Genomic DNA, 266,080 nt, shown 5'->3' with positions numbered 1-266,080 from the left:
CACGTACAGATCAAGCAATTATGTTTTATATGTATATATATATACATAAATAAATATAAATACATATAGAATTTTCCAAAATATAATTAGCTGATTGATCTAGCTAATACACATATTTATATATATTTCTTTTATATATATACATATTTTTATTATTCGGGAAAACAAAAAAAAAATTTTTTTACACGTGTTTATTTCGTTGGATTTTTTTTTGATCAACAGAAATGTGTTTTTTATTTTATAAATAAAATCGAGATTTACAGAAAAATGTATAGTTTTTCCCATTTGAGGTTGTTTATTTTTTTTAGTAAATAGCTATCGTTAATTAAGCTGGCTACCTGAACAGGTAGCACTTCAATAGATCTACTCACACGTGTCACCATGATTGAGCAAGCATAAGTAAACACTATTGAGACCTCAAGTAACTGACTAAGCATATTTAATTATATGTACTTGTGCATAACGAAGTAGTATTTGTTTATTTTTTTTACACTAGTGCCGTTGCTAAGGCAACAGCTGGTTTGTCTATATACAGATATATCATTAAATAGCTGAAGTTGACTCCTTTAATAATTCAAAAAACCGTTACATTACGTTTGTGATCAGTCTGTCAGTTTTGGTATTTTTGCACCATGCATATCAGTAGATTTATCCATACGCGAAGTCTGGTCACTTTAATTGGTAATGGAGTTGCCACATCATTGCAAACAGCTGGCGCTCAATTTTGTGGCGGCGTCGCTCTTTATCGAATTAGTCAGCAAGATAAAAAATGTGCGGCACTCCAGCATTTAGCGCTCTCTTAGAGCAAATAAGCAGAAAATTGTGACGTCATTGCTAGACGTGTGCAATGTGACGCGCTGTTTTAAATATAGCAAAAAACTAAAGTTTATTTAATTACCACATATTTTATGCTTTTGGGCGTAATTTCCTTAAATATAATAATTGTTGAATAAAAAGCTAAGAGGTAATTCTGAACCATACGGAGATAACTTTTGCGATACCTTGTCAATTTTTTGACATCATGTATTCTCTTGGGTTTTGTAATTTTTCTTTTGGGCTTATTGTTTTTGTTGTGCGCTTAGTTTGATTTTAGACTTCCTTGTGCATGGTTGTTGCCGTTGTTGCTACGTTTGCCATTCGGATATAATTTTTTGTTTAAATTCCGATTCCTGTGCGGGTACGCGTGTATTAAATAGTAGTTAAAAGATAATAGTATCACACAGCAGCCAGATAAACGTACTTAAGTTAAATATACGCGAAAAGTGTTCTAAATTATTTAAACTCACGACGATCGCTTTGATATTGTGTGTGTGTGAATGTCAATGTGTGTTTGTGTGTGTTTGAAATTCTAAAAATTTAAGCAAAATTCCAACGGTGCACGTTCGCTGAGTTCGCCGGCCTGAAATCATTGGCGGTAAGTTCGCATCGATTTTCTGTTAGCAACTTGTTGTGCACTCACAGAATATGTGTACAGTGGTGAAAATTAGTCATCAGAGTAGTTGCTGCGTGGTTTTAATTAAAAAAAAAGAAAAAAATAAAGAAAAAAAAAACGGTCTCCTGTTTCCCGCCGCGCCCAGCAACGCACCGCAAGAGTGACAGACAGGGAAGCAACAGCCAAAGTAAGAGAGGAAGAGAGTGCACGTGTATGGGGCGCGTAATTCGCTCTTTCCGTGTATCGTGTGCGTTTATAAGGTTGTGTGAGTGTGTCTGTTTGTGTGCGAGAATGAGAGTGAGAGCACGCTAGCACGTACGTGTGCGGCCTGCCCTTTTAAGAGGGGGAGGTCGAGGTGCATTAATAACTGTTAATTACTGTTCAGGCCCGAATGAAAAAATATATATATTCAGTGCCCGCAGTTAAAAAGAAACCCTTGCGAATTCCAATGTAAATTTCCTTAGTTAAGTTACAGAAAAAAACCACAATATGCAAATGCGGTCTCCGCTGTCAATTGCTTGGCACACATTCAGTTATGTCAATTCATATTTGTTGCATCATTGGTTGCCTCTCCCCCAGTCAACGTCCAACTGTCAAGTACGGTTGCGAGCGCGAACGCGAACGCGAACGCCTGCGCCTGCGCAGCCCTGCATTGCATTTTTCTTTTTGTCGATCACAACAAAAAAGTTTCACCTGTCAGCAATGCGGAAATCGTTGGCAATCGACAGTCGGCAGTCTACAGTCGACAGTCGCCAGTCGCCAGTCGATTATCGAAATCACAGTCGAGTTCATGCAATGCAGAAGGTCAGCCAGTTAATGCGCCCATTAAGTAAAGCGAATGAAAGCTTGGATTTGTAGTTTTCGACTGAGCTTTCGCAAATCAGATTTCAACATTTATTTGTATTGTCTGAAAGCCATAGTTCATTAGCAAACATTAGGCAATAGTAAATATAATATATTCCTATAGAGTGGTGCATTGCGCTAATTGCATTCTTAACTTAGCCTAACACTTGTAAATTGTAAAATCAATAAATAAAAACAAATTAACGCTAACAACGTTTGTCTTCAGTCAACAAATGAGAAATCAAAAGTCCTAAGGTTCAAGTTCGCGTTCACACTCGCTCTCTCTCTTTCTCTTTCTCACTCTCTCTCTCTCTCTCTCTCTCTCTGTTGCCACTCGAAAAGATGTGACGCTACTTGTTCAAGAGAGCTGATGCCGCTAACGCGCTGCACTCGCGGCCAGCCAATTGGGAGAGCGTTCAAAATATCGTATCATATAGAAATTTCATTTTAGCACCGCGTCCAAAGTCCAAGCCAACTGGCTGCCGAATCGGCTATACAGATACACATGCATACATCCATACATGCGACTCTATGTTGTGTGTGTGTGAGTCTCTTGCGTGGTCTGATGATGTCCGATGCCAACGTATGAGTATTTATATATATATGTGTTTATATGTATGTGTAGTAGCATCTTATGCTTGATAAGCACTCTGTGGCAGTGCTATTAGCTTGAAGTTCTTTCAACCGGTTTACCTACAAGAAATTAAATCTACAAGAACTCTGATTGCAAAAAAACAATAAGCCGGAATATGAAATACCCTGTAAGGCGCCTGATTTCATATAAGCAATGATGTAATTCATGCAAATTTACTTGAAAATGCGATTAGCTTGAAGATGGAATGCGCTTTAAGGGGCACTTTCTTTTTGACTAAAGCGATGTATAAGCTAAGATATAGTTTGATAATATCGCTTCAAAAAATAGATAGATAGATTATATGATGTGTTGCATATATATGGCATAACTGGTCATCTGCTTATTCCACATATTCTAGGGTAGTCAGAAGTGATATTTTATTGAAATCAATCCGAATTTATGCTGTTGGTTGCGGCAAGTCTTTACAGTTATTGTGTTTGACCACAAACACTTGAATATTACCACAACAACAATACGAGCTATAACAGAACCGCCTTCTCGACCACCTGTTGCTCGACTATGAATACAAAAGATGCCGTTATATGGCAACGGGTACAACACTTGACGGTTTTCTGTGATAATATTGACCTAATAAGGCGTTGACTTTGCTTATAACAAATTTGCATATTATTTAAGGGAAAAAATACTAAAAATTGTTTCTTTTACATAGGTATGTAAAATTTGAGCTTTTGAAGAAATGTCGATGTCTTAAAAGGCTTCGTTAGGGCAATCTGAACTGATCTTTGATCGTAGTGGAGTGGCTTAAGCATTTTGGATTTACACAATGAGAAGAAAACTGGTTTACATAGCGAACCATCTGGAAGCTGTTGCATCTATATCTCTTGGGATTTCATTTTGCAGTTTTTGATTTAAGTTAATAGCGTTGACTCAATTCCAAATATTTCGCACATTAATTTGTCGGCCTTGGCGCGGGGCTGTCATTAATTATGTATTCACATGTAGTTTTGTTTTTTTTTCTTTAGTTTTTTTTGGGTATTTCACTATGTCTGCAGCCAGGTGGGTTTCAAATTACGTTTGACACACTTGTCTTGTTTGGTTTTAGGCTATTATGTAAGTCTTTGGCTGACAAAAGGGCTTGACCTTATCCTAGAATTCATTTTGTTATTAATCGGCGGAGAGTGTAAACGGTTTGACCTTATCACAAAATTTCAACTAATACTAATCTCAATCTCTGGGTCTATAGTCTATATAGAAGAGGTGTATGTTTTATATAATATCAACTGAATCTTGTATGTACAGTTGAACCTTCTGACCATTTGTTTTTACTAATCGTAACTCTTAAAAAATTGAAGAAGTGTTAGCCGATTGGAATATTTTTATGAATATTGGATATATTTTACAGTAAAGCCTGCCCCGTCTAGAAACCATTAGTTTTTATCGATAATTATAATATTATCAGAACTATTTCAATTGTATATAGTTCCAATAATAATAAAAATAAATTCATAATAAAATTTTCGAATACAATTTTTTTGAATTAAAAACTAATTAAATTAACTGATATTTATATATTTTATATTTAATATTTTTAACTAAAAACTTTTTACATTAAATACATTTTGAAGAAATAATTTTATTGTTTTTATCAAAAATATATTAAACTCAAAAAAATTACATAAAATAAATGTTTTTAACTTAATGAAATAATTAATTAAATTAAATAAACTTTAAAAATATTTATTGTTTCTATTTAAAAATGAAGCTCATTAATTTTTTTAACTTTAAAAAATCAAACATTTTTAGATTTGATTTAATTAAATTCTTTTCTAACTAATAACTTATTAAAATATATTAAATTTGAAAAGAACATAATTATTTTCTACTCTAAAAATTTTTAGAATTAAAAATTTTAAACTATAAACGTTTACTTAACATTCGGATAAACGAATATTTTCCTTAGCCTGTCTTCACTATAATATTTACATTTATATTTAATTTTTGTATTTAAATATATATTTACATACATACACATATTTAATATATATTTAGCCAGCTTTCACTGCACTATGCGTTTAATTCATAATTTTTGATATGATAAGCAAGTGAAACTCTTCGCCTAAATTGCATTTTGAGGCGTTTATATCAAAGGACTGCTCGAACTCCAACTTGGGCAGTGAGTTTTGGTTACTTGCGCTTTCGTTACAACATTGGCAAACCCAAAAAAAAAACCAAGCACAAGCACGAGAAGGAGAAGAAGAAGACAACAAATAAAGCTCGCTGCTGACTGGCTGGTTGGCGAATCGAACGATCGGCCTTTATTTAACTTTTGTAACGCTGGAATGCCAAGTATTTCAGTACATTTTTTGACTGCTGTTGGCTAGCTGGGTTTTTCTTTCTTTTATTTCTGCTGTTGCTTTTTGGCTGTAACGTCTTTCGTGGCCAAAAGCCGCCCAAGCGTCACGCACTTGAGCTTGTTTTTTTGTTTTGGGCGTTGAGCTACTTTTGGCCCGTTTAGCTGTGTCTGCTGTGCTTTTATTTTTTTTTGCGCGCTTACTTTGCGGCCTCTTTCGTTCCGAGAGAAAGAGATGAGCAAAATATTGGTCGAATTGGTGCAATTTATTAAATTGTAAAAATATAAAAATAACAATATGAAATTAGAGAATTCTCAGTCTTTAGTTTTACTCAATTCCAAAACTCAATTGATAACATAAAATCTGAACTTTGTTTATAGTATTAACTAGTTCAACTAATTTCTTTTTTATTATATTTGATTGCTCATCTCTAGAGAAATCGTTCTTGAACTCATTTCATGCGCTAATTTCGAGCGCATCAAAAATTAATTGACTGCCATTACAAACAAATAAACGCGTGTGTGTATGTGCGTATGTATGTGTGTGCGTATGTATGTGTGTATGCGTTGTGTGCAGGTGGTTTTTCATCGGCCTCCATATGTGTGCCCAACTCATTCATAAATAAAACAACATCCACACATAGCATCCACATGTGGCCTGCGAGTACGCCATTTTGTTTGCATTTGAAATCAGCGCCATCTAGCGCTAATAAGACCTGCACACGCATGATTCGAAAAAAAACCAACAAAATTTTACCATCAACAGCAGCAGCAGCAACAAAATTTCAAAGTCAAATGCGTTGAGGGTCAACATATTACATCTATTGCTCATCCTCGCAATTGAGCGAGAGAGAGAGAGAGTGCACGAGAGAGAGAGAGAGAGAGAAAAACAAGATATATATTTCGATTTGCCGTAATCCACATCTGACCCTGAAATTCATTTGCTACGTGTTGTAGTTTCCGTTTTGTAAGAAAGCCAATTTGATGTCTCTTCAGTGTGTTGTTGTCTGTGCAATTAATTTTGCACTTGCCCCGCCCACCTAAAAAGTACAAAACAAAAAAAGGAACACTAAGTTCAACACACACAAATTATTTATTTATTTTTGACTTTGACCCGCTTCGCGTGCCATATTTAATTTCGTGCTATAATACAAGTAGGCGTAAATCCGATAAAAGATACACATATAACAAGTGCCCAAGTCGAGAGTGACTGACTAGCAGATGCCTACACTCGCTCTGATATTTCAAATTTTGGTGGGAAAGGACGGATGATCCGAAATGTTCAAAAGGTAGTATTGTAGTATTCAACAAAGGCTCTAAGAGCAACATAAAATGATCGATTATTATCGATAATAATGGTATGAGTTATCGAAAACGTAATGATAATCTGGTACTGTGTTTGGTATACATAAAAATACATATCAAATTTGAAGTTTTGATAAAAGACGGCCGAAACGGAGAGACGAACATGACTATATCGACTCAGTTTATCTGATCTGATCAGTCTTATATATATATATATATATATATATATACTTTATGAACTGTGCCACTCCTCGTTCTGCCTGTCCCAGCCATGTTCACAAAACCATTATACCCTAACTTTCCATTTTCAATGGGTCCAAGGTACAAAATGATATTTTTACCTATTTAATTGGATGTTTGAGTTGTTGCAAAGTATTTCCATATATAAACATAAATAAATATAGGGCAACTTAATTTGAATAGATAACTTAATCTGCAGGTGTGTGATTGTCCTGAAACACGCATAACTAAATTATCTATTTATTTGCATTACTAAGTGCACTTAAAGTTAATAAACATATTTATTCAGTCAGCTGAATAGTTAATTTGTCATTAAAAACTGCTTAAGTAATTTGTTTTCTTTAAACTTGTTTTTTATGCACTTGAACTTGGTTAAGGGCAAAACACGGTTTTAATTCTTATCGCAGCGTTGCCAGATGAAGAGGTCATTAACGAACAACTAAGTGGCAACGCCAATTAGACATTTGCATATGGATTCTATAAAAGAACTATCAATAGAAAGCAATGCGGCATAATTTTTTAAAGTTGGATAAGGCCTAGAAAGGGGCGACCGACCAGATGCCGATTAACAGCGTAACGGTTTCTGGTTGTGTTTCTGTTTCTTGCATTCAAACGAGTTCAGTCTGCATGCGGCTCTCTCACCAACACACAGACACACACGCACACACATACATAAATGAAAACTCAGCTTTCTGTGCATTCATTCTGCTGCTCTTAGCTTTTCGCTGTGCTGCTGCTGTAATATTTATTGCCTTTTTTTGCACACCTGTTGAGATGCATGTGGCACACTTAACTGTCATTCAAAGCGTTTATGATCAAATATATATATTTTATGTACTTTTGTGGACAATCATAAGCCGGAAAGCGAAAGTGATTTTGTTAGCAGTTGGCTCTAATAGCCTGGCCAAAACGAACGCCTAGACAAATGGCCAGCAGCAAACGCCAGTTACATCAACAGCCAACATTGCCGCAGAAGATGGCGACTTGCCACAAAATGCCTTAATTCACATATAAACGCAGACATAGACAGGCATGTATTGCTGTCTCTGTCTCTGACTGCGTGTGTGTGTGTGTGTCTGTCTGCGTGTGCGTGTATTTTCTTCTCTTTTGAGCTGCTGTCGCTTTTGCAATGCAAGCACAACTCAGCATAAACAGCGACTGACCACCACCGGCAACAACAGCAACCGCAACGGCAACGGCAACGGCAACGGCAACGGCAACTTTTGCAGCATTGGCCACTGTGGCAATCGCTCGCTCAGTTGTATTTTTGGCACGCTGGCCAACGGTTCAACAAGCGGTTGATCTGCGCCGTCGACTTTAGTCCGGTTTAGTGACTGCGGCTGTTAAAGCTCTAAACAAACATAAAAAAGTATATTTGAAATCTGCGATAAACGTTTCGTTTTACACTTTGCGTTTAACATTTTTTCACTTTTTTTTTAATAAAGGGCAAGATTCTATCGTTCTCTCTCTCTCTTAAGTTTACGCTCTTGATTTGCTCGTTAGGGCATGATTCACCGTTAAGCTGTGTAATCGGTCTGCTCGTGCGCGCACTCGTTGATCGATTCGGCACGTCAGTCGTCGTCGTCGTCATTGTCGCTGCCATCGAGGTTGTTGTTGTTGTCGCCGCTGCCGTCGTCTGATAAGGTTCACAGGCGCATCCAGCGAGCCGTCAGTTGGCTTAAAAGCGTGCAAGGCAAAGCATCGCGTAAACGAAACGGTAAACGTTACCAAAACCGTTAAGTGTTTGTTGTCACGGTGTGTGTATGCGCGTGCTTAAGTGTGTGTGTATGTGTGTGCGGCCAATGTTGCTGTGATTATCTAATCGTCATAAACACAGCAAAATACTTACAAACATATATAAACCCAACGTAAATACATAATTAAAAAAAGCCGAGCCAAGCCAACGCCAAAAATAATAATAGCAAAGAAAAGCGAACAACTTTCCAAAAAAGAAATATATATGTATATATAACAAAACATATATAAATTAATATGTTGCTGGTCCAGCGATGAACTAGGCGTCGGTGGCAGGTCCAGCGTTGATCGGGTATTTATAGTCTTAATCAATAAGTTGCTGGTCCAGCGATGAGCTAGGCGTCGGTGGCAGGTCCAGCGTTGGTCGGGTAATTATAATCTTCTTATGATGATTATGTTGGAGGGTTTGACTTCACCCCCTTTTCTATTAACTGGCCTTGTGGCTCAGCAATGATCAGAAATATAACAATTTGATTACGGCGGTGTGCCGGAGTAGTGCGGGTTTATTCTTCAAACTTCAATGCAAAACTGATTTTTAGCTACATAGAATATTTCACTTAAGCTAAGCCAAAACTCGCATCACACCACAATGTCATGGTCGGCAAGCCGACTCAGCAATCTTAGGCAATAACGGAAACTCTTGCAGTAAACAAAAGTATCTGGTTACCGCCGCTGACCATTGCAGTTATAGCGCGCTGATACAAAGTATGCAGTGTCGCAATTGCGAGGGCTGTTTCTTAACTTACGAAACACGCGATAGCGAGGGTTGGTTATAAACTTATGAAATACCCTATATTAAATGTTATGTGTTAACTACTCCCCCTTCAAGTGTAAGGCCGCCCTCGGCCGACCCAATTCCGGCGACGACTTCTCGTAATTGCTTCGCAGACTTCCTTGCGTCGATGAACCGCCAAAGGGTGAGGCCAATGCAGATTAAAGCACAGCATATACCTCCAATGATGAATGCCACACGATAAGCTTGATCAGTTCCGGCGTCTTTCTTGAATTGCTGTATCTCCTCCAAATTACGTTCATTTAAACGATGAAGATAAGGGAGGCTGAGGACATCTTGGCTGGCAGTGATGTTCAGCAAGGGAGAGTTGGCAATGCCCGGGACTCTATTGCGTACGTTGTTGTGGTTGTAAAACAGAGTCCCGTTGATCGCGACTCGGTCCCCGAACGTAATGAGATGCGTGCCGTGTACTTGGATTTCAGTGCCGTTATCCACCTGGATCCTTGCGGACCCGTCGTTAAGAATGATGATTCCATCATCTACGTGGGTGATTATTTCCAGGTTGCTCGGCTGGATTTCACAGTGTGCCGTGCCACCTGCATGGAGCTCTTTGGCACATGAACTCTCTAATGCCAGACGACAAAAGGTGGCTCCAGGTGAAGCGGTGCAACTCTGCAGTGTGTGGGTTTTTCCATCGCATTCGGCTATGACGTTGTCAGGCAATCGCAATATGAAATTCTGATTTAAATTCCAAAAAAAAAAAATTTTTTTTTTTTTTTTTTTTTTTTTTTTTTTTTTTTTTTTTTTTTTTTTTTTTTTACGTTGGGCGCCAATTAATATGTTGCTGGTCCAGCGATGAACTAGGCGTCGGTGGCAGGTCCAGCGTTGATCGGGTATTTATAGTCTTAATCAATAAGTTGCTGGTCCAGCGATGAGCTAGGCGTCGGTGGCAGGTCCAGCGTTGGTCGGGTAATTATAATCTTCTTATGATGATTATGTTGGAGGGTTTGACTTCACCCCCTTTTCTATTAACTGGCCTTGTGGCTCAGCAATGATCAGAAATATAACAATTTGATTACGGCGGTGTGCCGGAGTAGTGCGGGTTTATTCTTCAAACTTCAATGCAAAACTGATTTTTAGCTACATAGAATATTTCACTTAAGCTAAGCCAAAACTCGCATCACACCACAATGTCATGGTCGGCAAGCCGACTCAGCAATCTTAGGCAATAACGGAAACTCTTGCAGTAAACAAAAGTATCTGGTTACCGCCGCTGACCATTGCAGTTATAGCGCGCTGATACAAAGTATGCAGTGTCGCAATTGCGAGGGCTGTTTCTTAACTTACGAAACACGCGATAGCGAGGGTTGGTTATAAACTTATGAAATACCCTATATTAAATGTTATGTGTTAACTTATACATTTATATTAAGAAATAAAAAACTATAACGAAAATCACAAAAGTCAGGTGCGTGGTTAAACTAACGAACTTTGTGAGCAGTTTGTAACTGTAACTGCATCTGTGTGTGTGTATGAAATTCGCATTGTATAATCACAGCAAATACTCAAAACGTGCTTTGCCTGTAAAACCTAACTCTGTTTTAGGGCACCTTGCAAAACCAAAATATATAGATATATATCTGTGTATTTTGATCAAATGTTAACCGGCTTTCCCCGGTCAACAGGCAGTTCGAGCAAATTTTACGCTTAGTTTTACAAATTTTAAAGGTCACAAAGCCTTTTCTTTCAAAAATAATCTCTAGTTTACTGTTCTGTTACATATATTACTTTAAAAAAATCGAATTTATATAGTAAACATTTCTTTTTCATAATTGAAGAAAATCTATTACATTTATAAAAAAAAGGTTTTGAAAGAAATATCACAATTCATAGCTCTTAGCGCTTAGACTTTCAACAATCTATCTATGAGGGGCAACCTCTTTATTTAGACACATATTACGCACTCGTCTCTATTATCGCTACTAACTGGTCGTTGAGACAGTTTGTTGTTGCTTCCAATAACGGCTTATTAGTCAGAATTTTGACTTTATTATCAGTTCTCATTTCTGTTTTGTTATCTTTTATTTTTTCCTCCAATCATATGTGGATTCCAATTGAACGACCAAAAAAAACCCCAAAAATGATAGCATAAAAATATCATAAGCTCGCGCGGCCCAATTGGCATTGATAACTGTTTGATTATGGGCAATTAGTGCACGGCGCTTGCCTAGCTTGCCAAGGCTGTAGTGCTATGGGCCTGATTCCAATTGGCCAACGATAAGATTGCCGATCTCATTACCGATTATCGATTAACGTAGCAATCGGTCTATCTTTATGGCTCGCCTTGGGTCTGGTGACTCAGCTGATTACGATTAACGGTATTTTTATAGCTATTTCGCTCTTTCTGGCATGCGTCATAAGTCTATCGGGTATTCCACTTTGACACTTGAACACGCCGGCAAAATATCTCTCAGCGGCTGCGTTGCATGTGCTCGACGAGATTTCACGCTCAATTAAGTTTTCTGAACGAGCGATTATGCCAGATAAGGCACATCGCTAAATAACAATAGCTCGCATAACCTAGTAGATAGATAGATATATTTATATATGTGTGTATGCTTGCATGCATATAGAACACGCCCACTTCACTAGCTAATGCAACGCCCTGCGCGATTTGATCAACAAACTTGAAACTATTTGTGTTTCGCGTTTTAAGCGCTAAGTTAATGTTTATATTAACATACCCTGTACAATTTTAAAATGTGTGCCGAGGGTATGTGGCTTGTGTCGTACAGTTAAAATATAGATCGATATATATATATATATATATAAATTATTGATTGAGTAACAGAGCTTATAATGTGTGTGCAGAGGAATTGGAGTCAGTTTTATGTCTGAGTTTAACTCTGGTTTTAAGGCTTCCATATAGCATAGAAGAGCTCATTATGTAGCTCTTTTTAGAAGTTCAAGCTGATTTTAATATCTTATTCAAGCTATAAACATCAGTCGTAAGTCAAATTATTTCAAATGCAAATGAATGAATAATTTGAGTATGCAAATTTGACTATAAATTGCCAATTCCCAATTCTTTACTCAATGTAAAGTTTTTATTGCTTACAGAATAGCTAGATTAGGAAAATAGATAAACTGTCGGGAATTTCGAAGCTTAAGCAGGATATATGCTAGTCTGATATACTCGTTTCGCTAGCTTCCACTTGTTATTTTCGCGCTCTAATTAATATGGGAAATATAACAACACAACAGCAACAGCAACAGCAACAACAACAGCAACAGCAATGACATCCATAAACACAACAACAATATGTGTGTTGCATGTTAACATTTGCGTGCTGCCCCACATCCTATTGCAACACCCAGTTCTCTTTGACTAAATTGCCCAGCAGCGAAGCCTGATGATGCACACAGCCGGAAGCAACAGGCGTCTGCCGTGTGTGGGGCATGCGTCGTGCAGCACTGGCAGTTGACCAAAGCGGGTGGGCGAGGGGGTAGCTCTCTTTATGGCTGTGTTTGCCAGTTGCATGGCTCATTGATTGTTTGCTTGGGCGCCGACAATGACGATGACGTCGTTCGCGGTGACACAGCAAATGTGCAAAAGCAAAAAAAAATAAAAACAAATAACAGAGAAAAAAACAGCTAAAGGAAAAATAAAAGAAAAAATTAACAAACAGGAAAGAACAGTTATCAGCCAAGTGTCGAAGATAAAATACACTTGCAAATTCGAAATAAATAAATACTGATTAGTCATACTTATTTTTTCATATGATAAAAAAGAGTTTTATTTTAATGGACTTCAACTGCTTATTGGGCTTTTTTCGCCTTAAATCATATAAATAAATTGCAAAATGTAATTGGAACGCGCAGCGAAATAGTTTTGATAAGGTTATAATTGAAAAGCAAAGGGGAAAAAATGAAAATGATAATCGCGTACAGTAGAGCTTCGGAAGTGTGCGCTGCACGTCGCACATATAGACTTTAAGAATTCTCTAGTTTAATATTGTTTATCAAAAAATGTTGTTGTTAAACATTTAGTGCTCAGTCACACTACTATTTTTATGAACACTACTATTCTTGTGAACACTACTATTCTTATGAACACTACTATTATTATGAACACTACTATTTTTATGCACATTGCTGTATTTTCTAGGTATTTTTCTTAGTATTCAGTATTTATTCAAGTTATGGTATGCAGCTGCTGCTGATAAAACACATATATAATCTGTAGATGAGTTTTTAGAGTGAACGACAAAGTGGGGTCGACCCTATCGGTGTAGTGTATGTTAAAATAACATTGTCGCCCGCCACTCGCCGTCGCTTTCGCATGCTCCACGCCCCAGCGTTCGGTGCCGCCCGTTTGTTTGCCAATTTTTATTTGCTCCACTTTGAGTTGTAATTCTTCTTGGCTTATTATGTAAGTCAAGATGAGCAGTTGTTGTTGTACATGTGTTACCTACTGCGATTTACGATGCCACAGCCCATAAATGTTTACCTTGACAATTTGAACTGTCAACTGGGTGCGAGGCAAAACGAACTGTGACGAATCTACAGTCAGTCAGTCAGTCAATCTCTACATCAGTGAGCCAGTCAACCAACTGTGGTGCTGGCCGTGCCCATCAATTGCGCCTCTCTTGTCAATATTTCATAATTCGCAGCAACAAATTTATTGAGCTGCTCATTTTGGAGGCTGTTGCACGCACGCCTTAAAACTTGCCACTGACCCACACAACAGACAACAAAAGCAACAATAAATTGCGACAACTGTTGAGACTGCGTTTGAAGACTGTGGCAAGGGTGATCATAAAAAAGAGAGAAAAAAACGGCTACAGCCCACTGACTAGCGGCAAATTTTTCTTTTTTTTTTTTTTGTCAACGATTGAGCCGATTGAGCAAGCGGCGCTTACGTCGACATCTGCTCCGCCATCTCCAACGGCAGCAACAGTGCCCATTGCCAGTCATTGCTCATGACATTCAAAACAAACTTCGAGTGGCCACGGCTCACGAGTACATTGCCTTTGAATTGGCATTAGACAACGGCGCCGACGACGACATCGGCCACGGTCATGGGGCTCTGTGGGGCAGCTGATGTGGAAGGCCGTTGGAGCATGTGCAAAAAAAAGTTGTCCGGTTTAGAAGTCAATGAATTCTTTTAAATTCAAGTCAATTGCTGAGAATTGTTTTGGCACTAAAGCGAGTCAGGCATGTGCGAACTGGGGTATGCTAGACTTGCGGATGCTTGGGAGCTTTTGTTAAAATAACGTTTGATTTGTTGTTTTGTTTAAGATCTCTTATGTATGCGATACGCATAATACATGCATAAATCTGTCATATTATTTTCAAAATGATTTTTATCTAACTTTTATAGACACAATTACTAAAGCTTATTTATATAGTACATTTATAGAACATCTGTATACACAACTGCTCATATTTGAATTATAATTTTCGTTATCTTTTCATATTAATTCAAATCGGACTTTAATCGAGCTAAAACCAAACCATTAAATGGCTAAATCTACGTTTATACAAACCATTAGCGCAGTCGACTGTAAAAAACGATATTGTTTAAATTCAACAATAAATTGACATATTGAAAGTGAGATAAATTGATATGAATCGATGTATAATTGTTACTTCAGTGGAGCATTTGGTTTGGCTCCAAATTCAATGTTGAATTTTCACAAAATTTATTTGAATTTATAAAATTCAAATGTTTTTCACAAATAAATAATTTAATATTAATATAATTCATAAATATAGTATAATTTAACATGACAATGGCTTCAATATATTTTCTGTTCATAGATTAAATAAAGCTCAATTCGATTGCATTCTTAACCCACAGACAAGCAACAGCTCACATCAAGTTCACAGATTACATTGACTTCTTTGTTTCAAGACCTCCAAATTGACCTATATATATACATATATATCGTTCGCATACCGTATTCACATTCATTACAAATCTGGGCAGTCAAAGTGAGCTTGAAGCAAGGGCGATTAATGAACGCAATTCCAAATGCCACCCACAAATTGGCTGAGGTCGCAGCTTCCGCTGCGGCGCTCACAACGTGCAGTCTTTGTCTATTCATTGGCATTTTAATGGCAGGCAAATTATACAAATTATAGATAATGTTAAATTATGCAATTCCTTCATGTAAATTCCGCATCGATCGATTCGTACTTTGAGCCCACAACAGCAAAGCAGGCAGCAACTTGGTCCACGTTCACCTTTCACACCTTTCAGTGTTGATCGCTCAATTGAATAAATTAACGTTAGTTAATTTTTGTTCCTTGTTGCAATTAACATGGGGATTTACATAGACACAGACATAGCAACAACAACAAAATTTATTGTGATTTGTCATGGCAATTTGACTTCCTTAAACATTTCATGCCATTTATTAATTGTCTCCGTCTTTTTTTACCAACTTAATTCGTTTATTTATGGCGTTGTAAATTTTCCGGTTTTTTTTATGTTTTCGAAAACTTTTGGCAATAGAATTTTTAGAATATCTGTATATGGAAGAAGTTAAGATTGTGAAATTGGAATTCGAAACCAAATATTTTAAATTGGGAATACCGGATATAATGTAAAAGTGGGCAGAGGGACGCTTGGAGGCTATGGAGTAGTTATCTATGTCTTTCTGTCCAGCTACAAAGCTAGAGAATTGAAATTCCTTCTATATTCATGTTTACCATATGCAGCATGTTGTATTTTCAATATTTTATCTCATAGCCTTATTATCGATATTTGCCTAAGCAAGTTTATCTAGAACAGAACTTGTTCAATATTTAATTAACTATATTTAAGCCCATGCAGACCAAACTCATTAGCTGCGTAGGCATGTTTGTGTGTGTTTGTGTATGTATGTATCTATCTATATAATATAATAACAGCTCTGGCCAAGATTCAGGGTATTTCCTAGTCGGGCACTCCCGACAATAGCACGCACTTTCACTTGTTTGCTTTTTGAGCTGGACTCAGTCTCAGGCAATGAAGTGAATATGTGTTTGTTGCTGAATGGAAAATGAATTTAGTAAGCTTAGAATTAGTATTAGGCTTAGCTACATGAAGCTTTATATTACATCTAAATGAAAATGAAAATTAATGAAAATATGACTTGAATATATTAATTTAAATGTATACATCTATAACTACATACAGCTTATCATTTTATTAATATACTTATGCCCACCCACAGATACTTCATCAACACCTGCAATAACAGCCACAACATGGAAGTACTCATGCATGACGCGCTACATTGGTATAGAGACCTAATGGACAATAAAAGTGGTTCGTACTTAGAATAGACCTTGTACTGTGGCCGTTTATTGATTTTGTTTTTCATCCCGCCCATGCAGATCCGCGCGTCAGTAACTTCTTTCTGCTCTCCTCGCCTCTGCCCACGCTTGGTCTGTGCCTATTCTATGCATATTTTAGTAAATCGCTGGGGCCACGGCTAATGGCAAACCGTAAGCCCATGGATCTGCGCAAGGTGCTCGTCTACTACAATGCGGTGCAAACCATATTCAGTGCGTGGATATTTTACGAGGTAGAGCGCAGCAGCAATTGCTTGAATAACAAAACTGACAGTGATTTGATATGGATTTATATTTTATTTGTCATAGTACTTAATGAGCGGCTGGTGGGGTCACTACAGCTTCAAATGTCAGCCCGTTGACTACAGCAACAGTCCCATGGCCATGCGGGTAGGTTGCGATCAGTGTTCTATGAAAATCAATTGCTATATTCCAACTTTCTCTTGCCCCTTCTCTAGATGGTCAATATCTGCTGGTGGTATTACATATCAAAGTTCACAGAATTCTTTGACACGCTCTTCTTTATACTGCGCAAGAAGAATGAGCACGTTTCAACGCTGCATGTCATACACCATGGCTGCATGCCGTTCTCGGTGTGGATGGGCCTTAAATTTGCACCGGGTACACATGAAAATTCCCTCAGATATTTGACATTATCAATCAATTGTTCTGCATTTGCTATTTACAGGTGGTCACAGTACTTTCTTTGCCCTGCTCAACTCGTTTGTACATATTGTTATGTATTTCTATTATATGATTGCTGCCATGGGTCCAAAGTACCAGAAGTTTATCTGGTGGAAGAAATATCTAACCACGTTCCAAATGGTATATTAGCTCAGCTCCGTTTGCCCAAGCTCTGTTCCACATCTTAACTGACTGTCGACACCTTCCTCTGGTTACAGGTACAATTTGTGGCCATATTTACGCATCAGTTCCAGCTTTTGTTCCGCGACTGTGATTATCCCAAGGGCTTCATGGTCTGGATTGGATTGCACGGCGTGATGTTCCTATTTCTATTCTCTGACTTCTACAAGGCTAAATACCTAAATGCGCAGCGTCGCCGCCGCGAGGCAGTCAAGGCCAACGGGCACACCAATGGCGTTTACACGAATGGCAAAGTCAAGCATTTAGGCAACGGAGATGCCCCGCTACCTGCCAATGGCACCAACAAGGGTGCCTGTATGGTAAGTTTAGCTGATATCAATTTTTGCAGTTGCAAAATAAAGAAAACAAATAACAGACAGACAAAAATGACAGATACAAAAACAAAAATACATAAATAAACGTGTGGCGTAGGTAAGCAATATTAAATCAAGTAGCCCTTGAAAGTTATTAGCCGTGGCTAAACACACAAATCGACGCCCGTTTTCAAGTGCTGGCACCCCCAGGTGTGGCGGGTGAGATGTCCAGTCAGTGTCAGTGTGTGCACACTAGAGTTGCGTGTGTATCGTGCTTACGTGCGTGACACGACACGTTCGTAGGCAAGTTTTAAAAGTTTGTTCATCAATAGGGAATTTGAGAATTTGACTAATGTCATGATTTGAAGCTATACTAAAATGTGCAAATAATAGTGGAATAAAAAAAACATTCAAATTATTTTTAAACAAAATTTAATTAACAAATTTGAAAGGAAAAAAATGTAAAAAACTTTTTGTAAATTTTGCTTAATATTTTTCGAGTTTCTCGTGTGGAACGCAGCGCATCTCTAGCATATACGTTCAAGTGCGTAGTTGTATTATCAACTTAAAATTCTAACTAGCTTAGTTAAACAAACAACACACACACACACACACACATTGAGACAGGCACTCATACACGCGCGCACAGCACTTGCAAACTCTCAACACTACGCGGGGGACGTTTCAATTAGCGCGAACATGCGAAGCCGGATGCGAAGGCCCAATCATATTGGCTGCTGGCCATTAGGAAGGCACACAGCGCTTTGAACTCTGGCTGGAGACTTTGGAGCAGGGTTGAAGGGGCCTCACGCACGTGCTCGGCCACAAAAAAAGTTAAAAAATAACAACGAGGTGTAGACTAAAATTAATCGCATCTATTTACAATTGCTCAATTGCAGCCCGTTTTGGATGACGAATATGTGAATAGCAACGGGCATGCGAATGCCTTTAAGGATGGTTATTTCAAGGAGGGCGTACTGTCTACTAATGATGCCATCTTGAATCCGGACAGCAGTAGCTCTAGTCTGCACCAGCGCAAAGTCAAATAACTACTACTAAGATCTACTACGATGATATTCATTATGTTTAGTTTAAGTGTTTAGCGTGTAACCGAACCGGATCAGATCGCAGCAGAGCAGATCGTAACAGGCTAAGGGCAGTCTAGAAATGCATCCATGCAATTGTGACCATTGGCAACACAAAATAAATAAAACATTATCTGATTTTAATAATTTATAATATAAATATATTTATGTAAAGGCAAGCCAGAAGTTAGTGTATAATGAGAAGTCACATATATTATTATATATACATACACATACATATGCATATATACATATATAAGTAGGCAGACCAAGAACCAGAACCAGAACCGGAACCAGGGAACCATCTATTCCCTCCACCAACAAGACCATCAGCACCCACTGTAGCCGAAGCCGTCAAATAGATTAAGAAGATGTAAACTGCTTAGGTAACTGAATAACAAAAACAATATAAACTGTTTAGATATCAAACGTATTTTCGATGGTATTATTCCCACTATCATTGTACTATCACCCACCACATAAATGAACACATATTTTTTATAAAAATATTTTTGTAAACTCAATTTGTATTTCCCCATTTGTGGCGTATGTTCAACTGGCAACATATATCATCTCTACCACCAACCCTATATAAATATATTTACTTACACACACTCACACACACTTATGTATACACATGCTAGGCATTAACTTTTATATGACAATTTTGGATAACCTAATGAGACGTCAACCTAACGATAAAAGATACAAGAAAATACGCTCTTAAGCCTGCTTTAAACTTAAACGTTAAACTATTTGTAGCTTGTTTTTGTATATTGAATGCGAAAGGATAGAGAAAATATTTGTTGCAATATTTTGTAAATGGTCTAATGATAAAAACCTATATATAGTGCGATGTTGTAGTTAGCTAGCCAATTGCATACAAAAAAAACATGAAGAAAAGAAAAACCAAACAAGAAACATTTAATAAGCGTAGCACAAAATGCAAATGCTGCGAAAAACAACAAACCATTATGGAAGAATAGCTTTAGACTTTAAGTGCAAAACAGCTAAAGAAAGGAGCAGACAATCGGTTCGGCGTTGAACCCCATTTAAAAATGAGTCAAGCAAACAAAATTGAATTCTAACTCTTAACAACAACAACAGCGACAGCAAACTGATTGACACATTATTGTTTAAGTTCATGGTTCGCATATTTTGTTTTTAAAAAATATTTCAATTATCGGTGTGGCTTATGTGCGTATATATTAATTTTTATGTATATTTGTTACTCTATGTATTTTGGTTTTGTAAATGTTAAAAAGATTTAAGAGTTATTTGTACTACAGTCTGTTAATCTGTGCGTTGGTTTCTTTGTTAAGTTGTGGTTTAAGCTGAAAAGTTCAAAAACTATGGAAAACATGAGTAAAAGCTTATTAATTTATATTAAAGAAATATGAACAGAAAAATGTGTTTTTATTCTGACTGGGAAAAATGTTAAAGAAAATGTGGAAATTCTTATACAATGATCTTTTAAGAATTTAGTTAGCTAAAATATTTTCCAAATTTCTGGAAATTTACTTAAGCTTTTTAGCTTGATTTCGTTTGTTAAAACTGTGCATGCAAATTGAAACGTTTTTTTCATATTCTATTTAGACAACCTTTGTGCTCTTTTGATATAGAATATATATGCCCTATAGTCTATGAAATTAATATATATTTTTGAAAATATATATACAACAATTTTTAAAGCAAAATATGCAGATTATTTCAGTGCATATTTTTAGGCGTTAAATATAATTACATAAAATCGAAAAGAAAAATAAAATTAATCGAATTTTTCATTTAGTTTGGGTATTTCGTGAGCAGAGCATACCCTAGCTACCTTTTAAATTTACTATCATTAAACAATTAGCATTATAAAAGTGATTTTCACACTGCGTTCTAGCTGAACCCGAATGACAAGCTATGAAAGTGCCAAGCTTGAAGTACAATTGTCCAAGTTTGAATAAGATTTGATCGCCTGCAACCAGACAATGCTAAGTGGGTGATATCAAGTGCACATTTGTATAACCTGTGGGGGCTGGCGACTTGCTGACTTGTTGTAAATAAACAAAAACAAACAAGTCGATTAACACGCCAATACCAAGTCAATAAAAAACGGAAATGGGCATATCTTGTTGAATTTTCACGATGCTGCCGTTTTCACAGCTCGTGTCGTACACGGAGATGGAGAGGGCGCTGCACGGGGAATTCCCCCTTCAACCATACATTGTGCGCTGCACCAAAGTGCAATCGGGATGAGCAGCTAACTAGGTAGACAGCGAAGGTTATTTAACGCGCTTGACTGGCCAAAAGTAAAGTAGCTGAAGTTAAGTAAAAGTTGACAAAAAATAAAAACTAATTTGTTGGCTTGGCATAAAATTAATGATTATTTCATATACTAATTATTGGCAAACACAAGTGTAATTGTTGGCGGCAGCTGGCAAATATTGAACTCCTCATTTGACCTTGACGAGGCACGAGTGTAAGTTGTCAGCCGTCGGCCGCAGTTTGCCCGGTCAACATTTGTGGCATGAGAGCGGCTGCTACTAATGCTAATGCTTATGCAGCATTATAATGCATCATACTCCAGTCAATTAGATAATCGCTAGCTGACCTGCTGGTTAAGTTCGCTGCAAGTTGCTTGGGCTGATTAAACACTTGACAAACGTTACGTCGTGCGCCACCTGTTGTTGTTTACTTGAACTTTAGTTCGGCCGAGAACAGGAGCGCACCCTGGGCCAAAGCAATTAGTGTGTATTTACACTGTACGAGCACTCAAGCGGGGCGCCCGGCCTGGGGGCGGGACAACTAACTTAACTGGTAGTTGCACGACGGAAAGTTTTCAGTGTTTTTGCGCTGTGCATTTTTGCATTTTGTTGTTGTTGCGTCGTACGTTTCCACATCCAGAAGCTTTTCAAAAGTTTTCGGCTTAAGTTCTGCGCCTGCTCGCCAGCTGCTCGGCTGCTGCTATGCAGCTTTGGCAGCGCTGCCAACGTTACAAATCGCAAGTTGAAACGTCGGCGTCGCAGTTGCTGCGCAGTCGTGTCGTCGCATTGCGCGTTTAACAGCCGAACCGCTCAATTTTTGCTCAGTTTCATTCAGAAGTTAAACTTAAGCACGTCTCGGACGCTCGGTCAACAGTCCCGCTTAGCAGCTCATTAGCCAATTGCGAAAGAATTTGCGATTTTTACAAAGTTCTTGTGAAATATTTACGTATGTTTGCACATTTAGCCATACATATGAGCATATAGTTATTTCTGCCTAGTCCGTGCGTTATTTGTGTTGTGGTTTTTGCGGTTTTTCAGTTCCAGTTTCAATTGATTGCAAGCAGGAGCAGCGGCCCCAAGCAGCAGCGCCCCAACACAGCGAGCGCCAGTAGCGGCAATAGCGAACACTGAAATTGTTGGTAAGTTTCCTCACATACGTTTTGTGCTATTACTTCTTTTGCAACTGTTATTGTTGATTTGTTGAACAGGCTGGCAACACTGTGCCGAATAACGCATTGCCAAATATTATAAAGCAATCGCAAATCAAATACTAATACAGGCAAAATAAGAAAAACAAAAATGATAAAGTATAAAGTGACTACATAGATTGCGTACAGTATATTATAACTACGTATATTATATTCAGGTTTTCAGTAGTTCGGAAATTCTAATTAACTGATACCTGTTTTCATTTGCCAATATTAAACTTGCAAGTTAACCCATATACAGTTAGTTATGAGTTATGTTAAAAGAATGCACCACTCAACATATTTGCAGCACAGTTTGCAGTTTTGCTTTTTCTTTTATGTTATATTTGCATTGCATTTCTCTTATGTGCCGCTAAACAGCTGACTTTTGTTTACATTGATCGAACTAATCAGGGCTGCACTGCATTTTTGGTCTTTTTTTTGCATGTCTGTGAATGTTAAGGCTCAAAATTATGTTATGTTAACCCTTACATGCAGTTTTATTTAATTAGCATGCATTGCGATGAAAATGTCTGTGTTAAACTGCAATTTATTGCAATATAAATGCAAATGTTTTGTTGTTAAATTTAGGATAATAAAGATGATTTTCGAAATCTTGATAGAGCCATTTCAAAACAGAATAACAACAACGAAGTTCAATTAAAAATCGAGATTGCATGTTGAAATTAACGCGATCATTATATTTCAAGCGATAACATCATTCACGTATAAAAAATTCAGTGAACAATTATTTATGCAGCTTGACGGCATTCTAGGGTTAAGAGATACGAGGAGCTCTTGTAATTATTAACAGGCCAACGTTAACAGATTGCTTACATTATGAACTGCAAAAACAATAAAGCAGCGGCAACAAAGCAGAAGAGAAAAAAGCCCGCAACAAATTAACCTGGGCTCCATGCACAACCTTGGACTTGACTTTTGCCACTGATGGGCAACTGATTACCTGGTGGCTTTACCTGCCTGCCAGCCTGATGTCACATTATGTCTTTTGTTGTTGTGCGGCCAGTTGCTGTTGTTATAGTTGTTATTGTTATTGCCGTGTTTTAAACAACTTTTGGAACAACTTTCAAGCATTTATTATGATGGAACTGGGAGGATCGTAGAATATTTTATGGCTGGAGCAGCCCTTTTGCCGTTCTGTCAATCTGATTCACTTTTAGTTCGATGTTCACTTCCGTATTACTAATTTAAGCACAGAATTGATTACAATCCTTAATGGCTAGTTAAGGTATGCACTGCATGTCTGTATGGCTGGATTCCTGGGATTTTTTCCACTGAAAGCACAAGGCCTAGGCGCGAGAGCTTGTATTGCGCAGATCTCTTCTGGTTAATAATTGAAAATAGCAAATTGCAAATTATAGTCTGCGGCTGGCAGTCGAATCGAGGCAAATTTTCGCTTTCAAATGGTTACAAATGCAAAATATTTACGCTATGCCGCGTGATTTTTTAGTCTTCTTCGAATGCCACGCACGTAGAACACATTTCATGCGAATTTACAGGCTTACCCTGTAGGCAACGCTGTCTGCTGACAACAGATCGTCACTGGAAGATCTAAAGCTTGCGCCACTGCCGATCGACAGAGTAACGAAAAAATAACAGATATGGCGATTCAAGGTGTCGAAAATATAATACTCTAAGAGTTAAGTGACACGCAAAGGTAGGTCGAAAAGGTGGTTGATCTTGGCTTTAATATTGAAATAGATAGAAAGTGGAAAATATAATACTGAATATTTGTTATACCAAAATTGATTTGATATTTTCTTTTGGAAGTATATGAAATACGATTCTTATTGGAATGAAAAGCTCAACATAATTAAAATTTTAAGATATTTTAAAGATAAAATTCTTATTGATATAACAAAAACCTGTATATAGTATTTCCCTCAATTTTTGATACATATGTTATCATCTATATATGATCCTGAAAAATCCATAACCATAGAGACAAACACATTTAAAGACTTGCAAGAAAATGGATGAGAATATATATGATCCTTTCCTTACCTGCTTTACATATATATTATTGAATTTCTTTACATTTAGCTTAGCTTGAAATAGATTAATGAATCTAATTTCAAGCTAAGAAACACAGATAGAAATGCTTAATATATAAAGGATTTATACATATATGTATATGAGCCTACTCTCTACCTGTTACAAATTGCATAACAAATCCAATGTATAATCCGTGCTAGTGTATTCAACGAACAATCAGCGGTCAATGTGCTGGAGGTTTGTTTAGCACACGGGAAAATTCCCCAAACATAAATATGTTTAGCACTCAGTCCATGGTCCGAGTGCCTCACTTGCACATGGCTTCGCTGCCTCGTACACTCACTCACTCGCTCAGTCACTCACTCTCTATAAATAATTCAAACGCACGTGTTGTCTAGAACAGGATCCGCACTTGCAGGGCGCGGGCGTTGCCGGGTGCCCTCTCGCCTGGCATGCTAATTTATAAACATAACAACGAACTGACATTGACAGCCAACTGTGATTTTGGGCATTCATAAGTGATCAAAAGATTGCTGCAGACACAGATCTGGCCAAAAGAGAATGTTTAAGCCAAACGTGCCAAATCGCATTATACCTATATGAGAAAACATATATCTAACAGAGATTGTCATCTGTAAAAAAGTGTAAAAATTTATATGAATTCCGCATTCAATCGTAACTGAAATCAAATCAAATCGCATGACTGTCAAACTGTAAAATGTGCGTAGTTAATAAATGAGTCATTAAACAATTCATTAGAATACAACAAATAAAATGTTGTTTAATGATCAACTCGACTGTGTCGTGTCTTGAACTGCGAAAGTACGTGAAGAACCTGGCTGTCATGCTGATATGGTAGTAAATCTTGCAATCGTTATAAGATTTGTAAATATGTGCAAATGTCATTTGCTGCTGCGTCTGTAACTGTGACAGTTCCTGCTTTTTTTCCCCTTTTCTGTTATGACTAATGAAAACAATTAACTGAGTTTTATCTGCCTCCGCCTACGTGTTACGCATATTCAAAGACCAAACAACATCGAGTCGTATCAGCTGACAGATATTACCAGAAGTTATAAAGTTAATGCAATGTTTTTAATACGTAGCAATCGACGAGCTGACTTTATATGCAGCCGTCGTGGGAGAGTTGTTTTAATAGATTAACTAGTTAGTTTTTATGCTCGCTCACGATGTGAAGAGAGTATATTGGCTTCTGTGCAATGTCGTAGCTATTTGATGCTATGTACTTGACATTTGGAACACAGACTCGTTAGGAGTCTCGTCTTATGTGGTGCTAAGACTCTACGTGTATGTTCACTAGGGGCGTGGCAAAATGGGAAATACTTTAACTGATATAAAGGAAGCTCCTATATAAGGAATTTTGAAATACATACTATTGTAGACTAAGGCCATAAATGCCTCGTATATATGTCTAAGCCTGCTTGGAGGCATGGCGAATCGGTTTAAGCACTTTCTTTCCAAGTTTTGGGACTAGAATCTAATAAGTTGAGCCATTAGTCTAAGATCCTTTATCATCGCTAAGATTCTCTATAGAACGATGAATTTGATGATCACGTCCTGTAGATGCGGTGCAAAAATATTCATGATTGATTTATTAGAAATAATATCTATATGACTCTAGGGGCGTAGCAAATTGGAAAAGCCTAAAGCTTCCAAAGTTTTGAGACTAGAGCTGCAAAATTAGGAAGCTAAGCTGATTCCTTCCTCAAATTTACTCAAGTAATTTTATTGCTTTGGATCCTTGAACAAGTATTATGCAGTCGATGCCGCCCGACAGCAAAATTCTTATTTGATTTTTAATTTTTCACTTCTTCCATTTACTAAATGAACTTTGGGAAAGTTTTGTTGGTTTAGTTTGGAGATTTGTGCATGGCTGAAAGATACAAATGGAGACATGCTCACTTATTAACTATTAATTGAGGTTATTAGCGCGCTAAATGCACATACAAACGTGCCACTCAATTACAGCAACAACAATTACAACAACAACAATTACAACAACATTGAACAATGCCAGCCACAGCCGCGCTAAAAAATGCAACAAATTGATTTCAAAATTGTTGCCATAAATTCAATATAAATTACAAATGTCTATATGTGCACCCATAAAGGTACAGTGAAAGCTCGCTTCACGAACAGGCGAAGTCTTGATGTCGCTTAAATGTTCTATACATAAATATCTTTATATATTCTATGCTCATATTATGTGCAAGGCAAACAGCGCGCTGTTGACTGTAGTTGCTGTTCACTATAGCGCTTGTGCACTGTACTTGCGCATGTTTGACTCTGCTTGACTTGCGGCAGTCGGGCGCGTTATTCATTTGGCTGTCGCTCTTGTTTTTGTTTTTTTTTTTTTGGGCCAACAAATGTTTGTTAACCTCTGACATGATTAGCGCGCTTTTTGTTGTTGTTGTTGTTTTTTTGCAACATTTTTAAATTGTAATTTCGCAGCTTAAGTTGAAATTCACAACTTAACAGTTGATTACGGCAGTGTTTAAGCATGTTTAAAGTTTTTAAAAGCTCGCAAATGACTTGCCAGTCTATATGATAATGCGTTTCAGGCTCAAACTGGTTTTTACTATTATTTCCTTTATTTAACCAAATGCATTTTCATTACACTTCCATGATTGGAATGCTTCAATGATCGTTAAAATTCTTTTGACAAGGAACTAAAGATTTATATAGTAATACAGTTTAGGATTAACTATACATATAGAGTAAGCCTATATAGTAAGGATATGCCTATATAGAGTAAGGTATATAATTATATGATATGAACTTGGACAACAATATATAAACATTTTTTATTTATTACAAATTTTTTTATTTCTAGAGACAGTTGAAATCTTTAAGCAGTTCACATTTATAACGACAATATTAAATATTTTATTTATAACAAATGAATAACAATAAAAAATTGCATAATTCAATTGAAGAACAAAATAAAAAATGAATATTGAAAGAGAATGTGCTAATCTGACTTGGCATATCTCATTAGGATTAAAGTTCAATGAATTCAATTAAATTATAAAAAAAATTTATAAAAAACGTTTAATTAAGCAATAGCATTATATGCGCTATAATAAATTGATTAATTGCAGCTTATAAAATTGTATCTGCTTAAGTTTCAATTGATTGAAAGAAACAATTCAAAAGCGAAATCCGATTTACTTAATTTAAAGAAATAAATAATGGCAATTAATAAATACAATAATTTAAATGTGTGTAGTAAAAATATCAGTATTATTGCTTGAATTTTCTAAGCATTTTACAAACATTTTACAATTTAATTTGCCTCATATTACAATAGCCTTCGCAATGTTCATTGCGAATTCTTGTTTACATGATTTGAGCAATAAATTAACTAGGTAATTGCAAGTACAAGTTCAATAAACAAATAACACAAACTGCACAATATATAGCAAAGAATCGAACTCAATTTTGAGCTTGAGCCGAACGCTATAAACTGCAGTGCATGCAGCTTAAAGAGCTAAACGAGAGCAGTTGAAGGCCAATAAATCAATAACTGGTGCATAAATATTACTGTTATGTTATATGGCTTAACAGATATCATGATATATATGATAGCAAAAATATTCTGCATAACAGCTTTAGAAAAGATATCTACAATATGTAGTTGAGGTGAATTTAGCTATCATATATAGCATATCTGTATATATAATGGCAAAAATATTCTGAGCAAAATAAGGACAGATATTTCCAATAAAGCTGAAATTCAAACAGTTGGCAGACCTCTGTACTCACAGTTTGACAGTCAAAATATTCTGAGCAAAATAATGACAGATATTTCCAATAAAGCTGAAATTCAAACAGTTGGCAGACCTCTGTACTCACAGTTTGACAGTCAACATTAGTTTACATAATACAAAAAAAAAAAACGTATTTGAAGTAAATTGCTACTACTCAAAATATTGAAATTGGGAATTCAAGGTAACAGGCAAAAGCAGGTGCGGCTGAGCCCATGAAGTACATACGTGCTGAGTTGCTCTAGCTATGCCCATTTGAAGCTAGATAAGCTTTGAAAATTCGTATAGGTTTTCGTGTTTCTTCAATAACTCAGCCCATGCACTGAATCCTTTATTGGATTTGCGTATAGCAGCTCTGCGTTAAGTTCAAGGTATTTTCTAGTCAAGCAGCCCCGACCCCGACACTTTATATAACCCAATTCTATGCACTTTTAGAGAGTTCCACAAATAAAACAATATATGACTTATAAAGCATTGAAAGGTCGAACAATTGTGCGAAAATTATTAAACATGAATTCATTTATTGCCAAGAAAATAAAACTTTGCTAAGCATCTTTGCGTTACTTGTTTTTTAATGAACACTTTGTTTATGTGCGCCTACATTGAAGATGTCTTTTTAATGTCAACTAAGAAAAAACACAAAAATACTTGAAGACAAAAGGAAACTTCTCTGTTTTTTAGAGAAGTTTGGCATTGAGAGACCGCAGCGAGACGTTGATTGAGTTGTCAAAAAACAGCAACAATTGAAAACAACATTTTCTGAGCAACACAGCCCCTACTACATCTTCTTCTTCGTCTTGTTCATTTTGACATTGTCTTTGTCTGCTGCGGCTGTTGTGGTTTATGGATACAACAAAGTATTGTACGCTTGTATTGTAATTCGATGGAACTTTTGGTCGAGGCACTGAGAGACTTTGCACACGGATTAGTAACTTATTAGCAGTTGCCTTGAGATGGAAATGGATGCTGCGCCGAGCATTAACACGGCCTTAAGCCTTCAACAGCTTAACAGGTCCAAAAACATGCAACATTAAGCCTTCACTTTACCCATTCCTTTTGTTTCGTACTTTAATTAACATGAAATGGCTTTACAGAATAGATACGCGCTCGACTTGAGAGGTAAGATTCAAGCTCTGTTAATTGAATTATTAATAAACATATTAAATGATCTCAATACATTATATAACTGTAGTTAATAACTATATATTACTTTTCAGATCCATAATTAATAACACGTTTCGAAAGTTACCCAACTACTAGTATATATGCGAGTACTAATCTATTCTTGTAAATATTTTTATTATGCAAGTCTCGAAGTGTTTTTTTCCCCTTAATTACAAAATAAATATCAGCTATGAATATATCAGAAATGTTAAATATTTACCATGTAATTTACCCAACACTTCCACCATTTAAAATTGCACACCCTTTCGACATTTGATAATTGCAAAGCTAATCATCTATAATTCGATGCCTGAAAATTTCTCTATATTGTGTCGGGACTTCCATCGCCCTCGCATATTAACAGTTTGGCCAATTAACGCTCTTGGCGTATATAATTCGATGTAATATAATTATCGAGTGGCAACGTTACAAAGATCAGGCGTTGCTGTACCTTAGGGCGTTCGGAACGACGAAAAGTCAGTCGAAAAGCAATAAGTCGGCCAATACTTAAGTCGAAGGTCCACTACATTATGCAAATATGTACATATATTCTCGGCTGATCTGTTCTATACGCCGCACACGATACTAAAGATAGATTGAAGTGTTTTTTAAAACAGAAATATGCCAAGTACGCTGTGCGCGTTTTAGATAGATTTGTGTTTATCTTGTGCTCAGGTAAATAAACTAAAAAACAAATGCTCCTTGTGTGGTCAAGACCTAAGCATTTACTTTCAATTATATTCTCACGCGAAAAAAAATAATTGAATTGAAATGATTTAATCGAGAGGGCTCGACTAGCAGATGCTATACGAAATTGTCTATAGCCAGCTATAGTTCATTATTAAATATCGATATTTATCGATTTTTATTTTACATTCATATTTTGAAAACTAAATGTGTAATGATAGCTGAGAAATCTAATAGCTATTTGTAAAGGCTATAATTTCATAACGATATATATCGATTTTCAAAGCAATCAGTATAACTTATATTGTGTATGCATTGCTCATTTTCATACTCTAAAAGACCAAACAGCTAAGATAGATGAAAAGACAAATGGTTATATGTAATATATGAAATTGCGATATTTATCGATTTTCTAGGCAATAAAATAAATTCTTTTATATTTTTCATAAACCTATTTTTAAGGTCTGTAAGTTCAATGTCTTAAGATACATGGAAAAACAGATGGCTTTGTGTACAGGCCATAATTACCTAACGATATTTATCGATTTTCAAGTCAATAAGCACATCCTAAATTCTGCTTTTTATATATCAATGGTTGAGATATAAAAAGGACAAATATCAACTCAGCTATGTTTCAAGCTAATAAATACAAAATAATATTAATCGAGCATCTATAACAACTCTCTCAAAAGAGATATCGATGCTCATTAACTTTCTTATCGATACTCTAATACATATATTTCAATAAAAGGCTGTTGACCCAAGTCCAAGATGGGTTTAGGAGCAGTTTCATTCACTCTTAAATAAGTAGACTATGAAAATGTTAAGGTTAAGTTGAGAGCCCATTGTTAGACATGAGCTCGAATCGCAAACAAAGCCGCCTTGAGTGCCGAGAATATTTATAATTTTTTTCTTTTATAGATCTATGCGATTCTGTTTGCTTGGCAATTGCGAAATCGTAACGCTTGAGCGCATTTTATATCCAATGTGTGTTCGGACGCGACTCTATCGATGTTTGCAGTCGATGTCCGCCAATTGGGCAAACAGCTGGATTAGTTTTGGGCGTGTCTGTTGAACATATACATGTACTACAGATATACATATATATACATATATATATACATAATGTAGTCGAAGGCAGCTAGTAGATGGGCTCATTGTGTTGCTTATTATCATTGAGCGATCTCAGATTTTGGGCAAATTTCACGCTCACCTCTTGACGCTAGAACCCGTTTCGGCTAGATCGCTTGACAAATATTTAATGGCTTCAACTTGGCTGGCAGCTACTTATTTTCAGTTCACTTGAAGCTGTATTATTTTTAATGAGCATTGAGAAAGCTGCGCTGCGGCCTCTCAGCACTTTCAAACCTAATATTTGGACTGTTTGCCAAGCTTAATCATTATCATTACCACACATTAGCTAACTATGCCTTCAATTTTTGTTTTTTTTCGAAAGGTGTCTTTGTCCAGTCATTGTGCAATTGCAATTGCCGCAGCACCGGACACGGCGCTAGCCACTGCCACTGCCAGCAGCGGGCCGTGCCCCAGATCAAAGCCCGAAAACCAGGCTTCGGACTTTAATTTAAATAGTTTTCGTTTGTTTTACTATTTTTTTTTTTCGTTGGCTTTTGTCTTTGGCTTTGTTTACGGCTGTGCTGCATACATAATTCAATTTATAGTCGTTTGTCATCGTGGCGCTCGCACAATCGCAATCACAATCACCAGCCAGAGAGAACTGCACCAGCCATCAGCCATCAGCCATCAGCCCTCAGCCTCTTAATGAGACGCATTTCACTTGGCTTGAATTCTCTTTTGTCATTTAAAAGATACAGTTAACTGCCAGTTTGAGATGTTGCAATGCTTGGCTTTGGCTTGAATATTTTGTAACTTGATGACTTTGCCAAAGCTTTAAGATTTTCTTATCCTACTTCAAGGCGAAACTAGGCTTAGGCCTAAGTTTCTGTACCTCTTTAAAAGGAAATAATAAAATATCTAAAATTAAAATTTGATTTACAAGCTGTTGCCGCAAATTCAATATGATATAAACTGTAGCTGTTTCAATAAGTTCTCAAATATTGCTGAGTTTTAATAAATCTATCTAATGCCTATATCATTTAGCTGCTAGACCAAGGCTTCTCTGAGGCTTGCCTTGTGCTTTTAGCTCTTTTGCTCATTTGGTTTGCAGCTTCTACATTTTAAGGGTATTCAAAAAACCCACTTTGATATATGTAATACACTGAAAACAATTTCAGCAGCATTCGAGTTAGAAAGTGCTGTTCGAAGCCCAAGTCTCACAGCGAGATTTTCAGTGACAGCGCGACCAAACAATGCTCGCATTTTCACTATTTGAGCATCGCTTGAGAATGCAGTCAAACTGAACATGAGATAACAACAATGGAGCTGGCCTATTACAACATTTCGGCAAACATTTGAATTCAATATAAAAATCGAAAATTCATTTCGTTGCGGCTTTACATAAAAGTTTTAGTTGTGCGATGTTGACATACATTTCGTTTTTTGTTTTTTTTTTTTTACATCAGTTATTGGCTTTTGCCAAAAGCAAAGTCAATTGCTGGCCTCTGCCACACTGCCACGCCCCACATGGACGGGGGCATTTTGGGTGTACAACAAACAAAGTACGTGTTGTTGGCTGTGTAATTTTTTATTGTCAACACGTTGAGTGCCGCCCGCCCTTGACTCAATTAGTTGGCCTGGCCGTGGCGCATGCGCAGAATGCAGAGCGAATTTATGGCTTAAATGGCTGGGCACATGGCCAGAGGCTGGCTCCGAAGACATTGGCCTAGGCAGAAGCGCTTCAACGTACGCCTCATTAGAGCTAACTGCCAGTTAGCTTCGACTTAACTGTAATAGCATCAACTAACTAACGCCCACGCCAAGCGGCCAGCGTAGGCGTTCAATTGTGCAATGCTCTGCTCTGTCCGTAATTAAATAATAGAGTTTTTAATAATGAAAGAGAGCAGCCCGTTTCTTGGTCATTTTTTAATTGCGGCTGGCGAAGTTGTTGCGCAGCCAGCGGCTGCCAATTCCCGTTTGCTGGTTTAGGCAACCGACGCAGCGCCGACGCTGGCAGTGCCGTCGGCGTCGCTGCCAGCGTTGATAATGGCGTTTCATTTACGAAACTTATTAATCGATTTATATGCGCCGGCACAGCAGGCCAGCCACAACAACAGCGAACACTCGGCCAATTTCTTTAACGCACACACACATGCGGCTGCATGCATGCGCGCCCAAGGTGAGATGTAAATGTTGTGTGCGTGTGTGTGTGGCTAACATAAACCGTTAGCGTTTATGCCATGTTGATGATGACACAAAATCAAACAAAAGCAGCAACATTTTGGTTACGCGCTTGGCACGTTTAGTTTTGACATTGTAAAGCCAAAGCCAAAGAATTTTGGCCACTAGCCAAAGCCAACTAGGCCCCTCCCTCTCCCCTCGCTCTCTCACTCTCTCTCTAATGACATTTTGCAATCGCAAGCAAAAAGCATTTGCGCATGCGCAAAGTATTTGAAATATAATTTTATTTATTTATGATTTTTATTATTATAGTTATGTCTTTATCTATTGGCCAGTTGTGTAATGTGGTCTTAGTTCAATTGCAGGCAGCTACTGTTGCTGTAAATATTGCTTTTGTATGCCAAGAGTTAACTAGTTGACAGGAGCCTTGCGGCTAATGAGCTAATTAGTTTTGCCAGCTAATAACAATTTTCAGTCAACTGCCGCTGTTTGCCCAGATTTATGACAGTGTTAGCTTAGCACAGTGTGTGCTGGCTATGACGAATGACAGCCCACAACACAATAACAAGCAAGTCAACATTTTATTATTGTCAGTTACAGCTCATAAAAGTCTATAAACAAACTGAACTTTGAAATATAAATCAACTTTGCTGCAAGTTTTATAAAGCCCGATTCCCATGAAATAATAATTGGGGAAAGTGAAGAAGATGAGGCAGTTAAAACTATAGAATTTATATATATATATATATTATTTTAATTTAAGATGAGGCAGTTAAAACTATAGAATTTATATATATAATTTTATTCTTTGTTAACCAGTCGATTCTATTGTTAATTAAATATTTACTTAGATCAAACTTAAATAAGAAAATGAATGGGAAATTTGTTTAACCAAGTGAATGGAACACCTATAGGAAGCATAGATATATCTCTAGGATCTTTTACACCTATAGCATCTATAGATCTATAGAATCTGTAAAAAATAAAATTGTTTTCTGAAACTTTCTAATTCAACTCGTTTTTCATGGTGTTTTTCTATGATAACTCTTAAGCCGTGTCAGAAGCGCGCAAGGCTTGTGTCTTGAGTGCCTCGCCCACTATGCCCGCAGGACAACTCATTCGCAAACCTTCTTTAAAACCTTAAGTTCCCTTTTCTTATACTCGCTTTAGTCTGCACATGCGAAAAGTTCTGATTTCTTATCTACAATCGCATCTATCCACATTTGTAACTGTTAATCCGACTGGCTTTCTGCTTTTAGCCAATTTCATGGTCTATTCGCCACATTGAACCGTTAATAACTTTGCACTTTTGTTAGTGTTGTGCTGGGCCAGCCGCCTAAGCCGTACACGTGGCACACACTAACTAAATGGGGTAAAATCATTTCCGGTTCATATCCGCACACCTTAGAGCGAGGTGCGGCCCAGTCGAACGAAAGGGCAAACACAGGACCAACAAATATCCGTGTAAATATATACATATATATATATGTGTGTGTGCACGTATGTGCATATGTATGTTTATTCATATAGTCACTGAGCCATGTCCTGTATGGCTAAAAAGGGGTGGCTTGCCAACAAATTGAGGAAAACAAAAATACAATGCCAAAAAAAAAACATCTAAAAAATAACAACAACAACTGCTGCTGCTACTACTAACAACAACTATAAGCGCCAGGCCTCTCTCAACTTGGATGACATAATGCCAAGTGGAGTATGTATCTTGCATATGTGTGTGTCTGTGTGTGTGTGTGTGTACATATGTGAGTACGTTCAAGTGTAGCTGTATGTGCAACTGTTGTTGTTGCTGCTGCTGTTGTTAAACACGCTTACTACGCTAGGCGCTGGGCTACTCGTATTTATTTTGCGGCATTTACGTTCGAGCATGGAAGACGAAAAAAAAAATATAGGCGACAACCCTTGGAAAAGCAACAAAAACGCACATATCCCATGGATACACGTTGTCACAGAGCCAAAGAGAGCTAGCGAGCGAGAGAGCGAGAGAGCGCGTCTTATCACAGGCACACGCACTAAAAAAAAAAGCCAGGGAGAGCGAGAGAGCGGCAGAGCCACGGGCAGAGCGTAAGCGAGAGTAAGCGCATATGGCCGGTTAGCAGCCGGCCTTTTTGCGCCACATCCACGTCCGAATTTGTGCCTGTCGGGCTCTGGCTGAATGTATCTGTCAGATACAGAGAGGGCGAGTGTGTGACTGTGAATGTGTGTGTGTGTTTCTGTGTTGGCGCGTGACGCAACGTGTGTAGTAAACGCGAATGTTGCCAGCGGCCATTCTGCTTCTGCTTCTGCTTCTGCTTGTGCTTCTTCTTCTTCTGCTTCGTCTGGCAGCCGCTACCGCAGCCGCTGCCACAACGGCGCGACGGCTGGTTGTCAAATGCCGTTCCGTCTGCTTCTTGCCGCTTGCCAGCCACAAGCTACAGATACACAGCACTTGGCACTCAGTGCTCAGTACTCATGCAAACACACGCTCTCCCTCTCTCTCATTCTCGCTCGCTCTCTCCCGCTCTCTGTTGAACACTCTCTCGCGCTGGCACTCAGCTTGCTTCTTTGTGGGGTTCGCGCGCTCTTCGCCCGATTCGTGGGCCTCAGTTTGCATTTCGCTTTGGGTTGTGTCTCGTCTGGTTCGCTTTTGGGTCAGGCCAGACCAAAGAAAAAGAAGAAATTAAAATAAAAATTTACCAAATTTAAATATATGAACTAATTCGCATTCGATTCACATTCGCACCCAAATGAATTCCTAAGCTAAGCCTGCCCAACTGCTGCTGCAAAATGTAATTCAAATAAGAATCAATTACAATCGTCATAATAATAATACTAATAATAATGACAATAACAGCTCTTTTCAATTACACGTGCCACAAACAAACAAAATAAATAAATGTACAGTTTGATTAATGTACGCGCTGCGTCCTCGTTCTACTCCTCGTGTCGCGACCAAGTCGCGTGTATCTCACAGATACACGTAATGCAAAAAAAAAAAACTGTTGTCTGCCCGTTAAATGTTCAAGTGCCTGTTTCCGCCTGCAAACAAAATACAAAATACAAAAAAATAAAAAAAAAATGTAAAGCGTCTAATCTGTGTGCAACGTTTTTTGCAAAAGGCCATTCGATAAATAAGTTAATGCCACAGATCTGTTGCATACTGTCTATCTATGGAATCAAATGCACATCTACGTAACCAGACCCAGCCGCCGCCGCCGCCGCCGCCTAGAAGAGGGCGGGCGGCGGCTGCACAAAGCATCATGCACTCAATTAGCTTGCCGCCGACCTCCCAAACGTCCAGAGCTTGTCCACTTGGGCCAAGTTATTTGAGTCGAAGCGCTGGCATTTCCCAATATTGGAACATTATCACCTGCCAATAATAAGTTCGGCTGGCTAATTAATCAACAACGATAACACCGCAGCCACAGCAGCAACAGCAATGACAACAACAAAAGCTGACACATCCGCAGCCAAAGTGCACGTTTTGGTGGGCAAGTGTGTGGCATTGGAAGATATGACATAATTCCAAGACATTCACTTGCCACACACAAAAATATGCCCACACTTACACACGCACACACACACACACACACATGTGTATGTACTTGTGAAGAAGGCACCCAAAAGAGCGCGCGCTCTGCCCGTTCGCTCCCATTCGCACTCGAAAGAGCGCTGCCCAACGAAAGAGCACATCAGGTGCGCGTGGCGACCAATGATCCGAATCCCACTCCGAAGCCGAATCCGAATCCGAAACCGAATCAGAATCTGAATCGGTATCCGAATCCGAATCGGCATCAGAAAAACCCAAAGCGAAGATGTCAGCAAACAGCCACCCACACACCCACAGACCCACCCACCCACACACTCATAAGCATCTTGGCATTGCGATTGCAGCGTTGAATTTAATCTGTCTAGCGGAAATGTGTGTAACACAACCCGCCTCTCCACTACCCCCCACGCCACACCCACAAAAATAGCTAGCAAAAACCCTTTCGAATGACGCCCACCCATAACTTAATTGAAATGCAAGCCAGCATCGTCCGTTTCTATATATCCATATAAAGTGATATATGTGTGTTTCGGCTCTAGCTTGAAATATATTTGAATATTCGCGGGGGCTTATACATTATTACAAAATAGCATTCTGCGATGGCGACCCAATAAATAACACACACACACGCACATTTGCATATGTGTTTGTGTGCGTGTGTGTGTAGATATGCATAATAGATAAGCAACAACAAATTAGATGATTGCGACAAAGGGCGGCGCGCGTCTTAATTTCCATTTCGACAAGTTTACCTGTTAACTGTTGTTGTTGTTTGGCGACACACATCGCCGCTTTGACCATGAATTCGATTTTAATGCAAAAGTCCCAAAAAACGTGAATTTATTTTCGGGCGAAAGGAAAACAAAAAGGCAAAAAACTATAAAAAAAACCCAAATACCTGTGCACCTGTGTGTGTGTTCGCTTTCGTGTACGTGTGAAATGCCGTAATAATTAATTGATCGACAAGTGCGCAGCTTTGGCTTTTTTCTGCTTCTTTTTTTTGTTTGGTATGCACCGCGTGCGCCACTGCTGCTGTTCGCTGCGCGTCGTGTCTCGTTGCCGAAATCGAAATCGAATTCGATCTCAGCGAGCACAGCCGCTGTCGATGCCAGCGCGCTTGCTGTTGTTGCTGTTTAGCGTTGTTGTAATTTGCTTTTGGGGGCCCTTGCAACATCGAACCAAAGCCGCCAAGTCAGGCCGAGCCAAGCCAAGCAGTGTTCGAGCTTGCGACAGCGCCGTACGCGTCGCTGCTCGCAGCATTCACCTGTTGTTATTGTTGTTGTTGCTGTTGGCTGCAGCTGTGGGGCGCGCCAATGCATTGCAATTTACATTTCTATGGAGCTCATTTTAATGATCTAAATAAATTTCAAGCATTAGCACAAAAATACCTGCATATATGTATATACATAAATATATGTATATATATATATATATATACATATATTTATATATATATATATATACACATATATCGCACCACTTTGTATTAAACAATATCAAAGTTTATAAATTCGTAATCAACGGCGAAGGCAACGATGACGGCGGCGACGACGTCGACGTCGACGTTGACAGTCACAGCGTCGCTCACTAGCTCGCTCAATTCACGACATCGAGCGCGCTTGTGACAGTGACGGTGGCGTCGACGCCGACTGCAACAGCGACGTCGACAACAGCGGCTTTAACGGCGTCTTCGGCCTTAGTTAGTCAGCCGTTGCGGCAGCCAGTTAGTCGTGCTTTGCTAGTCGCTGCCAGCGGTTTTGCCTCTCTCGGTTTCTCGGTCACCTCGTCTCGTTTCGCGTCTCGTAATTGTCCCCGTTACCGTTACCGTTACCGTCACCGTTACACATCTAGTGTCGAGTGTCGCGTCGCCTGCGCCTACGATTTAAGCTATCGAATTGCATTCGAAGTGTATACGAGAAGTGTTCGAAAGGACACGCGCATTTGGCTGCCAGTTTTGGCGAGCTTGACAACATTGAAACAAAAAAACGTATACAAACAGTAACACATATGTATGTACTTATGCGTGTATGCAAGTATATTTACATAGCGGTGCGATAAGCGAACGCAGAGAGCGAAAAGTGCGCCATCAAGTAAATGTGAATTTTATGGCATTCATCGATTGCCAGGCAAATGCCAGCTGCGGCAGCAACAATTTCAATAATTGATAACAAAACTACAAATGCAACAAACAGCGGCAGACAACAAACACGCACACATCTACCTATATCTATATCCTTAATACAAGCGATAAAGCTGATATATGATATATACGATAACGATATATAATTATAATCAATCAATAACGAATCTGAACTAAATGCAACTGGTTTTCCTCCCCAATTTCCATAGCCACTGGCAAATTAATCACGTTTCTACTCGCACACATGCTTACATAAATAAAACAGTTATTAATCAAATTTTCCAACAAAAATATCGATAAATAAACAAAACAGAAAGAAAAACAACTGCAACGAACGCACCAACTGGGAAAGCAAGGTAAAAAAGCTTAAAAATAATATCACAATTTGTTATTATTAAAGAAATGTATAAAATATATATAAAATGGGAAAACATTTAAATAGGGTTTTTAAGAAATTCAACTTTTTTATTATTAAAAAAATTAAAAATCAGAAAACAATGAAGAATTTTTTTAAGAATAGAAAATTAATTAATATAAATATTATTTAATGTTTATAAATGGGAAAACAAGTTGATAATTACTTAAAACTAAGATAAAATTTATTGTTTAAAAAAAGTTAAATTAAAGTATTAAATCTTAAAATTGCAAGTGGCGAAAGGCAAAATGTTTAGAATAACTAAAAATATAATTATTTCATGTCTTAAAAATTGTGTTTTTTTTTTAGCGATAACATAAAATTTAATTTAGGTTTTAAACTCTATTTTAATTTTTATATTCGAAAACAGGTAATATAATATATTATATTATATATATAATATTTATGCATTGTTTATCTAATAATAATAGTCACATTAAATCTCAAAAGATTTGAGTCCTACCTAATTCTATTAAATCAAACTTAACTTAATGAAAATAAACTGAAAATCTTATTCGAAAATTCTTGAAAAACTTGCTCCATAAATCTTTAGTACTCTTGACAGTTCTACCTACGCCAACTTTTCTGGAACCCTCTAGCCCAGACATATGTAAATTTTATAACTTACATTACATCATCGTCCAAGTGATAAATGATAATGAACAATTGTCCCCATTGTTCACAGTTTAGGCCCAGTCAAGCATTCACTAACAATATTTCAATTCATATTTCGTAATTTCGTTGTTTTCGTTAAAGTGAAATTAAATGTTGTCCGCTTGATGCGTGTCGGTCACTATATTTGACTGATTCGATCGTATGCAAATTAATAATTAAATTCGCATCAGATTATTTAACAATCGTCGACGCTAATTTGACACACATTTTTAATAATTTATTTGGTAGATTAACGGTTCGTATACATAATATAGTTATTGAACCGTTCAAAGCTGTCGTTGAACTTCCGTAGAAATCAATTCACAATACTTAATGCCTGCTTAATTTTTACCCTTTAAACTTTGAGTGTATCGAAACGATATATTCATAAACCTAAAGAAACTCCACATGATGTGCTTTGATCATAAATATTTTGTTTATAAAATATATAAATAAAATATCAAATATAAAATTGAGTAGTTTCGTTGCAGAACTTGGATTTTTTCTATATTCATCACAGGGTAGCTCATAGTTGTGCCTTTCGTCGTTTCGATGTCCAAAACAAATGTCGAATTTTAATCAGTTTCTAACCAGTTTTTTGTTTAGTTATCTTGCACTGATGCGAAAAGCACTCCATTGTCGTATTGTTTTTATGGTTATTGTCGGCTGTCAGCGTCTGTCTGATCTACAAATGTCGCAATAAATCGAAATTAAAGTGGCTCGAATAAATCTCGGGTTAACAGTTTGGCCTAAACACATACGTAAACAGCTTTAGCGTAAATAGCGCATAAACCTTCGCCTAATTGCCGCTAAGATGCCCTCTATGCCTTAGATAGGGCCAATATGTATCTCATGGATGCACGTGACCAGTGCTCAGGGCTAACTGCAAGAGATGGACAAATATATTTAATTACCATTCGCAGTTGCTTCTTAGCCAAACACTTCAGATAATTGCAAGTGTAGGCCAAACAACCTTTGGCTGGGCCTCCATTCATTGACCCGGCCCGTCGAGCACTGTCAACACTTGGCCAAACAGACACACACATGCACATGCACACGCACACATATATGAAAATCAATAGGAAATTGAAAACGCGAGCTGCTTAACCAACCACCAGGCAACCAACAACCACCCCCAACCAATGCCTAACTCGAAATGCACGTGACACCTTTCGCTGGGCAAGAATTGAGGCGAGGCCCAGCCCCTCAGACATAATCACAAACACATGCACACACACACAGACACTGCTTACTCACTGACATAATACGAGCAGCCGCAAAAAACAACTACAACCACAATTACGACGAGGCACGCGTCTTTTAGGCGTCATTCATGGCGTGTTGGTTGCACATTAAACGCGTTTTTCATCATGAACGTTTTGGCTTTAGCCTTTTTGTAGCGCTGGCCGCAAGTGCTGGGTTAAGTTTAGAGTAACAAAAAAAAGCTAGTTAAAGCAGGCTAGGAAAAGGCTATATTTTGAGAGATAAAACTAAATGCAGATTAGGCATATTGCAGATATTATCTACTCAATTATATTATTATTATAGTCTTATTTTTTATGGCAATTTATACATAATGTTTTTTACAACTTTATAGCAGTTTAATTTTATTTTTCAAAATTAATTTTATAAAATTTAAAGCATGAAATTTTTGTAAAAATTAATCTATAAATTTTGAATATAAAACAGTGTTCAAAAATTATGTATAAATATATAGTAAATAAAATATGCCATAAAAACTTTACTTTTATCTATTTATAATTGTTTTGCCTCTAATAACTGTTGATTAAATAGTTAATTAATTTTATTCATATTAAAACTTACACAGACATAAAAAAGCTAGTTTTAGCGAGAAATAAAGCTGAGCATGCCGCTCTGTGTGTGTGAGTCATGGCAATACGAATCCAGGCGGTTGCCCATTGCCCGATTTTCATTCAAGAAATTTGCTGAGCGACTGTGCGCAAAAGCGGCCCAGAAAGAGCGACCAAAGAGAAACCCTAGCAAGGAGGGCTAAGGTTTTTCAAAGTGGGCTCAGTGGGGGGCGTGTTGGATTGGCAAAGAGTCGTCATCACGTGATTGTGTGCGTTTCTGTGTGTGTGTGTGACAACGTGGCGCCGGTTAAGCGGCATGTTGCTGTCTGAATTCGGCGCCCTGGAAACTGAATTCATAGCGGGCTCGGTTTCAACTTCGGGCTTGGGGCTTTGGGGTTCGCTAGTGCTGGTTGTTTTTATTTCGTTGTTATTTTACTTTTCTTTTTTTTTTTTTTGGGTGTCGCTTTACAAGCTCGTGTGCATTGTTGCTTCATGGTTTGGCTTTTGTGTGGGCTTACATGGAGCACGCTGTGAAATCAGGTCAATGAAATAGCAATATTTGGCACGGCTTTAAAGCGTCGCTGGCATCGCATTTCGTTTGGCGCTTCTTCTGGCTGGGCGAAGGTGAGCCTGAGCCATAGTAGGTCGCCTCGCCTCCTCCTACTTCTCGCTGGCATGTGGTGTCAGACGTTGCGCTTGCAAATCAGGCAAAGCCATTGCCACCCACCCAAAGCTTATAGACAAAGACACAAGAAAACCAAAATCAACACTAACTGTATACAATGCTGTTGTTGTTGTTGTTCTTGTTGCTGTTGTTGCTCTGTTGACAGCATTTTCCGCTGCACGTCTTCAGCTCTATTTATACTCTGTGTATATTTCTATTATCCGCTTTTGTCCTCTGACTTTGAATTTATTTGTCTTTAGCTGGCAATGGCTTAGTTTATTGCTGGGGACGTGCAACACGTACGGCTCGATAATTGGCTACGAGGCATTAGCACGCTTTGACCAATTCATTAAAACTGAAGTCGAGGTATTTAATTTTTGAAAACGTTTGCAAGTAGCAAAATAATTATTTTTTCTTTTATCACAATCAATTTTAGTTGCTGTCAGTTGCAAAACTGAACTGTTAGAAATTTACACTAGTTTCGGCAAATACACAAAGAAAATTCCGAATTTGAAGCGAAATTCTGTTCAGCTAACTACAAATTATTAAAGTGTAATTTATTAGAGATTCCTCATAGGAATTACCCGAAGTTTGTTGTGTAGGCTCGTCATTATGCAACGATGCTAATCAATAGGATTTCTTCAATAATAAATGCCAGAAATAGATGCATGAATCAATAATATATTATGATGAAATTTTTCTGAGTGTAATTGCCTTAACAAGCTGCGACTGCTATTTTTACATCCGCCGGACCCAGACTCGGGCCCAGTGGTTCACTCACCCAGCCGCAATGAGGTAAGCAATTAGACACAAGACAGAGAGCGATTCCTTTGAGCGGAATATTATTTAATATTTACAGTGGCACGCGGCGTATGAGTAATGCTTGGACATGCGTGTGTGTAAATGACGTCAACAATTGCTATTCATTTGGGTGTAGTTAATTATTTATTTATGCAGAGGCCTGTCAATTGTACTAACTTGGCTCTTGTTTCGGGCCAGATTTGTATAAATTGCTATGCCAAGTGCGTCTGCAGGGCTCTGTGCTGAGGCTATGAAAATGCGCTGTCAGCAGCTGCGGCGGTTGCACTTTTTGTGTGCTGCCAAAATATTTGTTTGCACTGAGCCAATAGCAAAGCTCAGTATGCCTGTATGAGTGTGTGTGTGTGTGTGCATGCGTTTGCTTTTGTATTTGCTTAGTCAGTAACTTTGTCTGTCCTTGAACTTTGCTTGCACTTTAGCACAAACATCCTATATTACCGAATAACATTTATAGAGTGCAAGGTTCACTTCACTTTGCTTCATTATTTAGTCAAAGTCTTTAGACAACAATTTTGTAGCTGAGTATTTATTACTATTTCCTTCTTAAATATGTTTGCCTAGTCGGCTGAGAAAGTAATATATTTTGGGTGGCTAGTTTCAATAAAATAATACAAAAATATGTTTATCGATCTAAGCTTATCTATATTGATATGCGCTCGATTAGGGCCCATATCGTATCTTCTGTTTGAGCTCAAAGTCTACGCTTATCGTTCGATTCGCCGCAAGCCAAAAGACCAAAACGAGAACATCAAATTATAAACAACATGTAAATATGCCGCTTAAATGCTGACTGGCAGTTTTATGTATATATAAGTATGTATTATATATATATGTTTTATTCATCTTTTTTTTAAACTCTTAGTTTATTAACCTCATTTTATTGCTATTCGTTGTTGGGCTGGCTGTCAGCCGCTCTTTTATATATATATATATATATAAAAGATATATGTATATATATATATATATATATATATATATATATATACATATATATTATTTATTTAGTTTATTTATCGCAATAATTAGTGAGCTTTTTCCTCTATTAAATGGTCGCCTAGAATTATAAATATAAAGCATAATTTATATCTATATAAACTCATGTTTACTATATATATATATACATCTAGATTTTACATAATTTTAATTTTTATTTTATTTGGTTTTTTCATTGCAGCTCGACAACTTTCGCATTGCACTAGATGCATTGAACTACTCGGAACGAACCACCAATAACAACAAGAACAACACGCAGCACACAGTCACACACACTCACACACACACAATCTCACACACACAGCAACAAAATGGCCTTAATTATGAAATACATCGAGAGCATAAACAGATATATGGACTCACATAGTGGTAAGTTGTGCCAGCCACTAGACACGGCTAACACTTACATATCTCTGTATATTTATGTGATATGTATGTATATACATATATATTTATATATGTATATATATACACATGTTTAAGCACGCTAATTTGTGTAACCTTGATGTTTCGTATTTGTTGTTATTTTTGTTTTCTGTTTGTTGATGTGCTCGCTGCTCTTCTTTCTGACATTTCTCTGCAAAACGGCAAAGGTTTAGCAAATGATTGAGTAATTTTTGACACCAGCTCACTAATTGCCCCAAACAGAGAGCGGCCCAGGTCCAGGCCAAGCCACAGCGACTGATAATGAGAATTTCAATGTCAGCAAGCGTCTTGGCTAATATCAAATACAGCAGGAAGCTGCCTCTCTCTTTCTCTCTCTCGTAATCGGCATCCTTTATCAAACTAGGTATATATGTATAGACATACTCTCTCTATTTACATTATATATTATGCATGCCCGCTAAGCCTCTCGCCTTTTAGCAATTTCGACGCGCTAAAATTATGTTTCAACATGACATGGATACGTACTCACATACAGCAGATATACTTTATATACATATATATAGCTACCATAGCTGCTAGTTGTTTGACTGTGCGTGTCAGCATTTTTTGGGAGAGACAGACAGAGAGAGAGAGTTTGCTTTGGTTTGGCTTGGTTATTTTAAGGGCGAACGTATAATATGTCTTATTTGCGTTATATCGGAAGTAAAGTAGCCATCAAATGGCGCCACTCTAACAGAACACGCATACGTATATAATTATTATACCATACTCTGTTTACAGATTGTTTTTTCTTTTGCAAATATGAAATTAAAGAAGCATAAGACGTGCTATGGGTTGAGAGGCAACGATTAGTAACTGTGCAGAGCTTAGTTTTTGATCATAAAATGTTGCTGCAATTGAAATGTTGTTAACATTTTAGTTACATATAAGACAGCTTATCATGCCTAGTTTGGATGTATTGAGTAATTGAAGTGTTTGTTTAGCTCTTATGAAAACAATATATTTTCTAGTTAAATTTAGAAGGTTTAGTAAAGCAATGTTTTGAAACTGCTTAGTCTAATTGCTAAAAAGAGTTAATAAAACTATTTGCTAACAAGATTTTGAGTCAAAGGATCTGACGTAAATTTCCATAGATGTTGACAGACAGGAAGATATAGAATATGTTGAAGTAATATCAAGAGTGTGATATATACAATATATGTAGCTGAAGGTATAATAGATAGTTGGAGAGATGGATAGATAGATAAATGCATGGATAGATGGATAGATAGATAGAATGAAATATAGATCGATAAATAGAAAGATAGATAGATCGATTATATAGATATAAAGATAGATAAATAGATAGAAATATAGATAGATAGATAGATAGATAGCTAGATAGATAGATAGATACATAGATCGATAGATAGATAGATAGATAGATCGATAGATAGATAGATAGATAGATAGATAGATAGATAGATAGATAGATAGATACATAGATCGATAGATAGATAGATAGATAGATAGATAGATAGATAGATAGATAGATAGATAGATCGATAGATAGATAGATAGATAGATAGATAGATAGATAGATAGATAGATAGATAGATAGATAGATAGATAGATAGATAGATAGATAGATAGATAGATAGATAGATAGATAGATAGATAGATAGATAGATAGATAGATAGATAGATAGATAGATAGATAGATAGATAGATAGATAGATAGATAGATAGATAGATAGATAGATAGATAGATGGATATATAGATTTGATAGATAGATACATAGATCGATATATAGATAGAAAGATAGATAGATAGATAGATAGATAGATTAGATATATATATTTTACTGATATATAGATACAAAGATAGCTAGATAGAACATCTAGCTCTATCTAAGCATGTGAAATCTTGTGTGAAAATATGCAAAAACAAATAAACTTTCCTATTCCTTGTTCATTCACCTTAGAAATTTTAGTTATTTCAAGCAAATTTTCAATGATTCTGAGCTTGAAAGAAGAAATTGAAGAAAATTGACTTGGCAAATTTATTTGAACAATATATAATTGCATAAAGCCTAAATCAATGCAATTTACGATTATCAAAAATATATGATCAACTTTGAAGTATTTCTTTAATTGAAATAAAGAAAGATTACTTAAAATAATTCTAAAAATTCCATGAATCGATTGAAAAACTTGAACTTGTAGAGCATTTGCTCACGTAGACTTGAGACATTCCCACAGCCAGACAAAACTTATCTGATGTTCAGACACAGCTGAAGTTGCTTTGAGAGAGCTCGTGTTTGATGATTAGCTAATGTGATAACCACACGAGTTACTCTATCTTTTCGCAATCCATTTCGGCAACAATCTCACTTGGCACATTTGTTCAATCCAGTTCGTTTGCCTCAATTAATATTCGTTTATTAATTTTTTGGTTTTTTGTTTTTGTTTAAACTTTTTCTTTATGATTTGTTAATCTGCGTCAGGGGCCGATGTTCAATTTCTCATACATTTATCATCTATCTATTTTGCTTTGATTGTTTTTTTTCTGGTGTATATTGAAATATTTGCTTACGAATATATTTAATTATTATTATTGATTTATTTATTTTGTCTTCTCTTTGCCTCTGCTGCTTGGGTAATCGAAATTCGCGTGATTATTCGTCTGGTTGCATAAGTTATTCATGAGTTAAACAGCCAAGCTAAGTTTACGCATTTTTATGACAATTATCGCCGCTGAACTGAATGCCAAATGAAGCGAATGAAGAAATTCCTAAAGCCAAAGAAAAATATAAATATATTATTAAAAATATTAAGTAAATAGATGGTTAAACTTAAAGTGTACCTGTCATTGTCCGTCGAGCAGGATGTGCTGCATCATTATCATTATCATTATCATTATCATTAGCTTGCTTAATGATTGTCTCTGTGACATTGTCTCGCCACAAATCAGGGCCAATGCCCAATGCCCAATGCTAATGATGCTCCCATGATAACGCTTGCTTTGCTATCTAATAGAGATACTAACTAACTGGCTTTACGAACATGTAACTGCTGTTTCACACATACGTGTGACTAATACAGGTAGATATCGACAGCAGCAGCAACAGACACTACAGAAACAACATTGACATTGGCTGCTGTTCGCTTTGAAGTTAGGCAAACTCTCTCAAATTAGTTTGCTATAAAAGTTTAGGCTAATGAAATGGTATTAAAATAACTAAAAGTCTATCAAGCTTTACTTCTATCACATGATTCTCAACTGCTTATCTGCTTTCTTTTTGCCCAGATTCAAGGACAAAGGATTGGCCTATGATGTCGTCACCCTTCCCCACACTGGCCGTCTGCCTCACATACGTCTACCTGGTTAAGGTAAGTCGCCGCACCTGCCACTGGCCACAACAGGTGTTTTGTGGCTTTATGGCCGCTTGATTTGACCACTTAATAAACAGATTTGGGTCATATAGCCGAGCAGCCGCCACTCCAGCATAATCTCAAGTGTTATTACCATGCGGAAAACACACACACAGCGTGGGCGTGTACCCACTGATAGTGTCTACGCTTTTCGTTTTTTGTGTTCGTTTTTTCGGGTTGAGCAAGTGATATTTATGATTCAGTTAAATAGCAAGGCGAAAAAAATTTCTAATCATAAGGCATTTTTATATTAGTCCAACTTAATCAACAAGTTGATAAGGCAGACAGTACAGTGACTCAAGCTAGTAGTATTGGACTACGATATATAATAGAAGTTAGATTATATACAATTTTATAGAAATTCACAGAAAATGCACCTAAAAAATAGGCCCAAAGTTGATTAGATCGAATGGAATTGATACTGAGTTGAGGCTGAAGAACTCTAAATGAAATTTCTTATATTATAAATTATAAATTTTATAAATATATAAATGTTATATATCTATAATCTAGATTAGTAGTCTAGTCTAGTCTTTACGTCTTTGGGTATAGACAGTAGCTTATCGGTTCAAGTTATAGTCTATAGCTTATCGCAGTCTTTCCAAAAAGGAAACGTTTCTTAGCAATCAATCATTAAGGCATTTCAAATTTTTATTAAAAATATGGCTAGGAAAGTTCAGCTTTAAAGAGCTTTATCTATATGTGAACAAAACCTTATCAATAGCTGACCCATATATATAATATATAGCTTGAAATCATATATTTAGTTATTATATAACTCAACTCTCTGAATCGCCTTGCCTAATCAGCTTCTTCTTCCACTTCTCAGGTGCTTGGTCCACGATTAATGGAGAATCGAAAGCCGTTACATCTACAGAACATGCTGGTCATGTATAATGCGTTACAGGTTGTATTTAGTGCGTGGCTCTTCTATGAGGTAAGTGTTAGCTTACAAGCATCCACTCCCAACATATCATCATCAACAACAACAACAACAACACCACCAAACAACAATAACAACTTTATCGCTGGCGTCGTCGTCGTTTTGGCTGCTTGCTTAACTGGCCTGAAAAGCGTTTAAATGACAATCAACTTGCAACTGGCAACTGGCAACTTGCAACTGGCAACTTGCAACTGGCAACTTGCAACTGGCAACTGCTGCTGCTGCTTTTAATGTTCACTTTATTTTATGTTTTTCTTACGTTCTCTGTTTCTCATTTTTCTTTTGGCATTAATCTGATTTTGTTTTAGTGTTTAATGGGCGGCTGGTGGGGTTCGTACAGCTTCCGCTGTCAGCCAGTGGACTATAGCGATAGTGCCACATCTAGGAGAGTAAGTGTCTCGTCTATAACTATAACATACCGTGTCTGCAGTAGGAAATGCCCCTCTCAGTGTCTAGTGAAAGTGAAAAGTCTAGGGAAACTATTGCGGCCATTTCGCTGGCAGCCATCCAGAGTGCCCAGTCTAGCTCAAGAACGCATACTTAATGAAATATCTGTAGCTATATAAATGGATTTAATACTTCACATATTATTTATTTTTGGTATGCAATCGCTTCTGACTCAGTCATATATCAAATAATTTTAACCAGCATTGCTTTATATTTTCAACATATATATATATTTATTATTATTTTCTTATTATTTTTTCTTAATTTATAATCACATTTAATTAGCTTTTTAATAACTGCGCCGCGTAAAACAATACCAAGCGAGACGTGCAAAGAGCGTAGCTGGTTTCTAATTAGTGCCCTTAAATATATAAGCATACATATGCATTTCTATATACATGTTTTGTATATAAGATTATGGTAACAAAAAAAAAATCGCTTTAAATAATTTTGCTGCTTACTTTAATTAATATCATTTAAACGCTGTCTACTAACCGAATATGCAAAAATGTGCACCTATGTGTATGTGTGTGTGTGTATGTGTAAATATCAATGTGTGTTCGTGTATATGTGTGTGTGCCATGCCTAATTTTTTACAGCTCATCAATTGGAAGCCGCTAAAATGCCAAAACGCCAACGCAAACCGATGCCAGCAAAAAAAAAAAACAAAAACAAAAAACCTTCATAAATCACAAAAAAATATATGAAAAAATCAAACATAAAAACAAATTCGATATATGAAAAAAAAAACAAAACAAAACTCTACATTTGCAGATAGGAGTTTCCGGTTGGCTAACAGGACATTATAGCTTCCGATGTCAGCCAGTTGACTATAGTAATAATCCTAGAACGTTAAGGGTATGTGTTAAACTGGCAAACAGACGTTGAATAACGATATCGATTAGCCTCTAGTGATAACGATAAATTAGTCGATAAGAATTCTATTGGTGCGCTTCATAATGGTGTGCGAGCATGCGAGTGTGTGTGGGTGTGTACTTGAATATTGGTTCTGGGCTGATAATATAAACAAACCTAGATACTTACCATATATATTAGTATATATATACATATATTATATCAATTCTTTATGCTAACGGCTGTTGGTTTCACACATCCGATAATAAAACGCACCTAAGCAATAACCTAACTATATAACATATATAACAACAATAAATAGATCCTAATCTAGATCGGAGCATGTGTATGCCGAATGCATAACTCTCAGTACCCTAAAACTGTGTCACTAAACAGATCGATATCTATCGATATCGATATCGATGTCCATATATCTCTTACAGAATGTAGAAAACTCTGGACCCCATACAAAACACCCCTCCATCCAACTGGAAACTGTATACAACTCTCTCCCTCTCTTTCTCTCTCTCAACCCTATGCAACCATGAAAATATATACCTTAAAAACTCTATTATCAATGGCCAGGAAACTGATTTCTTAAAATTTTCTCAAAACCGTTAATCAATTAATTGAATGTCTATACCCCCAACTCTTTACTATATCTCTTGAACTATCTGCTGCATTTTGACAATTAATATAATTATTAAAGCGTGTGCATGAATGTTTGAATTGAATTGAATTGAATTGAATTGAATTACAAAATAATTTGATTATGATTTAAAAATAATAAATTTAAATTGAGTGTGAGTGAAGGAAGAAAAGCAACGGCAATGCCGTGCTTAATGTATACCCTAACCAACACAATCAAAGTGTTTCGTTTGTGAAACATGCTCAAGTTGGGGTATTCAAAAGGCTGTGTGAGTTGGTTAAATTAACATTTTCGCCTGCTCAAAGACTTTGCTAATGAAATCTTAAATATTTTCTCTGTGCCGCCTCACTCAGATGGTTCATGCGTGCTGGTGGTATTACTTTTCAAAGTTCACAGAGTTCATGGATACGGTAAGTGTGACCCTGTTCACCATATGGATCCCATTCACAATAGCTGATTCTCGATTGCAGATTTTCTTCGTGCTGCGCAAGAAGACGAGCCAGGTAACAACGCTGCATGTGATCCATCACGGCTGCATGCCCATGTCGGTGTGGTTTGGCGTTAAGTTCACTCCAGGTGCGTTTGCTAAATGCGATCAACTGTCCTGTTAGATACCCTATAACGTGTACGCTTGCTATATTCAGGTGGCCACAGCACATTCTTCGGCCTGCTCAACACATTCGTTCACATTGTGATGTATACGTACTACATGTTCTCGGCCATGGGTCCACAATACCAGAAGTATCTCTGGTGGAAGAAGTACCTGACAACGCTGCAAATGGCAAGTGGATTAACAACGAGATTATTCTGAAATAAAACATTTTGCTAAATCTATGATTTGTATTCGCGTGGCGCAGGTTCAGTTCATTCTTATCATGGTGCACGCCTTCCAATTGCTCTTTATTGACTGCAATTACCCGAAGGCCTTCGTCTGGTGGATAGGCATGCATGCTGTTATGTTCTTCTTCCTGTTCAACGAGTTCTACAAGGCAGCCTACAAAAACCGCCTAATGGTAAGTGCCGCAACACCCTCTCAACTGCAAACAAAAGCCATTCCCTCCCGGAAATGAGAGCATTTTGAGGTGCAACAGCTTCTCACGTCGCCCATTATGATAATTATCGGGCATCTAGGCGCACAGTTGAAAGGCCTAACTGCGGCCTAGTGGCCATGGCTTCCCACGTTGCTTGAAAGCCATTTAAAGCCACACAAAGTGACATAAACATAAAATGCGTTCGCATCGCTCGTATTCCAGATTCCGGATTTGAGAGTTCATGAAAACGAAAACCGTGCGAACGCTTATATCATACACGATTACATCCGATCTCTGCTTGTTGCAGACGCCTATTGCAAACATATCTCTCTGTGGTCTAAATTCATTAACGAAATTTCGTCAAGTAGGTCTCGGGGGAATCGGGTTTACGTTTAAGTCCGCTTTGTCCAACACAAAAGCGCCAAAAATGTTGTCGCTTAATGATCTTTCACGTTCATTGGGCCAACGTTGATGTCGACCGCGACAGCGACTGCGGCAGCGACAGCGACGTTGGCGGCGACCCACAGCATCCATTGAGCAGCGCGCAAGTGAAAGTTGAATGAAAAAAAAAAACAAGGCAAAATACGAATGAAAAAGCAAAAAAAAAATAAAAAATAAAAATATAAATAAAAATAATAAACAAACGCTGACAAAGCGTCTCAGCTGATTGCATAATATGTATTTCTGCTTTTTTTGTGGGGCACACACACACAGAGAGAGAAGCATAAACAAGAGAAAAACCAAATAATGAAATATAATAAATTAAAATATATGTGTAATCGCGCGTCGCATGCGCAATATTATATCAATCATACGCACCGTGGGCTCAGAGCTAAAATTTCCTTTTCTTTCTGTTCACACGCGTTTTTGCAGAAGAAGAACGCAGCGCTGGCCAATGGACATGCAAAGCCGAACGGCTACTGCAAGAGCATCAATGCCCACGACGATCTGTTCATGCCACAAACGACGACGACAGCAGCAGCAGCGTCGTCAACGGCCAAGGCCAATGGCAATGGCAATGCGACGCTCAGCAACGGCCATGCGAATGGCCTGAAGAACGGCTATAAGACGCTGGCCAACGGCAATGCGGCGACGTCCTTGACCAATGGCAGCGCGCACAAGTCGAACGGTCTCCTGCTCGCTAATGGCTATGGCAACGGCAATGGCTATGCCACCCAGCTGCTGGACGATGTCGCCCAGGAGCTGACACACCGGAAGACACAGAAATAATATCGGGATAATGCGGGTCGGCGCCAACATAGAGCTTAGAGATGGTTAAACAAAAAGCACAGCCAAGCGCCAGGAGCAGCAATACATGCTCCAACAGTCATAAGCACACACACACACACATCCACCCACACACACACACATACACTTGAACAGCATTCATTTACATCCACATAAGCAAATTACATACAAGTTTCGGATATTGTATTGACATTGAAAGAAGAAGAAAGTGAAACACACTAGGGGCATATTGTTATTGGTACTAATTATTATTAAACAATTAATTAATAATAATTGAAATGCATAATAATAATAATAATGTTTGTTTTTACAGCGAGCATTCGCTCTACATACTACAATCTGATGCATACATATTCTTTTTTATATGTGTGCGCGTATGTGTATATATATAGCGTATGTGCGCATGTATAATGCATCATATATATACATATATATATATATATATATAAAATACATTTTTGTTGCTTTTTTCTCTTTTTAACTACTTTAGTTGTACAAAGCTTTGTATAGAAAACAAAAAAATACAAAAAAACAAAGAAAACAATTTATAAATTGAGCCTAATGCTTTATTTAACTAAATTGTATGTGAGCATGGAATTAATCTATGTATTTAAGCATAGAATTTAATTTATATACATACTTATATATATATATAAACTATATATATATACCTAAAAAGTAAATGGCAAAAAAATTAAGTTGGTTCAAACGAGTTTTGTAAATGTATAAAGAAAAAACAAAAAGAAAAACAAAAAATATTAAATTGTAATTTAATCTTAGTCACAATATTTGTTGAGGAATTTAAGCAAAGTCAACGCAAGAAAAGCAGTCAAAAACTATTTAAGTCAAGCAACAAATACTATAAACACCAACAAATTTGTGCTGCGCTCCAGTCACAAACGATCACGAATAGAAAAAAACAAAAAGAAAATCCATAAACTACAATCACATGTTTCATTAATTTATTACAAATAAATTATGCCACTAAACTGCAAAATTTGGAGGCATGCAACATTAGCATGCGACAGCAAAATACAACAAAATCAACAAAAGATGAAAGCCCCACAAAAAAATATATATACTACGAATAAGATAAAATCAACAAAATTCCCAAAACAGCAAACCTTGTTGGCAAAGAAAAACAAAAACAAAAATAAAAAACCCAAACAAAAAACATAAACAAAAACAAAATAGACTTTAAGTCCCACACACGCTAGGTTCTATAGGTATTCAATTGCAATACATTTTGTATGCGTAGTAGCCATTTTTGTGGAGCTGGAGCAGTATGTAAACACTATGTATGTAATTGTAATTATTATTATTATTATTATACAGAGAAAAAATACAAAAAAAAAAACAAATAAGAAAAGAAAAGAAAAATAATGTGTAGAAAATTAGGCGGAAATGGAGTGGAGCATTTTTTCAATAAAACACTAAAAAAATACGCTTATGCAAAACCCAAATTTGTTTCCATATTAAACTTCAATTTTATTACAGATCATGTCAATGAAACACTCGCTGCGTTTGGCTCTCCTATATATGATTTTTATTAACATTTATAATTCGGATGTGTTAGATTTTACATATATATTTTTCAGTTTATACGCCATGGCGTGGCGTATAAGCCGTTTACGATCTATAATTTTAACTTAAAATTAGGCTTGTTTTTGCTACGAGCTAAGCGTGTTAAGCTGTTCATAAGCAGTAGGCAGAAAGTAAAATGTAGAACACAGACGTCAACTACTTAAGTGATGGGCTATCGGAATGCCCTTAGACTTATGCCAGACCATTATTAACACAAAAATTCACAAATATAATAAATCATAAACAGCAATTGGTAGTCATTGTACTTATGTCGAGTAGAGTTATTATAGAACTTAATCTGCTTCGCTTGTGGTCTATTCGTGTGTGTGTGTGTACTAAATTGGGAGATGGTTGCGCTGATGTTGGCCTATTAGATTTAGAGTTTATCTATATGAGTAAGCAGCCAACGGCGCCATGCTTATAAGAGCTGTAAATTGGAGATTTTAAAAACACTTAAGTCTACGGTTCACACACAGCGATCTTTAGTTGCGGCGTGTGCGACGGCGTGCATTACCAGCAAAGGACGTGGCATTGGGCGCACCCGGATGCTGACCGCTATACAAATTGTCCAAAAACTCGTGCAGCGTAGCCTCACTGTAAATTAAAATATAAAATATAAATATAAATTAGTTCACATATGATCAATGTGGACTTACCTAACGCCGCTGGCTGGTCCGCCAGGATGATGTGCATGAGATTGCGATTGCTGCTGGTGTGAATGTTGCTGCTGCTGCTGATGTTGTTGTTGCTGCTGCTGCTGTTGTTGTTGCTGCTGCTGTTGAGCGCCGCGCACAATGCGATACTGTACCATATGAGAATTAGGCTCTAGATGCGACAGCGCACCCTTCTGGCAGTTGGCCCATTCGGTTATGTCGTACACTTTGCCATCCATGAGCGCCAAATATTTCCAGCGCAGACCCAGCATGCTTGTCTCCGCCCAAATATCACCCTGCGATGTGGAAAATATGTTACTAATAATGCCAAACGACCTCTACTCTCTCTGCTCTACTTACATCCTTGGCCGAGTGACGTATCTTGCAGGACGCGCATTCGCGCGCTGCATAATGAGGACGTTCAGTTAGCTTACGAGGATGACGTTGCGCACAGGTGCTACATCTATTGATGCAAGAAAAGGTGAGTTTAGATTAATTAGTTTGCTAAGCTATTCGTGACGCTTACCTTATAGTATTGGCCGCCTCGGTCATTTTGGTTTGCAATTGCGATAGCAAGTCGTGTAGCTCCGTCCACGCCTTTTCCGCATGCAATGCTTCGGCAATGCTTTGGTCATAGGCAAGACGATTTTCCTGAAAGCATTAATGCTATTAAATACACTTTCTTTACTGCGAAACTGTGAGTTCAATGTACCGGTTCCCCAATCAATTCGAATGCACGCTGCAGCACCTTGAATGCCTCCTCCGCGCCCGCCTGCTTATTTTTATCCGGATGTACCAGAACGGCAATTTTCTTATAGTGTTTACGTATCTGCTCCTGTGGACTATCCGGCGGGACGCCCAGTATGCTGCAATAATATATTTCAATTATAATCAAGTGTATATAATGTTAGGTTATAGTTACCTGTAGGCATCCTTCCCCTTGCAGTTCAACAGTGAGTACATGGCCTCTTCACCCGTCTGAGGCAGGCGACCCGTTTTGAATGCTTCTGCATTAGCCTCCGGCGGCTTTCGCTTGTAGAATCGTCGCCAAAGTGCCCAGCGAGAGTTCTTTTTGAAGCGCGCATCGAATCGCCGCCAATAGTTGCGCCACCAGATGCTCGGTTTGCCGGAATTCTGCTTCAGTTCCTTGTGCAGCTGGCGCGCATAGGCGACACCAGCCAAATACGCTGTGGTCAGGCGTTCGTACGCCATGCTGCAGCCAAGCACGACAATGTCGTAGACCAAATAGAACAGCCAGGTAATCAACTTGAGCGTATATATCCACCAGGTGTGCAGAATGCGTTGGGCCAGCTCATAATTGCGATTCGAAGCGCTAGCATGTGCTGGCGAATTGGATGAACCGTATGCGCTGCTTCGATTGCGCTTCGAGGAGTACGAGTATGATCCAGAGTTGGAGCTTAAATTTGCATTCGAGGAGCCCGCATAGCGCTTCGACGACGATGAGGAATTGCCATTGTTATTGCCATTGCTGTTGCTGCTGATGTTGTGGTGACTGTTGTTGTTGCTATTGGAATTATTCGAATTGGCATTCGAGTAATTTGCATGCGAGTTACTGTTGTGAACGCTGCTGCTGCTGCTGCGATTGTTGTTGCTGCCATTGTTTGACTTTCGGCTTGAAAAATTATTATTGCTGCTGCTGCTGGGTGCGCTGCTGCTGTTGCTGGTAGCAATGCTGCTGCTGCCGCTGCTGCTATTATTGTTAACCTTACTGTCGTTGGCTTTGGCGCCGAATCCATTAAGATTATTCGGGCTATTCGTGTTGTTCACAAATTTCATTTGGGTAGAGCGCTTCTTTTCAGCATTGGCTTTAGCAGACCTGAAGGATGGTTGAAACTGTTGTTGCTGCTGCTGCTGCTGCTGCTGTGGTTGTTGCTGCGGTTGTTGTTGCTGCGACTGCTGCTGCTGCTGCAATGACTGGCCATGCCAAAAAAAAGATATGTTAGTTCAATAAAAATTATAATAATATATATATATATATATGAAGTATCTAAAGTAAATGATTGCTTTATGAACTTTGGCTATCAACGATTGCTGAAGCTTCTAGAACAACAAATGGAACTTTCTGTCTTCTTCTGTCTATCTTCTGGGATTTACCGCTTTTGCCTGTGATCCTTGATTGGACTGCTGCCGCTTCTTGTTGCGATGTCCTGTTGCATTGCCGGATTGGCCATCCTTGATTTCATGCAACGGCGAACGCTTAGCATTGTTGCGCAACTCCCGATTGCCATTGTTATCCTCCTTGCCTGCTCGTCGTTGTGTTGGATGACCATTCTCTAAATTGTTCACTGATCGCGTCTCATTGCCCGCATGGCTGCTAGCGAGCATTGTTGTCGAGGTGCCACGCAATGTGCTGCCCTTGCTCAATACATCAGAATAGGACATGGGCATAGGCTTCACCTCAGCCACAATGCGCTTCTTGCCCTCGGGCAAGCCAGACACCACAATTGGTGGCTTCTTTAGGGCAGTGGTGTTTACTGTTGTTGAAGCAGCTGTTGTTGTTGTTGTTACTGCTGCTGCTACTGTTGCTAATGTTGGATTTCGGGTAGCATCTTTGCTGCCTGGGTTAATTTTCTGTACTTCTACGCTTTTAACATGGTACTCAGCTAGAGGCGGTGGCTGCTGCAGTTTAACAGGCGATGCTGGCTGCTGTGGCGCTTTCGCTGGGATATGCTTGGCTTCCACATAGGCGTTCGTCATTTCGGGCGCCTCAGCTCCGAACTGTATATAACTGCTGCCCGTTAGATTGGGAGACCAGTTATTTACAAGGTTATTGATAAACAAATTAGCGCTACTGCTGCTGGCTACAGCAGGAGTGACGCCAGCGGGGATATCATCAACCTGATGAAACTGTGGAGGTGGCTGCTGCTGTTGTTGTTGTTGCTGTTGTTGCTGCTGCTGTTGTTGCTGTTGCTGCTGCTGCTGTTGTTGCTGCTGCTGCTGGTTTACAATGTTCATCTCTGGCTTTGGCAGCAAAGGACTGGTAGCAAACAGTTCATAAAGTGGTGTTTGCTGTACTGCTGTTGATGGCGGCTGTGCCTGGTTCTGTACGGCTGACGCAGATGCCTGATGATGCTGATGCTGATTCGATGGTGCAATATTGATATGCGAGTAGTTGGCTGCTGCTGCCGCTGCCGCATGCTGGGCGTAAACGTCGTTGACTGCATTCTCTGGACAGTGATAGACTTTAAGAAAATTGCCATGGCCTACAGGCAGCACAGAGTACGTTTCGGTTTGACCTGGTGGTCCGGAGTACGCCAGATTGTATAGATATTCATTATAGACATGCGGAGATGGAGCTGGCTGCGGTTGTGGTGGCTGATGATGATGATGTGCTGGTGGCGGTGGTGGGTGGGGATGGTGCGGTGGAAATTGGACACCCATGTGTGGTGGCCACATTAATGGCCCTTGCCCCTGCTGCTGTTGTTGCTGCTGATGCAACAAATGTTGTTGCTGCTGATGCTGTTGCTGCTGCTGATGTTGCTGCTGCTGCTGATGTTGCTGATGTGCCAAAAAATTGGCAAACTCCGGACTGTGTGGTGGCAAGTTGTGATAGGCGGCAGCAAAAGCCTCATCCTCAACCATTCCACTTGAGCAAATGCGCTCATCCTGACGTGTCCGCGTCGTCATATCCTCAAAAAAAAAAAAACTTTTGCCAGTGCCTATTGCTTGCACTGACGCTATGTCCTATTAGAATTTCATGCGTTTGTGCGTTTTATACGCTTGGCGTTCCATTTATGAGTTACTATAATTACTTGCAAATAGTGATTGCAAATGCTAATTGAAATACAGTTGCTACACTTCTCTTTTTGCAATAAGTCTTAACACAAATAATATATTATGCTTGCGTGTGTAAGTGTATGTGGCACCAATGCCACTCACAATGAACGTGAACAGGGCTGCATAGATTTAATCGATTTAACGCGTTTTTGCCGAAAAACATTTTTCCCACAATTTCGTTGGTATCTGCGACTCTTTATTATTCGCTGAGTATAAATAACGTTTATAAACTGATTCAATATGTGATTTGCCAGTCTGGTAATTATAATTTTAAAATATTAATAATAAAATTATTTCGGGAGATTGCATATTTACTAGACTCTCGATATGTGTTTGCAATATAGTTGTAACACTTTTAAGCAGAAAATAAAATTCAAATCCATTTAGTTTATCCTAATAAAATTCAAATAAATTGTGTGATACGTATCGACGCTGTTAATAACTTCGCTTGCTGTAAACAACAGTTCTGCATTCTGTTATTTTGTTGCTGCCAGACATGTTAACACGATGCTTATTTCTAATTTTCAACATTACAAATATTATTATAGTACAGCTTAATAGTATATTTCAACACTTACAGTTACATTTAAGAACCATGAGCTTGATTTTCACTTTTTTGAGTCACTCGAAAATTAATAATATGTCAAATCAAGCCCGCGGAAAATTTTAAACGCGTCCACAGAACTCAGGATTATATTGTACGGGTACATGCGGTCACACTATTTATCACTGACATGTTAGATATTTAAGATTGGCAGCTTGGCGCAAAATTCCTATGTAACGAATAAAATGAACGATTATGATATATCGACACTGTTAATTTGCTTAGTGTAACAAGTCGTTCGATTGCCTTTACAGCGAACTGTCTGTTAAAAACTATACGAAATGCGAACAGCCCGACCACTAGTAACCGTTGTGCGCGCTGGACGGCAAAGTTACGCAGCTGGTTTGCGACTTCAGCAAGAACTTGCCAAACAAAATGTCTCACAGTATTCGGAATTTCGTAATTTCTTGTTGCTATTAGAGCACAATCCCGTCTATACCATTGGCTTACGAACAAAAGGATACACAATTGAGGATGAGGAACGACTGCGCAAATTGGGCGCCGATTTCTATCGTACGGATCGTGGAGGTCTTATAACATTTCATGGTCCAGGCCAACTGGTTGCCTATCCGATTATAAACCTGCGTCAATTCACACCAAGTATACGGTGGTATGTAGGCACATTGGAGCGCACAGTAATTGAAACATGTCGTCAAATGGGCATATCAAATGCGACAACGACAAAAGACACAGGAATTTGGGTAGATGATCGCAAGATTTGCGCTATCGGGGTTCACGGTTCTCGTTACGTCACAACCCATGGCATAGGCCTCAATTGCTGTACTGATTTGAAATGGTTCGAACACATTGTGCCATGCGGCATCGAGGGCAAAGGCGTCACCTCGCTCACAGAACAGCTTGGGCGGCACACCAGTATAGCCGAGGCAACAGAAGCGTTGCTGGGCAGCTTTGCGAAGATCTTTGAGTGCTGCGTGCGTTCAGAAACACAGGCACGAGTCACAAATTAATAAGAACGATACATGTATACTTATGTTAATATATTAGTAAATTATTTAGTTGAAACGCGCCTTGTTTAAATCACATTTCTTGGCTCGCCCATCGCTAGGCAGCTTCCCGCGCATTTCCATCTCCAGGCGACCCTGCTCCCTTAATGCAGCCTTTCGTAAGCGTCGCTCCTGACGTGATTCTATTTCGCCATTTGTATTAAAATAGCGCTCTCTAAAGTTTTGAGCGGCTGCAGAGCAGAGCTGTGTCTCATTCGAATCGTCACTGGGACTGTCTTCCTTAAGGTACTCCATATGTTTCTCATATGTAAGCAGACGTCGCGCTGTATTTCCAGCGAGTTGTTGCTCAGAGTTGGCCACGAGTCGCAGATGCGTATGTTGAGGTATAATAGTTTCGTTGTAATCCTCGCTAGAATTGGTTTATATCAGAAACTGGCATTTGGCTTGGCTTGTCTATTTACCGATGGAAGGGCAGCCAGCAAACAAGGCGTCCTCCCACCTTTAGATGCTTTGCTCCAAATTCCAGTAAATCTGCATATAAATGATGCAGCGCATAGTGCGAGGTTGAGGGATAATGTGCCATATCCGTTGTTCGTGTATTATCCTTGGGATTACACTTATTCTCCACCTTTTCTGTCGCCTCGCGTATTCCATAGGGAGCTATCAAAGAAGTGATATTTACGTAAGTTTCGGTTGGTAACTTCTTAGCAACAGCTGTACCCACGATCGGTGATGATGCTATCGAAGGAAATACGTCTATGCCACAGGGGATTAGAAAAGTCAGCGACCAACACATCCATGTAGCGATCTGCACATCCGTACTGTTGCAGATTAGCGCGGATGCTCTCATCTTTTTCGCGCACCTTCTGGGTAATGCGGCTGGGCCTGCAGCGCGCGTGCACCATCATAAAATCAATGTCGGCGCCTAGGACATAGCCACCAAATTTCGCTGCACTCACCAACAGCGAACCGGTGCCAACAAATGGATCAAAAACAAGGTCACCATCACGTACCATTGCCTGATTGGCCATCAGCAGGCTGAGCTGGGCATCCATGCTTGTGTTGCCAATGAATTTGCGTTGCTTCAGCGAGAGCTGCTTGATTAAATGTCGCTGTCCCTGAAACAACATGCGGCCAAAGAGAATATCTTCAGGTGCAGCAGGCACAGAAGTGGGATCCAAGCCCCAAAATTCCAGATACCACCATTCAACTTGTGGATTCTTTAGGTTGACAGCGCCTTCGATTGGCAAATAGTCCATAGCTTCAATTTTGTCTACCTTTTCACGCTGGCTGAAGTGCTTGTTGTATGTCTCCACTGTTATCTTAAAGCTGTCTGCCCCAAATAATTCTTTGAGTGCTCCTTGATGCAAATCCACGTAAGCTTTCAATCCCCTGTGAAATTCAGGCAATGTGTGGGCATGTGAATATAGCTCGATGATAGAGCGTAGTGCAATTGACCGTGATGCATACTGGTGTGCAGCTTCATCATTTGGAAATTCCACTAGCCAAAATGGGTTCTATAAAATATATTTTGTAATAAAATTGGTTCAATGAAGTAGGCCATGTCTGTTACCAATCGATGTTCTGAAAGCTTTCGAAATTGTAGACCAAACAATTTAACAATCGATTCGAATTCGGCGACACGAAAGTCTACATGCTCCTGGGCAAACCAAAGTATATATTTTTTCCATAACTTTGTCATTTTTCTAAATTGTATATATCATTATGTGCATTAGCATGTGTTTTTCTTATTTTAACTTTACATAGGTATTAAAGTATCGATATTTTTTAAATATCTATCGATTGAGGCAATAACGTGCAACTCTGTAAAACGTCAACTCGGTCATTTTGCATAAATTTCTGAGGCACACGTAGGCGAGCTGAAGATTTTTATAAATTTTCTGCTACAGCAAGCCTCATAGCTGTCCAAACACTGTGAACAAAATAAAATAAAGTGTCAGTGCATTAAATTGTAATCAAGTTAAAATGGCACGTTACACTCAACGTCCGGAAAATGCCCTAAAACGGGCCAATGGTAAGTGAAAGAAAATTTTCCATGCGGCAGCGAATTAGCTGGCTAAAGCGAAATGTCAAAAGTGACAACCGCACATTTATGTTCCATTGTGAATGACAATTTGTACAACCGTTTTTTTTTTTTTGTCTTTTCTGTTATGTAGAATTCATTGAAGTGGGAAAACCTTTGCGTGCCCTGGACACGCTACAGGAGGTTTTCCGCAACAAGAGGTGGAATTATGCCTACTCCGAGACGGTTATTGAGCCTCTCATGTTCAAGTACCTGTACTTGTGCGTGGAGCTCAAGAAGTCGCATATTGCCAAGGAGGGTCTATTCCAATATCGTAACATGTTCCAGCTGGTTAATGTGAACTCACTGGAGAATGTTATACGCGGATACTTAAAAATGGCCGAAGAGCACACCGAGGCGGCTCAGGCGCAATCATCGGCCGCCGTTGCAGTACTGGAACTGGATGATCTTGATAATATTGCGACACCCGAGAGCATCTTAATGAGTGCCGTTTGTGGCGAAGATGCTCAGGATCGTTCGGATCGGACCATTTTGTTGCCGTGGGTAAAATTCCTTTGGGAATCCTATTGCCAGTGTTTGGAGCTGTTGCGGGTTAACACTCATTGCGAGGCGCTTTATCATGATATTGCGCGAATGGCTTTTCAGTTCTGCTTGAAGTATAATCGCAAGAGTGAATTCCGTCGCTTGTGTGACAAGCTGCGCAAGCATCTTGAAGATATCTGCAAGAGCAGCAATCAAACAACAGGCGTTTCTATCAATAAGGTCGAGACGCAGCAGCTGTGCCTAGATACCAGGCTTTACTTGCTAGATTCGGCCATACAAATGGAACTGTGGCAAGAAGCCTACAAGGCCATTGAGGATATTCACGGCCTGATGGCCATGTCCAAGAAGACGCCGGTGCCAAAAACCATGGCCAATTACTATCAGAAATTGGCTATGGTGTTCAGCAAGGCTGGAAATCAGCTCTTCCATGCAGCCGCTTTGCTAAAGCTGTTCCAGTTAACTCGTGAGCTCAAAAAGAACCTTACCAAGGACGATCTTCAGCGTATGGCAGCTCATGTATTGCTAGCTACGCTGTCAATACCCCTGCCTTCAGCTCATCCAGAGTTTGATCGGTTTATTGAGGCGGACAAGAGCCCACTGGAGAAGGCCCAAAAACTGGCCGTGTTGCTGGGCCTGCCCCAGCCCCCGACACGCGTGTCCCTAATCCGTGAAGTCGTAAGTAACAGAAATGCAATGTAATTATGTGTATTTATTTGCTTAATTTTATCATTATTTAGGTACGCCTGAATGTGCCGAATCTAGTGTCTGACGACTTCCGCAACCTATACAACTGGCTCGAGGTGGATTTTAATCCACTCAACCTCTGCAAGCGTATTCAGTCAATTGTGGACACCATTGAAAGCAGCGAAACGGAGAATACTCTACTCACACCATACATTCAATCGTTAAAGGATGTGACTATAATGCGTTTGATTCGCCAAATCTCTCAGGTTTATGAGAGCATCGAGTTTAAACGTTTGCTTGAACTGGCACCGTTCTGCAACATTTTTGAGCTGGAGAAGCTGTTGGTGGAGTCTGTGCGCCACAATGATATGCAGATACGCATTGATCATCAGCGCAACAGTATTTACTTTGGCACCGATCTAACTGAGAGTCAACGCGAATATCGTCCCGACGGACCGACACTGCAGTCGATGCCTTCGGAGCAGATTCGTTCCCAGCTGGTCAACATGTCCACCGTGTTGACACGAGCCGTTTCTATTGTGTATCCAAATCGGGAGCGTGATCAGAGGGCCAAACTGCGCACCCAAATGGTACAGCATTATCATGAGATCAAGGATCGTGAACATCAGCGGATTCTGCAGCGCCAGAAGATCATTGAAGATCGCAAGGAGTTCATTGAAAAGCAGAATAATGCCCGCGAGGAAGAGGAAGCCCGGCGCCATGAAGAGGAGTCACGCAAAGCGAAGTTGGCCGAGCAGAAGAGACTGGAGCAGGAGCAGGAGGAGCGCGAGCGCAAGCGTCACGAGAACGAAATTCAGGCCATCAAGGAGAAGAGCCTCAAAGAGAAAGTACAACAAATATCGCAGACCGCACACGGCAAGAAAATGCTTTCCAAGTTGGACGAGGAAGGCATCAAGAAGCTTGATGCAGAGCAAATTGCTATGCGTGAAAGCGAAGAGCTGCAGCGAGAGCGCAAGGAGCTGCAATCCAAGCTTAAGTCGCAAGAAAAGAAAATTGACTACTTTGAGCGTGCCAAGCGTCTCGAAGAGATTCCGCTCTTTGAGAAATACCTGGCTGAGAAGAATGTTAAGGACAAAGAGTTTTGGGAGGCCACCGAAGCCACTCGCATTGAAAACGCAATTGCTGAACGCAAGGATGCGGTCAGCCAACAGGATCGTCTCAAGCGCATGTATCCCGATCGTGATGAGTATCTCGATGCACTCAAGAAGGAGCGCGCTTCTCTCTTCGTTGAGAAACTCGAGAAGTTCGATATTGCTCTTGCCGAAGAGCGCAAGAAGCGTCTCGCTGATCGTGTGGTGCGTCGTCGTGAGGAACGTCGCCAAGCCTTCCTACGTGCCAAGGAAGAAGAACGCTTCCGTAAGGAAGAAGAGATACGCCATGCTCGTGAGGCCGAAGAGCGTGCCGCTGCCGAAGCCCGTCGCCTGGAACGTGAGGCAGAGGACGAGAAGCGTCGTCAACAATACGAGAAGCAACGTGCCAAGGAGGAGGAGGCCGAACGGAAGATCCAGGAAGATCGCGATCGTCTTGCCCGTGAGGTTGCTGTCGAGCGTGAGCGTAGCGAAAAGGAACGCGACGTCTGGCGTCCACGCGGCGATCGTAACGAACGACCAAGTGCTGCATCTGCTGGCGGTGCCACCGAGTGGCGTCGTAATGCTCCTCCAACTGATCGCAATGACCGTAATGATCGTAACGATCGTATCGACCGCAATGATCGTAACGATCGTAGTGATCGCAATGATCGTAACGATCGTAACGATCGTAACGATCGCAATGATCGCTCAGATCGCAAGGACAATGATAGCGGCGCTGATTCGTCTTGGCGTGTGCGCCGTGAACCCGTCGAATCCCAGCGTGGACCTGGCACTGGCGCAAGCGCTGGCATGGATCGTTCTGAGCGTGGCGGGGGCGGTGCTCCATCTGGTCGCGATGACAAGTGGCGTCGAGGAGGTGATCGCACCGATCGTCTTGGTGGCGATCGTGACCGCGAGCGCGATCGTGACTCCTTCCGCCGTAACGATGGACGTCGTGATGATCGTGATGATCGTGGTGGCTTCCGTCGTGATGATCAACCCCAGCGTGAAACAGGCAGCAACTGGCGTGATTCGCCACGTCAAAACGATCGCGATAATCGAGATAATCGTCGTCCGGCTGGTGATAGGCGCGATGCTCGTGGTGCTGGACCCAAGGAAGGAGGCGGTGGCGGAGGAGGTGGTGGTAACTGGCGTACGGCACCATCTCCACGTGACGAAAAAGCCCCAGCCAAGCGCGATCAGCCACAAGACAAGGGTGAGTCCAAACTATATTAGTGATTCAATAGGTAATTTAAAACGAATTGAATTCCCTTTACAGAAAACAAGGCCGGCGATGATGGTGAATGGACAAGCGTTAAGCGTCGTTAATTATTTATATGAATATCTTCCGCACAGAACACATTACATATGTATCCAATTTTTTATTTAATATATGTGCTCAGAATGTATTGCAATTAAATCGAACTAAAATATGTAAGCTGTGGGACAATTTTCAAGAATGCTTTGTCCCACAATCTCAGATATATCTTCTTTCATTAAAAAAAACAAAAAACAATATGTATATTCGTATGCTGGCAGCCCCACATTGTCTCTCTAGCTGCTAATTTAATGTCCACACAAATAAATCAGATAACCAATAACTTTTGAATTTTAAAACTGCCAATTTATGGAGTAGATCATATTAATGAGGTGTGGAAAGTACCGGAGAATTTACTTATAAGTTCAATGCATGTATAACTGTAATGCTACGTAGGCAACGATGGAATGTGAATAAAAAGCATCGCCCAAAAGAATCGATGTTAATGAAATCGAAAAGTGAACAACTTAGCTTCGCTACTGGTCCTATATGTTCACACAATATATGACGTTCATATGCTATGTATTGATACCACATCTACAGACAAAAAATATAAATTTATTGTATTAAACAAATGTGTTAGCGCCAATTCTCGTCACATTCGTTTTATATTAATTTTTTAAAATTATGTTTACTGTTAACGGCAGAGCACGTTATTTTTTTCTGTTTTGTTTATGCTAATAACAGTAAGCCCAACTGTTACTGAATTGGTCACTGTTTAGGAAACAGCTGTAAAGAAAAACAGCGACAACGGTCACATTCTCGAAATAAAATTATTCCCCGCGGTTCGCGTCCACGTGAACACATTTCAGCAATGTGATTCATAAAGTTATTAGATAAAAATATAATAAAATCCGTGTTATATTTGATACAAAATTTCAAATTAATTAATAGCGTACAAAAATAATAAATTAACAATATTAAATAAATTAAAAAGTCCAAACAGTGTTTGTGTGTTGGCACTGCAGACGCGGCGCTCAACATGTGAGGTTAAAGCAGACAAACAGAAAACGGCAAAACAAAACTAGCAAGACAATTTAAAAACAGTGATTAACTTATCAATTGAAGCATAGTTTAGTGCAGCATTCTTTAAAGGTAATATCCGAATAGTGTTGCAAATCAAAGTGTACTAACTAAACACAGGTGCTCCCGCCAGCAAGTGCAGATGATATGCGAGCTAAACATACATGTACTTGTATGTGTGTATATATGTAACAAAAATCGCATGGAATTGGAGAGCTCGCATTTCGTCGTCTGCCATCTCTTGTCACTTTTTATCACGAAATTGCTTTTTAAACAAAACGTGTGTGCTTCGGAAATGCGTGTGTGTGTCTGTGTGAAATGTGATAGTAAAGTTTAACAATATTCGACTAGATTGTTGTTAAGCATCATACATACGCGTGCAAGTACACGCATACACCTCATACATGCTCAAAGCAAAAGCACATGGTGCGGCGGCGGCACTCACACACACGTGGTCGCGGCTTTGCCCTTGTGTGCGTACGCATGTGTGTGTATGTCTATGTATGTATATTGTGTGGTGTTTGTTGTTATTGTTTTCATAATGCCAGGCGGTTTGTTAATATGCCATCAAATGTATGAATTCACTTATCTGGAAACAAATTGTTGTCAATTTGCAAGTATTACTAGCATCTTAAATACAGTGAAGCGGCATTTGACATGCGGCATATTGAGGGTGGCAAAATAACAGCATGTTGCTTGCTTAACGCGTGCCACGCTGCTTTTTGCTGTTTCGCTTTGTACGACCATTTGGTGCATTCCAGCGTTGCCAACTTGTTGAAACTGTGCGCGCAAAATTGAAAATGTTATCGATTTCGAATTCAACTGCACGAGTTTTGTTAACATAACATGTTAACATTTAATTATTTATAAATAATGTGTTTTGTCTTTTTAACTTAACTAAAAGTATTTATTTCACTTCAAGTTTTGTTAACATAACATGTTAATATTTAATTGTTTATAAATAATGTGTTTTGTCTTTTTAATTTAACTAAAAGTATTTATTTCACTTCATGTTCTTTACTCCTCGACGTGCACATCCAAAAAGTGCGCTCAAAAGCTTTCGACTCCTCGAGAGAGCTTTTGAGTTTTTACATACAGATCGAGCTTTCTCTCTCTTAATGTTAAAGTAGGCAGAGACTGAGAAGCAGCACTTAGACTACATAACTTCCCCATCGCTTAAATTAAGACTCTCCTGAGTTTTACAATTCGTTTATATATATATATAAGGGTTAGGAATACAATTGTGGGAGATTATGTTATGTTATGTTATGTTGAAGTCTGATATTTCTTCTTTCTTTTTATGTTGGAACTATGGACATTACTTAAATTAAATTTTCTATATTTCGGTTCATTTTTGTGTCTTAGAGACTTATAGTTTTTTATATATCCTTCGTTTCTAGTTTCTTCAAAATTTTCTCTTGTTTGATTTACGGATGTAATGTAATGTTTCTTATATTTTAGAATGTTATTATGTATAATTTTTTTGTCACAATTTCCATATTCAATATTCATTGGCGTATCTTGTATTGTTGAGTGATAGCTGTTATTATAATATTCTATAGCTTTACTAACTTTATCTTTGATTGATAGATCTTTGTTTTCAAGGTATATAATTCTTATTTTTTCTGTTAGAGTGTTATGGAATCTTTCGACGTCCGCATTGCCAGTGTGGCTGTTCGGTTTCACAAAATGAACTTCTATATTCTCATTTCTTAAATATTCTTTTATATTTACACTATTAAATTCATTATCAGTTATTAATTTTTCAAAGCTTCCTCTTTGGGATTTGTACAAGCGCATTTTTTCGATTATAGTTTGATTATTGCGATCCTCAAGATAGAAGGCAGTAGCAAATTTTGAAAATCGGTCAATAAAAGTTAGGAAATTACATTTTGAATTTGTGTAGATGTCCATATGAACAATTTTTCTTATATCAGTTGGTGTTTCCGTATATTTAAATTTTTCTTTTACCGGGTTCCTATCATATTTACACCGATTACAAATGTCACAATTGTTGATATACTTTTGGATGTAATGTTGAAGTTTTGGAAAGTAAATAATCTGTTTTAAACTTTGGTAATTTTCATTTATACCTGAATGACCAGTATAATATTTATGGAATCGTTCAATTTCTTTATACACATCTTCTTCATTTTCAATGTCTTTTGCGTGAAATGAGCATTTTACAAATTTAACATTTTTATTGCCTTCGAAAATTTGGATGATTTTTTGTTGAAATTTATTGTATTGGTGGTCGTTATATTCACTGAATATTCCTACTTTGCCTTTTATGATATGATTCTTCAAAATTTCTTCCATTCCATTTTCAAGATCATTTAAATTTAAATAAATTTTCTTATTTCTATTCTTATATTCAAACTCCATTGTTTTTTTATCTGTTAGAATGATTTGTATTTTAAATCTATTAACAACTGTTTCTAAGTTGCCTAAAATAGGTGTGTCCACAAAGTCTTTGGCTTGTGTATGTTGGGTACTAACATCATCAACATTGTTTTCTAAAGAGCTACAAGATTTAGTTATGTTTACGGCACAAATTTCGTCGTTGCTTATTCGGCTTAAAAAATCAGCTACCTGGTTATTCTTTCCTTTAATGTATGATACGTTTATATTAAATTCGCTAAGCTTCACAAGCCATCTATAAAGTGTTTCATTAAGTTCTTTTCCGTTATATTTAATTAGCAGCCACTTAAGTGGTTGGTGGTCGGACAAAATGTCGAATTTGACTCCATAGAGATATGGGCGGAAATAAGCTGTTGCCCACACTATAGCTAGTAATTCCTTTTGTATAGAGGAATAGTTTTTCTCATGGTCATTTAATGTACGACTTGCATAACAAATAGGATGACCATCCTGTTGCAAAACAGCACCTAAAGCTATGTTACTAGCATCAGTGATAAGCTGAAATTTCTTTTTGAAATCCGGATACTTAAGTACCGGTGCCTCAGTTATGATTCTTTTTAATTTGTCAAATGCAATCATGAAGTTGGGTTCATTAACATCGATCTTAGCATCCTTTTTAAGGCATTTAATCAATGGATAAGCTACTTGAGAAAAATCTTTTATGAACTTTCTATAATACCCAGTGATTCCTAGAAAAGCTCTAATTTGTTTAACATTTTTCGGAATTTTAATCTGGAGAATGTTGTTAACTTTTGTTGGGTTAGGCCTAACTCCTTCGGGGGTTAAAACATGACCCAAAAACTGAGTTTCTTTTGAGAAGAAATTGCATTTGTTGATTTGAATCTTAAGGTTTGCCTCAGAAAGTTTTTTAAAGATTGTGTGAATATGGCCAACATGTTCTGAAAAACTAGTGGAAAAAATAAGAACGTCATCAAGATAGACGACACAAATTCTATTTATTTCTTTTAAAACTGTGTTTATAAGACGCTGGAAAGTGGCAGGAGCATTTTTGAGCCCAAATGGCATTCGATTAAACTCGTAATGCCCGTGGGGGGTAGAAAACGCTGTCTTTTCCCTATCTTGTTCCTGAACAAGAATTTGGTGAAAGCCTTTCGCTAAATCTATAGTAGAAAAATATTGCGCTCTTCCTAACTTATCCAGTATACTTTCTATATTGGGGATAGGAAACTTATCGTCTACTGTGTTTTCATTCAATTTGCGGTAATCAATAACTATGCGCCATTTTTTCTTTCCACTGTTATCAGCTTTTTTGGGTACGAGCCATAAAGGGGCATTATATGGGGAATTACTTTTACGTATTATTCCCTGTTGTAGCATTTCTTCAATTTGTTTATATATTTCTTGCTCATGTATTTGAGGATATCTATAAATCTTACAATATAAGGGTTTATCCACTACTGTTTTTATCTGATGTTCAATAATGTTCGTATTGCTAAGACACTGACCTTCAAGAAATATTAATGTTTTAAATCTACTTAAAATTTTTGTTAGTGCATTGCTTTCTTCTTGATTTAAATCATTAAAAAGAATTCTCTGTATTCTATCATCTATTTTGATTGGTTCAATTTGATTTGCTTCATCAGAGTATGGTGAACTATTTTGAAATTGAATAGTATTATTATTAATCGTAATTGTATTGTGGTAAAAATCAATAAGAGCATTTAATGGTTTAAGAATGTTTTGCCCTATAATAGCATCGAATGATTTGTTATTAAATGATGTCAATTTCCAACTCATTGTGGCGTCTTCTTTAAATTCAAGAGGTAAATCAGTTATGATTTCTTGCGTTATTAGCGATTTTGAATTAAGAGATGCAAATGATAGTGGGTGACACAAAGTTCTTCGAGGATATTGTAACAATTTATTCCTATCTAATATGGAAGTTGTTGAACCAGTATCAATCAAGGCAGTGATTATTTCATTGTTTAAAGTTAACTTAATCAAAGGAAGTGATTTTTCGAGGCAATTGTATGAAAATTTGCATGGCAAGAACAGTTCTTTTGCTCAGATTCATGAGTGATGCTTTGATTTTGATTATCATTTTTAAATTGGCTACAATTAGCTCTATTTACTTCGGCATGATCAATTTCCATTTTTGACACATGACTTTGTTGATTTGTATAGTCCTGATTTGAATTTAAATTTTGTGTTCCTGATCGAAAGTTTCCTGAATTTGCTTTTACATTTTGGAAATTGTTGTTGTGTTTTGCATTGTGATCTTGATTATTATAATTTGGTTTGTAGAATCGGTCTTTTTGATTATATGTATTATTATTTTGGTATTGATAGTTTTGATTTTCCGTTTTGTTTGATTTTTCATTACTTTGTGAAAATGTTTGTTTAGGATTTCTAATAAGACCTTCGGTTTCTAATAAATCGAAAGCTTCTCTTAAATTTTTAACATTTCTATTAATTACGACTGAAGCTAAATTTACATCGATATTTTTCAAGAATGTTCTTAACATAGTTTCTTCGACATTTTTGGGACTAAACTCAGGACGCTTTACATTATCATATTCATATTTTTCATTAATTTTACACATTATACTTTTTAAAGACTTAAAATATTCTGTAATATTGTTTTTGTTACTTAGCATAAACGCCTCTTGGTAAAGTTGATTATAAGACTCCTTTATGCCAAAATTCCGAATAAGAATCGTCTTGATGTCATTCCATGACGGCTCGGAATTCTCGATGGTTCTTACAACATGTAGAGCTTCGCCTTGAACTTTGTTGAGGATGACACGGCGAAAGACGTAGACTCCTGCGGGAGATGTGGGAGGTAATAATGAAAATATCATATCCACTTCACGAATAAATGATGATAGAGCCCTTGAGTTGTCTCCTCTGTACTCGTGAATGTGATGGGCATCCTTAAGGATATCCCCAAACGATAAAGTAAAGTCGTTTGCCATCGCTATCAAAGAATAAATAGCCGTTGAGTTCTTTAGATCGTATAATATGCTAACAGAATTAGTTCTGTTAGTTCTCGTCGCCAATCGATGCCAAATGTTCTTCTGGACTTGTCATCGAACCAATTGTGAACAGAATAAGTTCACTCCGAGATGCTGGTGTATGTGTGTGCAATTGCTGATTTAAACACACAGTCACACATACATACAGAGATGAATGCAGTTGCAAAGGCACGTTTCGCGTTACTTTTCAGGTTATGTGTCTTTAGCACAAGGTTGATATGTATGGAATTGCGTACAAGCACAAATTCGTTTAAAACTGCACTTTAGTGAGTATTTTAATGTTTTTGGTTACTCCGTCGGCTGCGCCAGTTTTGTTAACATAACATGTTAACATTTAATTATTTATAAATAATGTGTTTTGTCTTTTTAACTTAACTAAAAGTATTTATTTCACTTCAAGTTTTGTTAACATAACATGTTAATATTTAATTGTTTATAAATAATGTGTTTTGTCTTTTTAATTTAACTAAAAGTATTTATTTCACTTCATGTTCTTTACTCCTCGACGTGCACATCCAAAAAGTGCGCTCAAAAGCTTTCGACTCCTCGAGAGAGCTTTTGAGTTTTTACATACAGATCGAGCTTTCTCTCTCTTAATGTTAAAGTAGGCAGAGACTGAGAAGCAGCACTTAGACTACATAACTCACGTGGATATCTGGAATACATTAAAACTGGAGTCCCCACTCAAAGCAAAAATTTCTTTTTTATTAACTTAATGTAGGGATCTTAATTTCGGATAAACAAAAAACCGCATAATTATAAACTATAGAGCACGCAGTTAGCCCGTTACCATATTAATTTTTCATTATTATTTGGAGAAGTATGAATAAAAGTTATTTATTTTTTGGTTTCCTATGGGCTTTGACATTTCTTTTAGGTAAAAACTTCACTTGCTCGAACTGTCATTCGCTGTATTCTGTCTAGTCATCTTCTATTTAAAGTTAAGTATATTTGCTTGGTTCCTTTGAGCGTCTTATTCTACGCTTGGCCATCATATCATGTTTATCTCTCATGCGTTGAAGTACCTGCTCGCGATGCTTGCCTAGTAGATCCAGCTGCTGCTCGAATTTATCAGTTACACCTGGCTCGAGCTGCACACAGTTTTGAACTAGCACGTTGCGAGCTGCCAAATTATTGAGTTGCTTTGTCAGTTGGGCATCGTTGCCTGTTAAAATAAAATAGCCTGTGTTTCCTATAACTTCAGCTGGAGGTGCATCTACTGGAGCTGTTGCGAGTTGCTGTATGGCATTTGATATGTCTACCTTGGCTGTCTGTTTGCCTTTGATAAAAGATTTTGGTGTTTTTACGGTTTCGCTTGCTTTCTGTTTGGCAGCCGATGAAGCTTGTAATACTGCAAGTCTAGGCATGGGTTTTTTTTTTGCATCCATTGGAGGTGATATCGTCTGAGGGCCGGTGATATCTCGATGACTTGGCCTTGCGGTGTATTGCTTGACCTCGTTTTTCTTAATTAGCTGCTCCGTTGCCTTTATTTTGGTGTTTTGCTTGTTGAGCTGCTTGATTTTCTTGAGCACATCCTTCTCCAGCAGCTTCTCCTTTTTCTCGAGCATTTGAATTATGCGCCGCCTAGATGCTATCGTAGGTGTCTGCGTAGTCTTACTATCTTCTTCGAACTTCGCCTCCACTGGCAGGCCAATTGCCACAGTGTCGTTGCCATTGGTTCGTCCTGGCGATATGGAACGCATCGGATTAGGTGGCAGACGCCTGTTGGCGTTCTTGCAGACTTTCTTTTCGTTTGCACGCTTCTTGCCGGCTAAGAGCTGGTTTAGTACCACTTTGCAGAACTCACAGCTGCACGTTTTATTGGCTTTATTATCGCTGCCTGGCGGTCCATTGAGAGCCGTCTTCATAGTCTCATCCAATTGAGCGGTAGCTAAATTGATCGGTTCAGTCGCTTTGGCCGGCGGGGTCTTGTAGTTCATCTTCTTGTTGAACACTTTCGAAAGCTTCTGGATTTTGGTGAATGTTGCAACAGCACGCCGTGTTAATGATTTGCTAAACGACCCCTGCTCATTGGGCGGCGGTGGTGGCGGCGGCATTTGACACTCTGGTCCAAGGCCGACCTGCTTCTGTATATTCTCATCGACAAGCAAATCAAAAACATTTTTATCCGACTGGGTTGTCTTGTCCTTAACGATAATTGTTACAGTTGTTTTGGCATCGGGACATTCCTCGGCAACATCCTCGGACTCCAGCTGCTGCTGTGGGGCTGTCTTTGTATTTGTTGTATTTGCAGCTACAAGTTTGGTGCCATCCGACTTAGAATCTGGCTTTGGTCCATTGCACGATGACTTCACAGCATCCAGCGTATTTGTGGCAGTTACTGCCGCATTGCAACAATTCATTTCACTTGTAGTACGGGCATTCGATTCGGATTGTCGCTTTGCCTCTGCCGCCTTGCGCTGACGTCGAGTAATCACTTTTTTGGGCATTAGAAGTTTTTTCATTAATAAATTTGTAAAAAAATTTTGATGACTTAAAAACGAATGCGCTTAAAAATTGTATTCCGTTCTGCGCTCTTGACGCTGAGCAAGTGAAGTCAGCGATTTTTTTTGACACACAAACTAAAAGAAAATTTCGATTTCAAGGCCTACTTGTTTTTTTACAGAAAATATATAATCCTACCAAAGATTCTACTTAATGATATGGTCGTTCTAATTTGACATTTAATTATCTTAATTGCAATTGCAGACACACATATTATGGATTCACGTATGCTGAATGTGTTTCACGAGGATCCTTTCGAGGGGAACTTTGTCAAGTATGATCCAGAACCAAGTTTCTGGCCAACCAATGATGAGTACGTTTTTGGCCCTAAATATCAAATTAATAGCTCACCTACATGTATCTCTCAATCCTAAAATAGTTTACAGTTAACCGACACACTCAATGGTATTCTGCCCATTGAGCCGACAGATGAATCGTTGCTCAGTCCAAACGAGGCCGAGGAGCAGCTACAGAACAGAAAAAACTTGGTAAAGTTTGTGAAATTATTGCTACTGTAGAATTATTCTGATTAAGTTTTACCTTTTTAGCTTCTCTACAGCGACTTTGTGGAGCAACAGCTGAGCGATGATACGAATATGCTCAATGGCCAGGTCTATAGGGGCATCACAGATTGCGATGCCGAAGCGGCCTTTGAACAGCAGCGTCAGATCAGCCTGCTAATTAATTCTGATGACGAAAATCCCGATCCGGACGATCGTGCGCTTGGGGACGATGATGTACAGAGCCAGTGCAGCAATTCCACATTTCGTACACGCACCGACAGCTCTTCCATAGGAGATTATGAGTCACACTCCAGTGACTACGATGAGATTGATGAGCGCTTGCTGCCCGCAGATGCATTCGTATTGGACAGCGAGGAGCATAAGCGACGTACGCTTAGCACAAACACCATTTGCTCTGAAACGGATGCCCTGGGTCTGAATATTGATGTGAATAACTTTGATTTAGCTGAATTTATCACCAAAGATGATTTCGCTGACCATGTAAATTCTTTGCGTCCGCGAAACATTCAACATGTCAAAGCTGTGCCAGTGGCACCAGTAACTCCTATTAAATTACAAACAGAATTAGTTAAAGCCAAGAAGCCACAAGTCATTACAGCTGAGAGGCCAGTCGCAACGCTGCCTAATCCTGTGGTCATAACATCCAAGAGTCGTGACTCCGATTACGACTCGGATTCAATCATCGATGTAGAGACCGTCGATGTGATTGAAGTGGATGAGTCTCTGTGGGTGGGCAAACAAGTGGACGAGCCCATCGCCACTGATGATTTGTGCTATGTGGACAATGTAAAAGCCGATCCATCCTGGTGTCCCAAGCAAACGGCTAAGCGCATACATACCGCAGAGGTGAGTACAAATTGGTGTGCGATAAGCAGTTTGAAGTATGTTACTCATCCTTCAAATGATGTCCCCACATAGCACAAGGCAGCGTCGGCTTACAATCAAAATGCAGCCAAGTCAACGAGCGTTGTTGTTCCTCCTACTCTAGCAGCTCCGACTGCTAGCACAACGAAGCCAAAGCCCAGCAACAATATTTGTCTGGTGCCCAACAAAAAACAATGCGAGTTTCTTAAACGCAAAGTGGGCAACAAGGCAGCTGGCACAGTCGCTGCCAGCAAGTCTAAAGTGTCTGCTAAGAAAACTCAAGAGGCTGCCGTAAAACCTGGCAGGCAACAGCAGCAGGCATTGACCAGGCCAACGGAGACGCAACCAATTAATACCGGCCTAGGTCTGGGGGGCAAGAATTTAGCGCTGTTGAAGCATGAGCGCGATGCGGCAGCTACCTCTCAGAACGCAGCGACTCCTACGCCTGCACCCAAGCGCAAACTCAATCTAGAAGAGTACAAGCAGCGGCGATGCGGTACAATTGTTACATCCAAACAGCTGGCAACGCCGGCTGCCATGACAGCCAAACAAGTAAAAGTGGAGCCTTGCAAAGTGCTGCCACCAACAACACCTGTTCAGAAGGCGCAACAATCGCCGCATAAAGCAGCCATTAGCAACATTGTCAACAGTCTGAAGTATCCGCCATGCCAAGCAGTAGTTGCCACAGATCCAATCACTGTGGCCAAGAACAAAGTGTTGCGCATGCTGGAGATGAAACGAGCACAGCAGCTAAAGATTATTGATTCGCGGGTGACCGCGAAGGTGCCAAGGGTAACGAAATTGCCGCCTCTCAAGGATATAGTTAAAGACACATACTGCATGGAGGCTGAGTCCGAGACGGACGCAGCGCCGACTGCACAGGCCGTGGCCAGCAGTAAACTTAAGGCGGATTATGAAGAGATTATTATTGTATCGGTTAGCTGTAATACAGATATTACGATACCGCCGCACCAGGCAAGTGTTGCACTAAGAGACAACAAGACAACTACAGCCTCATCACGCTCACTGTTAAAATCCTCTGTGCTATTGTACAACATCTCCAATGGCAGTGATGCGGGCAGGGACATGACCAACTCGCTGATAGCCAGCATACAGAGTGAGGTGGTTAAGCAAACGAACTGCGAAGCGCTGGCGACACCTGCAGCGATGGCGACAACGGGTGCTGCAGATAAGAATGGACAGCATGGCGAGGATATGGTCATCATGCATCTGCCCAAGAATCGTATAAGAAAGCGCATGGTCAGCATGGGTACACAAACTGATCTGCAACCCGAATTTCCATTGCTGACATTGCCGACGACACGGCAATCGCGCGAGCGAACGCGTCGCTCCTATCGTAAACGTCGCATTGAAGGCTCGGCACTGAATGAAGTTAGCTGCAGTTCATCTTCGTCTTCCACGTGCAGCAGCATGGCTTCATATCGTTCACGCTCCAATTCCAACTCAACGGAACGTTTGCGTCATTCGGATGCGATGCCAGCCTGTGGCAGCAGTATTGGCGGTGGTGGCTACTCGTCGCGCAGTACCCGTCGTCATCGTAGCTCGGTGAGTTCCTCGTCCAATTCGGAAGCTGGAAAATACGAACGCCAGCAGCGACAACGTCGCACGAGTTACAATAAGCGCCGCTCGAAAAATCAAATGCGTGACAATTGCTCCACATCGGGCTCTGAGTACAGCGATCGTGATCGGAGTCGTAGTCCGCACAGACGTTCACGTTCGCGGTCCACATCGGCCACACGCTATGGCAGTGGCAACAACAATAACAATAGACGTGGCTTCGTCGATCGCAATGTCTCACAGCCAGCCGTTGAGGAGCGCCGCATTGTCTATGTGGGTCGCATTGAGGCAGATACCACCAAGGAGTTGTTGCGTCGCAAATTTTTGCCCTATGGCAGTATCAAACAAATAACAATACACTACAAGGAGAATGGGTATGTTGACAACAGAGAAAAGACTTTAAAAGTATGTTCAGTTAACTTAATTAACTTTTTGTTATTGAACAGCATGAAGTATGGCTTTGTGACCTTTGAACGTGCACAGGACGCTTTCACGGCAATCGACACGAGCCCCAGAGATGCGCTAATCAACATGTATGACATTAGCTTTGGCGGACGACGCGCATTCTGTCGCGCCTCCTATGCAGATTTGGGTAAGTTGACAACGTGTTGAATCTAATTAAAGTAATTAATTATATTTGGCAATTTATAGACAATGCGGGTATCAACAACTACCATTCGTATGTGTTCCCCAAGGCAGCACCAGCTGCACCGCAGCCGGAAGATTCCTTTGAAGCTCTGCTGTTGAAAGTTAAAGCAAAATTAAATGCAGGCAAGCCAGCACCAGCAGCAGCCGCAGCTGCTGCATCACCACCAACAGCTGCAACGGAAACCGCAACATTTGCCACAGCGGATGGCAGCAGCAGCAGCAACAAAACTGACGAATCGGTCAATAGTCTGATTTGACAGCTTTACTGTAATTTGCAAATGGATTTATTTTTATATTTATGATTTAGCAACCAACATTATGAGTTTCAACCTAGTATCCATCCCAATAACTATTCTCCGATGTACATATATATGTATAGAGCATGAACTTTCTAACTGTTCAACCAAAAGCCTGATTATCATTCATAAACAACTTTCATTATTTATTGTAAACTAGTTGACAATAGCATTGCAAACCATATTAACCCGAACAGTGAAAGGTTTTAACAATCTACAGCGAATTGATAACAAATATGGAAATTATTAAATGGAATTGTGATAAAAAGAAATACAAAGTCATTGATTGCATGTAAGTTAGCTGAAGCAACGGACTGCAGTTAATATTGTAAAAAAAGAAGGAAAATAATGTAACAATAGAATGGAAATTGAAGTTAATAGCCATAACGTAACAATCGAAACAAATACAGACAGCAAATAGTAAAATACTTACAAGATGCAACAGCTATAGGAAATATACAAATGATATAAAATGTATTAACTGTATAGTACCATATAGAGAGAGCAAGGCACGCGCATGCTGCATGCGACGGTCACAAATTAAACTGTTGATAACTAAACTTTGATATTAGTTTGTAAAAGGAATATTTTGTACGTACGTAATTTTAATTTACTGGATATGATTATTTTGTATAGCAATTGAACTAATCAATGAACCGAAAACAAATTATAAAATAAAAGCTGCCTTGAATTATCTATCTGCCTGTACATGAATGTGACAGGTAAATACAACAAATGGCAGCAACAATAGCAACTTAAATTACATTGCTTAAACACATTTGAATAAGAAATTGTTAACTCATTTAAAAGCTGGCTGAGCCTTGGGCCTGGCTAACTCAACTAACTTTCTCTTTGATGATTGCATTGGCAATTATTATATTTTTGTTAGGCATACAGCGAAATTCTTATAAAGATAAATACAATTACAATCTGTTTTCCTAATTTAGTTAACTCAACTGTGTAATTAGGCGAAAACAAATTTTGTTTAAGTTTTTTGTACTCTCTTTGAATAATTTAATAAAATGCGCTAGTTGCAACAAATTGAAATTAAAACTGCAAATCTAACTATTTACATTTAGCTCGAGCTAAAAGCGGTTTTGTTTTTTAATATTGAAAGTTGGTTATTAAAAAGAGTTGAAATTGACTTTTAATTAAAGCTATTTTATCAACAAAATTAATGTTAACATTATTATTGCAGCTATATTTGGTATACATGGCGGGACTATATCGAGCTATATTTACTTAAAGCGCATGAAAAGTCGTTGTCTGTCTGTTTCTTTGCTAACTATTTGTAGACTTACGAAAGTTTTCTGACAGTACACGGCATCACATCTTGGCTAGTTTAAACAAATAAACTAAAAGTAGTTATATACACAACATGTGTACGTTGCCTGACATTTCTCCTTGACCTGCCAGTTGCTTCGGGCTATTGTGAAACTTTTTTTATGGCAGCTTGACCACCTGCCACAGTCACCTCTTTCGGCTTGCTTTTACCTGTACTTTTACTTTTAAAGGATTTCTCAATCATGCCTTAAATTAAGTCCATCTCGAACTATATATGCATTTGTGTATGTGTGCACACATACACATGCATAAGCAGCTGCTTGTAAAGTAACGATCGCAGAATTCTGTTGCATACTTTGAGGAGCTGACATGAAATATTTATCGTTTTAGATTTGTGCTGGTTTAAAATGATTTTGTTTTATTTATTTTCCCTGAAAGATGTCATAAATATTTATAGCTCGGGCAGTTGCTGTCAGAATGCATTAGCTGTGGCAGTGGAAAATTGCCTTATTAATTTCGTTGTAAAATCTCGCTTCCTAGAAAGACAGCAGATTATGTTGCCATCAATGATACATATAACGTATACATAGAAATGTGTACATATAAGCACACTTCAATATACGTTACTTCATTTCTCATTTTCACAGCCGGCATCGCGCCAGGAGATTCGCAATGATTTCGCCAGCGTCTGCTTCCAGTCAACAGTCGCAGCCAAAATCGATAAAAAAGAAATAAGAATATAAAAAAAGTGAAATCATATTCAGTGAAGCAAAGGATACATCAACAGAATGAAATGGCAACTGTTGTTGGCGCCATTTACCGACGCCCAAGGCCCAACGCCCAGCGCACATTTGCATATTTAATTTGAATTGTCACAGAAATCTCAACTTTTTGGCCCACGGCCGAATTACGCTGCGCCGCTGCCTTGAGTATGCGTACTTAGACAAGCTCCAACGATTACAGCTCGAGCATTATGCGACTGCAGGTGATTACGGCTCACATAGAAACTTAACTTTAATTCAAATTACTCTCGACTTCATTGTCTTTTATGCATATCGATGATATATGTGCTCATGTCTTTCATAGTCGGCACTGACAGTGACAGGACGATGTGACTTAATTCCCATGCCTAGCAGCCAGACAGTTGGCATTGTCCTTGTCTCGTTGTCGCATTTAACGTCACTTTTGCCTCATGTGCATATTTACGTGTCCTTTGTCTTGCTCCTGGGAGCAGGGCTGGCCAAGTTAGACAGTTGTCAGACAGCAGCAAGATTTCGATATGCATTCAAGAAGTATTCAAAATAAAAATTCTATAATTTTCTTCCACACTTGATTTTATTATTCAATCTTCAATCTTCAATCTTTATTTTCCATCTCTTTGAATTGTGTTTTTTGCAAGCTTAGGAATTTTTTTTCTCAATTCACAATTTCTCTTTCGTTGAATCAATTTATTTAGCCGTCGGTGCGCTCTATTTATGCCAGTCTAGGCAACAGGTTAAACCGGACTTAGCTGCATTGCTCCAGCCCTGTGTGTATGCATTTGCTGCCTCCTACGCGTAAACACAATATGAACACGTTCGGGCAATAGTGAAGCCATACGATGAAAAAGTCCTTGCTACACTCTTTTGGCATTAGTGCTGTTGCCATGTTATGGTCCCAACTATGGTAACCCCATACATTGAATGTGCCTTTGAGCGCAACTCGTGTGGGATTGATATGTCCTGTCCTGTGCTGTCCTGTCTATCCTGCCTTGTCCTGCCTTGTCCTGTCTGTGTTCTATGTCCGCGTCTGTGGTGAGCATTCACGCAACGATAGATGATTGTCGTGTTTAAAGTGCGCTTAGCCAACAACAGCAGAAAATGCAAAACAACGACGAAATAGCTTTAGCGTGTGCATGAGTCGGAAATACTCAGTAAGACTAAACAGTTAGAGATATATAAATATTATACTTAGTAAATAATACTTAAAACAATAATATAATAGCAAATTTAAACAAGAAAATTAAATACTTAAAAAATCACTCTCTCTCTCTCTCTTTTTATCCCTATCTCAATCTATCTCGCTCTGTTTCTCTCTCTCTTTCTCTTTTTCTATACCTCTCTCTCTATCTTTTTCTTTTTCTCTCTTTATCTATCTCTATCTCCCTCTCTCTCTTTCTCTCTCCATTTCTCTGTATCCCTCTCTCTATCTCAATCTCTCTCTGTATCTCTCTCTATATCTTTCCCTTTATCAATTTGTCTCTCTCTTTCTCTCTCAACCTATCACTTTGTCTCTCTCTTTATCGCTCTCTCCCTCTCTCTCTCTCCTTCCTCTCTGAATCTATCTCTCTTTCACTCTCTTTCCCTTTCTATCTCTTGAAAAAAACAACCAAATTCTTGTTCGCTTTGTGCTAATCAATCATAAATTTTCTAGGGTATCAACTGTTTGTTAAGCCCGATGTTAGAAAATAAAACAATGCAGGCCAATTTGTAAGCTTCAGCTGTCATGAAAAGCGATTTTTTGCTTTTTTATTTTGGCTTGCAATTAACGAGGCGTGGCGACCTTTTCGCTCTTTGGCTCAATGGTAACTAATGAACGCGTCAGCTACGCAAACTGGAATACAGCAGACACACACAGAAACACGAACAGACCCATAATCAAGGACCAATTGCAATTGCTTAACAGTTTATATTTATGATATTTATGCAACAATATCGTAAACAATGAGACACATGAGACATGGGACATGGGACGCTGTCTCGCAATCGTGTCAGAGCAGCTGCCACAGTTCACATGCAATGCTATGACATATTTTTTTATAATTTTAGCGCATATTTGCCATTGAAAACACGTCTATATGCCAGGCACAAACGATTGCCATTTCAGTGCCACACACATACATACACACACGGGTCGTATACGCAATGAAAATGAATGGCAGCGAGTATGCGACCCTTGTGCCACTGCAATAACAAATTAATTGCATTTGTATTGTGTTTCAAGTGCTCAATAAATAAGCAAGGAAATACGCATACATACACGCATGCACACACACACACACACACACATATATATATATATATATATATATATATATATATATATATATATAATTTACGCACAAAGCTGACAATGGAATAATTCCTTTCGCTTTGGCGTTGGATTACATAATTGAAATATTTATTTCGCATTTATTTATTTTATATAAATAAGAGATAACTTTAATAGGCAATAAATAAGAAAATAGTTGAAAAAGAAAACATTTTTATACATTTTGATTTTATATTAAAATATTGCTCAATTGTGTTTAATTTGTCTTTTTGGATGCGCTTTAATTGCAACTAAAAATGTATTTTTTAATATATCAACACTTTAATATAAGAGGTAAATAAAGTAAGAACTTAACTGACTACCTACGCTTGACGATATTATGGGCTTTGCCCAATGGTGTGTTATAGCATGTCCAATTTTAGCTGTGGAGTAGGTCTAACATTGCTATGCCCTGAACCCATTAAGACTAGGGTATAATGGCTCTGTGAAAATGTGTGTAACAGGCAGAAGGAGGCGTGGCAGACTCCATAAAGTATATATACGCTTGATTAGGATGATGAGCTGACTCGAACTAGCTATCGGTCTGTCTGCCTGTCTGTTTGCCAAGCATTTTGTCTCTAACCACAAATGTTTCAGAACATTTTAAATATAATTTCTTTGTACCATACGCTGTATGAGAATATTTTATATTGTATCCCAACTTCTTATTATTGTTAATTAAGGCGTAGAAGGCTTGAAATCGTAGCTCAGTCTAGTTTTCAGAGTATCTTTGAGTCATGCATTCCCGACCGAAGCACACTTACTTGTATGTTTGCTGAACTAAGACGCCCCAGTGGGCATGCATCTAAATTTTTTGGTCAATCTATGGAGGAGGTGAGCCAATCTTTGGTGCTCCAGCTTTGAAACTGTAAAATTTGCCAAATAAAAAAATTGATTCTTTGATTATAAATTGAATAATTGAATTTGACGACTAATTAAATTGTCTGTCGCAGAGTGAAATTTTTACTTGACAAAGGTAAATTGAATCAAAAACAAGCTAAACTTTAATTGTGCATAATTGCCCAGCTCATAAGCTAGATAGGTATAAAAATCTACTTGGCTTGGCCTGGGCTGGCTATAAATACGATTTCCTTCCTTGACATGCGAACAGGAAGGCAGAAGGCAAACAGCTAAATACGAGAAATGTAACAAACAGTTAAACAGCCAAAGAAAATGTGCGCACACACATGAAAAGTGTGGGCGTATCTGACCGCCTGGACGATACCCGGCATATAATATTTTATTGCATATGCTATTTACAGGGTATACTTTGCAGGAAAGAACAATATTAGTTAGGGAATGTGAACTTGTTGACTCTTCGTGTTCTTCCGGCCATGCCAATTGCTGTTGCTACAGATGCTTAGCTTCAAATTGGGCGCTCAATGGCAGCTCCCACCTTTCATTTATTTGCTGCTTGAAGCCGCTCTTCGACTGGGTCAAGCGCCTGCGCGTGCCCGCAGTGTCAAGTGTCTGAAAGTGATTCAATTTTATAGGATGCTTTCAGTTCGCTTTTGGACATTGAACGTTGTGGTTGCCACCGCATTTCGGCCAACAAAGTAGACGTAGTCAAAAAAGACGCTAACACGCGACACGTCAAACTGTTTGTGCGTGCGTACAAGTGTGTGTGTATGAATGAGTGTGTTCGTGTGTGTGCGTTGAGTGTGCCGGAGTCTGGCGCCAGTCAGCAAAGTGCAAATAAATATCACTTACACACATAAACAAAACCAGTCAGAGCCAGAGTCACAGCCACAGCCACAGCCAGAGCCAAGCCAAAGGCGCTTGAGACATTCACTGGCGCCGCTCTGCATGTTAAAGCGTCTTAAATACACAATTCCATCTTTAACTAAATGTGAGTACGAGTTGCCGTTGCCTTTGCCGTTGCTGTTGCTGCTTCTGTTTCTGTGTTTCGGTTTCTGTTTCAGCTCGTCTGAGCAGGCAATCAACAGGACCAAGTCCAATTTGCTCTGCTCTAATAAGTCTTCTGTTTGCTTGCCTTTTTCTATTTTGTTAGTCAAATTGGCACAAAAAGTTGGCGAATTTTTTCATTTTTTAGCGCTACATATTCAAGACACTTGGCACAATTTAAAGCACTTGAGCGAGTGGCATGCCGCAAATTCAATTAAAGCTGATATACGGGGGAACTTACAAAAGTGTTGAGTGCCTTCCTGACGCCTGCTTGAAAGTGTGTGTGTGTGTGTGTGAAACACACTTTCAGGCTGTGCTACTAATTGAATTTGGCCATGCAGAAAAGTCGCTCACAAAAATAAAATAATGATTTATTTAGATGAGGCTCGAAGGTGGCCTCTAAGAAACATCCTTTGCCTTTTCAACAAAAAACGTGCTTGACACTCAAAATGGCTGTGCTACGTGTGCCTAGAATTGCATAGGCCAGAAAGGGTTAAAATGTAAAAATAAATAATAAAATTTAATTTAAATTGCCCAAAATTTATATCACATATAACCAAATCTTTAATGTAAAAGCTCTAAAATACTCTGTCATATACATCACAGTATGCCCAGCTTCACAGAGTATAGCTCAGTCGCGCTGTAGTTAATTGTTAAGCATAGAATATTATGTGTATTAGCTGGCCGTCAAAGCGAGGTTTTGGCCTAGTGAAAAAGGTTTTTGTGCTGCTAGAAACGCGTCCTTTGATTAATGCGTGCCATTAGTTTAAGCTAGCGGCAAGTTTTAAAAACCGTAGCATGCTTTAAGGCGCGTGACGGCTTTTCGACTCGGAACTCATTTCCCGTCGAGGACCGGACAGGACAGGCAAATTGTTTACGGTGTGGTTGCTCTTAAACAGGATATTGTGCTCCTAACTGGTATGGAAATTAGAATTTAATGTAGATTTTTGGCTGGGCCGCATTGTTGTATACGGCCAGAATGCTTTGAAGTTGGACCCACTAGAGAAGTGACCCATGTTTTTGACAGATTAATTATCATGTCTCTCGCTCTGGCACTCCCTTGTCGCTTTCAACCACTTAAATGCTGCTGCATTTCCATTTTTGGGGCTTTGTCCAAAGTGAACTATTCAAATGTAACTTCAAGTTGATTTTCATTGTTGTCGCTGCTTCGTTGTTACCAATGGAAGCTCAAGTGTTGAGCAAACAAAACGAGTAAAGATAACTTTGCTGTGTGTATTTATTTGTCCATGCCACTCAAAGGACGGCAACATTTAAAGTTGAAGCAGCACAGAAATTCGACAAATTGTGCTAACGTTAGCAAAATCGTATTGAACTTCCAGCTAAGACGATTGCCCAAGACTTTCGTATATCTTCATATTTTTTTTTTTTGATTTTCGCTTTGGTTTTGGTGTCGCTCTCATTCAACATTTTAAGCTCTGGTCGCACGTGACCCAACTGTTGGACGCATGACGCGTGGGGCAGGGCAAACACAACTCGACATGGCCATAAAACGCAATTTGAAACACGTGAAAATGTTTCAAGTGCAGCTTAGTTGACTAACCAATATCCTGTAGGCAGAGATTAAATGAGTTGGAAGAGTAAATTGGATCAGTTTCTTAATGGAACAGCTTGAGAGATGCTATGAGCTTGTGTGAGTTGATCTTAGACTATCAAAGCTAATTCAATTTCAGTTGAAATACTGCTAAGGAGTTCTCGACATCTGATCTGCTATTGATGAGCTATCTGCCAACTTTGCTTCTTTTATTTAAATTTCTTAGCAACAAGGAAAAAGTAACTAAAATATGTTAACTAAGTTAACTCTGCTCTAGCTGGAGCATAGAGAAATTTTCGATCATCCAACAGATCGACCAGGTCGAAAATTCCATATTAATGGGCTCTTTTTGCAAACAAGTTATTTAATATATACACATATATATCTCGCTTGACTTTTATATAATTTAAATGTCTGTATATTTATTGTAAATAATATTTCACAACGAAATCATATCATTAACTGTGGGCCTAAATGCGTGTAGAATACGATGAATATGGTTCATGGGCTGGCTCAAATAAAGCTCAAGTTTTTATGATGAGCCTGCAGCTGCTTAAACTAAGCTGGAATTCGCATTTAAAAAGTACATAAATTTCTCTTGAGATTCACAAGAATTTATATACGAGCGTTGTCTGAAATATGTTCATACTAAATTCATCTTTTATATACGCTCTATCTTCAACGAAGACAGACATTGTTCGCACTATCTCAAGGTCTCATGAGAAAGATAAACTGGAATGACGTCAGTCCAATGCTATTATAGCCTTTAAAAGTTTGCCTCTCCTCTCCTACTTCTTCTCTTGCCTACATTCATACAAGTGCGTGGTATCCCTCTCCAACTACAGGGTATGAAGGGTGCATAAAATTGAGCGCGGCCACGTGGTGATCGTTTTATTGCCAGTGCCCATACATATATTGAATTTGATGGCAATCAATTGGGGTCGATTTTTTGATAGCGCACGTCAAGGCACTTTTGCTGCTAAACAATAACGGACGTGCTGCGAAATTAATGGCCAAGCGAACAGCAAATTGAGCAAAAAATTTTGCCACATCAACTTTTGGGCAGAGAAACTAAAAACTTTCGCTGCCAATAAGTTTTAAATTGGCTGCGTTTGTCAACAACTTAGACTCAATTGTCTTCATATTGAAAAGGTATCAAAAGGAAATTTCAATAAAATTTGAGCAAAAGTTTCAGCTGAAATTTTACCTTAGTTCTATATGGCAAAACTTTCTCACAAATTTCACAAACTGAAATTAATATTTAGCTAAGTGAAATGAAGGAGAGAGGTGGGGAGAGACTGAGAAGTTGGTAAATATTTGTGTTTTGGCTCTTTGGCTGCTCTAGACTGGAACTGTCAGCCCGTCAACATTTAGCTGAAATATTGACATTGCCTTCAATTACGTCAAGCACCAAAGTGGCCTAAAATGGTCAATCGTAGCTGCTGTGCAAACAATTTTAACTGCCAAATAAATCGACTCACACTTCTCTTCCATTATCAACTGTCGAATGGGCTTAGACTACGCACACTACCAACTCTGTCTGTGTGTGTGTGGGTGAGTGTGGAGACTAATTGCGTTTTCTCTGGCATTTGACCGCCTAATTTGCATAATACGAAACCATGTCAACGGTCATTAAATGGCTTTGCCATGCACTTGTTGGCCATGGCCACGGCCATATTTTTACCCCGCTTACAATTAAAATACCTTCAATTGCTACAAATAATTAGCTTAGATGTCACGTAGTTGCCACAAAATGAGCGTCTAGTCTCTATAGTTGTTGGGGCTTAAGGGATCTGCTCACTGTGCAGGCAGCTGAAGCCTGGCCTCGATGTTCATTAAAATTGTTGGCCAAAAAGCCACTCAGGCTCTCAACTGGCAAATTAGCTCAATTATTCATAGTCGACTAGTCATATTTTCCATAGAAATGAAGCAAATATTTAATGCGCGCTTCAAATGCATTCAGCTTAAAAATATTTTTCTTAGAATTCGCAAACTGCATTCAAGACACAGTGAAATTTGCATGAAGCCAATTAAAAAGAAATGAAATTTTTGTTGAATTATATAAAATATGAAGTTCATGTCGCAACGCATTCAAGTCCAAAGCTTCTTTGAAACTTAAATTTTCATGAATTCAAGTGAAAATAACTTAAAGCAAATAAGCCAAAAAGTGATTGAGCAGATTGCCAAGCTTGGGTACACCATGCGCTTAGCTTTAGATTTGAGTAAAACATTTACTTACTGGAAGCGATCTTCGACTTGGCTAGCAAAGTAGAAAGCGCATATTTGTCTTATGTAATATTCATCTGACCTTGGCACTCATAGATTTCTACTCAATTGAAGCTTTAGCCCTGATGCTGTATCTGTATCTGTATATATCGATTGCAATCTCATCACAACTGTCGGCAATACCCACATCGTTTGAAACTCAATAATGCCCTGAAGTTTATATCTATTTGAACTGCATTAAAAGCAAAAAAGTTATTGAAGCTAAGGTCTTGAAATAGGCAATATAGACTCATATATGAAACGCGCTGATCTGTTTCCTCATTTGTGGGCTTGGCATATCTTGCCCAGTTCTCACTCTCAAATTTCATACGGAAGATCACGAAGGATCCCCTTAATAGATTAATTACTAACAAACGACGCTTGGAAGGGTAAAAACTGTATCTTGAACAGTTTTAATGTCCGGATTCTCAGATTTAATCTCTGAAGAAAGAGCTATAATTACAGTGACGAGAAAATTAATTTTTGAATAAATTTCAGTTGCTGCTAGCAATTATCAACGAGTTAAAGGGATTGTTATGCCAAAAAAATATTTTAATAATTTAATAAGTGTAAAAATTTTAATAAGTGAACAGTAAAGGCATAAGACCAAAATGTAGTAAAACTAAAACTTTATAAATAGCTTAGCATTTATTTTGCTGAAGGGTGGAAGCTGCATATATGTTGAAGTCTATTGCAAACATATTTTACGCTTGTTATAGCCTGTCTAAATACTTTTTGCAAGTGCCTAGCACTGGATAAACATGTTGAGCATGTTGAGCGTTTAAGTTTTGATAAAGTTTTGTGAATGCGTGAACTTTAAAGGACAAGTCTTATGGCTGCCTACATACAGACAATGCTTTGCTGGCATAACACATTTGAGCTGATAAATGCCAAGGTTTAAATAGTTTAAATATGCATGGCTTAATTTTTTAACAATTCTAAACTTGAAATAAGTAAAATACCTGAAGATATTACACGCTGACTACGGATGTCTTTTGACGCCAGGTGTCAATAAAGTTCGTCCGTAATTTGTACTTTGACAAAGTGAAACTTTTGACTGGCAGCAAACACTTACAAGCAGCAGATACACTTATTTATTTTCGTGTCTTGTTGAGCTCGGCAACATTCTAAAGTTGCTTTTTGAATGTCTGGCAAATATTTGGGTTGCTCCTTTTTGGAAAGCGTCGGGTGTGAGATCTGATACGCGTCGGAGGGAGCAGCATTAATCTTATTTCTAGTTTATTTACTTTTCGCTTTTGCCTTTGCCTTTGCCTTTCGACTTCAGCTCTTGATTGTTGGGCTCGAAATAATACTCGCCCCAGTGAAATTGTATAGGGCGGAGAGGCACATGACATCACGTTCGAGTGCTTTGTTATTTTAGTGGCAGAGTAAACAGAGACTCGACATGTCCTGTTGCCGGCGACATATCGACTTTTTGGCAAAGTGTCTGTATCATGGCCTACAATTGGCCAGGGGCAACAATTACACACTCCACTTGATTTGATGCCCATGCGCTTCATTAGATTAAAACGAGTCTCTGCCCTCGGGCACGCTGCGTTATACTTAATGAAGGCAGACCTAGCCCAGGGCGTTGACCAGCTGCAATCGTCGACCAACTTATTAGCCAGTGCCCAAAGTCCATTAGCGCGCAAAATGCTATATTTCAGCTTAAAGTTGAATACGCATTACTTGGATTCTATTTTGGATGCATAACATGCACTCGCTTTGATTGTGGCCTAGTTAACCAAAAGTTGAGCCACTTCAGCTTGGTGGGCTCATTATTAGTTTGCCCAAAACTTGGCAAAAACTTAGCGAGTGTCGTGTTTATTCAAACAGCTGCAGACAGTTAATTAAGGATAAAAGATGTTTGAAAACTATTTTGGATTTTTTACATGAGTTTGGTTTACTTTTTCTTATATTTTTTAGATTAAAAATTAGAATAAAATATATATTTTTTCAGTATCGATAGAAATAATCTATGACTCGCCTTTATAGCCAAGTTATCTCAAAAGTACTTTAAGAAAACTTTTAAAACCTCATCGAAGGAGCATCAAGAAATGTTTTTTCAATGAATTCCGCCAGTTGTCTGGCAGCTCGACGTAAGCCTTTGTCCAAGCTTTTTAACAGCTTGAATAAAAAATGCATTAAGATTGCAAAATTGTTGCTCGTCTTTGTCTATGTTTGTAGTTGCGAAAGGTTTTTTTATTGGGCAGCTTGTTGCATTGCGGCGTTTATACACTTGCAAAGGGCATTACAAACGAATACTTGAGCTCAACGATTCAGAAGCCGAACATCAACAGAAGCCACAAAAGACGTCGTTAGTCTGATTAAACTCCAAGTATATACAATTCACAATTCAATCTCAAAGGAGGAAAGTGCTCCCCAATGCTTGGTAAGTGTATTAAGTATTCTGCTTGCTTTCTCTCTCTTCTTCTGTTGCGCTCGACGGTCGCACTCTTTTGTGTTGCCTACTTTTGTGCGTCTTAATTGTTGCTTCAAACAATGAAACGGCCGCGCAAGTTGCCCTCGTATTCAAGAGGCTTTTGCAGTTCCGTCTCAGCTCTCAGATGCAACAGTTTGTGAGTGGAATAAAATAAGTAATTGATATTGGCATGCTTTTATGTGAAAGGCTAGCCATTAAGGATGCATCACGCAGCACAATACTAGGCTCAAGACTCTCAATCCCTTACCCGCATATAGCGCTACGAATTCCCTTCGTTGCATCTCATTAGCAGCTGCTACGAGTGGTTGCTGCATGTGGTTGCATGCAAACAAATTATATTACTATTGACAGCCTTGCGGCTGCCAAATGTGGCTCACAAATGGTTAATTAATGCTAGTTAGGCAATAGTTGCTATTGCAAATCTAATGCATGTGTGTATAATAATCTAATTAGCTGCAAAATAGATGCGTAAATTTAATACAAAATCAATATTTTATTTTATAATATTTAATCTGTTGTTTTGCCCACAAAGTGAAAGTTTTTGATACCAGTTACTGAACGTATATAGACTTATTCAAAACTATCCTCGCATAAAGGCTTAAATTATTTTAGATAAAAGCAAAATAAATTTTAAATGTTGACTGTGCATGCTTAAATATTTTGTTTTATTTTTATTATTTTTTATATATTTTAAGTTAACATTTATTTTAGGCCAAACAAATATGTAAATAATTATTTTGCTCAATGTGCATTAATAAAGGGCTTATTGGTTTTATTACCATAAATGCATTAGGCAGAAGCCGGCACAGGCTGCCTTCCTCAGCTCAGCTCAGCTCTTACTCGTAGATGTAATAAACAAGCAATCAAGAACATATCACTATAAGCTCTATTCCCACCATAAGACACTTCCCAGCAGACGCCGCCACAAAAGAAGACATTAAAGACTCAAGAATACTTATTTATGACATTCACTGAATCGATTCATCAAACAAGCACTTTAAATTCGATATAACCGCTCACCCTGGCTAAATGCCACACCCATGCGAACAATGTCCACGCTTATATCATCCATATAAAACTCAAAATAGTAGATACAAAATTAATAACAGTAAGTTAAGTATGGATTTATTCTTATAAAAAATTGATTAAAAAAGTAAACAAGCAAAAGGTATGACCATATCCTTATAATAATCTTGATAATGATAAACAGACATAAATACATAAATACATCAATCATCAACCTACTCTATTTGAGCAACAATTTGTAATCTTATATATTCTAAATCTATAAAATTTCCACATCCATGAAATCGATTAAAATCGATGTCAAATATTAAGTGATTTTATATGTCTGTCCGCCTATATTCGCCATATGAGCTAGAAGTAATCTTATGTAATCTTATACGTGTCTGAATCATAGGGACTTTAAAACCGAATTTGCGCCATCGATAATCTGTCCATTTCCATGAAATCGATTAAAATCGATATCGAATTTCGATTACTTATCGCCCAATTTGACAAATGAAATATGATAAAGTATAGACAGGAATTTCAAGCATTATACTTGTAGAATATTTGCCACATACCATGAACTTTTCTCAGTTCTAGAGAGACTTACGCTCAAGTCGACTTATTTGTTTATAAAAATACTCTGTTAAACTGCCAACTATAATTAATGAAATTCATTTTAAATAAGCCCCAGAGTGCTGAGTAAATAATATATTAGTTGTCTTAATTGCGGCCGGTATGTGGAGACATGTGGCCAAACATGTTTGGCTAACTAACAGTTGCATGGCCGAGCAACACTAAATTAAGTATTTAAGAGCTAAACACAATAAGCGAGAAACAAAAATGAAATTCATTGGACTCAGCCAGTGTCAATTATGCATGTGAAAGTTGTGGGAGTGTTGCGTGCTTGCGGCCATGAAGCTTCTGTTCGGGACATTGAAAACATTCAGTAGTTAGCCAGCAGTTGCTATTGAATTTTGCGATAAGTATCTTTAATGATATGCCAACTAGATTGATAGCTGCACAGCAATTTGAAGTTATAAATGCCAGCTCACTGATGCTGGCACATTGAAGTGAGAATCGACTGCATTGAGCCAGCTGACACTTAGGTATACTATGCATGTGACATGGGTTAGCCATGGCCAACAATTCTGCGGGCTTTTATTATCAAAGTTCGCATCGCGTTTTATGGACGCCGTTGTCGTAGTCGTTGTCGTTTGTTTGTCGCCGCCGGTGGCTTATTATTACATATGCTGTTGGCTGTTATGACATGTGTTTCGGCACGACATGCCCCCCGATCCAAATTCTATCCATCGTGGTGCAAAGCAGATAACATAATAACAGCATGACCGTAAAAAGGTTTGTTTGCTCTCGGCAAACTGCCACGGCCACCCACAATTTATTGTCCATTGGGGTCTCTTGTTATGGTTATCCCAACTGGAGGCGTTCACGTGACCGAGCGTTGCCAAAGTCCAAAGCCAACAACAGCAACAAATTTCAATCATTATTTGACGCCCGAAAAGTGTTTGCAATATGTGTCAAACGGGTCTGACCAAAATTAAGTGCCACAACAAATTATTTGCCCCAATTTTCAGTTTGTTGCAAAACTAAGTTCGTTTACAATTTTAAGAATTGAATGCAGTGTATATAAATGGAATTTGTTGGCAGCAAGCTGTACAAGCTCGATAAGGCACAGCTACAGATATTTAATTGGTGCGGTTTGCAAAAATACGACAAATTTTTAGTTTTTAATGGTATTTGAAGGAAATAATCTAGAAGATTTATAAAAAGATATATGGCATGAACAAAACTTTTCGAAAACCAAAAAAAATTATGTATTTAATTCTTAATTTTAATTAATTAATTCTTAATTCTTAAGATACAATACTTTTGGAGAAAATTAAGATTAAAATTTATTAATAATTCGAAATTAAAAAAAATCATAGTATTATATTTTAGACACTTTCGAAGTTATTTAAATAATTTACAAAAGAATCAAACTCAAATTTTTAACAAACAAATTTTTGAATACTGTTTAAAATGTTGTGAAAGTGCAGAAATGGAAAGTTTAGTATTGTATGATAGTAAAACAAGACTATAAATAGACTATAGTAAGATAATATAGTATAGTAAGAGAGAAAGGTATCGTAATAAGATAGCATAGAACTATATTGCAAGATAGCATAGTAAGAAAGTATAGTTGTACATCAAGATAGTGTAACAATATAGTATAGGAGAAGAGTATTGTAGGATAGTAAAGTGCGAATTTTTACGATTTGGAAAATGTCAAATATTTATGACAATATTTTATATTAAATGTTGATTTACTTAAGTCCAAATTTAAATTATTACTAATAAGATAACAATAAGTTAAGCGCAAATTACACACAGTTAAAATTTGAAAACATTTTCAAAATTATCTACAATTTTTACTAAAAATTTCAAATTCTTAATATATCGAAAATTTATTTTTAAGCGCATTAGAATATCATTTAAAGTTTCGTAAGTCATTTGCCACAAAATATTATTTATCTGTCTCAAATGAAAGTAAAATTCGAAATAAGTTAAATTTTTCCCATAAAAAGAACTCATTTACTAGGTATCTGCTAGTTGAGCACGCCCGAGCTGCACAGCTTTAATTACGCTGATTAAATTTACGATGACGCCGCAACAAAAAAAAAGACTTTTGGCATTAATATTAAATGCAATTAAGTCCAATGAATGTAAATGGTGATTGTGAAAAATTCAACGAATTTACAATAAGCGGATTTCATTTCAACTTTGGCATTGTTAACAGCTTTTGAATACAACTGAAAAGTGAACAATTTTTACTTTTTTCTACATTTGACTCGGTTCGTTTAACAGACTGTAATAAAATGAACGATTGGCTGGCCTTAATGCATCTCGTTTATTTGCCATAGGCTGCTAATTAATGCAATTATCTTGACAACATCAGCTCATTTAACACTTTAAGTCCCTGCGACATGCTGTCAAGGGCCATACTTTCTGTTTAATCGTGCGTATATTAATTCATATTCCATTTATTGATTAATTTTCCAAATTTTTGCAGGGCTTTTCGCTTGTGATCTACTCTACTGATTAAATATACAATAGATATGGTCACAGTTGTGCTTAAAACGAAGCGTGTGTCAATTGTCTAATACCCTGTTTTTTCATAGCTTAGGGCATGAAAACGTTTTTGGCAAATAAACAAGGTTTCAGAGTAGTCAAATTTATTATAACATTTTTCAAATTTGTTATGGGCATATTTAGACTTGCTGATACTAACTTTAAAATTGGGAACTATATTGCTTTTTTTCGTATTTTAACGTATATGAAAAGATATAAGAATTTCCAAATTACAACCTCAAAGATGCACAGAATTATATATATTTTTAAATGAGAGTCTCCAGCTTTGGATTTACACAGGCAGAGGGACGGAGAGCACGAAATAAAAAGTATATAATAACCTTACCTCCTTAACAATCTTTAAAAATATATAGCTATGCAGGTAATACAATGTTTTTACGATTTATTATGCGTGGGTATAGATTTTAGAATAATTTATAGAGAAGGTTAGAATTTGCTCAAATTCAAATTCACTCTATACAAGAGCTCTGAGGCTAGCTAAGCTTAGCTGAGCTTAAAGAGCAAATACCCCATATGCGTTTACCAATATGATGCAGGGTATTAACAAAAATTGTAACAGTTGATTGATATGGCAAATAAAAAGGAAAGAGAGAAAAAAGAATCAGCAATATTACAAATTGTTTCATTGGTATTTTGATGTGCTCTGGTTGTGTTTGCAGTTGAACGTATTGGGCAACAGCATTCGGAATTCCCAGAGCCTCACATTTGGCCAATTGATTCAACAATTCCCAAAATGAATTTGCTTACGACAACGCAACAAATCAATATGATGTGAGCAAGAGAGTAAAGTGGTTTTGTGTTCTTATGGATGTAGCTTGGGTTTGATAAGATTCACATTTTCCTATGAATTTCGAGTGAAACACTGTAATATTTATCTTTTTGTTTAGCGAGTTAAGCTTGGCAAATGCAATTGCCGCTGTTGCTGCTGCTGTGGCTGAAACACGCTTTAAGACCACTCAGAAAATGTGGCGCTTGCAGCGATAAAAGTTTGCCAAGCCAATTTAAAAGCAACATGTAACTTAATTGGTATTTTGCTTTGAGGATGCTCCTGTTGGTTTTTTTCTCAATTTTTTCCCATTTTATTTCTTGTTTTTTTTTTTCTGCTATGTTGCGGCTGTCATTTTGTTGTAGCGCTCAACAACATGCAACACTTTTACGCTGCTTTCAACAAGGAAAACAAATTTCAAAGGCGTGTCCTGCATTTGACTTGCCTCACCTTACCATCCACCTGCTTTCTCATTTTACGCAAGACAAGAACAAAAGCTGGATATAGCAAATTAACTCTGTTCTTCTGCATTTGACCTCGAGCTTTCTAGTTTTTTAATATCTGTGAACTTTCTATACTTTCAACATAAATTGTAATAAAAGGTATATCACTTTAGAGCTGAATCAAGGAATTTGGAATTTGTTCTCTAATTGGTTTGTCTTTAGTTGTGTTCCACGCAAATAACTCGTTAGACTCGACAGAGTGCAGCTTTGTCGCTGGCAAACGCAAACAAAATGCCTTGCCCCAAAAAGTACGCACAGCCTGAATGCACGGAGTTCAGGCAAACAGCGCAAGTGCTCTTTGGGTCTCTCAACTGTGCTCTATTTGCATTTATGGCAACAAAATGATTTAATTAAAACGTAGCTCAAATCCAGCTGCTGCTGATTTATCAGCTCAACAACTGAAAATCTTAAAATTAAAATTTTACTTTCCATTTTTTGTTGTTGTTTTTGCTTCTTGAGCCACCTCCCATAAAAGGCTCAGAGACATTCACTGGCGTCTGCCGACGACGTAAAAAACAAAAGAAACAACGACAATCGACCTAAATCTACGGGGAAAACCAGAAACCAAATAGCCCATGCATGTCTACGCCTACTATAATACTCTACAGTCTGACATTTTCCAGCTAGGCAACCAAATTTCCTAGGAAAAAGCCAAACAATTGCTTGAGGGTACTAAATAAATTAGATATTCACAGGACTGAAGTGAAAGCCGTATGGGAATCTGCCTGAAATTTGTATAAAAATGTTAATATTAACATTGGTAATGTCATTTTGGTTAACCAACTAGAAAGGCTATGATTGGAAAGGGTAGCAAAACTTGAGAAAGCCTCAGATTGAGCAGTTTCATGCGAGGCGCACACAGACGCAGGCCAATGCCACTTGCTCAAGCTGAGAAAATGGCGCTTTAAGGCCCTTTGTTGACACTAGCACACACACTTACACACACACTCTTACACTTACACTTACACACACATTGTTAGATGGGCACCCGGAGCAAAGAGTGTGATACAATTTAACCGCATTGGATTATTGGGCTTGGCAAACAATTTTGACTTTGCTCAAATTAAATTCCACTTAAAGCGCCTGTGCATGTGCCTGTGCCTGTGTAGAGTACTCGCCTTATTTATATCGAAGGTTACTTTTGGATTCAGTTTTTTCTTATTTCAATTTTGCGTTCAGTCTGCGAGGCAATATCACAACGAATAAACAATGAAATGTGTGTAAACAATGCGCGCGACGCACAAAAGTATGCTAATCAAATAAAAAGAAGAGAAGAAAATTATGAAAGAAGAAAGTAAATATTTCCAAAACAAATGATGGCACACCTGAGCTCGGATGGCATGCCACATATCGCATTTACAAAGACAACATTTTCAAGCAAATAGAGCTTACAACAGCTTAACACACACACACACAACCGCACACACAATTGTAACGAGAAAATCCACTCGAAATACTGGAGGATGCTTCCTTCCTACTCATATGTGGCTTACTCAACTAACGTCATAAAATATGTTGGCAATCAATTTGCGTTTAAAGCAAAGCTGGCCAATACAATTTATATGGCCGTCTCGCAAAATAATAATAATAATAATCATAATGATGATAATAAAGCATGGCCAGCCAACTTGGCTAATTGGCGCTCATTCATAAAAAGAAACAGCAACAACTGCCGCTTACAGCAGGCAAATCTCTTTCGTTCTCTTAAAAGCTGAGAGTCTGCGTGCTAAGCTAAAATATTGTGCTCACAGTCTGGCAACGCCGCCAGGATAATAAATAATAAACAGCGTGGCAAACAACAGTTGTTAGCTGCGTTAGTTCAATTTTGGCAGCGCTGGCTAACGGTACTGCGTTGCGCTAGCTAAAAGCAAGCCGTGGTAAATAACGGAACTGTTAACGCCGCGTGTGCGTGCGCTCGCCTGTGTGCGTGTGTACTAGTGTGTGTGAGTGCGTGTTTGTGTGTTTACGTAGCAGTGTTAGCTGTGTTTTTAGCTATCACGTGACTTTATAGCTGGCCACATATACAGTTAGAGTTAGAGGCAGAACTCAAATTGAAATAACGGGAATATGTTTACGAATGGTTGAGGCCTCTTTGAGACCGAGCAGAAACATGCAAAAACATCGTCAGATTCGCAACAATGTGGACAAGTACCAAGGTACACTTGAAGAAAAATTAAGTTAGTATTTGAAAATATAAAATTAACTTGTAATAATATAATACAAATTTAATTTGCATAAGCTAATGCTTTTTAAAAAGTAGGAAATATTTAGTATAATATACATTTTATAAGCATTCATGTAATTTTTTGGATTTTTTTCTATGCATTTGCATAAAAGAAGAAGAAAGAACTGAAAGCATTAAAACTAAAATATATAATAATAATAATAAAGTTAAAGTCGTGCTGAATGTTTTTGCCCAGTGTATGTGCAGATCTGCATATGCTTACACATAAATAGCGGAATTTAGTAATAAAATATTGATTTGAGTACAAAAATCTCAACGATTTCGCACAGTGTACGTGCATATCTGCATATGCTTACACATAATAGCTAAAATGTAATAAAAGAATATAAGCTTAAGTCATGCAACGTTTGAGTGTAACAAGCTCAAAGATTTCGCACAGTGTATGTACATATCTGCATATACTTACACATAAATAGCTAAAATGTAACGAGTGCAATTTGAATAACTTAACTTGTGCAATTTGGCTACACGGTTTATATGCATATATTAGTGCTTCCCCGATCCCGATCCCGATTCCGACATTGCCAATCGATAAATACTTAAGGAAAGTCCTAAACCAGAACCACAGTCACAGTCAGTGCCACCGCCGCCGCCGCAACCACAGCTAAGGGCCACGCACGCATATAGCTAAAGCGTTCACTCAATTCTTAAGCAGCGGAATTTTAAATGTAGAAGCTACCAGCACACATACATACACAAATCATTGCGTGCGTGCGTGTCTGTGTGTGCGTGTGCGTGTGAGAGCGTGTTGCTTTTTTTTCTGTCCAAGTCATTGAACCCTGTGCCCACTTTTTGGTTGTCCCTTGATTCTAAGATGGCTGGGTGGTAGCTTTGGTCTTTCATTTGGGGGTTGCTAAGTATTCTAATCCTCGTTGTGGATTTGCTGTTTGTACCTTTGACACGCGATAAATGGAGCATCTTTAGTCAGAGATTCGTCTGGCCAGTAACAACTTTATATATGTACAGACACATATATATAAATATATGTATATATCTATGGCTTTTTGAAATGTGCTTCGAGTCAGCCACAGATTTTAGGATTGATGGCTTTAAAGAACATTTATTTTTATGCAATTCAATTGAAAATCAAATACAATCTGAGAGAGCTCAACAAAATTATATGACAACTCAAAGGAGCTTTCATACGCATACATACATATATACAGTATAGCTCTTTATATACATATATGAAAGCATTTAACTTTAGCTCCTTGATGATGTCACAGCAAACTTTCGCCGAAGCAAAATGCTGCAGCAAAGTACATTTTATATATGAAAATATTTTTGGTGAAAAATCTGAAAAATAAAAATAAAAATTAAATTCTTACATTACAATTTGAAATCTATATATTATATATTTTTTTCAATTTATTTTATTTTTATAAAACTTTTCACTTCATTTTATAAAAATAGCAAACTTTTCACACAATTAATTGAATTTTGAGTGCGAAGCTAACATATTTCCAACATGTAATTATAAATGTATCAAATGAAGCAATCTGCACATCTTCTTTCTCTCAACTGCAACAATTCAGAATTTTGCAGTCGGGCGCCATCAACAGCATAATACTCGTTCACAAAACCAAACCAGTTAAGTCACATCATGTATGTATATATCAACAGGGAAACTGCAGTTACTTGACTTCCTAGCCCCTAATTTTTGGAATCTATCAGTTATATATGTAATATAATTTTTAATAATGAATTTTTCGTCTCTTGCTGTAATATAATATAATAATATAATATACTCGGTTGGCCCTGTCCACTCCATATTTTTGGTCCTACACGAAATCTCTCAAGCTTTCAAGTTTCTAGTATCTTAAATAAGAGCCTTTCTGTTAAACCAGATATCATGTTTTCTGATTCGTCATGTCCCAAATGAGCTTGTCGGGCATTTCAAGTGACGGTACAAATGAGTATGATGATACAAATTTCTATGCTCTAGTTACAATGGTGGAAGGAAGTGTGAACAGATAGATGGACGTTCAGACGGACGAGCGCAAAACCAATATACTCTTTTTCACTTCGGAAACGAGTATAAAAAAGAGAACTTTGCTTACTTTATGACATTTATGCAGTAAAACCAAATAACTGTCATTTTTCATGCACTTATTAAACATTCATATTTAAAATGTAAATGTGTAAATAAAAGCAAAAAATTAAAAAAAGTTTTTTTCATTTTTTGCATTGATTGATGTGGCTGTGCGGAAGCCGGACGCATATCCGTGGTCAAGACAACCGAAAGCTATAAAAAGCACATGTCAACAGTGTCATAAACAAGTATAAATACCTTTGTGGGGAGTGCACGACTAACTGATATTCTGTAATTTATAACAACTTCAAGCTCTTCCAATTTCCTTGCAAAACAAAAGAAAAAACAATTTAAAAATAAATGAATGCATACATTTTTTAATTATTATATAATAAAAAATGCAATAATATTTTTTCCAATTAATTTTTATATCAATTAAAAAATATTGTTCAATATTTTTTTAATATGAAACTGGCTTATTTCAATATCTAAACGATCCGACAATTGCGCATAACTTAGGGTATCAAAGTGACAGAAATAATATAAATACCTCTGAATCGTAAAGAGAAACTGTCATAAAACGTCGCCATTTACGAGCGAATTGAAGAGTTTTTTTGTGGTGCCGTTAAAGATGGTTTTTAATGTGCCATTAATGCCGTCCGCCTTCAGTATTGGACTTAACTGACAATATCAGTGTACATCAAGTTGTTATAAATAAGTAAGAGGAATTTGCATTAATGCGATGTGGTTATTGTCAGATAATCTTTATATAAAATACAATTCCAGATGTATATGTGCCTTCGACTCGTTTACGATGTGGCAAGATGTGGGTTTGGTTGAAGAAATTGAAATGTATTTGGAGTATACTAGGAATATCATACATCTATCTATTGAAGGCATGGCAAATCAGAAATTTCTAATTTATGTTCAATAACAAACATTTTATATATCGATTATCACTTTGAAATAATAGAAAAATTGAAAAATTTATGAGTCTGCAGCTCGACCTTAGATTATTTTAAAATATATAAATGTTGATGGGGCTAATAGGGAAAATACTATGCCTAACCTATCAGATCTATAAAAGTTAAGCAGCTGGATTACATGACTGCTGTAAGTCCAATTGCTATGCATTTGCCAATAAGTGAAAACTTATTCTGTATAGCTTAAGCAGCAATCAGAAATGTCAATTGAAAATATAACATTTTTACAGTATAATCTGTTGTAGTTGCTTGTTTAAGGCTGCCAAACGGAAATGTCAATGGGAGTCTGCTTGAGCGTGTGCTGGCGCCCCGTTAGGAAAATGTAAATTTTCAATAGCGACTGCCTGTTTCCAACCATCCACGCAGACACCGCTTTTATACCTATTTGCTGTCGAAAAGGGTTCGGGCACGGCTCGTTGGACACAATTTCAACTTCAACTTCTGCTGCCGTTGCCGCTGCCGCTGCCGCTGCTGGCGCCAACAGCTGTTTAATTAGTTTTTCCGGCAAGAGCAACAGATTTTTCCATGCCGCTGCCGGGCGTCAAGTAAATATGACAAAAAGAAAAAATAAAATGAAAATAAATAAAAACAAATAAAAACAAAATGCAAAGCTGCCATTAATTAAGAAGTCCTTTCCAATTTGGGCAGCCAAGCGGAATGACAGAGGCCAGCAACTGAGCAAAGGACCAAACAAAATTGAGGAATTGTGCCGTCATCTTGATTGATGTGCTCCCGCAGCCGTTCGTCTGTTTTGATAACAGCAACCAAATCTAGACTAATCCCACTCCATACTTGTTGTTGTTGTTGTTGGGTTGGGTTTGGTTGAAAACTAATATGGCGAACACTGTCTAATCTTTGATTAATGAAGCGGCGCCCATTCATATCATATGTCTAATGGCTTTTGCGAACATTCATATAAAAGTAAAACCCGCTGTAATCAAAGTTTCAAATGTATAGAAATAATAAATGAATATTTTATTCTTCATTTTATTTATTAGAATTATATACAAGTCGTTAAAAATATTTGAAGAATTTTTTTAATTATATTCTCTCACTTATATCCCTTTAACTTCATCTTATTGACATTCTTTGACTTTCAAGTCTTATTCTTTTATTGATAGCAACGCCATAAGTCCGTCTATTTTACTTTACAGAAAGCGTGAAAAATGTTTGAAATTGAATATTCTTTGTTGTTGGTGCAGCTGCTTTGCAGCATCAAAGACGTTTTCTCCTCTTTCTTTTAGACATTTTCAAGACTTTGGTATGCCCTTTTTGACCCATTTTGTAATGAGTTAAAGGCATAATTACGCAGAGGCCCCACTGGGTTATCCTAGCCCCATTATTGAGCTATTTTGGCGTACCCAAATCACACAATTGTTAATTATGTAAAATCAATAGGGCAACCGCAGCTGCTGGCAAAGGCAAACAAAGCACAAAAAATTTAAAAGCGAAAAACAAAAAATGGCTAAGTTAAGATATTTGGGTCGGCAATTAGGGAGCCGTCCATTGATTTTGGCCAGGCGCAGTGGCGTAAAACAGGCTGTATTTGTGTGTGGGTGTTTGTGCCTTAATTTAAGCAAATCTAACGAAACTTTGGCTTTAATCCAGCAATTCAAAGTCCAGGCATGAACGACGTATATTTACTCACAAGTGGAATTTCTGCTCGAAGTGAAACAAAAACTAATAAAAATATATTGGACTCTGGCTGGGGTTAGGGTAAGGTAAGTTACGGCAAACAAAAGGATAAGAGCTGCTTGCCTTGCCTTGCCTTGCCTGAAATACAAAACGAACGAGCAATGATGAGGTCGAAACAAAAAGATTTAAGGCAAAATAAGGCCTTTAACTTATGCTTAGCTGCTCAGTTCATCTCTAGAGCAAGGAATGCGGTCGTATAATGAGTTTAGAAATCGACTTCGTCTGAAATCAGTTTTATATGCCGACCTGCCAAGCGTGCATAAATGCGTTTTATGAGCCTTTGGGGGGATTACTTATGGCTTCTCACCTGCCCTGAGGAGTAGAAAAAAAAGCAATGTTAAAACAAGCGCACAAAAGGATTTTCATGTACGCAACTTCAGTTTAGGCAAGAAAGATAAGCACATGCTTACATGCGCACAGACACATACCTAGATCACCGAAAATATAAATAGAAATCTTGTCACCTATTTTTTTGTTTTGTTGCTTATCATTTGAAAAAAGGTTGCTGCGCAATAAAAAACCAAAATCAGGAGGGAAGGACGAGCAGGCTTACAAAAGGATTTGCATGTTGACAGATTTAGCATCGCGATAAAATACGCGCAAAAATGTATATAAATATGCATGTATATAGAAACAATATAAATATTTATATAAATATATATATATATATATATATATATATATATATATATATATATATTCATATATATTGATGTCTTTGAGAACATTTCATGTTTATACGGCTTGCGCTCAGATTTCATGTACGACGTTTGGTTCACAAGTTTTGATATTTCTGAGTCAAAAGTTTAACTTGAACCACGATTCAGAGTTAATTTTTTTTTTGTTCTTATATATATTTGAATATGGATGACCATATAAGAATTTCAACAATAATTGCTGTGGCACACAAAGAGTTCGAGACATGTCTGAGTTTCTGATGTGCATTTAAAGCAACATTTTTATCATTATGCGAGGCACATCATTCCAACGGATACCTTGACTACGTTGGCAGTGCTTCCAGCGTAAAATCTAATTTTGAATGAGGCGTTTTTGCACTTCACAAAAGGTGTGTTAGTTTGCCTCAAAGAATATGATCGAGCAGCGCCAAACAGCTTAATTGCGGCGGTTAATTGATAAGAGCTCGTCGCACCGTGGAGCCATTTTTGAATGGCCAATGTGAAAATCAATTTGAAAGGGAATTCTTCAAGACTTAAATTAAGTATACGCCAGTAGTGTTGCCTTTAGAGTGAAGCCACACAGTTTTCTGCCAAACGTGAGATATGTACTTCTGGCGAAATACGTGTAATATAAATTTAGTTAGCAATACATTAATATTTGATGGTGGTACATAAACAAATTGTATTATGTTTTTCTTTAAATACGAAATATTTGAATATGTAATTAAAAATAAAGTAGATATTTTTATTTGACTCATTCATTCATGTTTGGTTTACAATATTCACAGTTGAATTCTGCGTATTAAAAACTGAAACAGAATTTTGGCAAATGTTTTCCTTAACTTTTTCCACACGACAGTTGAAAACATTTAATAATTAAATGCTAACAAAAATAGTATCACTCCTATTTTCCTCAACTTTATTGACTTTGTCTTAGTTTTCCATCAACTTGTTATTTCAGCGAAAATTAGTTTTTACATCAGCTGCAATCTGCTGATAGTAAAATTCATCTTTCAACATTTCTAAACAAAAAAAAATGTTTTTCTTAGTTTGTTTCAGAAAACTGCAAAGAAAGCATGACATAATACATGTCTCTGTCTCTTTCTCTGCCTCTCTCTTTCTCTTTGAAACGGAAACCAAGATTTAAAAACTTGGAAAAAGTTTTGCTTATTTCAGTTTTACTTGTGGCAAAGGGAAGACCGGAGTTTTTATGATGTCCGTTTATAAAAGCCACACGCCGGATGTGTTGCAGTAGGGACATAAAAATGCCCACTGCTCAGTGCTCAAATGCAGCCAGAGGCTGAGTTGTTGAGCCAACTGCAAATGAACTAACTCTATAAAAGATTTGAAATGGCTGAAATATGCCAACGCAGCAAATCAAATCTTCTCTGATTTAGCCAAAGGAACGTCAGTTAATGTGTCAAGGTGACATTTGACCTGACTACGCGTTGCCCTGTCCATTACCCGCCACCCGCGGCCCCCTGCTATGTTCTCCATTAACCGTTCTTCCTGGCCGGAACCAAGCTAAGACTTCCCTCCGCTCACTTTCTCAAGCAATCACATTAAGCGAATGCTACTCTCAGCTCTCAGTTGCTGCCAATGTTGCCTGTCTGCTGGTGTTACTCTGTCATTTTCATAAAATATTTAAATACAAAAAATGAGCAGTAACGGCTAACAGCAAAAAAAATCAAGTTACAAGTTTGCAACTTAACATTTTCTGACTGCATGATACACTCGACTTGGAGTGAAAATGTAGACTGTTTTTTTTTTTTGTTAGAAAATTTCATATTTCATATAGAATTGGGTAAAGTATTAATTTGTATATTTAAAATAATATTTAATTTAATATAGAAAGACAAAGAACTCAAAATCCAGATCTATATGCTTAAGTTTTTTTTAATCAATTATATTCATAAAATATTTATTTATATAATAATGAATAACAACACTTGGGACAGATATTTTTATGAGGTCGTTAGCTATGAAAATATATTTTTAGTTCATAATTATGTGATATTTAAATAGATAAAGAATGCAAAAATACTGTATGATGCAAATTGAAGCAAATATTTACACCAGCTTCACTCACTCTCACTCTCTCTTTCTTTCTGTCACTGTCTCTTTCTCTCTGTAGCCTATACTATCTATCTTTTTCAGCTTCTAACTCCCTTCCACACCCTCTCTCTCTCTCTCTTTGTCTTACACACACGTTGCCTGGCCCTCCTGCCCCACCTTGTGTGTCTAGATCACAATATATTCTACTCCAATCTCTCTCTCTCTCTCTGTCTATTTCTCTCTATCTATCTGCCTTCCTAATAAGTGTTGAGTGTAAAGCGAATATGCCCATTTTCCTTGGGGAACTGAGTATAAGCAGCAGCAGAAAGCTTCAGCTCTTTGTGTATATACTTATATAAGTGTATATATATATTTATTTATGTGTATATATATTTGTGTATATCTGTGGGGTGTGTGTAATGAAACAACTTAAACTCTGCAGCTGCCATTGTCATTGTCGTTTTTGTTGTAGTTGCTGGACACGTTGCTTCCACGCCATTTTGTCACCTAAATTCGCCTCCCTTGAGATGTTTTCTGCTAATGTGTGTTTTTTGTCCCTGTTTTGGTTGTTACTTCTGCTGCTTGTGCATTTCAATATCCTTAAGGTAAGAAGTTTAGCTGGAATTGTGGAGGTGCATAGAATATAAAAGACATTCGAATCTCTGACTAACTCTGGCTGATATATGGAAAGCAACATAGATGTGTATCGTTTATGTTTATTATATATAATCATGCATATATGTATATATTTCGTCCCACAATATTTATATTTACATCCATCTAAATCTTGAACTTGAACTGCTTGCGCTCCACGGGTATCCCTGACAGAGTAAAATTGCTTGCAGAAAAACTTTGCCAGTGCAATTTTCTTCGACAGAAAATATGCAAAAGCTGCGCAAAGTTTTCACAAATACATTTACCGCAAGCAATGCTTGTAGACAATGAAAAGCAGGTGCTAATTGGCACAGGCACTAATTAATAACACCTTGAAGTCTCAAGCAAATGCAAGCAACGTTCGCAATTCACAATAAACGTAACCAGAAGCCACAAAGTTAATGCAAATATTTAAATGTATATATTTTATATATATCCAATATATATATATATATGAAAATTGCTCCCATGTGTGCGACAGTTTTTTCTTTTGCAGGGAAAACATTGATATGTTTACAGTAATGGGCGGAGATAGAAAAAAGGGATAGGAAACGGAAATCGCTTACGGGAACTTGCTGATGGAAACTGTCAGGCAAGACTTTTGCGGCAGAAGCGCATTGATGGACGACTAAAAGGCTGACTAAACCATTGCCCAGCTTGACAGAATTGTTTCAATCAATCATAAAAGAAATTGCAAGAAATGCGAATGGACGAGCTACGCTTTCAGCGGTAGCAAGTTCTAAAGAAAATCGAGCTGTGAATACACTGATCAAATGATAAATGATTATGTCATTGAGGTAGAATGGGAATTATTATATCTATTTCTGCTATGCCGGTGTATAGCTAAAGAGAGTATGTATTTATAGGCAGCTTATATAAAAATATCTCATTTCGTTTAGGTTGCTGACAAGATGATTAAAGATTGTTTTATAAAAACGAGAATTCCGAAAGATACTGTTAGCATTCAACAAGTATATATTTCTTTACTCTAAATAATCAGGCCAAAGCCATATATATATTAAATGGCAAATCATTTTGCATATTTCTACAGCTTTATGTAATCGATAACTTAAGTGGCTGCTGAAATATAATTATCGGAAATAGTATCACTCTTGTTGTGTTAGCCTATATGTACACAGATATCGTAGTATTGATTCATTAGAATATAATATAACTACATTTTCTTTGCAACTTCAGCACAAATTTCATGTGAGTATACAAATATATAATATAGGCTTACATCTCAAGCATATATTGATTGACGTAGTCTCTCAAATCGATGCATTCTAACAAGGATGCCTAGACCTAGGGAAACTGTGGCTTGAGTTGCTTGAGTTGAGTGTGCCTCTGATAAGTTGACTTTTGGTTTTTCGTTTTCCACAATTAGGCAACTTTATTGGATCCCATTTGAAATGGGTTTTGGGTGGGGGACGGGGTACAAAAATAAAGAAGAGTAGAAAATTGATCAATATGATTTTATCATTTTGAATGCTATTGCAATTATTGCTATCGATTGACGGATACAGAGCCAATGCAAAAGTTGTGAACTATTGAAACATTCGTGTGTTAATTTGTTACGATTCTTGAATGTGTATTAGCGGTTCCATTGCTCCAACAGTCTGACAGCCGTCTGTATGTCGCCAGCGGACATCAGCAGGGCGCAGATGTTGCGCTGTCGATCTGTGTGACCCAATGTGCTCAGTTGGAGCAGCTGCGAGTGGAAGCGTTGTTCCCAGCGGCTATCGTTGCTGGACATGAAGTCAAAGAGATTGAGAGACGAAACGTTGGACGGTGCAGTAGTTGCTGCAGTGCCACCAGTAGCAGTTGAAGCTGCCTGTGCTGCAGCTTGTTCGGCGCTTAAAAAACGCTTTCGCACACGATTGTCCAGCTGACGGCGTGCGTTGTCCGCCAGCTCGTTCAGCTGTCGCGCATGCTCGAGCGTTTTGTTGAAGTCCCCCAGCTTGAGGGACTGCATCATGTGATCGCACTTCTGCGTTAGATCAGCCACCATACGCTCAGCGTTGAGAGCAAAGCTTTGGAGCGTTTCTGGCTTGGGCTGGATTCGCCAAGGATTGGGCAGCGGCATCCTATTCTCGCGCCCACGCTGCGGATTGTCTGTGCAGCTGCATGTGTCCGCATCCAGATAGTTCATTGCCACATTGTCCTCGTGTGCCTGGCGCATAAAGCAGTTGAGTTTGCCAAGCAGGCTATAGCCGCCTGGCACCCATTCCATGCGCATGATATGCATGTCGCGTTTGCGTCCCAGCTCCTGCACCTTGGCCGGATTGAAGATGGTGGAGAAGAGTTCACGCAAATTGCGATCACTGCTCAGAAAGTGGCGAAACGATGCATTCTCATCGATCATGGTCCTGATGCGTACATCCGACTGCAGCATATCGCGCAATGTGCAGGGATCCTCAAGCAGCGGCTTAAAGATGTCGCCGCTCTTCAAAACCCAATTTCGTGCGGTCGTCGGCGAAGACGACGACATGGCAGCTGAGCTGGCAGAGAAACTGCTGCTCTTGTTGCTGCTGCAGCTGTCGTTGCGGCTGTTGGCATTGTTGCAATCGTGATCGTCCGGAGTCTCCTTGGTGAGCTGGCGAAAGACCACATGCACCGTAACACCCGAGATAATGCCATGGCTATCGATGGTGCCCTCATCGCGCAACACCTGTCCGCCAAACACGAGCACAACAAAATCGATAGCTTGCTCGAAGCGTACCGCAACCAGAACACGCAAGTTGCTAATCAGCTCGTTCTGACGCACCGAGATGAGCGCCGAGCTGCTGCCCGTCTTGGCGGTTATATCGATGGTCTTACAGCACATGACCACGGCTTAGCTCGGATTCCACGACAGGAAAAAAAAACAAACGGCAGCAATCGTCTTTTTCAATTTGTTGTGTATTATTGTATATGACTAAATATGTTTTATTGTTGTAACTGCATGACAACTGGGACTCAGTTGTTGAATGCCGAATTGTGTGAGATGTGTGCGTTAAGAGCAAACGTTTGCTGCGGCTACTTTTGTTGCTTTTCCTGTTACTCCCATCCAAGGATAACTTTCAAACTATTCTAATATTTTTGCGAAACTAAAGATGCTAGCTTCTCGTGCCTTTTTTCTCTCAATCACGATGCGACACGACCTGAAAAGCAGTTCACAGGGAACTCGTTTGTCATTGGCAACTAAGGATATCTGGATAAATGGAAATCAATGCATTTTCACGACTATAATAGAATCTACTTTATATATAGTATTTTTTTAAAGCAGTTGAACTCAAGCTTTTCAGGGCTTTCAAGCTGAAAAGGAAGAAACTTCAAAATTTAATACAAAATATTAAAAATACTAAAAGCACAATATTTTTTAATTTTTAAGAATATTTCCTTTACTGAAATAACATGTGCTTATTCTTGTAATTAAACGGAACTTATAGCTTGCATATCTAGCTTAACACCTATTTAGCACATGTCTTAAATTAAAATTTTCTTAAAATTTCAACAGTCTAGGAAAAAGTCTGTTCACAAGATTCTAAGTCTACATTTTTTATTCTTTCAGCATCAAATAATCTACAAGTAAAAAGTTAAATTTCCCAATACTAAAACCATATTCAAACCTCGCACTCCTGCAGCATCTCAATGATATCTAATTATTTAGTCTAAAACAGCTTCAATAACTTAGCTGAATAGCATATCTCTAGACTATTTACATATTGTTAAAGAAAATACATTATTCAGTTAAAATTTAGCATTTTCAACAGTCGAAGCAACTTTCGCATACACAAATTTATCTATAACGAAACACATTTTTCTCTACTTCTCCTTTAGGTGCGCCGCAATGACTTGCCACTGTATACTAACAAGTTTATCAATAACAGCAATAAGAAGGCACTGGCAGTGCTCAGTTAGTCAGGGAAGCCAAGTCTAGAGCAGGACATGACAGCGAATCAATTGAATTCAATCAAATTGCCACAAACAACTGTCTACAGGCAGAGCGAGACGCAGGTGAATGCGGTGGTGGCAACGAAGTCGTAAACACGCTAACACGAGCAGCACCAGCAACAACAACTAGAGAAACAACAACCAGTAAAAAACCGCCAGAAAGGCGAAACATTAATGTAGCTACAAAATGGGCGCCAATTCGTCGACCAGATCCGACCCAAATCTGCACCAGGATGATGACGGTGAGCAAAACTATCAAGCTAACAAAACATTTACTACAAATTGTTATTAACTGCAAACTATGCTTGAGTTATCTTGAAACCGAAGTAAAAACACCTTTTCAAATAAAAAGAATTTAGCTTTTGATTTATATTGACTGGGGGCGGTTATGCGATAGTCTAAAGTCATGCAGAACAGCTGCAGAGGGACCCAAGTTATATCTAAGAGATTAGCCTACTTAGAAATCCACAGGCGGACAGACGAGCAAGGCTTCAGCGAACCACATGCTAATATTAATCAATAACACTGTTCAGCAAAAAACTTTTCTCTGAACGCCATATACAGAGCAATTTATGCTGAAAGCCTGGTTAGATGTAGATTTCCAAAAACTAAACTCACAGCTTCAAATAACACAATACATAGAAGTTATGACTGAGCACTGAATAAATCATTGTTGTGCAGTGTAATTTATATTTGTAAAGGGTTGAGCAGAAATCTTCTGCTTTGTGTTTCTCATTTCATTCAAAAATCATAATTGGCTGGAGAATATAAAATGGCTAAGGGGCCCAGGCCAAGGACGAGGCAGTGGCTTGAGCTATGAACTGAGTAGCTTTGGAATATAAATTCCAAAAAAATAGTATTTGCAACATAGACTCTCAGCACGTGCCGCAGAGCTTTTAAAATAGGGAGACGGCCATGGAGCATCTGGATGAGATTTGCCTGCAGCTGATACTGACGTATCTCCGTCTGCCCGATCAGCTGGCCATGCTGCAATGCGACGATCGTTGCTATTCGCTCTTGGGCAGCCTCTGGCGTCGTCACTTGACTAAAATTGAGCTAAATCTGCTTCAGGTACCGATCTGCGTAGAACTCTTTGAGTTCCTAATGCACAATAGCTGGCGAGAGCTGCGAGTGCTTAGGCTCAACTATGTGGATAAGGAGAAGTTTGAGGTGCTGGTCAAGCACAGGTTTCCCAAGCTCCATTTGCTCCAGATTGACGCGCTGCCTCCCTTTTTCCTCTGTCATCAAAAGCAGCAGCAACTGAAGCAGATCATGATGTTTAACAAATTCGAGGACAATGCCGCTAGCCCAGTGGAAGCATGTAGCGCAAATACAATAAATAAGACGTATTTTAACTAAGTAATTTAAACAACAAAGTAATATATTGTATCTTTGATTGACGGATAATAACTGGCGGGATAGCTGAACGAGTGATCTATTATTGATAGATTGACTTAATGATTGACTGATTTATTAAATGATTGACGAAGTGATTGGCTGATTAACTAGTTGACTAGTGAACGAGTGATTGGCTGATTGATTAACTGACTGATTGACAGACTGACTAATTGCTAGAATGATGCATTCATTGATTGATTGAGGCAATGATTGATTGACTTTTTAACTGACTAACTGATTGACTTATTGACTATCTGACTGACTGATTAGTAAGCTAATTGATTAACTATCTGATTTACTGATTGACTTACCGACTTACTATCGTTAACTAATTGACTAACTGTTTGATACTGATTAATCGATGATTAATCTACGATGCCAATCTAATTAGCAGCTTAACTAACTTTAACCAATTTAAAGAAAATTTCAAATATTTAAATACATTGACTAGGACACCCTTATACATTTTCGACCACAAATGGAAATTATTTTTAGCTTGTTAATACCAGCTTAAAAATTAATATACTTTTAGCAGATTAAGAAAATAATGCATAATTTTCCTTTCAGTTAACTTTGATCATTTTCAAATACTGCGCGCCATTGGCAAGGGCAGCTTTGGCAAGGTAAGTCGTTGTGTTGAAAGCGATTAAATGAATGTTCTACAGCTGTGTATGCTTTACAGGTGTGCATTGTACAGAAGCGGGATAGCGGTGTCCTTTATGCCATGAAATATGTAAGCCGTTCAGTGTGTGAATCGCGCGGAGCTTTGGGCGGGGTGATTAAGGAGGTGGAGCTTTTATCCTCATTGGAACATCCATTTCTAGTGAATTTATGGTTCTCTTTTCAGGGTAAGTGTTCACACACATACACACACTCACTCACATACAGTCGTATAGTTACATATGCAAATGTTGAGGCTCACCTGTAGAGCGAGCGCCACCGCCGCTGATTGCCAATCAAAATGCAAATTAACTACTCGTATGTGCATTTCTTTTGATGTCAGAGCACTCACTTGTTCCACATATCTATCTTCTTGAACTTTTGACTCCTTACACACATACTCATATATATGTGTATGCGGCTGAGGATTAACCAACACAGATGAGGAGGATTTATTCATGGTCTGCGACCTGTTGACGGGCGGTGATTTAAGATACCATTTACAGAACCGAGTAGGTTGATGCTATTGCTATTGCTGCTGCTGCTAAACGAAAACTTTACGTTGCTCAACCAACATATGTATTTCACATTATTCTCTAACACCTCGACAGGTGGAATTCTCCGAGCAGAGTGTGGCCTTATTAGTGTGCGAGCTAGGCAGTGCCCTGGAGTACCTGCAAACACATCGTGTGATCCACAGGGACATTAAGCCCGATAATATTCTATTGGATGATGCAGGTAAGTTTAACAAATAAGCAAGACAAACACACACACAAACACATTAACTCACACAGTCAACACGAACTTGGCAAGCAGTTTTTTGGCCAAGTTCAACAAAAGCCAAAAAGCATCCATAATTCATTACAATGTGTCCTACGTCCGTGCTCAAAAATTTATTGATTTCATGTGCAAGCAAAAGTTTTGTGCCCAGGCGAATACATGAGAGAAGCCTCAAATTATTCATATGCTATGCTATACTATGTTTGTATGTCTGCCTGTCCTGCCAGGCTAAACATTCATGCCACCTTCCTCCTAGCGGTTGCCACCTTCCATCTGACACTTGCCCCTTGGCTACTTAACATATCTTATTTATTTATCTAGAACGTATTTACATTTAAATTTATGACTAGACAAATTAATGTTTTTTATTTTGTTTGGATAAGGAATAAAGCGTGTTATACGTGTTATGAGATTAATTTAAGCTGCATTACATAATTTTCTATATTTAATATATACGGCGCGTCGTCTGTATAGAGCACTCTTCACATATATATTGTTGTATATTTTCTATATATTTCGAGCTATAGTTCTACAATTTTTTCTATTTAATTCTGCTTTATTTTCCTTAAAAATAAACCCAATTTGGGCTCTGAATATTTAAAAAAATTGTTTAAAAATTTTAAATAATTATTTATTGTGACCAAATAAGAGCAATAGTAAAAAAAAGTGTAATAAAAGCGAAAACATATAAAATACTATATTGTGGCTGACTTTACGTTCAAGTCATTGCGTGTAGGTATCAAATTTCATATATTTTTACCATATGTATTATATATCATCTAAGCTATACTAATTAGCTTTTATACATTCGTTACAAATTAAAAAATCACATTTTGATATCAAATTACATCATTAAAGCTAGAAATATATATAAAAAACGAAACCAAAATGAATTCAAATTAAAAAAAATTAAATGCAAATTTTATTAGAGAAAAAAAAACTCACCATAAAGAAGAATCCAAACTTAATTTATGCACAAAGCATATTTTATTTCTATAGATTTATGGTAAAAATAAATGGATTATTAAAATGCCTGAGTGAAATATTATATAAACATTAAAAATACTATATTAATTTGAAGGATTTTTCTTAATTGGCTAAATGAAATTTAAGAATTTAAAATGTTTCACATTTGCGCATTAATATGTGGGTTAATTGTTGTCAAAGGAATCTTTATTGTATCGTATGACATGGCATTTCATTCGCCCACTGACGAAATTATTCAATTTAATTAAATTTTAATTGTCACAAAAGATTCTTTTGAACAATAAAAAAATGAATTGCAATTTGCTATGCGAAAAGAGCGAGACTATTATAAGCGCTGAAAATATTCAATTCAATTAACATATAAAGTCACAAGCGTACACACACACCCACACACACCCACACACACCATTACAAAGTCATTATCGATGGTATATGGGTAATTGGAAACCAATTACGTGCACTTAATTGCAGGACACGCTCATTTGACTGATTTTAATATTGCAACGCGGTTGCAGAAGGACTCACTCGCCTGCAGTATGTCGGGCACGAAGCCATACATGGCGCCAGAGGTCTTTATGTGCGCTCTAGAAGAAGTTGGTAAGTGGCAAAACTCACTCAGAGCTCACTCAGAGCGGCACGATGGTATTTGAATGGGGTGTAATGGGCGACACGACAAATCAAATTTTTGCTGCTCTTGCAACAGTGAAAAATAAATAAAGATTATTCCAGCTGGGTGTAACGAACTGTGTAATACTCGCTTAAGGCTCTACATTGGAGCTGGCTTTATTTAATTTGAAAATACATATAGATGACCGATTAGAGCAATCAGAAAAAGCATGCCTCAGTCAAGCACTTGGGTTTAGCTAACTGCTTAATGCTCGCAAGTCGTTCGTTAAATTAAAACCTTCCAGCGTTTTCTCAACTTCACAAAAAGCGGGTACACTAAAAGCTGATATGCAAAGTTTCATGCTAACCAAAGTCTATATATGCCCGATTTAAGTTGTTGAATGAGTGAAAAAACAAGCTTAATTAAATGTTTCCGGTTCTTTGCTTAATCCAATTTGCAGCCGGATACAGCTATCCAGTGGATTGGTGGTCCTTGGGCGTTGTGGCCTATGAGATGAGGTCGAACACACGACCATTTGTGCTGCACTCGCACACGCCGCTGGTGGAGATTAAGAATGTGTTGAACAGCACCGTTCACTATCCGCATTACTGGAGTCACGAATTTATTGATCTACTGCAGAAGGTAAACTGCGTCCAGGCAAAACTCCAAATTTCAGATCCTGATTTAATTCTTACCTTTTAGCTACTCTGCGTACATCCGGGCGCACGGATCAGCACACAGCAGGAGCTGCATCAGACACCGTTGTTGCGGCCATGGGACTTCCAGCAGGTGCTGCAGAAGAGTATAAAGCCCGCATTCAAGCCACCTGAAGATCATCTCAATTGCGATCCCTGCTTGGAGCTGGAGGAGATGATTGTTGAGACACGGCCGTTGCACAAAAAGAAGAAGCGTCTGGCCAAACAGCGTTCCGCGCAACGCGACAGCGATCCCGAAACAGCGCTCATTAAGGAGTTCATTGTCTATAATCGCTTCAAGGAGCTCAAGCGCAAGGCCATGGAGCAAAAGGAAAGCGACTGGCAGCGCGAACTAGAGCTGGCCATGGCCAATTCAATTGTCAACAGCCTGGCACCCATACAGGAGAAGCCTACAACATCCCGTGCCACGCCCACGGCAACAGCTATCAACGCCTCTATGCGGTGCACCAGCTCGCCTCCTGACGGCCAGCCCAAAGAAAGTGATATCATTGAATTTATAGATCGCACACCATCGCCACAGGCGGCACAGGCGACGACCACGTCGCGCAGATTCTGCTGCAAGACGAACACAATACGGGAATAGAGAATGTAGATTCAATCCAATGCACCAACTAGTCCACAGGTTTCACACCTACCATAGCTAAAACACTCCTGCAGTTAATCCAGTTACAAAATTAGCATGAAGTTGGTCTCAAAAGTTTTCGATATTATTTCGAATATTAAAGATCAAAATAAATTCACTTCAATTAATAGACCAATTAAGACCAGCCTCATCGTACGTACACACATGTCTGAGCTACCGAAACCTTCTACAAGGATCAAATGAAATATTTTTCGAGCAAGCATATAAACTACATATATATACAAATAGTAACAATTTGTAATCACATGAAACAGAAACCGATGCCGATCTGCACCTTTGTATATACATATACTATATAATATTTTATAAATGTTGCAATTGCCTCCGTTTTCAACTGTATATATACACATATTAATATTATCTAATGTATTTCGATATACATATACACCTATTTTTAGATGTTAGCCGAAAATCAAAATAAATGGTAATGTCCCCTTACGAAGTCTTTTGCCTCTACACAAACATGAAAAGGATTAAAATATTTTTGTTAAATTACAATTCAAAAGCAGCGCCAATTCAATTTTTTTGTTTTTCATTTTTATTTCAAGTTATATTTCATTCATGTTTCACATAAGTTTGTTTTAATGCGTTTCTTTGTATAAAAAAGAGTAAATAATTACGGTTTGTATGTATAAATTTTTGCTTCTGTTTTTGTTTTTTCACAAATTTCTTGATCTTCATTGTTTGTTAAAATATATATAATAATTGTATGGGCATAGGTTTCGGTTGTGTTCGTGTGTATAAATGTATGTTTGGGGCAAACACTAACCAAAAAAAATTACAATAATCATATTTTATTGTTCGTTTTTGTTTGTTGTTTCTTTCAGCAAAAATGCAACATGTTAATAGTTTGTTAATTCAAATTTTTTCAATCCACAGTATTTTTTTTCTTGTTTTTAGTTATTTATATATTTTTTTGTATTTTTGTGGTTTTTTTCTGCAGAATTCACGAATATCAACATTTTATACACAGATCCCTCAGCCATAAAGCTATGCATCCTTCCCAGCGATAGCAGCTCAACTGTTCTCGAGGTCGCATGCAATCAGCTGCTGGTTGGGAATCCAGTGTTAAAGTTTAGAGAAAAATGTTAGAAAATCGTAAAATATTTAATATATATTTATATATATATAATCTTTTTATTCTTGTCGTTTGAGAAAGGACAAGTTAGTGAAGTAGGATTAATACCTAGCTTGAAATTATGATCCACTTGCAAAATGTAGATCGAGTATTTCATAAATATTTATGTTTTTGTTATTGTTTTCTTCATTGTGTTTAACGAATTCTTGTATTGTTTTTCTTTAAGCAAAAACAAATGCAATTGTTTAGAAAAGCGTCAGAGTTTTCTGTTAGGAAAAACGAATTGTTGCTGTCGCTTATTTTTTGTTGTATGTTAGAAAGAGAGAATGAGAAGAAGAAACTACAAGCTGAACATTGAAAATTGTTATGTGAAAAGTGTGTGGGTATGAGTTTTCCTTTTCATTTTTTTTGTTTTTTTTTTAGTTTGTATGTATGTTGGTGTGTGTGTGTGTATTTGTGTATGTGTGTGTGATCTTTGCCGATTCTGGAGCTCAATTCAGTTTGTGTTTGCTTTGTTTGTGTTACTTTTGTGTTGTGTCTAAACAAAATGTTACTCTTTTTCGTTGAACTCCACATGTGGCGCTGGCGGCGGACATCCGCCGTGGCCTTTTTGTGGCAGCGCTACCGAATTGGTCATACTATACTGTGGTTGTGTCCACAGACTCGATGCGTGAAGCGCCACCCTCGCCGACATTAGTAGCACTGCCGTCCTCGCCATTCACATTGGCATTGCCACCTTCACCAGCACTAGTATTGCCACCAGCATTCTTTTTGACGCCAAACTTAAGTAGCTCCACATTGACATTTATGGTTTTCGTTTGCATTGGAGCATTCGCACTCTCGGCTGGTGGCTCTTCGGCCCCCGCAGCCGGTGCTGATTCACCACCTCCGGTGGTGATGGTCAACGAGAGATCGTTTAGCGACTTGAGCACCTTGTCAACATCATCTTGGGTGCTCGGAGCGCCATTGCGATTGCCAAAGTGCAGGAAACACTTTCCAAAGTGACCTGTAAATCAAATTGAATAATTTAACATATTCATTGTATTGAGAATGTGTTGCTTGTTGCCAACGTACCCTTCCATGTAATCGACAATGGATTACATTCGCGTTTACGCAGCTCTGTCTTAAGATCCTTCACGCGAATGTCGCGTGTCAGGTTTGTCAATTTAACACAGAAATCACGATGCGGACGATTCTTCTTCTTGGGGCGACGTTCACCCGCACCCCCTTCATCAAATTTACGATCTTCACTCTTAACACCAACCTCGACTCCAGACTGGTCGCCCTCAGACTAAGATAAACGGTAAATTTATCAATAGTTTCGAGGAATTTGTTGAATTGTTATTTACCTTGTTTGTACGTCTGCGACGGTTGATAAAACGACCTTTACGGCGTGGCGTACGCTTCTGCCCATTGTCCTGTAGTTTAAATAAATATTTATATAAAAATAATCTGTTTAGACATAACTTATTTCGCAAACATACGCCTTGTTGTTCGTTGTCAGTCTGTGAGGTGGTGCGTCCTGGGTTTCCTCGTTGGAAGCGACGACGCAACGGTCCACGACGGCGTCTACTATTCTGATGCTGCTCAATATCGGTATCCTCCTCCTTCAATGTTATCTTCTTACCCGATTTCTCCAGTTGCTCCTTAAGTTGCTGCAGCACAGGCAAAATTTTCAAACGACGTTCAGACAACAGTTCCCAGAAAACACCACTTGGACGTGGCAAGCGCTTGGACACACGTATCACCTCGGTGGGTGTTACAATAATGTCCACTGGTGTATCGTATTTTTGGAACAAGTTAACGGGCAGCGTATCAACAACTTGCACGTCATGCACAATGGTTACAATTGCCGTTTCAGGCGTTATGACGCCCAACTCAATGAGCAAACCAATGTCCAAATCGGCAAAACCATTGCCACGTCCAATACGATAGCCATCCCGTGATACCACCACTGAACCAATGACAACCAAATCAAGCTTCAGATTGCTGTCCAGACCAATTTCCGAACGGAATTTTTGTATATCTTGGACGCGCAATGCTTCTTTTTTCTGATCATCGGTAGCATCGGCCGGCACATCGACTTTAAGGCAAAGCGCGGGCGAGTCCCGAGTACTGGGCAAATATACAGCTTTATTGGCCAACATAGACAATTCCTTAAAATCGTGCAAGGCGCGATCAATGTTCACTTTGATGTGCTCTATAAAAACGTATGCAGATTAAATAACTATATAGATTGTTCGGCTGGTAAAAAAAATAAGCATAACTTACGTGCTTTCTTAAACTCCTCCTCCTGAATGAGCAATGCAGCAGCCTTATCGGCATCAACGAACGCAGGAATACGGTTGAATATACCATTGAAGCCGATTCCAACTTTGCCCTCTTGAATTTTCTTCCAAGTTAGAACGCGCAGCGAGCGCTTTGTTGGCTCTGCGGGCTGAGCTGTTAATGAAACGCCTATATATTAGTTAGCTGATATTAACAAGTATTTATACGCTCAGTATAACCAATATGGGCTGCTTACTTTAAAAAATTAATATTTATCTAAGCAGTAGATAGAGGAGCTGCTTTGTTAACGTGACATTTAATTTGGGTTCCTACTATGAATAAACTCAGAACTTATATATATTTATACATGAATTGACTTTGCGTGCTGATATCGTTCATGGATGGCGTTCGGGGGGCTAAAAATAAACACAAACAAACGCGACTGCCGCGCTGGACTAGAGATTGTGACTGACAGAGAGCACAAAGCTGAGCGACCGCATGTTACATGAAGAAAGTGAGTGCAGCAAAATCTCGCATTACCGGCAACAACGGAATCATTTTGATTTGTCAGCAGTTGTTTTCTTATCACTGACCCATGATTAAAGCATGCCTGTTATCACATCAGGTTCATGTCGTACAACTATTTCAATAATAGCTGATAAACCGGTTTTCACGCCCAGAAAAAGATATTCGACGCACTTACTCATATAGAATAATAATTAATGGCACTATGTATAACTAAACAAAACAACTACAATTAACATTTGCTGTCGCCGCTCAAAAACAAATATATATATATACATATATAAAAAACCAGAAAATAAATGCATTCAAGATACATACATATACACAAGTATTTAAAATAAGACAATAATTAAAATTGCAAAGAGCAAAGCTAAAATTAAGTTCGTTGTACGTGTGTGCGTGTGTCCAAAACATTAAAAATATCGATATTGACGTATGACCAATAAGTTGGCAACTCTGTGGCAACTCACACATTTACCCACACACGCAGTCGCTCAGTTCCAAACATACACACATACACTCACACAGCATTTCTCAGCGATGAGCGCATCAAGACGCGCGAATTTTTCAATTAATATGTATGTAGTAGATGTATATGCAAAGTGTAGTTCTGTTGCTGCCTGCAGGAAGAGCAAGGGGACCGCAAACACATGCACACATACATACACACTCGTAGTTCGGCTAACTATGACATTAGCGCGAGAACGAATAAAATAAATAGAAAAGAATGAAAAATAGTCAAATGGGCCAAGAGCAGCCAAAATGATAGCCGAAATGATTCATTGCGTATTATTTTGGAGTTTAAAATTCTAATTGCAGCACTTGTAGCATTTTGAGCATAAAATTGCGCGCTACGATGACGTAATTAACAGGAGAAAACACAAAACTATATTGTTGAGCAACAAAATAAGAGCTCATACGAATATATGTATAAACGTTTATACGTATATGTATACGTACACTTCCCATACATACACATTTGTTAATTGTTGTTCTTTTTGCTGTACTTCTTTTTCGATTCTTTGCTCGTTTTGCTTTCCGTTTTACAGTTTTCTAGTAGAGAAGTGACAGACAGTGTGTCAGCTCGTATTTACCGCTATAATAGGTATAAAAAATATCAAAGAAATATGGCGGCAATTTGACAACTTTTGTCATTTGCTATAAGAAAAATGGCCGTACGAGAAAATATGTAGGCAAGCAGAACTGATCCTTTGCCCTTGTTCCACTTTTAATGTTTATAGGGGCAGAGCGCAAAGCACGATATTGCAAAAATATTTGGCCCGGCAAATAAATACTTAAATACATACACATTTATCGTATATGTACATGCGAATGACTAGCTCGCAAACAGAAAATTCTGTCCCTCACCCCGAAAACTTACTTGTCGATGATACCTCCGCGGCGGCGGCAGCGGCAACGGGAGCTTCGTTGCTTTGATTTTCCATCGTTTTTCGTTTATAAGTTGTGTACTTAAACTGTTCTTTCTTACTTTTTCTTTTTTTTAACAATTTATTTTTCTTTCACAAGTTTACACAAGTTACAGAGCAACGTCTACCTTCTCCGGCTGCTTCCAACAAACCACGTTTCTCACCCGATGAAATTGTATTATATCGATATTCTAATGTATCGACGATGTCTTTTCTTCACCATGCGCGAACGAATGCAATGTTTTTCAGTATATTTTTTAATTTTTTTTATGTTAAGAAACAAAAATGCGCAATCAAAACTTAATAAAAAAAAATATCAAAATTATAACCGGAACAATCAACCACTAACACGTATTGCAGTGTTATGAAAAACTAATTCAAATTCAATTCATTTCAGGTTGACAAAAATGTCAATGAGAAAATGTTTTTATGTGATTTAAGGTTATTTTGATCGATTTCTTTTTGTTAAGTAAATAAATGCTTTAAGTTTAATCATAGAACCTATGTGATAGGAAATTTTCTGTTTAATTCGATGTTATATGTTTCCCTTAATTGCCAATATTTGGGTATGTAGCTTAAATTTGAATAAAACTGTTATAAAAACAAAGTACGTTGAATGGCGGCAAATGTCGACGAAAATACAACGATTTAGATATACTGATAGATTTCTGTCAAAAAATACTCAAATTGTTGTGTGGTATTTCTTCACTGCTGGTATTTTAGTACAACAAAACAAAACAAAAAGAACCCTCGAGTAATGAGCAGCGTACCATGTACATTATGTCACAGCTGTTTTATAGTGTTTTACACAACGTGGAGCGCTCAGTTTCTGAAGCTTATTCTTTTTATTTTGAATTTCTTCAATTAAAAACCAGCCGGTGCTCGCTCGATGCACAACTCGAGGAATTATGTATTTTCCACTGGCAGACGCCTGCTCTGCGCAGCACGCTCAAGGCTCGCTAACGGATTTGCCATCGACGAATGTTCATTTCATCGAGCTGCAGTTCAGCTTTCGCGTAATAGGAAACATGAAACAAATGTATCGGCGCTTTTTAAGCCGGTGCAAGTGCAGGCCAATGTAGATGACGATGACGTGGGATCTGAGTTGGTAGGCAAACTGGAAAAGTCCGAATTGTTGAAGATTCTGAACAAATTTGCGCAACGTCGTGAAATCAAAACACTTTGCAGCGAGAATGGACTGGATTGTAAGTAGCAATAGGCGCCAGTCAAACATTCCTTTAATGTGTAGTCTCCTAGCTTATCTACAGCAGCAGGCCTTTGGCTCATTTCGGCGCTACTGCATTGAGGCTGAAAATCTTCCAGTTGACGTCCACATAACTTTCAGCGACATAATGCATGGGGCCGGCCACATTGACGACATCTTTCCCTACTTTTTGCGCCATGCGAAAACCATGTTTCCCCATCTCGACTGCATGGATGATTTGAAAAAGATATCTGATTTGCGCCAACCGGCAAATTGGTATACAAATGCCCGGGCCATAACACGCAAGATAGTTTTCCATGCCGGACCCACAAACTCTGGAAAAACATATCATGCGATGGAAAGGTATTTGAGCGCCAAGTCGGGTGTCTATTGTGGACCACTTAAGCTGCTCGCCACAGAGGTTTACAACAAGGCCAATGAACGTGGGACACCGTGTGATCTTGTTACTGGAGAGGAGCGCAAGTTTGGTATCAGTGAAAATTCGCCAGCAAATCATGTGGCCTGCACCGTTGAAATGACCTCAGTGAATACGCCTTGTAAGTACACGCAATCTATGCTTTACCACTCTCTAACTCCTTGTATTTGACCAGATGAAGTCGCTGTCATTGATGAAATACAACAGATACGTGATCAACAGCGTGGATGGGCTTGGACACGAGCCTTCCTGGGTCTGATTGCCGATGAGGTGCACGTCTGCGGGGAAGCAGGTGCTCTGGAGTTGCTGGAGAAGATATGTGAAACCACTGGCGAAACGGTCGAGGTCCGTCGATACGATCGCCTCACCGAGCTAACGGTTGAAAATTCAGCTCTGGGTTCTTTAGACAATGTTATGCCTGGAGATTGTATTGTTTGCTTTAGTAAACATGATATCTATACTGTTTCTCGAGAAATTGAAGCGCGGTAAATGTGTAACAAATCTGAATCTGAAATGCATTTCTTTAACTTGTGCACGAAAATCTTATAGTGGCAAGGAAGTTGCTGTTATCTATGGCGGTTTGCCACCGGGCACAAAACTCGCACAAGCTGCCAAGTTCAATGATCCTGCAAACAGCTGCAAAGTAATGGTGGCCACCGATGCTATAGGAATGGGCTTAAATCTGTAAGTGTCTAATTAGATATTTAAAATATTATATTAATGCAATTAATTGCAGAAGCATTCGTCGCATTATTTTCTACTCGTTGGTTAAGCCCACAATGAACGAACGTGGCGAACGTGAGATCGATACGATTTCTGTGTCTTCTGCCCTTCAAATAGCTGGTCGTGCTGGTCGCTATCGTACCGAATGGGAGCATGGCTATGTGACAGCCTTCAGATCTGAAGATTTGCAGACTCTGCAACGTATTCTAAGTCAGACGCCAGAACCTTTGAAAAAGGCTGGTCTCCATCCCACCGCTGATCAAATAGAGCTATACGCTTACCATTTGCCAAACTCATCATTGAGCAATCTGATGGATATATTTGTGAATCTCTGTACTGTTGATGATTCCCTTTACTTTATGTGCAATATCGAAGATTTCAAGTTCCTTGCAGAGATGATAAATCACGTACCGCTGCCACTGCGAGCACGTTATGTTTTCTGCTGTGCGCCCATCAATCGCAAGATGCCTTTTGTGTGTTCCATGTTCTTGAAGATCGCCCGGCAATATAGTCGCAATGAACCCATAACCTTTGATTTCATTAAAAGAAATTGTGGTTGGCCGTTTAAGCTGCCTAGAACTATATTGGATCTAGTCCATTTAGAATCCGTGTTCGACGTCATGGACTTGTATTTGTGGCTAAGGTGGGAGGGAATAAATTGATTTATTTGATTCAGTTCTTTAATGATTAGTATTTTCTTGCAGCTATCGATTTATGGATCTGTTTCCTGAGGCAGCCAACGTGCGCGAGGCCCAAAAAGAGCTCGATGAGATTATACAGCAGGGCGTTTTTCAGATAACTCGCCTGTTAAAGAACACAGAGGCTGGTCAGGAAAGCGAAACACCGAACTTCCAGATGCGTCGCATGACTCATATAAAGGAGCCACGACTGCCAAGCTCATCGCGTGGACGTCTAACGGAAAGACTCTTAGCGCAAGGTCTACTAACCCCTGGAATGCTCAGTGAGCTGCGTAAAGAGTGGGATGCACAGCAGCATACACAGCCACAGGCAATAGCCAGTTCGAAAGACACTCAGGACGTTGCCACAGACAGCGACGATGATGACAGTTATGCGGCAAATACAAAAAAGACTCGACGAAAGCGCAAAAAGTAGTAGACACAGTAGATGGATATAAAGTGTTAGGTAACATTGGTCGTCATTAGATCGACGTGTCTGTTGTTTGTTATCATTTTATTCTGTAAGTCACAATTATGTAATATTAAAATTATTATTTTAATAATCAACAATGACAATTTAATTGCTTTAAATTGAAAAATAGAAATTTGTAATCTATTCCAGGAAAATCCAATCACTTCATTCATTGTTTTTCTTTTCTTTCTTTTAATGGAGGGAGTTACTACAAAGAGTCTGAAGTACTTTACAAATAAACTTCAATTTATTTGCATGACTTTCCACTGATGTATCATAATAATAATAATAATAATAATAACAATAATAGATTCAAGTTACATGCACACATAGAAGCTTATATAATAAATATGTTTTTATAAAAATGACTTGACAAGTTTTAAGTGTGTTTGTTTTTCCCTTTCCTCCAAACATTTTGTGTCCAAAATTAAATATATATATATATATAACTGTATATATATATATAGTTTTAGATTAACTTTTTATATCGCAAAGTTTAGTAACAACGAACACATATTCAATTTGAATTTGTGATTATAAAATATTGGACATCAAAAACATACAGATTGTTAAAAAGATACAAATTTATATGTATATATGTGTGTATGTAATAAAATATTTAAACTAGTTTTTAAGGTTCTTAAGGTTTTTTGTTTGCATATGAGCAATTGTTGTACATAGTTTAATACTTGCTGTGACAATTAAAAAATCAATTTAGTACAGACATTCTTTAAAGCTTTCCATTTTCTTGCTATAGTTTAGATAGTTCCATTCCGCTTCACACAAACCCTTTAGCTATATAAGTATATAGAGTTTCTCTCTCTGCTAACATCAACAACATTAAATGTTGTTTTACATATATATATGTAGATATATATTCCAAGCAACCAGCATATAAATATGTGTTAAATGTTGCTGGGGTCAAATTTCTTATCAATATCAACTTCATCTGCTTCTCGCGTTCTCTTGCTCAGCTTCCGTTCGGTTTTACAATAGATTTTTGTTTGTGCGTATTTATTTAATTTGTATCCAAAGGTACGGGAATTTGTTTATTCATATAAAAAACTGGAACAATGCGTATGAATATTCTTGTTTCAAGAATTTTCTTGTTGCTTTTGTAATGTTTTATGCGTTGGCTACAATTGTTGTTGCTGTGTCTTTTTTATTTTTATTAATTTGCAGATCGTTAACCAGAACAGTCTGAAATTGGATATACAGACTTAGATAGCTGTGTGTATTAATAGCTGTAAAAGTTCTGTTTCCTATTTCTTGTTGGTATTTGCAGATGTTATGAGGCCCATTTCTTCGCCCATATCGCCTGGCAAAATGTTCTGGTTAAGCTGTTTAACAATTCTAAGTAAGGTATGTTATAATTTATACTTTCTTTCTTGTATTTTCTATTTATAATAATGTAATAAAAAAGTGCTAGTCCTGTTAGACCATCAAAACCTTTGCGGTTAAATTGAGTTGCAGAGAAATAGTAATTCCAAAAAATTGACATGCGAATGACATGTCGCGCCCTCAATGTTTCTTTGTTTTTCCTTTTATATCATATTCATTATCACAAACAATTATAAAGTTTAAATTTTTCCTTGGTTTTGTGTTATAGTAACAAGTTATGCTTATGCAGTTGCGTACAAAAATTTTAATATTCTAATTAATTGTTTTCGGTTTTTCTGTTTTTTTTTTTTCTCACACTTTATAATAAAAACGTGTGTTTGCCAAATTTGATTTGTTTCCAAATTACAAATACTTTTTTGATGCCCGCCCGTGGGCTCATATCTGGTCGAGCCAGATCTTCCAAAAAATACAATATGTAGTCCTTGGGGGAACACAAAGTTTCCGATCAGCGATCAAAATAATTTGGTTCTCCACTGCATTCCAAAAAAAAAGCTCCAATCGAAAAGTTAAAGTAAACCTTTCTACACAAAATCCAGCTCCAGGCCGGGCTCAATGTCGACTGCAACCGCGTTGTCTGCAGGGAATTGAGCCTCGTCGGACTCCTTACGCGTTTTATCCTTGGACCGGTCCTTGAACGCAGCAAAGCTCAATTTCTTGAACGCTTTACTGCTGCGTCCCGTGGACTGTCCCAACTGCTCGAATCAGGAATCCACCAGCACATGCCATCGCGCCAATATCTCACCTTTTGGCATTTCACAAACATCGGCCCAATGGGCGCACTCTTCCGGTCCGGATGAGTTTAGACCGAGGCTAAACCAACCGACCATCTCATTCTTCTTCATATGCCTTTTGGCATACACCGAGATCATGAGCGTGACATCGTTCAGCTGAAACAAAGCCACCTGGAAAGCAAAGGTCTCCTTGAATAGCGGATTGGGTCCACGACGTATGGACGTTTTGGCTCTTGAAATCTCCTGGCCAATGCTGCTGACCATGCACAGCTTCACATATGTATCCGGCGCCTTGTTCAGCGTCAGACTACGAAACTGACTGCCTTTGATGATCTCGACGCTGAGACGACCCGTCACTCCGTTGTAGCTCAGACCCAAAAGCAGCTCCGAAACGCCTCCGTGCTGCATGGAGGATGTGGACCCAGCACTGTCCGATCTGGCCAGACTCAGCAGATCACTGGTCGAACCCAAAAGCGAAGTTGTTACACGTGGCTCCAGCGGCAGCCACAGATTGGTCTCCAGCTCCAAATCGACGGTGGCAAAGCTCACATAAGCCTCGCCGATGAGACGCTCCTTGCGCAAACGTTCACATCCATACAGCCGCACACGCAGACCCATGTTGTTAACGTCCTCTGGATTGACACGATGCAGCAAAAAACTCTCCATATACTGCGGATTCTCGCCGCTGCGTATCTTGGTCTTGTGCTTTTGCTTCTTATTTGGCAGCATCAGCATGCGCACCTGAACGAAAAGAAGATATGATATTTGGTAATTTGATTAGGTTTTTCTGCTCACCTGTGTGTGCGTCTGCTGACCATTGGCCAAAGGCGGCAGACTTCTCGCCTGCATCACATGCACCGTCATTTTCCTCATTGGCGCATCGTACAGCAACGACATCTCCAGCTCAATGGGCCCTCGCGGAGCTGTGATCTTAGCATCACTGACCAGCATATCATCCGACTTGATCGAACGCAAGTCGCTGGTATCAAAAAGAGGTTCCTAGCCAAATGAAATGAAGAATATATATATATTTAATGAAAATACCTTAGAACTAATAAGGTTAAGCCTTAAACAAGTGATATCTGAGAAATTTTGATTTTGATTTTCGCCGTCTTTCTAGCTTCATGTTAAAATTAGACTATATCTTGGATCTTTTAGGAGTTAGTATTTGTTTTTTAATGTATACTTTTAAATATATGAGCAAACGTTCATTAGCATTTTATAATATTAAACATAGTTAGAAAGGTAAGAAGAATTGGGCTAAAACGAATTTTTTAGGATAAACTTGTAGATATAAGATAAGAGTAAAGAACCTAAGGAATATCAGACAACCAATATAACCAAAGAGCAAAGGGACTAAATAGTCAAAAGAATAGGTATCTATCTTACTCTGAACGAGGTTTTTCTAAAACGTTTTCTTTTTCAAATTATTTTCTTTACACTAAGGTCAAAAATTGATCAGTCCTATAAAATTGCTCTGAGCTTTGCTTACATCATCGTTGTTGTTGTTGTTGGTAGCTGTGTTGTTATTGTTGTTGCTGCTGTTGTTTTGATTGAAGTTATGATTAGTTGTGCTATTGTTGTTGTTGTTGTTGCTATTTAAACTAGTAGTAATTGGCACCACAACCACGCTATCTCTATCCTTCTCGGCTTTTTGTGGCTGCACATCGACCTTATGTTGATATTTTTGTGACTTGGCATAGGAGTGTCTCAGTGCCGATGCAGCCGGCACAGCTGCAAATGGAAAATGGAAAATGGTAAATGGAAAATGTATATATTATATATCTTATATCCACATCAATTAGAGTCACTTATGTAGCTGTTGTACCTCTGCTGTCGGCTGTCAAAATGCCCGTTTGGCTGTCGACAGATGCCTCGATGGAGTCATTGGAGCTGCACTCGCTATGTGATGACGGTATGCCGACCTTGCCCCGTTCAGCAATGGCCAAAGGGTCACGTGTCACTGTCACCCTCTGCAGGTCAGCCTGATGATAATTGAAACTTTGGCCGGTCAATGGATTCCGCTGATCAATGCCCATGCCATAGCCGACAAATTTGCCATTTGGCAATAGATTATTATTCTGCTGATGCCATCGCAGGCGTCGTAGCATATCCTCCTCCGAGTCGGAGCTGGTGTTCTCATAGCGACGTTTGCGTGCTAAGCGAGTATAATTTTGATGGTTAAATAAATATTTGAAATGCTCCAGCTAGTTACTTACTAATCTTCTGCACACATTTGGCTGCCAAATGTCGCTCGTCACAGCAGTTGATGCCATGGCGATGGTGAAAACAGCATCTGCGACTTATATATAAGAAAAGCAACAAAAGTAGCACCAAGACACCGAAAAATGCACCCAATAAGGTCGTGACCTCAACAGTACCTGCAACCAATTGGATTTATTAATTATTAATGGGGTAATTGAACTAGTTCTTACTATTTGAATTTTAAATCAGTCAAAACAAGTAAGAGTGCTGTGGTGGGGACAGCCAGACTGGGGGATATCGTGAACCCGGCGAGAACTGCTTTTCGAGCCATGCTATGTGTTATTTCATGTGTTCATGACGGACAGACGGCCTTGGAGGAAGAATATATATATTTTATGGGGTCTGTTTCGCGTCCATCTCTAAATTTCCTGCTCCACTGAGTTTAGGATGTAATAAAAATCATAACAAATTTAATGAATTCATAATATAGAAATAACATAATACAGAGAACTCCTTACTCGCAGCGATAGACAAGTCAGCCTTGCAAATTGATTAGCGTTAGAAGTTTGGAATGGTCTATAAAAGTCTGAAAGACCATTATTTAAAGCAGAGCTATGGTCCGACAATCTTCTAGGTAGCATAAATGAAGCTAATGACTTTTCTCTTTGTGTATTATATTATTTCTCCGCTGTGTATTATATTATATATATTAATATATGAAATATTTTTTAGTAATTTTTAAGTTGACGAGGAATAAGGACAACCCTTTCTGAACCATAGCTGCAAAACATAAAATTAGAGTAGAATGAATACTTCTAAGTCTTAAGCTTCAACTAAGTTGTCTATCATGCAACCATTAATCAAACGAAAATAATTAATCTTGTTAAATGCTTAATGAAAGCTTTTCTCGCTAAGTTCAATGAACATACATTAGAAAATTTCCCTAACCAATCGTGAGGCCACAAATTGACACTCTTCGACATATCCCACCGTACCCCACTCAGTTGCTCATTCGGTAAACAAATGAAAATTGACATTGACAAAACATACCCAATGTAGCAGTGCTATCCACACCAGATGTAACAATCATGTTGGTTGTTCATGCGTAGAGTCGTGTTTTTGTATTTCGTTTAACAATTCTTTAAATTAAACTCTATATTGCTTTTGTCGGAAATGGTATGCTTATGCTTAAATTGCGTTTTGATTACTATTGAACTAAATTACAAAAGCTCCACATATGACAGCACGCAGTGAAGCACGGTAAAAATTCAATCGATTTTTCACAGGACAATGACTATTTTGTTGACCGAGAGCTCGAAATGGGATGCATTTGAAAAAATATTATACTAATAACATATACTAATCGTAGTAATACAGTATTCAAAGTCTTTGTTTTTTAATACAATCTATTTACACAGTAAAAATTAATTAGTTTTGTAAAACTAAAATAAAATTTTTATTATTAAATGTTTTTGTGTGAAATATTCAACATTTTGTTGCACGTCCGGCACTGCCTGTAGCTAGTTTATTAATAATTATGCACTGGCTGTTCGAGCACTTGAAATATTTTTTAGTTGAATAGCAGCAAATAAAAGTGAAAGGATTCGAAAGCTTTCCCCCACATCCTGTGTGTGTACAAGTAACAGTGAAAGCTTGAGCTTAACAAATGTCATGTCAAAACAACTGTTGCTTTGTTACGAATCAAATACGATTATGTAAATTAAGAAATTACATATTTGGTTTTCAAAATTTATTTTTAAATAATAATAATAATATTAAAACAGATTTGAATTTATTTTTGGGTCATTCATATTTTTGAATTGGAGCGCAGTTCTGTTTTATATATCGATGTTAGTCCATCATGGCTTATCGATAGATTACGACCATCTCTAAGTCGATAGGATAACGTGTGTGTTACATTTCGTGTGTGTCCAACTAAAAACCAATTTAAAAGATGAAAAAATGGCAAAGAATAAATCGACGGTGTATTTAGGCTATGAAGATGAGGAAATTACGGCCAAGCAGGCTGCATTCCTCAATAGCTGTACAAATAAAATCGGTGGCACACCAGTAAGTACAAGAGATGAGCGATTTTCTAGCTCCTGTTAAAGGACTCATCCCAAGTATTTCATTGACAGTGAATTTTCTATGTAATTAAGAATGTATATATTTACGTATGATTTAGAAATGTATGTTATAACACAAAAAATATACATAAATATATCTAGTAGTAGAGCACTCCATTAATTGCATGTGACTTCTCGTTTGGCAAGTCCTTGTGAGCTGTTAAGCTAACAAAATCTATATACATATATACTTACATACATACAAACGTAGTCAGTCAATTGGTGAGAGACAGTACATAATTAAAATTGATTTTTTTCCAATAGAATTGGCCGAGACATGAAGTAACCGTGCCCGTGTGTCCGCTGTGCGGCATGGCACGTCCTTTGATCGTCCAAATGTATGCGCCCCTGGATCGCTCGCAGTTTCATCGCAATCTGTATGTATTTGCCTGTGTAAGCCCGGCCTGCTCGCAGAATCAGAAAAGCTGGGTGTGCGTGCGTACCCAGCATCTAGATAATCAGTTTGATATCATAACCGAGCAGTCACCCAAGTTGGTTAACAAGCAGAACAAGAAGAAGAACAAGTCAACTGCCTTGCCAAAGGTAAATTGGTGTAGCGGCGCAGATGACTGGGGCTGGGGCGAACCGGAAATCGTGGACGAGGCCATGGACCAGACGGCCGATGACGAGCAGAATGAGCGAAATGGCAATGTCAGACCAAATGGCCTACAATATGAGAAGCCCGATGAAGAATTCGAGATCTCAGGTACAGTGGCGCATGATGTCGGAACGAAGTTGGGCGATGATGACGATGACGATGAAAGTACCTCGGTTGAGAACGATTTGGTCTGTGGCTTTGGTCAAATCGACATGAATTCTCCTGAAAAAGCTGGTGAGGATCCGAATGCCAATTGTGCGGCAGCAGTTCTGCCAACGGCAAGTAACGATGGAGCTGGGGCAGGCGCAGGCGCTACAGCCATGATATGCGCTGAAATCGAGGGTCCAGAAACGGATGTCGTGCTTGTCGATACACCCAAGAAACCGGAACGGGATCTAATTGCACTGCTGAAGCATACTTCGTTGCCGGCCACGCTGGGGCCGTTGTCCCAGATCAAGGACCTAACCCTTAAGTCAATTTATATTGCTGTGGATGTCGAGACAAATGCAAAGCAAGATGAGTATGATAACTATGCTGGCTCACTTGCAATGGATCACATACGCGACTTATATCAAGAGTACAAGCTGCAGGATGAGAATCCTGCGCGTTCGCCAGTCGCCGGCGGTAGCGAGGCATGCGATGAGCAGGAGACGTACGAGAAGGCGCTGCCAGCCCATGGCGATGTGGTGTTCCACAATTTTATCACAACCATACAAGAAAATCCAGGCCAGTTGTTGAGGTATTTATAAAATAATCTAATTAAATTTGCCTCTTGTTTAACCAGACCTGTTGCAGATATTCTCGTGATGCCCATCCACTGCTGGTGGCACCGTTTAACGAGCCGCTGCCAAAGTGTCAAAATTGCAAGGGCGAAACTATCTGTGAGGTGCAGCTGTTGCCAACACTGATCCCAAAGCTGCGATTCCAACAGAACTCCTGCAATGCCCCAATTGAATATGGCAATGTGTTAGTTTTTACTTGCTTGAAGAGCTGCTGGGATACGCCCGATCAGATGCGCTACGAGCACGTTGTGGTTCAGTCCGAAACTTAGATCAACTCCAGTCAAAAAGATCAATTTATTTCAATTGCTAATTGCATTAGCTTAGAGAATGAAAAGCTAAGCTTTTTCACTTATCCTAGGATGATTTTATGCTCTAGTTGTTAAGAATGTTGTACGCTTTTAGAGAGCAAATGCCGAATTATCGCATAGTTGCTAACGACTCGTTATTTCCACTCACACTAAAAACTTTTAATTAGAGAAACGCTATGTAATTTGTTTTATTTACACAAAATCAAAATTAAGAGAGCGGCGCATCGGCATCCAGATGATAGCTCTTTACGGCGGAGAACCATAACGGCGGATACTTGGCGGCTGTTAAATCAAATTCAGAGCTTTGCTCCACCTTATTCCGCTGCTGCACCAACGTGTAGTTGGACCAAACCAGCTGCGCAAAACGTCGCTTGGGTGAGTTCATGATGCGTAGCTCAATCACATACTGCGTATTGGTACTGTCTTCCTCTCCGGGCATCAGACTACCACGACGATGTCGCTGTGCCGTGGTCCTGGCATGTTGTTGTGTCTTCTGCAACATCAGAGTTACAGTGCTGCCAAAGAGCCGATAACGACCGCGCATCACATCAGGACGTGTATGATAGAGTTGCTTTAGCTTGTTAACACCCTGCGCTGGTTCATCAGCACTTGTCATCATGAGCACTTTGCCATCGGGCAGAAAACGTATATAGCGATAGTATTCGACTAGCTGCAGCGGCCTGTAAAACTGATCCTGAAAACTATTCTCGCCCATGCGTAAGTAGGTGGTTTTGCTGATGTAGCAGCCATTGAATAGTACTCGATCGCGCCTTATAAACATATCCCGCCAGGTCTCGTAGCATGCACCACCGTCCTTCGCATCTAACGTGCCCACATTGTGGCCCCACACTCTGTCGAATAGGAAAGGTAAGTTAGCCATTGTCACAAGCATTAAATCTGTGTTTTCTTACTTGACGCAAGCCAATCGCCATAGCTCCTCGTCTCGCCCATACACATAGAAACCTTTGCAAACAGCTGAAAACTGTTCCAGGGAACGCATATCCAGCTGAGAGGATACCACCCAACGCAATATATTGATTAAAATCTCAGGTGGTAGATCGGAAATGTGCAAATTATTTCCCGTTGTTAAAACACTTGAATCGCGACTGTTTATAACGATTTTGCCTCCGTAGATTTCCTCACAGCAAAGATCACGCAGGAACTTCTCATACAAACCATCAATTGGCTCTACATCTTCTTTAGCCTCCTTGTCGGCCAAATCAAGTTGCTTAGCAAAATCACCGGGTAGATTATGATACTTTTTGTTGGCATCTACTATTAATTTTTGCTGCTCGTAAAATTTAAACTCAATATCAGGTACCATTTGGGTGGCTTTGCGGTAGTAGGCTAGAGCGTCATACACTTTGCCTCGCTGCTCCAACTCCACGGCTGTGCGATAGAGGGTCTCAGCCCTGGCTTGCGCTTCAATGTCATGAATGCCGGGCGGCTGATCTTTTGCCTGCGAGCATTCGTTTTGTCCGTGAAGCTCGCGCTGCCAGTTCACGCGAAATTCATCGAGCTCACGGCTTTGGTAACCGGAAGAAGCGTCCGGCTCGGTCACTTCCGACATTGGGCTCTTTGTGGTGAAATGCGTTTATTAGTAACTGCTTTCTATCTTATCTAATGCATAATCTAACCTGTAATTACGTTGTTTTTTTTTTGTCTAGAAATGTGTTCGCTCTAGCTCTATATCCAGTTCCATGTAAAAATCAAAAGCGTTAGACACTATTATGAATGGTCGTGCGTATTGTTGATAACGGCCGCACGCTTGTTTACCCATGGATTTTAAAATGATTTTTCGCTGCATGGACAATTTATCAGGCAGTCCAATTATTTGGCATAAGCCCCACCAGGCGAATATTTATAGTAAATATTTTGCTGCGCAATGTTTTTCTTTTAAAACTATCGATAACTCTTTTTTGATTGGTACCTACAATGATGACAATCACATGTAGTACATATATACAAAAATTGTACACTAGATCGTATGAAATGGTACATATATTTCTACGGAATTCTTTTTATTAATTGTTAAGTCGCTACATAAAAGGGGTTAGCTAACTATAAATAAAAGGATATTAGAACATTATTTATTAACATTTTTGAAGATCACATATAATAAAAATTGTACTCGGATGTATATAGTTGCATACTATATATTTTGTGGTACAGCTTTTCAAACGTTTCTCAACACTAAAATATCGATTTATCGATATTATTGTGGGAGTTCGGGCTCAATGTGGCCGGTTAGTTTGTTTATATTTTGCCTGTTGGTCTTTAATAAAAGCTGATCGAGATTGTTAAACAGAATAAGCATGTCTGCTGACTATGCACACCTGTGCTCATCTATACTGGAGCAATGCTTTGGCAAAGTTGTACAGTCCGTGGCGGATTGCCTCTTCTCAGCTACCACGCGCACACTGTCACAAATTGTGAGCAGCACGAATTTCTCTCGTAAGGAAGTGGTGCTCGCTGTGGCGGTTCTGATCAAATTTCGTCTGGTCAACTTTGAGCCATCCAAGAACAACCCATTTCTGGCCGAATATTCGCTGAGGCGGGAAGATGTGATATGCCTGCTTCGATACTCCCGGTTCGTTGGCTAAATATATATATTATATTTGAATTATATATAACTAATCGAGTCATGTATTTTAGCTATATTCATCTTGTACAGACGAAGTACGGGAATGTAGGTGCTTCAATAGCGGAGGAGCTGCTCAATGCGGGCTCGGAAACGGCAACCGGCTTATTGCTCAAATGTTTATCTGACGGTGAAAACAAGGCGGAGAGTGCCGAAACTTATAGAGATACATTTATCAAAATGATATCCGATCATTACATCATTAAAATTCCGGAACTGATGCCAGGCGATGAGCAGGATGAGGCTGTGCCCAAGTTCCAGAAAAACGAATGTGGCTTCTTTGTGCCACCCAACATAGATCTACAGTTGTTGGCGCAGATCCAAAAAGGCGAGGCGACTCTATCGAAGGCATTGGATGGGGCCATCGTGTGGAGCCTTAACTATGATCGGTTCCATCAAGAGTTCCGGGATGACATCATGAAGCTTGCCATTGAGCGAAAGTTGGGAGAAAACGCCGCTGAATGCTTTAGTTTTATCTTAAACCTCATATATAATACCACCGATCCGTGGCAGAGAGTAAGATTTGAATGCATGCCAAAGTATTCTTATTAAAAATCCTTTATCATTTACAGAAAGCTTCAAACTTGGTCACATTTGTGGAGATAAAACAAGCGATTGAGCGTAAATCGAATAATATGGAATTGATTAAATATTTGGATCAGTATATATGCTTGATAAGTAAACAAATCCATAATAACTTTTAATGTTTCTCTATAAGAACTAACATTTTTTTCAGTGGATGACTCTCTTGGCTTTCTCCGCAAAGTGGGCGACATGGGTGGTGGTCAGTATTTGGTGGACATGGAGAAGACATTCGAATCGTTGGCCTTTGCTTGTGTGGAGGCTGTTATAACCGAACGATTCGGCTCGAAAGCTGCGCGTATATTTCGTGTGATACGCGTTAAGAAATTCATCGAACAGGAAGATCTACAAAAGGAGGCTATGATACCAGCAAAGGAGGCCAAGTCCCTTGCCTATAATCTCTTTCAGGAACAATTCATACATGTTAAAGTTATCAAGAAGCCCGGCGGAGGAGGGAGTGGTCCGGCCAAGGCATTCTACCTATTTCAAATCAAAGATAAAGATGTATGCAAATACTTTCATTGAAGTCAAACATTAGTTTATATCGAACACTCCATTGTAGACTGTGCGAATGTTGCTGGACAATTGCTTCAAGTCCTTGTACAATACGATAAGACGTTCTAACTATGAGAAAAATGAGCATAAAGGGTTGATTGAGAAATCGCAAAGGCTGGACAGCATAGTGGAGGCGATGAAGGAGCGTGGCGAATCGGACGAATATATTGCGGAGGTAACTGACTCTTCTAAATTGTTTTAAACTCAATTCATTTGTTGGTGCTTCTTTTTTTGTAGATTGTGGAGACGTTTACACCACCCGAATGTGAAATACTAAATAAAGTTAAGAACCGCATAAAGACCTTGTCCAAAGCCGAAATGACACTGGACGATACGATTTTTCTATTACAAATGTATCAGCACCACTGTACGACACTGCCAACAGGAATTCAGAAGTTTAAATAAAAATCAAAATAAAACAAATGTTTTCAAATTATATTTAAAGTTGCAATGTTGTAATCTAGCATGGACATCAACCTTTACATATAAATGTATAATTATATCGTAAAGTGTTGCTGCCTTACGATATTCATGATTTGCCGATGTGTACGATAACAAGCATGTCTACAATTTGTACCTTTAGTCCTTTTGTTCTAATTTAGCATGGACTCCTACCTTTGCATAGTCTCCACGTATATTTTGCACTGTGTAGCTTAGAATTTGAAAACCTGTATTTATTTCCCTTACGATATTTATTTGATTTTAGTTCTTATTGTGTTCATGTTTTTTAGCTTTTGTTTGTGTACGAAACTGCCTTAAGCTATCTGGCAGCACAATAAAAACTGGCTGGCAATGATTAATTAATTTAAATTTGAATTTGAAAATTTGAGAAAGCAATATTTAGTAGTGCAATAATTAAATAAATAAAAATAAATTGTGAAAAATGCCAATTTATTTGTTTATTTTAGTGTATATTTTTTATATATATTTATAAAATTATATTTTGTTAGATATATTTTGCTCATTAATTCTTAATGGTATTTATGTATAGTGTTTCATGCGGAACACAAAAAAAATATATATAACATTATTTTATTAACCAATTTCTCAAATTCATTTACAGCATGTTTTATAAAAATCTGATTAAAAATGTTAAACTGTGTAAATAATAAATTTTAAGTCTGAAATCGGAAACTATCGAAAGCCTATCTTTCTTTTTTCTAAGACTAACCCTTCCCAATTGTCAACGATCATTTGATTTACTATATTTTTACATATGAACTCTGACTTGAGCCCCGTTTTGATATGGGCCGCATGCGAATGCTGCTGTCCGCTCGGCGCAAATTGCTGACTGGAAGGCAAGAATAGCAATAAAAGCGTAAATTAATTAACAATATCGTATTTCCATATGCTTCACAGCAACCGACCGAGCGGGCAAGCGAATGGGAGACCGGGCGACCGGGCGAGCGAATGGGAGACCGGGCGACCGGGCGAGCGAATGGGAGACCGGGCGACCGGGCGACCGAGCGAGTCAGGCAATGTCAAAACACCCAGCCACACGCTTTGGCACACGCCCCCTCAGAGTCGACGCCCATTCGCACACCCCACGTTTATTTGCATAAGTAGCTCAGCTTTGCCTGGCACCGGCAAAAAGTCGCACAAGCAAAAGGCGAGCGAGTTGTAGTCAGGCAGCTAAAACACATATTTTTTCTTGTTTTGTTTTTACATATGTCTGCGGATGAAAAGAAATTTGTTGGGCGCAAGGAGTTCCACTAGCTGAATGATGTGCTTCATAATAGAATCAGCTAACCAGATCCTTAAGCAAACCGAGCAAAGCCTATCGCTTCCCTGCTTGGTCTGCCACAGCAGATATATTTGCTTTCAGACAGTTTTATCTGGCGGGCAGAAGTCAAAGCATATGTCATATTTAACGCACTCTGACTGGCAAATGCGCGTGTAGCCAGGGCCAAGCGGACAGGTGTACAGATTGATGCTCGATTCCGAGAAGCATTATTAACAAAGTTTGCAGCCAGACATTGGCAGCAAACCACTGTGGCTGGGTTTTATGTTAATCACGGCGCACGTCGAATGGTTTGGGCGAAATTCAACATTTGACAAATTGCCCACAAAGAACGAGAGCTTGAGCAGCAGACTCTCTGTGTGTATGTGTGTGTGTGTGTGTGTGTATGGGTGGGTGGGGGTGGTGTGTGATTTATGTGGATGTGAGAGCATGACTTTGGGGTTTGATGTTAACCTTCGGCGATAAAGGCGGAGGTAATTAGACGCTGCCATTGCATAGCTGCTTTTCCTTTCTCTAGAAGCCAGATATGTGATTTTTAGCACGTACAAACGTGTGGCAACCTAATTAAAATTGAAAAAAAGATGAAGAAAAATTATATAAAAAAATGGAGTCCAAGTCCTTGACACGAAATGCCTAGCCCGGCTCGCTAGCTACTCATCTAATGCGTCACACAAAGTCAAATTCGTGGCAGCCCAAAGCCAAATGCCACTCAAACCATTCAGCCACGAACGTAACTCGCATCCAAGAGCGGGCGAGGCAGAGCGATGCATACGGGGCAGCCGCCCGAATGCTGCGTGGCAGCATGGCAGCGTGGCAGCATGGCATCATGTCGCATGCCTCATTCTATGGGGTAGCTGCTATGCCGTGCCATGCCATGCGTCTCCGTTGTTCTTATGTGCGGGCTGCATTAATAGGGCTCTTTCATCGCGACGAGCCAACGACGAACGCCTGCATATGCAGCGCGCACACACAGTTTCCATTCAGTAGGTGTTTTGTCGGTGTAAAGTGCCCACTTTTTCCCTCAACTAAAAGACGTTAATTGCATTCGGGCTGGACGTCAAAGTCAGCTGGCTGCAGACAGACTACGCTCTGACAGAGAAAACTACGCCTGGAATTCCCAGCAATGTCAGCTACGATTTTATTACAAAATAACTCGCGTACAATATCTAACCAGAGAGACCATCCATTCAAATGTGTGCGATATCAGCCTGAGGCTAAGGATCTAAGTTGCATAAAAGTATGCTCAAATTAGCAAATGTTAAGAAACTTTATAGTTCTTTAGATAATACAATTAATTATAGTTCCTTTTCATGATCTATGATACAAAAATTGATTACAAATTGCAATTGATATGAAACTAATCACAGTAGTTGTATATGCATAAGACTATATATAGTTATATAGTCGCTTCTTCTGGTCATGAAACCTTTAAGTCTTTGCTTTTCGCTTTTCTCAATCAGCTTACATAAAAAACTTGTTGTCAATCATGTGGAGGTCAAAACTAACTCAATAAAAATATAAAAAATTGTAAAACAAACTGAACTCTCCGATTGTTATTGATAGTTGATAATTGATATTGATAGATATTGATATTTAGGCTCTGCTTGTATGAAAATATATTCCAAATTAGAATTCTCTAAGCTAAAACGTTTGTTTTGTTTAAGAATATAGTTCAAAGTCAGCTCAACCTCTCAGTTTATATATACATAAAACAAAGCATCTGCCAAAGAGAACTTTTGGTTTTTTGCCTGAAGCGATGGCATATCAAATGATAGTTTCAGTGCTTCCAATACTTTATCCAAATAATTGCTGCGCTTATGTATTTCAGCAAGGGTCGAAGCTCAAGTTTCAAGTCTCTTACTTCTGTCAGCGCACTGACTTGCAGAGGAACACGTGGTAAGCCAATATAATAGCTAGTATATTCGATTCACTCTGTGGCCACGTATAAAAATCAGTTTACAAAAATAGGATAAACTTAATAAGCATAAGCAATACAACTTTTGAAAAAGGTCAGAGCAATGTTAAATAGTTGAAGAATTAAAATAAATTTAGAAATCAATCAATAAGAAAACATTAGCAACTCAGAGTAAACTCAACAAGTCAGAACTAAATTTAAGCTAAGATTTGTATCACATATCAAGTAAGCAAACTTGTGCAAGCTTGTGTTCTATATTGCGCCTTGTATACTTCAGTCATAAAAGCTACATAGTCGAAATAATATTTAAACATTAATGTCATAAAATAATCTATTCAGCAAAGCTTGTTTTGCTGACATAAAACGTAGATTTCTTAACTTTATTGAAATTTAAAATTTTATAACTCTAAAAAAATCAACCTATATTATATAAAAAACAACTTTTTAAGTATTTTAATTAATGCAAAAATAAATATAGTTTTTATTAAAATTTCAGCACATTTTAATAAACTAATAACATAATTATATATGCTTGCTTAATAATACTTGCAATCTGATCACTTGGCAACTCTCAAATTCTATTTCTCGTTGTTCAATGGCTGCAATGGCTGGACCACTTAGACAACTCATCTATCAAGGACTCCCACGTAGTTTTTTTATTTGACTTGTGTATGAAAAAGAAGCGGAAGGGCGCAGGTCTGCCTAAGCCGCATTAAAACAGTGCAAGCCTTGCCCGGGTCAGAGCTGAAATAAAAATAATAATATATCTTAATAAGTGCTCTTACAGAATGCACACTCGATGTCCACATTTACATACAGACAGACATACGTACGTATTGATATCTATATGTGTATATATTTGTAGCATTCAATCTATCAAGTACAAATTGGTTTTTGAGTTCACGTAGCTTTTTGGATAGCTGAACCGAGCCATCGTTGTCGTACCCATTGCCGTTTGTCTGCTGCTCTCTGATACTCGACGCGCATTGTAGTTAGGTGGTTGCCCACTCCCACGATTACAATCAATATAAATCACATTTACCCAAAGCGAAAATGTTTTCTACTTCAGTGGAGAAGCCAAAAAATTCATACGCAACAGGGGAATTTGCTGCTTTTATTATTTTTTTTTTATCTTCTTCCTCATTTTTACATACATATCCGCATGGCTATGTATGTATTTACTACAACCTATAACTGCAGATAGACGCGAGCGAGTGCTCCCAGTATTGTGGCTGCCACCACCACCTACACAGCTGGCGACTTCTGCCTCCTATTGAGCACGTCTATTTTTTTCCATTTGGCCAAGAAAAAAAACAGCAGGAAAAAAATAGAATAAAAAGGGCAACGAGGCAGGCGAATATGCAACAAATTCTCATTCAAAACACGCACGCAAATTTCTCCAATTCGCATACATGGATGGCAAAAGGCGAAACTGAGACCGTGACTGGGTGGCGAGCAGGGGGAACTGAAACCGAAACCGAAACCGAAACCTAAGTGTAATAGAATGAGGATCGAAAATGTACAACAAAGGATGGCATAATAATAAAAAATTTAAGATGTGTAAAAAACATAAAAAGAAAATTCATTTGCGCCAAATTTGTGGATTTCACCTTAATCTTTGGTCCCAGCCCCCATCGAGCAAACAATGTATGCGAAAATCGATGTAGCACTCAAATGAGTGGATTCTAGGCTAACCGGGCAAGGGTTTAGCCCCAGTCGTTCCTTTTTATAGGTTTGTGGTGAAAGCGCCACGCTTAAAACTCGCATTTGTAGACTTAGATGCCTATGTCTCTATGTGTTGCTCGCCGTGAGTGGGTGGTGGCCTCAGCCCAGCCATAAGAGCTATTTAAGATGAGCTGCCTCTGTCCTGAGTTTCACAATCGCTTACGTGCCTCATCTATACCGCGCGTGTGTGTGCGTGCCTATTAAATCATGTATGCGCCGTAATAAGGAAGCCACATCTTGTATAATGCATATACTGAATCTTAAATTCACATTCACACTAGAGCGACTAGAGGGACGCTGACCAAATTAATGCCGCTCAGTCCGATCTGGCACGGCACGGCCCCCCACCATGTCACTTACTTACTTACGTACTTGCGCCATCCAACTTTCAATTGAATTAATTGAAATTCCTCAGTCAACTAAGGCAAATACATGTGAATACAGCCGTCAGAAGTTTAGCTCGTTTTTAGGCTCATGCTTGGAGACGTCACATAAACATACACAATTATGCAGATTAGTTAGTTGTTATATACATGTCAAGACTTTTCGCTGTGGATGGCTCACCTTTAGTCGCAGTAATTTTCTTTCAAAAATCTATTTTAATTTTAGAAATTCATTTGATTCTTTATGCACAATAACCGAATTGAAAATTTTAATGTCAGTTCAAGCTTCTTAAGTCTATTTATAGCCTCTCCAATATTTCAATCTATCTAATTTGTCATTCTTAATTCGCAACTAATTTATAATTTTGACTAATTATTTTTGCATAAGATTTTATTAGATATTTTAAAATTTCTATAAACTGAATTTAATTTATATAATATATATTTAATTTATATAATATATATTTAGCATATATAATATATATTTTTTAATATATATTTAATTTTTTATATAAATAATTTTGTATAATTCTTTTTAAAATATTTATTTTATTTATATTTATATTTATATTTATTATTTAATTATAATTTGATTTCCTCTTAATTAAAATATTTTATTAAATATTGTAAAACTAAGTAAAAATTTAATTTAAATTAATTAGAATACTAATAAAACGAACTTTAATTTGTTAAATATTTTTTTTCCATTTATTTATTTTATTATTTCCATTTATTTATTTTTATTTCGTTTGTTCATTAGAAGCTTTCTTATGTCTGTCGAATGCTCAATTTTCACTTTCTTGTATTGAATTTAATTTTCTTAACTCAATTAAGTTTATTAAATTTTTTTTTGTTTCCTTTGAAATGTTTCTATTTTTCTATTCAAGTGACCCTCAGTGTGTTATATTCATAAATTTTCGGGTGTTTCCGATTGACCCTCATGTTGCCCTGTGCCAAAGTGCATCAAATTCAATGGAATGCACACGCCCAGCAGCTGTTTAGCAATTGACCAAATGCTTCAAGCAATATTATTTATGAATTTTATACAAACACACACACACACACACACATATATATATATACATATATTTGAATGTACATATATGCATATATATAGGGGATTTCGCACTTGGGCCTAGTCTAATCTATTATATGGAAGGCAATCTGATTCTAAATCTGTATATAGTATGTTTGTCCGCTTGTGTGTGTGTGTGAAAAGCCGGCAATGATGGCGATTTAAGATTGAAAAAATAAACTGTAACAAGCTGCATTGAGATAAAATAATCTCATATGAAAAGAGGGGGCTGCTATTTCGACTACATCTATAAATGCGGGACATTTGCCGGGCTTAGTTAATAATCAACTGTGGCTGTGGCTGTGGCTGAGGCTGAGGCTGTAGCTGTCGCTGTGCCGGGCGGGTCGTGCGTTCTTTTTACTGTTGCGGAATTGAAGTTGATGTACTACATCATCAGCTACATTTCTATATGTACGTATATGAGGGCGGCGTGTCGGACGCACGCACACACACAGACACACACTCGCAGAGAGATGAGATCGCGGCTCGGTAATAAATTGATGGTTATTTTCAAAAATCCAATGACTGTCCGAGCGATCGCTGCACAAATCAGTTGAAGAATCGCACTCGAGCGACAATGTTCTCTCGGTCGCGCGTTACAAGACTCACAGCCCAACTCGAACATGGATCGTGCCCAAGCAGAGTATAATAAATTTATTACATTGAAAACAAATATTAAACTGTGCTTCACATCTTTTTTGCTGGCACATGCAATATATATATAGTTATATATATATACAGCTATGTATTTTCTATATATATGGAAGACAAGCAGAGGCACGAGCAGTTGTTGCTCCTACGACGACTGGTCAATTCTCCGTGCGAGGTTAAGACCCCGCAAAAGGCGCGATAATCACAATCGGCAGCGATGTCGTTTTGTCGCCGACAAAACTTGGCAGCAAAGCTGTGCTCAGACCCCCGTGCAGTTAAATGCCAGCGGCGTTCAGCAGCGGGTGGCTCTGTTCAGCTCTCAGTGTGTTTGTAATTCCAAAGACTCGCCTGCATTGCAGCTGGACACTACAAGAGAAACTTCTACAAAATGGTATTGTGTAATGTGAAGTGAAAAGCACCAAGAAAACGGCATGAACAAGGCATAAGACTAACTTGTCATAGTTTGTCAGTGGCGAGCCTTGACGTCTACGTCTAATTAAATGTAAATTGATAGTTAAAGATCTAAGCAAGTTTATGGCTAAAAATGAATTCGGAAATTGATATTTGCCTAATCAAAATTTAATGTTGAGCTTAAGTAGAATTTCTAGTTAAAAATCAAATGAAATTTAAGTGTTTTTTGAGAAAAAAGTGTAGAATTTGACTGTCGTGATACTCTATATTCATTAAGAATGTGTTGGAAGTATTCAGTTAGCTTGAAGGTAATTAGCTCTAAAGAGTGAGGGAGAACTAGCGTGAGATCTTCATTGGCATACTAAATAGATATTCAAGGCTAGAACTAGTTCTTTGGTATACTAAATCGATATTTATCGATAGACTGTAACGGCATAGTATACAGGAAAACTGAATCCGACAAGAAAATATTTTATTATTTCATTATATTTTTCTTTTCTTACGAATTTACTTTGAAATTCTTTCTAAACATCAATATATATCGATATATTTATCGATTTATTTTCAAACATATTTCCAAGGCTATTAGTTTGATAAATACATTATCATTTTTCAATCATCGACAGTCAAAACTTAATAAAAACTCCTAGTGTCTAGCATACTGAAAAGACTCTGACTAACAATTGGCTACCTTTATATGATAATTTCATAATTGTTCACTCTTGGTAAGTCTTTCATCCTTAAACACCATATCTAAATGCACATATTGCTCTCATCAACCTCAACTGCAGGGTATTTCAGCAGCAGAGCTCGCTCTTAATCATTTCACATATGAATACTGCAGGCAGAGCTGCACAGGAAATTGTGTTAGTCATATGTGAAGTGCTATCAATTGATACTTATGCGTATTGTTAATCTATGTTGTTCACTTGAATATGAAAATGAAAAGTATTTGCATTCATGTATTTGCTTATTAAAATTTGTTATAGTTATTGTTTGCTGCATCTTGCACACACAACAATTTGTTGCATATTTTTGGACAAGCTTTAGTACTTGACGCATATACAACGGCAGCAAACTCAATCAAATGGAGGCAAGTGGTAGCCGACAACAGCTACAATAAGATTCCTGCTACACATTGTGTGTAGTTTTATTCGTTTAAATTCAATTGACTTTGAATGCTCCACAATGGAGGCAAACAAGCGACACACACACACACTCTCATACAGAGACACAGCACAGATCCAGAATCAACGTTGTCTTTTTATTTATTTTTGTTGTTTTCGCTGTTGTCTGGGTTGAAGCGCATTGAGCGGCGCAACGGAAAACGAATGAGGGTCAATTAAGCCAATTTAAATTTAATAAACTTATGTATTATGTGCAAGAGGTTACTAGCCATAGCAATATGCCATATATGACTTGTAATGATACACAGCAAGAGAAAGAGAGAGAGAGGGGCAGCGAGAGAAAGAGATAGAGCGTTTAAGCGAGAGAGCAAGAGACAGCGAGCGTGTGAGCGCTGCCAAGCTATATGCCACAATCGTTTCAGTGTTTCATTCTTAATTTTTTTTGGGGGTTGCAAACAAGACTTGATATATCTAAGTTGATTTCTGACTCAGCTGTGCAGAGGTTATATGTACATATGTATATATATCAATAGCATTCAACTATATAAATTATAAAGTGCATAGTTCAAAATACATTAATATTCTGAAGGCATATGCCGCACTGTCTCCAGCAGCCAGCATAAGAAGTGACGGAGGGGGAGAGCGGCGCACAAATGTTTGATGTGTGATGCCATGTGGTATGTAAATACACATATATATATATATATATATATATATATCTGTAGCAAACTTGCGACGTGAATAGGAAAATGTAAATGTTATATCATTTGCAGAACATTCAAAATTATATTTGAGCAAATAAGAAGTTAAAGAAGTCGTTTAATGATGAGAAAGTTGACATAACGCATGTAAGAATAAACCTGAAGTAGGGCGCTTTAAGATGAAGCTGGATGAAACTGCAGCATGCTTAAAGCTGAAGAAGTAGCTCGAAACGCTCTGAAAGTGCACGAAATCAAATGCGTTCAACAGTAGCAGCATTAAAGTTCTTGAAGTTATTCAAAATGCTCAATGAAATGCTCAAATGAAGTTGTTTCAGCTGCATAGTTACTTTAAGCTGAAGAGCTCGCTCGAATTGATCAACGGTACTTTGTGTCACTGTAAAAGGATTAATGCTGAAGAAGTCGCTCTAATTGCAGCAGGAATAAAACTGTATGTCATTCTCTCTCTCACTCTCTCTCTCTCTCTCTCTCTCTGTAGCTGGACTTAAGCTGAAGAAGTCGTGCGAAATGCGCGACTAAAGCTGAAGAGCTCGCTCTAATTGCATGAAGAACACTGAAGACCTCGCTCTAAAGCCCGCAGGCCTATATGCCAGGCTCTCTCCCCCTTTCACTCTCTTTTCCCATACAGCAGAACTTAAGCTGTAGAAGCCGCGTGAAATGTGTCATTTAAACAGTGTAACTGATTAAAGCTGTATGTAAATATATCTCTTTCTCTCTCTCTCTCTCTTTGTCTGCAGGACTTAATGTGAAGAAGTTGCGTGAACTCCAAGATAATTTAAGACAAAGAACTTATACGCTCTGTAAGAGTATTAAAATCTGAATGCTTCCTTACTGTTTTTCAGGTAAACTAAAGCTGAAACTTCTATAAGTACTTATTAGAATTAAAGCTAGCTAGCTCATTGTTAGCTGACTTAAAACTGAAGAGCTCGAAATCCATAGAGAGGAGCTGGCTTTCTTTACAAGAAGGTTAAAAGCTAAAGAGCTTTTTCAAACTGCAGCAGGATTATTACGGAAGAACTTACTTCAAGTGCAAGCGGATTAAGGCTGAAGCGCAGCAGGAGGATTAAAGGCGACTAGGTCGCTCACAAAGAGGCTTAAAGCCATTGTGACAAGTATGTGGTACTTACCTTGAATTTGTGGCCAAAAAACATATTGCTTTCCTAAGTACTAGTGCCGCAGGAGTTAGGGTTGTGTCCGCAATGCCTCCTGCTGCCCAAGTGCTTATCAAAGCGACGAGTTTTCCATCAGCAATAATTAAAATTAATTTATATTGTGTTCTTTTTCTTTTTTTTATCATTTTATTACTTTTTAATTGATTTAATAGTATTTTCTTGAATAGTTATAAATACTATTTTGCTGACAATTTATACTAATGTTCGCAGTTTCTTTTAATTTTCGCTTTCAGCTTAAAATTTACATATTTCTTGGGCAGAAATTGTCTAAAACACGCACACACACATACATATAATTACTAATTAGCTAAACTGTGTCGCCAACAGTGTTTTTTCTTCGAATACGAAGACTATACATATACATACATGTATACATACATATATATATATAGCATGCATATGTATACATAAATATATATATATATATATATATATATATATGTTTATTTAGGAAGTCTGTATATGTCAATTCATTAATAAATTAATTAATTACTCAATGCAAATTTAGTTGAGGACACATTTAGCATTTATATACATATATATAGATGCATATATGTATATGTACATATATATATATAGTATTTCTGTTTTATATACTTAATACTTTGCTCTTAATTTTTCTAGTTTTGGGTAGCCTTTCCATATTATATAAAACTATTTATGCAACAGCATCGTAAACAACATATCATAATAGAATTACATTTATTTACAAATAATTAAACATTATCGTTGCGATTTAGGCATTACACAATTAAATTCCGGGAAAACGTTCATGCTGTATGAAGACATCATTCGTTACACAAAACTAAACTCGATACTAAACTAAATGTATATACAAGCCTTAGAGTTAGATATGCCTATGTATAAATACATACTTAACTAGAGTTAAAGCCGAATTAAAATTAGAAGAAAATCAATAGGTAATACTTTCAATAGACTTGGAGAAATTGGGACATACTTTTGTACATATGATATAAATATATATATATATAGATATACATTTATATATATATATATATGTTTGTATGATTTCTCAGAAGTGGGACTCCCGCAGAACTCTGTTGGGTCTGGCAGAGTGCAGTTCCTGTTTAGATAAACGTGATAACAGGGCATAAATTAATAGGTTTCTTTTTTTTTTGTCTGTTTGGAAGGGTTTTTTGTTGTATCAATTATTGGTAGTCTTAACACTTAAAACGTCTCGGGATTAAGCAATATTTTGATTAAAGCGAAAAAACGTTAGATATGATTTGCAGTTTCGCTGCGTTCCGCCGGGATATGCAAGGTATGTAAGGTGTGAATATGTGTGGATTGCATCGAAAGTGGGTTGGTAGTAAATAATCGTACAACAGATATGTGTGCAGCCGAGAGTGCTGCATTCAGTATTCAGTATTCAGTATTCAGTATTCAGCGTTAACGTTTAGAGTATTAGACTTAATTACAACAAATGACAACGAGTTAAGTATTTACAAAACGAGTGTAATTGCGGTTACACTTTTGGCATTGTTACTTAAATTAATATGCAACAATTACACAGAAATGCTTAAAAGTTAAAGAAGTCTTGCCTCAAACCATGCGAATCAATATATATATGTAGTATATATCCATATATATATATGCAGCTGCTAGGGTATTACGATATTCAAGTATTAATACAGTTTGCATTTCCTTTTCATTTTTTATACACTCACGCACACTCACACGCAACTACATTGATCTATATATATATATGTGTGTAGAGAGTATAGAGTAATTATTGTATGCAGATATGTTGCTTAAATGCATATGTGAAGCTTATATACAACTTTCCTGTATGCGATTCGAAGTGGTAACGACCTCGGGCCGAAAACGATATTCACTTAATGACGAGGTCACCGAGGCATTGTTCGGACTGAGCAAACTGACCTCCATTGGCTGCGGTGTTAGATGATATGATGATGAGGGCGTCGATGTGCTTATGTTATATGTCAACGACCCCAGCGGCGGACTACACGTGGTTATGCCCTTCTTATTGAGGGTAGCATAGCTCTGTAGTAAACGAAAGCAGAAGGAATTGTGAAGGAGTAGAAGGAAGAAAGAAGAGTGAGTGCAGGCTCCAACCAGTATCACCAGCTTACAAATCAAACAACTTAACTAGCTGCAATTTTCAGTTACTTACAATTTGTTTACTTGGCCGGAACGTATAGTGTAGCACCTCATTGCCCGAGTTGCTCAGGAGGCCAATGGTGCTGGCATCCGTGCCGCCCAGTCCGGCCATCACCCCGACGCTCTCTGCGTTGCCCTTGAGCAGCTCGGCATCGCGACCAGTGCAATATTCTCGTGGCATGAGCCGTGTTGCCGGACTGGCAAAGCCAGGCGATGCGCCCAACGACTTTAAAGGGCGTTTTTCTAAATTGGAATTTGGAAATTGGTAAATTTGAAACGCGTTTGCTGGCAAGCACTCCAAGGATAATTAGCTTACCATACTGATTGGGTATAACATCGGGATCGGTGTCATCTATATCAGCCTGATCGCCCAGCATTTGTGCATTGGCTCGAGTGCGTGCAGTGGAGCGCAGCGTATCGCCTGCCATGGCCATGGCCAAGCCATGGCCACTTGGTGAGGTTCTCGTGCCACTGTCTATGTTCACTTCGCTCAGCGCGCCACGTTCGGCCGCATTGCGATTATCACAATTAATTGGAAGGAGACTGTGGTGTGCCTGCTGATTTGACTGCTCGTTTTGCATATGCCCTTGCCCCTGGCTCTGGTTTTGGCTCTGGCTTTGGCCCTGGCCCTGGCCCTGGCCGTTTGTGTGCGGTCCGGGATGCAACGGGTCCAGCTGGCAATCAGCCGGTATTGCTAATTGTGTGTGCTTTACGGCCTTCAGATTATTATCGTTGCGGCTGCAATTCAAATGTGTGCATTAGGCAAAGCAGCTGCCCATTAAGCTACGCCATTAAACATACCGATTTGAGAATCTTCTGTATATGGCAGCCAATATGATGCAGGATATGGCAAACAGCAGCCCGCAGACGAGCGTCAGCCCAGCCAGGAATGGCGAAAGCGGCACACTAAGCCCCGTCGAGTTGCCTAAATGTGTAATAAATTATGATTATGAAGCCAGTTGCGAGTTGCAGTTTAAGACTCGATTTCAATTCAGTGAACTGACCCGTTAGTTTCGCCACGCCTTTAAAGTTAATGTCGTCTATAATGATGGGCTCGGAGCGACCCTTTACATTGATGGCGAATATAATCATGCGATAGGTGGCTGCTTGATCCAAGTTCTCAATGACAAATGTTACAGGCGTGTGCTGCATGTAGTTAAGAGAGAGAGAGTGCGTAAATTGGAAGATAGGATAGTTAGTTATATAGTTAGCTAGCTAGTCGGCTTACGTGTATGGTTATATTCCTGGCCAATTGCAGCGAGTTCAGCTCCACTAATTCGAGCATAAAACTCTGTGGTAAGCCGCCATCGAAGCCCTCTATGCAATCCACTTGCAGCGAGTCCACCGACTGATTGCTCACCGTACAATTTTGCAATGGGAAAGGTCGTCCTGAAGCAGAAGACGTTGCTCTATATCGTTGGCTATTAGATTTATCATTATGTCTATCTACCTGCTGCCACAATTTGAAATACACAGGGTCCCTTCTGGACGCCAATTGAGTTCTTGGCCCAGCAGGAAACGGTGCCATAGTCTAGGTCTGAGCTGGGCGTATAATTTAAGCGTGACATGCCCGTCTGCAAAGACAAAAATCCACAAATTTTTCAAATTTACTGTCGAACAGTTGTGCCAAATGGATTAAAGTAACTAAAATCCGTAGCTTGAAATCCTTTGAAAAGCTCTTAAGCGTCTTAAGCATCTCAATCATCTTAAAATATCTTACAATTAGTGGGTTGATTTAAAAGCTCACTCACCTCGCTGGTGTGCAGACGGGCGGGCAGCTCAGTTTGCTCGCCGGATGAGTTGAAGGTCCACTGGAAGGAGTCGGCCGGTGGCGAGGCGTCCACTTCGCACTTCAGTGCCAATGTCTCGTGTTTGAGGGCGCCCAGCAGCTGCTCATGGTCGATGGCACAGATGGGCGCGTCTATGGGCGAAAATAAATAATTAAGGCATTTTATTGAAATATTTAATGTCCCGACAAAAAGTGGCTTAAATAAGCCGCACAAATATGGCCGAAGAGGTCTTTAAAACTTCTATGAATTAATTTTGGTCTTTGGCTGCTGCAGCTACCCGCTCCACGCTCATTTGAAATACACAAAACCATTGAGAGTCGCTGGCAGTGCCAAGACCGTAGCCAGTGCCAAGAGCCAGGGCTATGCATTCATTGTGCCATAATCTTGGTCATTAACGTGGGGGAGGGTGGAAAGTACTTTGCACCCAGTTACGCCCACGCCCACTTTAGCTTTGGCTGCGTGGCAGATTGGAGTGCGGCCAAAGGAGCGGCGAAGCCCCCCTTGGCCCAAATGCATTAAGAGACATTCAAGCTCAAGGATTAAATTGTAAATTACATATATGTACAGGCAATGCCAAAAACTGCGGCTCTGAGCTCGCAGTTCACAGATTGTCTGGCCATTTACTTACAGCGTATGCGCAATGTGACCGGGTTGCTGAGGCCTTTGCCCTCCGAGTTTACAGCCAAACAGGTGTAGGCACCGGCCGAGGCGCGTGAGACACTCTGCAGCACAAGCGATTGATCCGACAGTATGATGCCCACAGAGATATTATGCTGCAGCTCCTTGCCCTGCCGTGTTGTGTGGGAGGAGTAGTTGTGGTTAGGGTTTGCGTGACTCGCTTCATCAATGGCAAACATAATAATTATAGCTTACATTGTGGAACCAGGACATTTTGTAGGGCTTCGGGTTTGATTGTACAATGCACTCGAAATAGGCATCGTCGCCCTCCTTGATGTCATCCGGATTCAATGAGGAGCCCATCTTGAGTATCGTCGTGGGTTGAACTGCGGAATGCAAATAGAGTTTTACTTATCCTCTTATATCTGAGTTGGCATCTGTGGTAATTAGAATTCGTCGCTGGCCCACTTAGCCACCTCGGACAGCTTCAGCTACGGCTAGGTCCTTAAATACCCAACCAGCCACTTACAGTGCACAATGAGACGCCATTTGTCCTCAATGGAGCTGCCTTCGATGAATTGATTTTCTGCCCGACATGTTAAATATTTGCCATCGTCGTCCCGGGTGGGTGTGAACGTCAGTATACTTAGGGATTGATTGTCTGGCTCATTAAACTAAAAAAGAAGCGCAAACAGAGTCCATTAGGAAATGAATAATGAAAAAGAAAGCTGAAGCAAGAGCTAAAGCTCAGCCAAAACAGAAACAGAAACAGATACCGAAAAAATGGAAAGCGAATACCGAAAACCGAAAAGCGAAAGGCGAAAGGCGAAAGGCGAACGGCTAAAGCTTGACCGTAAATCTACATGAAAATAGCTGCAATTATAAGTACACACAGCTAGCACATCCTGGCCTTTAACGCCCCAATAGCCCAAATCAATAAATAATGAGCTAACATATTTACTAACGAAACAAATTATTCAAATTTAGCAACATCCCAAACCAAACGGCAGACCTCCTGCTCGTCCATAAATGATTTCCTTGATATTTGTTGAACTTATGAAATGCCAAACGGCTGAGCTTTATTAATTATTTATTAATCTATCTTTACGGCGTTCAATTTAACTCAATAAAGTTCGACAATAAAGTTCTCAGCAGGTAAGAGCAGTTTACGTTGAAATCTCGCAGATCTCATACCCGAAACAATGTCAGATATTGAGAGAGAGACATAAAGAGCTAAGTTTGACATACACTGCGATTCATTCTTATTGATTTAGTTTACCATAATAATCTAACTATGGTTTTATATGACAACTATTTATAATAGGACTAAATGTCATACACTGCAAGACATCATTATCATCATTATAATGTCGCTTGACGTTGCTTGGCAGCTTTATATATGTTCTCATTTGAGTTCCATAATTTTCTAATGCATTTTTATTAATTCTTCTTTTAAAAGCAGACTCTTTGATGCTAACTAGACTGCGCTATGTAAAAACTGACTTTCCTTTATATGAAGTTAAATTAATAGATATTGGTCTATCTGCGAGATGAGCTCATTTGTGGCATTGAACTGTCTTTTTTATACTTCAACAAAATTTTCTAAAATTTTTACACAATAAATTTTTTATAGTTTAAAAGCTGCTAAAATATTTTGAATATGGACTAAACGACTGAAGTCTACTAATATAGGCCTATTAAATTTTTATATCAAATATGATATGTGGAAGGAACTGCATATTTTAAGCTAAAAATATATACGAGGGTGGCCTAAGAATATTTTAAAATAATATACAATTTTTTTTGAATATCTATAAAAGAATTTTTTATATTTTTAATTGAATTTAATTTAATTAATTAATAATTAAATACAAAAACAAATTGATTCATTCATCAAATTTATATTATTTCAATTTTTTTAAATATATATAAACATACATATAAACATGTATATATTTTAGCATAGCCTGAGAAATGTTCAATCAATAAATAATAAAAATAGTCGTATTTCAATAGAAATAAATTTTTTTTAGTTTCAATATGAATTTTAATTTGTATTCATGATTGGAAATTATTTAGATTTTTTCGAGTAAATTTAAATAATTTTTGTACTTTTAAAAATTGATATTTATATATACTCTTATATGTTGTTGGATGACTCAAGCAACCACAGGCGACTCAAAAGATTTCATGTCCTAGACCTGCCCCACAGAAATAAATAAATATGTATACCCAAGCCATCCGGTTACGTAATATTATTGTTAACAAATTTGTTTATTGTCTAGTATAAGACGGATTGCAAATAAAAACAGAAAAAAATATATATATACTCTCATATGTTATATATAGAAATAAATTATATATAAAATATATATTTTATATATAAGCTGTAAGTCGTATAGTTTTCAAACCACCCTCGCCAGCTTATTTAGTTTGCATTAACAAGTGCTCAGCTTAATGCTTTTACATAAATCAATATCTGGTCTGTGCAGCTCCCTCATTTTATGAGCGTATTCAAAAATGTTGAACGTGTTATCTATGTAATTTGAGTGAATTTTGTTTTGTTTATGTTTGGGTGGCCTCAAGGCAGCGCTCAATTGCACTAATTAGTAATTTACTTAAATGCTACACACATACATAGATATATATACGTGCAATAAAAGCGGAAAGCGCTTTAATCTGTGCGTGTATTTATGCCCTCCATAACTTCGGCATGAAGTATTGATAATTGGATCTAATTTGAATCAGTTTTTAGTTGGGGCCACAAAATGGTAAACGGTTCAATTAATAATTGAGCTAAACTTAGCAAAAGACATGCACGAAAAGCGCGTGTTGGCTGTAGTATGAATAATTATGTTTTATTGTTGTTAATGAGGGCGTTTAGTTTAGTTTTAATGATTGTTTTGCTTTTATTGTTTTTACTTACGTTCTTGGTTTGTTTCTTCATCTGCTTGTTGGACTTCCACCAGGTGATTATGGCCGCCGGCTTGGAGCCGGAGCTTTTGCACTCAATGTCGTAGGTGCGATCCGCGGATACAAAGCGATCCTTGGTCAGGATGTGCACGGCGACAGGTTTCACTGTAGGCCACAAGTAGAGAAAGAGAGAGAGAGAGAGAGAGAGAGAGAAAGAGAGTATGAGCTACGAGTTATGCAATTCCCTAGTGCTGAGACATACAGTTGACATCCAGTATGACGACCTTGTTGTTTGGCGGCGTCAGATTCGTGTTGCTGGCGACGCACACAAGTCGCGCATTTAGATGCTGCCTTCCAATATTGGGATAGGATAAATGGTTAATGGTTTTGCCATCGGGGCGCTGATCGAATGACTCATCGATGACCGTATTATCCAAGTACCAGGTAACGTTGGGGCGCGGCCGACCTGTAACCCATTAGGGCAATTAAATATATATCTATATATATATATAACTGTATGCATAGAGAGGGAGTGACGCTTACCGCCTGTAACCTCGCAGGCTAGCACAATATCGTTGCCCTCGTTAAAGGATTCCACATTGCTGGTCTTGTCATGCCTGTTCGGCTCATAGATGATGGGTCTATCCGGTGGCACGATAACAGTTAGGTTTATCTTTAGATTGCGAGTGGGCGAGTTACGAAAATCCACACGACAGCGATAAACGCCCTCATCTTCAATGCGCACATTGTCGATTTTCAGCTGAGCTGGATGCGAGGTGCTGCTGAAGTGGGCGCGTGTCCCAAAGGCCAGCGGCGAAGACCACAGGCGCGCCTGACCAAATTGACGACCACGCACATCAAAGCTGCGAGAGAAGAAGTTGTTGTTTTTCAAATGACACTGCAAATTGTTGGCTAACACAATTCTCACTTGTAGATGGGCTCGCCGTCGCCCTCACGAAACCAGAGCACCATATAAACAGCATCGTCGCGCTCGAGCGGCGTTATATCACACGGCAGCATCGCCTGCCTGCTTAGCACACCCTGCACCGATGTCAATGGCACCGGACGGTCCAGCTCGTGTATAAGCTCGTCCGGCTCCAGATAGGAGCTTGCCGCCAGTCCACAGCAGCCACTGGCCAACAGCAGCCGGAAAACTAAATCCAGCATTGTCATATATTCATGCCTGCGCAGCGGGCATCTCCGACAGCTTTGATGGAGCTGTTTCTTCTGTTGATGTTTGTGCTCCTGCGGGCAATTGCAATCGTGTTCGTTGTTGAGCTTTGCATCCATTTTTCTGCTTCCTTTTTGTTTGCTTATTAATTCATTTAAGCATTAAGTGTTTACTGCAGTCGCATTCGAGTGGAGATTAAGTGTCTGTGTCAAGCTGCTGACCATCTTGGGCTTGGCCAAGTGCTTCAGCTTGCTTCTGGCTGTGGACAAAGCGAATGTGCATGAAATGTAATACCATTAATAATTTACGAAGTGCTTAAACTGTTAAGACTTTGCCATTTCTATTCAATATAATTGCATTTCAAAGGACAAATTAATTATATTATTGAGGCAATGCCTTGATGAAGTAGCACAATATGAATGTGCTCGGCATGCCGAAACTTAAGCTGAAGATGCTTTGCATTAGTTTCCACTGAATTTATTTGCCAGGTCAGTTGAGCAACATTTGCTGCTTAGTTATCGTCGTAATTGTATTCAAATTATGCTACAGTTAATTGAAAGTGAAATTCTCTACAAATTACTTAGCAATCTTTAGTCGCCAGCTAGCAACGAGACTTCATATGCAGCAGCTATGCGCTTCGAGTGGAGCTAATATAGCTAATTATGGTTATACAAAGCTGTAGCAGATTGCATAAGCAACAAGCTTTTTTACATAATATATTACATATATGCAGAGTGTGAGCAAAGAATGGAGATATATTTCAAAGTCTATTCAAGTTCTAGATAACGTCTAACGTTGGAATATTTAATAAACGTTGCCATTTAATCATGAAATCGGCTCTGTGCCTTCTGAATGCGTAGAATTAATTAAGAAACGCTACTGAAATTTCAGCTCTATTTTTAGCAGAGAATTTCATCATGATTTAGATCTTAAGCCACGTTCAGTTGTGACTACCATATTGAAGAAGTGCCAGTTAATGCGGCGCCGATCAGCTCAATTGGGCAATGACAGCGAGTCAAGCTGGCTTCGGATCTACAACATTATAATATGTGTGAGTGATGAAGAGTAATTTGAGGCTGAACGAGCATAGACAGTGACGAGCTGTGCTTTCAGCAAGGCTATCTTACAGGCAGGTCTGGATGTTGTCAAGCAGACATTTAGCAACTCAGTCAGCTTGAAACAAGCGCCGCGCTTATGCTTTTTGACACCCTTCGCTTTTTTCTCAGGGGCTACGTCAACTACTTAGCTTGCAAGGCTACTACTTTAAAAGACGTTGATGCTGAGTCATCCAAAATTGATTCTTACGCTTGAAGCGCTGATGGCTAAGCCGAGACATGTCTGCAGCTTCATCAACAAAGTCTGATTTATTTTGACACTATTTAAATTTTTTAAAATAAGTATGTAATAAAAATATATATACACTGCATTCTATTGAACTCTGTTTTATTCCCGTAAAAAAATAAAAATCTGAGCTCTATATCTTTTATTTTATATATATATATATTATTTTATATATATATTTTATATGTTATATACATATATATATATATTATATTTTATTTTATATATATTTTTTAAAGTATTTTGAAACAAAAAAAAAAAAAAATTAAAAATCAATTTTAAAAAGCTTGCTAAAATTGGTCATCAGTATAAGCTACATGAATTCAATTGTGAATATCTTGCTCAATTTGGCAATAAAATAAATTAAAATTTTGTATGTAAGCCACAAAATTCATCTACTTTATGAAAGCAATTACCTAAGAAAGATTTGAAGTTTTAACTTTAATGAAAAAGTCAAAGGTTGAAGCTTACTTTGAATCTATCATATTTTTCTAGAAAAAAAAAACAAAACAAAATATAAATATTCATAAATATATATAACATAAATATTTTCAGTTATCATATTAATATTCATTGTTTTTTTTCGTGCAGAATGGTTTTTTTAACAATTATTAATATTTTTATTACTATAATTTTACTATGATTAAAATCATAAAAATTTACTATAATCAAAATTTTATATATATATATATATATGTATATATACTTCTCTTAGAGCACCAATTATACTCGGTAAGAAATCGAGTTTCGAGTCCGAACGGAAATACCATCTTAAATCCGGAATCAATTTATAAACAAATAAAAACAAAATCTCTACAAACGTTAACACTGAATGAAATTCAAAGTGAAAACCTCTGGCAGCAATTAAAGAATTTGTTGAGAAATGTTTGAAAACATTAATATTTATGTCCATGACTGATGCATGGCTGCCTCTAAGTTCCAGGCATGTGTAGCAAGAGGTAACATATTTGTGCTCACAACAGAATCCTTTTCCTTTCCCTTTTTTTGTAGTCAATAACAATTACGAGATTTGCTTGCCAGAGCGAAAGCAAAAGCAAACGCAAAAGCTTATCAACTTATGAGTTCTGTCTAAGTCTTTGCTTTTGATGAATGAGCTCATGGGCATGAGAACGAATTCATGACGTGATTGTGGTCAATCCTTCAATAAATATTGTGAAATTTTTGTTTTTGTTCTTGTTTTTTTTTTTTTTTTTTTTTTTTTGATATTTCTAGGTGCTCAAGCTCAACTGTCAGCATAATATCTTTAAAAATGTAGAGTCATTTATTTGGCACATGGCTCGCATGCCCAAAAACAGAAACTGAGAAGAGCTTATACAAAAAAATAATATATATATAAGTTTGTTAGACTCGGGTTAAGAAAGTAAGCATGATTGGTTCGCTTCCTCAATCTAGCCCCACCCAAGCATCTCAACATCTCATCTTGGCCATAAATTGTGCTGAACGGAATGTGACACACACACACACAGCTACTCTGGAAGAGGCCATAGAAGAACAACTATGTGTGCGCCCTATAAGGTCTTAGATCTCAGCTGATAAGACAAAAGAGTTATGGCTTTTCACAAACTTTTGAAGATGTCGTGGCCAATCAAGCATAGCTCATGATTATATATCCACAGGCACTCAAAGTTATGGCCATAATGCCCCTTTATGGACATTTAATATTATAACTTAATTAATTATTACGACAAAAAAAAAAAAATAAATAAAAATAATGCTGCTCGTAAATATATGTCTGGCATCCACAATTTGCCTATGAATATGAATTCAGATTGTTATTGTTGCTACCAGCTCGGACAATGGGCCCATGGGCCTATGGGCTAGTTTTTCAGCTTCTCGAGCTCAACTATTTATTTTAAATGCCAGCGATTTGTACTCAACCGGTTCTGCCTAATGCAAAACATGTATCAATGAACTTGAATTCTAGCTCATTGGAAATTCATTAGGTTTTATCTGTTGATATGACCACAAAAATAATGCTTAAAAGCCAAAGTAGAGAAAAAAAACCAAAAATAATAAACAATAGAAGCGTTGATTTATTAATTATTTATTTTAGCAATTTTCGTAAATTTTAATGTGGTTTTTTAAGCAATTCAAATGACAATTTTTCAATTTCCATTTGTGATTATTTTCTTGGCAAATGAAATGTTTGTGAACTTTGCTATTTGCATTTGTAGCCATGGCTACGGACTGGGAAGGGAATTTATGTAAATGTGAACACAGCTCGCTTACACTCGACTACAATTAAATATTCGCCTGCAAATGGCCAACTTAAATAGTGCTAAGCGTTTTCTAATGGAAGCAATTAAAACGCTTCCCGCCATAAAAAATCATTTTAAGTGCGGCGCATCTACTACATGTGTGTGTGCACAGAGAGGGACTGTGAGGGAGGGGGGCGGTTTGGATAGGGGCGTGTCATTCATTGGCACATCTCGCAGCGAGGTGCGAATTTGTTTTTCAGCATGAGAGCAGATCAAAAGATATTTGCATTTTAAACGCAGCCAGAGGTGCCAAACACACGCTTTAATAAGAGCAGCAGCAGCAGCAGCATAAAAGGCGGGCACCAAGTTTCGTATGCCATGACGAACTTTGAATACACTGAGCTGAATGTGAGAGAGTGCGTAAAGTCTAACTGTGATGGCAACTATATGATATAGCGCTTTGATTTAGATTAACTATATGCCTTGGCAGCTACAAGATAAAGAGAGCTAAAGGGCATCAGACGAGCCTGTGATTGGTTTATTGTTAGCTATATTTCAGCACGGCGATATTCCATATTGAATAATATTGAAATATAATTTATTAAGCACTAATCTTATATATGACTTGTTAGCCATCAAACTCTGATTAAGATTAGACAGATGTAAAAATATTTATAGATCATATATGCTGCTAATGGGGATTAGACATGTCTCTAATGAAATGAGTTAATCAATGAAAGCCAAATCTATGCAAAGTCCGCTTGAGCTGCTCTCAAACTGAAAGAAGTAATATACAGCTGTCCAAATCTGTGTTCATCAAGCGGAGATCTCAATATCTAAATACCATATATGCTGCTAATGCGCATTAGATATGGCTCAGGTGTTAATTAATATTGCAGCGAATAATGCATACGCTGAACTGAAAGATATGATACCAATATGACATATACACAAAAGTTGTTCTGCTCGATAACACATATCTTTCCCTCATTGTTGCTCATTCTCAATTGTTACATCTGCCTCGAAGTATTCAAAGTAGCCTTTGATCAGGGCACATTATACTAAACAACAACTGCAGGTTTGTCACAGCCCCAGGCGCTTTTCCTCTGGGAGCGCCTGTTAGCCTGTTTGCTTGTTTGCTCAGATTCCTTGAGCATATACACACACACACATATATATATAGAGTGTATATATCTTTTACATATTTAATATATGAACGGCTAAGTTTGCTAACTGCTTGATGGGGCAGCCGGTTATAAAGGCAGGCGTGTCGGTCGCTTTGAGTGCGGTTTGTTCAAATCGCCCGTTGTTTATTTGCTGGCCATTTTCAACAAAAACACCTTCAGCTCCAATATGATACATAACCGGTTTAAGCATTTTTCTTCACAAGTTCGTTGGTGTTTTTTTGTTCGATTTAAGAAACAAAACAAAAAGACAACAGAAATTGTACACGACGCTTTTAAAATGCTAAAAGATGTTTGGGCTCTGAGTGGCTGGCGCTGCGGCTCCAACGCTGTGGTGTTGCTAATTAAGATTACAGACATTGATACTTTACGGTACGCAGTGGCACGTACCGACACACACACACACACAGAGAGACACACAGTCAAGTGTATATATATAGCTTCGACAAGTTGTGTTTGTGTTAAGGTTTTATGAGCTGCCCAGCAGCCAGTTGATGGCATACTAAGGTGCTCTATCAACATCTGACAGCGGCTGAGGGTCTTTTTGGCTTATTAATTATGTAGCTTAATTTGCGATTATGCAGATATGAGCATAAATTTTCAAGAGTAGTATTAGCTGACTGATAACTCACCAGTTTAATATATGTGCATACTCGAAATCGGTTCATTCAATATTCCATGTTGTTGTTCTTATTGAATTTGGTATTTGTTTTATTGTGTTTTAGCTGCTCTTAATGGTTCAATAGTTTTGTTTTTGTTTTGCCTCGGTTTTTTCTTTTTTTTTTTTTTGACTACCTGCTGTTCAGTTTATAGGATAGAAACGCGCGACACGCCGTCTGAGCTGGGTTTAAAATCAAAAATTGTATGCATAAGTATAAATATATATTTAGACAATATATATAGATAGATAGGTATGTATGTATATTAGGGTATATATCTGTCTGCTTTAATGAGACATTTCTTAACGAGCGCACACACTTAATTGGCCAAGATTTACGTTCACGCTTTAGCCATATCGTTTTGCACTAGACACTCACAGGAGCAACACAATAATAATACATTTCTTAAAGTGTTGTTGTTGCTGGTGTTGCTGGTGTTGCTGCTGTTGTTGTCGCTGCCAAGTGTAATCAAGTGCCACTAAAGATCTCTTGAATCTCTCTCGTTTTGACAACTATTACCATAACAAATCAGCGCGCCTGACTGTGACAGGCCAATTGAACTCCACAGCACAGGCAACTACAACTACAACAGGAAAAAAACACGGCCAACAACAAAATATTTACACGGCACCACTATCGAAAAAAAAAGTGAGGCCGAGAGGATTTCGCTTGGGTTTGGCAGAGGTTTGCTGTGCTGCTTGGCTAGTGGGTACTGCGGCTGGCTATAAGCCACCAATGCCAACGAGTCAACGCCGCTGCCGTTGCTAAACCAATTCCCGCAGTGACAACGAGGCTGAAGCAGGCTGGGAAGGGCAAATGGAGTGGGTAGGGGTAGGTGTAGGGGCTCGGGCTAACCAGGACGAGTCGGCTGACGAGCAGCCGTGTGGCAGGAGCCGCTGCTACGGCCACGTTCACGGGCCGTGCTTGGGCTTATCCTTGTGTCTGTATTCGCCGCTTTTTATGCCACAGTCGTAAATTCCAATTATCGACGAAGTCGAAGCACGGCAGCAACACCAGCACCAGCAACTAGCCTGCGCCACAGTCAAAGCCAAGCCGGCGTCGAGCGACTCGACGAGCTGTGTGAAGTGGAGCGATTTTCAAAGTCAGAGCCCGGCACGCGGCGCACGAGCCCGGCGTTTTATTATTATTGTTGCTGTTGTTGTTGTTGCTATTTTAGTCACAGTTTTGTTTCGTTTTCATTAATATATTTAAATTTTGGGGTAATCCTTGTTATGTGGCATCAGGTAATGCAATTTGTATTGCGGCCCGAAACCAACACCGAAACCGAAATTGAAATTGAAATTGAAATTGAAACTTCAAATTGGATTTGGCTTTTATTTTTGTGCACACACACTTTTTGTTGTTGCTGCTGTATGGGTCAATATTTAACTTATATGCTGATATATGGAATTGTTGACTATTAATTAATCAATTGCGCTCATTAATTTGATTGCCTTTTGGTTAAGCGAAAGAAGTCACTGAAGTTTCACAAATACCTTTCACACTCCTCTCTCACAGACACACACACACACACTCTCAGATATAAGAAAACATTACGCTGTGTGTGTGAGTGTGTGTATGAGTGAGTATGTGTGCGTGTGTCGTCTGTGTGTTTGTGTGTGTGTGTTCGTGTTCGTGTGTGTTTTGGTATGCGCTTTAAACGGATACCCTAAAGCGAACGCATTGGGCTACATTTCAACGTTGGAGCGCAGAGTCCGTGTGCAACATGTGTACCGTTATAGCTTCGCGTATCTACTGGATACACGACTTCAACATCGTCACACTCGTCGCTGCCAACGCGTATCTGCTTTGATTTTTTGTTTCGAATTTTCGAACTGGCTGTCGCTTGAAAGAGAAAATCTAATTGGAATTCGAATTGGTCGCTAGCAGCCGAAGCAGCTGCTAAAGAGCTCAGCCCTCACGAGCTACTTAGAATTTGTGTTAAGTTATGTGCCTTTGACTTTGTTAACGACAGTTTATTTTTTATTTTTTAAATTTATAAGAATATTCTAGGCATTATTCAGCACAAGTATAAATTCAAATATTATTTGCCATTTACATTTTTGTAAAATAAAATTTATTTAAACATATATATCAAAAATATTTCAAATGCTGGTAAAAAAAACAAATGTATGCCTTTATGTATGTCGAAGAAGACTTATATAGAAATGTCACTGCATCATAAAGTACATGCCACTCTGAGATACATTTGCAGCTCATTCATAAATCTAAGCTCGATCGTAAAGCGAGATTTAATTCAATAACAGCAACAGCTAAAGTTAAGCTAATAACATAACAGACTGCTACGCTCTGCTGTTAAGCGAGTCTGCCACAGCTACTGCTTTGATTTTTCGAACTTCACCTAAGAGCGCATAACAGTGTGCAGAGAGTGTAAGCAGCGTAAACTTGGCGATATTCGAATTTTCTGCTAACAGCACTGAATATCGTAAATGCGAGTCTGCCACAGCTACTGCTTTGATTTTTCGAACTTCACCTAAGAGCGCATAACAGTGTGCAGAGAGTGTAAGCAGCGTAAACTTGGCGATATTCGAATTTTCTGCTAACAGCACTGAATATCGTAAATGCTTTTTGATAACGGCTGCTGTTTGATAAATGCGACTGTTAAAATTCGACAAAGCCAATGTTTCTAGCTTCAAATAAAAACGAAATTTAAAAAAAATTATTAAATATAAAATTCAATTAAATGAAATATTATTTATTACTATTATTATTGTTAATATTATTATTTTATTATTTTTGTTGTAGTGTTTTTGCTATGATTAAACACCAAAAACCACTTCGAACTTGACTCTTATTCAGTTTATATAAACCAGACGATGTTCCTATAAATAGTTCGCTTGCATAATAAACAAATTTTAAATGTTTTGACGATGAGCTTTAATGTTTTTAAAAACATGCTGCATACATTAAGTGCCCAACCCGTGTTTGCCAAAGATTCAAATTACTTTTGAACCATTTAAAAGTCATTTTATAGGCCAATATAAATAGGTTATATGCGATTGGCGACCATATTCGACGGGTTTTAAATTGGTTTTGGTGTTGTTACTAATTAATTGCTGAATTTGTTGTGAGCAAACCAATTTGTTTGAATAAAATGCTTCAATTTTACAGTTTAAAGCAGTTTTTTTTACATATAATTGAGCAAACGCTGGACACAAATGTCAAAACGAGCTAAAACAAGCAAAGCGAGTAACCAAATCATATATCCATACAACATATATTTAGAGCATATTTCATTGAATCACATTTGCACATTTGCACATTTGCATATTTGCATAAATTAAATGGAAAATATAAATTCAAAGCCCTGCTCTTACCTAGACAAATAAACAAATACAATATTGAATATAAACTAATAATTAAATTGGTTAGACTTTGGAGTTAACACATATATAAATATTGACAACATTTCCGTCGAAGTCAAGAAACCGCTGAGGCCACAAAATTGTTGTTGCCAAACAGCAGAGTCTCTAAAATAAATCCATTTGATCGGCTGCGCATACTCGTATAATTTGGTATCAATCAATATGTTGAGCCGCTTGTATAAATAAATTCTCTCGACTTCTGAAGTAGATTTCCATAATTTTATTTTGTGTGCTCTCTTCATTTATTTCGATTTTGTTTTTGAGTTTTTTTTTTTTATTTTGCAGAAAACAATTCAGTTTTATTCAGCCAGATGTTATTCATCATGTGGCTTTGTTGTGCCTTATCGTGTGATTGATGTGCCATATTCACACGACTCGATATCGGAGAGGAAGTAGTAAAGATGCTCAGCCAATTTACGAGAACAAACACATGAATGTACGTACACTGAGCGAAACATGCTGTGAGCAGCGCCTGCTTACCAATTATGACTGCTGAAAGGGCTTAAGCTAAGACATAAAGTTGTTGTCTCCTTAAGAGAATCGCGCATGAACATGATTTTGATAACTTAGTCAACTCAATTTGGCTGAGTGTAAGCGGAAAAGTCAAGCCAGAATTATAATTTTCGTTTTCATTTACAGCGTTCGATTTTCAGCCCAAAGCAGGCTCTTAGCAAACTCGCAACTTGTTCGCTAAGTGTAAGTGTAATATATATTTGTAGCTTAGAGTCCATTATGACCACCCATCTGTACATATATATAAATTGTCGGAGTGCAATCACCTGGTCCACAATCGAAACGGGTGCATTAAATCGTTAAAGTAACATATACAAATTAATGCAAACAAATACACGAGTGCTTCGAACAATTCATTGCAGAGAGAGGGAGAGAGGAAAAGAGGGAGAGTTCCATATTTGGGGCTAGGATGGTGCGGGGGCGGAACTTGTCAATAGTTACGACTTTCTGATGTGCCATGGAATGCTAAGCAGATCAAAAGCCCAGGCACGAGCGTCTGCGGCACGAGGTGTGAGAATTCTCAAGTGAGCTGGCCATGCACTCAGCTGCCTGCAGCCAAAGTCCCAGACGGGAGCTAGTTTCCCTCTCTCTCTCTCTCTCCCCTTCTCTCTTTCCCTGTCCTCCTTTAGGAAGAAATGCAGCTTCTTGGACTTAACACTGGGGATTTGTGGTTTATTTTTGGGCATTGTGTTGGCTGGCTGGCGCGCTGGCGGGCTGGCTGGGCGAGCTCATAAAATAGGTGTGGTCATATCATCAATAAATATTCTTCGGATGCTTCAATAAAAAGAAGAGCAACGAGCAAATTAGCTAGAAAAATACTCAAAAAAGAAGAATGTTTAGAATTGAAAGCAGTTGCACGCTGTGCAGTGTAAAAATAGCAACGTCAATGGCAGCGATAAGTAAACAAAGGAAAATGCATCTGCATCTCTAGGTGCGGATGTATCTACAACTGCAGCTACAGCTATATATGTAAATGTATCTGTATCTGTATCTGTATCTGTATCTGTATCTGTATCTGTATCTGTATCTGTATCTGTATCTGTATCTGTATCTGTATCTGTATCTGTATCTGTATCTGTATCTGTATCTGTATCTGTATCTGTATCTGTATCTGTATCTGTATCTGTATCTGTATCTGTATCTGTATCTGTATCTGTATCTGTATCTGTATCTGTATCTGTATCTGTATCTGTATCTGTATCTGTATCTGTATCTGTATCTGTATCTGTATCTGTATCTGTATCTGTATCTGTATCTGTATCTGTATCTGTATCTGTATCTGTATCTGTATCTGTATCTGTATCTGTATCTGTATCTGTATCTGTATCTGTATCTGTATCTGTATCTGTATCTGTATCTGTATCTGTATCTGTATCTGTATCTGTATCTGTATCTGTATTTGCATCCCTGAATCTCCTTGCATGTGCAGCTGCCGCTTTGGTTGTAGGTGTATTTATATCTGTATCTGCATCTGCATCTGCATCTGAATCTGTATTTGTAGTTGTATCTGCAGCTGCTGTGATCGCGTGCCGAGCAGTTCCTTGGAAACTCGAGACCTTTGTTAATTGTAATCATTTGCATTTTGTTACGGCCGTCAACAGCAACATTTTCACCATGAGATACAAATGTATCTATGCAAAACTGAGGCTGCTGGTTGTGTAGCATTTAAAAGCTCATTTCTACATGCGTTACATGTGTTTCGTTCAGCTCGAACATTTATTATGCTCAGTCACAAAAGGAGTGCCACAGCCGAAGACTCTAGATGTAAATGTGTCTGTGTCTATGTCTGTGTCTGTAGCTCTGGCTCTGCAATTTGCATACGGCATGTTTCGTTAGGTGGAGGCCCGTTTCATTTTTTTTTTGAGTTATAATGAATTGCTTGTCAAACAGCAATTAATAGCAGCTGGCTGTCAAATTAGACGCAGCATCGCCTATTGATGGCTTAATGACAACTTCCAAATAGAAGCACAAAGAACTTAGCAAATTTATTAAATTTACAATGAATCGAAACGTAGATATGCTTTGATAATTTGGCCATCACAGAAATTTGCATATGAATGGCAAAATGTCGTTTATACGCAATATTTCAGGCATCCACTCGTAAATGCCGTGTTTTGGGCCATTAACATTAGTTCGTTTCGGTTTTTATGCGAAACGGATGAGGAACAATGATTCTGGCCGCGTCATGGGCATGTCTGTGGGTGCCTCTCAAATCTATATGTTCATCGATTTATCGCTCACACATACGCATACACGCATACCTCGCGCTTAATACGTGCTTAAATGTTAACATTTCAATTTGCAATTTGTAGCGTTTGTCTGTCTTGCGCAGTCTCTCAGTCTCTCAGTCTGTCAGTCTGTCTATTTGTTTGCCTGGTCTGGCCAAGCCGTTACGCACTCGCCACGCCCAGCTCGCTAAAATGTTTTCCAAACATGCAAAGATCATTCTACACACACACGCACCTACAGTTGACCCACAGCTTAACCAAACCCTTTGACATGTATCTGTTACTGGCTCTCAAGCCCAGCCGCACATTTAGATACATTTATACATGTGTATAATCAGAATTCAAAGGCACGCATTATTGAATAAGCCCCAAAAAATGGAATATATATATTTGTATATATATATATATGTATATTTATAGAGGCGTCGTGTTGTTGTGCCATATAAGAGTATCCGTATCCGTGGCCATCGCCCGCTGAATGTGTGCGCCCAGATAAGATACTTTATTGACATTGCGTGTCTAAACACTTTACCGCTACGCTAGTTGCTGTTGCTGCCGCTGTTGTCGTTGTTGTTGTGGTTGTTGTTTCTTGATTGTGATTGTGCGCTTTAAGCTTATTTGCATACCCATAATTCTTTATTCAGTGAGGTGTGCGTGTGTATTGTTTAGCACGAGCATCACATCGCAACGCAGCGCATCGCTTCTATCTATCTATCTATCGGCAACACAATTTTAATCAAAATACATGCATACGCACACAAGTTACTTGGAATTGCCTCGCATTTAAATATATATTTGGAAATAAAGCAGTTTTCGTACACCACTCGAAACCAACAACTAAATTTGTCGCCTTGGAGTAGCGCCTAGTTCGCTCCCACACACACGCACACACTCACTTTTGGTTAGCCTAGATCTTTGATCTAGACTTGAGCTGTTGCAGCTAAGCTTTCTTCAGCCTTAGCTGAGCTGAGCTATGCTAAGCTTGAGCTAGCGTGGCATGGACACAAAAGCCCTTATTCAATTGCATTGCGCACAATCGGCTGGTTAAGAAATGTATCTAAAGTGAGACATTCGTTTAGACAAGTGGCCAGCCGAGATGATGATGTTGCTGCTGCTGATGATGACTGTCAGCATGTGTGTGTGTGTGCGTGTGTGCTTTTGTGGTCGCCCCAAATCATTAATTTGAGAAAACGTGACTTTTTTGCCATATTTTGAATTCTAATTCCACTCATTAGGCGTCGCTGTCGCCGTTGCCATTCTAAACATAACTTCAAAAGGTGCAGACTGCACTTGTGACACGTTTCGTAATCTCTTGGCTGGGCAAAAGCCTTTTTCGCAATTTTCCATAAGCAGGCTGCACACACTAGAAGAAGCTGTGACTGCCAAGATGCCGCAGCGCCAAGCGTCGGCAGATACAAATACAGATGCTAACGCTAACCTGCAGCTAAGTACACCTGTGTACGTATGTCTGAACACAGAGAGAGAGAGAGAGTGGGCTGCAACGTCAGAGTGCATTACAAGCTCAAGTACAAGCTATTTCCGCAACGGAAGGCAGCACACATTTGAGTTCGTCTTTTGTGCCCCGATCCGGCTCTGGCTCTTGCACTGGCGACGCGGCCCGAGTCTAATTAAAATAAGCATGAACGCTAGAAAAGGTCGACGTTAGATAGTTTTCTGGGTAAGCAGGGTGCTGAGAGGCGGGCAGGGGTGGGCCCTTCTCTATATGCTGTAAGAGATTTGGCAATGGGTTGTACTGCAGTTGCAAACACGTTGCATAATTGGCCATTTCTGTGTGCAGTTGCCGCACATCATCCTCAATCTTAATTAACAAATATACAAGAAATAAAAAAAATAAAAAAAAGTAAAGTAGAAGTGTAGCCCGACCAAAGATGCGACATAAAATGCAATTTACGACTTGTCATAAAGGGAGAGCCCGCCATATAGTAAATCATTTTTTATGTAGCGAGTTCACGAGTAGCTGGGGCTACTAACAACGCAAATAAGCCACGGTTAGGCCGAACATAAAATCCTTTAGCACCTTTAAAATGCCCAAGCCAGAGCTCAGGCCGAAAGCCAAGGGCCATTCGACAGAGCAGGACGAATGCGACTGCTAAACAGCGAAATTTATACAATCAACAAATGACATAAAATTGTTGCTGAACAACGCAAAAAAAAGAAATGGGCAAAAAATGAAAAAATATAAAGACAAAACAAACAAAAAAAAAAAGAAAAAAAAACAAGAAGACAAAAAGCGAGAAAAAATATAAATTGCATGACAAATTTCTGTTGGGGGTCGCTTCGCAGCCGCAGTCGAAGTCGAAGTCGAAGTCGAATGAGGATGCCAAGAAATGATGGACGATGATTATATGAGACGCAGACAAACATACGCTGCCTATATACGCTTACAGGACCACAGCCACAGCGAGCAGAACGCAGACAGAGCGAGTGAGTGAGATGGAGACAGGGCTAACAATTTAAGTCCTCAAATTCCAGCATGTGGAGCAATAATAATAATTTTATTGTTTTAACACAGGTAACAAACAGAAAGTTATTTCAGCCACAGCTGAGCGGCTTTTAAAAACAAATCGTAGGGTGAACAGCGAGAGCCAACCAGGACAACAGTCAAGCAGCGAGGCAGCCAGCCAGGCAGTCAGGCAGTCAGGCAGGCAGCGAGGACAACGAAACCCAAACAAGGATAAGCGCCAGGGCAAGCGTAAAGATACATATAAAAGAGGTTTTCGTTTGCAAATGCGAAGCTGCAAGGTGTACGCTATACATACAAACAAACCAATCCCCCAACACACACACACACACACACACACTCATAACTTGAAGAAGAAACAAATAAAAATGGCGAAATAAAGCAGAATAAGATCTGTAGCGAAATATTTTTATTGCCTTTTTGGCAACTCACACACACACAGGCACAGCAGTCTACGTGGGTGTGCCCACACGCGTGGGTGTATGTGTTTGTTTATTTGTGGATCTCTTTTGATATATAAGTAGACAGCAGAGGGTTGGTGCAGCCTACGTGGAGACCAACATAATTTACGCGCCCATAATTTGTCATAAAAATCTTCCAGCAATAATTTAATGTTGAAATGCAAATTTTTAATATATTTTTATACCCTGCATAAGCAGCAAAAAAAATATGACAAAAACAAAAAGGTATAAGAGCAACGCGTTGTAGCATAAGCTAAATAAAAAAGTAAAAAGTAAGTATATATAAATATATATATATATATAAATATATATGTATTGCAAAGTGCCACAAATAACGTTTTCGAACACAAATTTTTTCTGAAAATATTTACATATCTATTAAAAAATTTAATTTTTTCACGAATTCATTTGAAAAAAATATTTTTAAAAATTTAAGAATAAATTTAAAAAACTAAAAACTTCTTTTGCATAAATATTGTTACAGCAAAAAAATTGAATAATATAAAATTCAATTTATACTTTACAAGTGTCTAGGATATGCTTCAGTCACGTACCGTGCGCAATGCCCATTTTATTTTTACCTGCCTCTTTTTCTCTATAAATTTGCGCATTACATTATTTATATCTATGTGTTACATCTGTGTGAAATATTGCATAGTAGCTGCAAATATTTTGTAGGCTTCGGCTAAGCCGCCGTTTGATTTAGCCACTTAAGCCAGAAGGAGCTGGCAATTGAGTGAAATAAGTTAAGTCTGCAGCTTTTTTCATTAGTTCAAAGGGAAAATTTGTTGCTGCATTATAAAGTAAGCGATTAGCAAATATGAGCAGCCCGTTTCATAAGACTGACAGCTCCAGCTTGACTTGAGTTGAATGATTTACCAGACGAATGCTGAAAGATTTCTTCTACAACTGCCGCTGAGTGCCTGCCTGCCTGCCGTCTAACATCTGCCTCAATTGCCACACATGATTGCGCTGTAAACAATTTTTTATGTACAATCGTAAGTAACAAATATTTAAAGAACTTTACAAGATGATATGCGAACGAGTTTTATGACTGCCGCTGCCGCTGTTGCTGCTGCTGCTGCTGCTGTTAGACGGGTGCAAAAGTAGAAATGACTGACAAAATGGTTACTTCACTGCCGCTTAATCTTTATGGCGCTTGAGACTGGAAACTCGAGACTCGAACCCGAACCCAATACAAACTCCAACTAAATCATAATCATAGCCAAACGAATACTGCGTGTCATTTGAGCGCACACATCATAAAGCAGCAATTAAGGCAATGTTAAAATCGTAAGCGTCAAAAATGTCATAGAAAATTCTGTCGCTCAATAAAAAAGAAAAACTGTCATAAAAGCCAAACACAAAACGCCAAGAAAGAGAAACTGACAGCAAGGACAGCCAGAACAGCCAGACGTTAGCTGGCAAAAAAAAAAAAAAAAAAACAAAAACAAAAAAAGAAAATCAAGAAAAGAAAAGGAAAGCAAAGGAAAAAGTCTCTATCTTTGCCGTCATTGGCAACGCTGCTAATTGCCAGTCAAAATTCCATGGCAAGAAGTAAAAAGATGAGATAAATGCGTGGTAACAACATTAAATACGTGAATATGAGCACACGGAGTAGCTGCTGCTGGTGCTGCCAGTGCTGCCACTGCTGCTCATATAAAAAGTTGAAATTTATCTTCTTGCAATTGCCAAGGAAGCCAACAATTGTGTCAAGCGTTTGCTTTAATTTTAATGCTACTCAACGAGCTGTGCCCTATTTGATGGCGCTTCATTATTTTCTTTTTACTTTTTATCTAAATTATTTATAGCTTTTAAAAGTAAGTATAGCAGCTGATGTCAGTTGAAGTCAAACCGTTTCGAAATTGCCACCGAAACTTAAGCCAAAGTAGTTGTTCGATCCGAAAGCAGAGCCATATCGTATTACCTGAAGCTTTGGTTTGTTTAAGTTAACAATATTAAGGTTTGTATGTACTTGGAGCTGGCTTAGTGGCTATAAAAAATAAGTCCAAGCGAATAGCTTTAGCGCTAAGCTGTAAACAGCTCAAGTGATATTTTCCCTTGCAGCTGAAGGCACAGTTTCAACTAAAGATTATAAACACTGTTTTCTATGGAAGTTTCCATCTCTATGAATAACAGTTACAAATATATTTAATTTATAAACATATCAAATGTAATAATATATGTCTATAAATAAACTTAAGACTGCCATAAAACTCATTAGAATCTGTAGACTCTAATTGGTTATGGATATATATATGAATATCATAATAGATGATTTCTAATTGGCTTTATAGCAGGCCTTATGTCGCTTCTATCCCCAGCAGATATTGCTATCGACTTCAAGTTCGCCGTTGCTTTGGTGCAATCGCTTAGCTATAACCAGTTGGGAAATTTATAGTTAAAGTTGTTACATAGCCAGCAGAGGCGAGTGAGGGCAAACGGCCGATGGCAAACAGTTGTGTAGGCTGCAATAGAAGCTGCTGCAGGTCCTGTTAACTGCAATTCCTTTACAGTTACAATTCACGTAACGGCTCTGCAAGCAAGGGCAGATCTGAAGTAAAGTTAAATATAAATAAATAAAAACAAGATAAAATATATATAAGTTTATTTTAATATTTTATAAGTAAAATTATAAAAATATTCCTTTTTAATATTTTGTTGTATATTTTATGAGCAAAATAAAAAATTTTAAGTAAATCAAATTTATTAAAAAAAAATTAAAAATATATAAAAATTAATTTTAATATTTTGTATACTATAAATAAAATAAAAATTAAAATACATTTATATTTCAGACACTATAAAAGTAAATATATATTTCTTTAAGTATTTTAAACTTTACAAATAAAATAAAAATCGATAAATTTTTTAAAAATATTTTATTAAATAATTAAAATAATATAATAAAAAATGAAATAACAAAAATATTAAAAAAAAAGTATTTAAAATTTGTATTCTATTGCATATATTATAAATAAATATTTATTGTAATATGTTGTATTTCATAGATGATATATTTTATATTGTATGAATAAAATAGTAAAATAAAATTACATAGATAAAGTTAAATATAAGTTATTTGTTCTAAATAAAGAAATCAATATAAATTTATTTGAATATTTTATAATTTTGTGTGGCCTGAATTAAATAAGGCCACCTTCGCATAGCAAAGCTGATTTCATTAATTAGCTATAAAGCTCTACACTAATATTCAATTAAGAAACGTTTCCTTTTTTGGCAAGAACTCCTGCAACAGCTGCCGTAAAACATAGTTAGAGACAACTTTTTACATGCCATGCTAAAAGTAAATCGTTGTTAAAATGAACCAAATTTAATTTATAAATTGTTGACTGAGAGAAAAGTAAAGCAAATGCTAACTCAATAAGCACACACATATATACGTATATATATACATATATATATACATATATATATATATCTATTTTTTTTATTGGTAAAGAGGATTGAACAAATCACAGCGATTGCCACAAAAACCGCACGCATCAAACACATGAAAAGCGGGACTCTATCACCTCAGCGGTGTGTGGGTGTGTGAGTGGGTGTGAGCTTGGTAAAGCACGGAAATGACTCTTAGCAGCAGGCTTGACCATAACCAATAGCCGGACGTAAAGCCAAACCATTCAGCGAACTAATGCAGACCTAAGGCAAATATAATTGCGATTGTATGTGTGTGTGTGTGTGCGTGTGTGTGAGTGTTAGTGGGCGTTGTTTGGTGGTCGGGTGAGCCAAGGCTATTTTCTGCACAATGTTACAAGACATTTGCATGCTGGCGTCATCTGGCTGGGGTTTGGTTTTCGGGCATTTGTGGTTAGCGTATGGCCAGCAAGACAACATTTGACAATTGTGCTGATGCCGTAGCACACAAGAAGACAGAGGACAGAGCACAGAGCACAGCGCACAGAGAGACGAACATAGAAAACCCCAAATACAACTGCCACTAGCAACTGGCACTCCTACTACTGCCACTGCTGCGACTACTGTTATTGCTGCTGCATACGTGCTCAACAAAATATTGATTTAAATGAGTTTCAGTTTCGGTTTTCATTTCCTATCCCAAAAATTCCAACAATCAGCAAATTGTGCTGCTCAATGAACTACTTTTTCTTCTCCACTTCAGTCTCTCACTCTCTCTCTCTCTCTCTCTCTCTATGTCTCTCTGTGTGTGAAGCACTTCTAGTGCTGTTCGTTAGATGCTGGACCAAGCAAAATGCATGATAAGCAAAATATTGCACATTGATGATGAGCGGCTACTCGCTTCTCGCCTAGCCTACGAACAATGTGGCTCTTCTGTGTGGCATGTGGCAAGTAGTTGTCCACGACAGTGCTAAGTGGTTCGATTCCAGGCGATTGAGCCGATTCCTTGTCTGCAGCTGTGGCTCGTGAGCCACATATATAAGATTTTGCTTGAACAACCAAAACTCGGCTCGTAAACCACATTTATAAGACCCGCCTCTAATGAATCCCAAATTGTATTTTTAAATTGAAATTGCAATGTTAATCAATTTCTATTCTATATATTTATATTATTTTAAAGATTGCACTAAAATATTGAAATAATCAATTATTTTTCAATGTGGTTCGGTTCGGGTTACCATTCAACTGTGCTCTAGACAGCTAATCTGACTTGAGGTTTCATTTAAATGGAATTGAAATTCATGTCCAGTTTCAAATCTCTTTAACTAATTTGAAAGCCAAAACCAGTTCAGTGTATTCTAATGGGCGGTATACGACTAGCAAATACCCTGCAAACTGTGTAAGGCTGGGATATTTTTTCTTAAATTTTATTTTTCTTCTATATATTAATAGGAAAATAGATTTAAATAATTGAATCATGGCATATGATATGTTGCACCCAAGGCTTAAGAATGTATGGTTGAAAATATTTTTTTATATTTATTTTTTTGCTGTTTTGAAGGTGTTTGAGGTGAGGTATGTTATAATAAAAAATATTTAAAATATATATATATTTAGTATAGAATCAATGATATATTTTTTGGTAGCCTGAGTCTAAGACTCATCTTATTGTGGCTAACAAGCATATATATACATAAGGACAATCGATCTATATATATATATATATATATATATATATATATATATATATATATATATATATATATATATATATAAATATGGCGTATAGCATGCCTTCTTCTTCGTCCTGCCACTTCATGCTTCATAATTTAAATGAAATTCGAATGAATTTGCGGGCTTTTAACTTTTGTGGAAGTCAAATCAAAAACATGCTTAGTTTGGCATGATTATGGGAAAACTCGCATAGCCAAGCGAAAAAAACTCTCTCACACACACACATCAATAATATGAACTACAATTTAAAGTTGATAGTTTTATTGTTGCCGCATCCCAAGGGTAAAATCTTTGAGCCAAATGCAAAAACTAATGCCAAACTGTTTTTGCTGTTTGCTGTCATGGCCAAAACCTATCTAATACACACACATATATATATAGAGCTCTGTGTGTGTTGGTGCGTACATATGTCCGAATCAAGTGTAAATAGCCAGAAAACCTTTCAAGTTTCTTCGGCTTGGCCAAAAGTCATTTGAAGTCATTTCAGAGTCGCAGTCACCCGAAAGAGCCGCAGACAGTCAAGCAAAGCGAAACTGTTGCCAAAAAAGCGTAAGATGCGAAACTCGGCCAAACTTTTGCTTTAGTTTCTACCTAGTGGCATAGAAAAGAATATATATTTGAATATATGTGAAACTCATTTGCATATTGTTTTTCGGCTTGCCTAGGCTTGCGAAGAGCGCAGGAGCCGAGCGAGCAAACCGCGCTTAAAGTTCAAAGGAAGTTTTCAGTGGCTGCGCACTCAACGCATTCAGAGCACTCGCAGCATGATTGCAGCTAAAAAGCTCTTAAAGTAATTAGTGGCATAAATTAAATCCCCTGGCTAAATAACAATGCCCAATTGTTTCAATGACCCTTGTGCCACTTTTAATTGTTGCAATGCTACCAAAGTTTTAGAACGCCCCTCCCTGCCCTTCCCTCTCTTCCGTTGCCAGGATTAAAGCCACTGTCAGGCCAAAAAAGAGTTGGAGGAACAAAAAGGCCGCTAGAATTTTTATATTTCTTCTTCGCTTATATACATTTTTTTTTTGGGGTTTTTGGACTGTGGTCACTAAGCACCGTTGCCCCAAATGGCGTTGCAACAAAAGCTGCCCCAGGGCATAAATAACTTTTTATACATTTCATATGGTTTTTTATGAAAAGGTCGCGTAGCGGCAAAAAAGTTGACACATTTTAAATTGTATATGAAATAAAATAAATTTTCGCATAATTTTTGTACATTTTACAATAAAAGGGAGAAAAGTTGGTTTAAACTAATTATTTCGCAGTCAAGATATTTTTGTTTTTGGTCTTTTTGCCACATTGATTTCCAATTGATTTTGGCCGATGCGCTCGCGTTTCGTCATAAAAATACTCATCGAAAAATAAAACAAGCTGTTGACTTGCCAAATAGCCGTGAATTATTCCCCCAGGGCGTAGGTGAGCAGGTAAACGGCAATCGCTTAGTTTTCCTCCACAAAATTTGCTGAGACAACAAATGTTGTTGTTGCCGCTAATGCTGCTGCTGCTGCTGCTCAATACAAACGCCTTGCCCTGGAGGCGGACTGAAGGCCATCGCATCGCATCGCGTCGCATCGCATCCTGTGCTTGTCTCTTGGCCGACAATAACGAGCCGAGAGTCGAGAGGCCGAGTCGAGAGCAGCGCGCCAGCCAGGATATCGTAAAGCGACATACAATCACACATAAAATTTTACAACACGAGGATGTTTTTTATTGCAATGACTGCTGCTCGTTCTCGCCTTCATCGACGTGCCGTACCGTACCAATCGAGAACTTAAGTAGCCAATTACTGGAAAGTTCGAATTCCTTCTTCATCTTCTGTTTTTTTTTTGTGTCTTTCGCCTTTGGATATCACTCGTTCGATGTCATTTTGGGCCCTTTTGGCCAGTTTGTTAGCCTTAGCAAAACATTTTTTCTATTTAATTAAAATGAATTTACCTTTTCGTTGGCCCCCATGGCAACCGAGCCAAGCGTCGCGTCGCCAACGGCTGATTTATGGATGGCCAACAATAAATTGCGCCGACGACGCCTCAGCCTGAAGCAATTTAAATCACGAGCTGCGGTTTTAATTAAAAGGAATTTATTTTGCACTCAACTGCAGATAAAATGCACAGTAGTTGCCCATAGTTCACTCTCCTTCCGCACACACACATACACACATTCAGACACACAAATATTTATATACCTGAGCAACTTTTCATTATCGATGAATATTCTCTAGAGCTACAAAAATATGGGTTAAGGAAAACTCTTTACAAGGCATTCGTTTATTATTAGGGCCAAGACAACTTTTGGCCATTTCCTAATTGTGACACACCCATTAAAGCAAACCATTTAGCTGGCTGTCATAATTACGGCCTACGCACGTTGTTTGGGCCAGTTGCTGATGGCCAGCTCGGGTTGCTGGCCGGCCAACTTGCTGTCGAGCTAAGGCAGCAGTCAAACGTCTGCGGCTCGCCTGCCCGGCTGGCTTGTTATTAGGCATCCGATCGGGTTTCCTTATTAGCCGGCAATTAATCATGCGCCTAGTTAAAACAAGCATTCTGTAATTATGCTGTCATATCTGTGAAATGCATTTTCATCTAAGTGTAAATGCATATCGAGTGAAAATTGATAGCCAATAAACGTAGATTAATCATGCAAGTGTGCATGCATAGTTTACGCTTTTAGCCAATGTTGTAAAGGAAAACCGAGGCCCCCATCTCGGGGGTCCACTAAAAGCTCGATATAAATATGAACCAACAGCTAAGAAGGCAGAAAATACCACACAAGCAAGCACACACACACACACTCGCACACTCACTCACACGCACACATGAACATACGGAAATTGTTGGCGATAAATCTCCCATTTACCTTTAAACTCGAAATACGGCGACCAATAAGGGGAGGTTGCTTGTATCTGTGTGTGTGTGTTGGTTGACTGCGTCGCTTACAGTTACAGCTCCAGCCCTAAATCCACTAACAAATAAAGGAATAAATTGCCCATAAAAAGGATTTTGCAAATGCCGGCTGCAACTAGAAAGCCCCTCATGTGCTTTGTATTTACAGCTGTGGTGGGACCGTTGTAAATGTAACTTAACTGATAGTTTTCTTTTTTATTCTGTTCAAGTAAAACTTACTTATTTTAATCATAAAATTTCGTAACTTTGTTTCTATTTTATATGGCTGTAAGCTTTTTAGCATTGTTTCTTATTACTTTGCCTGCTTGGCTTGATCCACAGAAATTTGATTTGTTAGCCAGTTATGGTTCCGAAAGGCCAAGGGACTTGTTTATATATTATTCCCTTGCGTTTTGTCTTATGCCACGCGCTAAAAATTTAAAAAATTATAGCCATAATCGATTATTTAACTGTCGAGCATTAAGTGTTGGATAACACACTAGCAAAAAGGCGCGAACTTGGCAATGAACTGATATAGTGAAAATAAAGTAATACACACAATATTTATTCATAATATACTTAAGAATTTTAAAATATTTTTGCGCTGAATTGATAATAATTCATAAAATGTTAAAAAATTCAAATTCAAATATAATCAGTATAAAACAGTACGACCAGTGCACACATAACTTTTTACCGATAAGTATCGATACAGAAGAGAAGAAGCTACATTTTCACGCTATCGTCACTCGGTCACACTGCGCGTTTTACCATCATCGCATAAAACTTTGCTTGCAAGTACAGCAAATGTATAATTTACGGCACCATAACAAATATATTTACACAATTTAATTTTACAACTCACGCATACTTATGTTATAAAACGAAGCGCTAAAAACAATCCGCTTGTAGAGAAAGAAATATTACTGCTGGCTGCTAGCATTTGTGTTCTCTCTGGCAGGAACGAAAGGAACGGAACGTGTTTGGGGCGGACTTGTTTTTTATACCAGTGCGGAAAAGAGGACGCCGCTGTAACTAACTGTGATTTGGGGGAAATATAACCGCGCGGCTACAGGAGCGCCAAAAGCCTGCCCCAGCCCCAGACCCAGCTCAACCCGATTCGTTTGTGTTAGACTAAGGAAACGGGGGGCGTGCGCCTCTGTGTGTGTGTGTATCTATTCCATACAAGAACAAGTTGCAGTTCATTTGTATGACGTTGCGCGTGTATTGGTGTCTACGGTTCGCTTGTGCTCTGCAGGTGTGCGTGCGTCCGCGTTTGTATGTGTTAGTGAGTGTATGAACGCTGTGGTCTTGATGTCTGCGCTTTTTCCCAGACGACGAAGAAGCGAGCACACAGGTGAATTATTGGTGCAATACGCTGTGTTGGCAACAAAGCCAAACGCCCAACCAACAGAATACTAACCGACAATAGTATAGAAGTGAGCGACTGCAAAAAATGCTGCGTTTTCTAAGTCGTCGCAAGGTGCGCAACAACTATGCGGATAATGCGAGCAACGGGCGAGGCGGCAGCGGCGCAGGTGGAGGTGGTGGGGTCGGCAGCGGCGGTGCCGTCATTGCGAGCAGCAGCGGGTCACAGATTAAGCCCCAACGTATCGTCGTAAACAAAAACAAAATCGACTGCCGTGTTATACTGCTGGACAATACTGACCTTTCCATCGAATTATCGGTGAGTATATAGAATTACATTCCGCTTATCATACAGAAGGAGCACTCATTAGAGGGGGGATTGCTGCAAAGGGGTCTTGTATTGTTTGTGTAAGGTGGAGTAAAAAATTCAATCATTGCATACTTGTGTATGTGTGTGTGTGTGTGTACGTGTGATAAACAGAAAATTTACTGCCGATCAAGCACATTATTTAAGAACCCCGAAAAAAGAATTTAAAACAAAAACAAACGTGATTAGTTCAGGGCCACACTTGATACTCTGCATTAGAGATGGACCCGTGACGTATCTTATATCGTGCCACGGTCTCACGAATTTTCCATAATAATATACATTTTCAATTCAGCTCTAAGCAAGCGCCAAAAGATTTTCCGTTGCAGAGATCTTCATTCATAATGAATGAATTATGAAAAATTACTTTTAAATTTAATATAGTTTTACTAAAATTTTTTTTTTAATTTTTCTGTACATCGTGATCTCAAGTAATACAACACGCTCACATCTCTACATTGCATGCGATTTCGTTCATAAATTTTAATTAAATTTTCATTGATTGCAGAAAAAAGCGCTTGGCAGCTTCCTCTATGAACAGGTGTTCTATGCTCTGGACATTATTGAGAAAGATTACTTTGGTCTGCAGTTTATGGATGCGAACCATGTGAAGCACTGGCTCGATCCCACCAAACCCATCAAGAAGCAAGTGAAAAGTGAGTATGCAATAATATTTATAATAGTATATATATATATTTTTTTTTAAATATTTAATTTCCATTCTAGTTGGACCACCGTATACATTCCGTTTGAAGGTCAAATTCTACTCTTCGGAGCCAAATACGCTACGCGAGGAGCTAACACGGTATTTGTTCTTCTTGCAACTCAAACAAGATTTACTGGAGGGGCGTTTAGACTGTCCGGATGACAAATCTGCGGAGCTCTGTGCTTTGGCCTTGCAGTGTACGTGATTCCCACTGAGCTGGCATTTATTGAAGAATATAAAGTTATATACAATGCATACTTGAAAAGTTGAATGGACACCTTTGCTGTGACCTTTGGTCGTCGCAAAGGTTGACCTCAACGAGCAATGGGTTAATGTATTGTGTTATAGCTATATTCTCTTTTATTGCGTAAATAATTAACCCTATTTTTGCATCTACAGCGGAGTTGGGCGACTATGATGATCAGGTCCATTCGGCCGCTACCGTGTCGGAGTTTCGTTTCGTGCCGGAGCAAACAGAGGATCTGGAAATTGCCATATTAGAAGAGTATAAAACATGTCGTGGGCTAACACCAGCGCAGGCGGAAACGGCCTTTTTAAACAAGGCGAAGTGGTTGGATATGTACGGCGTGGATATGCACACCGTTCTGGGCAAAGATAGCTGCGAATATCATCTGGGCTTAACGCCCACTGGGATACTGGTGTTCGAACGTGATCAAAAGATAGGCCTCTTCTTTTGGCCCAAGATTAGCAAACTGGATTTCAAGAAGAAAAAACTTACACTCATTGTCATTGAAGATGATGACGAGGGTCGCGAACAGGAACACACCTTCGTCTTTCGACTGTATAATGAAAAGGCTTGCAAGCATCTGTGGAAGTGCGCCGTGGAGCACCATACTTTCTTCCGTCTGCGAGCGCCTGTCAAGGGGCCGTCGGCTCGCCAAAACTTCTTCCGCATGGGCTCTCGCTTCCGTTACTCTGGCCGCACCGAATTCCAAACCACGCAGCAGAGCCGCGCTCGACGCACTGTACAGTTTGAGCGTCGGCCTTCGCAGAGATTCGCCAGTCGTCAGTCGCATTTGTTGCGCGAGCGTCAAAAGGAATCGGCCGCAGCTGCCGTTGCCACGGTGAATGCACGTGCAGCCGCCGCTGCAGCTGCAGCAGCCGCAGGTCAAGCGCCACCGACAGCTTCTTCTGTCGTTCCTTCCATATACAGCAATGAGAACAATAATGAGACATTCGATTCGTTCATCTCGACTGATCCGTTCGTTACCGTTACCCCTTCACCCTCCGTTCTGACTGTTATACAAAATTCGGCGATTATTGAACCGGATGCGGCATGCAGTAGTTCAATTAGCTCATCTACTAATGCGGCTGCCACCTGCCCGTCGCTGGGTCGCAACTCACTTAAATCAAACTTTAGCAATGATGATCCGGCCTACAGCAAGATAGGTTCCGTTGGCAAGGCGGCGGGGCTATTGGTGAAGTATGCAAATTAAGAGAACTTAAAAAGTTTAAAGAATACATAAATTTATATTACTTTCTCAGATTGGAGCCAGAGTACACACCTCCCTACTCCCCGAACGCTACTAAGAACTTTGATGAGACGAATCCGTTTAGAAGTGCGGCCACCTCGCATCATGGCAGCTTTGGCAAAGCCTCAATTAGCTCGGGCCAGCTCAGGTGGGTGCCGGAATTGTATATTGCCTTGTTGTGCTACTTGTACCGCTTCTGTCTTTGCCTTTTGACTAATATACGCATTGTTTTGTATTTCTCACGCATATCTGTGCTATGTTCTGTATTCTGTGTATATCATTGTGCAGTGTTAGGAGCGGCTTATCGGATAAAGATAGAGAGCTAGATTCATTACTTAAGTCCATTGTTAAAGATCCATCCCCATCTGTGCTTGCAAATGAAGCGATTAATGATGCTAACAGTATCAGGTAGCGTAAATAATATACATCAGTTATCATAAATGAAAAGTATGTTAAATATAAAATTAAATTTATATCTTAGGGTTACCATAAACAAGACCTTTGACATGGATCACAACACGGAGACACTGAAGCGACTCTCAAATACAAACGAGAAGCCCAACAATCAAGTGAAGCTAGCCAACGTAGGCGCCAGCGCGTTGCCACCGGGCAATATCAAGTGCAATATACTTAAGGGTAAGGTTAAGTCCAGTTTTGTATTATTCAAATGTTTCTTAAAAATGTGTATTTGATCAGCTCGCGTTGAGGAAGAGATGGGTGCCAGCGGCGGCAATGCGAAGTTGACCAATCAAATGTTTGTGCCTGCCGCCCACTCAAGCAATAGCAATAGCAACAGCAACTGCAGCAGCAGCAACATGCATGTGAACAACAATAACAACATAAGCAACAGCAATCATACACACAGTGATGGACCGGATTCCCTGAATGCCACCTACATATCAGTGGTGAGTTGGATAGCAAACCAGTTAGCCCCATGCCTTGCACTTATTTCATGCTTTTTTCTGTACATTTATTTTTTTGTTTTATTTACATTCGTTGTGTGCACTTTGTGTTTAACCTATGTACGTGTGTATGTGTGTGTGTGCTGTGGCTGTTGTTATTTTCGATGTTTGCTTGGCTTTGTAAACGCTTAAAACACACAAAATAAAAAACAGGGCGGCGATAAGCTGACGCTCAGCATACCGGAACAGAAGCCGAGCAGTGGCAATGGCAGCGGCAGCGGCAACAGCAACGGCAGCGGCAGTGGCAGCAGCAACTCGAGCACCATCAATAGCCACGCTAATGCTCGGGCCAGCAGTAACTCACCCTTCAGCAATGCCACCTTCGTGTCGGCCTTTAGCGGGCCGCCAACGCCACCGTCTTCGCTGCCACCGACAATAAACAATACAAACACCACCGGCAGCATGGCCACCACGGTGACCAGCATTAATACACCCAGCAGTAGCAGCAGCAACATTGCCACGGAGCCGACCGGTGCTGCGGCCAGTGGAACTGGAAACTCCTTGCTGAGCAATGCCTCAGCAGCTGAAATACTCATTAATGAAATTTTCATTAACAATATAATAAACAATAATGCGACGGCGAACAGCAAATCAGAGGCAAAAACAAAACCCTCAACAGCTAGCGCTACCACATCCACGCCCAGCGCTGGCACGCTGCTATTTTCTACGCTCAGCGAGCAGGAGCGCTTGGAGGCCGAGAAGGCGAACCAGCAGCCCAATGAAAGCGAAGTCGATGCACCGCAAAGCGAAAAGGTTTGGCCCCAAACAGAGTTGGGATATATCATCTCTGTTCTTTAATTAGCCTTGCAAACTAACATTTTCTGTTTTCATTTCAATATGCACCTACCTATAACCGTCTCTATAAAACAATTATCTATTTTAATGAGTGTATATTTAAATATTTAAAACGTGTTGTATCAACATCCACAGAAGCATGGCAGCAATCTGCAGGAGAACAATCGCGTTCCAGCAAACAGTACCAGGGATATGGTCTCACCCTGGCTGGTCTCCTCGGAAATTGTTTCAGCGCCTAAGGGACGTGAACCGACCATAATACGCAAATCCGTTATTACAACACAGTTGTAATTATTGTTTAAATTTAACAATTTTATAATTGATAAGACTTAAAGATTGTATTTATATATATAAGAAGATAGCTATGACAAACCTTAGACAACATTCTTTTAAGCATTCCAAGTAGCAGCAACCGCTGCATCAAGAGCATTAAAGACAATGAGAGAGCAGGTTCAATCAAAATGAAACTATCGAAAACATATTATGTTAACTGTCCATTAAATGTGCCTTAAATTATATTAACTATAAATGTACGATAAATGTCTCGTCTCGTCAGCGAGAGAAATGTGCTTCAAGAAACAGTGTACTTAAATTTTACATAATGTATTCAATTAAATGATAAGTGTATAGACTGGATTTTAACCAAGCAAAGTGATGTCTTTCTGCTTAATATACAACGCTCTATATTATAGCTAAGAAAATGTGACAAAAACATATACATATATATTTTTTAAAATTTCAGTATTCCAACTAACAGAAAAAAGAAAAAGTAACAAAACAAAATGAACAACGAAATCGTCGCAGATTTTTAATTGAATATTCAACTATATTTCTATTCAATGTATTCAATTTTAAATCTAGTGTCACGCTCATGAGGTTTAAATGACAGCTAACTGAACACTCACTCATATACACATATATAGAAAAATATATCTATATCTATATATACCATATATCAATTATTAAGTGCAAAGCGAGCATTTCATTTTTTGTATACAACTTTAAAAAACAAACATGCATTTTTATAATTAAATGTTTAATAAATGTGCATATACGGAAATAGTATTTGGGCTTGTTTTTTCAATTAGCCAGGCCATTCCAGGAAGCCACCAGCTGCCATATGACCTGCAATGTTCAAGTGCGTGCACACACACGCACATGTGTGTGTACTTGAAATTCCAAGATATTTTCGCAGCAGCCGAGGGTCGCACCATGGCACTGCAATTAGAAGACAGCCGGCAGGCACTGTTTAATGTTGTTTCCAAACGACGATGCCCAATGTCTGCATGAATTTTATTTTCAAGACAAACATCATGTTGCTGCTGCTGTTTTTGTTGTTGTTGCATGTTGTTATTTTCACAGAATGTTATTTTTAGCCCTTGTCGACGAGGGGGGCGAACAGTTGCATCTGCCTGAAATATGTGTGTACTTTGGAAAAGCAGCGCGAATCTACATATATGTGGAACTATATCTGTAGCTGCAGAGTGCTGGCATTAGCTACACCTCATAGTCTGGTTGGGGGTGGATGTGCGAAATTACCGTAATTTCCTGCGTACGCTAAATATAAAGATATCTATAGGCACACATATATACAGAAAGAGATCAAGAGAAATCCAAGCAGAAAATTTGCAAATAGTTTAAAATGGATGCTATTATTTATTTGTAAACTGTAAAATTTCGATAGTTCTTTTCTTCTCAATTTCTCCGTTCGTCATCTGAGCGACACTTCCAATAAATATTAATATAAATATAATACATTTCATTGCTGTCTGATTGGTCGATAAATTGGTTTCTATGTCCGTCTGGTTGGCAGGGCAGCAAGAGGTTTAACTTAAAATTAATCATTATTAAGCTCTAGGCGCCAGGTAAGCGACGCCGATTTTTCTTTGTTTTTGCTTGTGTGTGTGTTGTGTGTATGTGTTTGCTGTGTTGCTTAGAAGCACTTGCGGTGCACAATGCCGGGGCCGGACTCATCGTATTCCTGCTTGGAGATCCACATCTGCTGGAAGGTCGAGAGGGAGGCCAAGATGGAGCCACCGATCCAGACGGAGTATTTGCGCTCAGGTGGGGCAATGATCTTGATCTTGATGGTGGATGGAGCGAGGGCAGTGATTTCCTTTTGCATACGATCGGCAATACCTGGGTACATGGTGGTGCCACCGGACATGACAATGTTGGCATACAGATCCTTACGGATATCCACGTCGCACTTCATGATCGAGTTGTAGACGGTCTCATGAATGCCGCACGATTCCATACCCAAGAACGAGGGCTGGAACAGAGATTCGGGGCAACGGAAGCGCTCGTTGCCAATGGTAATGACCTGTCCATCAGGCAACTCATAGGACTTCTCCAGAGATGTGGAGGCAGCAGCGGTAGCCATCTCCTGCTCAAAGTCCAGGGCGACATAGCACAGCTTCTCCTTGATATCGCGCACAATTTCACGCTCAGCAGTGGTGGTGAATGAATAGCCACGCTCGGTGAGGATCTTCATCAGATAGTCGGTCAAATCACGACCGGCCAAATCCAGACGCAGAATGGCATGGGGCAGGGCATAACCTTCATAGATGGGCACGGTGTGAGAGACACCATCGCCAGAGTCCAGCACAATACCAGTGGTACGGCCGGAGGCGTACAGGGAGAGCACAGCCTGGATGGCCACATACATGGCGGGTGCGTTGAATGTTTCAAACATGATCTGGGTCATCTTCTCGCGATTAGCCTTGGGATTGAGTGGGGCCTCAGTGAGCAGCACTGGATGCTCCTCAGGTGCGACACGCAATTCGTTGTAGAAAGTGTGATGCCAGATCTTCTCCATATCATCCCAGTTGGTGATGATGCCGTGCTCGATGGGATATTTCAAAGTGAGGATACCTCTCTTGGACTGCGCCTCATCGCCCACATAGGAATCCTTCTGACCCATGCCAACCATAACGCCCTGATGGCGCGGACGGCCTACGATCGATGGGAAGACGGCACGGGGCGCATCATCGCCGGCAAAGCCAGCCTTGCACATACCGGAACCATTGTCCACGACCAATGCGGCAACTTCATCATCACACATCCTGGCGACTGATCTGTTTTACTGCAGAAGACACCAGAAGATACACAGTTAGATGTGGTGAATTCAGAAGGATACGGAAATTTCGATCAAGAGCCTCAAGATTTAAAAAATTAACAGATCTTGGATTTTTAAAAACTCAACTGTATTTCAAGTTGTTTTTTAAAGATTTCAGAAAATGTATTTATTATTTATCTTAGATATTTTTACTAACCGTTTGGTTAAGAAAGAAAAACTGTAAATTGTATATCAACACTTTCGCTGTAGAACTGCGAGTGGCTGCTGGATTGTAATGAGCTAATATTTATACCATTCGAGCGACCCTCAGTCGAGCAGATTTTTCACACGCATACAGCGACAAGAGGTACGCAAACAGATACAGATATGGACAGACATATGCAGCACATGGATGCACATTTTGCTAAAGGGGAAATTTTCGAATATCTTTTAAAAATACTTTTTTTTCTTTCATATTTTTTTTAGAGAGGCCAAAGCAGCCGTCGCTGAGCATAGGGTAAACAAAAATTGTTCACACACAAATGCACACACACATGCACATAGTCGATTCTCCGTGGAGGCGTCGTAGGCGTATATATATAATTTTTTGTTTTGTCTAATTTTTAATCAACATTTGCACGTTGGTCCAATCCATACATGGGGATGCTTGAAACTCTCTCTCTCTCTCCTCTCTGCCTTGCTCTCCCGCTGTCTCTCTCTCGTTGGGGCACTCGCAGTTAGAAAAAAAAGAATTTCAAAACAAAACAAAATATTTAAGTATCGAAAATATTCTGTGCTACAATTCGTTGGGCGTTTGCATGTGGGTGTATATTAGAGGGTCTATGGAGGTGCAGTTGCAGAGGGTGGGGGTGTTGCTTCGGCATCATAAACATGCAAGTCGAAAATTGTTAATAGTTTCTGTCTTGTACATATAGGAAATTACAAGCTGAAATTTATTGAATATATATAATCAATAATGTAAAAATAGGAAAATATTTCGATAGTTTGCTTGATTTGTTCATATTGTTGTTGCTCATTATTAACTCGAATGTTTGTTGTTTACACAGAAATTTTTTGCGTTTTTTTTTTGCTTTTGTTGATGTTATTTTTAAAGAAAACGAGGAAAAAATCAAATATCGTGCGCTCTCACGTTTTTGCATAAGATTCTTTGACGCTGACGCGCAGATACGAATGGAAATCTATTTTTAAAAGATTTCTTAAATTTTTAATTTTTATATATTTTTTAAGTTAGCTGCTCTGTGCTTGGCTAGATAATACAGGTGCAAACTGTATACACTAGACAGTGTACGACTAGCTAATACCCTTTTATTAATGAGTGTATAGCTAAGCTCTACTGTAGCTCAAAGATGATTGAATGCTCTTCGTTAGCATTGTAAGAAATTGATTAATTAGGCTTTTGGTTTTAGGTTTATAAATGTATTCAAATATTTATTGTATTCACTGACTGGCACATACTGGCTGAATACAATCGATGTCAATTTTGTGTGTCATGTAAACACTTTATTCGTAAACTATGCATATTTAATAAACTATAACAATTTAACGGACAATTATTTCAAAATTAATTTGTACCCAGTTTCTTCAAGGTTTCTTCGATATAAATATATAGTATACACAGTTATTGATGCATATTTTTATATATTCAGTTCATTCTAAATCGAATGTAAAATAGTATTCATTGAATATAACGAAAAACTCATTCAGTCAAGCAGATCGCTCGACCGCTTCACTCTGTATACTTACATACACACACACACACAAGCAGCTGATTGAATTGTGTTGTGTTGGCCAGCAACAACAAAAAGATGCCAATTTGATGATACCACAACAAATGTGTAAGTCTAAAAATATAATACTTATAAAAAATTATGAATATATATATATATATATATACGTATATATATACAATACATATTTTTGTGTACGGGGCAGTCGGCGCAGTAGGCCACCACCTTTTAAGGATGCGCCAGCAAAGGAGGTGACGACGGCCAAGCACAGTGGGCAAATTAGCGCATTTATAAATTAATAAAAATTTAAAATCATAAACTTAAATTAAATAATATACAAAAGAATATATACATAAATATAAAATATGAATAAATAAACATTTAAATAAATTTAAAAAAATGATATAAATAAATTAAATAATACACAACAATAATATATATATATATATATATATATATATATATATATATATATATATATATAAACATTTAAATATATAAAAAAATATTTTACGCAGTTCCCTTAAAAAAGAAAAGCTAGAAGAAAACTCTTTGAATATTCATTAATCTCTTAATTATTTTTATATTTGCTCTGGTTTGGTGCTTTGAAGCCACTGTGAAGCGTCGACAACTGCTTGGATTATGACAAGCAGCCGCAACGGCAACGCTGGCGTGCATTCCACGGCAGAATGCAATTTTGTATTTTTAAATTGAATAATGTGCCAAGAAAATATGAAATATATATAATACTATATATGTGCGCTATATACTTATATATTAATATATATATAATTGTATATATATATATCTATATATATATGGTATATATTTGAATAAAATTTCTGTGCAATTTGTATAATTTGATCTACGGCACTTCCCCTTGTCAACAGCTGGCCAAACGTGGCGTAACATGTCCACAGCTGGATGTAGGGGGGCGTATGCGCAATATATCAACTTTAGCCTAGTCGCTTGCCCAAGCGACGATGCAAGTAGCGTATAAGCCGGAGCCGCGTGCGACATCTAACCACCAGCCCATAGATTAGGCACTCGAGGACAAGGACAATGGTGGCCAGCAGTAGGAGGAGGCTGGCAAAGGCAAAGGCGCCTTTAAATGCGGCCAGTGTCAGCGTCTTGAAGGCATCTTCCTGGACACGTGCGATCTTCTCCTGTATCATGCGCACCATATCCAGATCGCGTGCCCACTTCTGCATGTGACCCGACTCTATGACATGCTGAATCACCGCATTGATGTGGGGCAGCAAATGGAATTTCTTTGGCAGCAGCATGGTCACCGGGTAGACATACAAAGATTCACGACGATCGAAGCAGAAGAGCTTGTTCCGCTGTATATGGGGATTGTAGAGGGCGTGCTGCCGTGAGACGACCACGGCAAGATGCTCATTGTCGACAGCAGAGTTGAGGCAATCCACAATGTTATAGCAGATCTCGAACTTTTCGCGAATGTACTTAAAGATCTACATAAAGAGAGAGTGATAGAGAGACAGAGAGAGTTAGATAAAAATACAGATAAATTGATCACCCACCTCGCCCTCCTTGTTCAGGTGCCGCATGTTCTCAGAGCTGACCATAATAGTCATGCGTTGGTCATAGATTTCCACCATTTGGGTTATTTGGCTCTCTGTAGTTGGTGTGGTCAGTGTGCTTATCAGGAAACTCTGATAGGTGTTGCTGAAGAAGAAGGCCAACAAGAAGGCCATCAGAAAAATTAACCGCGGTGCCAAAGACAATCTTCGAGCATTCACATTAATGGACTGCGTTAGCAGTATGCCCAGCATACGCAGGCAAATAGATATATAGTTGTTCTGATTACTGATCTGAAAGCCAGATAGCTGCTCAGTCATCAGCATAGCTATCGAGCTGATAATAATGAAGAACAATATTAAAAACCAAGCACTGGCATCGAAGCTGGCCAAGAAGTTAAAGAGGCTGTGCTTGCGCTTGGCCCTGGCCACGCACCAGGTCAGGTCGTCCTGGTGGTACGATGTGGAGCTGGACACAAACTGGGTAGTGCTGGGATCCTCACCAATGCCTCCGACAATCATTTCGACTCGACTGTCAATAAGAAAGTATTTATTAATGTAAAACTACGTGTGCTCTTCTTATGTATGCCTTACCCATCTATCAGTAGATTGAATAGATGAAACACATTGGAGCTCTTCTTCTTGAAGTCGATGAACATGTGTAGGCGTTGAGCTATGGTCTGCACCAGCTGAAACTCGATGCCATTCAACTTGCTGAAATCCACCGGTTCATCGGCCGCGGAACTGTCAGGACTGTCACTCTCTAGAGTATAGTCCTCTACATCAAGGCCTTCATCGTAGTTTTGCTCGCTTGCATTGCCTGCAGCATCTGCGCCGTAATAGTCCACCTCTGGCACAGTCGTCTCGGCACTGACAAATATGTATGGCTCCCAGGGACCACGATAAGCGGCTTTAATGGGACAGCCGCTCAGATCTTTTGGGAATTTGTCTTCAAACAGAGCGCGCATATATTCCTCAATGGAAGCTGCTGACTGAACTCGAACTGTTTCATTGGAAGACTCATCAATGTTGTCCGTTTCAGCACTGTTCTCCATAGTCAATGCGTGCATATTCATCATTTCATCTCCCGTAGCATCAGCTTCAAAGTCAGTATTTGAGCTGGCATCAAGTGCATCTTCTTCCGCTTCAGGCAAGCTTTCAGTAACTGCTTTCTTATCACTTAAGGATTCGTCATCTTCATTATCGTCATCAAAGCTTGTGTCTTCATCATCATCTTCGTAGTCGTCACTATCACTCTCGGATTCCTCATCATCCGTATCATCCTCATAGCCGCATGCATCCAACAGATCTACGACGATCACACGATTTCCACAATTATTATCCGGGTGATACGGAAATACGGTCTTGCCATAGTAGAAGCTATTCTCTTCGCTCTGTCCAAGCACATTCACATTGTAGAGCTTGTTGCTCATAAATGTTAGCAGTATCTCCACCATCAAATCGGTCATCTCTTCATCCGATTCTTCTACAGATGCCAAAAAGACTACAAACTGTGCCAACGGATTCCAGTTAAGCATTTGACGCCAATTGCCGATTGCCCCGTCCAGATCATCATCATCCAAGTCCTCCACAATAACGAAATAACATTGCGGCTTCTCATGCATTATGTGTAAATTGGATTTCGACTTTCGATCCTCTCCTGGAAAAGTTACTAGAATGCTCCACGTGTAGCTCTGATGATGATTGAGAGCCAGCATCAGCTGATCCAGCATATCGGGCGTATTTGGGGTGACGGCCACGCAGAGCACTGCGCCGGAGAGTGCATCGCCGGAGTGGAAATATTTTTGCAACAGCGCCGAGACGCATGCCACCTGCGATTTATCTTCGTTGGGCAGCTGCATCAGGTTGAGACCGAACCCATGAGCCTCTGCTCTACGATTTGTTAGCTGGAGAAGCAACAGCAGCAGAGCCACACAAGTGGAACCAGCATTAGAGATTCGTAATTGTGGCGTTGACATGCGAGCGACAACTGAATGTGGCACGCCCCAAATGGGGCACACCTTGCCTGGCGTCGCATTTCAAATCACAAGGGAGTTCCGAATCCCCCGGTTATTATTATCCAATTACCAATGTTAATTTTCAATTCATGAATTTGGCCTAGAGCAATCTGAAATCATGATAATCTTTTACCGTTTGACGTTTGTTTAGTTATGGTGCCAGAGTTGACCCGGACCGTCGGTTGCTCTATAAAGATAATAGCCTGTCGCATAAATCAACAACCGCGTCATTATCTAACGGCTGTTCAAAGTGTTCGCTCTTTGGTGGTAGTCCTGCCACTCCCAAACATTTCCGTTCACCTACGGTAACGACAGCGCGTGCAGACAACGTAGAAATAAGAAACTGGATTTTCTAGAGCAACCAAATGAAAAGCAAACTTTGAGTTTGCAAATAAATAAAAGTGCGTGCGCTCAAGAAAAATCAACGACGACGCCAAATCTGTCTACTTGGTATTCAGTATTCATACACGCAAAGTTTATGTACTTATTGCAACATTTCATATAAGAAATATAAGTGCTTTGAACACAGAAAGAATGTATTAGGTTTGAGTGATGGACTAGGAGTAACCCTAGGTGACTATATGAACAAACAGATTTACTCTAGAAGATCATCTATTTTCAGTACTGGGGAGTGTCTACTCTTTAAGTCTCGTAACTAAAAAAAAAAGAGTTGAGGAAGAGAAACTGAGAGACGAGTAAGAGAGCGAGAGGGAAAGAGAAAGAAAGAGAAAGGGAAAGATATAGATATAGAACAAGAAAGAATGATAGAGATGGATACATCATGATAGAGAACTATAGATAGAGAGAGGCAGATAATTATATAGACAAAATGAGAAAGAAAGAAAGAGTTAAAGTAATATATAGAACAAAAACCCATGGAGTGAGAGGGAGACTGAAGGAGATCAGAGAGAAAGAGAGAGAAGGGATGGAGAAAGAGAGAGATAGTAATATGACAATAAGGGGAGATAAATAACGAGAGAGAATTAAATAAAGAGAGTGATATGAAACCAGAAATCAAGAAGAGGAGTGAGATATTAATATGAAATATTAATTAGGTAGGTATAGATGAAACATATTCTTCTAGAGTTACTTGTAAAAGTATTTGTATTTTTATGAGTTTCACTCAGAGGAGCAATATTCAAACGTAGCAAAGACACAGACATATACACATAGAGGCAAAGTAAAATCCAAGACACGACTCAGTTCGACCTGAACTTGAATTTATAAGAATTGCATAGGAGTGCAACACAAAAATATAAATTGGTTCTTAGTTAAGTGCACAACAGGTGAGCTGCTGACTAAACCAAACTTGCTCTGAGTTTTGTATTACAGCAAGAACAATGCGGATACAAGTTTATTACATAAGAAAAATGACTTAAGGCTTTTTCCGAGCAGGCCGTTCGAATAAACTTGTGAGTATATGTGCGCATATATGTATACAGTCTCAGATATATATTTGCATGATCCCCTCGTCTTGAAGTGTCTGGTGTTTAAGCGTCTTATATAGATCGACTCTGCTGCTGATATTGATTATACAGTACAGTTAAAGGCCGCTTTATCATACGATACCATTTACAAGCGATTGATGAGGTATTTGAAGGTGTATCAACCCATACGATAAACAAGTCAGGATATACTCGTCTTTATGGTAAACTCGTTGCTCAAAGAAACTGTTGATGAAAATGAAGTTTTGCTGAATAATAAAATATGATGTGTACTGCAGCAAGTGCCATTAGTTCACAAAACCTATTAGTTATTGAGCAACGCACAATTTTTATGAACATTTATTAGCATTAATTGTCACCAGAGGAATAAACTATACTGAATGTATGTTTCATGGATTCGTTGATGGTAAAAGCGCAGCCGGTTTGCGATTTGATCATGAGCTAAAAAATATGTTAAATTTCTTGTATGCAATGCGCTTACCATAAGGGTATATGCGATTTGAAATGCCTTTAGGACAGGTGGACAACGTCACATATTCAACTCAGTTCCGGGTTGCAGATGCTGTCAGCCAAATGAGCAAAGAAATAATAGAAAAGAAATAAAAGGAAACGACTTTCACTTTGTATGGGTCGAATGCATTATATAACTCAACCATATCGAAATGGTTTATCGTTAGAGTATATCAAATTCAGTATATCTTTTAACATTTGACCGATGAAAAAATTGCAACTTACGTATAAACATCGCACTTTGTACCACCTCCTTGTGTGGGCCTGCAGTTGTTGGTGTCTTTGACATGGTGCTGGCCTTCATGCAAGAGAATAGAAATATATATTTTTTTACTTAGCTCTGATTTATGGCAGCCAAAGGAGTGCAGACAACAACAACAGCTGACTGACCGCAGCTAAGAAATAAAACTCGATCGGCAAATCGGCATTGTATTCGTAGCTAACTATAGGTGTCGAGCTGGTGTGTGTATGCAGAGCAGAGTGCTATCGATAAGCTGGCTCTGGAAATGAGCTGAAACTGAAAGTACAATACGATAGCGGTTGGAAAACCGGCTGTCGGCGCACCTCATTTGCGGAGGTGGAGTCTTTCAAAGCCACAAACAGCTCTAATTGGTTAAATGGGTTACGTTTACTATAAAGATCTAAAGGCGAAGCGCACTTGAGGCAGCGCATTAGGGGCGTTCAACAGCACGCTTATAATCATTGCATATTAGTTAATTGAGTTTTTGCACCGAAGTTGGCATTTAAAATTCTTAAAGAGCCAAATCTGACAAAGTCCAACAGAAAAGAAACTTGAAATGCTCAACATATTCGAGACCTTGTCAACACGCCGAAACCGTTAATGAAACTGGCCGCAACACATTAGATTGGCTATTAAAATTCAGTTTGTACCGCGCGCAGAATGCACACAACAAAATAGCAAAAGCAATGATGACAGACAGACTGACAGTCTGACGGGCCACCCTGAACGATTTCAAAACAGTTAAAGAGCGAGCTGGCTGGGAGTGTCTCACTAGACTGCACTTAACTTCGAGCTGTGTTCGCCCAAATTTCAAATTTCACTCGCTCACTGAGAGCATGGAGTATATTTATTGGGAGTAAACCACTAGACCTTACTCGACTTCGAGCTCTCTTGACCTGCACTTCAAATTTCAAACTACATTTGCATCTCGCTGCTCGCTCACACAGTGTGTAGAGAGTATATTAGATGGGGGTCAACTTTCAGCTACATTACAGATTGGTCATTTGGGTCTTTCGACAAGAAGAAGAGGTTATATTGGATTGCTGATTAGCGACTTGTTATTTGCAATATAAGAAAAGGTCAAGGTATAAAGATTAGAGACAAAGTCTATCTTCCATCTTCCACAGTTTTCAAACTAGAGACATACCTCTTAATCCATTAAAATAAATTTAGCAGAGATATGAACGAGTATTAAGCAATCGGTGGCAGCCGATTACAGATTATATAAATATACTTAAAATTGTATTAAGAAACGTACACCTGTCCGAGGCGGCAAATCTCTAAAGAAAACTCTGCTGCGAATCGATATTTATCGTGTTACTTGGAAAAGATATCATATTGAAATCGATATTCAACGTATTTCATAGCAACGATTTATCGAGTTCCCGCCTCATCACGCATTGGATCAAAGTTATTATAGCTTTTTGTCTAGTCAATGAGTACATTAAGAAAATCATTATATTTCATGACGTAATATCAGAGCGGCAGCTACGATAGCATTAAGGCGGCTCGATTGTAGCATTGACTAGCGTCGAATCGAATCGTCAACACATCATGCGATTGGGCATGGGCGCAGGCCTAGAGCGTATGGGCTCACATGGACTTGGCTTTTTTACTTTATTTTATTTTTTTGTTTTGTTTCTCTATAAATTGGTTGACTTTCGAAATAGCCAACAGCTAATGAGCGACTTTTGAGGGCAGTGCTGCTGTCGCTGTGAAAGGAGAACTGACAACGGCCAGCGGCAACTGGGCGATGCCACCTACAACTCCACTTCCACCTCCACCTCCAGCTCCAGCTTCAGCTGCAGCTCAGATGTCGTAAGCGTAATCGTAATCTTAGCCACGTTATGGTCAAGTGCAGACAGCACTTGTCGAATTTCATGCTGCTCGAGTTACGGTTATATCATATGGCCAATTACCATAAGCAAATACCGGATAAGCCAAACCTTGACTTTGGCCACGGCTCTGTTGTGCCTCGAAACAGCACTCATTCAATTCTATATACTATATATATAGTATATATGTGAATAATTAATTAGTCGAATAGCTGTCTATAAGTGAAGTGAAGGTATTTAGCCAATTAAAGACTTGCCAGATGAACTTTTCGGGAATGTGTGCAGATGGCACACACACACTCTCAATCTGAGTGTGTGTGTGTGATTCATGCAACCGAAGCCAACATGCTACATGCATAGACTAGTGCCCAAAAAATCCACAAGAGCTGCTGTGACTTTAGCAGCTTGGCTAATTCTGGCGGCACAAACCAGTTTAAATGTCGTTGTCGTTGTCGTTGCTCTGGTTGCTCACGTTGCCTCTTGTTGCTGTTGTTACTATTTTTGTGGTCGCAACAATTGCTTTTTATTTTTAATGTTTTTTTTTGCATAACCCCTTTTGCGAATTAGCTGCAGCTGTCCTCATCAAATATGCCACAGAACCTAACAAAAGCCGCAATTAAAAGCTATTTGAAATCTGGACTTGACACATCAAATATATAATTTATATATAGTGTAATATAAATGTTTATATATATATATATAGGAGTATTGGACTCTTACTTTCCAATTTCTATAACATGTATTTCGTTATTTTCGGCTGTCAATTTGGTTGAGCACTACGGGTCTCTGGCTCTGACTCTGGGCAAACAAGTTGTTGTTGCTCTGCAGCCAGGCTCTGACTGGGCTTTCACCAATCGCTATCGCTGCACATGTCCCGCAAGTATTATGAAATCTAATGGTTGTGCACCTGCCTCTGGATTTGTATCTAAACCACTTAAAGGTTTGCTATTGGTCATATTTTTCTTTAATATCAGATTAGCATATGCTAAATATATTTATTTGCATTTTTGAACAGTTTTTTTATTATTATTACTATAATTAAAACGTAATCAAAACAAGGCTTCAGATAACAAATTTAAAATACTCTCAAGTTAATCATGTCATTGACACCAAACCATAAACTTTTTTACTACTTAAATAAGAAGCTTTCTTAGCAAAATATTAACAGTGTGAGATATATAAGAGTAACTGGGAATCCTCGTCTAGCAGATACCCTGAATTCCAATTACTGTATATTTTTTGTGCTAGATAGACTTTCTTAATCAAACTTATAGAGAGTGATAATGACATACAAATGTGTCTACTTTAAAACAAGTCTGTTTGCAAGAGAGTAGGAGGTATTAAAAATTCAAAACTTCCCAAATCTATATATTCATCGCTTAGTTGAAATAAAATCTTTGTTGATTATATTTAAACATTTCAAGTTACATTCACTAACCCTGCGTTCATATTAAAGGAGCAGCTCAAGTTTTATGGTATATACAATAGCCACCTTGTTATATTACATTAATTTAAATGTTCTATATAAAGCTAATTAGTTATTTTAATGTGCCCAAAGCTGACATGTTAACAAAAGCCAAAATTCTCAGTAGCAGAATTTGTGATTGAATTCCTAATTTAAAAACAAAACTGGTTTGAATACTGATGTCTTATTTTCTGGATGAGATGTCTCGCATTCCAGTACAAAAGGCGTAAAAATAAAATTCGAAGAAAAAACTTAATATAATAAATAAATAAAATAATAAAAATAAAGAATTATAAAAGCTAAATAGAATTTTATGAAGCTTGCTTGACTTGTCCATCACGCAATTGATTTGATTGCGCGCAATTGAAAGGCCAGCAACAACGCGTAGACTCACCAGATTAGCTAGATATATACATGTGTATATCGATTATCAAGAAGTGTGCACAGCCAGAATTAGGCATTGATTGCCTAATTGCGATAATGAACTTGTAAAGGCAAATTACAAGTCAGCAAACAATCAGTTACTAGTTGTCAAACTTGCTACACACACACTCACACACGCACGCTGAATGCAAATTTGCGGAAGATGTGCCGCCAGCCAAAGCTTAGCTGAGTTAAAAGTCGCTGCAATTTTAATGCTGGCCAACAGAGCGTATGATTAATAGCCGTGTCAACAAATATAAGAGCACGGAATTGCCACTGCAACTTGAAGTTGAGGCGGTTTTTATGGCGCCCGACATTTTCTCGCCGTTTATCTTAATATACCCTGTGAGGAGGCCAAGCAATGGGCATATAGAATAAGCAATGGGAAAGTCAAGCCCTAATTTTCCACTTTCTCTTCACAAAAGTTCTTGTCAAAGTTTGCTACTTAACTATCGCTCTCTGACTGCCAGATAAATATATAACTGTGTCAAGCTTTTAATGGGCTTAATTTAAACTTTTTAGCACTTTTACCAACACCAGCTTGCCTCTGTAGACTCGCCTGCTTTCAAATTTTTAGCCACCGAGACAACAATGCTTTCTTTGTGAATTAAAAACCTTTATATCAAATCAATAATATTTTGTTACATATATTTTATAAAAGAAAACGTCTGCCATAGCCCAGACTTGACGTGAAATCAAATTAAATTATCAAATTAATTCCCATCTAAAAGTTGAACTTGAAATTTTTCTTTTTCATGGCAAATGCAAAACAAAAACTTAATTCAATGAAAAATAATAAAAATTCAATTAAACGATTAATTAATTAATCACCCAAATTTCATTATTTTTATTCAAAGTTTTTTCAGATTCCCGCAACATTGAATATTAAATAAATAATTATTTATATATAACTTTCAATTAATTTATTTGTTATATTTATAGGAAATAATAGAGGAATGTCGAAACAAATTTTAAAAAATCATTCTAATTTAAATAAATTCACATTTATATATATCAATACAATAAGTTTTAATAATTAAGTCAATTAACAATTTGCATTTTTTTCCCATTAGAAAAATTAAAATAAATTCGCTCATATATATTTACATAATGAATTACATATTTAAAGTTTTTATAGTTTAACTAATTTATTAATTTATTTTCCATTAGCAAACTGCAATTTCCAGCTAAAAACAAACATCTATATAAAATAATAAATGCTTAATTAAGCTCGCTTCCCCCTTCTAACTTTACTAGCAACGCTGCATATAGTATACCCTACAGGGTATATCTCAGCTGCAACACCTCAGCATGCAGCTTTGCTATTTGATATTTGTGATTTAAAAAGAAAAAAGCTCTTATAAAATTCGGTGCGCTTGTGATAGGAGCGCAGTCGCAAAACAGCAACCGCAACGCTTGGACGTGTCGCGAGCAGCAAGATAAAATAAAGCCAATTCGAATAGCGCGCTGAATGTGCCACAAAGTAAGCTAACGCCAGGGAAAACCTCTAAACGCTAAAACGCTAACCGCTAACCGCTAACAAATTGGCCAGCAAAACAAAAGACTTAGGCAACGAACGCGAATGCATTTGTCTGCTATGGCACGGGGCACGGTTTTCAACGGTTAAAGTGGCAATTGGCATGCGTCTCTGTGTTAAAGTGCAGTGCGGTATTTTGTGGATTTGAATCGAAATTGCTACAGTGTGCGACTCACTCCGACCAGTGTCCCAGCGACTCTCACCATATCCGTATTGCATTCTACAACAACCACAAATATCGATTGCAACAAATATATATATATGTATATTTCTAAATAGCTACGTATATGCAATTAAGCTATCCATAGCCAAGGGTATACAGTTGGCCAATAGCCTTGTTTAGCAATTGGCAAAAAAGTGCGCGCCGGCTGCCGTGTTTGTTGACTTGTTGCTGCACTTCTTGCGTGGCCAAAACAAAAAGAACTCTATTAATTAACTTGGCCAGCAACGCGTGTTGTTTGTTTTAGCTTTTGCCAATCGATCGCCCCGATCGCCAAGTGTGAATCGAGATCGTGTTGGCATCCAAATGTGGCTATACCTTTCTATGTGTGCAATAGTTGTATCAGACTATAAATAGATATACTTAATTTCTTATAGGGAATAACGGTTCACATATAAAGTTATAGCCAAGTTTCGTAACAATATATATATATATTCTCAATCAAAACAACTTGTTCACTCTATAAAGTCAATTTGCCCATCTCTTGTATTATGAAAAAAGTCTTTAATTTTGAATGCTATCTGGCTAAACTGGTTTCGATGACTATCATATCAGCGGGCATGGAACATTTAATATAAGTGATAATATTAACTAAAGTTTTAATAAATTGATAATTAATATTTTTAGTATGGCAAACTGGTTATATTTGATTCTATAAACACAAACCAGTTCACAGAAACCTAATGAATCTGCTCATACATTATTTTGATTGACAATTTCAGATCTCTTGAGAAAGATGCAGCTCTAAGAAAATAATAGTTAATTAGTTAATAATAGCAATGTTTATTAGACGAAATGTTTAAACTGAGATCTAAGTTAGCGACCGGCTTGAAGATGATAAATTTATGTATATTATACAGAAAATTAAAACGCTCAGCTTACTACAATACAGAATAAATATCTCATATTTCAGATTGCTAGATCAGCTAAAAGCAGAGATGAGCTCTAAATTGAGTTTTTCATCAAAAGCTTTCATCCATTGATATATAAATATATATCTACGAGCTATATACAGTGTTTTATGTGCACAGTTATATACACCATAAGACTACCGTTTACATTTATGGCTCTTCTCTCATTATGAGGAAGCAATAAAGCTGAGCTTCATCACGTTTGGCCCCAGTGGCCCGCAATTTTCATTGCAATCACGTGCTAATTTGGCAACGACTGCGCTTCCGTGCGACCCTTAATTAGATCAAATTTCAAACTTAATTAAAAAAAGAAAAAATAAAGTGAACCATATTTATGTTCTCACATGGCGCTATATATATAGAATGCTCCAGTTGCAGCAATTAAACATTTTGCCACATTGTCTGCATGTCTCGCCATTGTGCAATGCGTGAGAATGTGTACAGATAAGACAAGAGAGAGGGAAAGAGAGAGAGAGAGAGAGAGAGAGAGGGAGAGCGAGGGAGGGAGAGAGATCAACTCTAGTTAGCTGTCTGCTGGCAAGTGCTGCAAGAAATAGTTGAACTCAATTGGTCTCGCTGTGTGTGTTTGGCTAACAAGTATTTTAATACGCTCGGGAATAAGCCTTAAATATTATTTCTGGGTGTAAGCCATTAAATAACTATATACACATTCACATATGTATATAGCTTATTTATCAGATGTGTTGAGAGTTCCGGCACTAAAGTAAAAAGTTTTATATGTATTATTGAAAGTATAAATGCAATATGTGATCCCTCTCTCTCCCTGCTGGCCTTTGCGGGCTGGCTTATACAAGATTATAACTATAACGAATGCCGGTTACGATTTCAGCAAACAAGCTTGCGATATTTTATTTTATTTCTGTAACTATTAAACTATCAAACAATTTACAAATATCAAATGTAAAGCTAAGGCATGCAACGTATAAATTATGCCATTTATTGTTGTAGAAGAGGAGACAGCAGCAGTCAGCAGTGGCTGTGCTCATTATAAGCCCTTTCGCTTTTACGGCATTATCTTGCGGCCCGGTTAACGGCTGTCATCAAAAGTAAGCCATTGAAGGCCAACTTGACAGCAGGCCTAATTTGCTGGCCAATGTCAGACGCGACAGTTATTATTATGAGCTTTATTTTATTTACAATTTTTGTTTTTTTTTTGGTTTTATTTAACTCTTAACATAAAACATGAAATTGCTCGCATTTCCGCTTTGCATTGCATAATTCTTAATTATATCAAATATGTGTAGAAACTTTTTTTTTAGCTCTTGACAGTTTTACATAATTTATCAAAATTTCGTACGCGACACATTTAAACTAGTTTCAGTTAGCTTATCTTCAGATCGAGCCAGGCGTAGCGCAATTACCAGAAAGAAAGTGACAAATAGAAAAATTTCCAAAAAATTACGCGCATGTGTGCGTGTGTGCGGGCTAGACGACAACAGTTAGACATAAATCATATATAATTGATTAAGTAAAACGAAAAATAAAATTTACTTTGTCAATTCGATAAAGCCTCCCATTTATTTTGGCTGCCTAGTCGAAGAGTGTCTAGCAAAACGAACTGTCAGCTGAATTTATAGTCGGCTCTTGCGCATGCTATGCACGTTATGCACGAGGGTCGACACCACACTTTTAATGGCCCTCAAGTGTTGCCTAGGCGAAAAGCCTATAAATGTCGCGTGTGAGCTTGTAAATTGGAAAATTGAGTTATTGAGTATAGCTAATGATCTGGTGATTTGCTGGCTGTACTTATGCTACCGTAGAGTTTTGTTGCTTTATATATTTGGAAAAGAAGAGTTTTAGATTTCTTCTCATTTTCTGGCTGCTTTGTTTTGTTTGTTTATACAAATTTTTAGTTTGTAAAAGCTAACAGTGCTAACAGAGCTAGCTGCTTGGCAGCTAATCCAAATGGATCTGCATATGAATACATAAAAAAAATTTTCTTATATTTTAAAGGCTTAATTTGGATACCCAAACCCGTCTTTAGCTTAATTGTGTATACTTCTAAATAATCTATAAATGTCTAGCTCGCAAAATATAGGGAACTTTATTATTCAATTAAAAAGGCTTTATGCCCCTATGAAAATAATTTTAATCAAACTTCTTAGAAATTTTATACACTTAGTCTTTACAAAAATTGCACTGATTTATGTAGTCAAAAGTACATCAATCAATATGTGACATCTAGCAATTGTTGTTACACTTGACCAATACAAAAAACTGTTCAAATAAATGCAAGCAACTATTGCTGTCAAGCACTGCAGGATTTCTTGGAGGTCTCTCCATATATGGTTCTTGTCTTTTGATATGTAAGCATGTTAGAGTAAATATCTCAGTTAACCCACAAGCACTACAACATAAATGCCAGCCCTCGCAGCAAATCTCATATCCATATCAAATAGAGCATTGTATTCGTGTGCGTGTGTCTCTTATATATATATTTCGCCTCAGCAACAACTGTTCAATCTTAATCATAGAGCTCCGTCTTGATCGCAATCACAGCTGCACATGCGAGACCAGCTATTAACAAGGCTAAGCAATAGACAAGCCTCATTTGAATACAATGTCTTGACAACTTCAATTGTAATCTGCAATCGCCGCAATTGGCTCCATATATAATATATAAGTAAAAATCTCTTAACAAAGGGCAAGAAAATGACATTGCATATAAAAATTGATTTATATATACAATATAGTAATCCAGTAAAATATACTTTCATGTATTTATAAGGTTTATAATTGAAATTAGCATTAGTTTAGCATTAATTAACATTTAATTGGATTCTATGATATACTATCAAATTGGTATGCTTGCTTAGAATTCTCATAGGAATAATTTGTAATAAAAAGACAGCGCAGGCTTCAGAGTATCTCATAGTCAGACACTCCCCGCAAGAACACTCTTACTTGTTTGTATTTTTAAACAGGTAACAGATTTAGCAAGAAAATTATTAAACTAATTATAGAAATAAATATTCTTTTATAGAAAAAACTAGCTTTAATAAATTCTCTCAAACAAAAAATTTATCAGCTGCTAAGAAAGCACGTTTTAATTGAAAACGCTCGATAAAAAGCTTATAAAATATTGACATAAATTAAAAAATTAAATTTTATTCGACTATATTTAATGGTAATTGATTTTGGGCTTGAATGATTGGAAAATCCCTGTTTTTGCTCAGTGTATTAACTATTAACATAGATATTAGTGTGTGTTTAAATAAACGATTTTTTGTTTAAATGAATTATGGATATTTCCAGCGTGAATCATTGAGCTTGCTTATTGGCAAAGATAAGATACAATTAATTGAAATGCAACTGTATTCAATTCGCACGATTTGGGATTGTTTATGGCTAATAATTTCCATTTATATAAATGTTACTGCTTATTTTATTCCACACTCTTTTAGCTGGGCCTCGTCATGCAGCGCCTTTTGCTCGGCACTGCCCTCTGCTGGCTGCTCTGTCAGCTGCCTGTTAATGCCCATTCACCTGGGCTACAGGTGATGAAGCAGTGGAAGCTGCTACGCTACAACTTTGCGTCACCCTCGCGTGCCGGCGATACGAACTTTTATAATCCCGAAAATGTGCTCGTCACGGGCATTGCCGTCACAGCTGATCGCATATTTGTGGCCACTCCGAAATTATTTTCGGGCGTCTCGTCGACGGTCAGCTGGGTGCCAAAGGACAAAATTGGCGACTCACCCACGCTGCAGTCTTTCCCCGACTGGTCCTTCTCCAATACAGCGCGCACGAACTTCAATTGCAGTGACTTGATTCTGACTTCGGTTTATCGACTGCGCATCGACTCCTGCAATCGCCTGTGGATGCTTGATGCGGGCATCTCCCGTTCTCTGGAGGACTACGAATCCACCTGTCCGCCCAAGATACTTGTTGTCGACCTGAACACGGATCGTGTGGTGCGTCGCATTGACTTCCCGCCAGAAGTGCTGCGCGGTGAGACCCTCTTCACCAACATGGTTATCGATGAGACGACGGCCACGTCCTGCGACGATGTGTTCATCTATATTACGGATACCGTAGAGCCGGGCATTATTGTGTATGACAGCGGCAAGGATGTTACCTGGCGCGTCTCACATCCAGGTATTACTCAAAATCAATATTCGTGACGTATTATATATAATGTCAATCGTAGCCATGTATCCTGATCCGGACTTCGCTCAATCCGAGATACTCAACGATCGCTTTGTGCTAATGGATGGCATTGTGGGCTTGACATTTGATGAGAAAAAGGGCATTATTTACTTCCAGCCACTGGCCACAGATCGGTGTGTATATCAATATAATTTGTAGCGACTAACACTGAGCGTTCATCTCTGCTAGCGTCTTCTCGGTGCACAAGGACGTGCTGCGCAGTGGACCGCTGCCAAATGGCCAAATGCTTGACGTGAAACTGGTGGGCAAGAAGTCATCGCAGGGCATTGGCTTAGCAGTGTCCCCTTACGATGGCAGCTTAATCTTTAGTCCGCTCAGTGAGACGGCCATTGCCTCCTGGAATCCAGCTACCAATCAGCAATCTGTGCTGGCGCATGATGTCGATCAGCTGCAGTTTGTGGCGGACATCACCACCACACGTTCAGAACCGGGCGTCGTTTATGCTATATCCTCCAAGTTCCATCGTTTCTTCCTTAAGAATCTCAATCCGAATGAGTATAATAATCGCATTTTACGTATCGAACTGCCACAGCCCAAGGGTCAACCTCACAAGAGTCCTCTGTTAGGGCACTCACTGCCGCTGACCACAGCCCCAGCTCACAATAGCTTGCTGCACTATAGCCTATACAATACGCATCCACACACGAACATTCATGTGCACTCACAGGTGAACGCGAATGCACTGCAAACGTACTTTACAAGCCCGGCTTTAAGCACGCCACTGACCACCAAGTCGCCGTACAAGTTCGAGACCGCGGGATTTGTCAACTATGGACTACGCAATCCATTCACAGCCCTCAATCAGGGCGAGGCCTTCCCGCCCACCAAGGCGACACGTGATAACTATCAGCGTTCCTATCTGGACACCCTGGTGAGCAGCCCCGTGACCACGCCTGCAACAGCGCCCACGAGCTACCCACAAAACCAACGTCACAGTGGCTTCTACTATCCTTAAAAATATGATTTTCTATTTTATTTTCTTATTTTTTGTATTTGTGTAAATATTTTGTTTAATTTATTTTCTCTTTTCCCCTCTCTGTTTATTTCACTTGTAAATATTTTATGATTTTATATAACTATTGGTTTTTAGTCCAAAAACATGTCCTCTTCATGTCACTGAACAAATATACATATAAATATAAATAAATATTGAAGTTGTCATTAATCGAATAAAAGGAAAAATTCTTGAAATACCATTGGTTGGCGCTGTTCAGTTTGGCTCGGCGTGAAATACCTCTGTAAAAGCTGTAAATATACTTCAGAGTAACAGTTTTAAGTGACAATTTAAAAAAATATATTATATATTACATAATTTGAAAGTTTATAATATATAATATATATAAATAATATAATATATATATATATAAATTAGCCAGAAAATAACTTTCAAAAAGCTTTCCAAGAATTAACTTTAAATCAAACTTCTTATTTTATTAAAAAAAAAATTAATAAATTAAATTAATTTGATGAAAACTTTTCCTAAAATATTTTTCTACAAATTTACTTAAGGCGAGTTTCACATTTTTCATAAAAATTAACACCTTTCAAGGTAGTATACCATTTATTGCAGTTTCTTTTGAAGCTTATCGAGCTAAATGTGGAATAAATTAAATCAGTTAATAGAATGTTGTAAAATGTTTTATACAAAAAATCAATTTCAGTATAGATTTGTAGTTTGTTTAAAATGCCAAAAAAGTTTATTAGCCAAATACGAATGTGGCATTTAATACTTTTTGTAACTGCCAATAATTCAACTATTTAAAGCCCTCTCAATTTTGTTGTTGATACATTGTCTGACTAGCCAAATTGCAGCTGGCAGCTGAAGTCATAATAAATTGACTAAACAAATTTTTAATTACATAATTAAATTATATTTTCAGACAAGTTGAACTCTGCCGCTCTTAAAGCCGACTTTAATGAGCCATAAAACGACGGCTTAACCAGTTCTCAAATAAAATTGTTTGCTTTTATTTTTGTTTTTGTCTTGGGCAACTCTTTGAGTCGATTTCTCGCTTATGGCTGCGTTCTGCTTGGCTAATCTGAACTTAAGTTTCATTTGGTCTTTAGCTAGACTTAATTGATACAAAATAAGTGCAAAAAATGCCGCCGATTCAGAAATTGATTGATCGACAGGGCCATATTTTTAGTGGATTCCAAAAGTGTGCCTGCCATGTTTAATGACAAGAAATTCCTAAACGTTGCTGCAAGACGACCAAATTGGTTAATTGATTTGGACAACTTCCGCTCTCTTCAAGCCTAAACTGGTTGAGAATTGTGTGCATTCAGATGCGAGTCGTGCAAAGTCAACTTTCTGTGCATAGCTTAAAGTCCATTCAAATTCGTTAAATTTCTTTTTAAAGCACTTGTAGCTTGAGCTGTAAACATCAAAGAAAATAATTTAGATTTCCTAAACCTAGGGTATTCTACTAGTGTATACCCTCTACACTCAATATCACATGTGAAAGCATAATAATCAAATTTCTGAATAGCTAAAACGTTAAGTATTTAATTTTTATTTAGCTATTTATCTAGCTTTTTTATTATTTTATTTTACAAATATTTTGAAAATATAATTCGAATTTTTTAACTATAGAATTTTTTAACTATGGTTCAAGCTGAAGCTGCCTATGCCTGACTCTCTCCGTCTGGTTCTTGCTAGTACATCTATTTTAGCCACTTTCACTGATTACAGGGTATATAACGATCAGAGTACTCTATGCAAAATGGAATGTAAATAGCATAAAGACATGACATTAAACACGCTGATACATAAATATAAACATTATGTGACTGCAAACCAAATATCGGCGCGTGGAAAAGCAAGTTCACTGACGATCCCAAATTCCCGAAGAGCGACCAACTGCAGCCGGTTTGGCTTTGATGACTTTGGAGTGTTGGCTCAGAAGCTGTGAGCCGTGAGCTGTATTCAGTTTAGCCTACACTCAAATTGCGGGTTGACAGCATTTTCCGGCAGACTGCGAACGAGTGAGTGAGCAAGAGAGAGAGATCAATTAACATGCTGCGAGGCCAGGAGGCTGGATGCAGGTGGCATGAAGAGTGTGTGTTCTATGAGTCTATGTAAATAGAAAGAGAAAAGGTGTCCATAAATCTCAGAAGTATTTAACGGCAATAAACTGTTGTGTGTGTACCTGGGCTAGGGCTCTCGACTGTCTTGCCCCTTTAGGGTTTGTTAACACTAGCCAGGCCAACATGGGCCCTACCTGCAGCTGCATCTCAGTGTTAAATCATCGCCTGAACAGCTAAGACGAGATTTTAATTTTGGTTTGCGAGGTTCTCAAATGTTTCGTGTCAACTTTGTCCTGTTGGCACTGGGGCTGGTCATGACCACTTCAAGTGCACAACAGTTACGCATTAAGGAGCTGCACACGCTTCACAAGTGGAGCAATCTTAGCTTAGGACCGGATCAGGCGAGCATTAGCCATTTCCTGCCCGTCGATTTGGACATTGAGTACGGAGACGAGGGACGTCATCGAACATTTCTGACCATACCACGTTTGAGCACTGGCACACCATTTACACTGGCTACGGTGACAGCGGCTGATAATAAACTGCTCGAGAATCCCCGCCTGGAGCCCTATCCCAGCCTGGAGTGGCATCAATCAACTAGCAACTGCTCGGGCATCACTTCGGCTATCAGAACTTATGTGAGTTTATGCTCCATGCTTAGTTTAGACCAATCTAAAATTTTCTTTTGCCTGCAGATTGATGAGTGTTGGCGCCTTTGGGTAGTGGATTCGGGACAAGTCAATTCTTTGCAGTTGTGTGCTCCACAAATCTTGATATTCGACCTAGTCAAGGATGATCTGGTGCAGCGTTCCACGCTGCCTCCACACATGTATACGCCTAGTGTATCGATTTTTACGGCTTTGGTCGTGGATCTTGCTGAGAGCAAGTGTTTGGGTGGCAGAGCTTACATAGCTGATGCCTGGGGCTATGGCTTAATTGTTTTTGATGCCCTCACTGACAAATCCTGGCGCATTGAACACGATTCCATGCAGCCGTCCTTGGGTGTGCGTCGATTTGGCAACGCCCATGCTGGTATCTTTACAGTCAGTCTGAGTCCAAGTCAAGCTACAGGTTGTGTTTCATTCATATCACCTTGAAAGTATATGTAAAGTATATCAAGATTCTTCCTTTTGATTTCAGAGCGCTTTTTGTACTTCCACACGCTGAATAGCTTCTATGAGATAGCTATTCCCTTGCACGTGGTCAACAATGCGAGTATCTGGCAGCAGGCTTCGAGCAAGGTGGTCAGCACACATTTTCGCGTTCTTGGCACGCGTGGCACTCAATGCGAATCGGAGGTCATGGACAGTGGCGGCAATCTCTACTGCAGTCTTATCAGTCTAGGTGCTTTGATCAGTTGGAGCGAACATTCCAATTACACTGCAGATGATATACGCGCCGTGGCCTACAACCCACAACAGCTGAAATTTGTGACTGGCTTAAAAATCAATTTAAACTCAAAGGGCGAGAGTGAACTATGGGCGCTGAGTAGTGAACCGAATCTCTTTGTAGGCGGCTCCTTGAAAGAGAACGAGATTAAGTTTCAAATTGTTGGCTGCCGTACAGCTGATTTGCTGGCCAATAGACCATGTACAGTGGGTGCCGCGCAATTATAATTACCTTTAAAAATGTGTATTAGTTTTAAGCTTAATAAAATTACTTTTTGATTAAAACTTTAGTTTGAAAATGCACCGTACTTTTGCTTGCGAGCATAAGCTGCTTGTTATGATACGCAATCAGCTGTTTGTGCACAAGAAAGGAACGAATAACGATTACGCTGCTATCGACTTATCGGCCATCACTAGGCCGGCAGCTTGTTTACGTGTTGTATTAGAAGTCTTATTTTTTAGAATTTCTGTATTTGCAAAGTAATTAACATTGAAGATGACAAATCTACAGCGCTGGCTATTCTATGCAACGCTGTTCGCGGTACCTTATTTGGCCATTGTAATGGGGACAGTTCAAACAGCATTTACAACCAAATATTTGCTACACATTCAACTCCTTCCGCTGCTGCTGTTAATTCTATTTGGTGTAAGATTCTAAGAGAGTTCTAGCTATGATTGACGTTAAACCAATGTTATTTACCTTTAGATATATTCCGCTTGGACTGTGTTGTATCGCACTTTCACATTTAACGACTGTCCCGAGGCTGCAAAGGAATTGCAAGCGGAGATATTGGAGGCACGTAAAGATTTGATTGCAAAGGGATTTAAGTTTCGCGACTGATGCCACAGAAAATGCTTTTAATTAGACAGACTTTTGCATGTACATACATAGTTAAAAACATTTATTATAATTTGTAATTCCATTAAACATAAAGAGAAATTTGGTGTGTAAATGAAACTTTTTACCTCTGAGATTTGCAAACAACATGATTTCAATACATGAATTCAATTCCCATTCGAATTGAGCCCAACACGATCCAATTAGCTGTGCTGCGCTAATAAGCATTTTCCACTGAGAGCGCGAGTGCAGCTGTTCTTTAACATAAAAGAGACGCAAAGCTCTTCTCTAATTGAATTACGGTGCTTTTATAATGCGCTGCTGCTAAGCTTGAGCCTTAGCATTTGCAGCGCACGATCTGTGAACTATAATATGCATGTACAGATATGCATGTGTGTATATACATATAAGTCTATAGGACCAAGCCCAACTCTAATTACGTATGCATGTGAGCGCTCGCTCTCGCGCTCAAACTGGAAAGCAGTGGAGCCGCTGCTGTTGCTGCCCAAACCAAGAGTCGAAGCGATGAAACAGTTCACGCTTAGACGTTAGCACGTTCACAACAACTAGCGCTTTAATTGTGTTCGTGTCAACATAGCATAAAACAGCCGTAGGAAAACGACAAAAAATCAAGAAACATGAGTCACAAACTTATACTATTGGCCTGCCTGGCTGTTTCTGTGTGCAGTGGCGCAAAGGTAAGTCTTACATAATCACAGCAAAGCCTTTGTAATATAAAATTAAAATGCATGCAATGAAATTCGCGATTTTAAAAAAATAATGTATTGGGTCAGGGTCGGCAGAAGCAGCCTCGCGCCGCTTTCAAATGCAGCAACAAGTGGCGCGCCCTATAAAATTGGGTTGAATGAACTGATGTTGGAAAATGCTGCAGCTGGAAAACATTTAATTCACATGCTTGCGTATGTATGCGTTACATATATATATGCATAAATAATTGTATAAATTCAGTTTTCTCTGCTGGCTGTCGACAACGACGCGCTGTTTTTGTTTTGGTACCCCAAACCGGTTCCATTTCATTGTATATGCCTGTGTATTGTGTGCGTGTGCGTGTGTGGTGCATGTGGGAACCGGTGCTGCCTGACTGCCTGGCCGCCGGCCACTCTTGGAAGCCCCTTTCCAGGCCAAATTGTTGTTATTATTGCTGCTCGCAAGAATGGAACATTTGACAGTTCTACAGATGTTCTTCCAGTACAGACAGCGTTGACTAAGCCATTTATACGAACTTCTGTTTGGCAAAAATAGAAAACAAAAGAATTATAAGCAAATTGCGATTGCTGACTACAGAGTAATATCTATGTATGTGTGTGTGCGCGGCTACGCTGGCATTTTTAAGTCAACTTTTTATTTAATGCGCATCATTTGTCGACTTAGTCACGACAGTTTGCAATTTGCATCACGCAAAAATGCAAGCTTTAGAGTTATGACGTTCACGAAAATAATAGAATATATGTAAATTATATGTGAATGCTTACTTACACATTTATTTTAATCAAAAAAAAAAAAAAAAAAAAAAAAAAACAACTGCAATTGCAATAAATTTAAATAACATATGGATACTTTTTTAAAACAATATTTTAAGTAAAGATAAAAAGTCAAATGTTGACAATATATTGGTAATAACCTGAAAAATATAATTAACAATCATTTTTGGAATGCCATAAAGAAACTTTTTTTAGATATCTACACATATATATAAATTGGGCTAATGCTTAATTATTTGTTACTCTTCTAAAAACTCCCCACTCTTTATGTATATATATATATATATATATATATATATATATATATATATATATATATATATATATATATAGATATATGGATACATATATATATATATATATATGTATATATATATATATATATATATATATATATATATATATATATATATCCGGCAACACTATTATATTATACACCTGTTAAGTTAGCTGCGCTTGACAAATCGCATAAATTAAAGCTGAGCTTGAATGAAGTTTTGTTGAGAATAGTTAAAGTAAATTAATCTAACGCGTTCTATTGAAAATATATTGACTATATTTGCAGCGCTTAGATATTTTGAAATGTACTTATATTTGTTCACAGCGAGCAAATGAAGCTCAGATATTTTGCTCATACTCTCCCTGAACCCATTGTTTGTCTTTGCTCGGGTCACAGTATTGAATTTTTGGCTGTGTGCACTCAATCGCAATTGATTTGCATTTGCAGTAAAAATGCAAATTGCCAGGCACACAATGTGAGCAGCACATTATGAAGCCTTATACACACCTGACTCACATGACAGAGATTGAACTTGTTTTGTTTTGTATGACAGGTGCCCGTTGCCGTCTATTATGAATCCCTGTGCCCGGACAGCGCCAAGTTTATTACGGAGCAACTGTATCCGGCGATGAAGAGCGAGCTGCGTGATTCGGTCGAGCTGACATTTGTGCCCTTTGGCAAGTCCCAGGTGAGTCAATGCAACAATGCCTCATTTGTCGCACTGCCATACTAACTAACTGAAACCTCTCATTTGCCATGCAGTTCTTCACACAAGGCGCGGAGGTGACCTTTACCTGCCATCACGGCCCCAACGAATGCTACGGCAACAAGGTGCATGCTTGCGCCATTGAGCACATTCAGGCCAATTCCTATCAAGTGGAATACACACGCGAATCGCTAACGATGGACTTTATCAACTGCCTGATGAGGGCCGGCAAGAATTTCCCCGATAATGTGTATCCGGGCCAACGTTGTGCTACGGAGAATCATGTCAACAACTGGGAGAATATCAAGACCTGTGCAAACACCACCGATGGCAGCATTCTGCTGCGCAAGGCTGGCGAAACCACGCAGAGGCTAAAGGAGCCACTGACCAGTGTGCCCACCATTCTGTTCAATGAGGTAGGTCCCAGCTAGCCAGCCATAAGCGTCCTAATCCTATTAGCAACTAAAATGCTGCTCGTTTGATCTTTCACAGCAATTCGACAAGCAAGTCAACGAGCGCGCCCAGGTCAACTTTGTCGGCACTCTTTGCAAATACGTCTCGGCGCCTCAGCCGCGCATCTGTGCCCAGCACAACGGCGCCATGGGTCTCGTTAGCGCCGGCTCCCTTCTGAGCGCCATCTTGGGCATCTGGTTCATTCGTCAGCTGCTCAATTAAGTGCCTGGCATAAATATCTAATTTGAATCTCTACAATTTGTATATTTCTTTATTATTTTATATCCAAACTTAATTACAATCCGTCCACATCGAGCTCCAGCATTTATGCAAAAGCTAACAAAAAGAAAATGTTTAAATAAAATTGGGGCTTTAGAGAGTTAAAGATTTATGTATTTTACAGTAGACTTTGACTTTGTTTAGCTAGTTTCAGAGTAGTAAAAGTAAATAAAAGTGTTGTTTTAACAATTCTATGATTGACGTATTTATAATATCGTTTGTCTTTTGGTTTATCTATAAAAATTGTGGCCTTAAAATTTGTATGTGTATATGAAAGTGGAGACTTATTTAAAGTAAAATATATATTGATAACCTTTGGAAGTTATGAATGTTCCAAGCCACATCGAAGTTAGACGAAAGTAAGGTTGATATTCTAAAATAATATTGTAATTCCAGCATTTCTTATTATGATTATTATTTTTATATCAGTCTTGGCTATTTTCTTCGATTTTTTGAATTTCTATGAAATATCAATTAATTTTATGAATATTATTTAGTTTTAGTTTTTTTTTTAGAATTTCTTTTAATTATGAGTGTTTTGTAAATGGTTTTTAAATTTGTTCCTGTTGCGAAAGCATTCACAGAAAGATTTCTAGAATATTGCTCGATCGTTATGATCGAGGGCTCAGTTATCTCTCGAGTTATGGAGAAACTCAGAATCAAATAATGTCAAATTATTATGACGTGCTCCTGTACCCAATAAATATGTATGTATATAATTAATATTCGCTTAGATTTGTTTATTAGCAACTGAGGCAGCCCTACGGAAATGCACAATAAGGCATTTTATATGTGTAGATAGTTTGGAAATTGATAGAGCTATATATGCAGGGGCGTAGCAGCAGCTACTGTTTGATGTCAAATATTTTGATCTGCGTTGTGTTTGGGGGCAACACCTACAACAACGGCAACAGCTGCTTATCGACGTAATTTTTCTAGATGCGATAAGCTGTTTGGCTTTAGCAACAATTGAAAATAATTGTTGTAAACAAGTCAAACTAACTAATATATATATATATATGAATATAGGCATGCATTGAAAGGTTGCTGTAAATGTAAAGTGAATCAAAGGCGATTCAATTTAATTAATATGAAGACAACCCACTCAGCAGCAGCAGAGCAAACTTAAGACAGTTGACCGCGGCGTAGACGTCATTCATGTATATATATATATCATATATCTATCACATAAATATATATATAAATCTGTGCACATTTCTAATTTGACATAGACGCAACGCGGCTGCTCTTTAGTCCCTATCACGGGGCATGCCTGTGGCATTAGATTTTATTTTTGGGCGTTCAAATTGTTGCAGCGCCCACGCAAAGCCAGTGGCCCAAAAGCCATTGCATACAGCCAGGCGGCGGTTGGCAACGCTTCGTGTGTCATTCGGCTAAGCGCGCGCATCTGATTGGCTGCGACACAGCTACAGCTACACCCACACTCACGCACACGCACACAGACTTGGTACTCGTCCTGCGGTATAAAGCAGAGCCGCTTGCTCCTAACGGCATCAAACGAATTTTGGCTTTCAGTCGAGCGACATCAACACCAAGAAACGCGCTAAAACCAAGAACAAAAGAGTCAAAAATTAACTGTTAATAATTCTTTTGCAAGCCAGTCAGATTGCAAATTAATTAAATCGAAAATAAAACTAGTTGGCAACTCTGTGTTAGTAGAAAAATAGATTTTGTGTGAAGTACAACTTTGTACTCAAAAGTTAAAAGTAAAAATAACTAAAAAAACTCGTAAGTATAATTGTAAAAAATGTATATATATATACGTAAAAAATAAATGTTAATATTTAAAATATATTATAAAATTAGATAAAACACAAATATATATTTATATATTTATATATATAATTTATAATTTATATTTCGCTTGCTTCTCGTATTACTCCTAATTTTAAGCCTTAAAGTGCCAGAGGAATCTTCACAACTCACGCACACAAATTTGAATTGACCCCTTGGTCATATTTTGTGGGCATGTTTATTTGTTCAATCTTAATTGATTCAAATTAGATTAGTGGGCATTTGATGTTACTTGTTGGCTGCTGCTGCAGCGCTTAACTTCTCCAGCCTGGCAGCTTTGATTAATTTTTTATAAGGCGCCACGGGCTGCATTCGCCAGCAAAAGTTCAAAGTTTATAAACGTGGCCCTCCATTTGCTTAACGCAACATTCAACTAAAAAGGCAAACAGCTTCTGCCGAACAGCTGCATAAATGAAGACTACTCGAGTGCCTAAAGAGCTCACTATAATTTGATGTACCTTTTGCTACAACCGCTCTGCGCCCTGGCTGCAAACAGTTTAACTCGATTTATGCTCTACAATTTGTTTGCTTTGTATAGAGTTATATTTTGTATATATATATATATATATATATATATATATATATGTATATATATTATATATAAGCATATGCACTTGGCAGAGTAAATTTGTTCAAGGCAAACGTAATTTTGTAATTTTATGAGCATCAAGAATTGGCTAGATTCTAGCAAACATTTTCCTGCACTTTATCGATTTCTAAGCTTTTTATTAAAATAAAGAAATTTCAAGGAACCTAAAATATAGAATTTTATAGATTAAGTTGATTCAGCTCAAGTTTAAGAAATTTAAGGATTCTTAACACTGACTTTATGAGATCTTAAAATATCTTAAGTATATCAGCTCATTCCTCAGTTACACCCAAAACATGCTAGAGTACTCAGAAGAGTCTTAACAACATCTGTTAATATCTAAGATATACGCGAAACTTTCAAAAGTATCTACAATAAAATCTCAAACAGATCTCTCATTCAATCAAAACTGGTCAAAGTATCTACAAGTTATAAATTAAAAGTTCCCTAGATGGTCTCTCAAGTACACTTAAAACTTGCCTAAGTATCTACAAGTTGCAATAAAAATATATTAGGAATATCCCGAGATTTCTTGTTATAGTAAATCGAAACTCATACAAAAGTATCTCAAGAATATCCCCAACTGACTTCCTTAGATGACTTCTCAGCCCCAAGTTAATAAATTGTCTTAAGAATATGCCTAGCTGATCTCTCAGGTACTGCCAAATCTTGGCAAAGTTTATAGAAACTAAATCACAAGGCTATCTGATTTCTCATATATAAGACAAGCAGGTTAAAGTATCTACAAGCTCCTAAAAGAGTATCTTAGTACATTAAAAATTTGATAGAGTATCTACAGCTTTTTAATTGTCTCTCTAAAGTGACTATTGGGTCATCAAAATATCTTTAGCTTAAACCCAGTTCATGAACCATTTTTTTAAAATGAAAATTAAAGCTAGTCTTAAGTATATATATTACATAGCTTATACACATATATGTTAAAGAACCAAAACAAATAAGTGCTTCTACAGCATATCTTTTTATTTATCTGCTCGGCCCACATTCGCAAATTAAAATGCGTGTCACATTCTCTTAAAGAAATTCAATTCTAAGCGTATACAAAAAATGTCTTTAAATGGCTTTAAGCTTTTTTGGTAATTGCTAACCAGTAAAATTTGTACTATAAAAATTTTTTTAAAGAAATGTGATTCCATGAAATATGAGTTATCTGACAGTCAGTTAATTTTATTTAGGGATAATAATTTTCCATTTGAAAAAAAAATCAAATTGTTATTTTATTACAATATTAATGAAGTCAAATATCAAAGACAAGTAAGAATGATTAAATGAGTGGAATGGACATGATGCCACTAAACCAATATACTCTTTAGCACTTGTTGAGTGAGCATAACAAATATAAAAAGAGCAGTAAAATCGGCAGAACACAGAAGACGCTAAAATAAGAAAGAAATAAATATAAAGTTAGAGTAAAATGATAATATTATGAGCAATAGTAAAGTTTATTGGGCTACAGAATACCTTACCTATTTAAATATTACATTTTAGACTTGCTTTTTTTGAGGCTTGCTGTGTGCTATATCTAAAGTCTGCATTTTTGTATTACCTAAGGGTTAAAAAAGGAATAGATATTTAAGAGTATATAGTTATTTCTCTTACAATTAAGTTTATAGAGTGCAATTTCAGGTCGATGTAAGTCTGTACAGTTTCTGAGTTGCAAGCCGCAAAAGCTTTGATAGCAAAAAAAGCGCAAATAGTTTGAAAGGGCATATAATTAACTAGCTTGTAGTTTTTCTTATCGTGCTCATCTTTTATGTCGAGAACGAGTTTATTTTATTTTTTCTTATCAGCTCGTTGATTAGTTTGCTCCTAGTTCGCCTATCAGCTCGGTCAGAACTAAATAGAACGCGATGCGCGGCAGCTTAGAAGGCAGGCCTTTAAGCTACCGTAACGACATGCCGAAGGCACGCTTTTAAAAGCTGCGCGGATCTTAATAACAAATATATACTATATAAATATATATATATATATATATATATATATATATATATATATATATATATATATATATGCATAAATTATCAGTTAGCTGCTGATTAGGACAAATTTCACACGGAACACACAATAAGCCTCGACGATGCGGCTGAACTTTGCCTTTGGGCAGATGCTAAACGCGCTGGGCAGGCGAATGTATTGATTCAGCACCTGTGTGTGGAAAGTTTTGTCGAAATTGATTTATATTGGCCAGAGCAACGGATATTATATGTACTTTTGACAGTGCGGCAGCAGCAGGTCATTAAATCGTTATTAGCTGACAATCGAGTCTGGGAAAATTGATAAGCCAATGGCGGCAGGCGCCGACTACAGCTCCCTCATTTGCCGCGTCCCATTTGCTGGTTGACATATGACAGATTGATAAACAAAGTAATAACAATAATATTATTGTTTTTCCACCATGTCGTGGGTGGGAGTTGCTGTTGATTTTTACTGCACACACATATATACTCAGACGCACACACGCACGTATCTGCTGTGAATGTTTAAATTTAATACATTTCGAAAATAAACCCCATCTTGAGAGATTGTGAGCTGGCAAGTCTGCAAAGTCTGACATGATTTTTAATTGCGATTAAAGCGACGCATTTTGTGCCTTATCAATAGCCAGCGAGTCGAGCTATATATATACATGAATATATAAAAATTGGATTATAAAGCCACAACTGAACGACTGAGCAGTCGCCGGGCAGCGCTTGAAAATGTGAAAACGTGAACGAAATACCGCTAGCAGCTGCTATTAACTTAGTTGAATGCTGTTTTGCCAATAAAACTAATCGAATCGTATATTAATTCAATAGAAATTCTGTAAAAACCCCAACTTTATCTGTGATTATTATATGAAAACGTACAAAGTTCCAAAGCAACAAATATACACATTAAAATACATATATTCCAAATATATACATATATAACATATAATATAGCAATTAAATTTCAATAAATATATTTTAATATCATCTAATCAGTGCGAACTAAGGTGAGTCTTCAGCACGCGTCGACACGCGACTTGCTGCATCTTAGTTATATTAGAAATAGAAATATTTGCTGTGCCCACATGTCGTATGATTGATGGCGAGTGCTTCAAAATTCATTGTAAAAGGTTTTCCACACACGTATATGAAAATCGTGCGAAATCTAAATGACTTGGCTTTGTCAGACATTCAAATCACGTAATAAACGCACATTTGCTTAAGTTGTCACACACACACACACGCACACTAATTGCCTGTATGTGGGTGAAACATAAATCAAAGTTCAAAAGTTTTTGTGCCCCGGATTAACTACTTAGTAAATGCATGTGACTTGTGTCTGTGTGCGTGTTGGTGTGTGCCGGTGTGTGTGTGTGTGCTTTGGACTGTGTGCCGTGCGTTTCTAATTAGTGCGGCATATCCGCAGGCCCTGCAGCCCATTGTCAGTGGCATCAACAGGTGGGCGCACGTCACTCCCACTTACCCACCTTTAACCAAATCTAAGTGTTTTAATTGATGTTTGTATTGTATTGCTATCTCTCTCTCTGCCTTTCTCTCTGTCTCACTCTTATTCTTTCTCACACAATCTCTCCCTCTTGCTCTCTCTTTTGTAGTTAATATGAAATCCACAATTTCACTGCTGCTGGTTGTCATCTGCACCGTCGTTCTGGCCGCCCAACAGAGCCAGGCTAAAAGTGAGTATTATTTATCTTTATAGATTCCTTGAAAATATTGGCTAAGGTATTCGCCTTGGCACCTGCCACTTTAGTTCTTCTTATGGCAATACGCATTGAATTTAAGCGCAAACAACAAACCTATAAATGCCTGACAGGCGGAAGTCCTTACACACACGCACACACCTGTCCACACATTCACCCACACTCTGGTTATGGCTGGCAGCTGCAATTGTTACAGTTTAACTTTAACAGAAAACAAACAGCAGCTTCTTCGTCCTCACGTTGACATCGTCGTTGCCGTTGATATTGCTCCTTTGTGGCTTTGTTTATGCAGCTGCCGCCTCATCAAATTGTGGAAGATTGGCGGGTGGGTATCGGTAAGGCATACGGACAGCTAGTAGTGCAATTGCCATTCACCTGCAACATGTTCTGCGCTCTCATTCATTATGCGCAGATATTTTCATAATTTAGCAAAAGTGAGAGTAGAATTTCCAATATATTTCAATGCAATAAGAAATAATCAAGTATTGGGTAGAGATTCATAACTTTATAGATATAATAGCTGTTTATAGCCTTCTAAAGTAATAGATACCTTATTTTTTTAAGTGTAAAAAATAATATTCCATTAACTTAACTCAAAAACTTATTTCAAATCACATGTTCAGCAGCTGGAAACTCTAAATAATATTGGTATAGAACGTTAGACAATTTGGAAAATTGAATTTATATAAAATTAGTATTAGTTAATAAACACCTTAAAAATATATATGAGTCACAATAAGCTTACATCGATTACTATTAAAATATCTAATTATGCCTCTCGCACGTTTGTCTAAATCCAGATTCAATTTCAAATTTGTTTAAAAATATTGAACAAAAAAATGTATTAATAATATTTTTAAATTACAAGATACACATTTTTATAATTATTTTAATTAATTTAACAATTGTTTATTACCTTCAAAAATAATTGAAGCTACCTTTATAGCATACAAGCTTAAATTATAGATTTGTTTTTGCATTTGTTTTCTACTGTTTTTCTAACCTATTTCCCAGCTCTTTAATGACGATTTCTTAGCTTTATTTTTAATATTTACATTTAATAAAAATTATGTAAATTTAAATTTTTACAACTAGCTCTACTCGAACCGAATTTAAGTACTTCTCGCGTAGGCCTTGCCTACGCATTTGTTTGGCCATTAAAAACTTTTATATTGAATGTGTCTTAGATTAGCCAAATGGCATTTAATGTGTGTTAACAATATGTTGTTAATGCTATCCCAATAGACGAAAAAATAAACGGAACATTCCGTTCAAATGACAGGAACAGAGGTTAAACTCCCATGTGAAGCTGCTTTGCTGTGTGCGAGCGGAAACTCAAAAATAGCAACGACGAGTCAACAGACGAAAACAAACGCAGACAAACAAAAAACGAATGAAATGAAAGTAAAAAAAAACATTGTTTCGTTTAAAATATCGCATAAGGTCAAATGCTTATCAAACATTGTCTCTCTAGAGCATTGGCGAGCGATTAAAGATTTCCAATCTCCCAGTTATTGGGGACTCACAAGGTCTGCTACTGCTGCATTAGCAGTAGGGCACAAAGTTTGCGGCCTTCCTACGTTGGGGAATTGCCCAAACGGTTTAAACTTTACTAGCTAGTCGCAGTTAATAACTTCGTATACCCTAGACCAATTTCAGGTGGGTGCAAAGGGTATGATGAGCGTGTGTAAAGTTATAGCAGTTGAACCAAGGCGGACATATGAAGACGACCATACATATGCATATAAATATATGTTTAAAAATAAATATAAATATATGTTTATATAATCTGATCTTGATCTAGGTATCTCTATCTACCTGTCCCTATAAATAGAATCTCGTTAGGAGCTGGCATTCGTGCCCTAAGATTAGCGTAAACAAAGAAAAATACATCATTATCTATGCGCTAATCTTAGGGTATATGCCAGTCGAGCACTCTAACTGGTTTTTGTTTGTGTGCTGGAGCATGTATGGTGCGTGTGTGTGCGTGGGCGTTATATCGATTACAGCTGTGGCTGGAAGCATTTGCAATCTGCTAGCCAAGTAGATGGCGACTAATTCATTTTGCGATTTTGCCATTTTCTGATTTTACGATTTTACATTTCACAGAGGGCTGTCAGGCCTATGGGCACGTCTGTTACGGCGGACATGGGAAGCGCTCCTTGAGTGCAACCGGCAACGGTGCAGCAGCCGCCAATGCCAATGCCAATGCCGCTGGCCTCGATCAAGAGTTTGTGCGTCCGAATGGCTTGCTGCCGATGCTGGCGCCAAATGAACAGCCACCCGAAGCTGAATTCGACGACTATCCATCCCGCCAAGTCCTGTACAAAATAATGAAATCCTGGGTATGTTGAAGCCTAATCAATAAAATAATTAACTTGTGCATAATATGTTTTCTTGCAGTTTAATCGTCCGCATCGACCTGTGCCTCGTCTAGCTGAGCTGGATTATCCGCTCTCGAGCTCTAGTGAAAGTTTTAACCGGGAAATAGCGCTAAATGCGCTTAACTAAGCTCAATGACAATTCAACCAAATGAAGCACTTTTCAGAACAACAATAACTACATCAACAACAACAAATTACTTACTGAATGTTTATTAAAATTGTTTCATAGATGTCTACACATAGCGCAATTCTCGATTTCTTGCTATTTGCATAAGCTGTAAAAGTTGTAAAAAAACAAAATTTAACTGAAGTTTTTAAGGGCTGGTAAAAATTTCAGTGTATATATTGAAAAAAAAAAAACCAAAAAAAAAAGATGAAACGTTTTGAATAAAATACAAGATGAATGGCTAAAATAGCAAAGTGTTTTTATTGCTTTAATCAAAATTGTTATTAACTTTATGTGTGTAACAAGCAAAAGACTATATATATACATATATATCTGTAGTTTATAATTTAACTAATTATCAATTTAATATAATATAATCGAAAAAAAATATATATAATTAAAAATGCAATTTAAAAAATACACAAAAATTATCACAAGAGCTTTTATTGTATATATGTTTACAAGTATATGGTTATTTAATAAAATCAAAATTAATAAAAAAAAATAATTTTCAATTTAGTTTCTAGGCATTCAGGCGGTTAAGTTTAACGAGCACTTCGATTGTTTGCCATCATTTGTTATCGATAGCCGCAACGGCTGCTTAACAGGTAACAGATTGGGTATGTAATAGTGCAAGTTGAGTAATTGACCGGGAATTAGTGTGTGGAATATAAAAAATGAGTTTGGGCTAAAATGTATCAATTATAAACAGATTAATTTATTAAGATTTATTTAAAAATTTAATCAGTTCAGTTTATAGTTTAGATTTCCGATCTTAACGGCAATTTTTAAATTAACAGCACTACAGCTTAAGTGTTTTGTTCTGTTATGATTACATGGATTTACAGTTTGAAATGCATTGCTTTCAGATTTGGAAACATTGGAACACACGTGCTCAGTCGTTGCGGGTAAACATGAAAATCGCTGAACATTAAAATATAAAGCAATACAAATTGAAAATATATAAAATGACGCATCTGCGCGCAGAGGACAGCACGGTAGAAGAGGAGAAAGCACCACGCGGAATAATAAAGGAGAGCAGTCAGATATTCCGTCGGAATCGCGCGCTCGGCTATGTGACCAACCAGGTGCCGGCAGTGACGCGCTATGTGCAACGTCGGCGGGACACACTGCTGATAACCTGCATTGGGCGCTCCTTTCAGGTGTACACAGCCAGCCATTTGCGTCTACTGCATGTCAGCGGTCTGCATCCAGATGAGATTACGGCATTGGCCATGGACAGACAACATACGTATACGGCAAGCAATAAGTGTATATACGCGTGGCGCGCGGGCAAGCACATACGACATGTGTATCGGGGACATAAACATGATGTACATCTGCTGCTGCCGTTTGGCCAAAACCTAATTGCTGTAGATCGTAACAACGTGCTCAAAGTGTGGAACATACCCACCGACGATGTCTATCTGGATGTGCCCTTCAATGAGGATGAGTTCTTGATAACAGCTCTGGCTCATCCGCCCACCTATGTGAACAAAATTGTGCTTGGCTCGCAGCAGGGTCAGCTGAAGATTCTGAACATTAAGAAGAACACCATTGTATGTACCCTCAGCCACCATGAGAAACGAATCAGTTCCATTGAGCCGGCGCCAGCATTGGATGTGATTGGAGTTGGCTATAGCGATGGCACCATAATTGTCTTGAATCTGAAATTTGATACGGTGCTGATTACCTTCAAGCAGGAATGGGGCGTGGTCACCCAGCTGTCGTTCCGCACAGATGGCCCACCCATTATGATTTCCGCCAGCGGCAATGGTCACTTGGCCTTCTGGAACTTGGAGGAACGCAAATTGGCAGGTCAATTGCAGGCGCACGAGAAACAGGTAACAACTGCCATCTGCTTGCCTAGCGAGCCTGTCGTCTTCACCACATCTCCGGACAATTCAATGAAATTGTTCGTGTTTGATATGTCGGACGGTGGAGCAAGGCAGTTACGCATACGAGAGGGTCACACAAAGCCTCCACTATTCATACGCTATCATGGCGCCAGTGGTGTCTCTATCTTATCTGCCGGTGAGGATAGCACACTGCGGGTCTTCTCCACCATATCGGAGTCGCTAAACAAGAGCATGGGCCGAGCCACCTACAATAGCAAGGCGACCAAGAAGAAGAGTACGTTATGATGCACTCGAATTGTCTGCGCAGCCAAATCGTAATCCATTTTATATTTCACAGATCGCTTTGAGTACGACAAGAACAGCATGCCGCCAATTCTAGAGTTCACTTCGGATGTGGCACGCGAAAAGGAATGGGACAACATTGCTGCAATACACGCGGGCATTATACAGACCACCACCTGGTCATTCCACAAGAGCCGCTTGGGAGACCATCGCCTGGTGCCAAAAAAGTTTTACAACAAGAATCGCATCGATTTCCAAGCGGAGACCACATCCATCACTTCGACGCATTGCGGCAACTATGTCATCATTGGCTACAGCAGCGGCGATGTGGAGCGCTTTAACATCCAGTCAGGCCTTCATCGCGTAAGCTACGGCGACTCCCAACCCGCCCATGAAGCAGCTGTGCGTGGCCTGGCCTGCGATAATTTGAACCAGTATGTGGTCTCAGGCTGCTCACAGGGCCTGGTTAAATTCTGGCCATTCAAAGGAACTAGTGAGTGTGCTCAACCCCTTCTTAACCCACTTTAAATTCATTATCCTCACCCATTTTTCACGCAGCTCCGAAGCCAGTTGCTGTACTGCGATTAGCGGATGGCGTTGCTCTGATGCGGCACCATCGCGAAAGCTCCATGGTCGCCATTGGCCTGGAAACGTTTAAAGTCTATTTGGTTGATATGGACACGCGTGTGGTGATACGCAGATTTGTTGGGCATTCGGCAAAGCTGAACGATATGACATTTAGTCCGGACAGTCGTTGGCTCATTACAGCGTCCATGGACTCAACCATAAAGGTGTGGGATATACCCTCATCTTATATGATTGATCACTTCAAAGTAGAACGGCCCTGTATCTCGCTGAGCATGTCGCCCAATGGTGATTTCCTGGCCACGGCCCATAGCAATTTGTTAGGAATTTACCTGTGGGCCAACAAGACGCTGTTCAATCAGATTTCGTTGCGTTCTATTGATCCTCATGAGCCGGCACCTTATGTGGGCTTGCCCGCTAATGTTTGCGATGCCATGGATCTTGATGATGCCATGCAGGAGCTGGAAGTTGATGATGTGGAGCTGAGCGAACAGATTGATGCCAAATATGAGACGCCCAAACAGCTAACGCCCGAGCTCATCACACTGTCTGGTTTGGCGGCATCGCGCTGGCAGAATCTACTCGACCTGGAGCTGATCAAGCAGCGTAACAAGCCGAAGGCACCGCCCAAAGCGCCGAAACAGGCGCCTTTCTTCCTGCCCACGGTATCGGGCCTAGAACTGCGCTTTGATGTAGCTAATGCGTCAACGACCAGCAACGGCTCCCGTGTGCTCGAGGTCTCTTCGTTCAACAATCTGACCACCTTTGGCAAGCTGCTGGAAGCAACGGCCACAAGCAAGGATTTCGAGTCCGTTGTGCAGCACATTACCCAGTTGGGTCCGTCAATGGTGGACTTTGAGATCAAATCACTACATCCCGATGCCGGAGGCACTAGGCTAGCCATGCTGCAGTTCCTCAAGCTCATCGAGTACATGTTCGGCACGAATCAAGACTTTGAATTGGCCCAGTCTTATCTAAGCGTTTATTTGCGCTCCCATGGCCTTAGCCTAAGTGAATCCCCAGAACTGGTAAAATCACTGCGCAGCGTTGGGCAGTCTCAGCAAGTGGCCTGGGAGCGCCTCGAGAGCAAATTGATCTACGGTACTGGTGTCGTCGCAGCATTGCGCAACTTTGCTCGCTAACTTGGTCTATTATTTTAAGTTACTTTTTACGATATGTTTGTAAATAAATTGGTAACAAATTAAATCAATTCTTAAATTTGTCATATACCTGTCTGAAACGTACGTCTATATGTTATCCCTTCAAATGTCATTAGAAAATTGACACCAAATGAATCTGATTCATGACAACTGCGTCCAATATTCGGATAGATTCAAAAATCTCCCAATTCGTAGTTTTAAGTTCTAACGCTTAAGAATTTTGATTGCATTTGATGATTCTATAGGTCTTACCGAGCCTAAAGGTGGATACATGTTGAATATGCGGTTCTACTTATTCACTTTAATTGCATTATTTAAATTTCTTAGTCAAATGTCAGACCTACGAATCATATGACTTCCGGGAAAGCCAATGACTGAAAGATAAGTGACTTAGATATGACGTTAGCTTCGTATCGTGCGGTACCATTGAAATAATGCATAAATATTTTTAAGTTGAAATTGTGTATTAATTATTTTATTTATTATATCCGTTTAAACTAACGCTTTATTATTTAGGCTGGAATTAAATAACTTAAACTTGTTCCTAGACGCGTTCGCGATCGTTCGCGGTCTTTAAATATGCGGTTCTAGTGGCGACTTGATTCAAAATTTGTTTCATTTATATTTTCGTATTTCATGGGGGTGGCTGCTCCTATTGTCAACTCATATATCATATATATCCAACTCAACATAAACGGAATAAAACAATGTTTATATATAGTTTTTCGAACCACGCGTTAAAAATGTAGTGCATAATATTTTTGATAAGTATTTTTTGTTTTGTTTTGTTGTTTTTATACCTAAATATCGTAATTAGCATATCTCGTAGTCTGAAGAGCGTCTCCCCGATCCTAAGCCATATATAACTTGAAATTTGTTCTTCAATTTGGGTACTTTTTAGTGTATATATGTGTGTAAATTTCAGTTAATTATTTGCGAGTGTTTTTTAGTTTGGGATATTACAATGAATGCAAATGCCAGTCGATGCGGATGGAGTGCCAGGTGCTGGAATATTTACGCGCCAATTGCCATAGGGGCAGCAATTAGTTCAGATCGACGATTTGCTTTAGGTTTACAGTTGGAACGCGGGAGCGAGCGGATATTCTCCAGATTCACCTTGAATTGGATGCAGACATTTGTTTTCTTCTTCTTGATTTTTTGTTTTATGGTTTTTGTTTACTTTTGTTTTGTGTTAGTTATTTTGCTTTAAGTGTAGGCCGCTTAACTGGATGTGCACTGTTGAACGCGAGGTCCATATTGATAGCCACCCTCGTCCTCATCGTAGGCCATGCGCTGGTGTTCCTGGCGACGTTGCTTGGGATCAAAGTCCTCCTGCAAATCAATCACAAAATACAAAATATAAACAAATGATGCTGCTTCATTCCCTTCGAATTGTCTTTGGACTTACCAAAACTGTATGCTCCGCATCAACTGGAATGTCAATCTCTGGCGCCGGTGGCAAGCACTGCTTAAGCGTCGGTATAACTGATGGATTGATCACATCGGGGAATATAACTTCAAATTGGATGATAAGAGTGCCCTTCTCCATGGGATTCTTGAATATGGGCATACCTTCCTCGGCAATGCATTTGGTCATTTCGTGTCGAATAACTTCACCGGGTTGCGTTGCCACAAGCAGATCGCGATCATCAAGTGTTTTGATGATGCGCTGGAAGCCACACAACGCCTCAACCAGCTGCAGCGGCATTTTCATCATCAGATCCGTGTTCGCATGTACAAACGTTGAGTGCTCCTTTTCGTCCAACAATATTATGATATCACCCGGTTGAGATTCGGGCTCGTGATCGCCCTCGCCTGTAAATACTATCTTCTGACCATCCCGCATGCCTTTTTCGATGTGAACCTCCAACACCTTGCGCTCTCGCACCGTTTTGCGTCCGTTGCAGTTCTTGCAGCGATCCTTCTCCTGTATGGTCTCACCGCTGCCGGAACACTTTCGGCACACCTGCTCGTTGTGTTGCACAATTCCGGGCGCAATTTGTTGCACACGAATCTCAACACCATTGCCGCGACACTGTACACACTTCTCGATGCTGCCCTTCTTACCACCGCGTCCCTCGCACTTGTCACAAATCACATTCTTTTGCAGCTGCAGCTTGCGTGTTGCGCCATTGTACAGCTCTTCCAGTTGAACGGACATCTGATGGACTACATCCTTGCCGCGTCGCTCACGGCGACGACCGCCGCCGCCACCACCAAAACCGGCGCCAAAGAATTTCTCAAAGAAGTCCATTGGATTGCGGAAATCACCGGAATCAGCGCCACCTTTCTTGATGGCCGCCTCACCGCCCTCATCGTATATTTGACGCTTGTCCGCATCGGAGAGCACTTCGTACGCCTGCGAGATGGCTTTAAATTTCTCACCCTCATTGGGATTCTTGTCTGGATGGTATTTGAGCGCCAATTTTCTGTAGGCCTTCTTCAGCTCATCAGGGGTTGCGTTGGGCTTCACTCCCAGCAGATCGTAATAGCCCGTTTCTTTAACCATTTTTTCTTTTTAGTTGTTTCTTTTCAACTTTTACTGCAAGCAGACAAAATTACATTGCAATTACTCGAGTTGCCAGATATTTATAAATTTTTAGTTTTTTATTCTTATAAATGGCATTTCCGGCATGCGAAAATAAAAAAGCAATTTGAAGGTCAGCAGATATGCCAACGACAACGGGGCACCACGTTTTCTAGAAATTTTCTATTTCAATTTACTTTTTTTTTGTTCGGTTTTGGATACCACATTCGACGCCTCACAGCTGACTCTGCTCTGCTCTGCTCTGTATTTCGTACTGACTGTCTCTCATTCTGACGCAGATACACACGCACACACGTGCACACATATATACGTTGTATGTATATATAAATGTACATAAACTTCTAGAAAAATTTCGTCAGCACTGTGCAGCCCTGGTCGCCGTAACCGTTGCCCCTGTGCGAACATCGACACAAAGCAAACGGCATGATAATGTGAAAAAAAGCACACCAACACAGTGACTAGGTGGAAAGCAACGTGCAGAAAACGAAATGAAAAAAGAAAACGCTGTAAAATTTTCTATTGATTTGTGTGCGATTTTCGTAGACCCCTTGTCAATTGTGCAAGTTGCAATGCCCAGACATACATACAGAAATACGAGTGTGTATGGGCTCACAAGCTAAAAACATGTGCCGCGCAGGACGCTGCGTCAGAGGAATATTAATTGGGGTAGAGACAAAGAAATTTCAGCTTTCGTTGCCGACTAGAATCGATTTTGCAAAATAGTGCAGCAAGCATAACATAATGCACTCACTATCTGCGTCGCAAATAAAAAATCTGTACTATATTTATGATTACTTAACAAAGAGTGGGCAAAACTTGATCGCCAAATACACACATAATGCAAATGTCTGCGGAAATAATTAGTTCATTTCTTAGTAGTTCTTACCTTTTTATAGCAGGAGTCCACGGAGTATTCGAGTATTTGTTCTAATAGTTATATATATATATATGTATACCGTTTTTACAGTACGCTTTAAGAAATACACTTTTACTATAATTTTAAATCTATTTCGAATACTTTTTCAGCAGCCTGCTATCGCTATACGAATCCGCCACGCTTGTTGTATGAAAGATCGAGAATATATTAGGGGTGATACGTATTACAATACTTTAAATGTAATAATAATGCCATAGTAACGACTCGTTGATTTGGCAAATGCAACTCTGTTATAAATGCGCAGTCTGGCAAGCCCAGCTCGGCTATAAGAAATACGGTCACACTTCTCCGAACAGCTGTCTTCTGCGACCTGATTATTTAACTCGGCTGGAATAACAGAAATATTTAATGAAATAAATTCTGAATTAGAATTAAACATGAGACACGCTCAATTCTTAGCACGCACTGTGTTTGTGCACAACAATAACGTGGAGGAAGCATGCCGAATTCTAAACCGCATACTCGGCAAGGAAGAAATCTTCGATCAGTTTCGCCGCACGCGTTTCTACGAGAAGCCTTACCAGGTGCGTACACAAGCAATATAAATATTTATATATGTTCTTAAATATAACTAATAACTGCCATTTTACAGGTGCGTCGTCGTATTAATTTTGAAAAGTGCAAAGCCATCTACAATGAGGACATGAATCGCAAAATTCAATTTGTGCTGAGAAAGAATCGTGTAGATCCATTTCCAGGCTGCAATTAATGAAAATGCTTTATTTTATGCTATTGTTTTTTCAATAAATTTAAAACATTGTTAAGAAAAAAAAACTTGAACAAGCGCTTGAATAAATTCTCAAGCTTTCAATTGAGCTTTTATCCTTAAAGTGGGCAGTTTATTGCCCAATTGGCGGTATAGTGTTAAAGCGCTTTAGCGGCAAGAGCGAGCTTTCAATTTCTTTTGCAACCAAACAATTCGCAATTCGTTGCTCGGCTCAGAGTCTTCTCTGCGTTCGTGCGGTTAGGACGAGTTTTTACAGAATTATACATTTCAAAAGGTAAAAGTGAAAAAGTTTGTTCAATTTGTGTCAATTGTAGTAATAATAACAGTTATGTTTGCAAAATGTCTATTGCGTTGTTAACCATTTATTATAGCACACTTTTGAGCGTTGCCATATTTTCATTGTTTTTTGCGCAACGTTCTATGCATGGACTTATTGCGTGTTTGTGTGTACATGGAAGAGTGTATGTGTGATGATTTGAGCTGCATTTGCAGCATAATTTTGGCTGTGGTTTTAACTGCTGCTGCTGCAGCCCCACTCAACCATACAATCTACAACACAAAGTGGTTTGCAATGCTCAAAACGTGCCTAAGTGCTCCCAAATGCATCGATAATTCGCTTTTGTGGCCAATCTATTACAATTTACTTTGTGTGTGTGTGAGTGTGCTCCTTCTTTGTTTCTGTGTGTGCACACAGTGAGGGTGTAGTTGGTTGGGTGGCTTAGTTAGGGACCACAGCATAAAATTCGCTTAACATCAAAGTTGGCGTGTTCCGTTCTGCTCTCCCATTGACAAGACCCGAGCTTGTTGTTGTGGCCCCTTGCTTGTATACTCTTGCAATCAGTATGTTGAATGTGTTGTGAGCTTTGTGATTCGATAAGAGATGGCATATAGGATAAGTCGAAAATTATGTATTATAGTTTTATCTTGTACTATACACTACTTTTATAATATATATTTATATAAATAATATAATATAATAATTATTTAAAAGAAATTTAACTTAATTCTGTCTTCAAAAGCTTGTCTTTTTCATTATATCGTCATTTACTTAAGATTCTTGTAATGCTGTTACTTATAATTATTTTTTTGTGAATAATTTTTTTATTTATGTACAGTTTTGAAAACTATTTTCTCAAACTTGAATGTATTTAATACATAAATATTTTTATATATATTTTTTTTATGTATCACAATCCATTTTTTATTATTATATTGAACTTAAATTTAAATTAAATTAAACTTTTAATATGGTTTTTTCTTTTTTTTTATTTTAATTAAACCTTTTTTGTAGGAAAGGAAGATATGTATATACATATGTAAATGAAGTTAATCGAGCTTCTTTTGCATTTACAATTTATTTCACCGAGTTTACCCCAGTCTTGTTTTTATTACCTGTAAGGGCATTTAATGTTCGCCATTACCAAATTAAACTTTTCTTTCTTGTTGTTTTTTGTTTTTTTATTTTTTTTTTGTGTTTTCGTTGTGCTTTGCTTTGCTTTGGACGCTTTTACTGCCGCTGTTTTATCGATTTCTTGTGTTATTTTTAGCATTATTTATTTGCATTGCTGTGCGTGTATTTGTGCTTCACTCTCTTTACACATACACAGATAAAGTTTTATTTGTATGCATAATCAAGTTTTTTTGGCAGCTAATCAAATTGATTCCACTAATGTCCTTTGCAGCTTGCGAAATTAAATTATGTTTGGTAATCGATTCGTGGCTGTTGTTCTGGTTGCCAGCTGCAGCTTGGCTCAGGCCTATCCGGCGCTCTTGCCATATCTCTACTGTAAGTAGGCCTCACTGCATGCACTACATATACTATATACTATATATATGTATATCTGTGCAGCTCCTTTGAAGCGCAGCGCTGCGGCCTTTCCGCAAATCGAGGACGATGTCGTGGAACTGGATCAGCTGCGACAGGAGCAGCCCGTTGCGGGCAAGCGGCAGCATGATGGCAGCACCGCACGGACCACCACAACCACCACCAAGGAGAGCATTGAGAAAGTAATTGCCCCACCAGAGGCGGGCAGCAAGGAGCAACAGCAGCAGCATCTGATGCCTGACCTGGAGCGTCAACTGGAGGTGGCCACGCCACTGATGTCAATGTCCACCACAACCACGACCAGCACATCAGCAACTACGACAACGGCTGCTTTTAAGGATGAGGGCGAGCGCTCACAGCTGGAGGAGCCGAAAACAGCGGCCAAGCCGGCCAATGAGCCGGGCGCACATGCCAAGGTAAAAAGCCATAGCCTTGCCAAGTCCCGTCCCATAGCTATATATGTATGTATGTATGCCCCTTGTAAACCAAGCCAATATGTGTCTTTTGAAAATCCAAGTGTATATCCACGAAACCACCCAAAAACCAACAGGCTTTCTACGGTGCAGCGCGTCTAGCATTTGGCCAGAATCCTGAGGTATTGCCAACATCTCCCGCAACCACAACGACGACGACGACAACAACAACAACAACCGCATTGCCTACAACAACGACAACAACATCAACTACTACTGCAACGCCAACGGTTGCCACAGAAGCCGCAGCGCAAGCTGGCGAGGATGTGGCGGGGGAGCCAGCAGAGAATACCGAAGAGACAGCTGAAGCTGCAGCTGCTGTGCCAGACGTTGACGCAATGTCCGCGGCGCATCATAATCACGATCTTAACAAGGAGACCATCGGCGATATACTGATCGATCAGTTGGAGACGGTGGCCAAGACAACTGAGCGGCGCTCCGGCATGCCACATATGACGGCCAAGGTTCTTATGACAACTCAGTAAACATTTCACTGATCGGCAACGAATTGGCTAACCCAACTAAATTGATCTATTCTCAACATCCGCCCACTCTTGCTTGCACGCCACCTCCCAACTCCCGCTTCTGCTCAGTTCGCTTTACTCACAGACTCTATTTCAACTCTTTCTTGTAGACCGCGCAGAGTCTGTTGCGCAATCCGAATGGCCAATACTCTTCCTTCGATATGGCGCAGTATGTGTTCTGGACTGGCGATGAGACAGGCGTAGCCAGGGCAGTCGAGGAATTGATCGATGAGAATTTGGTGGGTTTTTCTTACTAAACCTTCTGTCTATCTATGCATCTATCTCTCTTCTAAGATCTAATGACAGCCCATAGTTATATGGATATCTATATCTATTTGCGTACTGATGTTTATGTCTTCGATCACAGATTACCCGCGAAGGTGCTCTGAAGTTTTTGCGTGATATTCGTCTAGGCATAGAGTTCTTGCAGCGCTCCTATGCCAATCGCATTTTCCCCGAAGAGCTGCGACAGAACCACTTGAAGCGCAATACTTTGCCCAGCTCGACCACCACGTCGACAACAACAACAACCACCACGAGCACCACTACAGAGAAACCATTTATGCACCTGGATGCCGATGCAGAGGCTGTTACTCCCGAAATAGGCCGTGGCAAGTCCCTGGACAGCTTCACCTTCTGGAACAAGCTGAAGGCGCTAGAGAGTGAGACTCCGCAAGGTGGGTTAGAAGTTAATAAAGTGTCATACCAAAGCTAATAAATATGTGTATGACAGATCTAACGGATTATGATGAAACCATGGGACGTGCTAAGATCGTTGAGTACTTGTACAACGAGTACAGCTTAGAGGAAATACTCTATAAGTTGGCCAAGGTAAGTAGGCTATAATGAACTATGAAGAGAGAGGGAGGGAGAGAGTACATTGCAACATTTATTCTTTAGGTAATGTTTGCTCAGTCGCTGGCCCATGGCTCCGATGAGGCACAGCAGGAGCTGCAGAAGCTAACCGAATTCCTAGAGCACGAGGGCAATTTGGGCATCATACCTGTTGACTTGCAGAAGAAAGTGCTAAGTGAGTGGACATTGAATATTATCAAGTAAAATATGACTTATCATTGGCTTTCTCTTTGCTTTCAGGAGTTCTGCTTACTGCACTGTCCGATACTCTAACCGAACATCCCGAGCTGTTGCCCGCTGCACGCGTTAACTTGGCCAATCCATTTTTCAGATTTCCAATGCATAGCGCCAGCAAATAGAACAACGAGAGCAGCTCGAAAAGTTATCAGAAAGTATATAAATATATATACAGTAAATAATCTATCTGAAAGAAATATTAACTAAGTTATTAGCATATACACAACAGATCATATATATATATATATATATATATATATACATAATTATTCTGTTCCAAAAGTTGTTAGACATAGACAGAAATGCGCTCTCTCGGAATTGGTCCAACATTTTTCTTTCTATATATTATACAAAAGCAAGCAAAAATGTCAAATATCGAAAGGCTTATAATTTAGTTCTTATCATAGCAAAAACTCTCGTGATATTTTTGGCTGGCTAGAAAGTGCGAGATAAAGAAACGTTTTTATATTCATTATATGTACTACATATATGACAGATTTTAGAAAAGTGGTAAAAAGAAAATCCACAAAAAAATAAGAAGTAGAGTCAGAAGTGAAAACCAAAACAAAAGAGAGACTTGCGCTTTTTAAAAACCAAATATATATATATATATAAATATATGTATAAATTATAGTAAATATGAATCTGTATTTGTAGACTATTGGAATATTGTATTGCTTGCTTATATTTGATATGAGTTAGTTGCAAAAAAAACTTAAGAGGTTGAAGTTGATGATATATAAATGTCCTTTGTTATTTGAGGCTCGTTTGTTCGCTTCCCCTAAATACTTGAAAATGAAGCAGGAAAGGGCTTTAAGTCCGCATATATCAGTAGCAAATAGAACTGCTTTTCCCCTATATACATATATATATACTATATGTATATTTTTGTTCTTATTATAAGTACCCATATATATACATACAAACATACATACATATAGCTAACTAAATAAACACATAACTAACCAGTTGCTTATTGATTGATTATACGTTTATCGTTTGCCTATTAAGTTGATTGTTCAGTTATAAGATTTATATATATATATATATATATAATGTGTAAAAGAACAAAACGCTGTACTACAAATTATTGTTTCAAAACATACAAGATATATAAAAATATATATGCTATATATTGTTTAAAACGAAAATACAATGTGTACTTTATAGTTAGTGCCTACTGTTGGTTGCACACATTTATTCAGCTAGAATCTTATGTGTACTTTGTAGCTAGTGTCTACTGTTCCTTTTTGGGCTCTTCGATTTCCGCTTTCGAGCCATCCAGCAATTTATTTATTTGCTCCTCTGTTAGAGGCTCCTTGCTGTTGAACAGCTTTTCGATTTCAGCTCGCTCCTCCGGATCCATTTCATCGCTATATTGCTTGGCCAAGGCCTCCAATCGTTCCTGATTCTGATTGAAACGTTTGGGCAGCCAAAAAATCGTTTGCACCATTCTAAAAGTATCAAGGAATTTACGTTTTTTATAGATATATATATATATATTATATAAATATATAGATATATAAATATATATATACCTAGATATATATACAGATATACATAGATATACGGGTAGCATATACCTTAGAAATATGAAGCCCGTTACGGCTAGGATAAGACAAAGTGCTGATGTCTTCAGCATGGTCCAGTAGTCAACAACAACTTGCTGATGCTTCATTTTGGTAACAGGTAATAGTTAGCAGGTAACAAAGGTAAGGAAACTATATCCTTCCACGACAACGCAACAGTATCTAATGAAGTCTCATATGCTAGCTTATCGAATATTTGTTTGTCGCTTTGCATAAGGAACCAATTATTGGATTGTTGTGGTCGTGGCTGGTCGTCATGGCTAAGGTACATATATGATGCATATGTGTATCTCCCACAAATCAATAATTCTGATTGCATACGTGTCTCGATTGTGTGTATTGGGAGCAAGTAGCGCTGACCTAGACCCAGGTCGGGCGACCTGTAGGAATAGAGAAGTGAAAGAGCGATTTTGCAAGGGGTTTTGCTGCTCTGATGATGCTGTCTGAAGAGCGGGAGTGCTCGGCTAGCAGATACCCTAGTTACTTGAGGCTTCTTTTTCGTTCTATTTAAACACATTCACTCAGTCACACCTCTAAGTACACAGCAACCAGTTAATAAATAATAGATCATGATATTTTCAAAATGATATTATTGGTGTTATTTTGGGCATTTGCACAAAAACTCAAACATTTTTCTGTGTAAAGCTATCACCAGGTCTCATTACCAAAAGCTATATACTAACTTTCTAATCTTTATGCCTTCATATATAAACTGAGAGATCAGTGCTTATCAATAGCTAGCATGTGAGATGAGTTACCTAGCAACAATTAAAGGCTTATACTATTTATGTTATAGAAAAGTATATTTTTCAAGAGTCAAGTCTATAGCTTTTATAGTCAACGAGTTCGCTGGGCTTGAGTGGATGGTATAGCATATGCGACATAGCTTGTTGTCCATATAGACTATGCCATATATATGTATACGTACACACATCTGCTTCTGCTGAAGCTTCACTTAAGCAGTTGCAGTGGGTATATATAGCTTCTATATATAACAGAAGATCTATCACGTGCCTGAATCATATATGTATTTGAGTATCAAACATTGACCTATACCCGTAGGAATACCAATAGTAAGCATATGCTGTCCCGCTGATGGTATTTTAATTTAACTAAAGTTTATAGCGATGTGTGATTGTATCAAATAAGTTATTTATAGTACGAGAGTACAGTATAAACACGATTGTAAGAATTCTGCAAAAATACAACAAAAAACTCAATAAATAAAACAAAAATTATATGTATATATATAATACTAATGATAAAGCTAGACATGTGCTGAAGTATCGCGGAGGATCGGGCAAATTGTAAATTAGAGACAAAAGTGTCTCAAATCAAAAATAGAAAAAATAGATTAGCATTCGGTTCGCTGGGGGGGTAAACAAAGTGTAAAAACAATAATTTTGACTCACAGACAGAGCATTATCAATAGATAATGCTGCAGATATTATAGTGCGATAGCAGATGCCCAGCTATATAAGGCGTTCGAGTGGACAGGCGAAGCACAATACTGGAAGAAGAAACAAGATGGGAAGACACTTCATTTGCGCTTGCCTGCTCTTGGGCATGCTGGCGCTGGCTCTGGCTGGCGAGAGACCCATCTCTGATTGCGTAAGACCCATTATCGGTTAACGTAACTTCTGATTTCTAGAGTTGCACTGCTTGCAGGGCGAACGCATCGAGAACGATGGCTATCCCATGGAGCGGCACACAGTGGTCACCGACGACAGCTACATTCTGACCATGCATCGCATACCCTATTCCCCCAAGACGGGCTTCACTGGCCAGCGACCTGTTGCGTTCCTCATGCACGGCATGCTGAGCTCCAGCTCCGATTGGGTACTGATGGGACCCGGCAAGGCTTTGGCCTACATTCTCTCCGATGCTGGCTACGATGTCTGGATGGGCAACGCCCGTGGCAACACCTACTCCAAGGCCCATAAGTATTGGCCCACATTCTGGCAGCTGTTCTGGAACTTCAGCTGGAATGAGATTGGCATCTACGATGTGCCCGCCATGATTGACTACGCCTTGGAGGTGACTGGCGAGAGCCAGGTGCAGTATGTGGGCCACTCGCAGGGCACCACCGTCTACCTGGTCATGATGTCCGAGAAGCCCCAATACAACGATAAGATCAAGTCCGCTCATCTGTTGGGCCCCGCTGCCTTCATGGGAAACATGAAGAGTCCCTTGACACGCGCCTTCGCTCCAATTCTGGGTCAGCCCAATGCCATCGTTGAGCTCTGTGGCTCCATGGAGTTCATGCCCAGCAACAAGTTCAAGCAGGACATGGGCATTGAGATGTGCCAGGCCACCTCACCCTACGCCGAGATGTGCGCTAATGAGGTCTTCCTGATTGGTGGCTACGACTCCGAGCAATTGGATTATGTAAGTGATAGAAGAAGAGCAACTAGATAACTAGGTAAATGACTTTGGCTGTGGTTTCTCTGCAGGAACTGCTGGAGCATATCAAGGCTACGTCGCCTGCTGGCGCTTCGGTCAATCAGAATCTGCATTTCTGCCAGGAGCACAACTCGGGCAAGTTCCGCAAGTTCGACTACTCTGTGCTACGCAATCCCTATGAGTACGGCAGCTACTATCCGCCGGAGTACAAGCTAAAGAACGCCAAGGCTCCCGTTCTGCTCTACTATGGCGCCAACGATTGGATGTGCGATGTGAGCGATGTGCGCAAGCTGCGCGATCAGCTGCCCAACATGGCGCTCGACTATTTGGTGCCATTCGAGAAGTGGGCCCATTTGGACTTCATCTGGGGCACTGAGGCCAAGAAATACGTGTACGACGAGGTGGTTAGCCAGATGTCTAACTACGAATAGTTTCTTTATTTAAGCACTTAATCAATAAAGAGCGATTGTCAGCCAATTACGATTTCCATCATATAGCCCAGTTTGACCTCCTTGTCCTTTAACAATTCTCCATAGATTTTATAGAAGCCAGTCGGGAAATATTTCTCAAGCTCGGTTGCATGCAGTGTGTAATCCTTAAGGTAGAAGTTTTGTGGCGCCAATGGACAGCTGCTTGGATCGGGAGCATTCGAGTAGTCCTTAATCTTCGCATATAGAAAGTTCTTATATAGCGATCCCATCAAATCGCAAACTCCCATCACTGGGTAATCCTTATGCATGCTATACGGCAACAATGGAGTTTTCGCAACAAGAATTGTTATGTTCACCTGTGCGGATGTAAGTTCTTAAATTGTTGTAATACTAAGATTAAATATATGTATATAAAATAAAATAAATATAAAATAAAAAATTTGTATATAAAACTATATCTTTTGGCGGAATGATAGCTGGACAATTCAAATCTATCCGTACAACTCAAGTTAATACTAATTTTAAGCTTGCATATATATGCCAATCTGTAAGCTTTGAGTATTTAATGTTGATTAAGCTTTGGCAAAATACTTTGTTCGTTAAGAAGACGCCATGAGCAGCATGTCATAGCAATTTGCATTTGTCTGTAAGCAGTGCGTATTTCATGCTGTTGTGAAGTCTCAATGAACCGTGAGATAGCATTCAGCAGCTGTCTGCAAGCAATAAGCAGAGAAAGCTATGTCATATCAGTTAGCTTAAATGTCTCTAGCAGTCAGGCTAATATCATGATACGTTGTGTCATATCACTTAGCTATTGTCCGTAAGGACGATCCTGCAATTGCATCAATATCCGACTTTCCACTGTTCTTATCTATTTCTATTTAATATACTTTTATTTAAATACATTTATCTCACCTTCCAATCGTTGTCTAGATTCTCGAAAATTTTCAGCTCTCCATTGATCTTGGCGCTTGCTTTTTCATCTTGATATTTGACTTTAATGTCAGATTCGAACATCGTCTTATCCTCGTGAGTCTTGGCGATTTGGCCTATACTGGAATTGAATTGGCCACTTTGCACCAGGACACAGCTGCTGACTAGCAGCAGTGCGAACAGATTCACTAAGCACACAGACATCGCGACTGCGTATAAATTTGTCGAGCATCAAACGAGCTTTTTATATAAACGCCCTGCGACAGTTGCATGCGAGTGTTGCGCATACGCCACGTTGACCGATCGAAATCTAATCTGTAAGCGGAAATTGAAGCATGTTTTTTTTAAATGGACTTGTAACGAGGCAAACTCCGCCCAGCTTTAATATTGTTCATAATTCGAAAAAAGCTTACGTAACATAAAATTCAATTTTGATCTAATAACCGCAAATTATATACATTAAAAACGAAAGCCAACAGCTGCAATTTATGCAATTAACGTCATCTTATACTAGTTTGCAGGCGGGAATGTTAGTGCTTCTCGTAGCCAAAATTTAATCTCAGCTGCTCTAGGAACATGAACGTCAATATCGTCTGCGGACCCAGGCGCACAAATGCCGGCACGTAGCCCTTAAAGAAGCCGAGTGGACCCAGTTTAGCGGTGTGCAGCACAATATCCCAGAGACCCTTGTATTCGCCGGGCTTGGCATTCATTGAACGCGTCTTCAGCACATCCATGGGCTGCGTTAACGTTGTGGCTATGGCGCCAGCCATGAGGGAGGCTGTGAAATGCGTTACCAGATTGTCCTGGAAATAGGGCGTGGCCAAGAGCGAAGATTTGATCTGATCGTAGAAAGCGATTTGGCCAATGGTCATGAACACGCCTCGAGCTGTGGCCGTCGAGCCTCCCGAAAATAGCTTCTTAAAGCCCTCCGTTTGATACACCTTGACAATGCCATCCACGCCAGAGCGGTAGCTGTATAGGGATCATAGAGATTGATTAGACTGGGCGTTAATTTAGTTAGTCTGTTGGTCAACCTACTTTCTGCGCAACTCGGGAGCGAGCTTGACATCGTTTTGCATGCGCACATTTATCATATCTGCGGGTGTGCCAAAGATGCCGCCAATCATGCCCGAGAGACCGGCCAGGGCAATTTTGCCTGCAAAGGTATCCGTATTGACGAACTCTTTGCCCACCTCATAGGCGCCAAAGCGGGTTGTGGAGTATGTCATTTGGCGTAAAATCGAGGCAGATAAACCATTGTAGAAAGCCAGCGCACCCTGCTCCTGCATGATTTTTGGCACCAAGCGCAGCACAGACAGGTCGCCCTGTTGCGTCTGCAGCGTCACCTTTAGCAGGTCCAGAGGATGTGTTACGCATGCCGCTCCAACGCTGGCAATGCCACCAAAGTACCAACGGGCATGCTTCTCGCTGCTCATTTTGTTTTCCTTTTTTTTTTCTGTTAGCTAATCAATTAATTTGATTGATAGATATATTAAAATACATTTTTGTCAAGTTAACACTAAGCTTATTAACAAAACTATATTTTAATTTTAATATCAAGTTGGCGCAACATTTTTAACAGTTACAAAACGTTACATCATCGCGAGTATCTATAAAAGCTAAGGATAATAAAATGCGCAAAAACAGCTGAGCCATGACGTAAGCTTGACATAGCTTACGCGCGCCTTTAATCACGACAGTCATTAATCAACACTAGCGCAATGATATGGCCACATCAGTGAGAAATGAGGGCGACTGGTGGCAACGCTGTGTGAACAGCTGCTTGTTAGATGTTGACCAGAGTGGAGTGAAGTCGTTTGTGTGTGGTACCGCTTATTGTTTTCATTTTGTGCGTAAAATTGCCAACTATTTCCGCTATAAAGACCATAAAACTGCGTCGAAGCATATGTGCCATACGTTTTGTGAGTACATAATATTAGTATTTATATATATACAGAAACATATTAGTTGTTTATATGCCGCAAAAGACCCAACGTGCGTGTTGTGTCGGCTAAGAACTTGTCGGGCAATTAGCTAATTTTGTATGCATCTTAGATTACGAAAAAAAAAGCGGTTGCATTTCATTTCGGCATTGACATTGAGCAACACGTGGCCAGAGCTTCTGAATATATACATATGTGTGTGTATATATGTTTTTGTTTATTTTCAGTTCAATTTATTCAGTTGCTTGATTTGATTTTCTTTTTAAGTTAAGCAATTTGCGCAACTGAATAATGATTATATGGACGTGTGTCTGTGTGTACATGCTAGTTTGTGTGTGAGTGCTTGGAGCTGCACAGTTAAACGTATGTATGTGTATGTTTGCATTTATAATATCTACTTGCTTAGCCATTTTTGAGCACACACACACACATACACATGCACTGACCTGCTCACCCTAGTGAGGTACAGTGACCGCTTGCAAATTCGAGCGCGTTGCTTGCAGATCCACAGAAAATAATATTTAAAATTTTAAAATAATTTAATTTTGTGGACAAAAACTTATAAATAAATATATATCTGTTGAAAAACATGAAGTTGATATCTGACAGAAATTGATGTACGACAATTATTAATGCCAAAATAAATACAGTATGGCCATCGTAAGCTGAACACAGAACATTTTGATTGTTTTTAAAGTTTTCTAAATTCCTTGGTTCCTTTGTTAATGGACTTTTCAAAATTTATTTAATGAATTTCAAAATTTGTTTTAATAAAATCAACTAAATTAATATTCTAATTTGATAAATAATATATTTTTAAAAATTATATTTCCGAGATATAGAGAAAATGGTTGTAAGCACTGAAAACTGTTAACTGAACACACGACTGTTCGCATTAGTGAAGAAATACTGTATTTTATTTGATATTAGAAATGACTGATAACATTTTCTGACTAAGCTAATTGAAATATGCCATTTGTTTACTCCGATATTAAAGAAACAATTGGAAATACAATTATTTTTACACTGCGAACTTTTTCACGCTTAGTTCGTATATTTTTATGTTGAGAACTATTAACGTATTAACTAACACTATTTCATGCTTAGTCACTTGACAAAATGTGACCCTGTTGAGCTATATGGGGCTTTGAGCTAATCGACTTTTCAGTTTGCTGTTTGCTTGCCTGGTGATAACAAGCTAAATAGTTCCAAATATGCACAAATATATGTATGAATATTTATATGTATATATGTATATATATAATCATATACATAAGACATTTCATGGGAACCATGCCACGTGCGGCAAATGGCCAATAAATCACACGATTCTCTTTCTCTTGTTTTGTCAAAAAAGTAAATGGATATGAAGCACACATTGTTTCATATTTGCATAAAATAAATTCATCTCTTGCTTAAGAGAGAGAGAGAGAGAGCTTAACGCATTACAGAGTATCGAGTAAATGTGTTCAGTATATCTAAACAATTGCTAACATAATAAATGTAAAAACATTCCAAAGCCTTAAGTTGATAGTAGTTAATTACATGATTACGCCGGCATTGATAAGTCGTTTATTTTCGCTTTATTTTGAACTTTTTGCTGTTTATCTGATCATAAAATGAAATGCTCCATGAGCAAAGGTCAACAAAACATCACATGATCCAATAAGAAAAATATACGCATAATAGATTTTTGTTCTATACAATTTTAAAGCAATCGCGCCTTCCCAACTAGAAGCATATTTCGTCTGTGTCGAAGCACATATGTATATATATAAATATATGTATGGGCGTGTGTGTGTGTGTGTGTGCACTTCCATTAAACAGCTGATTGTCACATTTTTTCATAGACGTAGATCACGACAGGTAGCGTGATAATGCCATGATTTCTCCCGCTGTTGCTATCAAAACTAATGTCTGTGCAAATGTTGGCAATTGAATTAAACAACACACACACAGACACACATTACATGCAGTGTAAATCGCTGCATTCTGATATTGAATAAAAATGACTACTCAGCTAATTGAAAGTTTACCTTGAAATCGAGAGACGAATGTTGTAGCGCAGTATATTGTTTACCGCTATAAATTGCTTAAGCTCTATATTTTTGGCAACACCAATACACACACGCACGAGAGAGTAAGAAGTTCAGCGCATCATTACCACAATTGACGGCGAAAAACTGGTCTGGATATTGTGAATCGTTCTTTACCCGGTTCTTAACGCTGCTCTCTCTCTTGATTTACTGCTGGAACGCACCACGCACACCACCAACACACGACGTCGTCGCCGCTTGAGCACTGAATACGTACTGATCAACGCTGTCGGCTAACAGCAGCGTGTGGACTGAACGTCAGACGAAGCTTCGTCCAGCGTCTGCACCTAACTACGCCGCTCTCTCGGTCTTCCACTCTGCGCTCTCTCAGTAGTGTTTGGCTTTTCGATTTTGTTTTATCACTGTTTATATTGACAGAGCGGTCAAGTCAAGCACTTTGCAAATGTTTCCAGAAGTGTGGCGGGATAGGCTTAAGTTAGTCAGTTGTCAGACGCTTCGGCAGTCGCAGTCAAACTCCAACTTAACGAGCGTGTTAGAGAGCCATTCAGCGAGAGAGAGAGAGAGAGAGAGAGCGAGAGAGTGTGTGCCTTAATTAAACAAAATTGGTGAGAGCTTTTTATTTATTTTCTTTTCTGTCATAACCTTCGTACGCGATCACACTTTGTATAGATTGGTGTTAGTGTGCAAGTGTGTGTGTGTTTCCATTCTACAATTGTAGAATGATAAGTAAATGTAAACTGTCTGCCATGTAATCGATGCGAAACGGTACAATTGCTGAAAAAATGTTTGAAAACAATACATGTGTATATATAGATGTATGTGGGTTTGTATGTATGTGTGTTAAAAGTTTTAATATCGTTGAAATGGCCCATCGACTGGCCGAAGCTCATTATCGGAGCAAAGTTTTTTTTTGTTTTCAATTCTACCCTGTATATTGTATAATTATTATATTAGGGGGTATAAGTTATGTAAATGGGCAGGGTATTATTATATTAGATAATTAATATGAATTGCTAAAATAAAAAATATGTTTCCAAATACAGAAATCTGAAATGGAGGTCAAGGCTATTTAACATTTTGTAGTCTATATTTCATCAGAAAAGAAAATCAATTAGATTGTTGCTAATTCACTAAGAATGTGTTAAAAACAATTGTTTCTCCGATTATTTGATTATATACTTATTATTAATTAACAATACAGCTTCCTTAACTTAATGCCTACAGGGTATTTTGAGGTCATGCGTTCGATAATATATTATTAAAATTATGTATTTGAAATGCCCTTTATGTAATAAACAACAGAGTGTACAAAATATTATTGATCTGCTGCATGGCGCCTATTTAAAAATTAAAATAATCAGTCCATTCCTAATTTATTGCCATTCATAATTGTTATTTATTATTAAGCTCGTAATTCAAATGGTAAATGCTTATTAGGTAGCAATTCGTATTGTGTCAGTCAAGGTCTAATTAGAATGTTTAACGTGCAATTAATTTGCTGCTCCACTTTTTAACGCTTTTAGCTTGATAAACAAACAAACGGTTGGCCAAGGCGTTAGAAATGGGAAATAGAAATAGAACAGATAACTTTTTAAACAAACGTTGATTTATTATTTGCATGCTGAAAAAATGGTCGAAACACGTTTGGCTGTTCTGTTCCAATCAGACTTTTGTTTACCATATTCAAATTAATACAAAATATTTACACACATGTATTGAGAAGCAGAGTTGGCGCTTGCGAGCTTTCATGTAGAGCTTTTATCCGTATGGGATTATAGTTGAAATGGGCTTTTGACGACGCTTCGCTCACGTGGCCCATTAGCTCAGCTGGTTAGAGCGTCGTGCTAATAACGCGAAGGTCGCGGGTTCGATCCCCCCATGGGCCAAGACGAAATTTTTTTGTATTTTTTTTATTTTTATTTTTTTTGCACATTTAATAAATTATTTTCATTGATTGGCGGGTTATTGGCCACGTGTGCCGCTGACAGCGATGATGAAGTGACAAAATGAAAGTAAATAAATTAAAAAGGAAAGTCTGGAGGTCGTCTTGGCTGTTTGGCCTGCAACATGAGCCATGGCCCAGCACGTGACCCGACGTCACATTTAATTAATTGAATACACATTTTATGGCATTTATAAATTGACCAAAAATATATTCACTTCAGTTGCTCCTTTGTGCTTTCTGTCATTGCAGCTAGCGAATAAACCATAATCTGAATTATGGCCGCCTCAGTGCTGCTCGCTTGCGGTCTCAACGAACAGAAGCTGCCGGGATTCGTGCACATCAGCGAGGAGTCGAATGTCGACGGCAGCTTTCTAATTAGCTGCATCCTGGGCCAACGCCTGCGCATCTCCAATGCGGGCACGCTGCTCGTCTGTCTGCAGAACCACTATCAGCATTACTTCAATGCGGGCATGCGGCTGGGCTACAACTCGAACATCTTTCTGGGCAAGACGTTCAACGTGATCGACGTGCTCAGCGACATGGCGCGACACGGCCTCAGCTCCAAGTGGCTGCGTTCCCCGGATGGATTGACGCTGACGGAGCAGCTGGTGAAGGACATACGCGAGCAGCTGGAGAAGAACTATGCCAATCGCAGCAGCTACACCATACTGATCGATAATCTATCGATACTCATCAACTTGGGCGCCAGCAAGCAGCAGGTGCAGCAGTTCTGCCTGGACCTGGCCGATCTGGCCAAGGCCCACGACAATCTGACCGTCATCACGAAGCTGAGCAACAGCGACATCCACCCGCTCACAGACAACAACGTGGCCAAGCTGGGCAATGTGCGCATCCAGGTGCTCCGGCTGAAGAGCGGCGTCTTTCGGGAGGTCGACGGCAAGCTGCTGATCGAGCGTGTCCTCGACGACGAGGGCAGCTACGCGTGCGAGCAGTCGCGCAAGGAAGTCCTCTACAAGGTCAACGATCGCAACGTCAAGATATTCAATCCAGGCGAAATCGGCGTCAAAGTTTAGCTCCAAATTCGCATTGCTTCAATTTTGTATGGAATTTATTAAAGCCCATTTTGATATACCTATACCCATAAATATATATACACATACATGAAAAGAAACCCTTGCTCTCCAATTGTTTATGTGCGAGGCAAGCAGCTGTCGAACGACTCTGCTCGAATGGCATGTGCCAAGAACATCTGCTGTGTTGGTCCGATTCCGATTCACGTCCGTTCGCTTCTTCTAATTGCGCTGTCTTCGGCTGCTGCTCTTTGCATCTGCTGACGTCATCGGCTTGACCAGCCGGACTCGACGCAGACAACATGATGAATTCGTGTCTGGACATGACTTTGCGGCGGGTTCGGCTGTGTAAACCCAACTAGAGTTCAAATATCCTGTACTACGCAGCAGTCCCACAATTTAAGGCAAACTGTTCAATATGCGTTGGCGATAGAAATGAGTAGCAGTCGGGCTTAGCCGACTGCGCAATGCGCTGTTCACTGCTTAAGTCGAGCAACCAAAGTTGTCCCTTCAGACATTTTATTAGCTCGAAGTATAAAAGCTTTGAGTGAGTGTGGTGACTCTCAAACTGTATACAAAAGTAATCAGCTGTTCATTACTTTACTTAAGATTGAAGAAACAGAGTTTTCTTTTGCTATATGTAGCAATGCTGTGGAGTGGCTCAAAAACTGTAAGTTTAGTGATCATGAAACTGTGACAAACCTTGCTCTCTGCATTGCATAAGTTACTTTGTGTATTGAGTGACTCCTCAACTGTAACCGTATAGCATGGTTACAGTGTTCCTCAAACTGCCAGTCGAATGGCTTCTAAACTATGCCGACTCTTAAGACTAAATACAGCTGAAACTACAAAGCTATCAATGCAAAACTGTGCTTGGCAGTGACTCTAAACCTGTTAAAACTGTAAGAGCAATGGCTGCCAAACTAACACTGTAAGTAACTAAAGCCGTAACAGTCAAACTGTGCTGACTGCGCATAAAAAGTGAATCTAAAACTGTATCAGCAGATACATGAAAGTCTCTACTGCTGCAAATCCAACGACTTCCAAACTGTAAAACGGCAAGTTCAGTATTTAGTATTTTATTATTATTAAGTGTAGAACCTGTATAATCAAATTTAGTACCTTAACAACACATGTATATATATGGAATTAGAGCCGAACCACAGTCACAATATGAGGAATTAAAGGGAGACGGCAAGTTCAGTGACTCTCAAAACGGACTCTGAAAATCACTAAAACTGAAGTGGCTCTCAAACTGCTATGTCTGCTCGATCTGCTTTTCAAAAAAGACACAAGCCTAATATACCCTTGTTAACCCGACAAACAGTGTTTGCAGCAAGTGAACGGAATATTGAATTTAAGCAAAACGCCCCCGCAAGTTGATGAAGTTTTGTCTGCCCGCCAAATGATGATAATTTGCAAAAGCAACAAAAAAAAAACTCGCTTGTAATTCAATTCTTTTTTATCGACTTCTAAAGTGTTTCATGAATAAAATGCCTCATTTCTTATATATCCCAAACATTTTTAATCTCAATCAATACTCCGCCGACAGCTGCTGCCAACGAACTGCAGAATAGAAAGAAACTTTGTCAGCAGCTTAATTAATTGCAGCGCACAGAGGACTTGGCTACGCTTGCTTTCAAATCAGAAGTCACGTCGCTTGTAAGCGCTTTTTATTTAATCACAAAATATGCTCATGCTGAAACGGAAGCGTGCCAAAACGGAAGTTGGCATTCTGATTGGAAATCTGCTGGTTACGCGCAGCACAGCCAATGACGGCATAGCACAGAAATTTCTAGAAAAATATCACTTTGATTAGCCCGAGAAGCAAACGACAAAAAAACAATGTTGTTTTACCCGTTAGGGCCATCAATTTGCATTTGGGCCAGAGTTAATGACAGCGTAGAATTTAATGGACAAACGGAAAATTTTCGTTGCATACTTTCAGGCAGAAAAAAATATTTACGCGCGAGTCGCATGCAATGCACAGCGCTGAGGGGCTCGATGACAATGGCATCATCATGCAGGCAAAAAGAAGAAGCGAAATAACAACTCAGGCCATAATTTACGTTCAGCTGTATAGGCCCTACCCTTTCATCACTGATAATAACAGCATATTAGCATGGTCCAGAGCCGAATATATTTCGCTCTTAAAAAACTCCCACCCTTAACTTGATTTGTTCTTGTTGGATTTTTTGCGTGTGTGTCTGGGTGTGTGTGGTGTGTTGATAGTCTCTGCATCTGCCGATTTATATCGCCATTGTGTCGCGCGCACATCCACACACATAATTTCCCTCAGCTGGCACAGCATGGCGTATGCGTAATATTTATTTAACAGCCACAATTTACGCTTTAAGGTCTGGTGTGTGGCTGAAAGGTTTTGACGGCAGCTTCTTATTTATTTTATTTGCTAGCACAAAGTGCTTAAGCCTAAAAGGGTTTCAAATTATCTTAAAGTTATGAAAAACCACAAGAAAATTTAAAACAGTTTCAACAATTATAAAATACGAAGCAAAAAGCACTTGTTGTCTGTCTGTGTGTGTGTGGCGGCTTCGAGGCTTGTCAATGTGGCTTTAAAAGCACGCGAGTTCTTATGTAAATGCACAGGTCCTTGTATCGCCCGAACGTGCATAGACTTTTCAAGTGTTTGTTCTTTTGAATGCCCATTCAATGCGGATAGGCAGCGGGTCTGGCGCAAGTGGTGGATGGTATGAGAAAAATAAATATAAATATATAAATAAAATATATATAAATAGATAAAATATATATATATAAATATATATTTATTTCACATATACTTTATTTAAAATTTTATTTTATAAAATATTTACATATTTTTGGCGCAAAAGTTCTGACTGTATACAAATATTTTTAGGCCTCAAAAGTGGCATTCCACATTGACTGCCTTCCTCAATTTCTAGGCATATGCTTGGCGCCTGAACTTATTACAAATGAGAATTTATGTTCAAAAGTCTGTCTCAGACATAAGTAATCGCAGCTGCAGCCATAAAGTTGATATCTCTTGATCAGAACAACGAGAGGAGACGAACCATTGCCTGCATGTCCTTATCAGCGCTGAGACTTTGGGAGCTCGAGATGTCAAGTCTTTAACCATAGATCCCTCATAGCATGCATCTTTCTTTCAATTGAACAAGCTTCGTTTATAAAGCCAAATCGAACATGTCAATATACCTGGTGTTACCAAGAATTTAACATCTATTTTCAGGCATATTTTTGATTCATTTTAAATATTAATTATAAGACACAAATATTTTTAAAAACTTGAAATTTAGCTGTAAAATGCAAGGTATTTTATAGTCAAGCATTACACAATTTTTAAAAACCCCAGAAATTATTAAAACTTAAAATTTATTTATCTTACTTTATTTATTTTATAGACAAGCAGACAACATAATTTTTAAACACCACAAATGTCGGGTATCTTATAGTCTAGCAGTTCTATTGCGGCAGCTCACTCAGCTCTAGCAAATAGGGAAGAAAATATTTTGAATCAACTTTTTTCTAAACATCACAAGCTATTCACGCCTGAAGCATGAAGCGGCCAGGAAATGAAATTTTTAGGGCGAGTCCCAGAAAAAGAAGATAAATAGAAGTATATGAATAAGCCGCAAAATTCATGGGAAGTAAACAAAAAAACTTGTTAAAAGCAGTTAAATGGCAAAATATGAGCACGAGTTAAGCTTAAGACAAGCAAAAGGCTGTTCGTTTCAGAACATTTCAAGCAAAAGAATTCAGCTCAGTTAATTTTAGAATATTTCAAGCCAACTCATTTCAGTCAGTTCAGTTCGTTTTAGTCTGCTTGAAGCCAACTTGATAGGAACTGAAATTTTCATTTTACATTTTATTGTTTAATTGAATTCGACACGGACCAAAAGTTGAGAAATTAAGCACGTACATTTCACTTATTTCTCGTCGTTTTTTCTTCTTTCTGTGGGCATCAGCGAGTTAGATAAAAGTTGCGAAAAGCGAATTGAGAATTTGTGCAATTTTCATATCAAATGTCCTCACATTTGAGCGCTGCCAATGAACATTTGTCTGTGTCGTCCTTCTATCTGGAAATTTCTATTTTTCTTTGGTGGTTCCGGACAATTAGGGAAACTGTTTTGTCGAGCAATTTAGCATTTGCCAAAAAGATTTCTGCACACAATTTAATATTGAATTTGACGGCTTTGCGGGGTTCGCTCTTTTTCACGGAAATATCCATGGAAATGCATAATTTGCCTAAGCTTCAAAAAAATGATTGGCAATTCGCTAATCGGCCGAAACGCAGCTGATAAAAAACTTTTTCCACCTCCCTCTCCCTGATTTCAATTAACTGCGTTACGTATACGCAACATTTGACACTCGACTCTTAGCTGTGTTTATGTCTTCCAATTCAGATGCGAAAACCTTGAACAGCAATTTTCAATGACATTCCAATTTGGCCTGAGTTTGGGCTCTCCCAGCCAAAGTGCTTTACAATTTCGTGGTCTGCGGTCTTTGGTTCTGGCTTGGTGTTAGCTGCGTTAAGTGCTTCTTCACCTACGCACAGCTATACGTATGTAATGAATTTTTTTTGGTACCAAATGCTCGCACAGTCTTCCATTATAATGTACACGAAAGCTTGAGGTGAACAGAGCGACACAGCCCTAACGCATGTCCAGGCTGCTGACATTATTTGGATTTCAATATCCATACACGGAAATGGGTCGTCTTTTAAAAATATTATACCTCTTTATAGCAAGCCACAAAACGAAAAATTTCTAGCAAACATGTGTCTATAAACAAAATTGTATACTTAAGAGATATAAATAAATAAATAAATATTTTGTGGTTCGAAATTTGACTTACTTGTAGGCTGCTTAAAATTAAAGAAAATATGAGAATGATCCGTTTTAAATATATATAAAATACATTATTTAATACATTAAAATTTTAGAAAATATCTAAATAATTAGAAATTATTTTATATTTTTGTAGGTATTTTTTAATTTTTTTTCTTATATAAAGTTGTAATTTATATAAATTTAAATATAATAAAATTAAATACATTTTATAAAATATATAAATTTTTAAAAATTATTTTATGTTTTTGTTAGTTCTTCAAATTAAAATATTTTGGAAAAATATATAAATTATAATGAATTATTTTTTTTTGCTTAGCATTTACTTCTCTTCTTTGTTAATTATGTAATTTATAAAAATTTAAATATGTTTAAAATTTTAAATAAATTAAAATTATAATAAATTATTTAATATATTTTCTTAACATTTTTCTTTTTATCTAGTCTTAGTCACATAAGTTAGCGAGGCAAATAATGTTAGTTAAACTGTTCAAATATTGATCTAGATACGAAAGTGAATAAGGAATACCTGGCAAATTAGTTCAGCTCTACTTTCAAGTCTTTGTAGCAAAAGCTAAAAGCAAATCATTCGAAACCAGTGCTAACCTTGTTGTATGTTAAGACAAGGCTTTCCTCAATGTCAGCTAAATGCATTCAATCGAAGGACAGGCAGCTGGCTTAACTCATATAACATACCTGTCGATCAAGTTGCAAAGTTTTGCAAATTACACAGACAAAAAGAGAGAGAGTTCTAAATGCTTTGTAGAATATATGTGTTTGAGCTCCTTCCCCTCGTTTGAGTTCCTTTCGAGTGCTACACAAATCATGATGAAATTTGTAATATCCTTCGCAAAGAGCATAAGAACACAATATGGATGCGATTACGTTGTTGTCGCTCGCGCGCTGCTTGGCAGGGCAATTGCATTAAAATGCCATTGGCCGCGTTTGCTTTATTGTCAGAATACATTTCGCAGCTAGCCACAAGTGGCGCAGGTCTGCTGGTGTAGCAACTGCATAAAGTAGACACGAGGCAATGGGAAAATCGATGCCGAGGCACCACGTGCCAAATGTGCTCGGCATGTTATGAATAGGACTTACTGTAACTGATACGCGCAGCAGTCGCAGCCGCAGCCACAGCAGCAGCCGCAGCTACTCATTAAAATGTATGGCCACACACGGCGTGTGCAGGACCTGTTGGTGGGCAGCGCGCGTGGCCAGGCAAAGCCAAAGATATTCATGGAATTCAATCATTTCATAATAAGTCTACTTTAGGAAATGTTCCACGTTATCAAATTCGTATGATTGAGCCAACTTTGTTGAAGTCTTTTTGCCATTTTCCTGTTAGCCCAAATTATAGTTTCCAGCTGTCCATCTGTATGCAAGTTAAAAGTAATCCCACTCGAGAATAAAGAAAATATGTAAAGTGTGAAATCTCAGCTAACACTTTATTTGAATTCTAATTGCTTCTGCGTGTGCTTAAGCAGTTGAAAGTTTTGGTTGTCTAGTCTGCTTTGTACGTGGCTATAAAATAACTCGAGTTTGAGTCCAGCTAAATTGCTGGCTTCTGGTAGGCATTTGCGTGGGCTGAGCCGAGGATTTGCATTTTGGGGCTTGCCGCAATGGCTCAGTGCAAATTGCGTTTAATTACATTTCATCTCTCTCTCTCCCTGCCTCTATCTCTCTCTCTCTGAGATTCTACGAGACTTAGCGAGTCGCTAATTTGGCTTCTGCTGACACCGCTAGCCAACTTTATGGCTGTAATTTTGCTAAAAACTTTGGTATTTCACTAAATTTTGCACGCAGCTCGAAGCGCTGAAATGTGTGGGCGGCTCAAATTGAACGTTCTGCGAAAATCAACAGCTTGGCCAGCCTTGGCTTGGCTAGTTGAAGTGCAAAGGGCAACAGTGCGCTAGGATAACAGAACATCGACATTAACATATGTGGCCGGAGGTAAACACAGACTAACGTAAAAACACACAACTCACACCCACACACACACACACACCCACACACACACACACACATATCAATAAACTTGATGTGGATTTACTGTCAGGAATCATGTGCTGTTATACTCTGCACGCATGGAGCTGACTGCTGAGGAGCATATTGAATTATTCATTGACTATGTGACAGGCTGAAGAATACATCTATGTGTAAAATAATCTTAAATCTCTATTGAATCATAAGTCTATCTTAAATTTCAGTAGACCCATTTTAAAGCTTGCAGTTTGAATACTTAGAATCGCTGTGATAATTATATAAGACTAATTCTGATAGTCGACATTTCATATATTTATCGGTTTAAGGATTAAGTTACTATAACATAAGTTGAGCCATATATAATATATAATATATATAAATGGAAATCTTTCAATTTTTCCATCTTCTTGGTCAGCTTGTTAAGCTCAGCAAACACTTTGTAGTCTAAAGCTCTTATGGACAATGTATTAAGTCTATGAATTGCGCACTACAAATCTCTATATTTAGGCATAAATATATTAAATGTAATATTTCTAAATATATATAACAAATATAAACATAAAATTAAACAATAAACTACATTGAAGAGTAGCAGAGTAGCACTAGCTACACAGCTCAAGGCTTCTATTATTGTTGGCTGTGTTATGGAGCAGCTCAAAATATGATAAGCCAAAATAAATATTTAGCTTAAAGCACTCTGCACGGTATCTTAAAGTTAGATGTTATTTTTTTTGACAATGGGACTTAAGTGTTTTTGGGCTTCTCTCACTTTGCCTAGCCGCATTGTTAAAACAGAATACATTTAAGCAGATTAAAGGCAAACGTGGCAGCAGGTGGATTTGGCCCGAATAAAATGAAAAGTAAAGAAAAGAAAAAACCCATTCGGCACTCTTATCACACACCATTGAAAATACTAATTTCGTAAGCTTGTCACGAGCGAGTTTGCCGCCTTGGCTCGTGTTGAGGCAGGTCCTTCAGCTGGTATTGGCCTCAAGCTGTGTCGTTCCTGTGCTTGTTTGGACTAATTTTAATTATTTCTTGCAGCATTTTTCATTACGCCAATGTAAAAGTAACGACACAAGCAACAACCTTACACACACAGACACACACACACACTTATAGCTAGGCACACAAATGCCTCCCTTAGCAATTTATTTAATGAAATTATCAAATTATACAAAATGTGCCGCCAAAATGTAACTGCAAAGCAAATTTAATGTTGTTGTTGTTGTTGTTTGTGCTGATGTTGCCGATGTTTCTGTTATTGTAGTTGGTGTTATTATTGTCAGACCACACGAAAAATAAAGCCACAGCCACGACATGCTTCATCTAGCATCTCCTTCCACACACAAACAGAGGCAGACGAGCAAGCAAATACCCTGAGGATGGGCAGCTATCAAATTTATACAGCACGAACACGAGCACGAGCACGAAGCACGCTGCAAGTTATGCTGTAGTTAAGTCACGACTCTTTACAATCGTATTCGCTTTTATCACTCAACTTTCTTGTTCTATTACTACTATTTTAGTGAACACACTTCTAAATATAGTCATTTTCTTAAAAAAATATTGTTTTCATGTTTAACTTTATCATATATATATATATATAATGATTGAAATTTATTACAAAATCTTATAAACTTTAATTAAATTATTTTTATTAAAAACAACTCCAAATTTTTTTTATTTTTAAAACAAATTTTTCTTGCTTGACTTTTCATTCGTTTCACGCCCGCTTCACGCTGCCATCTCTAGCAGTCTGTTGAAACGTATCCGCAACGTAGACATAACTTAAATGTCCTGCCAACGGCTCCATTCCGAATCGCCAGTCAGCCGCCAGCCACGTGGCCCAAGTATCACATTTCGTGGCTCAATTACACAATTAATCAGAGCGTTTGCAGTCGTATATTAAGCAGCTTGAGCTTTGCTCGCATCCATAGATTTGTGGCCAAGCCAACTTTTTCAATTAACACCAAATTATGCAAATTGTGTGCGCGTGTGTGAGGATGCCGAAGACCCTTTGCTGGTCCCATTGCCTAGGGCCAGCTCAGGGAGCTGCTGTAGCTGCCCGACAACCGAAATTGTTAAGTGTCAAAGTTTACTTGCCGATGCCATAAAAAGTAAACTTAGCAAGTTGTGAGGTGTGTCCGCTCAAGGGAGAGATGTGGATGCGAGCCTGGTAGGGTAGCTGCCCCACATAATAGCCGCGCTAATGGCTTGCACTGTTAACGCACTAAAGAACAATGTGATAAATTAAATTGAAATTATGCAAGGGTTGCTTCTTAAGTTCTATAAAAGCAAACAAATTTGATTCAATTTTTGATTTCAATTTCAATTTGATTTCAAAAATAATTTCTTTAAACAAAAAATGTTTGAAATTGAGTAGAATGTTTGAAATACAAAATCTGAAAAGTAAGTCTTAACTGCTTTTCAGAGTCAGCCGAAATTATGCTATACAAATTTATTTATTTCTACCTCAGCCCGAAAGTATGTTACAATTTTTTAAAAAATTTTATTTTCTTTGCTCAGCTTTTTGTTTGTTTTTGTTGTTTTTTTTCCTTTTTTTTATTTTTATTAAAATAATTTCTGTTTTTTAACAATTAATTGCTTTTTTAATTTTAATTTTCATTTTTATGTTTGTGCACTTAAAAAAAAATTATTTACAGTATAGTTATATGTATATACTTTTAGAAATTATTATTAATTTTAATATTTATATTTTTGTACTTTTCCCACAGAGTCATGTAGTACGCCTCGCAGCCTTGGTCTAACTGCTTGGTAACGCTGCTGCAATTGAAATTATGCAAGGGTTGCTTCTTAAGTTCTATAAAAGCAAACAAATTTGATTCGATTTCAAAAATAATTTTTTAAGCAAAAAATGTTTGAAATTGAGTAGAATGTTTGAAATACAAAATATGAAAAATAAGTCTTAACTGCTTTTCAGAGTCAGCCGAAATTATGCTATACAAATTTATTTTTCTACCTCAGCCCGAAAGTATGTTACAATTTTTTAAAAAATTTTATTTTCTTTGCTCAGCTTAAAAGCTTGCTCAGCTTTTTGTTTGTTTTTGTTTTTTTTAACAATTAATTGCTTTTTTAATTTTAATTTTCATTTTTATGTTTGTGCACTTAAAAAAAATTATTTACAGTATATTTATATGTATATACTTTTAGAAATTATTATTAATTTTAATATTTATATTTTTTTACTTTTCCCACAGAGTCATGTAGTACGCCTCGCAGCCTTGGTCTAACTGCTTGGTAACGCTGCTGCAATTGAAATTATGCAAATGTTGCTTCTTAAGTTCTATAAAAGCAAACAAATTTGATTCGATTTCAAAAATAATTTTTTAAACAAAAAATGTTTGAAATTGAGTAGAATGTTTGAAATACAAAATATGAAAAGTAAGTCTTAACTGCTTTTCAGAGTCAGCCGAAATTATGCTATACAAATTTATTTTTCTGCCTCAGCCCGAAAGTATGTTACAATTTTTTTTAAAAATTTTATTTTCTTTCAACTCTCCCTGGTATGTACGCGGCTCAATACTTCACAGAGACCTTAAGCTGTTTACTGTCGAAGAGCAGATTGGAAGACACACAAGCAGATACACGGACAGACTGCAACGACACCGAAGCCTACTTGCAAGAGGTCTAATCCCTGCCAGACCCCTAAGACGACTTAAACGGCAAGGCTTAGCCAGAACGATGGGAATGGTGTAAACTGTTTCCTTTGAATTCCTCATATTGTGACTGGTTTGGCTCTAATTCCATATATATACATGTGTTGTTAAGGTACTAAATTTGATTGTACAGGTTCTACACTTTTAAAATATAAAAAAAAAAAAAAAAAAAAAAAAATTAAAATAATTTCTGTTTTTTTAACAATTAATTGCTTTTTTAATTTTAATTTTCATTTTTATGTTTGTGCACTTAAAAAAAAATTATTTACGGTATATTTATATGTATATCGTTTTAGAAATTATTATTAATTTTAATATTTATATATTTTTACTTTTCCCACAGAGTCATGTAGTACGCCTCGCAGCCTTGGTCTAACTGCTTGGTAACGCTGCTGCAAACGTAGTTGGACTGTTCATTTTGTGGATGCCACAGCTGCCAGCAGCTGCAATATATTCACTTCAATATATGTATATAACGGAACGCATAGCTGTATTCCAATTTCCCGCGCACAATACGAGTCCCCATGGAGCCAAGGCAAGAGTTGGCAATGTCCATGTGGAAGCCAAGTTACGCTATTCATCAGACTGCGGTTGCAGCACACTCAACCGCATTCCCTTCTCCCCTCTCTCACTCGCTGCCTGTCCTTATCTACCTGCTCGCTCTATCTGTAAGTCTCACTCTCAATTGGCACCCGTGTTGCTTGGTTCGTCTCGTTGCGCTTACTTAGATGCCTAATTTACGAACTGTGCATAATACAAATGATGCATTGTCTTAGCCAGTTGTGTCTGTGTGGGTGTGTGCGTGTGTGTGGTTTGTCTACTGTCTAGGTGTCAAGATGTGTGCCTTGAGCAGACACGTAGACGGCAGCAGCTACAGCTGCTGAGTGCTCGAAGAAGTGAAAATGATTTAATTTCAAGACAGCTCCAAGCTAATAGCGTTCTCAGCTTAACTTTCAACTAAAGTCTAAGAGAAATATTTGAATTTAGAAATATTTTTTTATATGTATTTCAAATTACTTCAAAATAATTAACTGAATTAAAAAGCTCAAACAAACACAAAGCACTAGAAATATAAATATAAGTTCTGGAACTTCACATTTTGGTGAGCATTTTTTTTAGCATTTGGGATAGATCCATATTTTCATGACTAAATTTTTGAATTAAAAATCAAACTTGCTAAGTCAAATATTTTTTCTCTTCATATCAAATTAAATATTTATTTAATTTTTATCTTGTGAAAATTGAGTTTTTTTAGTTGAAATTGCGGCGAAAGTGTTAGACAGAACACAAAATGCAAGCCATAAAAATGAAATAAAATGAAAATAGATAAATAAAATAAAAATAATGACAGAACATATATTTTCGCCTAAAACCCCAGGCGAACTGGCAGAATGTTACAAATTATGTGTATATGTGCTTAATGTAATTGGAACAAATCGATTTCAAAAGCAACAACAAAGCGACTGAAGCTGATTTGATTGTCGCGACACAGTCGTTGCGTAAATTAAGTTTATTTCTTTTTTTTGCATATTCAATTGTCTTAATGTTGAATTGTTGTTCATGTTCATTTGCCTGTTGTTTGCATCAGTTTTGCACGATTTATGCATGCCCCACCTGCTTTATATTATCACGATTTATGTGCGGTAAATAATGCATAATGCGCAGAAAACGTAGCATACTTTGAGGCGTTCGCTTCTTTGCCACTGTTTGGCTTGGCCTGTTTGCAGCACTGATTTATGCACAGGCAGTGTTTGTGTTTTGCAAATGTGGGCGTGTCCATTTTTTTGCCCACACTTGATTTGTGGCCGCTTGGAGCTGATGGAAAGGTCGCGCTGACTGGCGTGAACTTTCAACTCAGGTTTTGCTACACTTTGTGTGTGTGGGTGCTGAAGACAGCAAGAAATCACTTTGAGTCACTTTGTAAGCTAAAATTAAATGGCATTTGGTTGCTGATGTGTCGCGGGGCATATAGACGCGTTGCTTGTTTTTCCGTTTATTGCGCTTTATTTCACTTGGCTGCTAATTTTGGCAACGTCTGGCACTGCGTCCGCTCCGCTGGCCACGAGCCATTGCCAAGGCATTGAAACGCACCAAAATCATTTCAATTAGCGTCGACGCTGCCAGCCATGCAAATGTGGGCCACATGCAGTGCTCGGGCTAACCGAAAGCGTAGCTTAAGCATTACAATAGAACCAAAGGGCAGAGCCCATAGTGTTGCCTTCTGTGTAGGCATTTCTGCTGCTCCAGCAGACCGTAAGATACGTCTATTGGGTAATAGACGACAACAAACAGCCGCAACAACAATCACATTAGAAGTCAGCTCAGAATTCCCTTTGCGTGTATCACAGTTTGTGTACGATTTGTAAAACGGATGTGGCCTCCATCACACACACACACACACATACATATATATATATATATACATACTCATAGACATGTCCTGCGAACTGCAGACACATGTCGCTTTTAACGAGCGCTCCCAGCTCGGCATCCGACTCAACATTATTAACCTTTTTTTATGTCTGCTTCTGCCATCGAAATAACTCAAATGCTTTGCTGCATTTGTTGTTCCATTCTATGGCAAATTGTGTGAAATTTATTCACACACACACACGCACACAGTTATATAAGGGTCTGCACATTGTGGTCAATAGTTCAAAATTTATGTTAATGCTAGCACAACTTACTTTTAGACAACTTCAGCTTATTTATGCAATTGAATTAGTAAATATATCTATGTCTTTATTGTTGCCAGTTTAATGCTTAATTTATGCCTAATCATTTACAATGCCTTGATTTTTGTATAGTTCTTTAAAGCATTTATTAAGTTGCTTAAAGTTACTCCTTAAACAGACATCTCATATTAAATTTTGTTGTGTATTAAGTGCAATTAAATTAAATAGCAGACATTAATTGACAATTTCAATTAAATTATTTCATTTAATTATGCTCGTAGTGCATCACATTTTTGCATTGATATCAGCTTAACTATTCAACAGAATTGCCAACTGAATGCCACAACTAAAATTTAATTGAGTTATAGTCGGAGTGAGAAAGAGAGGGGGAGAGAGTCACACGAAGTGAAAACAAGTGAGAGTGCTCTAGTAGGGAGTGAACGACTAGAAGATTCCCAGAGTCTTGCTGCGCTAGAAATTTAAAGTCAACTCAAGTCAAGGCGAGCAAGGCATGACTAGACTCAACTCGTTGTCCTATATTTTATGGAGTCTACCACGCCTGCTGCCTGTCGCATGCATGCCCATAAAACCTGCATACCCAGAATATCAATTTTTAATGGCTTCTGTGTATACAAAAAGGAGTATATTGGTTTTGTTCAATATCCGTTTTGGGTTGTGCTTGCTTCCGTCCATTTGTGTGCCCATCCATGCGTCTCTACATCTGTATAATATTACTACATACTACATAGTATACATTTATATGTGTACCCTCATCTTATAAAGTGTTTACATTGTTTGGACGGGTCCACTGGGGCGTGGCAAATCAGGAATTACTTTGATATTTACAGCAAAAGCGCTATTATTTATGTTTCTATTGAAAACTAAACAATTGGCATTTGAAACAGAGACTCTTATCAATCAATTTGGCTTAGAAATAGGTATGTATCAATACTATTATATATGGGATTGTGGAATGGAAGCAACTATATCTACTTACGTTTAGAAGCTAGTATTGCCAATATTTGAAAGCAGATGATTGTTGAGCTTACAGCTTGTTTATTTACTAAGCTAGGCTCGAAGTTGACTCCAGATCGACTTAAAATGGTATGTAAAGTAATCTTTAAGGCGTGGCAGAAATTATATTACAAATGATCTACTGTTGAGCGTGTTGAGACTCCAACTGAAGGATGCTTAGCAGAATGTTGACCTACTTTATGTATGGAGTCGTGTTTGGCCTACTTACTCTATAGACACTCCAAATATGACTCCATTTATAGAGTAAGTCAAACGTGCGTTCATCTGTAGAGTAGGTCAATTGTGAGTTCTTCTGTAGAATAGGTTAAACGTGACACCACCTCCAGGATAGGGCCAATATAACTTCTTCTTTCGAGTGGGTCAAACGTGCCTCTATCTGTGGAGAGAGTCCTCAATAGAGTAGGTCAAACGTGATTCCATTTGTAGTATAATTGAATTGCGACTCCATATAAGGTAGGTCTATCTCTAGGATAGGTTAAACATGACTCCAATTATGACTTTCTCTCTGGAGTAGGTCAAATGGGAATCCATCTGTAGAGTGGGTCAATCATATCTATAGAAAAGTTCAATTATGACTCCATCTGTAGAATTCGTTAATTGTGACTTCATCTCTAAGTTAGGTCAATATTTTGCTATTTCAAGATATACGAAAATATTAATATAAAATCACAAGTGAATTTACTCTTTAACCCTAAAAGAGTATTATGCAGTCGCTTACAGCCAACATTCTAACTGCTGCTACATGTCGATATATGTATTAAGACAGGCCATAAAAAAGCTTGACATATTTGTTTTCACTTCATAGTCGAACTTTCAGTTAATCTCATTTGTTATGGCTGCCTGCGAGTTTTATTTGATTTGGTTTTATTATTTGTGACTTTATTGTATTTTGTAGCTTTAACTATTTGGCAAACTCTTTTTATTTGCTTGTTTTGCTACTCGTAGCATGTTTGCAGTTGGTTTTTCTAGCTGGATCAACACTTTGTTACAAGCATTGAGAGCACAAAGTTTGAGTCAGACTCGAAAAAGCAGCGTTAATTAATAAACTTTTAATAAGCTAATAAATTATAGAAGCCATTGGCCGAAACCTCTAATTAATCCAGTAAAACAATTGTTAAAGCTAGCCGGATACAACGTACTTTGTTGAATGGCATTTCGTGCTGAATATATATTTATTGATCTAGAGATTCGCTAATAATCAGGAATCCTTTGTGCATTGTGCACGATTCCGTGTTCATTTGCTTAATAAATTTCAATTGAATGGCAACTCGATGGCAGCTGCGGGCTTAAACAAAGCTCGAACGGATTACAAAAGACACGTTTCTGCAGTGGCAAGCGGACAGTGAAGCCTCGCAATTGATGCCGCGCATTGATTTCACAAGTGCGTCATACAACAATTTTTAAAGGCCAACTTTAAGTTTCAGCCAGAGCCGAAGTAGATTATTATGTGCAGAGAGAGAGAGAGAGAGAGAGAGAGAAAGCATAAAGAGACATCAAGCTGACGGGATTCGCTGAGCCGTGGGTTGGGCTTTTGAATGGTTGTTGAATGCTAGTTCATGGGTCCTTGGTCAAGGCTAAGAGTCTTTATTATACGGCTGCAATTGTACAAGCCATTCGAGTTATTTTTGGCCCTTCACTTGACTGCGGGTGTGTGTGTGGGTGTGCGTGTGTGTGCGACAAGCTGCAGCTAATCTTTAGCTGTCTGCTTGGTAGATTTCGCCCTTTTGTTTTGCCCTCTTCTGCTGTCAATTCAACTACTGCTGCTGCTGCTGCTGCTGCTGTTGTTGTGGCTGCGTAGAGTACATGGAGACCATAAAACAAACACTTTTAGTTTGTTGAACTGTGACCGAGGGCTGCGTTTAATTTGTTGTCAAAAATTGCTACCGAAATTTGATGCGGCTGCCAGCTGCCAGCTGCCAGCTTGACTACAACAGCGACAATATTTTGCTTCAATTTTTCCACTGCTCTTCTTATTTTAAATACATATATATATATATATATATATATATATATATATATATTGTTAATTCTTTGTTTAGCTGTATTTAGGGAGAAAGCTTATTAGCTCAGTAAGTTTCTTTAGCAAAAAGAGCCTCAAATACACAATGAGCTCCAATTTATAGTAAAGCTTTATTACAGTAATATTTATATAAATACCTTAAAAATTAATATAATAAATATACTGTTATACAAAATAATTGTGGCTTCTATATAGTATTAATTGAAATATGAAAGCTAATTTTATAATTATTTAATTGAATTTTCTTTTCAAGCTGCCAACAAAAGCAATTTCTATTGCGCACTTGCTGAACAAACAATCAAACTGTTGATGCCAATGCACTCTGTGGCTTAATAAGCAATAAATAGAATGATAAAAGCGTTGAGTTTAGTTGAAAACTATTTGATTGCAAATTAATTAAAATTTTGCCACACCGCGCAGAAAAGTAGGCAATAGAAAATTGTCAGCAGCAGAACTATGCATGTTACAGATAGCATCTATAATGGCTAGGATATATATAGTAGAGATACAATCCGAATAGTTAGAATATGTATACATATATAGTTCATAGTATTCTGAATATTACAGGGCATAATGACAGCAGGCAGGCAGTTGTTGACCTTGTTGAATGAATATGAAATCCAATTGGGTTCATCAATACTTTTTGCCATTGCGCATTTATTAAAACTTGAACAATAAATACAAATGCGTATGTGAACATATATTTGTATGTACATGTACGTCAGGATGAGCTAAGTTTTGGCTATAAACGCCCACAAGCCGATGAAGTGCTGTGTAAATTTTTAATTGCCCAGCCATTTGCGATGCTTAGAGAATGCCAAATTTGTTAGTTCAGCTCTTTAATTTGTCCGTAATGAACTCTAGAGTCCTTCTCTGTAGACCTTCAATGAAAATTTCAAAGCCTTTCCTGCGGCTACCCTCTTGCTCGTTAGAAGCAGACAAAAGCCACAAAACACAGCAGAAAAAAGGAGCAAAATTTGTGAAAAAATATAAACTTACTGACAGGATGTGGGATTAAAATCTGGACTTGAGCATGTCAGCTTATGCGATACAAAACTCTCATAATTTTATACTCGTGCGTGCTGCCAGACGACAATGGAAAACAATGTGAGCCACTTTTCATCATACACACATAGCTGTAGTATATATATAGACCATAGCTGCCTGTGCATAAAACAGACTTTAAACGGACCGCACAAATCGCCGTTACATCTAAAGAGTGCGCCTGCTGGGGTGTACTCGAATGCAAGATACCCTGTAACTGTAATTGAACACTTTTTAATCATGTTGGCAAGAGAAAGATACTCTGTATGGAAACGTTGCAAGTATCCGACTAAGGTATACCATGACTAAAAATGCATTAGAATATATTTCAGTTTTCAATAAAATAAGGCAACTGAGAGT

The 266,080-nt window shown here is 38.4% G+C and overlaps 33 protein-coding genes and 1 non-coding gene across 54 annotated transcripts; 21 read left to right on the top strand and 13 right to left on the bottom strand.

Moving 5' to 3' along the window:
• Positions 1-1,079: 1,079 nt before the first annotated feature.
• On the top strand, positions 1,080-18,824 carry LOC111605494 (elongation of very long chain fatty acids protein AAEL008004). Its single transcript, XM_023324042.2, has 8 exons — positions 1,080-1,414; positions 16,477-16,571; positions 16,640-16,830; positions 16,907-16,987; positions 17,056-17,218; positions 17,286-17,422; positions 17,500-17,781; positions 18,675-18,824. Exons 2-8 carry the CDS (start codon positions 16,511-16,513, stop codon positions 18,822-18,824), a joined length of 1,065 nt encoding a protein of 354 aa, XP_023179810.1. The 5' UTR covers positions 1,080-1,414; positions 16,477-16,510.
• A 2,665-nt stretch (positions 18,825-21,489) lies between these two features.
• LOC111605475 (elongation of very long chain fatty acids protein AAEL008004) lies at positions 21,490-53,478 on the top strand. 5 transcript variants are annotated; one of them, XM_023324007.2, is made up of 11 exons: positions 21,490-22,058; positions 22,151-22,251; positions 44,428-44,615; positions 47,923-48,005; positions 48,877-48,984; positions 50,212-50,295; positions 51,295-51,351; positions 51,412-51,517; positions 51,586-51,722; positions 51,799-51,954; positions 52,846-53,202. In XM_023324007.2, the coding sequence occupies exons 3-11, from the start codon at positions 44,558-44,560 to the stop codon at positions 53,200-53,202; spliced, it is 1,146 nt and encodes a 381-aa protein (XP_023179775.2). In that variant the 5' UTR covers positions 21,490-22,058; positions 22,151-22,251; positions 44,428-44,557. The 5 variants fall into 5 exon arrangements, with proteins under 5 accessions (XP_023179775.2, XP_023179776.2, XP_023179777.2 ...); XM_023324009.2 differs by adding an exon at positions 49,299-49,379 and having other exon boundaries at positions 21,491-22,251; positions 52,846-53,478; XM_023324005.2 differs by lacking the exons at positions 21,490-22,058; positions 22,151-22,251 and adding exons at positions 35,810-35,989; positions 39,100-39,246.
• A 1,278-nt stretch (positions 53,479-54,756) lies between these two features.
• Positions 54,757-59,353, bottom strand: LOC111605524 (basic-leucine zipper transcription factor A). Its single transcript, XM_023324085.2, has 7 exons — positions 57,573-59,353; positions 56,380-57,392; positions 56,170-56,323; positions 55,984-56,108; positions 55,818-55,920; positions 55,461-55,753; positions 54,757-55,398 (listed from the first exon to the last, which is right to left on the bottom strand). The coding sequence occupies exons 1-7, from the start codon at positions 59,103-59,105 to the stop codon at positions 55,287-55,289; spliced, it is 3,333 nt and encodes a 1,110-aa protein (XP_023179853.2). The 5' UTR covers positions 59,106-59,353; the 3' UTR covers positions 54,757-55,286.
• A 607-nt stretch (positions 59,354-59,960) lies between these two features.
• LOC111605483 (putative lipoyltransferase 2, mitochondrial) lies at positions 59,961-60,852 on the top strand. Its single transcript, XM_023324019.2, has one exon. It carries the CDS (start codon positions 60,141-60,143, stop codon positions 60,825-60,827), a length of 687 nt encoding a protein of 228 aa, XP_023179787.2. The 5' UTR covers positions 59,961-60,140; the 3' UTR covers positions 60,828-60,852.
• Positions 60,853-60,856: 4 nt separating this feature from the next.
• Positions 60,857-62,562, bottom strand: LOC111605482 (tRNA (guanine(10)-N2)-methyltransferase homolog). Of its 2 annotated transcripts, XM_023324017.2 has the most exons (4): positions 62,398-62,562; positions 61,549-62,341; positions 61,286-61,484; positions 60,857-61,233 (listed from the first exon to the last, which is right to left on the bottom strand). In XM_023324017.2, the coding sequence occupies exons 1-4, from the start codon at positions 62,524-62,526 to the stop codon at positions 60,873-60,875; spliced, it is 1,482 nt and encodes a 493-aa protein (XP_023179785.2). In that variant the 5' UTR covers positions 62,527-62,562; the 3' UTR covers positions 60,857-60,872. The 2 variants fall into 2 exon arrangements, with proteins under 2 accessions (XP_023179785.2, XP_023179786.2); XM_023324018.2 differs by lacking the exon at positions 60,857-61,233 and having other exon boundaries at positions 61,367-61,484; positions 61,545-62,341.
• A 20-nt stretch (positions 62,563-62,582) lies between these two features.
• Positions 62,583-66,566, top strand: LOC111605481 (eukaryotic translation initiation factor 3 subunit A). The gene is made up of 4 exons (XM_023324016.2): positions 62,583-62,859; positions 63,002-64,086; positions 64,149-66,402; positions 66,466-66,566. Exons 1-4 carry the CDS (start codon positions 62,811-62,813, stop codon positions 66,513-66,515), a joined length of 3,438 nt encoding a protein of 1,145 aa, XP_023179784.1. The 5' UTR covers positions 62,583-62,810; the 3' UTR covers positions 66,516-66,566.
• Positions 66,567-67,397: 831 nt separating this feature from the next.
• LOC111605484 lies at positions 67,398-80,375 on the top strand. Its single transcript, XM_023324020.2, has 7 exons — positions 67,398-67,599; positions 75,654-75,762; positions 75,829-75,937; positions 75,998-76,819; positions 76,892-78,789; positions 78,862-79,007; positions 79,067-80,375. Exons 2-7 carry the CDS (start codon positions 75,665-75,667, stop codon positions 79,318-79,320), a joined length of 3,327 nt encoding a protein of 1,108 aa, XP_023179788.2. The 5' UTR covers positions 67,398-67,599; positions 75,654-75,664; the 3' UTR covers positions 79,321-80,375.
• A 4,860-nt stretch (positions 80,376-85,235) lies between these two features.
• LOC111605593 (serine/threonine-protein kinase 32A) lies at positions 85,236-117,656 on the top strand. Of its 6 annotated transcripts, none has more exons than XM_023324200.2 (9): positions 85,236-85,561; positions 111,468-111,823; positions 113,547-113,602; positions 113,662-113,827; positions 114,081-114,151; positions 114,251-114,377; positions 115,878-116,003; positions 116,474-116,655; positions 116,716-117,656. In XM_023324200.2, exons 2-9 carry the CDS (start codon positions 111,769-111,771, stop codon positions 117,310-117,312), a joined length of 1,380 nt encoding a protein of 459 aa, XP_023179968.1. In that variant the 5' UTR covers positions 85,236-85,561; positions 111,468-111,768; the 3' UTR covers positions 117,313-117,656. The 6 variants fall into 6 exon arrangements, with proteins under 6 accessions (XP_023179968.1, XP_023179967.1, XP_030079671.1 ...); XM_023324199.2 differs by lacking the exon at positions 85,236-85,561 and adding an exon at positions 99,151-99,460; XM_030223811.1 differs by lacking the exon at positions 85,236-85,561 and adding an exon at positions 111,107-111,222.
• LOC111605595 (ubiquilin-1) lies at positions 109,016-110,744 on the bottom strand. The gene has a single exon (XM_023324202.2). The coding sequence runs from the start codon at positions 110,470-110,472 to the stop codon at positions 109,240-109,242; it is 1,233 nt and encodes a 410-aa protein (XP_023179970.1). The 5' UTR covers positions 110,473-110,744; the 3' UTR covers positions 109,016-109,239.
• A 1,309-nt stretch (positions 117,657-118,965) lies between the features above and the next one.
• LOC111605592 (methenyltetrahydrofolate synthase domain-containing protein) lies at positions 118,966-122,902 on the bottom strand. Of its 2 annotated transcripts, none has more exons than XM_023324196.2 (6): positions 122,625-122,902; positions 120,722-120,907; positions 119,935-120,650; positions 119,800-119,868; positions 119,525-119,741; positions 118,966-119,456 (listed from the first exon to the last, which is right to left on the bottom strand). In XM_023324196.2, exons 1-6 carry the CDS (start codon positions 122,686-122,688, stop codon positions 119,089-119,091), a joined length of 1,620 nt encoding a protein of 539 aa, XP_023179964.1. In that variant the 5' UTR covers positions 122,689-122,902; the 3' UTR covers positions 118,966-119,088. The 2 variants fall into 2 exon arrangements, with proteins under 2 accessions (XP_023179964.1, XP_023179965.1); XM_023324197.2 differs by having other exon boundaries at positions 120,722-120,892; positions 122,625-122,898.
• A 260-nt stretch (positions 122,903-123,162) lies between these two features.
• Positions 123,163-126,255, top strand: LOC111605503 (ATP-dependent RNA helicase SUV3 homolog, mitochondrial). Its single transcript, XM_023324053.2, has 7 exons — positions 123,163-123,236; positions 123,546-123,875; positions 123,928-124,431; positions 124,486-124,795; positions 124,860-124,994; positions 125,047-125,676; positions 125,738-126,255. Exons 1-7 carry the CDS (start codon positions 123,203-123,205, stop codon positions 126,144-126,146), a joined length of 2,352 nt encoding a protein of 783 aa, XP_023179821.2. The 5' UTR covers positions 123,163-123,202; the 3' UTR covers positions 126,147-126,255.
• Positions 126,256-127,042: 787 nt separating this feature from the next.
• LOC111605505 (synaptotagmin-14) lies at positions 127,043-131,914 on the bottom strand. The gene is made up of 6 exons (XM_023324055.2): positions 131,570-131,914; positions 130,534-130,695; positions 130,143-130,472; positions 129,807-130,048; positions 129,110-129,313; positions 127,043-129,055 (listed from the first exon to the last, which is right to left on the bottom strand). Exons 1-6 carry the CDS (start codon positions 131,607-131,609, stop codon positions 128,285-128,287), a joined length of 1,749 nt encoding a protein of 582 aa, XP_023179823.1. The 5' UTR covers positions 131,610-131,914; the 3' UTR covers positions 127,043-128,284.
• A 483-nt stretch (positions 131,915-132,397) lies between these two features.
• Positions 132,398-134,302, top strand: LOC111605543 (programmed cell death protein 2-like). The gene is made up of 3 exons (XM_023324105.2): positions 132,398-132,589; positions 132,910-133,982; positions 134,039-134,302. Exons 1-3 carry the CDS (start codon positions 132,482-132,484, stop codon positions 134,292-134,294), a joined length of 1,437 nt encoding a protein of 478 aa, XP_023179873.2. The 5' UTR covers positions 132,398-132,481; the 3' UTR covers positions 134,295-134,302.
• A 220-nt stretch (positions 134,303-134,522) lies between these two features.
• Positions 134,523-136,253, bottom strand: LOC111605544 (F-box only protein 9). The gene is made up of 3 exons (XM_023324106.2): positions 135,971-136,253; positions 135,245-135,909; positions 134,523-135,184 (listed from the first exon to the last, which is right to left on the bottom strand). Exons 2-3 carry the CDS (start codon positions 135,901-135,903, stop codon positions 134,542-134,544), a joined length of 1,302 nt encoding a protein of 433 aa, XP_023179874.1. The 5' UTR covers positions 135,904-135,909; positions 135,971-136,253; the 3' UTR covers positions 134,523-134,541.
• Positions 136,254-136,543: 290 nt separating this feature from the next.
• LOC111605517 (DNA-directed RNA polymerase III subunit RPC3) lies at positions 136,544-138,534 on the top strand. The gene is made up of 6 exons (XM_023324075.2): positions 136,544-136,923; positions 136,989-137,490; positions 137,547-137,652; positions 137,711-138,060; positions 138,119-138,286; positions 138,349-138,534. The coding sequence occupies exons 1-6, from the start codon at positions 136,649-136,651 to the stop codon at positions 138,514-138,516; spliced, it is 1,569 nt and encodes a 522-aa protein (XP_023179843.1). The 5' UTR covers positions 136,544-136,648; the 3' UTR covers positions 138,517-138,534.
• Positions 138,535-150,096: 11,562 nt separating this feature from the next.
• Positions 150,097-164,814, bottom strand: LOC111605488 (protein turtle homolog A). Of its 4 annotated transcripts, none has more exons than XM_023324031.2 (17): positions 164,736-164,814; positions 163,041-163,249; positions 157,422-157,923; positions 157,037-157,356; positions 156,756-156,959; positions 156,507-156,658; positions 154,110-154,254; positions 153,836-153,966; positions 153,591-153,750; positions 152,924-153,093; positions 152,623-152,746; positions 152,401-152,561; positions 152,177-152,318; positions 151,974-152,097; positions 151,489-151,910; positions 151,186-151,415; positions 150,097-151,055 (listed from the first exon to the last, which is right to left on the bottom strand). In XM_023324031.2, the coding sequence occupies exons 3-17, from the start codon at positions 157,781-157,783 to the stop codon at positions 150,822-150,824; spliced, it is 3,081 nt and encodes a 1,026-aa protein (XP_023179799.2). In that variant the 5' UTR covers positions 157,784-157,923; positions 163,041-163,249; positions 164,736-164,814; the 3' UTR covers positions 150,097-150,821. The 4 variants fall into 4 exon arrangements, with proteins under 4 accessions (XP_023179799.2, XP_023179798.2, XP_023179801.2 ...); XM_023324030.2 differs by having other exon boundaries at positions 164,760-164,814; XM_023324033.2 differs by having other exon boundaries at positions 163,041-163,244; positions 164,760-164,814.
• Positions 164,815-180,861: 16,047 nt separating this feature from the next.
• Positions 180,862-186,455, top strand: LOC111605520 (band 4.1-like protein 4B). 3 transcript variants are annotated; one of them, XM_023324078.2, is made up of 10 exons: positions 180,863-181,815; positions 182,372-182,519; positions 182,590-182,766; positions 182,969-184,013; positions 184,076-184,210; positions 184,351-184,470; positions 184,544-184,698; positions 184,759-184,967; positions 185,178-185,777; positions 185,955-186,455. In XM_023324078.2, the coding sequence occupies exons 1-10, from the start codon at positions 181,585-181,587 to the stop codon at positions 186,108-186,110; spliced, it is 2,976 nt and encodes a 991-aa protein (XP_023179846.2). In that variant the 5' UTR covers positions 180,863-181,584; the 3' UTR covers positions 186,111-186,455. The 3 variants fall into 3 exon arrangements, with proteins under 3 accessions (XP_023179849.2, XP_023179846.2, XP_023179848.2); XM_023324081.2 differs by lacking the exon at positions 185,178-185,777 and having other exon boundaries at positions 180,862-181,815; XM_023324080.2 differs by lacking the exon at positions 184,351-184,470.
• A 1,280-nt stretch (positions 186,456-187,735) lies between these two features.
• LOC111605496 (actin-87E) lies at positions 187,736-189,169 on the bottom strand. Its single transcript, XM_023324046.2, has 2 exons — positions 189,095-189,169; positions 187,736-188,904 (listed from the first exon to the last, which is right to left on the bottom strand). Exon 2 carries the CDS (start codon positions 188,881-188,883, stop codon positions 187,753-187,755), a length of 1,131 nt encoding a protein of 376 aa, XP_023179814.1. The 5' UTR covers positions 188,884-188,904; positions 189,095-189,169; the 3' UTR covers positions 187,736-187,752.
• A 2,366-nt stretch (positions 189,170-191,535) lies between these two features.
• LOC111605498 lies at positions 191,536-194,715 on the bottom strand. The gene is made up of 3 exons (XM_023324048.2): positions 192,761-194,715; positions 192,170-192,698; positions 191,536-192,100 (listed from the first exon to the last, which is right to left on the bottom strand). Exons 1-3 carry the CDS (start codon positions 194,143-194,145, stop codon positions 191,582-191,584), a joined length of 2,433 nt encoding a protein of 810 aa, XP_023179816.2. The 5' UTR covers positions 194,146-194,715; the 3' UTR covers positions 191,536-191,581.
• Positions 194,716-201,505: 6,790 nt separating this feature from the next.
• Positions 201,506-207,954, top strand: LOC111605547 (major royal jelly protein 1). The gene is made up of 4 exons (XM_023324109.2): positions 201,506-201,586; positions 206,197-206,890; positions 206,943-207,075; positions 207,131-207,954. Exons 1-4 carry the CDS (start codon positions 201,575-201,577, stop codon positions 207,915-207,917), a joined length of 1,626 nt encoding a protein of 541 aa, XP_023179877.2. The 5' UTR covers positions 201,506-201,574; the 3' UTR covers positions 207,918-207,954.
• Positions 207,955-210,256: 2,302 nt separating this feature from the next.
• On the top strand, positions 210,257-211,605 carry LOC111605578 (protein yellow). Its single transcript, XM_023324182.2, has 3 exons — positions 210,257-210,627; positions 210,685-211,060; positions 211,130-211,605. The coding sequence occupies exons 1-3, from the start codon at positions 210,262-210,264 to the stop codon at positions 211,603-211,605; spliced, it is 1,218 nt and encodes a 405-aa protein (XP_023179950.2). The 5' UTR covers positions 210,257-210,261.
• A 166-nt stretch (positions 211,606-211,771) lies between these two features.
• On the top strand, positions 211,772-212,326 carry LOC111605546 (dolichol-phosphate mannosyltransferase subunit 3). The gene is made up of 2 exons (XM_023324108.2): positions 211,772-212,023; positions 212,084-212,326. Exons 1-2 carry the CDS (start codon positions 211,874-211,876, stop codon positions 212,216-212,218), a joined length of 285 nt encoding a protein of 94 aa, XP_023179876.1. The 5' UTR covers positions 211,772-211,873; the 3' UTR covers positions 212,219-212,326.
• A 410-nt stretch (positions 212,327-212,736) lies between these two features.
• Positions 212,737-215,520, top strand: LOC111605512 (GILT-like protein 1). Its single transcript, XM_023324069.2, has 4 exons — positions 212,737-212,913; positions 214,551-214,685; positions 214,760-215,119; positions 215,196-215,520. Exons 1-4 carry the CDS (start codon positions 212,854-212,856, stop codon positions 215,376-215,378), a joined length of 738 nt encoding a protein of 245 aa, XP_023179837.1. The 5' UTR covers positions 212,737-212,853; the 3' UTR covers positions 215,379-215,520.
• A 1,507-nt stretch (positions 215,521-217,027) lies between these two features.
• LOC111605513 (neuropeptide CCHamide-2) lies at positions 217,028-224,138 on the top strand. 2 transcript variants are annotated; one of them, XM_023324071.2, is made up of 4 exons: positions 217,028-217,184; positions 221,438-221,518; positions 223,652-223,887; positions 223,946-224,138. In XM_023324071.2, the coding sequence occupies exons 2-4, from the start codon at positions 221,443-221,445 to the stop codon at positions 224,051-224,053; spliced, it is 420 nt and encodes a 139-aa protein (XP_023179839.1). In that variant the 5' UTR covers positions 217,028-217,184; positions 221,438-221,442; the 3' UTR covers positions 224,054-224,138. The 2 variants fall into 2 exon arrangements, with proteins under 2 accessions (XP_023179839.1, XP_023179838.1); XM_023324070.2 differs by lacking the exon at positions 217,028-217,184 and adding an exon at positions 220,758-220,831.
• Positions 224,139-224,770: 632 nt separating this feature from the next.
• On the top strand, positions 224,771-228,020 carry LOC111605479 (WD repeat-containing protein 36). The gene is made up of 4 exons (XM_023324013.2): positions 224,771-224,787; positions 224,962-226,225; positions 226,289-226,726; positions 226,792-228,020. Exons 2-4 carry the CDS (start codon positions 225,061-225,063, stop codon positions 227,958-227,960), a joined length of 2,772 nt encoding a protein of 923 aa, XP_023179781.2. The 5' UTR covers positions 224,771-224,787; positions 224,962-225,060; the 3' UTR covers positions 227,961-228,020.
• A 1,023-nt stretch (positions 228,021-229,043) lies between these two features.
• On the bottom strand, positions 229,044-231,597 carry LOC111605477 (dnaJ homolog subfamily A member 4). Its single transcript, XM_023324010.2, has 3 exons — positions 231,413-231,597; positions 229,387-230,520; positions 229,044-229,310 (listed from the first exon to the last, which is right to left on the bottom strand). Exons 2-3 carry the CDS (start codon positions 230,485-230,487, stop codon positions 229,200-229,202), a joined length of 1,212 nt encoding a protein of 403 aa, XP_023179778.1. The 5' UTR covers positions 230,488-230,520; positions 231,413-231,597; the 3' UTR covers positions 229,044-229,199.
• A 94-nt stretch (positions 231,598-231,691) lies between these two features.
• On the top strand, positions 231,692-232,187 carry LOC111605478 (28S ribosomal protein S21, mitochondrial). The gene is made up of 2 exons (XM_023324012.1): positions 231,692-231,987; positions 232,056-232,187. The coding sequence occupies exons 1-2, from the start codon at positions 231,841-231,843 to the stop codon at positions 232,170-232,172; spliced, it is 264 nt and encodes an 87-aa protein (XP_023179780.1). The 5' UTR covers positions 231,692-231,840; the 3' UTR covers positions 232,173-232,187.
• Positions 232,188-232,404: 217 nt separating this feature from the next.
• LOC111605495 (flocculation protein FLO11) lies at positions 232,405-236,345 on the top strand. 3 transcript variants are annotated; one of them, XM_023324043.2, is made up of 9 exons: positions 232,405-232,464; positions 233,873-233,976; positions 234,040-234,431; positions 234,533-234,952; positions 235,123-235,251; positions 235,380-235,689; positions 235,746-235,843; positions 235,913-236,042; positions 236,108-236,345. In XM_023324043.2, exons 2-9 carry the CDS (start codon positions 233,889-233,891, stop codon positions 236,224-236,226), a joined length of 1,686 nt encoding a protein of 561 aa, XP_023179811.2. In that variant the 5' UTR covers positions 232,405-232,464; positions 233,873-233,888; the 3' UTR covers positions 236,227-236,345. The 3 variants fall into 3 exon arrangements, with proteins under 3 accessions (XP_023179811.2, XP_023179812.2, XP_023179813.2); XM_023324044.2 differs by having other exon boundaries at positions 232,406-232,464; positions 234,566-234,952; XM_023324045.2 differs by lacking the exon at positions 234,533-234,952 and having other exon boundaries at positions 232,407-232,464; positions 236,108-236,344.
• Positions 236,346-237,267: 922 nt separating this feature from the next.
• Positions 237,268-238,560, bottom strand: LOC111605525. The gene is made up of 2 exons (XM_023324086.2): positions 237,688-238,560; positions 237,268-237,558 (listed from the first exon to the last, which is right to left on the bottom strand). Exons 1-2 carry the CDS (start codon positions 237,780-237,782, stop codon positions 237,342-237,344), a joined length of 312 nt encoding a protein of 103 aa, XP_023179854.1. The 5' UTR covers positions 237,783-238,560; the 3' UTR covers positions 237,268-237,341.
• A 582-nt stretch (positions 238,561-239,142) lies between these two features.
• On the top strand, positions 239,143-240,597 carry LOC111605501 (lipase 3). The gene is made up of 3 exons (XM_023324050.2): positions 239,143-239,304; positions 239,362-240,081; positions 240,147-240,597. Exons 1-3 carry the CDS (start codon positions 239,158-239,160, stop codon positions 240,525-240,527), a joined length of 1,248 nt encoding a protein of 415 aa, XP_023179818.1. The 5' UTR covers positions 239,143-239,157; the 3' UTR covers positions 240,528-240,597.
• On the bottom strand, positions 240,563-241,664 carry LOC111605502. The gene is made up of 2 exons (XM_023324051.2): positions 241,443-241,664; positions 240,563-240,883 (listed from the first exon to the last, which is right to left on the bottom strand). Exons 1-2 carry the CDS (start codon positions 241,662-241,664, stop codon positions 240,566-240,568), a joined length of 540 nt encoding a protein of 179 aa, XP_023179819.2. The 3' UTR covers positions 240,563-240,565.
• Positions 241,665-241,815: 151 nt separating this feature from the next.
• LOC111605521 (mitochondrial dicarboxylate carrier) lies at positions 241,816-245,733 on the bottom strand. The gene is made up of 3 exons (XM_023324082.2): positions 245,443-245,733; positions 242,502-242,926; positions 241,816-242,435 (listed from the first exon to the last, which is right to left on the bottom strand). The coding sequence occupies exons 2-3, from the start codon at positions 242,897-242,899 to the stop codon at positions 241,991-241,993; spliced, it is 843 nt and encodes a 280-aa protein (XP_023179850.1). The 5' UTR covers positions 242,900-242,926; positions 245,443-245,733; the 3' UTR covers positions 241,816-241,990.
• On the top strand, positions 243,230-248,531 carry LOC111605522. 2 transcript variants are annotated; one of them, XM_023324083.2, is made up of 2 exons: positions 243,230-243,385; positions 247,658-248,531. In XM_023324083.2, the coding sequence occupies exon 2, from the start codon at positions 247,684-247,686 to the stop codon at positions 248,440-248,442; it is 759 nt and encodes a 252-aa protein (XP_023179851.1). In that variant the 5' UTR covers positions 243,230-243,385; positions 247,658-247,683; the 3' UTR covers positions 248,443-248,531. The 2 variants fall into 2 exon arrangements, with proteins under 2 accessions (XP_023179851.1, XP_023179852.1); XM_023324084.2 differs by lacking the exon at positions 243,230-243,385 and adding an exon at positions 245,950-246,068.
• On the top strand, positions 247,276-247,349 carry Trnai-aau. Its single transcript has one exon. It is a non-coding gene; the product is annotated as a tRNA-Ile (tRNA).
• Positions 248,532-266,080: the final 17,549 nt, after the last annotated feature.

The sequence above is a fragment of the Drosophila hydei genome, unplaced genomic scaffold, assembly GCF_003285905.1.
Source record: "Drosophila hydei strain 15085-1641.00,03,60 unplaced genomic scaffold, DhydRS2 tig00000290-arrow-arrow-pilon, whole genome shotgun sequence".
In the NCBI taxonomy this organism is placed as follows: domain Eukaryota; kingdom Metazoa; phylum Arthropoda; class Insecta; order Diptera; family Drosophilidae; genus Drosophila; species Drosophila hydei.
Note: the sequence above shows the minus strand (reverse complement) of the source record. Positions and strands in the feature narration are given on the sequence as shown.

Excerpts from the sequence above, each read along its gene's own strand:
- LOC111605478 (XM_023324012.1), top strand. The coding sequence starts at position 231,841 with ATGAGACACGCTCAATTCTTAGCACGCACTGTGTTTGTGCACAACAAT. Across the intron at positions 231,988-232,055 it reads TCTACGAGAAGCCTTACCAG|GTGCGTCGTCGTATTAATTT; the intron begins GTGCGTACACAA and ends GCCATTTTACAG.
- LOC111605521 (XM_023324082.2), bottom strand. The coding sequence starts at position 242,899 with ATGAGCAGCGAGAAGCATGCCCGTTGGTACTTTGGTGGCATTGCCAGC. Across the intron at positions 242,436-242,501 it reads GCTCCCGAGTTGCGCAGAAA|CTACCGCTCTGGCGTGGATG; the intron begins GTAGGTTGACCA and ends ATCCCTATACAG.
- LOC111605595 (XM_023324202.2), bottom strand. The coding sequence starts at position 110,472 with ATGTGCTGTAAGACCATCGATATAACCGCCAAGACGGGCAGCAGCTCG.
- LOC111605479 (XM_023324013.2), top strand. The coding sequence starts at position 225,061 with ATGACGCATCTGCGCGCAGAGGACAGCACGGTAGAAGAGGAGAAAGCA. Across the intron at positions 226,226-226,288 it reads CAAGGCGACCAAGAAGAAGA|ATCGCTTTGAGTACGACAAG; the intron begins GTACGTTATGAT and ends TATATTTCACAG. Across the intron at positions 226,727-226,791 it reads CTGGCCATTCAAAGGAACTA|CTCCGAAGCCAGTTGCTGTA; the intron begins GTGAGTGTGCTC and ends TTTTTCACGCAG.
- LOC111605505 (XM_023324055.2), bottom strand. The coding sequence starts at position 131,609 with ATGATTGTTACATCTGGTGTGGATAGCACTGCTACATTGG. Across the intron at positions 130,696-131,569 it reads GGATAGCACTGCTACATTGG|GTACTGTTGAGGTCACGACC; the intron begins GTATGTTTTGTC and ends AATTGGTTGCAG. Across the intron at positions 130,473-130,533 it reads CAAATGTGTGCAGAAGATTA|CACGCAAACGTCGCTATGAG; the intron begins GTAAGTAACTAG and ends ATACTCGCTTAG.
- LOC111605496 (XM_023324046.2), bottom strand. The coding sequence starts at position 188,883 with ATGTGTGATGATGAAGTTGCCGCATTGGTCGTGGACAATGGTTCCGGT.
- LOC111605501 (XM_023324050.2), top strand. The coding sequence starts at position 239,158 with ATGCCCAGCTATATAAGGCGTTCGAGTGGACAGGCGAAGCACAATACT. Across the intron at positions 239,305-239,361 it reads AGAGACCCATCTCTGATTGC|GGCGAACGCATCGAGAACGA; the intron begins GTAAGACCCATT and ends CACTGCTTGCAG. Across the intron at positions 240,082-240,146 it reads ACTCCGAGCAATTGGATTAT|GAACTGCTGGAGCATATCAA; the intron begins GTAAGTGATAGA and ends GTTTCTCTGCAG.
- LOC111605483 (XM_023324019.2), top strand. The coding sequence starts at position 60,141 with ATGCGAACAGCCCGACCACTAGTAACCGTTGTGCGCGCTGGACGGCAA.
- LOC111605517 (XM_023324075.2), top strand. The coding sequence starts at position 136,649 with ATGTCTGCTGACTATGCACACCTGTGCTCATCTATACTGGAGCAATGC. Across the intron at positions 138,061-138,118 it reads TTCAAATCAAAGATAAAGAT|ACTGTGCGAATGTTGCTGGA; the intron begins GTATGCAAATAC and ends ACTCCATTGTAG. Across the intron at positions 138,287-138,348 it reads CGGACGAATATATTGCGGAG|ATTGTGGAGACGTTTACACC; the intron begins GTAACTGACTCT and ends CTTTTTTTGTAG.
- LOC111605502 (XM_023324051.2), bottom strand. The coding sequence starts at position 241,664 with ATGTCTGTGTGCTTAGTGAATCTGTTCGCACTGCTGCTAGTCAGCAGC. Across the intron at positions 240,884-241,442 it reads ATCTAGACAACGATTGGAAG|GTGAACATAACAATTCTTGT; the intron begins GTGAGATAAATG and ends ACATCCGCACAG.
- LOC111605498 (XM_023324048.2), bottom strand. The coding sequence starts at position 194,145 with ATGTCAACGCCACAATTACGAATCTCTAATGCTGGTTCCACTTGTGTG. Across the intron at positions 192,699-192,760 it reads TTCAATCTACTGATAGATGG|TCGAGTCGAAATGATTGTCG; the intron begins GTAAGGCATACA and ends TCTTATTGACAG. Across the intron at positions 192,101-192,169 it reads ACCTGAACAAGGAGGGCGAG|ATCTTTAAGTACATTCGCGA; the intron begins GTGGGTGATCAA and ends CTCTTTATGTAG.
- LOC111605520 (XM_023324078.2), top strand. The coding sequence starts at position 181,585 with ATGCTGCGTTTTCTAAGTCGTCGCAAGGTGCGCAACAACTATGCGGAT. Across the intron at positions 182,520-182,589 it reads CATCAAGAAGCAAGTGAAAA|TTGGACCACCGTATACATTC; the intron begins GTGAGTATGCAA and ends TTTCCATTCTAG. Across the intron at positions 184,211-184,350 it reads ATTAGCTCGGGCCAGCTCAG|TGTTAGGAGCGGCTTATCGG; the intron begins GTGGGTGCCGGA and ends ATCATTGTGCAG.
- LOC111605593 (XM_023324201.2), top strand. The coding sequence starts at position 112,497 with ATGGAGCATCTGGATGAGATTTGCCTGCAGCTGATACTGACGTATCTC. Across the intron at positions 114,152-114,250 it reads GATACCATTTACAGAACCGA|GTGGAATTCTCCGAGCAGAG; the intron begins GTAGGTTGATGC and ends ACACCTCGACAG. Across the intron at positions 116,656-116,715 it reads TTATTGATCTACTGCAGAAG|CTACTCTGCGTACATCCGGG; the intron begins GTAAACTGCGTC and ends CTTACCTTTTAG.
- LOC111605494 (XM_023324042.2), top strand. The coding sequence starts at position 16,511 with ATGGAAGTACTCATGCATGACGCGCTACATTGGTATAGAGACCTAATG. Across the intron at positions 17,219-17,285 it reads GGGCCTTAAATTTGCACCGG|GTGGTCACAGTACTTTCTTT; the intron begins GTACACATGAAA and ends TGCTATTTACAG. Across the intron at positions 17,782-18,674 it reads CCAACAAGGGTGCCTGTATG|CCCGTTTTGGATGACGAATA; the intron begins GTAAGTTTAGCT and ends GCTCAATTGCAG.
- LOC111605522 (XM_023324083.2), top strand. The coding sequence starts at position 247,684 with ATGGCCGCCTCAGTGCTGCTCGCTTGCGGTCTCAACGAACAGAAGCTG.
- LOC111605482 (XM_023324017.2), bottom strand. The coding sequence starts at position 62,526 with ATGACAAAGTTATGGAAAAAATATATACTTTGGTTTGCCCAGGAGCAT. Across the intron at positions 62,342-62,397 it reads AGCTTTCAGAACATCGATTG|AACCCATTTTGGCTAGTGGA; the intron begins GTAACAGACATG and ends TATATTTTATAG. Across the intron at positions 61,234-61,285 it reads TGCTGGCTGCCCTTCCATCG|CGAGGATTACAACGAAACTA; the intron begins GTAAATAGACAA and ends AACCAATTCTAG.
- LOC111605484 (XM_023324020.2), top strand. The coding sequence starts at position 75,665 with ATGGATTCACGTATGCTGAATGTGTTTCACGAGGATCCTTTCGAGGGG. Across the intron at positions 76,820-76,891 it reads AGCGCATACATACCGCAGAG|CACAAGGCAGCGTCGGCTTA; the intron begins GTGAGTACAAAT and ends GTCCCCACATAG. Across the intron at positions 78,790-78,861 it reads ATACACTACAAGGAGAATGG|CATGAAGTATGGCTTTGTGA; the intron begins GTATGTTGACAA and ends GTTATTGAACAG.
- LOC111605488 (XM_023324031.2), bottom strand. The coding sequence starts at position 157,783 with ATGGATGCAAAGCTCAACAACGAACACGATTGCAATTGCCCGCAGGAG. Across the intron at positions 156,960-157,036 it reads AGCCTGCGAGGTTACAGGCG|GTCGGCCGCGCCCCAACGTT; the intron begins GTAAGCGTCACT and ends AATGGGTTACAG. Across the intron at positions 152,562-152,622 it reads ATTTCAAATTGTGGCAGCAG|GACGACCTTTCCCATTGCAA; the intron begins GTAGATAGACAT and ends CTTCTGCTTCAG.
- LOC111605481 (XM_023324016.2), top strand. The coding sequence starts at position 62,811 with ATGGCACGTTACACTCAACGTCCGGAAAATGCCCTAAAACGGGCCAAT. Across the intron at positions 62,860-63,001 it reads TGCCCTAAAACGGGCCAATG|AATTCATTGAAGTGGGAAAA; the intron begins GTAAGTGAAAGA and ends TCTGTTATGTAG. Across the intron at positions 64,087-64,148 it reads TGTCCCTAATCCGTGAAGTC|GTACGCCTGAATGTGCCGAA; the intron begins GTAAGTAACAGA and ends ATCATTATTTAG.
- LOC111605546 (XM_023324108.2), top strand. The coding sequence starts at position 211,874 with ATGACAAATCTACAGCGCTGGCTATTCTATGCAACGCTGTTCGCGGTA. Across the intron at positions 212,024-212,083 it reads TGCTGTTAATTCTATTTGGT|ATATATTCCGCTTGGACTGT; the intron begins GTAAGATTCTAA and ends ATTTACCTTTAG.
- LOC111605503 (XM_023324053.2), top strand. The coding sequence starts at position 123,203 with ATGTTATATGTTTCCCTTAATTGCCAATATTTGG. Across the intron at positions 123,237-123,545 it reads CCTTAATTGCCAATATTTGG|CCGGTGCTCGCTCGATGCAC; the intron begins GTATGTAGCTTA and ends ATTAAAAACCAG. Across the intron at positions 124,796-124,859 it reads TCTCGAGAAATTGAAGCGCG|TGGCAAGGAAGTTGCTGTTA; the intron begins GTAAATGTGTAA and ends AAAATCTTATAG.
- LOC111605495 (XM_023324043.2), top strand. The coding sequence starts at position 233,889 with ATGTTTGGTAATCGATTCGTGGCTGTTGTTCTGGTTGCCAGCTGCAGC. Across the intron at positions 235,252-235,379 it reads AATTGATCGATGAGAATTTG|ATTACCCGCGAAGGTGCTCT; the intron begins GTGGGTTTTTCT and ends CTTCGATCACAG. Across the intron at positions 235,844-235,912 it reads TACTCTATAAGTTGGCCAAG|GTAATGTTTGCTCAGTCGCT; the intron begins GTAAGTAGGCTA and ends TTTATTCTTTAG.
- LOC111605578 (XM_023324182.2), top strand. The coding sequence starts at position 210,262 with ATGTTTCGTGTCAACTTTGTCCTGTTGGCACTGGGGCTGGTCATGACC. Across the intron at positions 210,628-210,684 it reads CTTCGGCTATCAGAACTTAT|ATTGATGAGTGTTGGCGCCT; the intron begins GTGAGTTTATGC and ends TTTTGCCTGCAG. Across the intron at positions 211,061-211,129 it reads GAGTCCAAGTCAAGCTACAG|AGCGCTTTTTGTACTTCCAC; the intron begins GTTGTGTTTCAT and ends TTTTGATTTCAG.
- LOC111605544 (XM_023324106.2), bottom strand. The coding sequence starts at position 135,903 with ATGTCGGAAGTGACCGAGCCGGACGCTTCTTCCGGTTACCAAAGCCGT. Across the intron at positions 135,185-135,244 it reads TGGCGATTGGCTTGCGTCAA|AGTGTGGGGCCACAATGTGG; the intron begins GTAAGAAAACAC and ends CCTATTCGACAG.
- LOC111605524 (XM_023324085.2), bottom strand. The coding sequence starts at position 59,105 with ATGACGACGCGGACACGTCAGGATGAGCGCATTTGCTCAAGTGGAATG. Across the intron at positions 56,109-56,169 it reads TCGAATTGATTGGGGAACCG|GAAAATCGTCTTGCCTATGA; the intron begins GTACATTGAACT and ends TAATGCTTTCAG. Across the intron at positions 55,921-55,983 it reads GAGGCGGCCAATACTATAAG|ATGTAGCACCTGTGCGCAAC; the intron begins GTAAGCGTCACG and ends TTGCATCAATAG.
- LOC111605525 (XM_023324086.2), bottom strand. The coding sequence starts at position 237,782 with ATGAAGCATCAGCAAGTTGTTGTTGACTACTGGACCATGCTGAAGACA. Across the intron at positions 237,559-237,687 it reads ACGGGCTTCATATTTCTAAG|AATGGTGCAAACGATTTTTT; the intron begins GTATATGCTACC and ends TGATACTTTTAG.
- LOC111605513 (XM_023324071.2), top strand. The coding sequence starts at position 221,443 with ATGAAATCCACAATTTCACTGCTGCTGGTTGTCATCTGCACCGTCGTT. Across the intron at positions 221,519-223,651 it reads CCAACAGAGCCAGGCTAAAA|AGGGCTGTCAGGCCTATGGG; the intron begins GTGAGTATTATT and ends TACATTTCACAG. Across the intron at positions 223,888-223,945 it reads ACAAAATAATGAAATCCTGG|TTTAATCGTCCGCATCGACC; the intron begins GTATGTTGAAGC and ends GTTTTCTTGCAG.
- LOC111605512 (XM_023324069.2), top strand. The coding sequence starts at position 212,854 with ATGAGTCACAAACTTATACTATTGGCCTGCCTGGCTGTTTCTGTGTGC. Across the intron at positions 212,914-214,550 it reads CTGTGTGCAGTGGCGCAAAG|GTGCCCGTTGCCGTCTATTA; the intron begins GTAAGTCTTACA and ends TTTGTATGACAG. Across the intron at positions 214,686-214,759 it reads TGCCCTTTGGCAAGTCCCAG|TTCTTCACACAAGGCGCGGA; the intron begins GTGAGTCAATGC and ends TTTGCCATGCAG.
- LOC111605475 (XM_023324009.2), top strand. The coding sequence starts at position 44,558 with ATGGCCTTAATTATGAAATACATCGAGAGCATAAACAGATATATGGAC. Across the intron at positions 51,723-51,798 it reads ACCTGACAACGCTGCAAATG|GTTCAGTTCATTCTTATCAT; the intron begins GCAAGTGGATTA and ends CGCGTGGCGCAG. Across the intron at positions 51,955-52,845 it reads CCTACAAAAACCGCCTAATG|AAGAAGAACGCAGCGCTGGC; the intron begins GTAAGTGCCGCA and ends GCGTTTTTGCAG.
- LOC111605543 (XM_023324105.2), top strand. The coding sequence starts at position 132,482 with ATGGCAAAGAATAAATCGACGGTGTATTTAGGCTATGAAGATGAGGAA. Across the intron at positions 132,590-132,909 it reads ATAAAATCGGTGGCACACCA|AATTGGCCGAGACATGAAGT; the intron begins GTAAGTACAAGA and ends TTTTTCCAATAG. Across the intron at positions 133,983-134,038 it reads AATCCAGGCCAGTTGTTGAG|ATATTCTCGTGATGCCCATC; the intron begins GTATTTATAAAA and ends GACCTGTTGCAG.
- LOC111605592 (XM_023324196.2), bottom strand. The coding sequence starts at position 122,688 with ATGGAAAATCAAAGCAACGAAGCTCCCGTTGCCGCTGCCGCCGCCGCG. Across the intron at positions 120,908-122,624 it reads CGCGGAGGTATCATCGACAA|GCGTTTCATTAACAGCTCAG; the intron begins GTAAGTTTTCGG and ends ACTAATATATAG. Across the intron at positions 120,651-120,721 it reads GGAGGAGTTTAAGAAAGCAC|AGCACATCAAAGTGAACATT; the intron begins GTAAGTTATGCT and ends ACGTTTTTATAG.
- LOC111605477 (XM_023324010.2), bottom strand. The coding sequence starts at position 230,487 with ATGGTTAAAGAAACGGGCTATTACGATCTGCTGGGAGTGAAGCCCAAC. Across the intron at positions 229,311-229,386 it reads ATGCGGAGCATACAGTTTTG|GAGGACTTTGATCCCAAGCA; the intron begins GTAAGTCCAAAG and ends ATTGATTTGCAG.
- LOC111605547 (XM_023324109.2), top strand. Across the intron at positions 206,891-206,942 it reads CTGGCGCGTCTCACATCCAG|CCATGTATCCTGATCCGGAC; the intron begins GTATTACTCAAA and ends TGTCAATCGTAG. Across the intron at positions 207,076-207,130 it reads CAGCCACTGGCCACAGATCG|CGTCTTCTCGGTGCACAAGG; the intron begins GTGTGTATATCA and ends CATCTCTGCTAG.